This window comes from Ursus americanus, chromosome 3 (genome assembly GCF_024610735.1).
Source record: "Ursus americanus isolate L20-20 chromosome 3, mUrsAme1.1.p, whole genome shotgun sequence".
Taxonomy (NCBI): Eukaryota; Metazoa; Chordata; class Mammalia; order Carnivora; family Ursidae; genus Ursus; species Ursus americanus.
The window spans coordinates 55,507,104-55,717,517 of NC_142129.1; the positions used below are offsets into that span (position 1 = coordinate 55,507,104).

Sequence of the window (210,414 nt, forward strand, 5' to 3'; positions counted from 1 at the left end):
CAGTCCCATTTTAAGCTGGCACTATTTACAATGACACCTGCTGAAATTTGCTCACCCTGATACACAAACATATTGTATTAAGAAGCCAGTAGAGCTGTAGAGATGGCAGTTAAAAAGCAAAAGTGGCTTTACTTTTTTTTGGCGGGGGGGGGGGGGGGTTTCTTAGAAGCAGCGAAACTAAGCCCTCATTGTTATGCAGGTGCTGGCCAATCACCTAATCTGCTACCGTCCTAACTGCTGAACCGTGGGTAAAGCTGATATGCCTGTATCGATTCTACAACCTGTCGCACACCCCAGAAGAGGGTTCGCCGACGACTGGTGAGGACAAAGGAAAGTTTCTGTCAAAGTTCAGAAGAGAGCAACTGCGCGGGGAGCAGTTTCAGATCATATTTAACCCCATTCGCGAAAGAAGTCAACCCTCCTCATGCTCTTCGGTCGCCTCTGGGCAAAGGAAATGCGAGAGGGAAGTTTCTCTACAGGACATCTGCCGCCTTGTCCCCGAGACGCGCGAGGTCCGCAGCGCCATCAGTCGAAGGCTCGGTCTCTGCCGGTCTCGCTCCACCCCAGAGTGAGCCTACTCCGGCGTGCGGCGGAGGACGAGCGAACTCCGCGGGCGCGCGCGCCGGCTCCCGGGCTGACCCTGCGCCGGGCCGCTTCTCCACTCCCGTCACTCCCAAGTCGGCCTGGGAACCCAGCTTTGGAGGCCTCACCGCCGTGGCCGAGTGGGCCGCGAGGAGTCCGCCTCCACTTCCCCACGCGCCGGCGCCATGGAGACGGTCACGAGTCGCCGGCGGCTCCTGCACCCACCAATGGGAGCGCACGTCGCAGAGAGACGCGGACGTCGCTCTTCCAAGATGGCGGCGCGTCCGTCGCGAGTAGCCGGGCCGGGGGGAAGCCAGCGAAGCCGAGTAAAGCCGCCGCCCGGGAGAGGACTGAAGGAGCTGTTTCGGCCGTTGGCGGCGGCTCGGGCAGTTTTCGCTGCTGCTACGGCTGTTGCCATGCGGCGAGGCTAGGGAGGAGCTCACTTCCCCGGGGTGTAATAATGTTAACAGAGGTAAGCGGCGACGGCGGCCAGTGTTTACCTGTGAAATGGGGAAGGGGCCGGCGCCAGCTCTTCCGAGAACATCATTTCTCCCGCCCGAGGGCCTGACCTTCCGTAGCGGGCCCCGGGGCCCGAGGAGCAGCGGGGATCCTACAAGTGCCCCCTGAATAGGAGCTGTGCTGACTCAACAGAGTCCCACCACCTCCGGCTGCTGTGCCTCTTCTTTCGCAGTTGCCACTTGCCCGTCTCCCGTGGCACTGGTCACCCTCCTGCTGTCGCTACCTCCTAACTCATCGCTTCCTTCGTGGTGTCCCCTTACACTCTGCTCTCTGGCAGCGTTGGTCTTTCTGCGTTGCTCCTGGTTCCTGTTCCCCTACGGTTTGCCCGATATCTCCCTGGCCTCCAGGGCCCTCCACCTCCAAGCTCGGTCAGCATCCTGGGATTGTCACTTGGCCAGGCCGGTTTTTACCCACCCCCTACTTTGCCTACTTCGTGAAGTGGACCTTCTTTCTCAAGCGACACTAGAATAGCCCAGTTATATCACCGCCTCCCCACCCCCGTCACCTTTTTAAATCGTAGGAATCAGAAGTTCAGTTTAGCATCTACACTCTTGATTTTCTTAAGGCTCCCTTGGTACCCTTTGTGGAACAGTTTTGGTTTTTTTTTTTAAACTTGGACCTGAAATGGAAGTAGGGCACCTATGACTAGCCAATCAGTTTCCCTTTTCTAGTGCCTCATGTCCATTGCAAAAAGCAGACTTTTTGAAGAAGTAGAGTTTGCCTTTACTAGCAATACTTTAAGGGGAAGAACTAAATTGGTCTCATTAGATACTTGACCCACAAGTTATGTGGGTTAACACAGTTATGTGTAGTGGTATATGCTGGTGTAGGCGTCATTGAAGATAAATTCTGCAGCTTGTGGATTTGAGGAAATGTCTTAGAAGCTACTGGCTTGAAGTCCTTTGAAGGTTCGGATGTCAGCTGTCAGGGACTAGTTTGGGCATCTTTGTGGGCTGAGTTAAGGATAGGAAACAATTTTAATGGGCGGCGGGAAGTATTCCTACCTGGGCCAAAAGGAAATAAAAACGTTTGTAGATGAGTGGCTTTTGTTGTGTTAAAATGTGATGAAAAAGGATTTACTTGCGTTTCCAATTTGATAAACTCTCAGGAAGTCACACTTTGGTATTTGCACTTGATCAGTGAGCAGAGCCTGGAATATGATGTATCTGGTAAATACTTACTGGTTGATTTTAATTCATGAACTTCTTATTTCTAGTAGTTTGTAGTTCACTTAGTATTTCTAAATTCCACATTTTTGTTTTCATTCTTGGAGTTTAATTCTTGGAGATTAGGATACATCATAAGTTTCTATTGTCATTAGCAGTATTAGGTTAAAAAAAGAGATCTAGGTAGCAGAAATTCTATTTTTACCTTCAGTGTGGTATTTTGGTGAGAATAATTAGCCTTATAATAAGCTTCAGTGGTGTCTTTAATGTATGATATTTTATGACATGATCTTCTGATGAAACTTGGCTTAGGTTAGCATGTTTTAAAGAGTTGTAATGCTATCACATGAGCTCAGTGTCTGCTAGTAAATTGCTAGTGTCTTGATTTGGAAGGACTGTACCTTCTAAGCTTCTGTATTGTAAAATTATTTCGTGTTTCAGTGAAATGCTTTAAACAGTGCGTCATTGATGCTAGTAAGATGTACTGTAGTACTTTGTGTGTGTTTATTGGCGCACAGCTTGTAAGTGGCTGAGCCAGGTTTCCCACCTTGGCAGTCCCTGCCAAGTCCATTCTGTTAACTACTACATTGGATTCCCTTCCTGAAGGACGGCCCAGATTAAATGGTACTTGTATTTTATCTTGGTTTTTAGTAGTCATTTTACAGATTAGAAAACTGAAGCTCAGAGACTGGTCCAAGGTCAACATTTATTAGTGGCAAATGCGAAACTCGAATCCCATCTGACTTAGTACAGAATTCTGACTGTATAGCTTTCAGTGAGTAATTTTCAGCTCTCTCAATAGATTTTATAATATACTAGTTTCTTGTCCACAATTTCAGTAGGTAAACTGAGAATTATACTTGAGAAAGACTTTTTGCTTTACCTTAGCCTTCTGTTTTTAAGGCTCAGAAATAGTCCTATTTTGAAGTATATTAGATATAAAATTTTACTCAATATTTGTTACTAAAAAATTAGTAGTATGGGACTCTGTTTTTACTGCTTCTCTTCCTTCTAGCACAGATCAGGAGATATTAGGGGAAGTGATTTAATTCATGTTAGATCTTAACATATATAATGATGAGCTACGTTACAAAAGAATGTCTTGTTCAGCAAGGAGACCCTGTGCTCAGAAAGTGGTGAATTGTACTGTCTGCTTCGTTCTTTGACATCTCAGCATTGAGGTAGAAGATACTGTCCTCAATAGCCAGACGAGAAGACTGAGAGTTAAAATAGTTTGCTTAAAGTTATATAACAGGTGGTGGAACTAGGAGTCACACCTAGGTCCTTTTATTCCACATGGTGTGCGGTTTTTGTGGCTCAGTATGGAATGTATCATTAATTTTCTTTTGTAGCTGAAAATAATCAGTAGACTATTTTTAGGTATAAGTTTTTTTTTTTTTTTCGAACCAGGATGAGGATGCCAAGTGTATAGATACATAATAGTAACAGTAGTGATAAACATATGAAACTTCAGTTTTGCGTTTTGTCAAAATAGATCTTTGAAGCCTTTTCAGAAATGAGAAACTATGCAAGTGATCAATTAAGGGCCATCTTATGTTAAAGGAAAAATTACCTAGTTTAGCAAATTAGTATGTATGTTGAACTTTGAAACCTGTGATGATTAGTGTTGAATTGAAAGTACAGCCCCAGTAGGTCCTCTTGCTTTTTTTTTTTCCCCCCCTAAAGGGCAGTTAACATAGTTTTCGATTTAAACTTTTTGGCTTCAATTTGTATTATTTTCATTCTCAATACAAATGAAATATTTAGAAGACTTGCTAGCCATATCTGTGTGTCTTTAGCATTTTCCACATAGGCATGACAGATTTGTTTTAAATGTCTAGTTAATCTTTTTCCCCTTATACTGTCTTTGCCCCTGTTAGGACTTCTTACTCTTAATGTTACTCCTGTTTGTCATAGTATACTTGAAAATTATTTGTTTAATACCTATTCACCCTCCATTCCTCTGTTTTAAAAAGAAAGTATAAATTTGCATATATCAGAATTTGGGTATGGGGTGTTTACTTGAGGATTTGTTTCAATTAATCTGAATTTTCACAACATTAGAATATAATGAAATATATTAGGATATAAAGAAGTATTTATCAATGAATTTTTATTAAACATATTTTTAAACTTTTTTCAAAAACTATTAGGGTGATGATTCTGAGCATTTACTATTATAGACGACTAAAAGTATAGGAGATGTAGGAAAATATGTTGAATTTAAACCAGAGCTGTGGTATACTCTGGAGGTTATTTTTTGTATAACAACCAGTTACCAGCCTGTTGACATTTGTCTTGTGCTTTTAAAAACAATGGAGTAAAACATTGTAGCTGTTTAAGCTTAATAGTTTGGGTTGTGGGCAAATGTGAGGTGTTAGTAAATGTTAAATAAAAATGGTTTATATTTGTGTTAAGTTACTGCCACCCAGATTTATTGTTTTTTATATCTTAACACTAATTGTTGATTTTGTGGTTAACAAATAGGACACAGACGGGAAAAGGCGCACTTTGTAGCACTTTTGCAAGTCGCAGGTTAATAGTTGTTAAGAGAATAAAATTTTGTGTTTCAAATACATTTTGAAGGTATTTGCACAAAGGATGTTAATAGGTTTGTTCTTTTGAGATTTTTCATAGCTTTTGATAGGTGATTTGCTCTCAAAGGTGATAGAATTTACATTATATCGCAAAGTTGTTTAACCATGTGATGGGTAATTTTATTTGTCAGTTTAACTGGCCATGGGGTGCCCAGATTAAACAGTATTTCTGGGTGTGTCTCTTAGGGTGTATATGGAGGAGGATGAGATTAGCATGTGAATCACTGGACTTTTCTTTAGTAGATTGCTCTACCTGTTATGGGTGGGCACTCTCTAATCCCTGGAGGGCCTGAATAAAACTGCCGGTGGAGGAATTTGCCCCTTTTCCCCCCCTGCCTTACTGCTAGAGCTGGAACATGACACCTCATTTTATCTTCTCCCTTGGACTGGGATTTATATCATTGGTCCCCTGGTTCTCAGGCCTTTGGACTGAATTACCACTAGTTTTCCTGGGTCTCTGGCTTTCAGATGGCAGATTGTGGGACTTCTCAGCCCCCATAATCATGTGAACCAGCCCTTCATAATAAACCTCCTTAAAAAAACTATGTTTCTTATTGGTTCTGTTTCTCTGGAGAACTCTAATACAGAAACAGAGTTTATTTTGTGTCTCTCTGGAAAATCCTGAGATGTGATGAGTTGTGAAGCAAGGAAGGATTTTGGGGGGCTTTTTTAAAAAACACTCTTGCCCATAATGTTTAATATAAAATTATGACTTGCTTTTTGTTAGTATATTTGTTAAGGGAAATATTCTTGGGATGCGTTAGTCTTTAATGAGCTCTTTTTTAAATGATTAATGGTACTGTAAAGGCTTTTAATCAGAACAAGAATCATAGCTCCATTGGCATTTAAAGGATGTTGAAAAGTAGGAAAGAGATTTTATAGAGAATGGAAGGACATCACTGTCTAGGATGAGGCTGGCTGGTAACTGTACACACAACATTGTTTAGAATCTTTTGTTGATAAGCCGACTTGAATATTGCCAACCATTTCTCAACAATTTTAAAGGGGTGGGGCACCTGGCTGGCTCAGTTGGTAAAATGTGTGACTTTGGATCTCAGGATTGTTGAGTTTAAGCCCGATGTTGGGTGTAGAGATCACTTAAAAATAATATCCTAAAAAAAAAAAAAAAAAGAATTTTAAAAGGCCTTTGATTTATTTTTTTCCCCTTTTGATTCCAGATTTTCCGAGTTTATAAATTATATTCATAAATATTTTCATTATGTTTTATTAATCTAGCACACGTATACCCCTTGTTCATCAATCCTGATCAGCAGGTTGCTAGCTAGTTGATAGAATTTCAAGCAGAAGCAAATATATGTGTCAGTTTAGTTATGCCCTACAACTTTATATTAAACATGTCTTCCATTCAGTATTTTGAAATATTAAAATAGAGGTTTTAGTTTTTCGTAACTATCCTTGGGAGTCCTAGATAGGGAGATATCAGTGTATATGACTCTGGTGTTTGGATGGATTGTTCCTAAGTTTGTTGGCCAGTTTTCCATAGACATTGATAAAATATTTTCTTAACTAATCTGTATGTTTATGGTTAAAAGTGTTATATTGGGCACCTACGTGGCTCAGTCGGGTAAGCATCTGCCTTCGGCTCAGGTCAGGATCCCAGAGTCAGTCCAGTCCCCAGGGCTCCCTGCTCAGTGGGGAGTCTGCTTCTCTGCCCCTCCCCTGGCTCATGCTTGCTTGCTCTCAATCTCTCTCTGTCAAATAAATAAATAAATAAATAAATAAATAAATAAATAAATAAAATCTTAAAAAAAAGTATTATATTATTTGCTACAAGTTTATGAAATTATTTTATTTGGGGAAATATGGAATTAAATTTGGGAGAAGAACTAAGAAATAAGTAGAAATGTTTGTAGTTTTAAAGATTAAAGGTAGGGATGCCTGGGTGGCTCAGTCCCTTAAGTATCTGCTTCAACTCAGGTCATGATCCCAGGGTCCTGGGGTCAGTCACGTTGGGCTCCCTGCTCAGTAGGGAGCCTGCTTCTCTTTGCCATCGCTCTCCCCTTGCTTGTGTGCACTCTCTCTCTCTGACAACAAATAAAATCTTAAAAAAAAAAGATTAAAGGTATTGGTTTTATGTCATAAGGCCCCTGGAAAATGTATTTGCTTTTCATCTCTTTATGTAGTAATTGCCAGCATATATATATAGCTTTTCGCAGATTATATAGGGTGTTTTATGTATTAATCTAGTCTTGTTAGATGTGCTCATGCTTACTTCGTTTAGTCTCATTTCTAGTGTAACTGTGGAATGAAGAGAAATCTCTTTAAAGGGAGAAGAAAAGGGGTGTAAGATTTGCTTCAGGTAGAATCAACCAAGCCGTGTTAGTTGAGTAATGATGGAAAAGGAAGGAGCATGAGCTTTTGGAAGAGGAAGAAAATAGGTTCTATCATGGGGAAGTTTTCAGTGCTGGTCACTCATTTGGTGGTGAAGCTAAGTGACTTGATGGCATTCCCTGAGTGAGGTTCCCAGGGTATGGCTTTTTAAATATGTTTTGAAAATTTGTGGTTTTTCAGACCATTAAGTGCCCTCTCTACTGATGGTAATCTAAAATTGACTTTCTATCTCAGGTTTAGTTTTGATACTACAACACTTTAAATATTTGGGAGGAGAGGGAACTTTGAATTAAAGCAAGTGGACAGCTTTTAAACTATTTTACCATTAACAAAAGGGGTTAAAATTGAGTGAATAAATAGCCTGGACTCTTGGTGGTGATTCATCCTCACGTCTATCAATAAATTACACCTACAACAGTAGTGAAGCAAGACAGATAACCTATATGTTAAGTAGTATAGGGATGAGTCCCAACTTCACTTATTTATGATGTGACATTAGGGAAGTGGTTTGAAATTTCTGAGTCTTGGTTTCCTTCTTTATAAAATTGGATAATAATAGCACTTCCTAGCTGCTCTCATATTGTTGTGAAGATCAGATAAAATGATAGAGAGTACAGCTCTGTAAATTGTCAGTCATTATACAAATATTAGTGGTTAATACATCAGGGTTTTTTTCTGTATGCCTTGCACTGGTATGGAACCCAAGTCCTAGGCTCCATCTAGCTTTATGGCTCATTGGCTTCTTAGCGGGTGGATGAATGGATCTCTGGAGAAAGAGAGTGCCCCCTGGCTATTGGTGCAGTTATAGGGGAGGCACAGAAGAGATTAAAAGAAGTGAAAGAAAAAAAAATAAAGAGTAGACTGAGAGCATGTCTTGCAAACTAATAATGAGGTTAGTTTCCTCTGTAGTCGGTAAACTGAGTCCAAAGGATTTTTGAAAGAGAAGTTCCAAAAAATATTTAGAAAATTTCAAGGTTACTTATTTGAGGGTTAGCAGTCATTTCTACATATTCTCAAATATTTGTGGGAAAAGAAATCTTTTAATCAACCCTGATCAATTCTTGAAAGGAAAAGCTGTTGTTTAGGGTAATTTTTGTAAAGCTTTGGTTATAACTTGTACTAGAGATTAATTTTTGCGGTTTAATTTGTTCACCGAACAAATACACCTGCTGTGTGGTAGGCACATGAGAAGCTCTGGTGCTCGAATGGTGAGTCAGATCTGAAACCTGCCCTCAGAAAATTCACTCTCAGAGCTCAGTTTGTGCCAGTTCGGCAATCATTCCGCTGAAGCCTTGAGGTCTTTTGTCAAAATAAAACAGATAACATAATTAAAGGATGAAAAATTAAGCAGAAGAAAAGGTTGGAATATGTAATTAGAAGGTAATTACTTGCATTAGCTTTATAACTCCAGGTAAAACTACCAGTTTGGATGAGATGGCAGCTCTAAAATGAGTTTCTCCTTGCTATTGAAGAGTCAACCCATCTCTCCCATCCGTATTTGCTCCAGGCTAATTCATAATAAATGAAAAATAAAAGAATCAAGAGGTAAAAAAAAAAAAAAAAATCTGAATTTGTCACGTTCTTTGTTGTTCTTTCCTGAAAAGACTCCTTAAAGCTCCTTAAGGGATTACCTTTGTCTACTGAAGGATCCAGCGGAATTCCATTACCCTGATGAAAGTAATGCTTAATCTCCACCCTCATCTATTATATATTCATTTATATGTTTATTTTGTGTTTCTTCCCTACTGAATGTAAACTCCTGAAGATGGGGCTCACGGTTGTGTTCCCAGTACCTGGAATAGAGCTTAACATCTAGTGTCCTCACTAAATATCTGTTGGGGGAATGAATGTTAAATATTCTTTTCAGTAAGATTAAGGTAAATGTGAAAAATAATTAAGACAAAAATTGTCTGCCATAAATTTATGCTATCATATTAATTACCTTTCAAGGATTGGTTACTATCAGTGTTCATTAGATATTTTTTAATAGGACACTGTGGTTGAATATTGTGTTTGGGATCACAAAAATCAAAGAAGTTTGACCAAAAAAAAGTTGAACACCAAGCTTTTCTTTAGAATGTATTTCTGTCTTAATTTTTCTTACAGGTAAAAATTGGTTAGAGTGATCTTATTTTCATATGACCGATTACAAATGCAAGAACAACTTAGATTTTATCTTGTATCTCTTAATACTTGATTTTTATTATGATTTTATGTGTACTACTTAAAATGTGTATTCCTGAACTAGATAAAGCTTTGTTTCAAACAGTACAATAATGCTGATTTTTGTGGTGTTTTGTTGAGTGTTTCGCAGTTTGTATAACCTTTAATATTATCTTGAAAGTTTGCAAGTATGAGTAAAAATTTGGTCATGGATTTCAAAAAGTTATTTGTGGGGTACATTTTCAGGGAGGGCAGCTGCTGCCATAATCTCTTGATTGAAAAGCCTCTCAGTGTCATTGTTAGAGACAGAACATTGTTAGATCATTTCAGCCACCTGCAATTCCATTATAAATTCAGAAATGATATGTATCAGAAAAGTTCAATGAAACAGTTCTATGTTCCGCTGTGAAAATTAAACTGGTTTATGATCTTTAAGTTAGTACCAGACACTTCATATACATCAACTGGAATAATTTACTGCTGTTGGTGTATTGCACTATTTTTCCCAATTTCCTGAGGAACCTTTTTATTCTGATGCATCTGTGAAATCCCCAGGGCGAGTCCTGCTTTTGCTTTTCACTGGAGCTCTGCATGATTGGAGAGTCCTTGGATGTTACTGTGCTTAAACCTGAATTGGTTTTGCTCCTGAAACCCTGCAGCTATTTTTAGCCTGGCTATAGTTTCGCCCTCTAGAGATAGTGTATGATTCTTTGTATTGTGACTTTTAAGGCTAGGGTTGTGTGACAGCACGCATTTGTGGAGAATGGCTTTTGGATTCACCATCATTTGAGGCTTGGAAATGATAAAACTGATTGAAGCTGTGCAGTGTTAATGGAAGAGTTAAATATGAAATAAAATTTCATTTTATTTTAGTTATTACATAAATTTTGGGAAGTGATTGGTCTGATTTTAAGATATGTGTTATCCAGTGTTTCTTTAAGTCATAATATTGTACTTTAGATTTGTTCTTGATGTCTCTTCTCGAGTTTATTTGAGATGGCATATTTTTCTCAGGGTATTTAATCAGACTGCAGTTATTAATATAATCAGCTATTTTTATACCTGATGTTAATTACTAACATCTGACACATTTTCTTGAGTAGCACCTAAGTGCTCAACACTTAAACCTTTGGAATAGTCTAATCCTGGTAAAAGTTAGCAGAGTAAAAGAAAATGGGGTAGGGGGAAGTTGGAGGTAGCTTGAAAGGTATAACAGCAAAGAGGAAAAAAACCCTGAAATAACGTATTTTACAGAGTGGGTGTGTTGATTACTAAAAATTTTAGAAAAATCAACTAGGCTTGAGAGTATTTTATAATTTATTAAAAATGTGTTTTATGAACTAAAGCTCAGAAAATTAATGTCTGATAACTTAGAATATTCAATCAAGTAATATGCACTAATGCAAAATTTAGTGTGATTATCTTTGTACTGGGGCAAAGAATGTTAATCATCCTTTTTTCTATCTATAAATCTTTATGTACGTGCATATATGTATTTTCTAATCACAAATTGAACATTCTAATTTCTGAAGAGTGTTTGCTGATGGTTAAGATCGATGGCTGGTGTCAGATTATTTGGATTTGAATCAAAGTTTTGTCACTTTAGAGCATTTGATTTTGGAAAGTTATTAACCTTTTTGAACCTTTGTTTTCTCATCTGCATGACTGTAAATTAATGGTACTTATGCCATAGTGTTGTTACAAAGTAAGTGAAATGACACATTAAATACTGTGAATAATGTTTCCCACTGTAACACTCAGTGAATACTAAGTTTTATTATTATTTGTTCAGATGTAGATAGCAAGTAGTTTATTTTCATAACTTAGAATTTAGTGTTTGAAGTTGTTTTCTGTTCTTTGTCTCATAGTGGAGGTTTTAAAATGTTAAATTAAACAAAGAAGTCCTCTTTGACCCAGATGATCTAATTCTTCCCTTTCTGTTTCAGTTTTTACTAACTTTCTGATTTATGTGTTACATTGAGAGCTAGATTTAGACTGAATTTTGGGAGGAAATCGAGAGGTGATACCTGTATAATATGAACTGGTCATAACTAGAACTTTTGACTAACCAATATATCTCTTCTGTATTCAAGCTTTTACTGTAGATGAGTGAAAGGAAAAAGTTGTAGTACAATTTCATATTGTGTTTTAAAAATGGCAGTGTTGTATCGTTTTCTATAATGGGAAGTACTGTGATTCTTGTCAGTTTGATAAAGTTTTATGTAAAGTTGCTTTGAATTTATGTTAGCTCTTCTGTTGGATTGTTCCTTTTATAGGGAATAGGCAAGGAATGTAAAAATCCTTTGTTTAAAAAATATGATTGGTATTAGTATTGTGCAGCGACTTAAGAAAAGGACTGAGGGGTATGTTATTAGGAGTAAAATTTGTACTTACAAGTCTTAATATGGATGTTAAGCATATAAATTATTTCAATCCCTTCATACAATAGCTACCTATCTGCATTCATGCAGTGATAAAATAAACTGTTATACACAAGGAAGGGGGTGTTCCTGTTTTAAAAACATTTTACTTAGCTGGAGATTATGCCATCAGAGTCCTTTGTGGGTGAATCTATATCTGTCTTTATTTTCCTTTCTATACTTATTTTTTCCTTCTTGTCCGTGATGCTTTGTGGATGTGGTGGTGATTTTCCCTTGCCTCTTTTATTATTCTCCTCTCTGGAAGCTTGCAACTTGCTCTCTCAGGGCTTTTCCCCCAACCTTTACCCTTTCCTCCCTCTTGCACATAAATTAAACAGGCCACGATAGAGTATTTAACTTTCATTTTTAACTTACACACCATGAACGCGTATGAAAATATTTTTCCATTGTTAATTTAAGAGGTAAACAAGTAAAACAGTATATATATATATATATATATATATATATATATATATATTTATTTATTTTAAAACAATACAGTGCAGTATAATTTTTTTTTATGATGGTATGCCTCTTGTCTGAATTTATCCTGATTAAAAAGACTTAACGAGGGTGCCTGGGTGGCTTAGTCGTTGGGTGTCTGCCTTTGGTCCAGGGCGTGATCCCCACATTCTGGAATTGAGCCCCGCATTGGGCTCCTGCCTTTGGTCCAGGGCGTGATCCCCACATTCTGGAATTGAGCCCCGCATTGGGCTCTTCTGCTGGGAGCCTGCTTCTTTCTCTCCCACTCCCCCCTGCTTGTGTTCCCTCATTCGCTGGCTGTCTCTCTCTCTGTAAAATGAATAAATAAAATCTTAAAAAAAAAAACGACTTATGATCTCTGAGTTAATGAACACTGTTGAGCTTTGTTTTTTTTTTATTGTGAATTGAAAGGATCTTGTAGTACTTTCAGGGTCATTGTTCTGATATTGAGTTGTTACTGTACAGCCGTCAGGAATGTGAAGGAAATTTATGTGTATCTGTGCTAACTCTAGAACATACCCTAAAAGTTACCTGAATACTATTACTTACAAAATCTACATCAGATTTTTAAAGAGTACCAAGGGATTTAAGATGTTAGTGTCTTAGTTACTTCAGGTTTTTCTGATAAATTGAATTTTTGAATCTCAGTAAGCCACTTTTATTTGATTATTCAGATATTGTGTGTAGAATCTTGCCCATCCTCTCCCCACTTCCTTTTTAAAAAGTCTACTTGAGCGTCAGTATAAAATAATGGTTCAAAACGTGCTTGAATTTTAAACCAAGCTCAGTTCGTGCCCCAATTATATGACTTAGCTGTTTCCTCATCTGTAGAATAAGTTAGTAATATAACTTTTGTCAGAGTAGTTGTGACAATGAAATATATTTAACTGGTTAGCAAAGGTCCTAGCCAATACTAAGCGCTTAGTAAATGGTGACTCCTACGGTTGTTTTAGAGGAATCTCCTTTTCATAAGGAAAAAAGGTAGGAGATTGGTGATAGTTCATTGCTAGGCTTTGCATGGAAGATCTAAGTCTCTCTACTGTGATAGGCTTGTGTTGTTTTGATTTAACCTTGGATGATATATGATGGGGAAAAGCAAAAGTTGAGTTTGAATATGGAAACTTTCATTCTTGTATTGTTATAGTCATGTGTGAATGAGGGAGAAGAGGGGCCATTTATGAATATGGCCTGTTTTGTCTTGCCTTTGCACCCCTAAACTGCTGTGGTAAAAGTTTTGTGAACTTTAGGAACACTTTTATAAATGGAAATCTTTTCAGGTGTATTAATTAAATTCATTCTTTATAATTCACTTTTGTTAAAGGCACTTAATATGAATTGCCATGGTACTAAGCTTATTTTTCAGTATGAGGTAATGAGAGAATGATCTTGATTTTTTTTTAAAGATTTATTTTTATTTTTATTTTTATTTTTATTGATTGTGCGAGAGCCAGGGGTTGGGCAGAGGGAGAGAGAGTAGGATCCAGGCTGAGCAGGATAGGGCTCCATCTCTTCACTGTGAGATCATGACCTGAGCCGAAATCAAGAGTTGGAGGCTCTACGGACTGAGCCACCCAGGGACCCAGAGAATGGTCTTGATGTTTGAGGATCTTTATGTAGTATAATGTGGCCCAAATAGGGTAGGTAGATAGTAGACCAATTGTTGGGTTAGACGCCAAGTGCAATACTGTATTATATTAGAACAATACATTTTAGTTTAGTTTAGTGTTATAGTGACAGGATCTAAAGAGAACAAGGTATTTATATAATAGGAAGAAAATTACTGAGAAACCTGAGCATTCAAGATCTTTATTTTTTTTTTTTGATGTTTTCTTTCTGGTCTTAATTAATTAGTTAATTAAAGAATATCGTAGAATAATGCCCTCTTCCCATTAAAACATTTCCATCATTGTTTCAAGAAATGTAATGAATTAAAACACTCTCCATTATTCAGAAAAACATTTTTAAAATAAACTGTAGAAATATAAAAAAATATATAAAATATATAATTTAAATCAATTTTTTAAAGTGCAATTTTTCAAACATACAGAAACCTTGAAAAACATTGCCTTTAACACCCATGTACCAAGTACCTGTATTGTTAACATTTTGTTATATTTGCTTTATTTCTGACTCTCTTTGTGTTATTTTTGTTGTTACTGTAGCTGAATCATTTTAAAGTAAATTGCACATATTATGTCACTTTTCAGAATACTCTCATAATCTCCCAAGAGTACGGATTTTTTTTTTTGGCTTTTTAAGTTTTTATTTTAATTCCAGTATAGTTAGTATACAGTGTTATATCAGTTTTAGATGTACAATATGGTGATTCAGCAATTCCATACATTACCTGGTGTTCATCACTACAAGTGCACTCCTTAAGCCCCTTCACCTATTGAACCCATCTCCCCACCCACCTCCTCTTTGTAACCATCAATTCTCTATAATTGAGAGTCTGTGTTTCTTGATTTCAACCCCCCCTTCCCCTTTGCTTGTTTGTTTTTTTCTTAACACATGAGTGAAATCATACGGTATTTGTCTTTTTTGACTTATTTTGCTTAGCATAATACTCTCTAGCTCCATCCATATCATTGCAAATGGCAGGATTTCATGGCTGGATAATATTCCATATATTATATATGCACAAACATCACATCTTTATCCATTAATCAATTGACAGACGCTTGGGGGTGCTTTCATATCTTGGCTATTGTAAATAATGCTACGATAAATGTAGGGGTGCATGTATCCCTTTAAATTAGTGTTCTTGTATTCTTTGGGTAAATACCCAGTAGTGTGATTGCTGGGCTGTAGGGTAGCTCTATTTTTAACTTTTTGAGGAACCTCCATACTGTTTTTCAGAGTGACTGCACCAATTTGCATTCCCACCAAGAGTGCACAAGGATTCCTTTTTCTGCACATCCTCTCCAACACGTGTTGTTTCTTGTGTTGTTGATTTTAGCCATTCTGACAAGTGTGAGGTGACAGCTCGTTGTAGTTTTGATTTGCATTTCCCTGATTGTAAGTGATGATGAACATCTTTACATGTGTCTGTTGGGCATCTAGATGTCTTCTTTGGTGAAATGTCTGTACATGTTTTCTGCCCATTTTTAAATTTGATTATTTGTTTTTTGGGTGTTGAGTTGTGTAAATCTTTTTTTTTTTTTTAAGATTTTATTTATTTGAGAGAGTGAGTGAGAGAAAGCATGAGAGGGGGGAGGAACAGAGGGAGAGGGAGAAGCAGACTCCCCATTGAGCAGGGAGCCTGCCTCTGGGCTTCATCCGGGGACTCCAAGATTATGACCTGAGGCGAAGGCAGATGATCGATTGAGCTACACAGGTGTCCCGAATTGTGTAAATTCTTTATGTATTTTGCATACTAACCTTTTATTATATATGGCATTTGCAAGTATCTTCTCCCATCCCATAGGTTGCATTTTAGTTTTGTTGATTGTTTCCTTCTCTGTGCAGAAGCTTTTCATTTTGATGTAGTCCCAGCACTTTATTTTTGCTTTTGTTTCCTATGCCTCAGGAGACATACTATAAAAAAACTGCCACGGCTCATGTCAAAGAGGTTACTGCCTTTGTTCTCTTTTACGATTTTGATGGTTTCCTGTCTCACATTCAGGTTTTTCATCCATTTTGAGTTTATTTTTGTGTATGGTGTAAGAGTGGTCCAGTTTTTTTCTTTTACATGTTGCTGTGCAGTTTTCCCAACACCATTTGTTGAAGAGACCATCTTTTTCCCATTGGATATTCTTTCTTGCTTTGTTGAAGATGAATTGACCATATAGTTGTAGGTTTATATCTGGGTTTTCTGTTCTGTTCTGTTGATCTATATGATTGTTTTTGTGCCAGCGCCATACTGTTTTGATTACTGCAGATTTGTAATACAACTTGAAGTCCAGAATTGTGATGCCTCCAGCTTTGCATTTCTTTTTGAAGATTGCTTTGACTATTTAAGGTCTTTTGTGATTCCATACAAATTTTAGAATTGTTCTAGTTCTGTGAAAAATGTTTTATTTTGTTAGGGATCGCATCCAATGAGAATTTAAAAAAGTATGACCACAGCATTATTGTCGCATCTAATAAAATTACCAGTAATTTCCTATTACCATTGAATATTCATTATATTAAAATTTCCCCAGTTTGAACCTGGAATAGATTCCAGCAATATCATTATTAATATCTTTAATCCAAAATAGGTCATCTCTTCATCTTTCTCCTTCTCCTGTTTTTCTTCTTTCTCATCCTCTTTTCCCTCATTGCTGTGAGTAGTTGTCCTGTGCATTAGGATGCTGTGTAGGATACACACGACAACGTCCTTCACCTCTGTGATAGTAGCTGCTCCTCTACCGCCCCTACCACATACCTTTTGATAACCAAAGATGGCTCCATATGTTGTCCATATGTTGTTAAATATTTTCTGGGGAGCAAAATTGTCCCTGGCTGAGAGCCACTGCATTAGAATTAGTACCCTTTCTTCACTGTAATTTTTTAGATACTTATTCTTTAGAATTGTTTTTATCTTGAATTGATTCTTTTCCATTTTTCTGTGTGTCTAGCCTGCTTTGCTTATTTCCTCTTTTTTGTTGTTTAGCTAGCAAGTGGTAATTTTTAAAATAGTTTTATTGAGATATTATTCACATACTATACAGTTCACTCAAAGGGTATAATTCAGTGACTTTTAATACAGAGAATTATACCTCCATTGCTGCAATACGTTGTAGAACTCATTACTCCCAAATAGAAAAACCGCTCACCCTTTAGCCATCATTCCCAGATCTTCCCTCCTTTGAGCCCCAGGCTGTCACAAATACCTCGCCATCAATTTGCCTATTCTGGACATTTTATATGAATGGAATTAGAATATGTAGCCTTTGTGACTGGCTTCTTTCATTTAGCATGTTTTCAGGGTTCATACATGTTGCAGCATATATCAATACTTAAAATTTTTTGTATTGCCTAATAATATTCTATTGTATAGGTACACCACATTTTGTGTATCCTTTCCTCTGTTGGGGTTATTTCCATTTTTTGTGCTATTCTGAATACTGCTGGTATGAACACTTGTGTACAAGTTTTTGTATGGACGTTGTTTCATTTCTCTTGGGATATATAGTAGGAATGGAATTGCTGGATCATACGGTAACTATGTTTAACCTTTTGAGAACTGTCGACTGTTTTCCAAAGCACCTATACCATTTGACATTCAAACCAGCAATATAGGAAGTTTCTAGTTTCCACATCCTTGATATTATTCGTTATCTCTGTTTTTGATTATAGCCATCTGGTGGGTGAGAAGTGGTATCTCATAGTGGTTTTGATTTGCTTTTCCTTAATGCTTGATGATGTTGAACATCTTTTCGTGTGCATTTCATGACCCATTTATCTTCATTGGAGAAATTGTGTGTTTGAATCTCGTACTCATTTAAATATAGGGTTGTCTATTTCGTACTCAGTTTTAACAGTTCTTTGTATATTATATGTAGAGGTTCGTTATCAGATATTTAATTTACAAATATTTTCTCCCGTTCTGTGCTTTGGCTTTTCATTTTCTTGATGCTATCATTTGAGTGCAAAATTTTCTGATTTTGATATAGACTGGTTTATGTACTTTTCTTTGGTTGATTGTGCTTTTGGTGTCAAAAGGTATTTAAATTTTGCAATACATTTTTTGTAGTTATCTTCAGAAGATACTATTACTAGTATTGCATAAGCAAAACCAAATAGATAATAGTAGAGCTGAAATTAAGTCATTGCAGTTTCCTCCAACTTGAATTTTTATTTTTTTAAAGTCAGTTTCTTTTTTTTTTTTTAAAGATTTTATTTTTTTTTTTTTAAAGATTTTATTTATTTATTCGACAGAGACAGAGACAGCCAGCAAGAGAGGGAACACAAGCAGGGGGAGTGGGAGAGGAAGAAGCAGGCTCATAGCGGAGGAGCCTGATGTGGGGCTCGATCCCATAAAGCTGGGGTCATGCCCTGAGCCAAAGGCAGACGCTTAACCGCTGTGCCACCCAGGCGCCCCATGAATTTTTAAAAATTTTTTGTGAATTTAGTATCATTTGTAGATGGTGCGTGTGTGTTTATAGAAGACTTTACTGAGGTTTGAGGGTGATGAAGAGTTGGGTTTACATTGTGCAGTGTTGGATAAATGCTCTTTAATGGGGAAGCTGACTACAGTGACCTGAAATTCTGCGGTGTTCTGTCTTCAGTTGCCCTGCGGTGAGCGTTCTTCATGGTTAGTCACACCCCTGGAGAAGGAGGAATCTTCCCAATGCAGAGACACCGTGTATTTCCAACCTTGCCCTCTTTGCCCCTGTAATCTGCCTCCACTCCCTACTAAATTCCTGGCTGCATTATCTTGTGATAATTATGGTGCTTATCCATTATTTTTTTTCTCCTAGCACATTTTAAGTCTCTAGTTCTTAACTTTGGAAATCCTTTACTAGGCTGGCTTGTTGTTTCAGTGTCACTGTAAGTCCAGGAATCTTAACTTTGTGTTACTCTTGAGCATCATCTGTTTATGGTCCAGCTGCCTCTTCACAGTTACTTGCAGCAGTGTCTGCCTTCATCACCTGCACCTTCCTAATTTATACTTCCTACTACGTTTTGAAATTCTTTTGAACTACTTAAATAATTTGACCTTGGTAATATACAAATACTGTCTGTTTTTTTAAAAGATTTTCCACATGCAAATCTGTTTCAAAAGATGTGTGTGTTAAGCTATTTCTTTATTATTACCATAATTTGACCGACTATTATGCTTTGCATCTCAAGAGTGTTTCATATTTTTTGCTTAAAGGAGTACAAATGTTATGACAGCCTTTATGATCATAGCTTGCTAGAAATAAATATTAGTAATAGCGTATTCATTTTAATATTTTAAGTGAATTATTAATTGAATGCTAATAAAATCAGTGAAGAATATGGTGTGTCTTGGAAAAGTGGTATGTGCAATCTAAAAATAATGAAGTATTATTTGCACTATGACATGGTTTTTGAAAAGTAAACCAGGGCAGAAGCACATTTAGTAAGTGAAAGTATTGTTTGCTTTTTCCATTTTAAAAACCATATTTACTTCTATACCTTTCTCTATATTTAAACACAAGAGAGAATTTTCAGTAAATTTGTAAAAATAACTTTTAAGATAGTGATGTGAATTATCTTTTCCTGCTTTGATAAGTTTCTGAATTGTTTATCTGTTTTTCCAATGATTTTTGTTTGTTGGTGTACTTTATACTGTTACCTTCCCTCTACCCTATAGATAGCAGTTGCTTGATGAATTGATTTGATACGGAAACCAAGGATAAGTGGAACCTAAGTGTTTAGATGCCAGTTGATGATCAGAAAGGAAGATAAACTGTTGAAGATTATTACTGGGAAAAAAAAAATCTTGATTTATATAACATTGATTTGATGATTGATCAGGATACTGTGTGTTCACTATATACCACTGAGAGCATACCACATGTGCCAAATGTTATACTTGGCACCAAGAATACATCAATGAACAAAACATACACAGTTTATGTCCTCATGGGATTTATAGCATATGGCATATATCAGAAAATAAACAAGCATTTTCAGCATAATGTGGTAAATGAGGATATTGGCAAGAGGGTGGTTGAAATGGTGAACCGTGGAGACCAGTCCAGATAGGGAAGTGGATACAGAAGTGGGCTAAATAAGGAGAAAGTAGAAGAATCAAGTGTCTGCAACTCCGAATGACAAAAATAGATACAGTTGGTATAACTAATTTAGAACTGGAAGGTTGTAGCCAGAGAATAAGATAATTAATTTTCACATTTCCCATTCAGAGAAGACAAGGTGGTGATGAAGTCTAGAGTGTGGTCTTAGAGTGGCTGAAGTGGAGTTGAACTGAAAGTTGGCAAAGGTGAAATAGTAATGTTGTTAAAAGTAAAGTGATAGATGGATTATCCATATGTATGTTAAATTGTTCAAGGTTATGTAGTACTTGGGGTAGAGAAGAATGTTGTGTGCCATGTATCAGAAGTTTTGAATGAACAGTTAGGAGTGCCTTGGAGATTAGTAGGTCCTCTCTGTGACCATGTTGAAATCACTTGGGGAACTTAACAAACTACTAATGCTTTTACCTTAATTTTGCTGCACCCCAGAAATCCTAATAGCTAGCTCTCATCCTCAGCTATTCTGATTTAATTTGTATGTGGTGTAACCTGGGCAGTGGGACTTTAAAATCCCCCCACGTAATTCCAAGGTGCAGGAATTGCACAAGGGACAGAGATTCTTACAGGAAACTGACTGGGAGTTATGATTGGAACCATGACCCTGCATCAAAAAGTTGGAGTAAGTGATAAATGAAAAAATAAGCAGCCTTTGAGAGGGTCACTGGAGAAGCAGCTTTGACTTAAAGCCAACAGTAAAGTTTTTGAGGATGTAGGTGTGGTTTGTTTGTTTTTTTTTTTATCATGAAGCAGAGTAAACCTAGAGGAGAGCTTTGGGTAGGAGGGAGGTAGTGGGAAGTTGGATGATGGAGGAAAAAGCAAGAACAGTACAGTGGTTAGTATATAGGAGAGTACTGATAACTGAATACATTTATCTTGGTAGTGACCAAAAACAACAGGACATGGTGGGTTCAGAATTGATGTGGAAAATATATTCATCAGTTCCATAGTGGGTGACAGTTGGTAATTGGGTAAATGGTTCTCAGGAGTCAGTTTTGACCTTGATGGGTTGAAGATCATAGGAAACGCTAGCCTTGTACCCTTCCCTTTGTTATGGGGTTTGGATTGATTGAACAAGGTCTGTGGATGGGCTGCTGTTCCACAGGTTCCCTGGGGAGTGGTTAGAGGCCTGGTCTGTTCGTTCTGACACTGGCAGGTGGCAGCTTTGGAGTGTCAGGGCTTGGTCCGTTCTGCACAGCATGGTTCTGCTCACTCTGCTGCTTATGTGCGTTTGGCATTCTGCTGTACCTAACACTGGCAAAGCCTTCACTATTTCTTTTAGTCTTGATGCTTTTCAGGAACGATTGTAATTGTCCAGTTTTGGATTTGTGAGCAACTCCTGATGGGTTTTATTTTTTTCCCCAGTGTGTGAGAATTAGAGTAGATTTAGAAATAGTGAAAAAGGACTTTATATGTTACATAGGCAAACTTTCCTTATTTATACATTAGAATTTTAAGTATAGAGAGTCAAATTGGAATGAGTTTCACGAAGAAACCACTCAGCTTAGATTAACTAAGGTATAATGGACCTAGAAATTTATAATTGTTAAACTGATTAGAATTTGTTGCAAGAATAAATGGGTTAATTGTAGCTCATTTTATTAATTTGACATATGACTTGATTTTCTTGCACTGTTAACCTTAGAAAATGCGGTAATCAGACCTCCCTGTCAACGGAGTACAGCAAATTTATTCTTCTTTTAAAATTAAAGCTTTTCAAAGTATTATACTTGCAGTCTGAAAGAGCTACCCTGATTATGCATATGTACTATGAAATTAGTTTTGAATGAAGAATTCGTTCAAAACATTCTAAAAAATTTTCAGTATATTTTTGGTCAAAATAAGGTAAGTAGTTGTGTAGTACGTTTAATAACAGCTTGATGTAGAGATAAGAAAATTGTATGCTAAGTGGAAAACAAGACTTTTTGCATAATTATAGTGTATCATGTTAACTAGTAATTAAAACCCATGTGCTTTTACTAAGCAAAATATATGTCATGATTAAAGCTTTTATGCTTTGTTTAATTAGATGATTTTGCATACAGCGACCTTATTTCATATGTGTTTAAATTATGAAACTACAGGGGCGCCTGGGTGGCACAGCGGTTAAGTGTCTGCCTTCGGCTCAGGGCGTGATCCCAGCGATCTGGGATCGAGCCCCACATCAGGCTCTTCTGCTATGAGCCTGCTTCTTCCTCTCCCACTCCCCCTGCTTGTGTTCCCTCTCTCGATGCCTGTCTCTATCTCTGTCAAATAAATAAATAAAATCTTTAAAAAAAAAATTATGAAACTACAAGTAATTTTTTGAGGCTATGACACCAAGTAGATGAAGCCTATGATAGGTCATGGGGATTTTGGGTACATCGAAAGGATGCTTGTAACAGCTGGGTTATGACACGCATTTTTATATCTCCTGTATTCCTAGTTTTCAGATGTACTTATTAGCAAGGTGAAAGTTGAGGCACAATCATGTAAATAGTGCTCCTTTTCCATGTACACATTTTTTTAAACGTCAGTTGATATTTATTTAAAAACTACACAGCAAGTCAGTGTCTCAGTCATCTGTGGTTATATCTCACAGTTTAGTTTTAACAGTACAGATTCAGATGATTCATAGAAATGTTAAGATTTTTCTTTGGCTGCGACAGCTGACATCTTTTGGTTTAAAATTTCGAGGCCAAAATTATTTCTACGCTACTGTGTGGTGGGAAATTCTGGTTAACTCAGGTCAATATTTGTTATGTTGGAGTATATCCAAAGATGCTTCCTGAGGAAACCTTTGGCTTTGATTATTTGTCTTTGCTGTTTTCTGCCACCTTATAAAAGTAGGGTTGAGAACACTAGTCTTTTTAATTTTTATGGCTTATTTGATTTATAGGTGTATGTGAATTAACTCTAAATCAGAAATGTAAACAACCAACACAAAGCTATCTCAGGCTGTATGGTACTCAGTATCTCCCAAAGCCCAAAAGAATTGATGCTCTTTAATTTAGAGTTAAATTTGGAGGTAATTTAATCCAGCCTACCTTCTAGATTGTCTTTCATCTCTTTTTTATTTGTTTATAATTGTGGTTAGATTCTCTAATTTCTGCCCTTGGATATAGTTTGACTAATAGAAAACTATAATCTTAGAACACATTAGTTTTACTCTTGGCAGAATTGCCTTCATTGAATTGACTTTTCATGTTTATGTCCACTTCTATTTAAAGTCATTATGAGAAACAATTTTGTTAAACTTTCTAATGACTTTCCTGCACAATTGTTGTTGAGAACATTAACCAGTACTTAATGCTTTGTTTTTCAGGTAAATTCCTATATGATACAATTCTTTAAAAATTCAGAGCTGCAGATATAGAGCACCAGTTAAATGAGAGGAACCTTGGATATCATCTGTTTCCAACCTGTTTACAGATGAAGAAATTGAGGCTCAGAGAGGTCAGCTATAAGTAGCTGGCCTAGAACCCGGGTCTAGAAATTGTGTCTTCTAACAACTGACCCAATTTTTTTTTTTTTTGAAGTTTTTTAAAAATTGAGGTGAAATTGAAATTGACATAACAGAGTTAACCATTTTAAAGTGAACAGTTCATTGGCATTTAGTACAGTCACAATTTCGTGCAAACACCACCTCTGTCTAGTTCCAAAACATTTTCATCACCCCCCAAAAAAGATTGTATTCATTGTAGTTGCTCCCCATTTTCTCCCTATTCCCTCACCTCCCAGATGTTGGCGGCATCTGTCATTCTGCATTCTGTCTCTATGGATTTATCTATTCTGGGTATTTCATATAAATGTAATCATACTATATTTGACCTTGTGTGTCTGGCTTCTTTCATTTAGCACAGTGTATGCATGGTGTAGCATGTGTCAGTGCTTCATTCCTTTTTTATGGCCAAATAATACTCTGTTGTGTGTAGATACCATGATTTATTTATCCATTCATTTGTTGATGGACATTTGGGCCACTTCCATCTTTTGGCTATTATGAATAGTGGTGCTATGAACACATATGTGTATTTTTCAGTCCTTTGGGGTATATACCTAGAAGTGAAATTTCTGGATCATATGGTAACTGTTTCATGTTGGGCCTTACCATTTTACATATCCCCTGGTTTTGTTTATTTGTTGTTTGCTTCCCTTCTACTCTGCTATGGTAAGATTATGGTGGCTTGAAAAAGAAAATGAGCCAAAGATGAGTTTTGTTTTGTTTTTTTAAAGGTATGAGCTCTCACTTGATATGTCTTATGCAGATTTTCAACCATGTTTATCTGTCTTTTTTGGTTTATTGATTTGTTGAGTTTGATTTTGGTTCTTTTCATTCAAACTTAGTTGAAATTGTACTACTTCATTTCTTTTCCCTTACAATATTTATGTTCTTAGAACTTATGAGAATGATTTTAGAAGTCTAAGTAAATGTCTATTTATTTATTATCTTTTATTTATCAGAATGACATGAAAATAATCAAAAAGAAGAAATAGCAACACAAATAGTCTTGAGTACTTTCAAGAAGTTATTTATAGGTTTTAATGGACTGAAGTGCAGGTCAAATTTCTTTGTCTTGTGTTTGTGGGGATCAATTGGCAGGGCTTGGCAGTTTTTTATCTCAAAAATTTTGAGACCATCCCATCACTTAAATGTCTTTATTAAAACAGTGCCTTGTGGGGCGCCTGGGTAGCGCATTCGTTAAGCGTCTGCCTTCGGCTCAGGGCGTGATCCCGGCATTCCGGATCAAGTCCCACATCAGGCTCCTCCGCTGGGAGCCTGCTTCTTCCTCTCCCACTCCCCTGCTGTGTTCCCTCTCTCGCTGGCTGTCTCTCTGTCAAATAAATAAATAAATAAATAAATAAATAAATAAATAAATCTTAAAAAAAAAAACAGTGCCTTGTATTACACTTGGTAGATGAATTTTTTAGAAAATTTTAAGTAATGCTTAAGATAGGTTAAATAGTCATTGAATCTCTTAATTAAGTTTTGAGGCAAGGCTGATTTTGATTTAGTTGGACTAAATGACTGTTTGTCATTATTGAAGTCTGCAATTTTTTTCAGTATTTCATTTTTTTATTTGGTTTTAATCATAATAAAATGGCCCTCGCTAAATTATCTCTTTTCCAAGAAGGAAAAAGTTAAGCTAATGTCAGCTCTAGGAGAAGACCTGATTGAGTTTTCCTGTTAACAGAGAAAACTTCTTACTCCGACTATAAACCCATATTTTTAGTCCTTGAGGAAAGAATCTGAAGGCCGTTATTATTATTATTATCATTATTAGCTTTAGTTTTAGAAGCTAGATGTCTAACAGGTACACAGAATGCATTTATTTAGCTTTATGAAAAGTATTAGGTATTTTAGGCTTTTTTTTTTTTTTTTAACATGCAAAGCACAGAGGGATTCTGGAATTACCTTAGGTGACAAGAATTTTATTATAAAGATGCATGTTGAAATCAATAAAATAAGAGATGTATTAGGCAGCCTTGCTTCACAATAGAACAGACAGGCTACCTTGCCTGGTTGGCTACCTAGTTACCTTGTGACCCTCTTTAACATTAGACGTTTGTTAATCCCTGTGCTATTGCTTTGCTATTACAGTTGATTTTCTGTTACTGTTTTACTGCGATTTTTATCCCTCTTAGTACCAACTGGCAGTCTCAAGAGAATATCTTATTGGTCAGATGAGAGTCACCATTTTCTCTAAGCTATCTGTGTTATTTGATAGAGCTTTTCTGCCAGGCTGTGTCACAGAACATTAAACCAGCTATAGAAATCCACCATTATAGCTGTCTGTGGTCTGCCGTGGTGAGAGTCATTTATGTGATTCAGAGCATGGTGCTCTATTCTTAAGGAATCCCTCAGAAGATCATTTAAGGTATGGTAGGCAGGCGTTTTCGAGCAAAGTCCAAGAAGGAAGGCAGTGTATCAGGTGAGTACCTTGCTTGTCTTGAAAGGAAGTTTCATAATTTGACGTAGTTACTACATTTGCTTTAGGTGCTGCTTTACGGATTTCTGGGGTCTTAGGAGAAAGCCATTTTATACTCCGAAGTTTACATCTTTCATGTAGAGAAAAATTCACAAGAGACTTCCAGCAGGTTGCTCTAAGAGTATATATATCTTTGAATTTGTTGTATGTGTACACATGTACACACCCCTCACGCAATCATATCGCAAGTTAATTTTTAAGCCATTTAAGTATAGGAGGTCTGTAATCCAATTCTGTCTTTTCGAAGTGAGTAAACAAAAGTTGAGAGACATTTTGATTGCCCAGATTTGCATGATGTCTTAGAGCAGAGCTATGATTAGAAGACAGAATTCCTTACTACTTCTGTGTTAAAGCGTGTAGTGCCTATTTAGTGACTTAGAAAAACAAAAATGGCTTCTGTGTTCCTGGCATTTATCTAATCTTATTTAGGAGTTTCCAGTTGGGAATCTAGATTGTGAGGAACAGAAATACACCTCCATTATCTCATATAAAAAGAATTCAGGGAAGTAAAATGGAATGCAGCTGGTCCTGCAGGAACTAAGAAGCTGACTAAGGTCTCAGCTCTCTCTTTCTCTCCCTCTCTTCCTCTCCCTCCCTCTCTCCTTCTCTCCATCCCCCTTTCTCTCTCCCTCTCCCACTTTCTCTTTCTCTTTTACAGGTAAGCATAAAGTCTCTCATTTCAGCTTTTCAGAATGTATTTGCTTCATTTTCAGTTTTTCTCTCAGTTGGCTTCCTTGCTTACTTATTGGCCTATATGTCCCTTAAAATGGCCACCCCAGCCCCAGAATGTACACGTTCTTTTTCAGGTTCATTGCCCACCATTGGCCGATTACAATTTGTACCTTTTCAGGTTACTGAGAGAGAGCCTAGAGAGAGAGCCTATGGAGCCAGGTCTCACAAGGTATACAGTGACTTTTAAATAGTAAGTTTGGCTGCCTTTATGTTAGGTGTACATATACCTGGTCTAGACTAGGGTGAGTTTGGGGAGGGAAGAGTAGATAGGATAGTACGATTCTTGGGGCTGTGGATGACAGGATGGGACAGGCAGATGAAACCTGCCTTTTACAGATGTAACAATTACTGGGTTTATATTTCAATAAAAACTGATTTGTTTTATAAACTCCTAAATCTTATATTTAGATGACAAAGACTGAACACATCTTAGCATGGGGCATCATATCCTATACATTTGTGCGTTGCTAAGTTCATTAATTGTAAATGAATCTCTGAAGTCATAACTCAGGTTATCTCTTCTGGATACATGCTTCTAGGGGATATTTCTTTTTAGCCTTCTGCTCCCCTTTTTGTCAGATTGTTTATTGTATTACCAAAGGGGTCTCCTCCTGAATTCATTCATGTATTCATGCATATCACAGAGTCTTTGAGTTGTATTACATTCCAGGAATTTTGCTAGCTGTGGGGAGATGAGGTTGAACATGGTACGTTGCCTGCCCTGAAAGTTTAAATTTTGGAAACACCTGTCTGTCTTGCAATTAATTAGAGGTTCAGCTCTCTTTGTACCTTTGAGCCTGTCATCTACTGCTCATTGAGTCATATCTATCTCACCTGTACTGTTTTTACTAGATCTTTCTCTAGAGCCTGACGTACCTACAAATCTCTTCCCATTCATTCCTAAACCTACTGCAGTGGGGTTCTATGTTACTACTCTGTTGATGCTATTCTCAGTAAAATTACTAGTTACTTTCTAGTTGTCAAGTCCCCTGGACATTTACTAGTTTTTATGTTACTGAATATTCTCTAGCTTTTGGATACTGTTGATTGCTTCTTTCTTAGGGAAATACTGTTCTCATAGCTTCTGGGACTCCACCCATTCCTGATTCTTTTTATGCCTTTCTAAGCATGCCTTCTCAGTCGTCTTCATGGGCTTTTTCTTTTTCTGCCCCTTAAAATATTTCAGTATTTCATTCTTGACTTGCTGATGTCTTCATGATCTGCTTCATTCTAATTTGTAAGATTACTGTTTGTATCTTCAAATTCTATATCTCCAGCAAGAGTATTCCCTTGAAAATAACTTATATTACTATATCCAGTTACTTGCTGTCTACCTTCACTTGAGATCTTGTATATTACCCTTAACATGTCCCTTAGTGAACTTGACTCCTTCATCCACAAAACTAAACAGTAAACATACTGCCCCCAACTCTATTCTCCTGTATGTTGTTTGGGGGTGACTAGCTGTTCAGTCAGTTATTACTCAAGCTTAAAAAGCTATGATGATGGCTTTTTCTCATGCTCCATGCAGTTAATTAGAACATCTATTCGTTGAGTCATCTAGATACTTCTCCAGTTTATAGACTTTTGTCCATGCCCACTACCTTTGCCCTATTTCTGGCTTTTAGGTAATATGACATAATTGCCCTTAGGCTTTTCTGCCTCCAGGTTTGCCTGTTTCAACTCATGCACGTAGTTGCTACAGTGGTTTAAACTTGTATATCTGATATGCTTCTCACAATCTACTTTTTGAAAACAACCTTCACTGGCCTTCCCATGAAAGTGTTTCTTGCTTGAGTGCCTACTCCTGTTGTCTTCTCTTTATCAGTTTCCCTGTTCTTTATCTGTCTATGTCCTGTTACCCTCTAAGACTGGTCTTAGGTATCACCTTTTCTGGGATACTTCCTCTGATTTGCTGTCCTTTATTCCCTTCATGCTGGGTCACATCACATGCGCCTTCTTAGTGCCTTATAATAGCTGATGCATGTCTTATCATTTTACTTACGGTATTGTTATATATATGTGTATATGTGTATATATATATATATATATACACACACACACACATATATATATATATATATATATATATATTTCTCTCCCACAAGACTGTGAACTTCTTGAGGCCATGAACAATGCTTATCTTTTAAATCACAGAGTCTGGCTATGGTGGGCATATGATAGACTTCATTTAATGTTTTTGTTTGTTTATTTTGTTTTTTTAAAGATTTTATTTATTTGAGAGAGAGTGAGCAAGAGAGAGGGAGAGAGCATGGGTGGGGTAAGGGGCAGAGGGAGGGGGGGAAACAGACTCTCCCACTGAGCAGGGAGCCGGATGCAGGGCTGGATCCCAGGACCCTGGGATCATGACCTGAGCCCTAGGCAGACGCTTAACCGACTGAGCTACCCAGGCGCCCCCTCAGTAAATGTTTGATCAATGAATGAAGGAAGCTTCCAGTTTAGAAAAGGCAGATATGGGGCACCTGGGTGGCACAGCAGTTGGGCGTCTGCCTTCAGCTCAGGGCGTGATCCCGGCGTTATGGGATCGAGCCCCACATCAGGCTCCTCCGCTATGAGCCTGCTTCTTCCTCTCCCACTCCCCCTGCTTGTGTTCCCTCTCTCGCTGACTGTCTCTTTCTCTGTCAAATAAATAAATAAAATCTTAAAAAAAAAAAGGCAGATATATATATATACACACACATATATATATAAATAACTGTAGAATTTTAAATATTACCGTGGAGGCAGAGAATGAAAGGACTGAACATTCTATTTGCTGAGAGAAATGTGCTTGTGAGGGAGGACTTATTTGATGGAATACGTAAGTTTGAGCTGGTTCTTGAAGGGAACTCCATAGAGATTCTTGCTAAAGAGGAAAGGTAATCGTACTAGAGGATAGACACAGGAGAACAAGTTGTGCTCATGGAATAACTAGGTATTTCAGAATCTTCAAAGGTCATTTTGGCAGTAAGGAGGATAGAATAGAGGGGAGGCAGGAATTGTAGTCTTGCAGGCTATAATAAAGGTCTTGTCTAAGGCTTTAGTGGTGAAGAGGGGAGGGCCCCAAGACATATTTAGGATATAAAATATAATTAGTTGGATGTGACAGTTCCAAGAGGGGACAGTCCAAGATAACTTTGAGATTTATCTTTTCAGTAATTGGATAGGCACTGATGCTCCTTTTAAGTAAGGGAATATAGGATATATTTAGGATATGTAATGAGTTTATTTTTGGACATGATGAATTTGAGGTACTCATGAGAAGTTTAGGCAGAAGTGTTAAGTATACAGTTCATTGTAAGTTTCAGAAACTCAAGAGGCATATTTGGGCTAGAGGTACAGTTTTGAAAGTCACAGTACATATGAGGTAGTGAAAAGTGGTAGATTAGAAAACAAGATTACTCAGGGATTACATATGTAGAAGACTATGAGAGTGAAAACAGTATCGTGGGAATTGTAGGCTTTTTATTTTTCCCCTTAAAGATGATCAAGGGCATACTTAAAATGCAGTATTAATTTTCCCTGATTTCTTTTATTTCCTTTTATTCTTTTTTTTTTTTTTAAGATTTTATTTATTTATGTGACAGAGAGACAGCCAGTGAGAGAGGGAACACAGCAGGGGGAGTGGGAGAGGAAGAAGCAGGCTCCCAGCGGAGGAGCCCGATGTGGGACTCTATCCCTGAACGCCGGGATCACGCCCTGAGCCAAAGGCAGACGCTTAACGACTGCGCTACCCAGGCGCCCCTATTTCCTTTTATTCTTAATCACTTTAACAGACTTCAGAAATTTCCTCATTGCAGTCCCTATTTGTTTTTGTTTTTGTTTTTAAAGATTTTATTTATTTATTCCACAGAGATAGAGACAGCCAGCGAGAGAGGGAACACAAGCAGGGGGAGTGGGAGAGGAAGAAGCAGGCTACTAGCTGAGGAGCCTGACGTGGGGCTCGATCCCAGAACGCTGGGATCATGCCCTGAGCTGAAGGCAGACACTTAACGACTGCGCCACCCAGGCGCCCCCTTTAAAGTGTTTGTTGTCAGACTAAATTAGGGAGAAGGAAAGGCCTAACTCAGGTATGTGAATTTAGATCCCTTCATGAAGTAGGCATATGTATTTATACCTTTGCTTCAACTAAGTAATAGGCTATCTGCCATTTTTAAGACATACTACTCTTGGTTTATCTTTTGTTTTCCAACTTTTGATAATGACATAGTTGTAGACCAGTATTTTGCATCTTTAAAACAGCTGTGAAGTTATGATGATACATTATATCTTGGACTTAAAATCAGATGAACCTTTCAGCAAGTGTTGGTACTGTGGCAATACTGAACTCCTGTTCCTGGCTTATTTTCATGGGGGTTGTTGCCACTCACTTTTATCTCATTGTTGCCTTGTAGGGATATAATTCCACATTTTTCATTTTTTAAAAATATTTATTTATTTGACAATGAGAGAGCACAAGTTGGGGGAGCAAGAGAAGGAGAGGAAGAAGCAGTCTCCCCGCTGAGCAGGGAGCCTGATGTGGGGCTCCATCCCAGGACCCTGAGATCGTGACCTGAGCTGAAGGCAGATGCTTAACCAACTGAGCCACCCTTGTGCCCCCACATTTTTCATTTTTTTAAGAAAAGCCAGAAATCCTGTTTTGTAGGTGGTGTTTTAAATGTTTATTCGGAATTTAAAAAAAAAATTACTATGTTGGCCAGATAAAACACACCAGTTTTTGATCCCTGTCTCAAAACTTAAATTCTTCATAAAGGAGATAAACTATCATCACCTACTGAGATATTTGAGTTGTGTTTTGTTCTATTTCATACAAGGGTAAGAAAGGAAACTTGACTGGAAGCCACAGAATACTAACTGGCAAAAAAGACAGGCTCAATCTCTTGGTTTGGAAGACTGAGTAATAATAATTGGCTCATGAAGTCAAATGGGCTGAGACTTATCCATTTTGCAGTTAAGTATCCTGACAGTGAATTCTTGTTACCTTCTGCTCCGTATTTGCTGAGTTCTTGATCCTGAGCACCATGATCAGTTAGGGAAGATATTTTTCTTATTATTTTATCCAGCATATTTAAGTACAAAATTAAAACACCCTCCCTCTCCTCTCTCTCACTGTCTCTTTGTTTCTGTCTCTTTCTCTCTCACTCTCCCCTACTCTGCTTTGTTGTTTTGCCCAAATAATGCAGCCCACATTAATAATGTTTGTCAGTTTCAAGTTCAGAACACCTGATTTACTAAATTAACTCAGAGCATAATTTGTTAGGGCTTACTGTATTATCTTTATTTATTTCTTTTTGTTGAGTTAAAGTAAAGAACTTTTATGGGAAGTCTCCTACTTGTTCGATGGGAAAATCAGGGAGATTTATTGGAACTGACCTTTGGCTTTTCTGTTTGTTCTTCGTGGGAGGGAGGAGTAAGGATTCTTACAAGTGGAAATTTCTTAGTTTTGGTTGTGCATGTGTTAGCAGCAGCTTTCCCTTGTAAAAAAAAAAAATGTATTTGTATAAAAATTAGATCTTACAATTAAAAATTATATTTTAAAAAAGTGCCACAGAATGTTAGAATTTGATGATTAATTCTTGATCTCATTGGCTTTTGACCATATCAGATTAGATTATGAGAGGTATTTATACACTAGGTGGCCCTGAATAAAGGAAGTGTGATTTTCTTTGGGTGGAGAGGGGAGTCTAAGTGCAATTAGTTGACGTATGTGCTAATATATTATATCAACTAAAATTTTAATTATGTAATAATTTTCCATAATTTTGTGATACATATTTTATATATGTTTGTAGTTTTCTCTTTGAGTTTTCTGTATCAGAGTGGTTGATTTCTAGTTTCCTGTACTAAGGTGAGAGATTATGGAACCTATGAAATGAATCTAAACAGTTAATTTTAATTTTAATATATATATATATATATTTACATTTTATTAAAAGGTGAATAAATTTTGAGCTGTTTGACTTTTAACATTTGTTCTTTTGGACATCGATAAGGTTGACTGTCAGTTTATTATAATTCATGACTGGTGCCAATTTATTATCATTTGCTCCCTTTCTAAAATCTTTTTGTACTTGTGATTATTTATATGTAGTTTTTTTACAGACTTTTTGGGTAACAGTTTTCAATTTACAACAAAATTTAGAGGAAGGTACAAAGATTTCCTATTTACCCTCTCCTCCCATATGTGCATAGTCTCCCTTCTGTATCACTCACAAGAATGGTAGATTTTTTTTTTGTCGAGGCTGAACTTCTGTTGACACATGATAATCACCCAAAGTCCACAGTTTACCTTGGGGTTCACTCTTGTGGTGTTGTATATTTGGTGGGTTTGAGCAGAAGTATAATAACCTATATCCATCATAAGACCACACAGGGTATTTTCAGTCTCTTAAAAATTCTCTAACCTATTCATCTCCCCATTTTGTCCCTTTCCACTCCCCGCCAACCTCTGATCTTTTTATTGTCTCCATAGTTTTGTGTTTTCCAGAATGTTATAGAGTTGGAATTATACCATGTGTAGCCTTTTTACATTAGCTTCTTTACTTTGTAATATGCATTAAAGATTCTCCATGTCTTTTCATGGCTAGATAGCTCATTTCTTTTTAGTGCTGAATAATACTCTGCTGTCTGGATGTACCATAGGTTATTTATCCACTCACCTGCTTTAGGACATCTTGGTTGCTTCTAAGTTTTGGCAGTTACGAATAAAGCTCCTGTAAACATCTGTGTGCAGGTTTTTGTGTGGACATGTATTCAGCACCTTTGGATATATACTAAGGAGCGTGATTGCTGGATCATATGGTAAGAGTATATTTAGTTTTGTAAGAAATTGCGAAATTGTCTTCCAGAATGCCGTTTTATTTATTTCCACCAGCAGCGTATGGGAATTCCTGTTGTTCCATGTCCTTGTCAGTGTTCTGGATTTTGGCCATTCTAATAGATGTGTGGTGGTATCTCATTGTGATGTTAATTTACATCTCCCTGATGGCATATGTGGAATATCTTCTTGTATGCTTATTTGCTATCAGTATATCTTCTTTGGTGAGGTGTCTGTTAAAATCTTTGGCCCATTTTTTAATTAGGGTTTTTTGTTTTATTTTTGAGTTTTAAGAGTTTTTTGTATATTTTGGATAACTCCTTTATCAGATGTGTCTTGTGCTAGTATTTTTTCCTAGTCTGTGGCTGATCTTCTACTTACCATGATAATGTCTTTCTTTGAGGTAAAGTTTTTAATTTTAATGAAGTACAGCTTATCAGTTATTTCTTGAATGGATGGCCTGATGCAGGGCTTCATCTTACAACCCTGAGATCATGTCTGGGCTGAAATCAAGAGTTGGATGCCTAACCAGCTGAGCCACCCAGGCACCCCAGTAACTTTTTTCTTTTAAATTAGAAGAGCTTTACCCACCTCCTCCCTCCCTTGCACCCCTTCTCTTACTCTGTAGTGGTGTTGTAGCTAAAAAGGCATCACTCTACTCAGGGTCATGTAGTTTTTCTCCTGTGTTATCTTGTGGAGTATTATAGTTTTGTCTTTTACTTTCAGGTCTGTGATCTATTCTGAGTTAATTTTTATGACAGTTGTTAAGATCTGTTGTCTTAGATTCACTTTTTTTGCATGTGGATGTTCGTTTTTTCCAGCACCATTTGTTGAAAAGAATGTCTTTGATTACATGTAGTTTTTTGGAACTTCTTAAATAGTGCATTTATCCCTCACAGCTTACTTTGTTGCCATTTATAAATGGAATCTTTAAATATATTTAGACTTAAAAATATAAATAGCCTCGAGCACTGGTTAAGTTCAGTAAACAAATGATATTCTCTGTCCTACTTTTCAATCAAAGAGTACTTTCTCTGTGGCATACTCTTGAATAGTCTTAGCATTTGTGAATCTTTGTTCACTTGGAATTTTTATTTTTGGAAATTACCAGAAATTTAGTACATAAAGTTTATAATTGGTTTGGGGTGGTGCCATTTTGATGGAAAAAAGTGGGTAGCTGTAAAGAAAAGAGATTGATTTTCTTACCTGCAAAATTGCCAATGGAAGACAATTTCAAAGGAGTTTGAATACTTTATAAGCTCTGGAGGCTTTATCTTTTCTGTATTCCTAAACATTTTGTAAATCTTTTTATTGTGACACTTATCACATTTTTATGTTATCATTACGTGTGCATTTTACTTAGTTTGTGAGCATATTGAGGGCAGAAACTGATTCATCTTTGTATAATTAAGACCCAATACATAGCTATTTAATTGTTACAGAATCATATGAAACCCCCCAAAATAATTATTTTGAAGAACAGTAGGTCTTATATAAAATGGGCTCATAACCACACAAAGTAGGATATCAAAATTCATTATTTACTTAGCCTGTCCGTTCCTTGCTTTTTTTTAAAAAGATTTTATTATGTATTTGTCAGAGAGACAGTGCACGCAGGCAGAGAGAGAAGCAGGCTCCTCGCTGAGCAAGGAGCCTGGTGTGGGACTCGGTCCCAGGACTCTGGGATCATGACCTGAGCCAAAGGCAGATGCTTAACCGTCTGAGCCACCCAGGTGTCCCGATTATTGTATATGTTCAAACATTTATTTATTTAAGATTTTTTAAGAAAGATTTTATTTGAGACAGACAGGAGAGGGAGAAACAGACTCCCTGCTGAGCAGGGAGCCCGACATGGGGCTCGATCCCAGGACCCTGAGATCATGACCTGAGCCGAAGACAGACGCTTAACTGACTGAGCCACCCAGGCACCCCTAAATAATATTTTAAATAAGGCATTTCAAACGTTAAGAGTAGAAAGATTAATATAATGAATTTCCTTTCCTCATGCACTGCTTAGACTATTAACTCATGGCCAGTTGTATTTCATCTACATCCTTTTTTCCTTTTCCCCCCACTCTCTATAGAATTATTTTTGAAATATATTCTAATATATGATTTAATCTGTAAATAATTCATCATGTGTCTGTAAAACATAAAGATTCTCTTTGTTAAGACACCCATGGGGCACCTGGGTGGCTCAGTCAGTTGAGTGTCTGCCTTCAGCTTAGGTCATGATCCCGGTGTCCTGGGATTGAGTCCCACATCGGGCTCCCTGCTCGGCGGTGAGCCTGCTTCTCCCTCTCCCTCTCCCTCTCCCTGCTGCTTCCTCTGCTTATGCTGTCTCTGTCAAATAAATAAATAGTCTTAAAAAAAATTACCATAGTATCATTTTACCAGCAGGAAATGAGCAGTAACTTAATATCATTAAATATCCAGAAAATATGAAGAATTACCAATTTCTCTTCTTTTCCTTCTTTCCCTCCTTGTCCTTCTTCTTTCTCTTCTCCTTTCCCACTGTATTTCTGTGAAAATCAAGTAGAATAAGCTCTGCATATTACAAGTGTAACCCACAGTTTCTCCCAAACCCTTCTCCTCCCTCCCTTGTCCCCCCCTCTCTTACTCTGTTTTTCCCTGGCTCTTCATTTGTTGAAGAAACTGGGTGCTTTTTGCCCTTTAGTGTTCCTTGCAGTATGTATTCTGCTTAGTTCATCTTCGTGGTATATTGTAACAGTTTCTCAGTCTTCTGCATTTCCTAAAATCAGATTCAGATTTGGACCCCCCCCCCCCAAACCAAGACTCTTTCATAGATGGTAGTGTGTATTTTTCTTTCAAGAGGCAAATGATGTCTGGTTTGTTCTCCCTCCCTTCCTCTCTCCTCTGCTAGATCTCTGATATATTCAGGATTGCAATATGGTGCTATGCTAATTCTATCATTTCTTCTTTATTATGTGGAATATTTCCTTAGAGAGAAACTAAATTTCATGAACTTTACGATTACCCTGTTAAATGCTTAATTCTCTACCACTCTTCAAACACAGTTGCACCCTTTAAAGGTGATAAAAAAAAAAAAGTCTTTGTGATTTCATGAATTCAGATATTTGAAATGCTCCAGTCCGCTGCAATTACTGTTTTTAGTGATTCCATCTTTAGCCAGTTGAAGCCTTTTCAGGTTGTCTCCTGAGTCCTTTTGACACATCCTCAGTAGTCTTCATTAGCTTTCTGTTATGTCAAGGTGCTGTAGGCCCATTTTTTTAAAAATAATTTTTATTTTGTTACATTAGTCACCATATAGTGCATCCCCATTTTTTGATGCAGTGTTCCATGATTCATTATTTACGTATAACACCCAGTGCACCATGCAATATGTGCCCTCCTTAATACCAGTCACTGGCCTTCCCAACCCCCCACCCCCTCCCCTCTGAAGCCCTCGGTTTGTTTCCCAGAGTCCACAGTGTCTCATGGTTCATTCCCCCTTCTGTTTACCCCCCCTTCATTCTTCCCTTCCTTCTACCGATCTTCCTATTTCTTATGTTCCATAAATGAGTGAAACCATATGATAATTGTCTTTCTCTGCTTGACTTATTTCACTTAGCATAATCTCCAGTCCCGTCCATGTTGCTGCAAATGTTGTGTAATCGTTCTTTCTGATGGCTGAGTAATATTCCATTGTATATATGGACCACATCTTCTTAATCCAGTCATCTGTTGAAGGGCATCTCGGCTCCTTCCACAATTTAGCTATTGTGGACAATGCTGCTAGGAACATTGGGGTGCATATGGCCCTTCTCTTCACTACATCTGTATCTTTGGGGTAAATACCCAGTAGTGCAATTGCTGGATCATAGGGTAGCTCGATTTTTAACTTTTTAAGGGTCCTCCGCACTGTTTTCCAAAGTGGCTGTACCAACTTGCATTCCCACCAACAGTGTAAGAGGGTTCCCCTTTCTCCACATCCTCTCCAACATTTATTGTTTCCTGCCTTGTCAATTTTTTCCATTCTAACTGGTGTAAGGTGGTATCTCAAGGTGGTTTTGATTTGAATCTCCCTGATGGCTAATGGTCTTGAACATTTTTTCATGTGTCTGTTAGCCATTTGTATGTCTTCATTGGAAAAGTGTTCATATCTTCTGCCCATTTTTTTTATTTGATTATTTGTTTCACGTGTATTGAGTTTGAGAAGTTCTTCATAGATCTTGGATACCAGTCTTTTATCTGTAGTGTCATTTGCAAATATCTTCTCCCATTCTGTGGGCTGCCTCTTAGTTTTTTTTGAGTGTTTCCTTGGCTGTGCAGAAGCTTTTTATCTTGATGAAGTCCCACAAGTTCATTTTTTCTTTTGTTTCTCTTGCCTTTGGAGATGTGTCATGAAAAAAGTTGCCGTGGCCGATGTCAAAGAGGTTGCAGCCTATGTTCTCCTCTGTGATTTTGATGGATTCCCGTCTCACATCGAGGTCTTTCATCCATTTGGAGTCTATCTTTGTGTATGGTGTGAGAGAGTGGTCAAGTTTCATGCTTTTGCATATAACTGTCCAGTTTTCCCAGCACCATTTATTGAAGAGACTGTTTTTTTTCCACTGGATGTTTTTTCCTGCTTTGTCAAAGATTAGTTGCCCAAAGAGTCGAGGGTCCATTTCTGGGTTCTGTATTCTGTTCCATTGGTCTATATGTCTGTTTTTGTGCCAGTACCATGCTGTCTTTGTGATCACAGCTTTGTAGTATAGCTTGAAATCAGGCAACGTGATGCCCCCAGCTTTGTTTTTCCTTTTCAGCAATTCCTTGGCAATTCCGGGCCTTTTCTGGTTCCACACAAATTTAAGGGCTGTTTGTTCCAGTTCTTTGAAAAATGTCATTGGTATTTTGATTGGGATGGCATTGAAAGTGTAGTTTGCTGGGTAGCATAGACATTTTAACTATGTTTATTCTTATCCATGAGCATGGATTATTTTTCCATCTTTTTGTGTCTTCTTCAATGTCTTTCAAGAGTGATTTGTAGTTTCTAGAATATAGATCCTTTACGTCTCTGGTTAAGTTAATTCCAAGATAACGTATGATTTTTGGTGCTATTGTAAATGGGATGGATTCCCTAATTTCTCTTTCTTCAGTCTCATTGTTCGTGTATAGAAATGCAGCTGATTTCTGAGCATTGATTTTGTATCCTGCCATGTTACTGAATTGCTCTATAAGTTCTAGTAGTTTGGGGGTGGAGTCTTTTGGGTTTTCTATATAGAGTATCATGTCATCTGTGAAGAGAGACATTTTGACTTCTTTGCGAATTTGGATACTTTTTATACCTTTTTGTTGTCTGATTGCTGTTGCAAGGACTTCTAGTACTATGTTGAATAACAGTGGCAAGAGTGGGCATCCTTGTCGTGTTCCTGATCTTAAGGGAAAGGCTTTCAGCTTTTCCCCGTTGAGAATGATATTCGCTGTAGGCTTTTCATAGATGGTTTTTATGAAATTGAGGAATGTACCCTCTATCCCTACACTCTGAAGGGTTTTAATCAGGAAAGGATGCTGTATTTTGTCAAATGCTTTTTCTGCATCAGTTGAGAAGATCATATGGTTCTTGACTCTTTTCTTGTTAATATGATCTATCATACTGATCATTTTGCGAATGTTGAACCATGCTTGCATCCCAGGGATGAATCCCACTTGGTCATGATGGATAATCCTTTTAATGTACCATTGGATCCGATTAGCCAGGATCTTGTTGAGAATTTTGGTGTCCATATTCATCAGGGAAATTGGTCTGTAATTCTCCTTTTTGATGGCCCATTTTTAAACTCATTTCCTGCCCCAGACTTGGAATCAGCCATAGCTGATAGCCTTGGTTCACTTTAGTGGAACTTTCAACACTATTTTTTATTGAAGTAATATAAGATTTTTGTTGTGATTGTTCTTAGAGTACATAGCACTAATGAGCCACAGTTAAATTACTCTGTGTGGTTATTTCACATTATTAGTATATAGTTAGATTTGTTTTACTTGCTTTTGATTTTTAGAGATTGCTTTTTGAATTCTTTCTATATGTAAAATATTTATACCATCACAAAATCAGATCTACACAACAAGGTGTTTTCAGATGTCTAGTTCTTACCCCTGTCTCCTTTACCCCTATTTTCTTTGTTCCTCATAGAGCAGTTAAAAAAGTTTCTCTACATCCTTACATTAAAAAAAAAAGTGTGCATATTTATAATTCTGCCCCTTTTATAGCTGAGTGATAGCTATACATACTTTACTAATATGAAGTTGAATTTTAAAAATAATCAGGGTATATATGCTGATACAAGAAAATACAATTTGCAAAATTCATAAGATTGGTATTTTCTGTTCTGATATCTTGATGGATTCTAGTAGCATGTAATTAGAAATTTAGTTAAATCTTATTCTTTGGTAGCTTTCAAATTTTTGCTCTAATCAGTTATTTTTAAGGGAATACTTGTTCTTTTTGTAGGATATATATATATATATATATATATATATATATATATACACACACACATTTATACACATCATATGTATATATACATACATATATATGTCTCATTCATAAACAAATTAAAGATAGACTTTCATTTGCCAAATGGGAACATTAGGAAAAGAATCTGTTTCTTTCTTTTTGATGGAGATTGGAGGCTTATTTATTATTTAGATATCTTTAATTTATTGAGTTATTTATTACATTATAGAGGCTCCAAAACAATATGTATAGCTAGAAATATGTTGTCTCTGAAAAACTCTTGGTTAATTTAATTCAGCTTTGTGTATCTACTAGACCTTTTATTAGAAATTCAGGAAACCTTGGTAAAGCGGTTTTTCAATTTGAGACTTTGAGTATTTATTGGAAGCCTGTCAGGACTGTTCTTTGCTATATTGTCCCATCCACATTTTAGATACTTTTATGGTTTTTCCTATATAAGAGAAAGTGTTGCATAAATACCATCTTTTGTTTTTTTTTTTCAATACTGTAGTTACTTTAAGACCCCAATTCAGTGATTTCCATTGTATGGGCTATGGGACTGAGAAGGAGGTCTGCAGCCTAGCTTAGTTTGTATCCTGAATAAATAAATACGTATTATGAATGTTCCTGCTGTTGTTTTCAAACTGTATATAGGTATTTTGTAATTGGTAGAATCTAGTTTAAAAAACGCTAATTTATTGTAGCTTCTATTTGTCGTTAGATGCTAGGAGTCATAATTGTGTGTAATTGTGTGATAGTCTATGACCTTTTATAACTACTGCTCTAATAAAAAGTGAAGGGTTTGTTCAGGTGGTCATCTGTATATGTGTACATTATTCATTCTTCAAAATGTGTAACAGTTGAACAATACACTTCTGTTGTCAGGGAGAGGGGTCTATTATCAAAGAACTAAAAATACACACCCCCAGTTGGGAGAGGTAGGAGAAACTCTCAGGTAGCTAGTGGCTTTTATTTTTGCCAGCTGGGCAGTTAGCCATCTTGGAGACCAGGGTCATTGATTGAGCTGTCTACCCTTTCCTCAGGCCCTGTATCTTTCCTGGCTCAGCAGCTGAATTGAAAACACCCTATCACAGTAGTCTTTAATCATCCTCCCAAGAATATGCTAGGTATCACAAATACGAGTGTGTAGAAGAGGATCTTTATTCTCTTGTCCCTGGAGTATGAAAAGAAGGGTTTGGGACCAGTTGCCCCAGCAAATGTACTGATGATCCCTGTGTGGTTCCTGTTCTGTGGCTTCCTCCCCATAAAGGAAGCAATGATGTGGGTTGCTGTCAGCATATGTTGAGGCAGCCAAAAGAAGGCTTTTTTGTACATCAGTCTCATGGAAGAGCAAGGTCCAGTTTTTTGGTTTGTTTTTGTTTTTGTTTTTGTTTTGTTTGTTTGTTTTTTTGCAGGTGGGAATTTGGTGTGGGTTGTACTTTAAGGAATGTATAGCTCTGCCTAAAGCCATAAGGTGGGGGATGGAGGAACACCTCAATTTAGGGTCCTTTTCTTTTTTACTTTTCCTAGACCTTTTCCTTGTCTTGCCATTTCCCCTTTACCCTCTCCTCTCCTTTTCTCCCCTCCCTTCTCTTTCCATTCCCTCCGTTTCATTTCTGTGGCTAGTAAATTAAGTATTTCCATTTTTAGTAAGCAGCTTCTTTGTACCAGGCTTTGGTTAAATTATTATATAATGTTGAATGAGACAGGTTCCATGTCTCATTGAAATTACTCATGCCATTGAAATTACTTGGAGAAGAACTTCCAACTTATTTTAAGTGGAATAAGGTGGGAGGGAAACAGTTTATAGTTGCAGTAAGGCCACTCTTCTTTTGGATACTTATTTTTGTTGCTAAACTCATATGATTTCTATGACCCAAGTTGGCAATGAAGTAGTATCAGTTTTAGGATTCTCAGCCCTATCTCTATGGCTGCCCTATGCCACATAATGTGTTCACATACAGCAGGTCGTTATAACTCTGAGTGTGGTTGACCCATTCTCTTGACACATCAGAGTCGAGCGTTCATTTTGTGGGAGCTCTGACAATGTGATTTTTATGTGATCTGAAATAGCTGTTTCCGCTTAGCTCCATTTTCCACCTGCAGCCAGGAAACTCTAGGTTTGGCTTTGCATCGAAATAGCTGAGGACAGTTATTTTACCAATCTGCTACAGCTAGACTTGGCGTGAGAGCCTGCTCAATGGGAATTCTGGATCAATGAGTGATTTTGCAGAAGTTACACAGAATGTTAGTGGCAAACTAAAACCTGTAATTTCTAACTTTTTATTTTTAGTACCGTATTGTGCTGCCTTCCTATCATAAAAGTATGTGGTGAGGATCAAGTAAGATAAATGTCAGTAGGACTTGATAGGCATAAAATATTACAAGGTAAATTATTTCTACTTGCTTTCTTTTGTCAGGAGGCATATATGATCTTTTGTATTGTCCTTTCTTGGTTCTTAAGTATCTAGGCAGCAGAGGTCATTTTTTATTTCCACGTGTCCCTATGCTCAAGGCCAAACTGATACATATAGGTGTCAGGACATGCTAATAAATTGAAACCCTTTGAAACTGAAATTCTTTCCATTATGTATGTAGGGTATACATGGTTAAATTTATTGTCTAATAATAAAAATTATATACTTCATATTCAGACCAGGGATTTATTACATTCATCAGTCATTTTCTGACTGATTTCTTGGGAGGCATATTAAAAAAACGAATAATATTTGGATAAAAGAAAGCACTCCTTAATGATTTTAGCATTTTTTTCTTAATGTGATTTAACTTCAGGCAGTTGTCAGTGACACATTTTAAGGTTTAATAAGGAGTTGGGATTTGCCTAGGATCAAATCTCACTCTTATTAGCTTGCATGACATTAGGCAGTTTTTTTAAAGCTTCTCTGCGCTTTAGTTTCTCTGTTGCTAAACTAAGAATAATAGTGAACACTTGACATTGGACTCATTTATTTACTCCCCACAATAGACACGTGACTTAGCTGAAGAAATTAAGGCATGTAGTGGTGATCCAACTAATAAATAGTAAAGGTAAGATTTGTACTCAGTCTAACTCCAGAGTCCATATTGTTTGGGCACTATGCTGTCCTAACTTCTTTATTACTTAGTAATGTTCTGAGAAATAAATGGGGTAGAGTATGTAGAATGTTTTGTACAGTTTTGGTTCTCAAAGGTTTTTAGGTTTTAGAGTTTGTGAATAAGGTTTTGTGGACCTAGATTAATTTAAGGGGAATTATATATATATTAATTATTATATATTATATTATATTATATTATATATAAATATATATTAATATATATTTATTAATTATATATATATTAAGGGGAATTATAAATATATAGTTGTCTTAAGTTCTAAACAGTTTTGATAGCTTGTTGGAATGAAAGAATCACAGACATAATGGATCAGCATCTGCATTTAAGATCCTTGAAGTTTGAGAAGACTGGAGTAGATGATCTTGAAGGTTTCTTCCAGTCCCCAGTTGGTGAGTCAGTGGTTCTAGGGAATCAGATAGCAAGGATATTTTAGCGTTGATTATTGTATTTAGAGAAGAGAATGATAATATATCAAATATTATTTTAAGGTAAATCACCGTAATAGAGATTTATTTCTATTTTTTGGCTTCCATGTTAGGTCAACACTTGAGGTAATTAATACCCGTTTGAATTTGTAGATAGTTTCTGATGTGGTCCAAAATGATCCTACAGGGGCACCTGGGTGGCTCAGTCATTAAGTGTCTGCTTTCGGCTTGGGGCGTGAGCCCGGAGTCCTGGGATCAAGCCCCGCATCGGGCTCCTCCGCTGGGAGCCTGCTTCTTCCTCTCCCACTCCCCCTGCTTGTGTTCCCTCTCTTGCTGGCTGTCTCTCTCTCTGCCAAGTAAATCAGTAAAAATCTTAAAAAAAAAACAAACCCAAAACCACCTGTCTTTAAAACAAAACAAAACAAAATGATCCTACATTTTATCATCTTGTATCATCTTAGGAAATAGTTAGAACTGTGTTTTTATGTGGTAAAAGATCAATTGTTTTCCTTAATTTCACCAAATAATAACATAGTAATATCAGCAAATTATGTATGTGTGTGTGTGTGTGTGTGTGTATATATATATATATAGGAACACTAAGAATAATATAAAACTTTCTAGTTTTGTACAATTCACTATTCTGGTTTCAAAAAACAATTTAAAATTTGAAGTTAACTATTGTAAGAGATTACAAAGCAAATGAACACCGGACTTGCTTGATTGAAAATGTGTAATTTTATTAGTCTACGGAATATAAAACTTTCTCTCAAAATTAAAGAAAGGGTCTTCTTTTGTAGATTTTTAAAAATATGACAGTAATGTCTGTTTTGTTCACGTTAAATCATTAGTACCTGGCACACTGTAATAGATATTGACGAGTATTTATTGAATGAATGAATAAGAATTTGTGTTTTGATCATTTTGCTACCATTTTCAAATGAGAGGAGATAAGATTGTGAAAACTTGCATTTTAGACATCCGAGCATCTCCCCGTGTTACCTAGCTGCTGCATTTAATAATCTCCTCATATTAACTAATAGTGATTCTTTGAAAATTTTTTTAATTGTGAGAGGTATGATTCAAACAGAAAAAGAAATACTGCATTTATTATGCTCCCTTCCTTTATCTACAGAGGTAGCTGCTTGGTTTCATTTTTAAAACCTCTTAATATATCTAAACAGTAAGTTGTTTAGCTTTGAAAAACTGGCTAGCAAGCATAAATCTAACTTTGTAAAGAAAGAATAATATTGCAAATACTAGGTCAGACCTCACTCAAGAAAGTAGTTTGAATAAAATATCTGGGTCATAGTCTGGTTTCAGCTTTCCTGAGAGTTTTTGACAACTCCTTGCAGGGAAGTCAGTGGATAAGGTTTTGAGTGAATCTTGAGAAATAGCATCTGCGTTCCATAGTTGGGCATCTGGCAGTACTGTAATGTGGATCCAGATACTGGGGTGTTCAGCAGAAGTATTGTCAGAGGGATTGGACTGCTCTGTACCTTATTCCAAGTCCCCCTGCCTTCCTCATAGCTCTTAGAAGTCAGAGGCCACTTACGTAGGTGAGATAGTATCCCCAGCTGATTGAGGGAGGAGATTATGAGGGCAAAGCAGAAACTTCAGCAGTGGGGCACTCTGTCTTCTCTTTAAAAAGTGGCCAGGATGGGGGCGCCTGGGTGGCTCAGTTGAGCGCCTGTCTTCAGCTCGGGTCATGATCCCAGGGTCCTGGGATCAAGCCCTGCATCGGGCTCCCTGCTTGGCGGGGAGCCTGCTTCTTCCTCTCCCTTGGTTGCTCCCCCTCCTTGTGCTCTCTCTCTCTGTCAAATAAATAAATAAAATCTTAAAAAAAAAAAGTGCCAGGATGAGGAAAAAGATAATAAAAATACAAATGAATAAGAATTGCACCAGCCTTATATAAAGAAGAAATTTTTAAAAACTTTCCCAGAGTGACATAAAAGAGAATATGAATAAATGGAGAAATAATACTTGGGGTAGGAAGACTCATTATTACAAATTCTCCTTAAATAAATTCTTTGTAAGATTTCTGTTCATAGATCATCTAGTTGAGAGCTTCTTATGTGGAGATATATCTATCTATCTATCTATCTATCTATCTATCTATCTATCTATCTATAAAACTTACATAGGAACCATATATATTTTTCTTCATAGCAATTATCCCCATCTGATATAACTGTAAATTTATTATTTGTTTTTTTCCCCTTCTGGAATGTAAATTTAACAGAAGTCTATAAATTTAGCAGAGTGTGCTTGTCTTTCTGTCCTTGCTAGAATGTAGCCTTATGAGGATATGTTTTATTCCTTGTGGTTTCCCCAGCACCTTGAGCTTATAGCACATAGAAAGCAGTCAATGACTGGCGAATGAATGAATAAATAAAACTGCCTTTCTCTTGTAATCCATAGAACTTATTGTCTATTCCATAGTTTTTTGGTCATTAATTTTGTTCACTTTAGCATCTTATAATGCTTTCTATTATTTTCTTTTGGTTCAGTGTCTAATTGTTTCATTCCTGTAAGACATTCTTCTCTGTGCTCCTTGATGGCAGGAATGGGACAAATGCTGCCTTTGTGGACCTCACAGTACAAGACAAATGGATGTAGGATTTTGTTGAATTGAATACGTTTATTTATTCATAATTACTTAAATTGTTAAAATCCAGTTTGCCTTCAACAAAAGGAGTATTTTAAATATATAATACAGTATAATTCTAAACGGAATAGGGTTTTTGTTTATTTTTAAGGACAATTTTTGGAGATTTTTTTGAGTTCATGGCATGTTTTGGTAATTGAAAGTTGAAAGTTGTGCAATTATAATTTTACAAATTTCTGGACACAATTTGCGTTAAAAGAAACAATTTTCAGTGAGATGTGGATTTCTTACCTTGAAATTTTAATTTTTTAAAAATGTCTCATTATGCTATAGTTATGTTGGAACTTAGTTTTCAAATGAAGTATTCTAAACAAGTACAACTTTGTAGTCTACCTAACTCTTTATATATAAACGTTTTCATAAACCCTTTAAAAAAAATTTTTTTTTACCATTTTTCATGCCAGCAGATCATTCCACAATTCGTGTAATGATTGCTTGCTGTGCATTTACGTTGTCACTACGTTTTTAAAAAAATCATTGCTGATGTACTTAAATCCTTTCTGCATATAGATTTTGTATATTGTTTCTTGGAGATAAATCTCTAAGAATGTAGTTAACATTTTCAAAAGCAAATACTTAACGATTACTGAAACAGTACCTGTATATGTTTAAAAGGAGAAATGTAAAACTATGTAGAAATTTTGTTGGTTCTTTTCTAATTCATAAGGACATTTATTTATTAAATTTTTTTTTCTTTGCTTTATTTCAGACCAGTCTATCCATATGGGGATGGGGAAGCCTTGGCATTGTCCTTTCTCTGATAACCTTTGGACCCTTTGTAATATTTTATTTGGCCTTTTATATCCTCTGCTTTGTGGGTGGGTAAGTATTCTCAGTGAATCTTAACAATTCACATGTCATACTCTTATTAGAAATTGAAACAAATGACCACGAGACCTCAATCAGAAGAAAAAAATGATCATGAGAAATGGTATGATTTATTTGTGAATGCAATTTTTACAAATTATTTTTTACCAAAGTTATTATAAAGTAAAATTAAGATATCCAATAAAACAAAAGTGGTGGCAATCGTTATTTGTACCAAAAATATGGATACAAAAATTTTCAATTTTTGATGATATAAAACTTTTTTGTATAATTTTAAAAGTTTTAAAGACTTTTTATTCCTTTTGGTGTTACTACCTTTTAAGGTTGAAAATTTTTTATCTTACAATATTAACAAGATAAGTTAAATTGAGATGATTCATCAAGTTTTATATAGTATAGTAGAAGATAGTTTCATCGATTAGACTTCATGCAATAATATTAATTATTTCCCTTAGTGAATGCTGTCATTTTGTTATAGAAAATTCAAATACCTGATGTTGCCATTCTCTCTTCATTGTTTATTGGATTATGCTTTACATTGAGTCGATAAACCTTTGCAAGAGAGGTTTCAGTCCTGATTTAGTATAGCTTCCTGTGCGGAGCAGTTGATATTAGTTGTGAATTATATCTGAGAAAAGTATAGAGAAGAGAGGTAGATGCTTGATACTTAGTTACTCAAACCAAGATAGCTTAACTGACCTGAATATTTTGTTGTTAGTACATATATTTATATATATGTGTGTGTGTATGTATGTGTATGTATAAGATACGTTTAAGTAACTATTTGTGGAATGAATATATTTGAGTTCTTTTTAAAAACTCTTTTGAGGCCCCAAATATTTGGAGAGTATTTGAACCTGTAGGTTTAGAAAACTTAGCTGAATTGAACAGCGTATATAAACCGTGGCCCGAAAGACTGTATAAAACACTCAAGGAGTGGTTTCTGAATGTACTTACCGTGACCTCCCACCTCTTTCACAGTAGGGCTTGAAAGTTCTGTGTGTCCATTTTAGAGGGAGTGCACCCACTGTTTGTGGAACAAGTGAGAATCAAATCAAGTTGCTACCTCAAGTACTATTCCTAAAACTGCATTTATTTTAGATTTAATAGTTTCATTATAATTGCTTAGATATGGTACTGTATACTGAAACAATTAGAAATAAGCCATAGGCATCAGATAAATGGAATTTTGAATGTCTGTACTGACTATAAAGATGATTAAAGACTATAAATCTGCAGCCCCCTGGGCTTCCTAAATTACACTCCTTTGCACAAATTAAGACCAGAGCAGAATGGTTGCATAGCTGTATGGTTGCACCTCTTCCCCACAGAGTCATGGCTGCTTTTATTGATTGGAAAGGAAACTGTTTTGAGGAGATGTTTCTCTGGAAAGGAGAGATTTCTTCTCTTTCATGAATTAAATAAACCCTTGGCAAAAGTGAAGGAGAATGATTTCAGACTATTTCCCAATATTTCAGAAAGGGAGGAAATTGTAGCTTGCTTTGTCAGTAGGGGCCCTAGGAACTTTGTCAGTAGGAGCCCTTGGAAGTTGGAGGGGTGGAGAATCATGTCTCATACACTGACGTGCTCCATATAATGTTTTGGAAGAGGGGAAGGGTGATGAGCCCATGCATTTCAAAGTCATGGTAACCTTTTTTGTTTCCTTTTTGAGTCTGCAGTTTTATCAGGGCGTAATCAAAGTCGTTTTTGGATACCTCTGAAGTTCTGTAAAAATTTTTAGAGAAGATATTGGATGGTATGCCAGGGTCACTAAAAACTCATTAGATAATATTAAGAGTCACATGGTAGGGTCTGAAATTCCAAGTTCGTGCTATGTCGTAAATGTTCTCGTCTGATGTTCTGTTCCAACAGATTGTTAATCTCAGTGAAATTCACTGCCATAGTAGGGCGACTTCAACTTAAGTATAGAAAGCCTCCCAGAAGTGTCCCAGAGGATTAATTAAGCATTTCTGAATTACTCATTTATGGTCAATGAGTACTATAGTTCCTGAATCAAATCTTTCCTATTTTGCCTATAATTAGAATGATTGTTTTTTCTTTAATGTAACTTAGTATAGTTTAATGCCTTATGAATTTTTTGAAGAGCAAATATAGGCTTTTAAATACCAATCTCAAGTAAAATAATTACATTTCATATAATCATTTTTTGGTTTTAGTGTGTTTTTTATTGTCTTAAGTTTTTAAAGATACTTTTTTTTTTCTTACATAAAATGCAAGTTTGAGAGGAATTAATACATTTTCCTATGGAAACCACCTTTTTAAAAAAATTTTAAAAAAAATTCTGCGGTTAACCACCTACAGTGTTGGTAATGTATATGTTTTGCTGATAGTCAAAGCTAATTCTATATTTTCTAATATAAAGATACCTTTTGGAAGGAAAATCCCTTAGGATTTTTTGTATTATGTGTTTTTTTGTTTTTTGGGGGGGATACTATTGATACTGTATTATGGGTTATTTAATGGGATTCTGTTAGTTTGGGTGATGCAGTCATTTTTAGCACCTGTTTTTGCTTAAACCTCAAGGCTGAAACAGGTGCTTTGTGAGATTAGACTGTTCCTTAGCTTACTTTCCTACTGTCATTCTTTGGACAAATGTTAGTGTTTTATCAGTCTGTCTCATAATAATAATTTTAGAAATACATAGTTAATATAAGGATTTAATTTTGTCTGTAAATCCGCTTATCACTAGATAAAACTGAAATATGGGGCCAACTTGATTCTTCGTAATAATATCAGATGCAAGACAGGTGAAACTTACTGACAATTCCAAGGCCAGCTTTTTAAAAAGAAACAACAGAATTCATGACATGGGCTGATATGATTTTGTTTTCTCAACTCATCTTTCAGCTTTTGTGGTGCTTGTACTGGAAGAGCAGCAGATAGGGGCGCCTGGGTGGCGCAGTCGTTAAGCGTCTGCCTTCAGCTCAGGGCGTGATCCCAGTGTTATGGGATCGAGCCCCACATCAGGCTCCTCCGCTATGAGCCTGCTTCTTCCTCTCCCACTCCCGCTGCTTGTGTTCCCTCTCTCGCTGGCTGTCTCTCTCTCTGTCAAGTGAATAAATAAAATCTTAAAAAAAAAAAGAAAGAAAGAAAGAAAGAAAGAGCAGCAGATAACCACAAAAAGCAGAGGATTTTGAGAATCTTCCTTTTAGTAGTTGAGGCTGACCCATATTTAATTTTTCATAGTTCCCCTCTTGTCACAACAGCAATTGAATTGTTGTAAGATTACTATGAGATTATTATGATGTTAGAATTTGATGTTTTTCTATTATGGATTTCCTATCTACTTAGTAGTGCTTAGATTGAACTGGTAAATTTTAAATATAGGAAATATTGATAGCATTTAGTCAATATGTAGAGTAAAACAGTTCTAAACCAGTTTTTCTCTTACTTCAACTCTATAATGGTTTTAAAATAATTAGCCTTTGGGATGTATTTATATGTATTTTTAAATTCCAGACTGATTATGAACTATATCTTTTTTTCTTCTTTGGCCTCTGTTTATTCTGTTTCCATAAGGGCAAGTTGCGTTACTGTCTCACATTAATTAGTTAATAGAACTACAGCAATGTGTGATTTTAGCTATAGATTTAGATCTCATTTGTCTTTATCCTTGGTTAGCTAGCCTACTTATTTAGCAAAGGCTGATTTTCCTAAAGTTTGAACTTGTTGCCTGAGATTCTTTATGAAATATACTTATATGAAAACTTTGAAAGACATCTTATATAAATTCACAGAATATTTACAGTTGTTTTAAACTCTGGACTGTAACAAAATTGTTGGTTACTTGCCTTGCCGAAGTCAAAAACTGATTTTTTTAGTGAGTGATAAACCATCTATTAAATCTGGAAAGTGTCTTTGGCTAATAGATGTGTTAAGTTATAAAAGAATTTTGGTTTTGTTTCTATAATTAAATTTTTTCTTCCCCAGGGGTTTTGTGGTTACTCTCCTGTTTGGAAAAACAAACTCAGAGAAGTACCTAGAGCAGTGTGAACATTCATTTCTTCCTCCAACATCAACTGGGATTCCTAAGGTAAATAGGGTAAAGGACTGTAAAACCTCAAAGTCTTACTCTATAAAGTGATGGTAATGTGAGTATCTGTATATGGCTTGGCAGATGTTCCTATAATTCACTAATGCTCACTATAAACTTACGAGACACTTTCTGATCATGTTTAGAAAATGCGTTTTAAAAGATTACTCTGAAAACTTTTGTAGTGTTAGATGTTAAGAGTGGGAATGCAAATTTTAGGAAAAGATAGAAATTTGGGGCCTTTTTCTACTATCCTAACATAGGATTTCAAACTTGGGAATGAAATAAATTGCATAGAAACCTGAGAATAGAAAATGGGTATTCTTTTTTAACTGACTTGAAAAATATAGCATGCAGTATCTATAATTTTAATAATTTAGGCCCAATTATATTTATATCATCTTGAATGTTGGTATTTTTTCCATTTTTTTGTATCATAATCTATAAGTAAAATTGGAATTTAGTACTATAGGTAGGCTTCAGATTTGCATTGTCTTCAGTTCTTGTGGTATACTGTGATAGTTTGTTTCCTCTTGTATAAAGAGACAAAATGATCTGCAATTGATGCCAGTATCTTAACTTTACAGTTACTAACTTGTCTGTTATATGCCAAGATGTAGGAGATGCAGAGATAATAATATATAATATTACTTTATATTACTGAAATAAAAGAATTTCACCCTATCCTTGAGGTTGCATGTTATAATTTGAAGCGTATGTTTTATATATATGTTTGTGCTTTGGTTTTTTTGTTTTGTTTTGTTTTTGTTTTTTGTTTGTTTGTATTTTTAATTGAAGAGTATCTTACTACTTTTCACTTTATTTCCAGGCCCCTGATTTTATTGAACACTACAGAGAAATAAAGAAATTCATTTTCTTTTATTGCTAAAAATCGTCCCTAAGTAAAATTAATTAAAATATATTTATTTGGCACTTGATATACTGTTTTGGGCTACAAGGGGAAAGGGAGAAGAGGAGGAGAGTTTAATAAAGATAATTATTAATTTGATTCACATGAAACACTAACTTATGGTTTTAAAGTTTCACTGAAATATAGCAACAGTGTATCTTATATTTTCTCACATTCTAAATAATCTTTGCCGATTTTACTAAATTTTTGAGGATAACGATAGATTTTTTTTCTGGGTGTCTAGCTGTGTTAACTTGAGAAATAGTGCTTGGTTTGTATGAGAGCCTCGAGAAATAGGTTATTGACTGACTTGAAGATGACAGGGAAGTTGCAAGTTAGAAGTAAACTTTACAGATTTTAAATCCCGAAACTGTGCAGTAAAATGTTGTGATTTCCTTTAAGTGCTTAGAAGAAATGAAACGAGAAGCCAGGACAATAAAGATTGATAGAAGATTGACAGGTGCCAATATAATTGATGAACCTCTCCAGCAAGTGAGTTTTCGTATGTGGTGTTTGAATTCCTTATATTGTGTTGTAAGGTGTATTTCTTTTGAAATAATTTTTGTTATTTATGTAATATGCTGGAAATTCATTATAATGCTGTTCTTGGATTCTGTACTTAAAGATGCTGCTTATTTATGAAATCATTTATAATGAAGTGTTTTATGTAATATTAAAGCCTTTTGTTTGAATTTGCATTTATTAAAAAGTTTTTGCTGACATATTAGATAATGTCTCTATTTTAAAATGCTCTTTAGCTGATGAATAAGCTTAGTGTTTTGGCAATTCAGACAATTTTACTATAGTTTTTTAAATGGATAGACCAGATTTGATTAAAAAATATTTAAAAATTAGAATTAAAAAAATTATTCTCTCTCCAGATATTTTTCATTGATGTTCATTTGATTATATGTTTATTATAATGTGTTCTTTAAAATTCTAACATTTCTTTTATAGTTAAACCCATATTTAGTTTATCTGATTTTCAAAAATAATATACATCAAGTTGTATTATTTGCTGTATTTATTGACTGATTTAATAGTGTTGGCAGTATCAGAGATATTAGATTTAAGTTAACTCCTGTGTCTTTTTTGTAATTTGGCTGCAATAAATATGATGATATAATCTTGGAAAAATGGTTTCTTTTTGAGAATTAGTGTCAATTGTCATTATTTTGCACCTCATTCCATCAAGCTAATTAAAACTCTTCATTATATTAGAGCATTGAAAATTTATTTTTTCTGCAGTCTCTGTCTTTACCACAATATCGGTCGGGGTTGACCATCGATAACTCTGATTTTTAAAAAATGTAAGCAGTGGGTGAATTGGGACACCAAAATAATTAAAAATCTTTTGAAATGGTTTTTTAGCATATTGATCCTTTTGTAATAAAGGCAGGTTTTTTTTTTAAATCACAATTTAGTATATAGAGAGTAAATATAAATTGGTAAATAATCCTTTCAGGTTTTAGTTTGCTGCTGATACTTTTTAAATCCTAAAAAGTTGTGTTTTTTTCCCAATATTTTTGTTTTAGGTTATCCAGTTTTCCTTGAGGGATTATGTCCAGTATTGGTATTATACATTAAGTGATGATGAATCTTTTCTTCTTGAAATTAGGCAGACTCTTCAAAATGCACTCATTCAGTTTGCTACTAGGTGAGTTCACTGATGCAGAAAAATTTAAATATATTGTTTATACCAGTAAGGAAAATGACTTTTAAATGGGAGGGGGAAATTATTAATTATTATTAGTTATTAAAAGGTAAGTAGAACAGTAGGTGATTGTGAGATAACTCTCAGATTATAGAGCTAGAGCTCTAAAAAGCTGTACTTCTTTAAATTTAACCTTTACATTTACAGAGTGTTTATCTTAATTAAACCCTGTTCTCTCAGTCTGAATGTCAGTTTCTTCCTCAGGGTCCAATCATGTGTCTTTCACCTTTCTTGCTGAGAATACTTTTTTTCACCTCTTACCCAGATACTCTGTTTTATTTGAGTGCCATGGAAATAGTTTCAATAAAACTATTCTACTTTTGACACATTACCTTATAGAAGTCCTCTCAGTGGAAGAGGAAACCAAAGGAGCATAAGTTAGTGGAGAATATTCAGCTTATTTATTTTCAGAAGGGAGTATATTTTGATGAGTTTCCTTTAAGAAATTTTTGTGAGATATACTAAAACTCTTACTTTACAAAACTCACTTTTATACTGCCTCCTCTATGACAAAATATTTTGGTCTATATCAGAGTATTTAAACTACTTGATTTTTTTGGGTGGCCATTTCATATACAGAAATGAGTTATTTTTGAAAGAAAGGATTTTATGTTTAGATGAGTTTGAAAAAAAATTTTTTTTTTTATTAAAAGATTTTTCTACCCACTACACACAGATTTTCCTACTAGTCTATAGCCTCAAGGTAGGAAGCTGCATGCCATGGCCATGAGAATACTTTTAAATCTGAAAGGTGTTATTTGTCAGCCAACCCCCTTTTCTTCCCCACTTAGGTTCTTGAAATACAATCTTGTACTTTTGAGAATCTTGGAGAAGAGAACTTTGCCCTGGGGCTTTTACTGCATTTTTATCTCTGTGCACATAGATGTTTCCAGCTCAGGCTACCCTATCAGGACTTTTCATCTGTAACTCAGTTAATCCTAAGCTTTAGAGTAGGAGGTTAGTTCCTCATCCTCAGGTCATTGGGGAGGCCTGTAGTAGTGTTCATGGTTTGAGTAACAACCTTACTTGTAGAGATAGATTTGAGCTCCTTCTCCCTTAGTATTAACAGCAGACGTTTGCAGAGTAGCCAGCCTTAATTACAAGTGTAGAGTCACTGTGGAACCCAGAAAATAAAGTATAATCAAAGTTCAGAAATAGGATTTTATCTCCTTTATTTCATATATATATAACATTATTGAGTATTAGGTATTCATTCTTTCAGGCAACTTTTCTGAGTCAGTCATTTGCTACTTTTTATAATAACATCATCCTAATGACTTTTTCCCCCTCCTTTGGAAAGGTGGGAATAGGCATTCATTATAGATGTGTTTGATTGCCTAAGTATATATTGAAATATAATAGATTTTAGACCTGGAAAGAACTTTGAACTAGTAATCGGGAGACTTCAGTTTGCATCCTGCTGTGCTACTTAGCTATGAAACTATGAGCACGTATTTTAAAGTTTTTGAATCTTGGTTTTTCTCATATGTGATATAAGCATAGTAATATCTGCCCTGTTCTGCGTTCCTTACAGTAGGTTATTGTTGGCATCAAATTCATCTATCCATTCAACTAATATTTTGTGCTTCCTTTGTACCAACCAGGTGTTGCAGATACGCTTTGAATAAAACAAAATCCCCGATCAGTGGAATGTAATGAAAATAATAGTTGTGAAAATGTTTTGAAAATGGTGAAGGAATTTAGGAATTTAAGTTTTTAATGCCCTCTGACATTTATAATTTCACAACAGATGAGGAAGCTAAGGTCTAGAAAGATTAAATGGTTAGTCCAAGATTATCCAGTGAGTTGGGGCAGGGTATTAGAATCAGATTGTTTGTAGCAGTCTAATGTTCTTTCCTCCATTCCCTTCCAGATATATTATGATCTAGATTTTTCATCTAGAAAAACCGCTTTTCTTTACACTTCATGTAATAAATTGTTCTGTTTTTTATTTTCCTGCCGTTTGTAACATTGTATGCTATCAAGCTGAATATTGAGGTAATTGCAGGAAGAGTCAGGTTTCTTCCATCCTAGACTGATCTGAATTTATATCTTTGCTTTCTCATTGGCCTTAAGATTTTGAACAAATTAATCAGCTTCTTTTTTTTTTTTTTTTTTTTTAAGATTTTATTTATTTATTTGACAGAGATAGAGACAGCCAGCGAGAGAGGGAACACAGGCAGGGGGAGTGGGAGAGGAAGAAGCAGGCTCATAGCGGAGGAGCCTGATGTGGGGCTCGATCCCATAACGCCTGGATCACGCCCTGAGCCGAAGGCAGACGTTTAACCGCTGTGCCACCCAGGCGCCCTAATCAGCTTCTTTTGAGCCTTAAGTTTACTCATACATAAAAGGTTGATAAGAATAAAGTTACTTTTGAGGCTGTTTTCAGGCTAAATATGATGTGAAGTAAAAGCCCCTGGCATTCAGTATGGCTCAGTAATTGGTTGTGCCGTTTTTTGTTCTATGTTGGTTTTTTTCCTATTACTACTGAAAGGTACGTCTTACAGAGTCTCCCTGACTGTTTTCAATGCTAGTATCGAGAAAATTAGGTCTGTTTACAATCATTTGAGTAACTACTCCAGTCCATGTTCTGTGCTATCTATTGTATATTCTGGAGCATACAACAGGAGCGCTAAGTTATTGCCTCTGTCCTACAAGTCACAGTCTTGTATAGGGGCCCATGAAGTTCTGAAAATGTATATGGAACTGTTTTTTTCCCTTTTGGGTGGTTATAGATTTCATTTTAAAAAGGGCCTATGACTCCAGAAAAGATTTAGAACCACTCAGTTCTAGTGTTCATATTTATTCATTATCCCGAGGAAGCAATTACAGAGTATCAGCATAAAATGAAATGCTAATTTTGAGATGTAAGAGGAAGAAAAGATATACTTAGAGTCTGAAGTCCTGATTTTGAGCTTTAGTGCTATTGTTTATTAAGCTATATGGTCTTGAATGGGCAAAACACATAAATTCTTGGAGTCTGGTGATAACCCATATCTATTTATCAGGTCATTACGGTTAAATGACATCACATGCGAGAGAGTACTTTGTAATGATAACACCTTGTGTAACCTGTAACCCTGTTACTCTAGTAGCAGTTTGGGAATGGAAACCTTCATGGAGCACTGTTGACTTCTTTGTGGTAGAACCTGGGTGTGAACGAGGCTGGAGCTTTAGTGGTTGAATCTGAGATAACCTATGTATTTTTACTTTCCTTTAAATAATATATTAGGTACAAGACTGAGAGTCCTGGGAGATTTGTATTATAATTCTACCAGAACCATTGAGTTACAGTATACTTAAAATTTCTTAACATATGTGTAAAATAATAATAATAATAATAATAATAATAATAATAAATAATAATAATAACATTTGTAGCAAACTTAGAATTGTGAGGGGCAAATGAGATGATGTCCAAGAAGCATTTCCTGAAGTATTTGTCCACCAATAAGTGGTATTTTGAGCAAGTTACTTGACTTTCTTTGTCCCAGTCTCTGCATCATTAAAATGGGGTAATTATTCCATGGGGTTGTTGTAATGTTTATCTAGAGGAGTAGTGCATGTCAAACACCACAGGATCTATTACATAGTAAATGTTCAGTGAGTGTTAACTTGGTTGTTACTGTTAATTTTTGTTATTTATTACCTTCCTAGGATATATACACACAGATTCTTTGACCTTGTCTTAGTTTGTTCTGTTTTGGGGAGGAAGGAGCAGGTGAAGACAATATTAAAGCACATAAAATGGAGAGAAATAAAGTAGTCATTTGTGTGGTACTGAGAGCAATTTTTATCTAGAGGTAGAATGGACCAGAGTAACTGATAAAGACCCCATGTGGATTGAAGTTAAAACTGGTCTTCAAGAATAAATAGTAGGATAGACAGAAGGATGAAGGACATGTAAGAAAAGAGCCAAGTTCTGAGAAGGGGAATAAGGTTAGTGTTGTAGAAGCAATAAGGAGATACAAGTGATCAAGGAACTTTGTGGCTTTCAGAGGTATGAAATGTGGCAACTAGGTTCATCTGTTACCCTTAATCTTAGCAGAAGGGAGATACATTCTAATGCCACTGTGTTCTTCCTAAAGGGTTTTCCCATGGCAAGAGGAGGTATAGGCTAGGTAGGTTCCAAGATTCAGTGGTTGTAATACTAATGATAGCACTCTTTCTGGAATGATGGGGGATATGTTCTGAACGTTTAACCATTTTTCTCACTAACCATTTTGCTGTAGAAGTAATTAGATCATGTGTTCCTGGACCTGTCCAAAAGGCAGGCACAACTCAAATAATGCAACATTACATTTGCAACAGTAAAGTTGTATACTCTTTTGCCATTTTACATTCTTTGCCATTTGAAAACTTAGCTTAAAACTGGCTTTAATTAGAAGATTATTGTTGTATTTACTACAATGTAGCAAAAACAAGTAGGAACCATTAAGTGTTTAAAAGAAGGGGCAATAAGTTAATGTTTTTGCATGTGTGGAATAGACCAGGGGTTGTTAATTGTATAGTTATATAATTCACATACCATACAGTTTACGCACTTAAAGCCAGTGGCTCTTAATATATTTATAGAGTTGTGCACCCTTGATCACCATCAATTTTAGAACATTTTATTTTTTATTTTTTTTATTTTTATTTTTTAAAGATTTTATTTATTTGACAGAGAGACAGCCAGTGAGAGAGGGCATGAACCACATTTTGTTTATGCATCAGTTGGTGGACATAGGGATTGTTTCCACCTTTCGGATATTATGAAGAATGCTACTATGAACATTCATGTACATATTTTTCTGTGGACTTATGTTTTCATTTCTCTTGGATATATAGGAGTAGAGTTTCTGAATCACGTGGTAACTCTTTAACCTTTGAGGAACTGTAAATTGTTTTTCAAAGTGACTGCGTATTCTCACCAACACTGTATGAGATTTCCATATTCTCCACATCTTTGCTTATACTTGTTTTTGTCTCTTTTTTTTCCCCTTCAATTCTGTTTATTTAAGTAATCTCAGTAACCCGTGTGGGGCTTGAACTCATGAGCTTGAGATCAAGAGTCACATGTTCTTAAGACTGAGCCAGCCAGGTGCCCCATGATTTTGTCTGTCTTTTGGATTACAGCCATCCTCGTGGGTGTGAACTGATATTTCATTATGGTTTTGATTTGCATTTCTCTGATAGGTAATGATACTGAGCATCTTTTCATGTGCTTATGAGTCATTTGTATAGCTTCTTTGGAGGATGTCTATTCAGATCATTTCCCCATTTTTAAATTAGGTTATTTGTAATTTTATTATTAAATGGAGTGTATTGTAGTCAGTTTTTGTAAATACAGTTTTATTGTGCAGTCACACTGATTTGTTTGCATTTTTGTCCATGGCTGCTTTTGTGCTACAGTGGTAGAGTTGACTAGTTGTGACCCCAGACAGTGTCGTCTGCAAAGCCTAAAGTAGTCGCTCTTTGGCTCATTAGAGAACAAGTTTTCTGACCCCTGAAGCAGTTTTGTAGTCATTAAAATATTTAGGAAGTATTGTTAAACAAATAAGAAATATTTTAGAATAAAAATCATGCAGTATAGTGTATGATTTTAGCTGTGTAAAAAACTGTCAGTATGCATGCATAGCAAAGAGACTAATGGGAAATACACTCAAATATTAACTGGTCTTCGGATTGTGGATTTATGGCTGATTATAACTTATGCTAAAAATCAAAAGAAGGATATTACACTTTACAAAATGGGAATGTATTACTTTTATAGCCAGAGATAAACAGAAACATTTGGTAATGAGCAATAAAGATCTCTAGGATGGCTTATTTTAAACTAAATTAATTTTCCTCTTTCTCTTTTTTTTATGTTCTTAGGAACATATAAGAATCATTTTTTTTCAACTATAGATGATATGTTTTGTATAGGTAGCCACTATCCTTCTATGGCTTTGGAAAGTGATCTGGAAAATAATGCTTAATATAGTGTTTTGTACATGATGAAATAGTGAATAGTCAATAAACTCCTGTTGATTGAGTTCCCATTTATGACTTACATGTTACTTTTTTTTTTCCACATAATTTTAATATATTTCTCTATTGAATCTAGGAATGTTTCATTTGTCAGGTACATTTTACTAGAAATCTTGTTTATTAAAATAATTAACAGCATTACTTTAATTTTTTAATACTTAACATTATACCTAAGAGGATGCACACTTAGTTCCACGTTATTTATTTTTTTCCTTTCCTGTAGCTTGTTTAAGGCTTCCAGCTCTGTGTTCTTTACACTCAACCTCTAAAATAGGTGAGTGTGCTTGATGTGTGTTTCTCTAAGTTCTTCATTGTATTCTGAGGTCCACATCCTTTAGAACATCTGGATCTTTCACCTCTTTGAAGCATTGGGGCACAGGATGTAGAACTGGACTCCTTATGTAGTGTTTTCATTCTCTAAGTACCATTTCCTTTAATATGGTTAAATAAAACTGCATACCTAAAATTTTTCTCCATTTCTTCCAATTTGTTTATAACTTTAAGAGTCAGGAAGTTTTGTGTTCTTGTTAAGGTAAAGAAAACACTGAATTGAAAATTAAGAATCCTGATTTATTTTTTTAAACAAAGCCTTGATCTCACTAGCTATATAATCTAGAATAAGTAATTGAAGTCTGGAGCTGCAGTGATACAGACTTGTAATTATTTCAGATCCCTTGAAGTTCTAAAATATTAAGACTCTTGGTTTGTTTTTATTTTTCCAGTCATACCTTGTCCTCAAAACATGCACTTCATATACTCCGTCATACCTTACATTTTGAATATTATTTCGGGAGTTATTTTGTATAGCGTCTAATATTGCTAATTAGATTTAATTAGGAATTAAAGTACTTTTCTACTCTGTTATTTTACTAGTAGGATGTCTTAGAATAGGATGATAATAAAGTTTTTATACCTCTTATATGGCTATGTGGTCAGAAAGAATGCTTGATTTCAGACATTTAGTAGACTAATCTTTTTGTGATGGTTAATTCTTCTATCAGTGAAAACTTAAAATTTTTTATTTGAATATCCAGATGACTGCTATTCTTTATAGAATGCAGAAAACAATAAATTTGTAGTTTAGAAGTCTACTGTAAGTTTTCTGAAGTATGAATATTCCCACCATGGTTGATTTTTAAGCTATCGTCAGGAAGTCACTGAAAGTGGAACTAGAAAAGAGATATGCACATTTGGCTCTCCCACTTTTTTTTTTTCTTTTCTTCTTTTTTTTCCCCCCTGCAACTGGGAAGAGGTGCAGCCAGTTAAGGGAGCAGACAGGTTTGTAACCATCAAGCAGTGAGACTTGTTGCCTTGTGTGGTTGCTAATTTAACTCCTACAAAAGAGGAATTTTCTATGTATATTTGAGGATTATGGCAGAGAGTAACAGTAAATTTCATGTTAAGTTCAGGAATGTTGTGAAAAACGGTTCCATTCTTTTATACTTACGCTTATAATTTGATTTTTAAAGTAATTTAAAAAGGGAAACAGGTGCTCTAGAGAGGTGGTTATGGTAACGTGTATTTATGAGTAAATTGTGATTGGAAAAAGGGTAATTCTTTTAAGGATTTAGAAGCAAGTTTACAATTTTGTGCCTTAAAAATCTGCTCAAATTCAATTTTAGGCTGAAGCTTTTGACACTGTAACACAGTATTCCCTTAAGGGCTCCTGAAGGATGGAAACAGGTAAAGGTTTATATATTATAAAGAGTATTTATTTCCTTTCTAGTAGGGAATTATGAGGGGGAAGTTACTACCTGATTCAGTGGCTCAGGGAAGAAGGGATTCTTCTTTAGCATACCACCTGCTTTCAGAAAAAATGTCTGTGGAGGAGTTGATCAAACGCTCTCTGCTGGAATAAAACTTTTCTCAAAATCGTCTCAAAGATGCTTGCTTGTTAAAATCTATCCAGGAAAACTAGGAAAGGTTTTTTTTTTTCCCCCTAAAAATGTGTATTTTTTACATAGAAGATAAAAGAACTCATATAGGAGATTAATACATACTATTATAAATTCATGTGATTGGTTATTATATTTCCTTTATTGATTAATATATCTTTAAAAAGCCTTTAAAAATGTTCCTGTGTATATATGCATATACACACACTTATACACATACACACTATGCAGTATACAGTGCCATTCTTCCTGTTTTCAAATAAGTTCTTAGTAGTCATTTCTGAGGGAAAATAGTGTGGCATCAGGAATGTAACATTTATTATAGGATTGTTTCTATGGGAAAACCCGTTTTTACTTTTATCATTTTGATATAAAAGACCGTTTCCAGGAAAGTATGCTGCTAAGAATATGAAGATTACCTTTACTGCCAAGCAGCTACCCACTTCTCTAGTCAGTCAAGTCTACTACATGGTGACCCTTGCTTATGCCATGCTCATTCCCATCTTTTGCTCATTCCTATATCCTTTCTTTCTCTTGTCAATGACATTCGTTAAGATTTAAGTGTAGCTGCCTTATTTAACCCTTTTAAATTATAACATATCACTTAATTAACTCTACTTTTATGTGTGGTTATCGTCAACAAAATTTTAAGTTATTTTGGCATGGTCCCGGTTCTGGACTACTGTAGTGGCAATTCTCTTAACTTACTTACGTTAGCCATTATTCTCCATTCCCTTTTGAAGGCATACTGACTCATGCCCCTAGCATTAAAGCTAGGCGATGAGACCACTTTCTAGTACTTCTATCCACTTCTATGCCTGGGTCCTGTCCCCAGAAAATCTGATGCACTTGGTCCCTGGTGTGAGCTGAACATGTGTGATTTAGAGGAGAAAGATAAGTATGTTTAAAAAAGAAAGTTGTATTTGTTTCTGAATCCATGTATCCCAGTTATACTTTTTATTATAATCGTCACTTAATTTACTCGTACATAGTTGGAAGAGGTATGAGAATGGCAATGTAGTTTCTATAAAAACAGACATTTGCTTTGGAATTTTGCTCAAGCTAGTTGATAAATAGATTGCAGTTGATTCAGGTGTGCAGAAGACAGCTAATGAAATATTGGTGGAAAGTCTTGAAGGACTCTGCATTCAGATTTGTTCACAAATGTCTTTAGTTGTCATGCCGTTTAAAAGAAACCGAATACCATAACTGTTGCAGCACTGTAATGTTTTATTAAAGACAAAGCCATATTAATATAATTTGGCAAAACCTTAGTGAAATAAAAGGTCTCAGTCTTATGTTGAAAGATTTATATGATTTGTTAAAATGAAATGTATTCATGACTCCCTCTTTTGATCATATATTTTGATTTACTTATCCGTTATCACTTTCCCATGTGCTCTGTGCGTGTGTATGTGTGTGTGTGTGTGTGTTGCACGTGCTTGGATGGGTATTCAGGTAATCACAGACTCTTAAAGTTCTCAGTGTCCTTAGAGAAAACAAACCCTGGAAAGTGATGTGATTTGCTGAATTTCACAATGAATGAAATGGTGAATCTTTTACTTGAATTAAGGACATAGATGCCAATCCAGTGCTCTTTTACAGAAATTCTCAATTGATTTTGGTGTGTTTTTTTGCATTATTGATGATGAGTTGTACACTGCTTAGCAAAGATGGAACCAGTGAAGCAATTTATATAATCTCACTGTCAGCCCACATATTTGGGATATTCATTGCATTTTTTTTTTCTTTTGTATTAGCATTCAGTAGCTTAGGGATTTAGAAAGGCAAACGGAGCTCCTCACTTTATGTTCTGTTTCAGAACTTTAAGGAGTAAAGAGACTGTCATGTGCACCTCATGTTGCCTTTCTCCGGGCACCTATTAACAGTGTTTTGACCCTGAAAGAGGAATCAGTAAATCACTATGAATCAAGTGTCTCCAATGTTCAATACATTATTTAGCCACAGGAGATACCACTGTGAATAAAATGAGCATAGAATAAAACAGACAAAGTCTCTGGCTTCCTGAGATTTTTGTCTTAGCAGTTGAATTTATCTCTACCAGTTGAATTATTTAACTGTAGGTTTCAAGTGCTATAAAATGTGAAAAATTTGGTGCTATGAGAATGTTTAACTGAAGAATCCATACCTAGTCTGAAGGAATATGGCAGAGAGAGAAAGGGGCAAGGGGCATTGAAGGCTGCCATGTGGAACAGATATTTTAGATAAACCTAAAGTAAGTGGGAATTGTCAAGTCAATGTGGGGGAGAGAAGGGAAATGTGTGGAGAGTGGGCAGGGGTGTGCAAACTTAGCAGAAGGATTAGCCTGTCCGGAGGCTCTGAGATAAGAAGGGGCATATTTGAGAAATGGAAAGAAAGCCCGTGAGTCAGCAGAATAGAAGGGAAGGAAGAGGGCGGAACAGATGGTGATGAGGAAGTAAACATGGCCCTCTTGGGTATGCAAGCTCTTAGAGAGAGTATTCACGCTTAGCCCGAAGATCGATGGGGGTTACTGAATGGTTTTTGAATCTCTTATTTTGTACTATCGTATTTGTATTTTTAAAAAGATCACCCTGGCTGCGCTGTGGAAAACAGAATGGAGGGGTGACAAAGGTGAAATGCGGGAGACCATGTAAAATACAAGGCCAGGAATGGAATGCTGGCATTAGGGATGGAGATAAAGGCATGCAGATAAATGTTCAGAGCAGTACACTTGTTTGGTTTCTGCTCTTATACTTTAATAAAACTTCATTACTTGTTTGCATTCCTAGTTAACTTTTGTAATTCTTGCAATCATTCTCTCAAGATGCATAAGCTTCAGGAGCCTGCTATGAATTTGAGATTTTCAAGGTAGGGTTAGAATATTATTACTTATTCTCTTGGTCATATAGAAAATAATGCTCTCCTATATTTAAGTTCAGGAAAGGAAAGCTTATAATAGTTGAAAGTGTAGGCAATAGGATTTATCGTAATAATCCAGATGTTTTTTATTAGAATAGGAATCATGTAGGGGAATACTTTAAACAAAGTGAAAAAGAGCCTTGACTATAAAGGTATCTGTATGGCTCAGCTGGTTGAGCATCCAGCTCTTGATTTCAGCTCAGGTCATGATCTCAGGGTCATGAGATCAAGCCTCGCCTTTAGCTCCATGCTGGATATATGGAGGCTGATCGGGATTCTCCCTCTCCCTCTTCCTCTGCCCCTCCCCCCACTCTGATGCTAGCATGTGCTCCCTCTTTCTCTCTCTCAAATAGATTAGTAAATCTTAAAAAAAAAAGAAGTCTTGACTATAGGCATAATTTAAGAATAATTGATACTAAGAGCTGTAATAGAAGATGTGGATTAATAGAAGAAAGTATGGCTATTATATAAATTGAATGACTTTTTTTTTTTAAATATTTTATTTATTTATTTAACAGAGATAGAGACAGCCAGTGAGAGAGGGAACACAAGCAGGGGGAGTGGGAGAGGAAGAAGCAGGCCCACAGCAGAGGAGCCTGACGTGGGGCTCGATCCCATAATGCCGGGATCACGCCCTGAGCCGAAGGCAGATGCTTAACCGCTGTGCCACCCAGGCGCCCCATGCCACCCAGGCGCCCCATGAATGACTTTTAATTGATTTTTATATTCATGTTCCATTTATTACGTATTTATCAGTACACTTCAATTTTAGGAAGTACTTCACTGTCAGAATATTTTCAAATTTTGTGAAGACAAATACTACTAGAAATTGTTAGTAGGTGTTTTCCTATTTCACAAAGGGAAGCAATGTACTACTGTTGTTCTTATCTTCCTAACCTAGAAAAGTTCCTTGAGTTGAGACTTCTATTAAATTTGCACATATTCAGTGGAAGTGAGTCAAGCGAAGGGAAAATAGTGATCTTAGGTAGAGCTATAGAATACTGTCCTGGCTTTCTCCACCCTCAACATATTTGTACATTGAAAATAGAAATCCCTATTTTAAATTTAAAATAAATTTTATGTATTTGCATTGTTTATTTTCACTTACTGTCAATGTTACTGTGTCCTCTGTAATGAGTTGAGATGGGTTTAAAACCCCTTCTAAGATTAGTAAATTTGATTTTGCTTGAAAATTTCAATAAATTATAAATAACATTATACCATGAAACAAAACAGATATAATTTGAAAGATTATGTATTCAGCTTTCTTCTGAATTTGTTAGAATGACCCTTTCATGAATAAAATGAGTCATGGCCTATACCAACTGAATTCTGTTATAAAATTTTTAGATGTGGATGATTTTTTTTACAAACAATTCATGTAAAGATTTTTGAAAGATGTTTTCACAGATTGTGATTTTTTTTTTTAAATAAGAAAAAAGGAGACTCTAGAGACTGCTAGGTTTGTTTTCATTTTGGTTTTATGTTGAGGCTGAGTATTGTCACCGAAGTTAGTATATGCTTATATACTATGGCTCTTGTAGTATTTTAAGTAATATTAACCCTTTCTCAGATCCCTGAGTGCAGGTTACCTTTTTAATGTTAATTTGTTTTTGTGTTCATGTACTTAATAATTTACTCTTTCTTCCCACGTATGTAACAAAATTATAGTTGCGCGTTTAAAAAAATATTATGTGTGATAATAACTTGTGTTTTTATTTGAAAACAGGCATCTGTTATATTCCTCAATGCCATCAACACCTATAAGTTTTCTCTCAAAATGTGACAATAATCAAGTTAATTTCTTCACTAGCTTCTTTATTATATATGTTTGGGTAAATAACATAGTGAATTACAGTATGCTTTTTCTTTGTACCTCTGTTGCCCAGCATCTTCATGAATAGATAGATTCTTTTATCTATTTGGTATGTTTCTAAAAAGGTAAATTAATGTGAGTGCTAATTTAAGGAAAACTGAATTGGAAAAATACTTATTTAAAAATATCAATCCAAGGAGAGGTGTAAACTGTTTTTGGCTTATCTGTTTTATTTGTTACTGTTCCACTGATGTGCTAAATTAGCAATGTTTCTTGAGGTTTGTTACTTTTAAGATAGAGTAATAGGTAACTTAATACAATTAGTAATCACCTTTTCCGTGGGTAGTGTGGTATTTTGTATCATTCTTTAAGCCATTTCTGTGTGACTATAATTATTTCAAGTGGTCAAGTTTTTAAGTGCTAGTATCTGCAAACAGAAACCGCTTAAACGCCATACCAAAGGTATTTGGTTCAGAACTTGGGCTGTATAACTAAGGAGAAGAATGTAGAGAATTCAGAAAGGGTTCAGAAGGAGCCAAGAAACGTCTCAAATGCTCTTCTAAAAGCAAGCGAAAACATTCTGAATCCCTAATGTATTCTTCTCTCTGGATAAGAAGTACATGATATCCCTGGTGTCAGACTCATTTTAGATTTAACTGGAAAAAAATTTTTTTCTATCTATTTTAAACACCTAGTATTTAAGCTTTGGCACATAAAATACTTCAAATAATATTGTTCAAAGACTTGTCAGCTAGATTGGATATACCTTGGGTCTTGTGAAAGGGAGGACTAAGATGTAATAGAAATTAAGTAAACAAAATCTCAGTGTAAATAAATTCAGTCTCTGTGATAATCATTATGTTGTTTATTAGTCATTAAAGTGAATTTATACTTTTTGATTAAAAAGCATTTATATAATGCTTTTATCTAATGTGTTTTTTATAAGGTCAAAAGAAATAGACTGGCAACCTTATTTTACTACACGCATTGTAGATGATTTTGGCACACACCTTCGAGTATTCAGAAAGGCTCAGCAGAAGATAACAGAGAAAGATGATCAAGCAAAAGGTACTATCTTTATTCCCTTTGAAAATTCGGACTTTAAAATCTGTCTTTCTCTATCATTCTGTATGTCTTGTTCTTGTCTTTGTGCAGGTACAGCAGAAGATCTTGTGGATACCTTCTTTGAAGTTGAAGTTGAAATGGAGAAGGACGTTTGCCGTGATCTAGTGTGCACTTCTCCCAAAGATGAAGAAGGTTTTCTTCTCAGTTTAACTCTTTGGAGAACAGTAATTGTTCAGATTGGTTAGAAACAAGTTAGCAGGGCTAGGGAACAAAATAAGGGTAAAGGGTGAAATTATTCCTACAGGATAGGTAACATAGTATAGACAGCGTCACTATTCATCTTATTTTTTTACCTCTTAAAGTAGTTTCCAGGTTCTTTTCTCTTTTTAGAGGTCATCTTTAAAATTTAAAGATGGTGATTAAAGATTACTTCTCTTCTTTTAAAATATAGCAGGTACAAACAATTTATAACTGTAAGTTTACTTTTTATGATATATAGTACTTTATTTTCTCCTTGAATTTATCAGTTCTACTTCAATAGTATACCTGTTACCCTAAAATATTTTCTAAGAGAATGAGAATATGGTTTCAAATACCGTTTATGGAGTCGAATGAACTGGTCTTTCCTTTGTGAGAGGTTAGACCGGATAAGCTTTAGCCGAGGAGGTTGTCTTGTGCTAGTTTTGCAGCCTCTCAGAAATAGTCTTTGCTACTTGGCACATTTTCAATTAACAGGATCAGCTATATAATTATATTCCCAGGAAGTGTCAGCATATGAACTACAGAGAAGTAGTTCTACTTGTGGAAATTGTTTTCTTCAGTTTTTTTTTTTTTTTTAAGATTTTATTTATTTATTGGACAGAGAGAGACACAGCGAGAGAGGGAACACAAGCAGGGGAAGTGGGAGAGGGAGAAGCAGGCCTCCCGCTGAGCCAGGAGCCCAGTGCAGGGCTGGATCCCAGGACCCTGGGATCATGACCTCAGCCCAAAGCAGAGACGCTAAACGACTGAGCCACCCAGGCACCCCTGTTTTCTTCAGTTTTTAAATTGTGCTCTTCTTTTCCCCCTTTTTTCTTCTTTCCTTTTTATATTTATGCTGCAATTCAATTTTTAATGGCCATTTCATTAGCAGTGGCATGAAATAATAGCTAAGTATAAGAAATAGTTATAGTGATGTGCAGTACTTTCATGTAAATCGAGCCCTCATGAAGTAGTGAAATAGTAGAGCATACGCTTTTTCTTTTGTTATTACCTACCAAGATAGTAGAGGTTCTTTCTTGAAAGAAGGGTTACAGGTATATTTTAAAATATGCAAATAGCTTTTGAGTATGCAAAGATAATGTGTAGTAGAAGAGTAGAATACGTAGTACAACCACAACTATTTTGGGGGAAAACATTTGATAATTGAAGTTTCTCAGTGATTGAAAAACAAGGTAAAACTGAGCAAAATAAAAAAATATTAGTTTGATTAATGAATCGTTACTGTTTGGAGAATAATGAAAAAATTTAACCAATACTGATTTGTACTAATTAATTATTAAAATAATAAGCTGCTATAATTAGGAAACTACTTATTTCTGCCTTTATGTGTTTTTAATCACAAATTGGTGGAGATCTGATATTTTCTAATGTTGTTATAGCTACCTTTTTTCATTTCTAGGATTCCTAAGGGATTTGTGTGAGGTCTTATTATATTTATTGCTACCTCCTGGAGATTTCCAGAACAAGATCATGCGATACTTTGTCAGGGTAAGCTTAAACTCATATCAAATAAATGGCTATAAAGAAACTTAGAGTAGTACTTCTCAAAATATTTGGTTTCAGGACCCTGTGAAATTCTTAAAAATTATCGAGGACTTCAAAGAGCTTTTGTTTACATGGGCTTTATTTATCAACATTTACTGTATTACAAGTTAAAATTAAGAAATTTTGAAACACAAGAATACACAAGCACACATTCCATTAGTTGATTTCTGTCATTACACCATCATATTCCTTTTTGAAAATAGCAGTGTGCGCTTATCTCCTTCCATCCCCTAGAGATCCCTGGACAATACTTTGAGAACTGCCTGACTTAAGAGTTAGGTGCGGGGATTTTGGGTTATAACAAAGTTATGTTTTAAATTTTTTTAATATAGCTTTACCTATAAACTTACTGGAATTAGGCTAATTAAAATAACACTTCTGGGTAGAAACTTAAAAAAAAAAAAACAAGGCAGCTAAGATTCTGCTTTTTATAACTAGAAAATGAGTAAGTGGGATGAGAACAGTAGTCTTGGACTTTTTATTCCCCCTATGTAAACATTGGAATAAAATTCTATGTACACATGTAAAGGAATAACATTTTTGCTTTGGTTGCTGGTTATGATGAAGAATGCTAACTAGCTAGCTACAACCCTTAATGCTGGTTGAATGGGTAAAATTGAAGTTTCTAATTTATATGAAAATGAAAGCTTAGGATCTTTTTGTCTACCATCCATCAAAGTAGATACCAATTCCTGAGATGTGCTTTTATGCTTGTATGTTATTATTTAAGCAATACCACACAATTTCTTAGTATCTACCTAACTCGAGTTCAGTGCACTTCTCAAGTAGGGTAGTGGTACTGCGAATTGAATAGTAAATGCTTGGTTTTAATCGGAAATGTCTGATAGATTATGTATTGTTAAGACCAGTTATTTGGGCTAGTTGTTATCAAGGGCGGTAAATACCTGACATGTCTATCACTAAATTCACATCTGCCACTGAAGGAAGACACTGCTGATCAGTTACAGTACTCATTCGTGTTGAGTGGTTGGCAGCAGAATCTTTGTCTACCTGGTACACTAGACAGCCACTGCTGGGCAATGTCTCAGCAACTTTCACATGGCTGGCAAAGCTTTTCCCTCTTGAAGTTTTGTCTTTACTTGGGTTCCATGTCATTGCTGTCCTGATTTTTCTCCTCCTTTGGTCTCCTTTTTAGTCATTTTTACATGTTTTAAGTCCTTTTGCATTTAACTTTTAAATATACAAGTTCTTTAGTCCTGGGCCCTCTTCTTGCTCACCCATTCCTGTGGCTTTAAATACCATCCAAGTGCTAGTGACTTTCAAATTTGTATCTTTAGTACAGACTTTCCTTCTGAGACCCAGGTGCCTCTGACCAGCTGCCCACTGAAATTGCCATTCGATTGACTCACAGCCCTATTTAAACTTTAAATGTTCAAAATGGAAATCTTACTCTTGTTTCCATGTCCTGTCTTGCCTTTTAGTCTCCTCTCCATCCTGGTAAATGCTGTAACCATCCAGCAGGTATTTCCCATCTCGAGTTCTTCCAGAGGTTTACAAGGCCATGCATGTTGTGGCGTTGTTTACCTCTCTGGCCTTTGTGCCGTGCTGTCACTGTATTCCAGCTATGCCGTCTTCTCTAGAAGTGTCATTTTCTCCCCAGCATAGGGACATCTCATACTTTTTTTCTGGTCAGAATGATTCCCCTTGTTCTCTTGGCTAAATTGTATTCACCCCTCATATCCCACTTCCTCAGAAATGCCCCGCCTGACCACCCAATCTAAAGTCCCCTCATAATCCCCTATTGCTGTAGGTAAGTACACAGTTCTTTTCCTTCAGAGCATTTACCATATTTCAGTATTATAATTTGGTTGTTGTGTTTAGTTATTAGATGCCTCCCCCCTCCCCCCAGTAGTACTGTAAGGCCCATTAGGACACAGACCATGCCTGTATCATCATTATCTACTTAACGGTTCTCACGGTGCCTGGCACATAGCACATACCCAGTCATAGAGTTAGTTTTAATGAGAAGAAACCTCATTGCCCTTCTTGCTGAAGGTGCTCGTGCTACTGCAGCTCCTGAAGATGAAGCTGACTCTTAGGAGACATGAATGGAAATCTGCCCTGTTACATGAGGTTATAGTTTAAAGCAAGTAGGGTTATTTAAAGAGCAACTATGTTTTGCTGTAGATTGGTCTTTTAGACCAGTATTTCATATCTTTATGGTTGAATCAATTGTGTATAATTAGAAAGTCCTGAATTCATCAAATCAGGTTTTTCTTTCTTAACTTGATAATTCTTTATCAGTTTTCTTTTGTTGGTAATTCAGGTTTTCCCAAAAGATGTTTTTGTTCAGATTAAATAACAGATTAAAGAGTTCTTTCCTTTATATGGATACTTTATCTGGATTGTACATATCGTAGTATTTAACTGCAGTAATTGCTATTTAATCATCTCTGCTTTCTGTCCATTACCATGTTTTATTTATTTAAAGATTCATGGCCTCAATGACTTTGTAGCTAAAGCCTTCATATTTGACAGCTGGTGCTTGTCTTAAAGTAGAAATTATATGGAAATGGCTACTTATATTGGAATATTTAGAGCTCTCACTAGAACCTATACAGGAATTGTTAAATCATATGATTGCATCTTGACTAACCAGACCCTTTCATGAGGCAAATTAGAAGATGAAAGTAATTTTCTAAGACAGACTAACTAATTGCATTGACTAATAAGAAGCACTAAATTTATTCACAGTTCTTCCCCACTTTTTTTTTCTTACTTTGCAAAGAAACTTTCAAGGAACATAGTTTTGTTTATGAATTTTCTCCTTACAAAGGACATTTTAAAATGTGAGCGTATGTGGCCAGAGACAATTTGAAGGAAAGAATTATGTAAATATTAAAATTTTTTAGAAGTTGGAAACTAAAACTAATCTTGAAAGAATAAATAATTCCTTCTAATTTGAAGACTATAAGATGTCTCAAGAAATACTTCTAAAAGTTATCCGAACTGCCCCACATTGGACGTAGAGATTACTTAAAAACTAAATTAATTAGTAAAAATAAAAAATAATAAGAGGTGCCTGGCTGACTGAGTTGGTAGAACATGCTACTCTTGATCTTGAGGTCGTGAGGTTGAGCCCTACACTGGGTGTAGAGATTACTTAAAAGATGTAAAGAAAAGAAAATAATTACAATACGAAAAAAAGTTCCTGGAACCTTCATGAGTGTCTTTTGGAAATGTTAACTCTTCATTGGGTAATAGTTTTCAGACTTAGCTTACAGAAGTAGAGTTTATTTAAAATATCTCTTTAAAGGAAAATAAAGTGAAGGCTACCTTTTATGAGCTTATTATACCAGAAAATGGAACAGATAAATTAGAGATCTTGACAAAAGGAATAAATAAATTGGTCCTTTAATTAGAAAAGTGAAACATTCTGTTAAACTTATAGTTTTTTAGTCTTTCCAGTTTTCTTAAGAAATGGTGTTTCATAAATTTAGATATCAGCATGCATAAAAGAATGAAGATTAATAATGGGTGAAAATATGGTATTAATAGAATCAGCACTAAATTCCTTATTTCCATTCCTTTAATATTCATGAAATGCTTTAGAATGTTTAAGAATATGACCTTGAGTAAATATTTTTGAAGATCAGTAAATCAGTAGATCACTTGGCAAATGTCACTCATATGCAGAATGTTCCTAGATAGCGGTAGTGTTCTAGAGAAGTAAAAGATACACAATTACATAGAGAATGATAAGTGACAAATGCCATAAATTCAGGGCATTAGTGTATTTTAAAGATGTAAGTGAAAAAGTATTCAACTGAAATGTTCAAGGTTTATTTGATTGGAGATTTCATTCTGTAGTCAGTCCTTGGAGGAAGAGCAGGATTTTAGTAGGTTGGAGCATAAACAGCTATAAAGAATGGGAGGATCTATTCTAGTGAAAGATGAATAAGTATAGTAACATGTTATTATTTTCTATTAGGAAAAATTTCAAACACAGACAAGTATAGAGAATAATACAGTGGACATTTATGTACCAACTACCTAAATTTAACCAATGTTAATGTTTTACTATAGCTGCTCTGTTCCTCCCTTGAAGGTAACTACTATAAAAATTGGTGTGTATCTTTTCCTTTTTTGTTCTTTGTTTTTATACTTTTAATATAGACGTAGGAATTCATATACACATGTGGTGCCGTGTTTTGCCCTTTAAAAATTGACATAAATGCTAACATACTAGATACCCTTTTGTTTTTTTCCACTCAACTCTAGATGCCATTGTGGAGATATATCTAGGTTGATATAGGTGGCTTCAGCTCATGTATTTTAACTGAGATGTATTCATCTTTTTGTAAGATTGTGTTGGTTATCAAGTTTTACATGTATCATACCTTTCTTAAGTAACAGCATTGTGTTATTTATATTACGCTAGTGATTTGAGAAGTATATTAGGTTAAATTTGTTTTTGTTTTTTACAATTTTTGTCCAGGAAATCCTTGCACGAGGAATTCTTCTTCCATTAATAAATCAACTCAGTGATCCTGATTATATTAATCAATATATCATATGGATGGTACGTACTTTCTAAAATTACAGCTGTGTTTTTAAAAGTTTTTTAAAATTTAGAAACGGTAGTTGGAGATCAGGATGACCAAGCAATATTTTTTAAAGAAATTAGGTAAAAATATGTTTAAAGATAATCTTTATATTGCTAGTATTTCTGTTTGCCAGTATGTTGAATGTGCTAGCCAAATTCTTTTTAAGAAGTTTGTTGATAAGATAATGCTGTTAACAATTTTGGTGTTGTTACTATTTATTTCAATTTAAAAAAAAGAATATTTTACTGCCTGAATGTATAGATGTATTTTTTAAAAGTTGCTATTTGGTTTTAAACACAGCTTGTGGTCTGAACTACTTAAATAGCATGTACTTTACATTTTTATACCATGTAGTGGAGGAAAGTACGATGAAAGGAACACTGGACAGAATGGGAGGAGGATGTGTGTTCTAGATTTGTTTCTGTAAGTTGCTTAGTGTGTGTGTGTGTGTGTAAGTAGCTGGTTTTCTCTAAGTGATAGTTTTCTCATCCGTCAGATATATCAAAGGGTTAGTGATTACTAAGTTTACTAGGTCTAATTATTTTTATGTGTGGTTTTATATGCTTTTCCTCAGTAAGCTCATAGTCAAGGAAGAGTTGTAAGTGGGCTATTGGGGGGGGAGTTCTTTGATACATAGATTCTAGATCTTTGATTCATTTTTCTGGAAATGGAATTTCTTCTCCACAGTTGTCTTCTGTTAACTCACTCTAGCTTTCTTAGGAAAGAATTACTTTATTGTTCTTTGTTTCTAGTAGCCATTATCAAACTTGACATTGTTTTATTGTTGTTGCTGCAGCAGTTTTTGTCTCTCCCACCAGATCGTAGGTTACCTGCAGGCAGAAATTGTTTTGTTAGCTTTGTATTCCTAGAGCCTTAAAGGAGGTCACACAACTTGATTCTTCTTTTCCTCTGTCAATTTTTTTAGTGCCCTGTTGGTTTCTATCAAAGCTTTAAAACCATACATATCTGCCTAATTAAAATTTTTAAAAATGTATATCCTTTGGTTAGGAGTTCTACTCATGAAATTTATTCTGAAGTGATAATAAGTACGTTTGGAACAATCTATGTTTAAGGACATTAATGGCAACATTGCTTTTAAATCTGAAAAATTGAAAGCAATTTAAGTGTTCTACATGGAGGATTAGTTTAATAAATTATGGCATATTGATACACAAAATACGTGAAGCCATTAAAAAGATTGATGGTAGTGTGTCTTCAATATGAAAAGATGTTTACATTTTTTATGTGAAAAGTATAACTAAAGATGATGTGTGTGTAGATAATGCTTTTTAAAAATAAATACATAAGTAACTTTTATTAATAACTGTATAATTCTAATAGTATATGTACTGTTTGAAATCTAAATAGAAAGGTAGGATTATGAATGTTTTAATTTTTTGTTTATGTATTTCACTTTATAGGGAGTATTGGTTATATAATAAAAAAGTAACTTTTTAGGAAATAGGAAAACAGGTAAAATTTAAAAACATTTCAGTAATGGAATAAGGGTAAATGGTATTAAGAAATTTTTTTATAACACAATAAAATGGATGTTTTATACTAATCTTAATCAGGATACAATACTGTATAATCTTACTTGGGATATTGACAAGGATGCTTGTTCACCAGAATGTTACGGTTATCTCTCACTCCTGGGATTAGGAATTCTTTTTTTCCTATATATTTTTCTTTAGCTTTCAGTTTTTCTTTTGCTGAACTTGTATTAACTATATAATTAATCATATGGTGCAATCATTTGGGGGATGGAATTTAACACATGCTCTAAAAGGAATTCAAACCATCAAATCTTTACTTGTTCTCCCCAGGGTTGGATTAATACTACTATTATGTATGATGCTTGGGTCTTTTTGCTATTTAATGACCAGGAATTGATCCCTATTTCATTTTGCAGTACAATATCAGAAAATATATTTAAAAGAGCAAAGTTTATCAATGAAGGATCTTTAGCCTACTTTGTTGTCTGGTTTACAGTCTTTTGACATTATTCATGTGGAAAACTTTGTATGCATAGGTATTATAAATATTAAAATGAGCTCAGTTCTTATTCTTAGTTCAGTTTTATTAATGGTATCTAACCATATAGTTCATTTCTATTTGAATAAAAAAATTTAGCATAGTCTAGTAGTAACATATCTTCTCTCTATAAAATGTTAGTGTTACCCAACAGTAGTTTTAAATTTTAAGTCATTTCTAAAAATGGTATGGATGGATTTGCATTATTCATCTCTAAGTGTGTATTTTTTTTTAAAATACAAATTAAGGATAAGTCTTATCTCTTACTGTGAAATAGATTACTGCATATTGTTGTCTTCAACTAGAGCAAATAAATGGACAGCTGTTTATTTGTTTCTTAATATATTCTTTGAAAAATCATGTCTTTAATAACCTACCTTTTTTTTAATCATTGAAGTAAAATTTACATAAAGCGAAAAATTGTCGAGTGGTCTTTTAAAGTTGTGTTCTAATTTTGCACTTCCCTAGGACCATTTCCCAAGTTCTCATCTCTCCACATTCTGATGAATATTTGGCATTGCTGTTTTGTTGTGGTTAACTTGAATATGCTTGATGACTAATGATATTGAGCAACTTTTCATGTGCTTATTGGCTAGTTTTTCCCTAGTTTTGGACTTCTACAGTCCCCAGTTCTTCGACTCCTTATAGAGAATGGACAATATCCCAAAGCTGCTGCCTTTTCATAGCTTCCCTTACTGTTTTATTGGCAGTCGCAGTGGTTAGTCGCTTTAAAATATCCTCGAGTACTTTTTGTCTCTCCCTTTGTTATTTGTTTGGTGAAACCACACTCTGGTTGAATTCAGCTCAACTGTCAACTCTCATTCCTGTTCTTAAACAGCACATGGCTAGGGAAAAAAATCAAAATAACAGAGTTATGTATGTCATCACACTGATTCTGTTCAGTTTAGGTCAGAGAATGCCACTCTTCTGTTTAAAACGCTCCAGTAACTTTTCATTACACTCAGAGTGAAAGCTACCACATGTACTGTATCCTACCAGATTGGCCTTCCATTGCCACTAATCTTGTCTTCTACTCCTCTCCCTTTCTTTGGGACCATGAGTACAGAGATTTTCATTTTGTTTTCTTAAAAACACTGGCATAAACACTTGCTATAAGATTGTGCCTACCTAGCACGTGGTAGGCATTGAAGATTCTTTTTTTCCTTACCAAATGAGTCCCTCTCCCACCTGTTTTTTAAACTTTGTTTGCAGATCCGTGATTCTAATTGCAACTATGAGGCCTTTATGAACATTATTAAATTGAGTGACAATATTGGAGAGCTAGAAGCAGTCAGAGATAAGGCAGCAGAAGAATTACAGTATCTTCGCTCTCTAGATACAGTTGGTGATGGTAAGTAATTTATTTAAGTTTGGAAATGTTGTACTTCTTTAATCATTACCATATCTCTAAACAAAACTTTAATTTACCTAAATGTCATTTTATGCTATTAGTTATTTTCACCTTATCTAAATCTAAATCTTTTTTATTATATTAACATGTGCTAGAAATAAAAGCGTTGTAATTTTCTGAATGTGAGGTTATTAATATTGTAGTTATCACTAAAGTAAAAATAATAGAGATGGTTTAATTTTAATTAAAAAATTTCACTATAAAAGTTCAGATTACTTCCTTTATTAAGTGTTTGCTTTGTTTGTTGGTTATTATGTTAAATTATAGTACATACATGTTTTAAGTATTTCATAAATAACATTACTGGTAACTTATAATCAATTTGCTTGTATTTAGATATCAACACTATCAAGAATCAAATAAATAGCTTATTATTTGTAAAGAAAGTATGTGACTCAAGAATACAGCGATTGCAGTCAGGCAAAGTAAGTAAAGTACTTTCAAATTAATGTTTAGTTACAAATATTTTATATTCACTTAAATATCTAGCAAATGACAAGAAGTGGGATATTAACCAGTGCAACCCTCCACAAAAGGACTTGTAAGAAAAAATTTCTCTTATCTGTTATAGTATTAAAAGTATTTGTTAAAGCTAAAGAGATTAAAACACTTCCTGAAAAATGCTACAGTAATTAAAGATTTTATTTATTGATTTATTCATCATTTCATTTTTTATTCAAAATTCAGCATTTATATAGTTTTATACATTAGGCACCATTTTAGATGGACCTAATAGACAAAAGCTCTCTCTTCATAGAACTTCTATTTTAGTTGCAGAGTCAAAAAATAAACCAATAAATAAATTAGTATATGATATTAAAGTGTTAAAAAAAAGTAAATATAAAAAATAACAAGTAAAGCAAAGTAGAGGGATAGAGAATGTCTAGGAATGTTTTAGATAGATGCTGAGTGATTTGGTGACATTTGAGGTTAGAGAAATCTAATAAAATATTGAGAGAGTCCTGAGAATTTTTTTTTTTTTAAGAATCTTTTAGGGGAGGTGAAAGCATATGCAAAGGCCCTGAGATAGGAAGATGTTTGGTGAGGTAGAGTATGTCAGCATGGCTGATATGGAATGAATGAGAAGGGATTATAGTAGGAATGAAATTGGAGAGGAACCTTGAGGGTTAGATCAAATAAGGTTTTATCTACCATGATAAGATTTTTAAAAAATTCTAATGTGATGGGGAATCTATTGGAGATTTGTGCTGGCAAGTGACATAGTCTGACTTATGAGTTAAAATAATTACTTGGGCTCTTTGTGATGTTTAGATTGTGGTGGAGTTGGGGGGGGACAAGAAAGGAGACTGAAAGAGCATTTTTTTTTTTAAAGATTTTATTTATTTATTTGACAGAGAGAGACAGCCAGCGAAAGAGGGAACACAAGCAGGGGGAGTGGGAGAGGAAGAAGCAGGCTCCCAGTGGAGAAGCCTGATGTGGGGCTCGATCCCAGAACGCTGGGATCACGCCCTGAGCTGAAGGCAGACGCTTAACAACTGCGCCACCCAGGCGCCCCTGAAAGATCATTTAGGAGAGTATTGCTTTAGTCCAGTAAGAGATGTCTGCAGAGGTTGTGAGAAGTAATTAGAGACTGGATATAGTACTAACAGATTTGCTAAATGATTAAATATGGAGTGAGAAAGAAACAAAAGGACTCAAGGAGGATTCCTAGAATTTTTGGCCTGAGCAACTGCATGAATTGTGTTGCTATTTACTAAAATGGATAATACAGAAAGGTGGAGGTTTGGAAGAGAGAATCAAATTTTGGATGTTTTAGTTTGAGATCCCTGTTTGACAGTCAGACCTGCTAGTTGGTAAACTCTGTAGTTCAAAGGGAAGGTTGGTGATGGATCTAAACTTTGAGGGTCCTCAAGATTATTAGATGTTTATTTGAAGTAAAGAGACTGGATGAAGTTACCTAAGAGAGTGAACGTAAGTAAGAAGATAACCAAGGACTTAGTCCAGAGGCAGTATAGTTACTAGAGTTTAAGACAAAGTGGAAGATCTATCTAAAGAAACAGAGTAATTGGCTGGTGAAATTGAAGGAAAACCTGGGAGTGTGGTATTACAGAAGCCAACTATAGAAAGTTTTTAAAGAAGTGAGAGAGCAGGTATGTCAGAGGCTGCTAATAAGTTGAGTAAGGTGAAGACTTAGAATTGACCATTAGATTTGCCACCAGGGGAATATTGGTGATCTGATAATAGCATTTTGGAGTGGCGGAGAGAAACCCTGATTGGAGCGGGTCCAGGAGAAAATGGGAAGAGATGAATTAGAAACAGTCATTATAGGTAGCTGTTTGGAGGGGTTTTACCCCAAAGAAGAGCAGATTTGGGCCTTGAAAACAGAAAAAAGCTTTTTTTACTACCTTAGTTTTTAGTGTAGTCTTTTTTTTTTTTCCTGGTTTTCTATTTTGGAAATTTATTGTGACTCTTTGGGCTTGTAATTTTACAATGTATTTAAATTCCTTAAGGAATAGAAGACTTATTTTTATAAATCTTGAGTTTAGTTGCTGAATTAATTATAACTCATGTTACTTGAGGCCCACATTGGTCATGTATCTGAACGTACATATATGTATGTCTTTGTTTCAGTTAACTGTATTTTATAATTATATACCCACGCACATTCAGTATAGAAGAATGATACGGTTTTATTTATGCTTAGTATTTCTTTCATTAGTTTACCTTGTCTAGACCTCAGAGTTAGTGATCCTTCAGCATCATTATTTAAAATGTATTTGTCCAGACACCTTTAAAAAAAAATTATTTATTTAATTTGAGAGAGAGTGAGAGAGCATGTGTGGGAGCGGGGCGGGGGGTGGGGGGGGCGTTGCAGAGAGCGAGAAAGAATCTTTGAGCAGACTCCTCACTGAGCATCAAGCCCAATACAAGGCTTGCTCCCAGGACCCTGAGAAAATGACTTGAGCCAAAATTAAGAGTTGGACGCTCAACTGACTGAGCCATCCAGGCACCCCAATGTTCAGACACCTTGATAGTGTATCCCTTTAAAATTTAGATATCTTGTTTTGAAGCCCGTCAATTCTTTTTTGAGTATCAGACTTTACCTTTTTAGTAGCTCAAGTCATACAGTGTTTTTTCTTGGAAAGAAAAGTTAAAATCTCCACAGAGGTGAAGTTTTTTTAACCGTACTACACATCTTGAAACCTTAGAAGGCCCTTTTTCTTTTTTATTACAAATAAAGTTATAGTGAATACTCTTCTGCATCTCATATCTGTGGAGCTGCTTCTGGGAAAGAGAAAGAGGTAAGTTTGAAGAAAGAGGACTTAGAGAAAACATGTGCTGGCACTTTATGCCAGACGTTTTAAGTCAGTTATCTATTATACTAATTAGAGAGGAAGTTTTCCCCTTTTCTCAAGTTCTTTTCCTTCTCCTTTATGTACTACCTACATCTAATTTAGAATCTGCCCCTAATTAAGGCATCCTATCTAACTTTCAGAAGAACCTTCTGATCTTTCTTTGCTTTTTTTTTTTTTTTTTAAGATTTTATTAATTTATTTGAGTGAGAGCAGAGGGAGAGGGAGAGAGAACACAAGCGAGGGTGGGAGGAGCAGAGGGAGAGGAAGAAGCAGGCTCTCCGCTGAGCAAGGAGCCCAACACTGGACTCAGTCCCACGACCCTGGGATCATTACCTGAGCTGAAGGCAGACACGTAACCTACTGAGCCACTCAGGTGCCGCTGATCTTTCTTTTTTAAGTAGAGGGTTGTGAGATACGCATTTAGGAATACAGAGAAACTGGTGACAAGAAACATACAGGTTTTATGGAAGAGGCTGCAGGCTTTGAAAACACTGAGTCATTCTTGGCAGCTCTGTGATCATAAGCAGCCTTTCTGATTTCAGCTTTCTTATCTGTTAAGTGAGGTGGGTGATATTTATCCAGTAGGATTTTTTGTGGAGAATAAATAATGTGTATAATGTACATAGCACAGTGCTTGACATGTAGATTCTCTAAATCTTTTTTTGAAGATTTTATTTATTTATTTGTCAGCACAAACGGGGAGCAGCAGGCAGAGAGAGGAGCAGGCTCCCTGCTGATCAAGAAGCCCCATGAGGGGCTCCATCCCAGGACCCTGCGATTATGACTTGAGCTGAAGGCAGACACTTAACCAACTGAGCCACCCAGGCATCCCTAGACTCTCTAAATTTTGAACCCATGTTTTGTTTTGTTTTTTTATTTTTAATTTTTTTCGTGTGTAGGTAGTTACCTTGCTATATTATTTTGAAAACTAAATATAATTTACTGTTTAGGTAGTCAGAGAAGAAACACATTTTCTATAAAAGATGGTAGAGTTTTTACTTTGTTAGAAGAAAAATTACTCTTTCGGGATATTTTCTGATTTCTCAGTGGATAGACTTCAGCCTGTACTTGAAAATGTTGGGATTTATTTATTCTTGGACATTGTAAGCATTCCAAACATCCCCTTTAGCTCCTAAAAAGTTCATTTTCATTTGGAATATGTAGAGATAGAGAATACTTGAAATTCTAATAATTCAGAATTATTCTGTAATGAAAGAAGTGAATGCTTATCATACTTTAAATGCATTTACTAAGCAGCTCTTAAAATAACTAGGAAATTCTCTAGGCTGGGGCTGTTTTGGGAACCCACATAAACGAGAAGGAGAAAAATTATTTTCATTCCATTTTAGTTTAATATTTTTATATCTATGGAAAAATCTTTAACCTAACGAGTGAATAGATGAAATATTAACCTACATTTACTTTTCTCTGTAGGAAATAAATACTGTGAAACTGGCAGCAAACTTTGGGAAACTTTGCACAGTCCCCCTGGACAGCATTCTTGTAGATAACGTTGCACTACAATTTTTTATGGGTGGGTAAATCCATTTTATGAAATTAATGTAGCCCTTGAAATTTTTAATAATTGTAAATATTATTAAATTTTAAATATCTGATATTAAGCATGCCAAATATGTCTTTCCTCCACTCCCCATTCTCTGAAGTATTCCCTTTTTTTTCAAATCATAGAGGTAGAGATATATTTTGTTTAGAAAGAAAGAAATGCTTATTATAACTTAAATTAGCATTTGTTAAATTGCTTTAAATTCTAGCAGATTTATGAATTTAAATTATTCAAGAAAGAGTACTTTATCAGCAACACACACTGTTTATAAATTATTTGTATCATTTTGTGCATGAATAGGATGACTTTGTTTTTATATCATTTTAATATATATAAATATTTACTAATTTTAATATAGTTGACCCTTGAACAACATGAATTTGAGCTGTGAGATTCACTTATTTATATATGGATTCAATTCAATAAATACAGTATAGTAATACAAACATTTTCCTTATGATTCTCTTAATAACATTTTCTTCTCTGGCTTACTTTAAGAATATAGTACATACAAAATGATATATGTATTAATTAACTGTTTATATAATTGCTAAGGCTTCCAGTCAACAGTAGACTATTCGTAGTTATGGTTTTGGGGAGTCAGGAGTTAATACGTGGATTTTTGACTTCAAGGTGCGTCAGTGCCCTAACCTTACCTCTGTATTATTCAGGAGTCAACTAAACATCAAAATTGCTTTTTATCTGTAGGACATTTTCAGTAAACCTCCCTGATTCTTCATTTTCATGACCAAAAAGATAAATACGTAGCTTGTTGAAGATTTCAATCCTTACTTTTAATATTTGTAGGAATATTAATGTTACAGTTAATGATCTTAATAAGAACAGAAGCCGAATGTTACTAAAGTAGTTTATTTCTGATGAAGCCTTCTGTAGCAATTTTATCTCCTAGAAATTTTATCAAGATAAATGGATGCGCATCCATTTGTGTTTTTTACATAACTATGGTCTTTTTAACCTAACCAATTTGTGATCTCAGGTGTTCGCTTAACTGTTTGAAAATGCAGTTTTAAGTATTTGAAACTTTAATCCTTTTAATTTATCGTATGGCTTCGTGCACCCAAAAATGTGTGACATTAATATCTATGTTGTTAACGGATTTTGTTTGGTAGATTACATGCAGCAAACTGGAGGTCAAGCACATCTCTTCTTTTGGATGACAGTGGAAGGCTATCGAGTTACAGCCCAGCAGCAACTGGAAGTCTTACTAAGTCGTCAGAAAGATGGAAAACATCAAACCAACCAAACCAAAGGTCTTTTAAGAGCAGCTGCTGTTGGGATATATGAACAGTATTTATCAGAAAAGGTGAGACTTTATTTTGATTACTGTTTTCTTATCTTCTTTGGTAGTATCATTAGTAATAATTTTTTAATACTCATGAATATTCATTACTCATACTAGGCGCAGCTACTTGCAAACATTGTTTCATTTAATCTTGATAACAGTCTTTTTGTATATTATTATCCTTATTTTATAGGTAAGGAAAGTCATGTTTAGAAAATTGAATTAACTTTGCCAAGGTCATGCAAATACTAGTGACAAAGTCAAGATTCAAGGTTACACACACTCTAGATTCAAGGACACAAAAGATTGAAAGTAAAAGAATGAAAAAAGATAAACCATGCATACAGTAACCAAAACAGAGCTGGAGTAGCTATACTAATATTAGACAATAGATTTTAAAACAAAAATTGTTACTAGAGAAAAGAGCATTTTATAATGATAAAAGGGTCAGTTGGTACTTGATATATAACTGTTAAAACAGTTACAAACACAACAGCAAAACCTCCACATACATAGGACAAAACCTGACGGAATTGAAGAGAGAAATAGACAATTCAACAATAAGTGGGTATTGAAATCTTCAATACCCACTCAATCACTGATAGGACAATTAGATAAAAAATGAGCAAAGATACACAAGAATTGAAGAACACTATAAACCAATTAGACCTTGCACATCTATAGAATACTTCCCCTAACAACAGCAGAATACACATTATTTTTAAGCTTACATGGAACATTGTCTAGGATAAATAGACCCTTTGCTAGGCCATAAAACAACTCTGAATTTAAAAGTATTGAGATCATACAAAAGTATGTCCTTTTATCATAGTAGAATTAATTAATAATTAATTAGTAATTAACAAGGAATTTTGAGAAATTATAAATATTTAAAAATTAAATAACACATTTCTAAATAGTCTCTGGGTCAAAAAGAAATCAGAAGGAAATTAGAAGGTATTTTGAATTGAATGAAAATGAGAATACAGTGTATCAAAATTTATGGGATGAAATTACAGCAGTGCTTAGAGATAAATATGTCACTTTAAATGCCTACTCAGAAGAAAGATTTCAAAATGACAATTTACATTTTTACCTTAAACTAGAAAAAAGAATAGCAAAATAAATTCGAGGTAAACTGAAGGAAGGAAGCAGTAAAGATCAGAACAGGAATCCATGAAATGGAAAACAGAAAAACAGTAATAAAAATCAATAAAACCAAAAGTTGATTCTTTAAAAGAAAAATAAAACTGACAAACCTTTAGTCAGCTTGGCCAAGAAAAAAAAGTCACAGATACCAAAATCATGAATGAAAGAGGAGGCATCATCACCAACCCTATGGAAATCAAAAAGACTGTAAGCAAATATTATGAACAACTTTATCACAACAAATTAGACAACTTAGATGATATGGGCAAATGCCTTGAAAGACACAGATTGCCAAACTGTCATTCTGATACCAAAGCTAGACAGATATATCATTCAGGAGACTACAGACCATTATCTGTCATGAATATGGACACAAAAATCTTCAAGATTCCTCACACTCCAGTATTTGTAATGGCTATGCTGTAATACCTTTTAATTTGTACGTACTAGCACAAAAATTGTATTTGAATTTTAAGTATGAATTTTATTTGAAAACTGCTCATTAGTCCATTTGCTTATATTTTTGCCAAATGAAATAATATCATACTTTGAAAAGAGTGCATAATTTAAAGAATAGTAGTATAACAGACACATTTGTATAGCCCATCTAGCTGAAGAAATAGAACAAGTACTGTGCTTCTGAAGATCCTTAGTATATTCTTCACCTGTCTTCACCTCTTTTGTTTGCCTGTTGCCTTGCTTCCTGATGAAGCCAGTTTCCTGTAATTATTCACTTGCTTTCCCGTACCATTTTACTATACATGTATGTTCTAAAGCAATATTTTGCTTAGCTTTGTTTTTAAACTTTATATAAATGGAATGATAATATATACCTTCCTTTTATTCCCCTATTATTATATTGGATTTTATACATGTTGATTTATGTAAGTGTAGTTCATTTTCACTGAAGTCCAAGAGTTTATTTACCTTCGATAATATTTATAAGCAGTTTGGTTTATTTCCCTTTCTTTTTGGTTACACTTTTGCTCTGAATATTGCTGTTCATATTTCTCCCTGCATACATTCAAGAGTTTCTGCTATTTAAAAGCACAGCTTTAGTATATGTATCTAAGTCTTTCTATGTTAATTTTTAAAGTAGGTCATAGAGTCAGCTCTATTGTATGTAGTCCAATAGTATGGAATACAGCTAATACTGGAAAAATAAAAAAAAATAATAGTTAAATCAGTTTCAACATTTTAAAGATAGTATTTCATTGTTTTCTGGCTCTCATTATTTTCAGTGAGAAATCAACTATGAGTTTAATTGTTATTCTTTTGAAGTTAATCTTTTTTTAAAACTTTGGAAGACATCCCGAGTCTTGGGAAACTCTTCTCCAGGACACGGTCTAAGTCCCACATTTTAGCAGTGGATGGAGAAGATTGAGAAAAAATGCAAAACCCGTATGTGATTCCAGAATTCAGAGCTGAAAGCAGCATTTTAGTGTCAGATGACTATGGCGTGGATTTCCCACTTTTGGTAGTCATTGCTGTCTTTTTCCCTTAGCTTCTAATGTTGGCAGACATTATTTACTCTTTACAGTAATGAATTCTCCATCGTGTAGCACTCCATGTATGGCTTAAGTGCATTGTCACCATGAATGTTAATAGTCCATCTTTTACTTTTCCTGTCCTATGCTTTGTATTGTGATGGGACTTCTTAATTGTTAACATTATGAATATTGTAACCATGTTTTCTAAAAGTTCAGATAATGAAAATGAGAACATCAGCATGACCCAGAAAAGGAGACTAAAGGACTAGGTCATTTTAATGACAAATAGAAGGAGCCTTACCACCTGGATTAGGAAGAGTAAATAACCAAAATAAAGCATACTGACTGCATGATGTGCAAAAAATATTTTGGGATTGGTCTTGGTTGAGAAGGGAGTATAAAAAAAATATGGAAACTGAATTTGGCAAATAATTTTAAGGCAATAAAAAGTTTTTTCATTTCCCAAAAAGACCTCAATGGTCAGTTAAAAGTAGTGGCTATTAAGTGAATTAGCCTGGGCATACTGCACAAATGAACACACATTAGCCTGTGCCTTTTTTTTTTTTTTTTTAAGATTTTATTTATTTATTTGTCAGAGCAAGCGAGGGTATGTGAGCACAAGCAGGGGGAGCGGCAGGCAGAGGGAGAAGCAGGTTCCCCACTGAGCAAAGAGCCTGACCCTGGACTCCATCCCAGGACCCTGGGATCATAACCTGAGCCGGAGGCAGACATTTAACCGACTGAGCCACCCAGGCATCCTGCTTGCTTGCTTTTTAAAAGTAGAATTACTTTTGGGCACCTTTGGTAAGAAGTTTATGGACTGAAAGGAATTTGTGGCCCTTTGAAATTTAGAACTTATTCTGGCAGATCTTACCAGCAATCATGCTTTTTGTAGTATATCATGTTACATCAGATTGTGGCAAGAAGAGTGTATTTTCCATTGCTGTTAGGTACTTTGATTTGAAAAAAATGGGAGTTTTAGATATCTTCTTAATTTCTAAGATTTTAATAAATTGCAGAAAACATCTCATATATTTGCATATTTAGCAGACAGTGCAAATGTAAATTTTAACAAATTCCTTTCAGTCCACAAACTTCATACCAAAGAAAACAAAAATATCTTACCTGCTAAATATATATTCCTTCTATACAACACTGCTAAAACAGTATATCAGTTGCTTACCTGTGATACTGAGGTTTTCTTAATGAAGTTTTTTGGTCAATTTTTAGTTTCTTGAAAACATTCAGAAACAGTTAAGATTTTTTACATTATAAAAATGTCAGAAAATAACTTCTTTAGACATTTGCTTCAACATGGCTATCACTGTTGCCAGCCGTAGAAAAGATGCTAAAATATTGACATGCAGTTAAGTCATATTTTCAAAGAATGTGTTGAGAATAGTGTCCCCTAATTTGAAAATACATTAAAAATAAATATGGAAAAGAATTACGGTAAACAGAAATTTATTTGCTTTTCTCCAGAACTATTAAATGATCTTTGAAGAGGCTAAAGGGAACCTTGAAAAGGATAGATTGACCTGAGTTATATATGTGTAGGCTATAAAAAAAAACCTCAATTAGTCAAAAAAATGACCAATTTTTTTTTTTAATGAGACTGTTGAGAACTCAGATTTCACAAGAAGGGGACAGCTAGCTTAACAGGATTTTCTTAGTTTCTTTACTAAAACTATAAGTTTAAATGACCTGTCTTTTAAAACCATTTTCCTTGGGGCGCCTGGGTGGCACAGAGGTTAAGCGTCTGCCTTCGGCTAAGGGCGTGATCCCAGCGTTATGGGATCGAGCCCCACATCAGGCTCCTCTGCTGTGAGCCTGCTTCTTCCTCTCCCACTCCCCCTGCTGTGTTCCCTCTCTTGCTGGGTGTCTCTATCTCTGTCAAATAAATAAATAAAATCTTTAAAAAATAAAAATAAAAAAAATAAAACCATTTTCCTTGAGAAAGAGAGGTATAACTTTTAGTGACATCCGTTGTTTTGAAGTGTTTAAAATGGGCATTTTAGACACAAATAGTCTATATGGTAAATTCATAGATGCAGTTTTTAGTTAAGTAAAATGTCATTACTCTGTGCCTTAACGGTTTTACTAATGTAGGCTTAAGAACAGAGCTGAAAGTCAAAGTGAATTTTATATCTGATTGTATTCATTTATACCACTTGGTTTAAAACAACAACAAAAAAGTGATGTCCTAAAGTCTGCCGGCAGATCAGAGAAGTATTGTTAAAAAAGGAAACACAAAAAAGTATAAATATCCTGTGGGATCATGGAATAAAAAGAAAGTAATTTTCCTAATTAAATATAGATAATACCTGTTTAGTCTTATTGTTGGTATATAGCTTTTTAAAAAGTCTTATATTTATGCATTTTAACAATACACAGTAATGTAGCCTACAATATTTAAATATCTAATAAAGAGCTTAAAAAGTTAAATTGTGTATTGGAGGACAAAACCTAAATAGTTATGTTTTTCTCAAACATTATTTGTTTAATTAGTCTTATTAATTACTGATTGCTCCTCTTATTTTGTTTAAATAACCACATTTGTGTGGAAAAATTACAGAATACAGACTAATAGATAATTTTGGATAAATATATTTTTGTGTTTTTATGTTAAAGTAGTAAAAAATGTACATAAGTTTTTTTTCTTATTACTTTTTTTAATGGGGAGATCTGGTTGGTTGTGTTCCATGATAACTCTTTAAAAGTGTTGATCACGTTATACCAAGGATGAGTCCTAATCTAGTTCTGTGTATTTGAGATTATAGGAAAAAGCAAACTAAGTAAATGTAAAATGTTATGATTTTCAAATTTGCATCTTTTTCCTAGAAACCGAGTTCCATGAGCTTAGAGGGCAACTGACAGGACAAAACTAGCTAAAATCAGTCCCTCTCTAATTTTTGTCACATACTTGAAGTTGTTTAGTTCTTTTTTTGTTTCAGGGGAAAACACACCACCACCACCACCACACCACATCCTCCTCTACACAAACAACCAATAAGCACTTTCCCCTTCCTCCTGCAAAAAACCCCAACCACCACACAATCTACTTGGGTTTTCTAAGTAGAATATAGAGTGAACCAGGGAGCAATAGACATTGTATAGGCCTTTTCCTACACATTTATACCCTGCTGTTTACTTACTCTTTAAACCTTTTCTCCTTTTCTGTATTTATCCAATCTTTCCCTTGGATATTCTGTTGGGTAGAATAGAGAAATTATTTAGACAATATGTTCTTGTGCAAGTTTCTTTAGAAGTTACCATCCTTACCACTCATTCTTCAGAGCTTTCAGAGCTAAAAATTGAAAAGTTGGCATGCCAAAGATGACCGTTTTTCTAGCTTGTCAGCATTTTTTCTTTCAATAAAGACATTTTTCACATTGAACATCAGATTTTATATTTCTGTGGCTTACTGTCATATTATACACTTTAAAATGGAAGTTGTTGGAAAAATCAACTTTTTATATTTTTTGCCCTCCCATATCACACTGGAACTTTGCTGCAGCATTATAAAGCCAGATTTAAGAGAAGCGTCCTCTCTTAAAGGCTATTTAAAAAGATTGTTTCTAGTGTTAAATAGGTAACAATTGGCTTCTTCTTTTGGCAGTTATATTAAATACACATCCAGAACTACTGGATGTTCAGCACTAACTCCTCATGACAATGTTTCCTATGTGCCAGACACTATGCTTGTATGCCTTAGGTAAATCTCTTTTTATTTTTTTTATTTTTATTTTTTTTAAGATTTTACTTATTTAGGGGTGCCTGGGTGGTGCAGTCGTTAAGCCTCTGCCTTTGGCTCAGGGTGTGATCCCGGCGTTCTGGGATCGAGCCCCACATCAGGCTTCTCTGTTGGGAGCCTGCTTCTTCCTCTCCCACTCCCCCTGCTTGTGTTCCCTTTCTCTCTGGCTGTTTCTCTCTCCATCAAATAAATAAAATCTTAAAAAAAAAAGATTTTACTTATTTATTTGAGGGAGAGAGAGGGAGAGCGAGTGTGAGCAGGGGGAGGGGCAGAGAGAGAGGGACAGGCTACTCCCTGCTGAGTGAGGAGCTGGATGCAGGTCTCAATCCCAGAATTGTGGGATCATGACCTGAGCTGAAGGCAGACATTTAACCTACTGAGATACCCAGGTGCCCCAGATAAATCTGTCTTAATGTGGTGAAATATTAATATGGTTACATAAGAACCATAGGTGGTATTGTCTCCATTTTGCAGACTGAGGAAATGAAGCCTATTGAGGGGTAACTAACTCAGCATATGTCAAGATTTAAGTCCAGGTTTGTCTCCCAGTGTACTTTATAGTACATGATGACTAGAAGGTTTAGTTCTTATTTCAGCCTTCTTAAACGTCAAGGTGTTGTTTACAAATCAAGGATTTTTTACCAGTTACTTTCAATAATATGGTTCCATTATGTAGTTCTTCTACTATGAAGAATTAACTTGTTGGAAACTCAAAAGGGTCATTACTACTATTATTTTTCTGTTAGGCATCTCCAAGAGTTACTGTTGATGATTATTTGGTGGCAAAATTAGCAGATACTTTGAATCATGAAGATCCAACCCCTGAAATCTTCGATGACATTCAAAGGAAGGTATTAGATGTAACATTTATCATTATATGTTTCTTATGAAAAAAATGTATGTTTCTGTATGCATGTAATTAATTTTTTAAAAGGTTATTGAAACATAAAAGTATAGTGGTAACTAAAAAGATGAGTTAACCAACACTTCTCATTTACAAAAAAGGTAGGCTAGTTTTTTGTTAAATGACAAGGGAGGATGTTGGGTTGTTATTTAAATGCTGGGTTGTAATTTAAATCTGACCAAATGACTAGTTGTATAGTCTTAGAATTTGATGAGTTGATGATGTATAAATGACCTGACATAAATTTATTTTACTGTGTTCCTGGAGTCTTTATGTGGACTTGTTACTTAGAGAACACTACTTCCTAAAACATTTTACATAACCTGTCATGTGACTTGTGTTGCACTGGGACCATTTTCAACGCACTTAGGTACTGGAGGGACCATTAGTTGTGAAATTAGTTGAGAAATCATTAGTTGTGATGTAGGTTTACTGCTTATTTTCACTAATAAGATTAGTGAAATCTTATTAGTGAAAATAGTACATTATCTGTATTAATGGTGGAATATCTGATTTATTTCAATAAGGTTTATGAATTGATGCTACGAGATGAAAGATTTTATCCTTCCTTCAGACAGAATGCACTTTACGTGCGCATGTTAGCTGAGCTGGATATGTTAAAAGATCCTAGTTTCAGAGGATCAGATGATGGTGATGGAGGTAAGGTGGCACGTGTGCACTTGTGTGTGTGTGTGTGTGTGTGTGTGTGTGTGTGTATACATAAGTGTATTCCCATATATATACTGTTCACTAAAAGATGATGTTTCAAGCAAGATAAAAAATGCCTTGAAGCCCAATATAAATTGTAAAATATTTATAACTCTATAAATGACAAGTTTAGTTACTGCACTAAATTAAAATGTTGAAAATTTAGGAACAGATTAGAACATAAGTCTAAAAGCCTCGAATTCTTAAAGAAAAATGTTTTCTTGAGTTTTGTCACCCAAATATTTTTTATGGTAGTTTCCATTTTGCTAGTAACTAAAGATATTCATGACTAACAGTGTGATTATTGAGAAGATTAAATGAGATAACAAGTCATGATCCTGAGAGTGTACCATAAACTGTATAAAGCATTGCTTTAAAAAGAACAATTTTTTTTCTCTTTAATAATACAGTTTTCCAAATCTTGCACAGTATAAGGTGGAAGAAACTACATGAGTCGTTTATTCCAATCTTTCAGTTTTTTTCAAATGAGGATATTATCAGTATGATATAATGAAGAAAGCAGACTTTGAGAATCAGAATATTTAGATTTTACTCCTGTTTTACTACTTAGTACCTAGGGATGTTGGCCAAACAATATAAGTCTCATTTTTCTCAGTTGTAAATCTGGAATAATAATTTTGTCATAGTAATATCTTACCTTGTCATTATCACATCATTGTCAGATTTAAAGGAAATTATGTATATAAGAATGATTTATAAACTAAAACAAATACCAGTTTTTATTAGTAGTATATAAGCAGTTATTTAAAAAATAGTGTGAGAGGCAGCCCTTAGAGCATAAGTCTCCATATTGTGAAGCCCAATGACCATTTTATTGGTGATCCAATTCAGAAGTACTTATAAAACTAATTAAATATATAAGGTGTGATAAGCTTCCCAGGATGTTCAAATAAGCAATGTAAATAAAAAGGAAATGGGAAAGATTTGACTAATTATTTTAAGAGAGTAATTTTAATCATTTACTTTATGAATAGGTTTAATGGGCAGGACTACTTGGGGTTGGAGATACATGTATTAAGTAGTAAGCACTGCTTTAAAAAAATTCTCTGTTATAGCAGATTTCTACCCTTCCCTCTTCTCTCTCTCCCCTCCCTCTTCCCTGGTCTATATTAGTAAGATTTTGCTTTTTAAATAATCTAAGAGATCCAGTTACAGGTATTAGCATTTGAGTTTTAATAACTTTTGTATTGGTTGTTGGTCTAATATCTTGAGTTTTTAAATTAATACTCTTTTCGGTTTGTTTTATTGTAGACCTGTAATAATATTCCTTTAACTGGATTTGATTGCATAATTAAGGAAGTTTGTTTTTTTTATAAGAGTACTTCTGTGGGGGGCGCCTGGGTGGCACAGCGGTTAGGCGTCTGCCTTCGGCTCGGGGCGTGATCCCGGCGTTATGGAATCGGGCCCTACATCAGGCTCCTGCGCTATGAGCCTGCTTCTTCCTCTCCCACTCCCCCTGCTTGTGTTCCCTCTCTCGCTGGCTGTCTCTATCTATCAAATAAATAAATAAAATCTTTAAAAAAAAAAAAAAAGAGTACTTCTGTGGGAGCTGAGTAGTAAAATTCAGCATACCTCAAGTTTATTATACAGTATATCTGTATTTACTGTCTCTGTTGAAAAATCTTTTACAGAGCTGCTATGAAATTTGCAAGTAGCAGGGCTGTTTCCAGAAAGGAATATATAAATATTTTTATTTATTTTAATTTCCCCTACTTTAGAGATTTCTTAGTATTGTGGATTTGCTATATGACCCAGAATGAAAGAAGATAAGGTGAATCATAATTGGCTAATTGTATGAGCTTCTAAGTAATCTATAGTTTAAAATGATGATAGTAGCATTATATTCTGTGGCAGTAGTTTTTGTTCCTATAGTGTAAGAACTCTTCTAAAGTCTTGTAAATTGACTTTAACGTTTATTCATATCTTTCTAGTCAGTCTAGTTAGTTGTCTTGTATGCAACTGATGAACCAATTTTTTTTATAAGCCGTCTGAAACTTCCCAAAACGTCATACTTACTTTAAAGCATAAAGTACATTAAAATTCTTTTTTTCTGCAACTTGTTTTGATCTAAAGTAAATGTACTTCTCTTATGTATCAGCCACTGAGTCATCCTTCACATTGGAATCATTAATTCGGAATTATATACATAAATATATCTTTTGTCTTTCTAAGACATTGCTTTTTTATATTCTTTGTCCTCATTGGTGAGCTTTTTATACATCTTATAACTAAGAAATTGTCTAACCCATTTTCTTGAAACCATTTGAAAAAAGTAGAATGATGGGTATTAATATGAAGCATTATTAAAAATAGCTATGAGGTTTATTGTTTTTGCCTGTGTTTAGGTTTTAGGCAATTGCTAGGACTTTTTCAAATAGTAATGCTTATGATTTTGTAAGATTGTTTAATCAAAAATAGGCCTTCCCCATATTTTTTGTTGTAAATTCATTTTTGACTTTTAAAATTAAGGTTCTTGACACTTTTTTTTGACATTTTGAAATAATTGTCTCATCCAGTTTTTAATTGTATAGATGATTAAAAAAAAGGAATGCAGGCTACAGTTGAACCTAAAATGAATGGCCCAAGTCTTATCATGTGTGATAGTATCCTTTAGTGGTTTTTTGTTTGTTAGTTTTTCTTCTGGGAAAGAAATTTCATTCCTATTTAATCAAACTTCAGTAGGTAGGTAGGTAGCTCAGTGGCTTTTGTAATTACGTGTGTTCTCTCTCCTCCCCTTTTTTCTTCTCTTTCTCTTTATTTGTGATTGCTTTTTTTAGTTAGTTAAGCCTTAAAATATTTTTAAAGTTGGTATTTCTCCTTCATTAAAACATGGTCACACAATCTTTAAAAAAATATTTAAATAATGCTTTGTTCTAATTTTAATCACATTTTTTTTCTCACCATATCAAATCATTCTTTTGTTTTCTAATGTTTATAGGCAGTTATCAAATTCTTGACTAAATGTGGGCCTAGATTGATTTTAGACTCTATTTCTGGATCTTCTTCTTGTTGATCACTAAAGTAAATTATATCTTGTTTTTCTTCTGATTGCTCTTTTAACTTGATTTGTCTTTGGCAGAAAGGTTTAAGAGGTGGGCAGACCACCGAAGGAAGTAGGAGGTATATAGTTGAGTAAGGAGGATAGAGAACTGTTTGCTCATTTTAATTATCACCGTGCTATTAACCAAGGGGTAATCCTAGTTGGAATTTCCTGTTTACTTTTTGTGACCATGGGTCTGAGAACCAAGAAATATTCTTGGGTATTTAAAGTTGTTGAAGCTGGAAAGCAACATCAATTGTTTCTTTCTAAAGGTGATAGGAATTGGTTTTGAAGACCCATGTAGATATCCAGATTCATAAATAATCCCTTAACTGCTGGAAGCCATACGTTAACTTTAAACTATATATGAATACTGCTTCGTCATATATTCATTTGTGTTTTTAACAGAGGGACATCTTAATTGGTAACTTTGTGTGCTCAGATATAGAAGAAAACACTTAAGGAAAAGAGATTAATTTTAATAATGTATAATTGACTTAGCTCTCTAACATTACTTTTTAAAAATAATTTTTAATTGTTTTTTAATTAAATGGCAGTGCATATAGAGTTTTACATATCTTGTTCTATTAGTTATATATTGATTTAAGAATCTAGGATTGTGATGTTTTTGAGCCAAATCTACTGAGAGTAAGTGGACATAATAGGTATTATGTATACAAACCAATCTATTTATTCGTCACATGAAAGAAAAATTTTATTTGTACTATTTCCTAATCCAGTGTGACAGAACTAACAAAAAACTTGTGACATTTCCTAATGAACTTCATTCTGTAGTGTTTTCCTCATGTTTACATTTTATCAACTTCATATGATACAATAAGGATAAAATATTTAATAATTGCTCTCCTGTACATGAACACCTATTTTTGGTGTGTGTTTTGTGGGGGATAACTCAGGTACATACATATTTTCTCTGAAATATGTGGCTTGCAAAACCATGAGGCTTAAGGGGGCAGGTGTTTGGGAGTAGTGTACCACAGTTTCCTTGCTGTTTCCTTATGTCTTTGCTTGGGTGACTTCCATTCTTGGTGTTTGAACCTTAGATAAAATAACTCCTTCAAAAGTTTTTTACTGTATACTAAGTTGAATTTCCCCTTCCGCAGAGTCTTTTAATGGGTCTCCTACTGGAAGCATAAATTTGGTAAGTATTATTATGGATACTTAATTATTAAAGTAACCTGAAAATATTATAAAAGGTGGGCCTTACCATAAATAAATGATATATTAGAAGCTTTCAGGTCATCCTTTAATATTAGAAGAAATTATTTGCTTTAAAAGAAATGTTAAATTCGCGTATAAGAGCCTCTGAAATTTATTTTCATTTTTAAAAATGGGCTTAGGTCACATCTGCATAATTCATTTATATTTGATAAAAAAAAGTGACTTCATTATTTTCAATCCTAATATTTAGTATTTTGAAATGACTCTTTGGTTAGTGCTATGTTGGATAGTAAACTTGTGACATACAAATGTTTACATTGAAATTAGGTTTTTCTTTTTATATGTAGAAAAGAAATATCAAATTAGGATATCTGAAAACTTCCAGGTATTTCTTAACGCGCACGCTATAACCAGTTCTGGTTGTTGTAAAAAAAATTTTTTAAGCTTAAGGCCTTATAGTAAATTAAGCAACTTTATCTTATGATTACAAATTTAAGAATGATATATTTTTAGCACGTAAGCTGTCATTGGCATTTTATACGTTCACAGTGAAGTGTGAAATGAGGAACATTTCAGTTCTTTTATATATCCATCCTTGTGAATAACTTATTTCGTAAAATGCTAACTAGGAAGAAATATTATGTTCTATGAAAGTTTCAGTCCAGAGTTTGTCGGGGGTTAGGGAGATTGTTTGTTTTTATTCTACTTACATTACTTTTCTTTTATACTTTTTGGAATAGCTAAATAAATGGTCTACAGGTCCATTATCTTATGTTGTCTTCTACATAACTATATTTCAAAAAATAACCTTACTGAGTGTTTTATTACTCTACAAAGTACAACCTAAACACTGAAGCAGTCAGCCATAGTGTTATGTCAGATATGATGTAACATTTGAAATATTTTCCTAAATCATTTGGCATCATTACCATTTGTTTGTTATATTCCATAGCCTCATAGCCTTATAACGAGAAGGAATAACTTGTAGAGCATGAAGAAAGTATTAGCAATAATGTTCATTTATAATGAAAAAGATTCCAAATGTGATGAAACTTCATTCATTTGGAATTTCAAATATTCATATTTGTAGTGCTTGCACAAGTGTTTGAACACTAGTAACAAATACTATTTTTTCTTTATTCCATATCTGGAATAAATGCTTTTTCAAATAAGAGCGATTCCTTTGTCACATAGAGATAGAAACCAGACAGTCTCTCAGTTGACAAAGGTCACACTTGAGGTCAGTGACTTGCAGTACTTTGTTATTCACATAAATCTATTAACTCGGTTTTAAGTAGCTGGAGTCTTTTGGATTCTTTCTTTTTTAATATATAGACAAATTTTAGTGGATAGATACATTTTAAAAATAGTTTTAAGATTGTAAAATAGGTCATAGTAGTTTTTTTCCAATATAGTAAGGAAAGAAAATATTTAATATGGTGATTTACTAATTTTTCAACTGAGATTGGCAGGTAAATTGTAAGTGTTTCTAGCAGTGCCATCATAGTTGTATGGATTGTCACAGTAAGTGTGAACTTTCATTTTTTGTCTTAGCATCATGTTTAAAAACAAAAAACTTTTTTTCCAAGTAGTTCAAGAATCTTAACCCAAGGATTACTTTACAAACTGTATTTTATTTCAGGACAGAATTAGTCTACTTGTTTTGAAATCACAGTTTTCTTTTACTAAATAATACTTACAGTTCTAAATCAGAATGTAGTTAATATTATTTCACCAATTGTAATTTTATCGTCTACTTGATATTTACATTTGCATTATACCTGTGACTAATGTTGAAGAGATATTTCATTGGGTTTTTTCATCATATTTAATGAAAAGAATATTAATTGTTTATTTTAAGTGTGCCAAAAAGACATTTAGGTACAAAGTTTTCTAGCAGTTTGTGGGTTGCATAGTATAAGATGCTAACATGTTTAAAGTAATAAGTACTGCTTAGCTGTTGAAATGTTACTACAAGGGAGGGTTAACAATTATAATAGTAATAACAAAAATACTTCTTGAAAAATAGTTGTTTTATATTCTCTGTGATAGCTTGTTAATTGGAAGATGATCATAGTAGATAACAATCTAAATTTTGTAGAATATTCTTTTTTCTCTGAGGCTCTATCTTTCACATAAAAGTAATATTAAAACAAAGGTTGTGTTTCTATCAGGATGTTTTATTACCTGTGACCACTTAAAAATAAGTGCACTCTTTCTTTTCAGAGCATTATAATTTGCTTTGTAAACTGGCAAAGTTGTAGAGCAAGTATTACAGCATTGTACCATTGGGAAAACTGAGGTACAAGAAAGACTGGTTGATTTGGCTAAAGTCTCTTAGGGTGTCACTGGTGAAGCCTGGACTAGACTCATTTTAATTTAATGATTCGTCTGCTTGACTTGACCAGGAAAATAACTGTGGATTATCTATATGTTATTATCATATTTTGCTTCTCTTAATGAACAGTCCTAAGTAGTAAACTTTTTGGCTTTCTTCTTAGAATGCAGTTGCCTTAATTTAAATGGCTTTATGTCATATATGGCTACATTTAAGTCATTTAAATGACTCTTCTAGTAATATTGGTATTATCATGTTAGGACCAAAAGTTCATTCAGATCCTGTGGTTTTTAGAGTGTAATATATGTCTGAATCATATAATGTTTGTGTGTTAGAGGTCCCCAAGACCATTTCGAAGTTCAGTGATTACTAAGAGGACTCGTAGGCCTTAGCATAGTCTGACTCTTCTGGAAAGGATTTATTAGAAAGGCTATAAAGCAAAATCCGCGAAGGGAAAAGGCGCATGCAACGAAGTCCAGAAGAAACCAGGCACAAGTTTCCAAGAATCCTCTTCCCTGAAAGTCACGTTAGACAAACTTAATTCCTCCAGCAATGAATGTGACAACACATGTGAAATGTTGTTACCAGGAAAGCTCATCTGAGACTAAGTGACCAGGGTTTTCGTTGGAGGCAGGTCACATAGGCAAACCTCTGGTTAGTACATATGAGAATTCCAGACTCCCAGAAAGGAAAGCAGGTATTCAGCATAAACAGTTATTAGGTACAGTGAACCACTCTCAGCGGTTAAGGAATGGTGGGAGCCTTCCCTAATGCTAATTTCCCAGATGTCATCCAAGGGCCAGGCTTGCAAGCATTCCTTTCTAAGGAGAGCAATTTCAAATTAACTTTTTGTTGTTGTTGTTTATTTTATTTTTTCCAGCTTTATTGAGATATAATTGACATAAAACATTATATAGGTTGAAGATGTACAACATATTGGTTTAATATTACAAAATGGTTACCACCTTGGGCTTAGCTAATGCCTCCATCACATCACATAATTACCATATCTTTTTGTATTGAGAACATTTAAGATCTAGCCTCTTGGTACTTCCACGTATATAATATTGTATTATTATTATTATTTGAAATACAGTTGTCTCAAGTTAACTCTTTCTGTACAGTCTGTCATTATGTGTGATATGTGCCCTTCTAGGTATGTGTGGGTGTTTGTATATGAGGCAAAAATGTTTTAAATTTAAACCCAAAGGCCATAGTTGAAAAAGATTCATTTTGGGTCACTCAGCAATAATTTTTGTTTGTGGAATTATTTTTGAAAATTATTTAAAATCTGTCTTGAATCTGGATTCACTTCATGTAATAAGTAATCATAATAGGTAACGTTTTTGGTGTTAGGCAGTCTTACTGAATGTTTATTTAGTCTTTACATAACCCTATGAAGTGTAGGTACTATTATTCTCATTTTATAGATACGGAATCTAAAATTATTTCTAAATTAACAAAAATGTTAAATAATACAGAATTGGCTCTAGTATAGTTCAACATTTAAAAAAATTGAAATGGTAACTTAAGAACATGTCTACTTATTTTTATCCATATTTTTTTCCTTGCCATGTATTGAGTATAATTGAGAAGTAACAAATGTTGGTATCTGGATAAGCAATGAAGGAAGAAATAATCGATGTACTAAGTTGATTTTTGAAATACTTTGTTTTATAGTTTTTTAATCGTGGATTTTTTCTCTCCTGTTAGTATAAATAGAGAGGATTATTGTTGGGAGAGGAATACAAATAATATACAGTTTACGTGGGGCAAAGATGAGTAAGGCATATATGATATAGAATGCTTTAACATTTTTTCCCTATAAAATTAAAATTTTTTTTGATTATTTTTCTTTTCCAAGTCTTTAGATGACCTTTCAAACGTATCTTCTGATGATTCAGTACAACTTCATGCTTACATTTCAGACACTGGTAAGAGACTTTGTTGTATAATTATTACTCAAATATTAATTATTATTACTCTTGGATTATTTTCCACTTTTATTTTTACAAACCGTTTTTCTGTTCTGTAGGCATTTTTTTCTGCAGCATGTTTTTCATTAAATTCAGTTATGTTTATTTGTATATATGGTTTGATATATACTCTTTATCATGTTCAGCAGTGCTTTGTGTATATGTTATGACGTACTTGTGTATCTTCTTTTTCTAATTGTTACTGTTAACATTTGGAAAAGCTTAAATTCTAAGCATATTGTCATTGCTAATAAACTCTTGAAACCCAACCTTTTCTTCTTCTTGTTTGTGTCTTGCTGATAATTGTCTGCATAATTCTTATTAAATTACTTGGGGCAGATTTTAGCTCCATCTTTTTTATACATGCAAAGTCAGACTAGATAAGTGGGTTAATGAAATGGTATAGGAGTTTACAGAAGCTTAAGAAATGCTTGAATGAGGTGAGAAACCTAAAATTTTGTGAGTCAGTCAGCATACATGCAAAATGGTTAGTGAACTGTGAAAAAAATCTATTTCCATCATTGCCATTGGGTTATTAGATAATGTCAATGAGTAGTAGATAGTGATGGTTTACTTATCCGGTCTCTCACTATTCCTAGATTATAGGAGTGTGTCTGTCAGATTACATTTGAAATATTACCATACTGAGGTATCTCAGTTCAGGTTCGTGCTTACATTTTAGGTAACTAAAAAGAGATTTTATAGTGCAAGTACAGTTTAAAAGATAATTTGCAGGTTTTTTTTTAAAGATCTCTGTTTTCTTTTGCTTCCCACTGGAGCTGGGGTCTCTTTTTGCATTGTGTTCCCTGCCATATTTCTGAAATAAGTTATTTGTAATTGCTGTCTAAGTTGTTCTTTTATCCTTTACAGTTAGTTGGTGCATACCTTACTCTGCTTATAAAGGTCATTAGATAACAGCTTTGTCAATAAAACCAGAGGTTTTGTTGCTTTTCTTTCTAGCTTTTGTTGTAGATATTTCATTTTTCCTTCCTGAAATTTTAAAATTCTTTTTAAAAACCTCTCTTTTCTTTGTTGGTTTGTCTTCCAAATATGAAAGTCTTTGTTAAACTGCAAATGTTTAGTATTTGTCCTTTTATTTCTTTCTTAAAGACCTTAAACTTTGTCTCAAGGAAGACACTCATGTCCATATTTCTTATGTAGCTCTTTCTTTTCTCTGAAAGTTGTGATTTTTCTAGCTGCTTTATCCATTTATTCAGCAAGTATTAGCTTCTTAAGATGTATGAAAGTATTATACTAAGCATTTTTAATAAACTGTTATTTTTGTCAGACAAACTTATGGATAAATACTAACGAGGCAGCATAATATAGTTTTAAGAGCATTACTTTCTGTCCATTTCCGTGGGTTCAAACCCCAGCTCTGCCACTTAATAGTTGAGTGAATTCGGCAAGTTCCTTAACTCCTCTATACTTCAATTTCCTTATCAATAAAATGCAATAATAACAATAATATTTACCTCATAGGGTTGTTATGAGACTCATTAATTACATTATTAATTATATATGAGTGGGCATTATATATTAGTGTTTGTTCAATAAATATTTTACCAGTTGGACTCCAGAGAGTCCAGGAAGCAGAACTTAGAGTCTAGTGAAGGGCTTCTCAAGGAGTGGTCCGTAGACTACTGCATACTGCTTCGCTTCCTGTGAAATCTTGCTTTAAAAAATATTAGCTAAATTAAACAATGTACTTAGTGATGAGTTTGATTTATATTCTGGTCCTAGTTCCTTATCTGATTATGGATTACTGACAAATAGTTTACATCACTTGCTGTGAGTAACACTGTCCTAATGAAAACAATATTTCCATAGTAATATCTCACCATCATCTCATATTCAATATATGCAACCTCATTACCTTTTTTTAAAATCAAATTACCTTTTTATCTTCTGCACAAGCTCTTTATTCTTCCTATTGTGCATGCACCCTAGTCATGAGCTCTTCTGCCTGTCAATTTGTGATAAATCTGGTAATTCTTCTTTAGAATGCTTTCTTACATTCTTCCCCTCATTTCTTTTCTATTCTTCCTATTGTCCCTGCTCTTGTTAACTTCTAATTGGTTATGATTTGCTGCCTAATTGGCTTCTGTTTTCTGTTTTCCTTCCCCAAACCCGTCTTGAACACAACAGATAAAACTGTTCCCTTGTTTCACGCTAACTGTGTTGAGTGGTGGTGGTTCTCTAACATGATGAAAACGGTTTGTGCTGTTTGTTCTGCATAGGTCTCTGAGAGAGGAATGACTGGAATGAGTGAACAGTGAATAATAAATAGTGTTACCTATAGTTACAGTCTCAGAGAGCGAGGTGACCAAAGTCTGTCCCATGTCTTATATTTTGTCAAATCACGCACACTGATACTAGAAAGGGAACTAAGGACAATTTTGAGTAGAAAGTACAAATCTTAAAATAATTTTGATGAAAGCTTAAAAGAGTCTTCTGTCTGCACTGCATTTGCCAGTATAGATTTTTAGCTTTTATGTTATTAAAATAATTTACTAAGATGCTATATGCAAACCCTCCTTTGCCTAATATATACTAAACACAAAATAGTTAGCTGCAAAACTGGCCACTTTTTTTATCCCCCCACAATTATGGATCAGTGTAATCTATTATTAGAAGAGCAATTTATACTTGTGGTCAGAGTGGTAGGCTAAAGTGCTTTGGGAAATCCTGCCTTCCACACACAGAAAGGCTGAACACAGTAAAATAAAAATAGCTGAAGAGAGAAAGCTACAGGTGCCATAGACCATGAGGAAAAATAAGTTTAGGGAAGTGAAATGGAGTTGAGACCAAGGAGCTCACAGGAGCATAAACACTGCTATCTTGATTTTGATGGCGTTTTCATGTCCCTCAAGTTTCGAACAGGTGGTATGGACTAAGATAATAGGAAGCTGGAACCCCTTCACATGAAACCCAGATTAACAAAGATGTAGGGTGGTATGAAAGAAGAACGAGAAAAACAGCCTAGTGTCTGGGGAAAAAACAAAGAGTGTCAAGATCATGTCTGGAAGAGGTATCTGTCATCCACAAGAAGTTGGAAAGCCTGGGGCGCCTGGGTAGCGCAGTCTTTAAGCATCTGCCTTCGGCTCAGGGTGTGATCCTGGTGTTCTGGGATCGAGCCCCGCATCAGGCTCCTCCGCTGGGAGCCTGCTTCTTCCTCTCCCACTCCCCCTGCTTGTGTTCCCTCTCTCGCTGGCTGTCTCTCTGTCAAATAAATAAATAAAATCTTAAAAAAAAAAAAAAAAGAAGTTGAAAGCCTATCTTGATTCCCAACATGGATGTGTCTAGAGTCAGCCATCTTCAAGTGGTTTGTACCAGAGGGTCTCCTAGCCTGAGAGGATGTTAAAAATAGTCATAGAGATAAAACCTAAGGCAAGAATGCAACACTAAGAAAAAGAACCAAATATAATCATATAAAAAATATTGTGATTGAAATTGAGGTCAGTGTTGGATTAAGAAATAGACCAGATGTAGATGAGTGGAGACTCAGTAAATTTTTAGAGACCTGAAGAAATGATCTAGAATAGAATACAATGCTAGAAGTAGGTAAAAAAATGGAAAAATAGGAAAGAAAATTAAAATGATTCATAGTGTATATCTTTACTTAAAGTTAGTACACAGTGGGAACAGGGTTAGATTGTAGACACTACCTCACTTGAATGGTTTGTGATAAGTCACTAGGAAAATGCCTTTTCAAAAAAAAAATCAGAACTACACTTGTAAATTTTTGAATGTTATAAACAATGAAGGTACTTGCCAAGAGAGTGCATAAAATCTTATTCCTTGGCTTTTGCTTTCTGTTTAGTTGAGGAGATTTTAATTGAAATATAGCTGAATAGTGAAGGCTACTATGAAAGATTATTTTGTTTCTGTTATTTTTCCTCTATTTAAAGAGTAATACTATAATAGGTGGTAGTGTGGTATCATAACTAAGAATAGGTACAAGGTGCTGAAGAAGAGAGTCTAAAGTAGACATCACTGTGTGGTTGGTAGTGTCCTCATAAACTTACGAGTTACCATGTATAAAATCTTAGTGTGAGTACACAAGACGGGAATCTGTTTTATCCTTTGGTGACATCCTTTTGTCTCAGTCTGTCATTTCAAATTCTTCATTTCATGTTCTTTTCGTTTGTTTTTGTTCTTCATCTTCCTCCTTTTTGTGTGTTTTGTTCCTCTTCATTTTGTTTTAAATGACTAGTATATGCTGACTATGACCCATATGCCGTGGCAGGCGTTTGTAATGATCATGGCAAGACGTACGCATTATATGCTATCACTGTACACCGACGCAGTCTTAACAGTGAGGAGATGTGGAAAACCTATCGTCGTTATAGTGACTTCCATGACTTCCATATGAGGATCACTGAACAGGTAATGAGGTTTTTAAAGTTTGTGTGCTTTACACTGTTTCCTGATTTGATGTTTGATTCTAAATAGTTCTGAGGATGCTAAGATACTGACCAAAGCAAAAGAAAATAAGGTAAGAATTTTTGTATAATCAGCATAATACTGTAATGATTATGAGCATTTAACCAATAAATCAATCTTTAACCAGTCGCAAGCATTGTAGAATGGGGGAAAAAATGGGGAAAAAGTGGGAAAAAAATCAGTGGTCTACCTTGGAAAATTAAAATGAATGTATATTTCTGGTTGTGTGTGTGTGTGTGTGCGTGTGTGTGTGTGAGATGTTGCTTTGCAGAGGTGTTTGAGTTTGGTTTAAAATAAGGTGGATCACTGCAGGACATTTTGTGTTTTGTTTTCGGCAATATAATTCAGAGCTCTAGTTATTTTAAATGGCATCCTTATCCCCACAGTGTAACAGTTAAGTCCTTGATTCATCAAGTTTTTTATAAACCACAACCTAAATTAAGTTTAACATTAACCAAGTAATGTTTTTAATTCTTACTAAATACCACCCTTTTTTTTAATAGTATGTGGACCCTTAAAGATAACACATGTAAACAAATTATTTCTCTGTTTTACTTTTTTATTAAGTACTTTTTTCTTTAACTTTGAAAATGTAGATTATCACCAGATGAATTGGAATATGCGATGTATGGAATTTATTTTAACTTTTGAGAATCTTTTATTTCATTCACGGTTTTTAAATATGCAACTGTATTAAACCAATAAAAATAATAATAATTAATGGTGACGTTTGAATTGACAGAAGCTTTGAAATGACATTGTATTATTTGAGTAATCAGGAAATACGTTTTTCAGTTAAGATAGTGGAAAAAATATGGTTGATACCATGATAATCTTATTAAAATATTCTGTGAGTAGAGTGAGATAAACTATTAATGGCTTAAAAGTGGTTAAGAACAGATTAGTGTTGACTCCAGAAGTCCATATGAAAAAGACTACTTTGAATTATATTCATAGGGAAATTAATACTTCAGACATGCCTGTTCTGTTTTTGTTGTTGAATAGATCAGCATGTTTCTTGATTTGTTTCTTCATGTTTAGCTTGAATTTTTTGCAGAGGTAAAAGAATTTTCTGTCCCACATTGAAGAAATAATTGCCTGCATTTTTAAAATATTGCCTGTTTTATATGCTAAAATCCCACAGTCTATGTATCTTTCTCCCATTAAGATAATTTGAATTGCGAAGAAGTACTTTTATTTACTTGTAAATCAACGGGAATTTGGTATAATGTGAAATTTTCTAGTCTAGTAATGTAAATATCATGTTTACATATTGACAAATACAAGTGAAGAACATACTTTAAAATTTTTTATTAATGGGATGGTTTATACAGAAATTTTCTTTTTCAATACAACATCAAAAATTAAATGAAATTAATAAAGTGAATTCATTTTTGAAAGGGCTCAGTATAGGCAGAGTGGTTTTGACTTTGTTTCCTATCAGGTTCTATTAGTGTGTGATTACTTATTTAGATTGCTCACAGAGCTTAAGAATTTAAAAACAAAGCTTGTGAGTGAAAATGTAGCTTTAAGCAAAATGCTAAGCATTTGTAAATAAAATTCAGGCTGTTGCCTGTTAGCTCTGCTTTACCTGTATTTTTAAATTTAAATCTCATAAAATAGCAGAAGAAAAATGCAGTGACCCAGTAGTAATGCATCAGTTGGTAACAGTAGATCCTGTTGACACAAATGAATTTTAGCTCCATAGAGCTCTTGAAGTGTTAACATTTTTTTTAGAACAGGTTTTGTTTATTTAACTTTGTGATGTAAACTTTTTCCAGTCTAAATATATGAAATCATTTATTTTCTTTAAAGATTTTTTGGCCTTATTTGCTATTTTATGGATAAAGATTTGTAAAGTTGATTGAAAATAATTAAAAAATTAAATGTGACATTATTTTAGCAATTGCCTGAAATATGCATTTATTTATTCAACAAATATGTATTAAGTTTTTTCTGTATGCTTGGTACTGTTCTCAGTGCTGGGAATATAACTGAACAGGACAGACGAAGTCCTTGCCTCTGGGAGCTTACATTCTAGTAGACACTGCCTATGTGTCACCCATATTGGGTGAATTGTATATTAGCACTGATAAAATACTAGTGATTTAGAAAATATTAAGTATGCATTAAGGTAACTGAGTAAAAGTATTTATGTACCTGGATATAAACCAATTTTGAATCCTTATAACATAAAATTTCAGGGATGCTTTTTGAATTTTCCAGTAGTGCATTAGGAATCTAAACCTGACATATTTAGTGTAGAAAGATAAAATCTTTGATTTTGGAATGTCTGTGATTTATATATAATATTTGAGTTCTTTGTGAACATGAGATACTCTTTGTTTTAATTTATGTGAGTTCTTAATTTCAAGCAAATTTCTAATTTTTTTTTACATGCTTTGAAAAATTTCTTGAGTTTTTGGCAGAGGGTATTATATTACTTTTCAGGGAGTGGGCCACCTTTTACTTGTACTTATAAAATCTTTAAAATACCAAGCTTGTAATGAGTTTAATATAGAGTATAAATTTCATCTTTTTTCTTTCATAATAACAATATTCGAGAAAACTGTCATTAATGCTTCTGTTCCAGATAATTTTAAAAGGAGTTTGATAATCTAGGCTTTAAGAAAATAACTTACTGTGGCATTTAATTTGTTTTATTTTTAATTAACAAGGTTCAATATTTTAAAGTTTCTGAAATAAATTGTTGGTTTTATTGCAAACTGCTATATTCCTTTATGTATTAGTTTGCTAGGGCTACCGTAACAAAATACCACAGACTGAGTGGCTTCAACAGTAAAAATAATTTTCTTTCAGTTCGGGAATCTATAGAAGTCCAAGATCAAGGTGTTGGTGAATTTGGTTTTTCCTGAAGCATCTGCCCTTAGCTTTCAGTTGGTCACCCTTCTCTCTATGGCTTCACCAGGCCTTTTCTTTTTGTGCCCACGTCCCTGATTGTCTGTGTGTTCAGATTTATTCCATTTACAAGGATACCAGTCAGATTAGATTAGGGCCCACCCTAGGGGCTTTGTTTTAATTAATCCCTTCTCTAAAGGCTCTATCTGCAAATGACAGCCACATTCTGAAGTTAAGGATTCAACATAAGACATTGGGGCAATACCTTTCAGCCCATAACATCTTTGTATTACCGGAATAAACTATGTATTCTGTAAAGTTAAGTCAGGAGTTTAAAATAATGTAGAAAAGTAATATTCCAGCAAATTAAATATCGTTTAGGACACCTTGAAAAAATTATTTCCATAAGGTATGATTTTTTAAAAAAATTAATTCGTAAAACCAGGAACTCTCCACTGGACATTTGATATTCAATGAGGACCCATTTTAATACTTTTGTGAGCAACCAAATTTGTAAATATTGCTACAGCATAACATTTTCCCTGTAAATTGCAACTTTCCTCTTTTGTTTTTTTCTTGCCTTTGCTGAGGTAAAAGCATTGCCCTTACCTTTCATGTATAACATGCAATGAACTTATTCACATTATAGTTCCAGGCAGCCATTGGATTTGCCATTCCATTTAATAATTTTTCAGAATCTTCCAGTTTGGAGATGAAAATTATCCTACACCTTTTCATTTCCTCTTTAATCTCTGCACCAGGAGTGAGTTTTCTTTACAAAGCCATTATTGTTGCTGTTTAGAAAGTTTATTTCAGTTTGGGACATGTATCACCTGGGAGACACAGGAATGCTGCTTGCAGCGTCAGTTACTAGGCTTTGGCTAGCCAGTGTCTAGCTAAAGGACTACTCCCCTGCTGTGTTAGTAGCTGGGGTAAAGTCTGTGCTTTAGCAGGCACCGCACGTGACTACGTGTGGCCCGCTGAAGGTGCACTCTGTAAATGCTAGACTTAGAGCATGTGCACTTACTTGGTGTTTGTGGCCTTACAAAGATAAGCTACATACTAATGGCTTTTAGGTTTTTTTCTTAATAATCTCTGAGTTTATTTTTCATGTGTTTGGTGGGGAAGAAGTCAGTGTTGTACTGTCATTGTTTATATGCAGAATTGTAATAAAACTGTAGTCTATATTTTGAAATTTGCCTTTTCTATTTTTAATAATTAGCTGTTACAATAATTAACTGATTGGCAGTCATCAATATTAAAAAAGATTTCTTTATTAGATTTCTTAAGCCGGGAACTTGGTGGGTCTTTGATCATTAAAAATGTATTTGCCAGTACTTTTATTCACAGGTCAAGTGTTAAGGAAAATATTTTAACACCTTTTATTATTGATAATTTTGAACAAAATTTGAGTATTAAAATGAAACCCCATGTGGATATTATCCCTCTTTATCAGTTACCCATGTTTGTCATTTTTGATTGAAAATGCTCCTTTATAAATAAATAACATTAGAACTGTGTTTGGACATACTTCCTGATTTTTGCTTAATATAATAAAATATATCACAAAATAATCTTATGCTTTTGATATATAGAGGAATTATTCCCTGGAAAATGCTTTTTTTGTGAAAAATCTGAAATTATTGAATGTATTTTATCTTCTAGTTTGAAAATCTGTCAAGCATATTGAAGCTTCCTGGTAAAAAGACTTTTAATAATATGGATAGAGATTTCTTAGAAAAAAGAAAAAAGGATTTAAATGCATATCTGCAGGTAAGTCCATGTTTATTATTACCCATAGATTTTCATTTTAATATAGCCATACAGATATAGTAGATTTCTTTATTAAAGAATGTTTTAATATAATAGCGGGATAGTAACCACTTACCAGTAGCATGTCACATCTGTTCAGTAATTTACCAATATTTTCTTATTGACTAACTTAAAAGTTTTCTGGACATAGTGCTAGGGATTTTGTCGCTTCAGGTTTAGATGAATACACGCACACAGGCACACATATCTCTTCCACATCACTGTAAAGTCTAGGTGTTTTATGTAAACTAAACAGGTAAATATTTCCAATTCAGTAGGTAGTAGCTCTTCACGGTATATCCAAAGCTAGCAGATTTTCATTCCTGATAAATGCCTCCTATGGTCCACAGCGAGCCTAAGGCTTCTCAAATTACAGAATAATTCAAAAGAGGAATAGATCCCAGGGACTATTTCTTAACATGTAGTATCCTCAGTATGTAGATTTCTGTTGTGGAGTAACAAAACTTAGCTCACAAGTTAATTATACCAGAAAAAACTTTTTTTTAGACTGGGTACCCAGATGCTAGATACAATAATAACATCGCTTTATAGTTTTTTATACTAATGAATGATTTGTAAAGGTTCTTCATCTAGTAGAACTGGCTTTAGCCAGAGTATATAATGTTCCATTTTTTAGACCCCCCCTCAACTCCACCCTCTAGAATGGGGTCAGCAAAGTCCAGACTGCAGACCAAATCTAGTTCACCATATGTTTTATTGAGTTTTATTGGAGCACAGCCATCCATTTAGTTTATTATTGCCTAGTACAGCTTTTACATTTTGCTACAGCAGAGTTGAGTAGTTTCAGCAAAGACACAGTGAACTACAAACCTAAAAGTAATTACTATCTGGACCTTTACAGAAAAGTTTGCTGACCCTTCGTTAGTATGTAGTGAAACTTAGCTAATGCTGTGCTGGATATTTTGTTTGGAAGGTTTCTCTCTCTCTTAAGCATTTGTAAAAACATTTGTAAGTTTGATTTGGTTTGTTTATAACCATAATTGTAATTCCATGGCATTATTATTTCCTGAAAAGATAGCAAAACATAGAAATCTCTTATTATTTACCTTTGTCTTCTGACTTAAAGCTGAATGACTGATTTGATTTGTATGACTCTTGTCAAACACTTTGATTTTTTAATTTTTAAAAATTTTTTAAAGATTTTTTTTGAGAGCAAGCGAGCACAATTTGGGGGAGGGGCAGAGGGAGAGAGAATCACAAGCAGAGTCCATGCTGAGCACAGAGCCCAACACTGGGCTTGGTCTCACAACCCTGAGGTCATCAGCTGAGCTGAAATCTAGTCAGACAGATGCTTAACCGACTGTGTCACCCAGGTAGGTGCCCCAAACACTTGGATTTTTTAAATATACTATCTTTAGTTGTATAAAAATCTGTGTCAGTTATTTATAAGACCTTTTCCCAAATCTGGTGCCATAGATGCATCTTTTAAATTTGGCTGTACCATATCATATACATTGTAGCTGATGAACTCTGTATATGTCAAAATATGTTCCATTGAAGGAATTAAGGTTAGAATGTTAGGTCGTATCATTAACAGTTGTGAAAGCAGTATGTTCAGATTATTTTATGTACTTTCTATTAATGTTAACTCTAGAATTAGGATGTGAATAACAAAACAGTTTACTAATATGGATCTTCATAGTATAAGCTATAAAAACTGAAAATGGACTACAGTAGTCTCCCCCTTATCTGTAGTTTTGCTTTCTGTGGTTTTACTTACCCACAGTCAGCCATGGCCATGGTCCAGAAGCAGGTGATTGTACTTCTGATGAATTGTCAGAAGGTCAGAGTAGCCTAATGCTGCGTCAAAATGCATGTGTCATTCACCTCACCTCATCTAATTAGGCATTTTATCTTCTCTTATCACAAGAAGAAGGGTGAGTACAGAACAGTAAGATATTTTGAGAGAGAGAAGCCTATTCAGAATATATTGCATATACTTTTATTACAGCATATTGTTATAATTGTTCTATTTTATTATTATTATTGCTGTTAATCCCTTACTGTGCCTATAAATTAAACTTTATCACAGGTATGTATGTATAGGAAAAACCAGTATATGTAAGGTTCAGTACTATCTTTGGTTTCAGGAATCCACTGGAGGGGAGGGGGATTGGAATATATCCCCCATGGAGAAAGGGGAATACCGTAGTAAATACATTTGGACAACTATCACATTAGATGCACTGAAAGTCAAAAAAGTGGATGGGAAGAATATACACCAAACTGTTAATGTCATAGAATTATTGATGACTTTATTTATAAACTGTGTAATTGTTTTTTTAATACAAAATTAAAATTCTGTACATTGTTAATTTTCAAGCAGATAAAATTATAGGAGTTAATTTCCAATACCATATCTATGTAAGATATCTTTTTTTTTTTTTTTTCCCATTAGCTGCTGTTAACTCCTGAAATGATGAAAGCATCCCCAGCTTTGGCTCACTATGTGTATGATTTCCTTGAGAACAAAGCCTACAGTAAAGGGAAAGGGGATTTTGCTCGCAAGGTAAGCAGACCATTGCATTGGTTTTCTTTATAGGTCTGTTTTCATACATTTTTTTAAAAGATTTTATTTACTTGAGGGTGAGAAAGAGAGCGCGTGCACAGAGGGAGAGCACAGAGGGAGAGGGAGAAACAGACTCCCCATTGAGCAAGGAGCCCGACACAGTACTCCATCCCAGGACCCCGAGATCATGACTTAAGCCAAAGGCAGCCGCTTAACTGACTGAGCCACCCAGGTGCCCCTTAATACATTTTTTTAAATAAAAGAAAATAAATTTATATTTATATATTTATATATTTTAAAACCAGAAAATTTTATTAAATGCTTCTTGGCATGTTTATGTTCTATGGTTTATGAAGCCTACTATTGATAGGCATATCTAATATAATAAGTATAAACTCCTATTTTTACGTGTAGATTAAAATCTAGCAGGAGCTTAAAAGAAAGAAAAAAGGAGTTTTGAAATAATGCAGTAAGGAAGATTTGCCTAAGATAGGTCACAAGCTTTTCAATAACTTGAGAAGGAGCTATTTCTTACTGGGAGGAGAGGTCTTTTGCTTGGAGTGAGGGTAAGAAAAATGTTAAATAGGTATGTTCCTGAAAGTATTTATGCCCCTTGGGTGAAATCTTTATTGTTTAAAATTTCTTTGGGGATACGGGCCCTACCCTTGGAATTAGGTGGTAGGTTAAGACAATAAATGACTAAGTGCTCAAATTGGGCAAGATAGTTTAGTGAGTGAGAACACAGACTTTGGAATTAGTCTTTGGTTTAAATCCCTGCTCTGCATTTACTAGCTGTGACCTGCGACATGTTACTTCACCTTTTGTTCCTTTAGTTTTCCCAAGAAATGAAGACACTAATCCTCATTTTACAGCATTGTACAAATCAGATGTGATGGTCCATGTATGACAATACCTGGCACTTCATTAACTTCAGAAAAATGTTGCTTCTTAGTAGTAGTAGCGGCAGTAATAGCAGTTGGGAGTGCTGGGTGGATAGTGTGTAGGCACTCTGTATATTTTTCTAACTTTTCAAAAGTCTAAAATTATTTCAAAATGAGAATTAAAAACAAAAAGTGACTTCCCTGCCACTCCTCTCCCCCCCCCACCATCGCCTCCCCCCCCCCCCGGAAAAAACTAATTTCTTAAAAAAAAAAGATTAAGGAATTGGTAGAAAATAAGTAAGATTAAGAAACTGGTACAGAATGAGTAAGAATTAAACATAAGAACTTTGTATGATTACTCTGGGGTGTTGGGTTTTAACATCCAAGTGGACGTTAATATTTTTAAGTGGAGTCTTTTAATAACAAGTTCCATATTTGATGTGCCTCATAATGGTGGGGGGACAATGTGCTGGTATTGTCTTTGTGTTTCATGATTGAAGTGATTGAGTTTAAATTTCAACTCTAAATGGTTTTATTGTCAATAGAGATGCCTTCTAGTGTTCCATCTTTTTGATACTTACCTTATCTTCTCTCAAGATCATATCAGGTTTAAGATAAACTAACAAATCGGTAATGTTGCCTCAAATGTACACGATTTTCTTGTTGACCATAGTAGTGTGCTCTGTGTGTGTGTGTGTGTGTGTGTGTAAAGCATATATATGCTTTATAGATCCAAAGAGTTGTATATTGCTTTTTAAAAATATTACCGCTGGAATCTAAAGATCCTTCTGAGTCTTTCTGGAAGTCCATAGTAACATACATTTTTTTTATAAATCTTATTGGTTATTACCAAGGTCATCTTGACCTCTTTTAGATTGGCAAAATAATTTTTATGCACATAAGGATTAGGGTTTTTCAGCTACATTTCCTTTTTGGCTAAATTATAATTTAATATTTTTTTCTTAATTATATTTCACTGGAAATTAAACAGGTATTAGAGAAATCATCTGCAAACATTTTATTAGTGGCTATCAGAGTTTGAGAAATAGTACTTTATAACATATTAACCTGGTCACACAATTTGTCTAGCCTTTCAAAATATGTGGGCAATTCCTAGGAAGAGTAGCTAACAAACAGTCTTCCTTTATTCATAGTTTCTTTCTATCCAGTTTTATATCATGGTGTGAAGGCATTTTTTAAGCTATAGTTAGGGACCTAAGTTTAAGTTAAAATTACTTTGTGTTGTTACTGATACACATGATTAAAGTGATAATGAAAGGAAGACATCTTTGGTAAGTCAGGCCAACTGTACACTGTGCTGGTGATCCATAATTGGTTCCTCTGCTTGGTAATTTACAAGTTTGTTTTTTTGTTTTAAGCGAGTGTTGTTTGTGGAAATCCTGTCAAATAGTGATGGACTCTGTTTTTATGCTTCTAAAATTCTGCTTTTTTCAGGATTAGGCATCAGAATCACCTGTGGAGGTTTTTCCATCCCTCTAGTTCACTCATTCCCTGTCCTCAATACAGATGCTTGGGCTTTACCCTCAGAAATTGAAAAACAAATAAAAAACAAAAGGAAAGGAAAAAGAAATGAATTCTGTAGGTCTAGGATAGTACACAGGCAACTATTTATAATTATTAACTAACTCATGAAACAGATTTAGATTCCGTTATTTTAGAAGAGTATCACTGGTAGTTTAGCCCCATGTTTAGTGTGAGGCTACATGTATATACACACATATGTAACTTTACACACAAGTGCACATGCACACAGGGAGTTAGCTTCATCTTTTTAACCTTTTTATTTCTATATTTGTGTACCAATGGTAGTGTTTTTCAGACCGTTCTTCATCCTTGTTTTTGTCCTTTGGTTCTCCTCTGAATTGTTCTATTGTGACAGAGTCCTTCCTAAATGTTACATATTCCATCAAGCATATCTAGAGCACTATTGACTCAGCTTAATCCAAAGACTAACTAAAACTCCTAATTATTTTACAGCTATCTTGAAATTCACTTGTTGTTTATTATAGTACTTATTTAACCTTCTCTAGTTTTTCTTAATGGAAACCATGAAAGCGTTTTCGAGTGAAGAAGTTTTATCTTCTTGATACCATCTCTTAACACTGTTCTATGTTCCTAAAGTAGTGGAGTTCAGTTTCTTTTACTTTTTTTTTTTTTTTTTTTTGGCAGGGAACATAATTTGTTTCTGTATTAGTTCTTATGAGACTCACACTTTCTGGAAAATATTCTTGTAGTTTTTTTATGACTTTGATTTTGTGTCCCTTTTTTCTTTCTTTCTTTGTTTCTGTCTGTTAAAATTCTCAGAGTTCCATATGCAGACTATTTTGGTTTCTAGACGTTTCTCCCTTTCTTAATTGAAATTATCTGACATTTGTGCAGTCAGAATCTCAATCTGAATGCTTCCTATCCCCCTGGAGATTATTCCTTTTTATATTTCTGATCATATTTTCTTAAAAGCTTTTCTGTATTACTAAAGGATTCTGTAGTCCCTCTATAGATTCTGAGCATGTAATGTAACAAAAAAATTATTTTAAAAAATAAACATTAGTTACTTGTCAGTTACTTGAGCTTTCTGCTTATTTTATCTGCTTGTTTATTTTTTCAGTGTCTCCTCAAAATATCTGTGTTATTATTGCCTTGAATTGTAGCAAAAGTATGTTGTGGCTAATTCCGTTTGCATCAATTTCTGTTTTGGAAAATGTTTTATTTTTTTCAGAATTTCTTTAATAAGGCAGCCAAAACTTATAATCACCAGCAATATATTTTATTTTTTATATAAGCTAAGGCTTATATTTTCTAGCAATAGCCTTATCACCCCAGTTTTTTAATCCTATATTTGTGTATGAAAATACATTCTTAAGACAATATATTTTGAAGACGGTTGTTGTATACTTTTAAAATGCAATGAGATATTATAGACTAGAAAATGATTGCATTTTTCACGTGTGTTACGCTCTGTATTTTCCCAGACTTCTCAGTTAAATAACAAGTCTGATACAATGAAGTCATGGTATAATATCTTTTCCCCTTAGATGGACACTTTTGTAAATCCACTTCGAAATTCTATGAGGAATGTTTCAAATGCAGTTAAATCCCTTCCTGATAGCTTGGCAGAGGGAATGACTAAAATGTCAGACAACATGGGCAAAATGTCAGAAAGATTAGGTCAAGACATAAAGCAATCATTTTTCAAGGTAAGAAGATGTTTTCAGTAATATCTACAGCAAACTATTTTTAAGTCAACTAAGATTTATTGAGCTTCTGCTTAGATTTACCTTATTTCTTTTCAGAAGTCCAAAGCTCTCTAGACACATAGTCTTACAAAGAATAAAAAAACTAAAGAGAATGAATTTTTATCAGAAATAGATACTGTAAAATCCAGTCACTCCTCAGGCTTTGCTGGGGTAGAATTTTGAAAGCCAGTAAAGTTAAGAAACATCCTTTGTACTGTTATATTCTGTCATGCCGTTTTTATTTTATAATGCTATTAAATTTTAAAACAAAAGCAAGTGCTGTTGCACAAATGAACTATACTAGTATTCATCAGGAAACATAAAGCCTAATTTCTCCTGTGTCACCTGACCAAGTGGCTAGGAGATCAAAGGGAGGCAAAGTCTCACAATTGTCAGCCTCTGGGGCCATCCTTTACTTGGATATACAAGTGAGTGGTATAGAAGAGTTTCATAGGAAGCTTTTTCATTACATTAGCAAATACAGGTAGCAGACCAAGTAGTTTGTTACTTTCTTATTTATACTTTGCATTATTTTGACCTACTTGTTTCATGTTATAATCAAGACTATAAAAGAAAACCAGTTACTGTTAGAGCTTTCTATTTGTTAGATCATGTTTGAGTGAAGAGGAAATATATATATATATATATATATATACACACACACACACAGAGATAGAATTTCTTTACGAGACAACTCCTAAAATAATGTGTGTGTAAATCCATACTTTCCTATTTATTCTCATACTTTCTCTGATGCTTTATCTTTGTTTCTAATCTTGGGGACATAATACTAACACTGAAGATGAGGATTTTGCAGTACCACTTCTGCCAGTAACTACTCATATGACTTTGTACAGAAGTCACTGAGCTTTTTCTGGTTCTTTTTTCCTTACCAGCAACATGAAGGGGTTATAATAGGTGATCTTAATGGTCCCTGCTGTGCTGACAAATGATTATCAGCTAACACCAGTCTCTCCATTTTCCTCATAACTTATATTATCTAAAACTAATTAGTTTCTTAAGTTTATTAACTTGCTGTCAAGCTCCTTATGGTAAAATAAAGAAGATTGGAATTCTGTTCTCTGGCTGTGCTACTAACTTTTGGTTTTTAAATCATTTAACCTTTCTTAGCTTTAAGTTCTTCTAGAAAGTATAGGGGTTTGTCTAAGTAATTTCCCCTTCCAACTCAAAAGTCCATTTTTTTTAAAGGAAAAAAATCTTTTGGTAATGAAGTAATCACACTTTAACATTGGATTTCTAATTGTAGATTATTAATACTTTTCAATGCCATATAAACTTTGTTTATATATTGTTCCAAAAATCAAATTAAATGCTATTATTACACTTTATACTCATTTTGGTTTATTATTGTATGGTGTTCTTTCACTGTCTGCTTTAGTGTGTTTATTTTGTTCTTTTTTTTTTTTTTTTTTTTAATGTTAGGTGCCTCCTTTAATTCCGAAGACTGACTCAGATCCTGAACATTGTCGGGTCTCAGCTCAACTTGATGATACTGTGAGTTAATTTTATTTTTGGCAGTATTCAACTGTAATTGAAATCATATTTGATAGATCTTTTTAATGAAGTATAATATGTATACCTATTACTCTATACCTATGTGTATATGTTATATGTGTTAAGTTTGATGAATTCTTACAGACTGAACATGTCCATGTAATCAGCACTCTAAGCAAGAAACAGAATGTTACCAATACCCCAGAAAGCCCCTAATGCTCTCTTCCTGTCACTATCCTCTCCCCCACCAAGGATAATCACTATCCTGACTTCTACCCTGCTTTTATACTTTATGTAAATGAAACTGTAAGGTATGTACTTTTTAAGTCTGGCTTTTTCTTTTTTCTTTTTTTTTTTTTTTGCTCAACATTGTGATATTCTTCCATGTTGTTTTGTGTGATTGTAGTTGCTTCATTCTTGTGGACTTAACAGCACTCCATTTTGTAAATAAAGTATAATTTATTTGTTATAATATGAATAGTACTCCTATGAACATTCTGGTACATGTCTTTTGATTAAAAAATTAAGTATACTTTTCTGTTGGGTCTGTACCCGGGAATGGAATTCCTTGGTTAGAAGGTATTCATAAGTTCAGTTTTAAGAGATACTGTCAAATAGTTTTCCAAAGTGTTTGTGCTGCTTACACTGCTGCCAGCAATGCATGAGAATTTCAATGCTCCATAGCCTGCCAACAGTCAATATGTTATGTCTTTTAAATTTTAGCCATTCTGGTTGTATCTCATGTGGATTTCCATTTCTCTGATGACTGTGGAAATGTTGAGCCTTTTTGCATATGTTTGTTGGCCATTTGGGTGTCTTGTCTTGTGTCTCTAGCTCTTTCCTCTATTTTTCTGTTGGCTTGGCTGTCTTTGTCTTTTTTGATTGACAAGAGTGCTTTCTATAATCTGAGTAGTGGTTCTTTGTCAGATAGAAGTATTTGTGTATTGTGAATATCTTCTAGTTGGTGTGTTTTTGTGCAAAGTATATATATAATCTGTGCCTACTACAAGGTCACAAAGATTTGATTTTCTTTAAAAATCTTTTTTGTTTTATCTTGCTAAAATTTAGATTTCCCATTCATCTAGGATTAATTTTTGTGAATGGAGCAAGGGCAGTTGACCCAAGCACCATTTACTGAGAATGCCTCTTTTCCCAAGTGTACAGTTTCTCCCTTGTCACAGATTAGATCATTGTATATGTTTGGGTCTGGGCTTTGTATTCTGTTCTGTTAGGCAGATTTATTTTAGAGTTATAATTATCTCCCTTCAGTTTTTCATTGAATTTCTTATAATAAACTGTATTTTAAAGGTAATATTTTATTTGCTTTTTAAGGAAATTTTTTAGAAGGTTTTATTATGAGTTATGCTGGTGTAACATCCAGCATAACTTTACCTTCTGTTAAGAGTTTTTACAATTTAAAAATCTTAAAAAAAAAGGGGGGGGGACGCCTGGGTGGCTCAGTCCGTTAAGCGTCTGCCTTCGGCTCAGGGCATGATCCCAGTGTTCTGGGATTGAGCCCCACATCGGGCTCTTCTACTAGGAGCCTGCTTCTTCCTCTCCCACTCCCCCTGCTTGTGTTCCCTCTCTCGCTGGCTGTCTCTGTCAAATAAATAAGTAAAGTCTTTAATAAAAAAAAAAGAGTTTTTACAATTTAGGTATTTATTAGAATTATCCTGTCACACCAAACTAATGAATATACTCAATCAGAAAATAGAGCAGTATTTATTTTGCCTCTGGAGTGAAATCGGTCTCTGCCCTCCAGCACACCCCTCACCAAACTCAGTCACTCCTTGTTTGGTTAGCTGTGAGTTTTCCATATGGAAAGGGAGGTGCACTAAGAAAATGTTTACAGTATGACAGTGAAAAAAATATGTAACTCATGCTGTTTTCTCAAGATTTAAATTATAATATGGATGAGGAAATGATTGGAAAGAGTATCTCAGTGATGAAAGAATTATAAAATTATCGGCAATATATGTAGTTTTATTGTAGTTCTAAATCTATTTTGTTTTGTATATATTTCTTCACATCAAAGCTTTCTAGTTGTCTTTACTTTTTTTAACTTTTATTTTTTTGCTCTTCTTCTAGTCGTCTTTACTTTTATCTTTACTTTTTACATCATTAGTTGAATATTCCCATAAAAAAAGTGTACAAATTTTTACTTGTTAAAAATTAAAAGAAAATTTTAGGACTATAGTGAAATATGCCCTTTGTAATAACTTAGCTATATACTGGATCTTATTTTAGCTTCTTTTTCCTGCAAATACCTAAGTACATATAACATACTAACCAAGCATAACATGTTATTCTTTGTAGATTGTGTTTTGTTCTATTAAATAAGGAGAAATGTTGAGAATATTTTGTTCTTTTCAAAAAGATGCTCCAGAAAATCGGCAAAGGGGGCTAGCATTTGCGTTATCAAAGTAGTACAGACTCTACTAAAAGTAAAAGAACCAAATTTTTTTTTCCTAAGACGTCATAGATCCACTTTGAGTTTTTTTCACTACCACTTTGGAATTGTAGGTTTGTGAAATTCTGTATTCTTGCCAAATGACGGTTAAAAACATGTGTTTTTAAAATTAGAATGATAGGTTATGAAGACTATAGTATAACTTGTTCTTGATCTCTGAAATTGGTACCAATCATTTTGTAAAAGCAGCAGAAGTAGCCATTCGTAGTAAATAAGTAATTCAAATAAACGTATTATCATTTCTTCCCATATTTTTTCAGGTGGATGACAATATTCCACTTAGGGTAATGCTGCTTCTTATGGATGAAGTATTCGACTTAAAAGAGAGAAATCAGTGGTTGCGAAGGAATATCAAAAACCTACTTCAACAGCTTATTAGAGCCACATATGGTGATACTATTAATAGGTACCAATTTTTTTTTTTTCATCCCATCCTAATGGAAGTAGATTGTTCAACCTTTATAGGACAATTTTCTTCTCTGGGCCTTTTAAGATCTTTAAAACAGTCTTTTGCTTTCACAAATAGTTGAAGTACAAATTAAGTTACTTCATGAAAGGAGTGCTTATTTTATACACCTTCTAAAATTTTGACCCTAATAATTTTAAATTTCTTTACTTTCAGAAAAATAGTTGACCATGTTGATTGGATGACCTCACCTGAGCAAGTAGCCGACTTAGTGAAACGTTTCAGGTATATCTTAAGACACAGTCACTTCTTTCAGGTAGTACAGAGTTTAGCATTGTTATCACTAATTAACTTTCGCTGCTTTTCTTTTCTTCCTGACCTAAATTTGGTTTTAATCATCGCTGATGAGCAAAAAGACTTGTAAGAATTATAATAAAACATTTGTTCCATAGACCTTTTGATCTTTGTTCCTTTAAAACCAGAATAGAAAAAAGTATAAGAGAATAATCTTTAAGATGTTGGTTACATTTTATTACAGTAATGTGGCTTTGAAGTGATTGAAATCCTTGATTTTAAATGAAAATTTTAAAAAATATGTAAATAAAATCTTTAAAAAAATATGTAAGTCTCTGGCTATGGACTAATTATTAATTATTCAGACCTCTGAAAAGAATACAAATTAAGAGGAGTGATACTTTAATTCATGTGTTCATCCTCCAGAAATATTCTAAACCCCTCCTCTGTGCCTGGTATTTTGCCAGTCACCAGGGACTGAGATAAAATGCAGCCCCTTCAAGGAAAGCACAGCAAGAAATAAACCTCTTTTCTAAAAATGAAAGATAAGCAAGGCATAAATATTCATGACATCATGTACTTTGAAGTAACAGAAGCAAGAAAGGAGTTACCAATATTGAACATTATTTGCTTGGCACTATGCCAACTACTTTATGCATACTTTCTGATTTTACCCTATTTTATGAGAGAGGGATTTTGGTCTCCATTCTGTTATATGGAACCTGAGGATTAGAGAAGTTTAGTGGCTTGTCTGGAAGCTCACATGCTGGAAAGCGGGGAACAACAGTTTTCTCTAATCTGAAGCTGAGTTTCTCCCCACCATACCGGACCGTTGCCAAAAGTCAGACCACCTGTCCTGGCATGTGCATTCTGTTTCAGGGCTGGTGAATGATGTTTGGTTCACTGTGGAGCATGATTCTCAGCCTTGACTGCATGTTGGAATCACTTGGAGAGTTTTAAAAAGTACTGATACTTGGGTCCCATCTCGAAAGTCTGACTCAATCAGTAGAAGGCCTGAACGTAAAGATTTTTTAAAGCTCCCAGGTGTTTCTAATAGTCAGTTAAGAACTGCTCTGGGAGTCTCTCTCCCTCAGACCAAATTCCCCGATGGAACCTTAGTGTGTTCCGTTCTTGCCTTTGGCCTGTGAATTGGAGAACTGGACTAAAGCACGCTGTGCAAGTGAAGGAGAATAGGGTATATATGTGAAAGGAATGTTGTAATCAGTCTAACTGTAAGGTGTGGGTGCAGGCTTTGTTTTGTATTGGCTTAATTATAAGGGAACTAAGGGAGATTAACTATAAGGTATCCAAATTCAAGATATTGTGGGGTTGTATTTGGATCAGATGTTCAATCTCATTGAGATCACGGGCCTACTTTGAGTTTAGATGGCTGTGATGTAGTCATCTATGTATTTCATTTTGCTCTCTTTTTCATTTGCTAGTGTTTAAAAGGTATTCCAGGGCAGAATTCATCTGTTACTTTTCTTACGTATATCCTTTTGAACCCTGCTCTTAGTTACTATTTGTTGAGTGTCATACCTCTATGAAATTTCAGAAATGTTTCTGCTTTCTATTTACATTTGTGTTTTCTGTAGAAAATTGGAATAATTTTACTGACTTATATCATTAGAAAATGAAAATTTTTACAAAATTTATTTAATTTTCTTAAATAGAGATGCCTTTTGGCCAAATGGCATTTTAGCAGAGACTGTTCCGTGCAGAGATAAAGCTATTCGAATGAGAACAAGAGTTGCAGGAAAAACTAAATTACTTTCAATTATGCCAGGTGAGTGAACAGGTTTGGTAAAAATCTACTAATTTGTAGTTCTTCTGAATTTTTGGCATTGAGCATGCTGGTTTAACTGCCTATTGATTTTAGTAACTACTGTGTATTAGGCACTATTGCTGTGCACTTCTCATATATCCTTCACTAACTCTCATAACGGTATTAAGAAGCTAGGCACTGTTGACATCACAGCTTTATATGTGAGCAAATAGAACCTCAAAGAGGTTATGTAAGCCACCCCAGGTTTCAAGCTAGGAAGTGACTGTTGGGCTTCTGCTCCGCGCTGAGCGACTTGAAAGCCATTGCTTTCAATCATGAAAAAAAAAAGAAAGTGGTGCTTTTAACCACTTCATTTGCTACCTTGAACCATTTTGAGAATAAACTTGATGATAAAATATGTGACAGATGAATAAAAGAATATGAAGTGTGAGGTTTTCAGGAAGTGTATTTGTTCTACTTCAGAGAACGTATTCTTTCAAAGAATCCCTTTATGTAGAAACAACTGATTGGTCTGTTATTAATCTCATTTAAAACATGATTCCAAAGAAAATATACTTAGTGGCGTTCTTTTGGTCTAATTTGAATTACTTCTTTAGAACACTGCTGTCTGACTAACTTAGACTCACTTTGTCCCCCTTTTGCCTTCGCTCCATCAGAGGGCCTCTATAATGTGAAAAACCATTTTGTGTGGCTGGGTGGTTGTTTGGTCTCTTCTTTAGTTATGAATATCTTTGAAAATACTTAGATATCTCTTCTCTACATTTTAATTATGAATACAGAGTGGAAAAGGAATATTTATGAAGTTCATTAACATCATTTAATATCTATTTCTTTTTCTATAACTTTGTTTTTCTTTAACTTAGAGTTGTATTTTCATTATAGATTTTAAAATCTCTCTTCTGTCAGTTAAGTTGGAAATTTGCCACATGACTATAAATTCTGTCCTACAGACTATATACTGTTGCCTTTGGAGAAAAAAAGCAAATCCTAGAAATAACATTTAAGAAAAAAAGCAAATCATAGAAATAACATTTTAGAAAAATAAAAATAAATGACAATTTAGAATTAAATATTATTTAATATACTGTTAGCACAAACCAGATTGTGCTCTAGACTGATTTATATAGCTGAAAGAAACTAATGCATTTGTTCAGTAAATACTTATTGAGAGTGTTTCATGTGCCAGACACTTTCTTTGCACTAATCTTTGCCTTCTTGGAGCTTACATTCTATTTGGGAAACACAGACGGAAGGTAGACAAGTAAAGGCCCGTATGTCAGCTAGTGGTTAAGTGCTGACGAGACCAATAGTGCAGGAAGAGGGAAGTGCCGGGTGAGGTGCAGTTGTGTGAGAAGAGGACACTTGAGTGAAGACTTGAAAGAAGTGAGGCTAAATATAAAGGTATATATGTTTATATATGCATAATCCCTTTCCTGTTTTTAGTAAATTCATAAGCCATTTGCTTTAAATTACATAGTACTTCTAGGTAGAAACATACCTTGTGGAAGCTGCATGTTTCTTTTGAAAGCAGGTAAATAGTATTTACTGCATATTGGGGCCCTGATTATAAATAATTGAGGATAATCATACATGTTCCCCTACTCAGATATCTGTAATAACTTCATGTCGCTTGGGAGTAAACTCCACACTTGGCTCACTCTGACAGCCACAGCACTTGTTTCCATTCTTCTCTCCACATTCTTTTAAAAGAATTTCAGAATTTAGCTGAACTACAGTTCAGTGCCCCCATTTTTTGAACCTGCCTTGTTTTTCCCACTTAGTGCTCATTTGCTCGTTGTTATTCTGTCCCCCACAGCTAATTCATCACCTCTTTGTGCCTGTCAAACTCCTGCCCAGGTAGCAAAGTCTCCTTCATTCCTCACTTCCTTGAAGGGAACCTTTCTTGATTATATACCATGTGGAATTCTCCCCTCTGTAAACATCTTTATACTTGGGGTACTTGAATGGCACTGTTACTATTGCAGGCTTTTTGAGATTGTTAATCACCTTTCATATATCATTTCCTTACAGTATTTCTTACTGTGCATTAGACACAGTAGGACTATTTGTATAGTGTTTTCGCCTTTGCAGATCACTTTTCACATTATTTCATTAAAGCTCTCTCAATTCTTAGTTATAAGGATTTGGTTATTATAAATCCCCATTTTACAGATAAGGAAACAAACTCAGGATGGGTAAATATTGTAAAGGTATTAAGGGACAGGATTGTAACTCTAATTTGGGGTTTCAGGAGTCTAGAAGCTGCCGCTTTTTCCTGTGCTATATCCTCCCCAGTATCTGTTACTACATAAGTGGACAGATGCATGCAGACGTGTAGATTTTAATCTCAGTTAGAATGCGTAGCTGAAATACATGAACTGAGTATCTCCTATTTATTACCCCGCTGTGTACTTCACATACTTCAAACTTAGAGCATAGTTTAGGCCTTGTGTTTCCTTTATACGAGTAATGAATGATGCTTATTTGTCCCCTCTTCATTTAGATGAACTGAAGCACATTATCGGGGCTGAGACAACACGGAAAGGTATTCTTCGTGTGTTTGAAATGTTTCAGCACAACCAGTTAAATAGGAGAATGGTTTATGTCTTCTTGGAAGGCTTTTTGGAAACCTTATTTCCACAGTATAAATTTCGTGAACTTTTCAACAAACTGCATTCACGGTCAAAGCAGATACAGAAATATAAACAGAAACTTCAAACTACTCAAGCGCCTTCTTTACAGAAAAGGTGACACTCCAATCTCTGAAGCTGGTGTTCATTTTGTCCAGGACTAATAATATGGACAGATCTTCTGGGGCTTAACTCATATACTGTCATGTCGCACCAGTCTTTTAGTGTCTCAAAATAGATTATTAATACATTCTTAAGACTGTGGTTCTTCTCATCCTCGTCCGTAATCCAGCCACTACCAAGAAAGATTTCTGTGTCTTAAATGATTTGGTGCATATTTTTGCAACATTGAGAGGATACTGCCCCCTTCTCAAGCAAGAATGACGTTGGTCTCTTCCATTTCAAACTAATCAGCATTCTCCAGCAATGACAAAGTGCCAGAATGTGTACATGAGAGCTGAGGAAAGCACAAAACAATGGTTCACAGATAAACTGGCTAATTTGTTTAACCATGGGAGACTGAGCAATGTATGATTTGGAGGGGATTTTTTTTTTTTGGCATAATAATTTTATAGATCTTTATCAGAATTTTGATATAATGTGGATTAGCCAGGTGAATGATCTTTGGAACATCTGCTTCAGGTCTGGGGAGAGTGACAGGATGCCCTTAAAGTATGAAGTAACCTTATTCCCTAATTACAGTTTTGTGACATAAAATAAAACCAATCAAAAACAGAATTTGATTGGATTTGTTATTCATTGGTAAAAAACAAATTTTAATTGATTCTTACGTGCTTTGGGGCTCTGTTTTACTCAATCGTAAGTTTTCTTTTGGTATTCTGTGTGCAAAAAGAAGCATATAATGGCGCTCTCACTTAAGTTTCAAAATTATTACAGTTTTCTTTATCTTTAAGAGATTACTGATTATATAATAGGGAGTATAATCTCGAAAGAACTGCCAAATACATTCTTTTATTTTAAAAACATGGAAATTTAAAAAAAAAACAGCTATTGAAAAAAACACTATTGAAAGTTACAATATAATTTTAAAAAATGCGTGATCTAGACATACCTTAGGCGATTGCAAAAGTAGCAAATCAAAGGATTAAATGATCTTATTAGTCATATGTAAACAGACAGATTCCTAATTCTATTACTATGTATATATATGAAAATAAATAATGAAAACAGAACTATAATATTTTTAAAAATATGCTTTTATTTATATTTTGCATAATATAAAATTCTACTAAATAAAGCAAGTTGGCAAAACCCCTGGGTGTATACATTTAAGTCCCTGAAATAATTTTATACCAACAACAACAAATTACCTTTTCCAGTTCTGGAGCCTCTGCATCTCTTCTAGTTTTCTTATTCTCTGTTTGTCCATCTTGGAAGTCTTCATATCCCTTGTATGCAGGATTTCTGCATAGTTTTAAATAGTTACACTGACCAAGGGTTTGGGTATGTCAGCGTTTTTTTGTTTTAAAAATATTTAACACTACAACCTTAAAATAGTGAAGCTACTTATCAGACCACTGAGCCAAGATCCTGGTATTAAAAGAACGTCTGGGTGCTTAAGATAAAGGGACAGAGTATCGGTATCCCAGTTATTTGGGAGCTTTAAGATTGGAACAAGATGTCATTGTCTTGTTTTCACAGAGATCCTACTTACAAAGTGAAGCCTAATAACAGAATAAAGCCTTCCCTTAAAGCTTTATAATAATAATCATATTTATTAATAATGCTGTTGTGTATACTTAGAGTATGCATATATTCAGCCTGTGTTGCATGTCTAAAGAATTACATAAATGAAATCCCTTTCATTGCAACTTGCAAATGAGAAAAGATCCTTATTCACTGTGGCGGAAGAAATAATATTTTTTCTTCCCAGTGTGTCTCCCTGCCGTGGTCCATCCCCATGCCCCAGGCTTTAAAGGTGAGGATTTGTGAAACATGTCTGTGGGAAGCATCAGCATGGCCATAAGTGCAATGATTTTCAGATATACCCTTGCCCATTTCAAGTATATTTTTTGACATAAATAAGTCTAAGAGTAAACAGGAATTCGTGTAAGAGCCTAGTGTGTACATACGAAAAGCATTTCCAGATAATGTGAGGAATGCTGGCCATCAACCAGGGAAAGGAAGAAAGGTCCTGCAAAACTGCAACTTTTCATAACAGAGCCCTGCAAGGTAACTGCAATCATACCAAAAACTACATGAGTAAATGGGTTTTTTAAATAATTTTCGTTTAAAGAGTTTATATTTCAAAAGCAGAAGTGTCAAGTGGTAGGTAGTTTATGTAAACGGTTGTGCATCTTCGCTGTGCACATCTGTGTTTTACATCAGAGAGAGCCGTGGTCATGCTAAAATGAGAGCTACTTTTTGAATGACTTGGTCAAGCTGTGTGTAAAATATTTAATTCCTAAGTCAAGTACAGTGTACTATGTTTAATAAAGTTATTACATTTAATGCATTTATTGCATATATAAATATATACCTGAAGAGGCTTTAAGTCTTCTGAGATTTGATTTTTTGAATGTGTTTTTAAAGTCAGTGGTGCCTTTAGGCAAGAACCTTCAAAATTAATCATTCTTTGGGTTTTCTGATTTTTTCAGGTAACATATAAACTATTTAGAAACCATCACTACTAACTTAGAGTTCATTCACCTAAAAATTGATTGTATGATTTAAATATAGCGCTTAGCTGGGCATTTCCTCTGATTAGGGTGTTCTGAATAGTTGCTGAAAAAATTGTGCCATTGACCAATGGATGCACTTGGTTAGCCTTAATTTTTTTTAAAAAAAAAAATTAAAAACTTTCTTGAATATTTCTGTTTGCTCATTTTAAGTTTGTGCTGCTGGTGTTTGGAAAAAATCAAACAGTTAAGTGCTACCAGAAAGTGTATCAATTTTTAAAAAATTAAGAACAATATAAATTTCACAATCTAAAATTTTAATTTTGTGCAATATTTTCATTTAATGCATGTGTATTTGAGTAATTGTAAAATAAATGAATTTTTAATGTTTTGAGATCTAGTTTAAACTGTCTTCTTAACCCAACAACTTACATTCCGTTGTTGCTGCATCCTTTTATTTAAGGACTTGTTTTAAAAGTCTTTTTTGTCACTCCTTGTAAAATTCTTTTGTTATTAGTAAATTTTGCTTATAGGAGCGTGGCTCCTGTATTACAAGGGAAAAATATAAAGAGCACATCTTAGGATTATAGTTGTTAAAAGATAACTTGTGCATATCATTGTACAGTAAATGTCAACTGTGTGCCTAACTATTCTATCAATACTTTCCTTCTTTAACAAAGAAGAAATAACGATCAGAATGTCAGTTATTTTTATTGAACGAAAAAGAAGATTAAAATTTTTATTTGGTTTGCATTATGTTCTGTCCATTAGAAAATACTAATAAAGTATTAACAAACCTTTTTGTTGAATTTATTTAGTTGTGATGTATTATTGCTTTAAAAAGTGCTTGCTCAATGGTCTTATTTTAGTATCTCTGTGTATTTTCCTTTCTTTTCATTTTAGAAATCAAGCAGTTCAAGTTCTGTATTGATAGAAGAGCTGTTGAATGATTACTGACAACTTACTGAATTTAATTTTTCCATTTATGGGGCAATAATTTATGACCACAATGTTATAGAAACTTCATACTTACCTATCATACAAAATTATGAAGTCATCTTCCCATAGGAAGAGCTGTAATAAGTAGTCCATTAACAGTTTTTATTTGATCTCATTTTTAATTCATAGTTGCCTAATATTTTAGATGTTTCAGTTCTCAAGGCAATAGAGTCAGTTCTCACAATGTGGCTTTGTCTGGTTGGTCATAGTGTTTTCAGTCTTGCATCTGTATCCATAGCTTCTCAGACATCAGCTGTGAGTACTCTTACCCTACTATTGACAGGCATAGTATTTGTCAGAGTGCATCCTGTAAAATATTGGTCCCTTTAAGACGTTTCTGGGCAGTAATTTTATACCTCTATGTAACTTATGCAAATCTATGTACTGTTCCAAACCCTGAGATGCTCCTTTACAGTCCAAATGATACTATCAAAGTTTCCGAAAAGTTCTGGAATAAATAAGTCTATTTAATTTTGTTTACCTAACTTTCCAAAACAGAATTTTTTGTCTAATAGCTTGATGATAATGTTCCCGAGGAACATGATTTGAAAAATCTGAGATGGGGTGGAAAAAAAGGGTGAAGCATCTTTAATTAGGGAATAAACTCTAGATAGAATATAGACTAATGGATTCAGGATATGAAGTTTTATTTTCAGCCTGTCATTCCAATGGAAAGTTGAGTCTTCGAAAGAAAAAGAATGTGAAAAATTAACAGATGGTTATATAGCAGATATTAGAGTTGAACTTGGACCTGGGTACCAGAATAATGAACTCAGTAAGGGATAATACAGTATGTCCCAAGAGGAATGGGAAAGATACTTGCCAAGGATCTTGCTAGTGTGGTCAAGAGGATATTAACTAGGAAGTGCAGAGGGGAGAGAGAAATGCGATACAGTTCAGTTTTGAAAATGTGTGCTAGACATTGACCCATATTTATTGGCAGATATCGTTTGGCCTAGGAAAAATTGCAGCAGCTGACAACCTAGCATTTAACAAGAAAAAAATTTAATAGAATGAAAATTAATCAACTCATGTTTATATACAGTGTATGAGAAATGTATGAAATGTGATATTTTAAGTGGGTAAACATGACCTTTTGCATAGCATCAGGTGGAATAAAAAAATGGGACTTTTGTATTGGAAGTCCCAGGGCCACCCCGTGGTGCTTCACTAGGAGAGCTCACAGGACACAGAGCCTTTAGTCCTACTCACAGCTAAGATTTATTACAGCAAAAAGATAATAAGATCAAAGGAAAAGGATTTGCAGGGCAAAGTCTGAGGGAAACCCCTTGAGCTTCTAAGTTATCCTCCCAGTGGAGTCTTGCAGGAGACACTTAATTCTGCCCCACGTGAACTGCTGGCAACCAGGGGAGCTGATTCAAGACTGATTTTTATTGGGGGGGGGGCGGGATCCTGTAGGCTCCCTTAGCCTGGTAGGTACCAAACTTCTGGACTCTCCGAAGGAAAGCACATGTTCTGCATAAGCCATATATTTTGTACAAACAATTGTGGCATAGTGAGCCACTTTTATTAGTTTGGGGAATGGTAGGAATGCTTCCAAAATTATGTTCTCAGATACCTGAGAACAAGGGCTAACCTTGTAAGGAGTGCGTCTTGTCTTTTCTTTTTTCTTTTTTCTCTTCTCTTCTTCTCTTCCTTCTTTTCTTTCTTTCTTTTTAAAAAGATTTTATTTGTCATAGAGCGCACTTGTGAGCACCAGCAGGGGGAGTGGCAGGCAGAGGGAGACTTGGAGCAAGGAGCCGGATTCGGGACTTGATCCCAGTACCCTGGGATCATGACCTGAGCCAAAGGCAGACACTTGGCCGACTGAGGCACCCAGGCGTCCCAGTAAGGAGGCCTTTCAAAGGACAGAAGGCCTACCTGCTATGTTACTCTTTTTTGCTCAACTATATACCTTGATCCCAAGAAATGGCCAATAGTAATAAAGATTTGCACTGAAAGTAAGGTTTATCTTCATGTAGAAGCCTCCATACCTAGAGGTGGAAACAGCAGAGAGAATTTAGATGTAGATAAAAGGGGAAAAAGATCAAGTGATGCTGATATGGAAACCTACTGCAATCCAGGAAGCCGGAGGAACGGGTATGTGTATTTCCAATAAAGATTCCCATAACGGTTATTTTGTGCTTCTATATATAGGTGCAGATTAGTTGATAGGTGGGAGAAATCAGGCATAGAGTGGTTGAGTAATTTATCCGAAGTTTCACAACAGGTAAACGCGCAGGCTGGAAATCTCAGCTGTGGTGGTCTGATTTTAATCTGTGCCACAGCTCTCAGAAGCGCTAGTGACATTTTAGGCTGTTGTGGGAGCTGTCCTGTGCCGGATGGGGTGTTTAGCAGCATCCCTGGGGTCTCCCTACTAGATAATTCCCGTAGCGCTACCCTTCACCCCCAGTTATGAGAACCAAGAATGTCACGAGACACGCCACATGATGTCTGGGGCAAAACTGCCACCAGTTGAGAACCACTGACTTATGATCATTCACAGAGACTGTCTTTTCTCCATAAGCAAACACGCAACAAATCTGTGGCTTGCTTTGTAGGGAGAATGTAAAGGGGATGCCTAACTCTGCCTTAAAAGGAGGGGAAAGGCGGGGCGGGGAGGGGGACAGGAAAACCAAATATTTAACCTTGTCTTTATTTAAGGAAGCATCCCGTAGTTGAGGGGAGAGTAGTTGAGGGGAGAGCGGGGGAAGAAGGATTTTGCAACCTGAGAGAGAAAACGGGGTTTTTCTTGGAAGATGTGAGATGAATGATTGTATGAGAAAATTGCCACGATCAGGCTATTAACTTGCTAACACTGATAATGTGGGATCTTTTTCTTTCGAAAAACTGTTGTCCTTTTTATTTTATGAGCCAGTCCTAGAACCTGAAAATACCCTTGCAGTCTTTGCAAGTAAATGCCTTCCCAGAATGCTCTTGTTTCTTGCGTTTTCCTTTGACAGGTGAGAACCCCACTGGGATGCCCAGGTGACTCACCTAATGCGCTGACTCCACATTCACAGATGAGCCTCATTCCACAATTAGAGCTCCTGCTCCTGCTGACTGTTTTCTTTTTCTTTCTCTCTGGTTCTTTTTCTGGGTCTTGGTCAAGTCAGGTTCTGGTTTTGTTTAAGTGCACAGCTGCTTCATTTGTCCACTGATAGAAGCAATGTTGGGAAGCTGGTTTTTGCTTTCAGATCTGATTATCAAGCAGTCATCTGTCTTTTTTTGTCTGCCTGTCTTGGGGATTCTTAATATCTTACTGGCATTTCAGACATAGGTTGAGTCAGGCCGATAGCTGGTCCCACCTGTGAAATGAAGACGGTCACGTTCCAGCCCACAGGTGTTCCTTCTGCCAGGAGAATCCTCTGTGTTGTTTGTCTTATTCATACAGTACCATAGGCTAGAAACAAATTCAAGAAGAAAGTTTTCATGCGTGTTGGAAAGAAAGTGACTTCCTGCAGTCCTTCTTGTCTCTGAACTCCTTCCTTACAAAGCTGTTACAATGAATTGGTAAGTTTTGTTCCTTATTTTTGATTCAGGTTTCAGTTGTAAAAGCAAGCCTGCTAGTCATGTGTTTGTGCGTGTAAATGGAAAAGAAAAAAGCCTTCTACAAATTGTCTGTAATATTTGTGGCTGACATACACCCACTTTTTCCCCTCAACTTCTGGAAATTAAGTGGGCATAAAAATTGATCATTTATAAGCGCTATTGGGATATCTAATATAAAAATACAGATTAACCATCAAATAGGGGAGAATGCAAAAAACATTTTTATAAAAATTAAAATTAGTATCATTTGTTTTTAGGGAAAGAGTTGAGACTTAAGAATTTTCCTTGTTTTTTTATAACAGTTACATCATGGAGTATGTGTGTATGATAGAACGGGATTGCAGATGAGAGAAAGATTTTTTGGCTTGTCAGGAGCTTCATGACTTCTTATGCAACCTGAAGGATGTTGACTAGCCTGATTTTTTTCTTTCTTATTTCTTTAAGAACAAACAACCCCACAATGAACCAGATGAAGATAGGAAAGAGATCTTTGTGTCAAAAACTAAATACACATACATACTGAAATAGGAAGAAATCTAGCCCTAAAGTCCTCCAGTTTCCTAGATTGCTCAAGAGTTCGATAACATTCTTTTATTACATGATTATGAAATATTTTCCAAATGTGTTTGCTGGTAGACTTGTATACCTTTGCTATCTCCATAATTGATGAATTAGATTATAAAGTCTTAAATTTAATGAAGCTCCTATTCTGATTGCATAAATAGACTAAGTAGGACTTAATATAAATTTAAAATAAAAGAACCAAATAAGTTTTAGAGTCAAAGTAAAAAAAAACAAAAAAACAAAACCAGTGGATAAGTTTGCTAGTTCTTTAAGGAAACTCCAGTACTTGCTGAAGGAGGTGGGGTAGAAGAGGTCAGTCATTCTATAAGTTAGTGGCCTAGATTGCTGGGATGCAAGATAAGAAACAAAAGCATGTGTAAGTTATCAAATAAAAGAAGAACAGTGCTAAGACCTTGCTTTAATAATTAGGTATATAAATGTAGAAAAAGTCAAAATATTACTAACAAGTAAATACTTGGACAAGGTAGTTTTAATAGTTTGGTTTAAAACAACAATATGTCTTCACCTTAGGATGAAAAGTAATATAACTTTAAAGTTTCTAATTTGTATAAAATTTGGATATGTTTTCCTATGAAAAGCCTTACTTGAATGTCATGAATTTCCTACGCTGATTTAATGGATCAAGTAAGTTATCTTTGTCTCCACAGAACATTTAAGATTATGAAAATGTAAAAGTTGTGTTTGACTAATTTAATAGTTTTCAAATGGGGGTGAATTTACTCCTCATGGAATGTATGGGGGTATCTGGACATTTTTGATTGTTGGAACCCGAGAAGTTGTACTAGCATCTGAATGAGTAGAGGACGGGAATGTAGCTCAACATCGTATAGCACCCCACGACAAGGAGCTTTCTGGTCTAAAACAGCAATAGTACTGAGGATGGCAAAACCCAGAACTGAATAAAATTATTATGGCTTTATAAAAGGGATTTATTCCTCTCATGCTTCAGATCATAAAACAGCGTTGTATAGGTACTTACTACATGTACAATGACTATGTAAAAATTTTTTATGGGTTTTGAAATTCATCTATGTTGTGACATGTGTCAATAACTCATCCTTTTTATAGTTAATAATATTCCATAGTATGGATAACCAAATTACTCATCAGTTGAGGGACACCGGCTTATTTCAAGGCCTCAGTAATTATAAATAAAGCTACTATAAACATGGTAGTATAATAAAGATTTTGGCCTCTCGTCTTGGTTCCTGACCCTGGTAGACTAAATCCATGGAATTTCCCACGTAATGGGGGTGTCGTTGCTATTCATGAGATCACCTGAGTTAATGCTAAGGAGATGAGTTGACCTAGGATGGGAGCTCCTCACCAGAAGGATCAATCACATGATTAAGAGGTTTGGGACATTTGGTGAGAAGAGGAGAACTGGAGGGATGCCTGGGTGGCTCAGTCAGTTAAGTGTCTGCCTTCAGCACAGGTCATGATCCTGGGGTCCTGGGATCGAGCCCCACATAGGGCTCCCTGGTCAGTGGGGAGCCTGCTTCTCCCTCTCCCTCTGCTTGTGCTCTCTCTCTCCCTCTGTCAAGTAAATAAATAAAATCTTAGAAAAAAGGGGGGGTGAACTGGAAACTGAGTTCAATTATGTGGCCAATGATCCAATCAATCATGACTCTGTCATGAAACTCCAATAAGAACTCTGGACATCAAAGCTCAGTAGAGTTTCCTGGTGGGGCAACAAACACATTATTGTGCTAGGAGCTTGACCCACCCTGATTCCATGGGAAGGGGGTTAAGGAAGCTCTGCATGGTGGAACCTCCCAGACATTACCATCTTTGTCTATTCATTTGACTGTCCTGATTTGCATCATTTATAGTAACTGTAATCAATCAAATTATAATGCTTTCCTGAATTCTGTGAGTAGTTCTAGTGAACTATTGAAATAAGAGGTTGTGGGAACCCCTGGACGCATAGCCAGTTAATCCGAGGTACAAGTGGCCTGGCCACTCCCAAGTGTGATTGGCATCAGGAGTAAGGGCAGTCTTGTTGGAGACTGCCCTTGAACCTGTAGAATGAGATGTTATCTCTCGATGATTAGCACAGAATTGTACTGCTGTATACCAGCTGGTGTCAGAATGAGCCTTCAAGGGAAATATAAAACGACGAAATCATAGAGGGAGACAAACCATAATAGACTCTTAATCATAGGAAACAAACCGAGGGTTGCTAGAGGGGAGGGGGGTGGGGCATGGGGTAACTGGGTGATGGGCATCAAGGAGGGCACGGGATGTAGTAGTGAGCATTGGGTGTTATACACAACTGATGAATCACTGACCTGTACCTCTGAAACCAATAATACATTATATGTTAATTGAATTTAAATAAAAAAATAAGATAAAATTTTGAACTGAGAATTCAGTGTCTTTTATAGATACAGAATTATTCCGCTATATTTGTTTCTTCTTGAGAAAACTTTGGTAGGTGACATCTTTAAAGAAATTTGTCCATTTCATCTAAGTCGGGGTTTCTCGACCCAAGTGACATCGGGGTAGGATAACTCTTTGCTGTGGGAGTGTGTCCTTTGCATGATAAGATGTTTAGCAGCATCCCAGGCCTCTATTCACTAGATGCCAGGAGCAAGCCCACCAGTGGTGACAACCCAAAATGTCTCTCTCTCTGTCTCTCTCAGCCCCCTGTAGGCTGAGAACCAGTAATTTAAGTGATGAAATTCATTGTCATAATGTCTTTTTTTATTCTTTATCTTTTAATATATGTATGATACGAATTTTCTATTTTATCTCTGATATCGGTAGTTTATGTCTTGTCTTCTTCTCCCTCTCCTTCCCTCCCTCCTCTCCCTCCTCTGCCTATCTCTTTCTCTCATCAGATTGGCTAGAGTTTAATTAACTTTATTAGAACTACTTTTGATTTCATTGATTTTTTTCTGTTGCTTTTCTGTTTTCCTTTTTTTTCCCATGCTTTTATCTTTATGTCTGTCCTTTTGCTTGATTTTAGTTTATTTCCTCTTCCTTTTGTAGTTCCTTAAAGTAGAAGCTTAGATGATTTCCTAATATATTCATTTAATACTATAAATGTCCCTCTAAATGTGCTTTAGTTGCATCCCATAAATTTGGGGTTGTTTTCTATTTATTTTCATTCAGTTCAAAAGATAGTTCTATTTGACTCCTTCTTTGATCCATGGGTTACTTATACATACATTTAATTTCTAAACATTTTGGGATTTTTCAACATATGGGCTATTGATTTCTAGTCTCTTTCCATTTGGGTTAGAGAACACACTTTTTACACTTTCCCTTCTTTTTAACTTTGTTGGGATTTGTTTTGTGACCAGCATGTGAACTATTTTGGTGGATCTTTCATGTGTACTTGAAAAGAATGTATATTCTGTTGTTACTGGGTAGATACTCAATCATTGTTGGTTAGATCAAATTCTTTGTAGTGTTCAGGCTTACACCTTTACTATTTTTTTTTCTGCTTTGTCTTTCAATTACTGAGAAAGGAGTGTTGAAGTCTCCAGGTACAGCTGTGACTCTGTTTCCTTTTAGTTGTATTAGGTTTTGCTCCATGTTATTGATGCTTTGTTCATACATATTTAAGATATTTATGTCTATGTGATGAACTGACCCATTTATTATTGCCTAATGTTTCTCTTTATCCCTCCTGATATTCTTTGTTCTGATGTCGGCTTTGTCTGGTATTAACAAGGCCTTAAAAAAAAACCATACTCCAGGCTAGATGTAACCCATGAGCCCATAGTGTGTTGACTTCTGTTTTAGGAGGTTTCTTGGTCACAAGGCATAGCTGACTCTTTTGTTGCTGGTTGGTTTGTTTGTATTTTTATCTCTGCCGTTTAATCTGGATGTTTAAACCATTTAAATTTACTTTAATTATTAATATTGTTGAATTTAAATTTATCATCTTGCTAGTTGTTTTCTATTTTTTTCCATTTATTCTCTATTCCCTTTTTCCTCTTCTTTTGGGTTGAGTATTTTTAAGAATCCATTATGTATTTCCCAGTGACTTTTAGCCTTACCTCTCTAAATAATGATTCTTTTAAAGTTTAAAATATACAACTTTAAATTTAAAGTTTAAATATACAACTTAAAAAAATTAAAATGATATATTACTTTATGTATTCTGTAGGAATCCTACAATATATTTCCAATTCCTCCTCTATTGTTGTTTTGCTGTACATTTTATTTTTACATATGTTATAAGCCCTACAGTTAAACTCTTAATTACTTTACCTTAGTCAAATATCTCTTAAATTGATTAAAAACAAGGAAAAATATCTTTTATACTTAGGTTCATTTTTACCATTTGCAGTGCTTTTCGTTTGTGCAATCTAAGTTTTTATCTAGTAATAATACTTCTGCCTGAAAAACTTTGACTTAACATTCATGGTGGTACACATCTTTTGCCATTGAGTTCTCTCAGTTTTTGTTGTATACAGAAGTCTTAACTTCACCTTAATTTTTGAACAATATTTTCACCGGACATAGTATTGTGAGTTGACTGTGCTTTTTTTCCCATCAGTACTTTAAATATGCTACTCCATGACTGTGAGAAGATCAGTAGTTGTCAGGGGTTTGGGAGGTGGGAAGGGAGGGAGGGATGAATGGGTGAAACAAAGGGAATTTTTAGAGTGAGGAAACTATTCTTTTTTTTTTTTTTTTAAAAAGATTTTATTTATTCGACAGAGATAGAGACAGCCAGTGAGAGAAGGAACACAAGCAGGGGGAGTGGGAGAGGAAGAAGCAAGCTCATAGTGGAGGAGCCTGATGTGGGGCTCGATCCCATAATGCCGGGATCACACCCTGAGCCGAAGGCAGACGCTTAACCGCTGTGCCACCCAGGCGCCCCTAGAGTAAGGAAACTATTCTTAATAAAACAAATGGCAGACAAATGTCATTACACTTGTGTCAAAACCCACAAAACTACACAATACAAAGAGTAAACCTTAATGTAAACCATAGACTATAGTTAATGTAGTCCATAGTTTACATTGTTAATATAAATAATGTACACTATGTAATAATTATAACTACATTAACTATTATATAACAATAAGCATTTGTAACAGTTGTTTAACACCAATGCAAGATGTATGTTAATGGAAAACTGGGTGCAGAGTTGGAGGGTGAAGTGGGGAGTGGGTGGGCATATGGAGCTCTATGTTCTACCTCTTCATTGTGTAAATCTAAAACTACCAACAAAAAGTCAATTAATGATTGTTTTTTAAATACATCACTCTGTTGTTGGTCTTGCATGGTTTTAGATGAGAAGTCTGATATAATTCTTTTTTTTTTGTTTATGTTGCATCTTTTTTCTTTTTGCTAGCTGCCTTCAAGATTATTTTCTTTGCTTTAGAGCAGTATAAGTATGTTCTGTCTAGATTTTTGTGTGTGCATATGCCTGTGTGCATGCATGCTATTTTCACCTTCCTTGCTTACAACACTTATCAGAGCTTCTGGGATCTGTGGATTTATGTATTTCATTATTTTTGGAAAAGTATCTTCATATATTCTTATTTCTTGTTCTCTTACTTTTTCTTGGACTCCCCTTGCCTATATGTTAGTTCAACTGATGGTATCCTACATTTCTGAGGTTTATTCCCATTCTTTTTTTCTTTGTGTTCAATCCAGGAGAGAGGATTTGATTGATTCACCCAATCAACATCCTGTTTTGGGCACTCCTAATGGGTGTAGATTTTAGGACAAACCACATCAGAAGTCAGCGTTGGGTCAGGAGCCATTCTTTGTCCAGTCATCTACGACAGTGCTTTCTGGTATCGAGCATGGTTGCCTACGTATGATTCTCTTAGTGGACATCAGAGGCAAGATTTCTGATAGAGGTCATAGGTATGGCCAGCAACCCAAGTATGGCAAATGCCTGTCCAATACAGTTTACAAGGGAGGGCAAAGCAGGAAAAGTAAAATCATACTTTGGGAAAGGGAAATCAAGATACTTTTCATACTCTTGCCCTAAAGCACAGAAATATTGTATAGAAGCTCATTCATCCTCTGGGTGTCTGTAAGTTCATAGGAGATAGTTACTTCCATTTTACCTAAAATTTATATGAAGTATAGGAGTTACCTCTGAGGAGTCAGAGGAAAATTTAAATGATACCTACGATCAAGTACTTAATAATATACCGGAGATTAGATACCAGGTCTAGGTTCCTATTACAACAGGATCACACATCGCACCAAAACTACACTTGTCTGAAGTGGGCACGTAGAAAACGGTTTTTAAGGAATATACTAATTAATCCCTCTGCTGAAGACAATCCTTTATTAACTGTCGTGAGCCTTGTCCCTTCCTGATTACCGCTCCTACTTGTAATTGACTTGCACTATTTCATGGACTGAGGCAATATTCAGTGAGGGCAAAGAAAATGAAAAAGGACAATGTAATAAGACTTTCATGGCTCGAGTAGTAGTTCTATAACCCACCGGCTCTGTGACCCTGTCATTGACAAAATCCTTCTGGAGCATAGACCAGCTGGATCCTCAGCTGTGCTCATTCTTGAATTCATGTGCTTTCAGGCACTTATAATGGATGTGTGGAGAGGCCCTCAGAACCCTCTGGAAGAGAATGTTTCCTAGGGGAAGAGGGAGTCTGGGTTAGAAACTAGCTCAGATAACTTTGCCCCTAGTGATCTGAAAGGAATAGCAACGCTGAGGGCAGCATCTCAAAGAGAGGCCTTTCGGAAACTTCTGTGAAACCTTAGTGCCATAGGGCGATTATTTAGGACCCAGGTAAGCGAGAGCATGTAGCTCAGAGAGGGAGCCAAGATAAATTCTCCTCACTTCCCCAGATAAGCTTTGGCATGCTGTGGGCTGTGAAGAACAGAGCACGTTTGGGCACCTGTGAACCCCTCCTGGCAAGCGTAGCTCTCATGGACGAGGCCCAGCAGTGCTCTGGACCCTGGCTCTTCCCACGGGCATTCTTTTGGGAATCATTTCCTGTTAGCCTAGTCATTTGTTAGTCATTTGTTTTTCTTTTGAGACTTTGCACCTGTTAGGAGATAGGCTTTCTAGAAGATGTCTACACATTCTTTTGCAGAGCCATTTCTATTTTGAGTTATTGCAGAGCTTACAAATTACTTTGGGGGATTTTCTTATGTGGATGGAGCAGCACGAAATAGGAAGTGGTAAAGAAATGAATGATTCGGTTCCTTCAGTCCTTCTGCAGCTGGTTCTTAGAGCCAGCCTCTCATGCTGGTGCTGTGAAGGGAGAGAACCTCAGTCTACGGAGTTTAATTGATTTCTATTGAGCTATGGTCCTGGAGATAAATTCAGTGAGAGACAGCCCCTCAGCATGGAGCTCAGGGGTTTAAAATCTGGGCACAGAGATGTGACAATGAGGACCTTGCAGCCATGTGGTACCTTAAAAAGGCATTAATCAGCACAACACAACGAGCCAGAGAAGACCAGGATAAGGAACACATGAGACGCCTCCTAGAACAATTCAGGGGGAAACTGAGGCATTTGTAGTTTCCCCAGCAAATGTGAGGGGAGCCCCAGAATGGTCACTAGTGGCTGTATTGCAACCCTGTGTTTACCTGCAGGCCGGGCTCACTGTGCGATGGGGTCATGTGGCTGTGCTCTAGAAATGTCACCCTTTGGGTCTCCTACCTAGAATTCATGACCATCAGGGGCACCTGAGAGATGCTTTGGACTCTGAGGAACGAGTCAGTTCTATTGTGATGCGAGCTTGTATCTTCCTAAAGTGCAACAAAAAAAGTTCAGCCTTAAGAAGAGATAATCCTCGGAAAATAAATGGGAAAATTACAGTAAAGGGACCATGGTACTGTCCAATTAGCACCTGAAGAGGCCGGGTTCTCAAGAACACAACCTTTAAATCCATACACAATGTGGAAGATTTGAGCACTTGAGATTACCGGAGAGCAGAGCCCACTTACTCTCTCGGAAAAGTCTTTCGGCAACAGGTGTCACTTCTTTTTCTCTTCGGGACATCAAAAGGTCAGAGAGGCATGAAATTTTCCCTAATGCAGCTTAGCAGATAATCATACACAAAGAAATGAAATTTTGATGGAGTTGAGAACAAACGCCTTTTGGCACCTGTTTTTGCTATCTTGGCTTGTTTTTCTTCCCACAGTATTTTACACCTCCTAATTTAATTTGTGGCTGGCCCCCTTCCTCCCAGCTGTTCAGGCCGAGAAAGCACACACACGCATTCACGCGGGTTACTGGAGCTTAACGCAGCGCAGAGACTGAGCCAAGAGCACTGGCCCAGTCCTATGCAGGTATGAGGCCCAGCTCTCCTGCTGCCTTTATCCCACTGTGCACCTGTAACTTGAGACAGAGGTCTGATATGGAGTCTGCGAAGTTCAAAAACGGTCAGAAAGTCTATCCCCTCCAAATGGGGCTTTCTAGAGGATTAAAGGGACCCGGGGTCATGGCGTGGCCTATGCAGGATCTTTGTGATATGGAAAGTGACTTTGGCTGGAATAACCCCTGCGGCATTCTCACCAGATGCCCGAGTCAAGCTGCCCTTGGTGCTGTGGTTCCTGGGGAATGTGTGCAGATCCTGGAAGCCAACAGCAGACGCGCACACCAAGTCAGGAGTCTAGAAAATCGGAACATTTGATTTTGGTCCTGCACTTTTACGCAATGCCAAGGCGATGTGAATGGACAGAGGTAGTACGCTTTCTCTTCGGGGCTGCAGAGAGCGTGAACTTAATCCCAGCCCTCAGGCCTGCTGGTTTCCAAGGAGTACCTGTACAGTGGAGCAGACAGAATGCTAGGAAGTCAAAAATCTCATTTGGGGATGGTCACAATATCTTTATCAACAGGGACCGTGTTTCCCTAGATGTGGCTACTTCTGAAGCTGCATCTGTAACTTCCCCAGGACAATGAGAGTTGTTGGCAATAACATGGTACATTAAAAGGCCATAAATTTATCTGCGGGACTGAAATAATATTTGAGTACAAAGGCAAAGACTCTAGCTGCCTGTAAATCAAAAACATGGTCCCAAAGGGACAAAATACATCCCGAAAAAGTCCAAAATACGTAAGAAAATTCAATTTGTGATGAAGAGGGCACCTGGTATCAGAAGAGCAAAGAAGGCAGTTTAATAACGGGTGTTGTGAAAATACTGAGCTCATTCATACCTCCATGTGTACATCACGATAAACTGAACATTTATTGAAAAAATCCCATATGTAAGAGAAACTCTGAAAGCGCCAGAAGAAAACATTGGGAGAAGTTCCTTGCCTCTTTGAAGTGGGCTTTAAGGGTTTTCTAATGATGATTCAAAATGCAAAAACTGTAAAATGAAAAAGTAATTCAAGTACAGAAGATAAAAACAAGTTATACCATAAGCATATCAAAAATCAAATGACAGACTGGGAAAAAATTTCTGACAACCAAAGGCTAAATTCCCAAAACACAAAGGTCTCCCCAAACTCAATTTGAAAATAGAGATTGATTTTAAACATAAAGGCTGCACCTTACCCACATCGTGGATCTTGTCTTTCAGCTCAGTGATAGCTTCTTCACACTTTTCACCTCTGCATTTCGTTGTTTGGGGAATTTCTTTCCCCAGTCAGTCCCCTATTGATGTACGTATGTATGGGGTTTAAATGGCTTTGGATATAAATGATTTTTCATGAAAAAAGAATTGCAGCGTTCAAGAGTGTAGCCTATGGAGTCGGGTTGCCTGTGGGTTTGTTTTGGCTGTTATCATTTTCAAGTGACATGACTTTGACTTTGGGTCTCTGTTTCCTCATCTGTGCAATGGGTTTGAAGTTCATAGGATCAGCGACATGAGATTTCGTGAGGATTCACTATGTTACTACATGGGTAGAGGATCTGGAGTAGTACCTGACCCGTCATAACTGCCCGGGAAGTGTCTGTCGTCATTATTATTACTGTATGCCAAACAATATACATCTTACTGGCTTTCCAACCCTCTGGTTTTATAATGTTTAGGACTTATAGTAAGGAAGAGAGAGAGAGCTTAAGGGAAAGGTGCTGTTTCTAAAGGAAACATGTGGGATCCCACGGTGAGGGAATAAGTCTATTACTGGCTGTTTCTTACTTTCTAGTGAAGAGCTGCTTAGCAATGCAGCACGACACGCACCAGGCCTGCGTGTCTGTAAATGTGCAGAGAAGCTCTGGGATCGGCACTCGAACACACGGGCCAGGGCAGTCGGCTGCAGGAGGTTCCAAGCAACTTTAAAAAAAAAAAAAAGAACACTTTTTGAAGTAGATTTTATTGTCTCCACTTTAAATGTAAAGAGATTGAAACTCAGAGAAAGCAAGTTCACAGCCCACCAGTTAGAACGTGTTACTGACAGGATTTGAACTCCGGTCTTTGTGGTTTGGCACACTGAGTCTTAACTCCACCAAACTTTCCTTCCTTCCTTCCTTCCTTCCTTCCTTCCTTCCTTCCTTCCTTCCTTCCTTCCTTCCTTCCTTCCTTCCTTTTTTTTGTAATTATTTTTTAGAACATTTTTAGATTTACAGAAAAATTGAGCACAGAGTACAGGAAATTTCCACAGTGCCCCCGCCCTGTTTCTGTCAGTTACCTCCTTGCATTAATGTGGTACATTTGTTAATAACCAGTGAACCAATATTGATACGTTCACTAAAGTACATGGTTTACAGGTCATTTTTATGGCAGTCAAACAATTCTGCACGATACTGTTACAGTGGACACATGTCCTTATACATTTGTCAAGACACACGGAATGTACAACGAAAAGTGAACCTTGTACACTGTGTATGTAAACGGGGTACTTTAGTTACTGTAAACCAGACAACATTTTGAGAAAGTACTGCTAATTTTCCCCTGGGTGGATATTTGAACTGTAAGCACAGTGACTTAGAGAGGTTGATCGAGCTCAAGTTTCTTAAAAGTTAAGCCAGTGTTTAACTTCCACAAACATCACACACCAAGTCAGAAGGGAAAATGTTGACTTCACCGGGGCGTTCTTCGCACCTGCCCTCAGGGTACGGACGTTGCTTGCTTGTGTTTTGCAAGCTCATTTATATTGTAAGTCTTTGGAACCAGTGAGCTTGATTTTCAGTTTTTTTCAATGTCTTCCAAGTCCCGGACATATTCTCTTAGCACATTCTTGAATATTTTAATGCTGTTTAAAGCTAATAATGAAAGGAGGAAGTTCTAATTCTGCTTCAACATTTTTTGTTACCCTGGAAGATTGAGACTTGGTGGCCTGAAAGACCACAGGTTTCATAGTTGGTCAAATCTCAGCTCATCAATTACTAAATTGAGTAACATTGGGAAAGTTACTAAACTGCCCTGAAGATAAGCTAGGTCCTTTATATACTTCACGCCCACAGTTATTCCAATGAATAGAGGAAATATCAGGAGGGTGCCGCCCAGCTGCTCCCTCAGTGGTGGGTATTAGATGGGACTAGAATGGATTTTTCCAGGGGGTTCTCTTCTGGTTGTCTGATGCCCCCTCCTGGACAGTCGGGAACCTGGATTAAGCAAGAGTCCGTCTGCTTGATTCAAATTAAAGGTTATATGAGGTTTCTAGAAGCAGTGTATCAGGAAGAATCTGCAACCAAAGCCAGATAACCAGTATCACCGAGAAGAAAATCCAGGAGAGAGGCACTGGGTAGAAACCAGAGAAACAAGGGTGGAAGACAGAACCCAGAATTTTCTGAATGCTAATATTAATTATGATAATTATTTTGTGTTGAGATTTACAGGTTCAGAATTTGTATACATTATCTCAGTTAAGCTTCATTGAAATTCCACAGTACATAGGAGTAAATCTTCATGACCTCAGATTAGACAACAGTACCCCAAACACAAGGAACCAAAGGGAAAAAAAAAAGATAAATTGGGAATTCATCAAAATTAGAAGTGTTTTCTTCTATGTGAAATCTAAACAATAACAACAAACACATCCAAAGTCACAGAAAAAGAGATCAGAACTGTGGTTACCGGAGGCAGAGTATGGGGGAGGGAAATGGAGGAAGGTTGTCCAAAGATACAAACTTCCAGTTATAAGATGAGTAAGTACTAGGGACGCAACGTACAACGTAATGACTCTGGCTAACACTGCTATACATAGAGAAGCTGTTAAGAGAATAAACCGCAAGGGTTCTCATCACAAGGAAAGTTCCTTTTTCCTTTTTTCTTTTCTTCTTTCCTTTCTTTTTATTGTATGTGAGTGAGAAGATGGAGATTGGCGGAACCTACTGTGGTAATCCTTTCACAATATATGTTAATCCAACAATCATGCTGTCTACCTTCAACCGAGAAGGGATGTAGGTCAATTATTTCTCAACAAAACTGGAAGAAATTAGAAGTATTTTGTTTCCAAGAGCACAACCAAGAAAGTGAAAAGACAACCCACAGGGAGAAAATACGTGCAAATCATATTCCTGACAGGAGACTTGTATCCAGAATATATAAAGAATCCTTGCAACTCAAAAAAAAAGACAAAGTACTCAGTTAAAACATGGGCAAAGGATCTGAAGAGACATTCATCCCGAGAAGATAGAGAAGTAGCCAACAGCACATGAAAGATACTCTACGTTATTATTAGTCATTAGGGAAACACAAGTCAAAACCACACGCGATACCACTTTATATTCACAAGAATGACTTAGACAAAACATGCAAACAAGGATGTGGAGAAATCCGAAAGCTCGCCCACTGCCGTGGGAAAGTAAAACGGTGCAGACACTTTGGAAAACAGTTTGGCGGTTCCTCAAAATGTTAAACACGGAGTTACTGTAGGACCCAGCAATTCCCCTCGTAGGTATACACCCCAGAGAAATGAAAACACACGTCCACCCAAGCGTGTGCTCGCAAATGTTTATATGGCAGCGCTATTCATAACAGCCCGAAGTCGGGGACATCACAAACATCCTTTACCTGATGAACGGATGAGCGAAATGCGGCCTATTTATACAGTGGACTATTATTTGGCAGTGACAGGAATAAATATTGGTACCTGCCACAACATGGACCAACCTTAAAAACGTGCTAAATGAAAGAAAGTAGACACAAAAGGCCACATAATGTATGATTCTGTTTCTGTGAGCAGAATGGGCAATGGGTGTGGAGTTCCTTTCTGGGGCGACGAAAATGTTCTGAAGGTAGTGGCGATGGTTGCCCATCTCTGTGAATATACTCAAAAGCACGGAATTGTATTCTTTACATGTGCGAACTGTTTCATTTGTGAATTAAATCCATTAATGCTGTTATAAATGTAAATTCAAAAAAGCTTATGAAGTTGGTATTATTTCCGTTTAATAGATAAAATACCTGAGGTTTGCAGAAAGCCGAATGGACTAGTGACGGAGCCACAATTCAAAAGCAATCTGTCAACTGCACAACCTGGAATCTTGGCCAGAATGTTCTAATGCTATAAGGCCCTCCTGAAGTAACTTTGACAAGGGACCTTTGGTCTTAGACCTGCCCACGGAGGAGCCGTTGCTTGCTGGCCAGACTTGGTGTCTCAGGCCCACTGTGCTGACATGGTTCTGACTCACGACTTCACGGAGGAGTGACCGCAGCATGCCCAAGTCACTCACTGGTTGCTCGGATTTGGACAAGACCAGCTGAGGTGTCTGGCACGGAAGGCTGTGTTGCGTTGCACAGAACATTCCCTGGGATATGCTGAGTCCGGATGCTCTGAACTTGGGCGTGTTTCAGCATCACTGGAGAATCTTGCTGAAAGTGCAAAAAGCCAGGCTCTACCCGGGACAGACTGAACTCAGAAGTGAACAGCACTGCCTGGTGAGTGCTGTCGGCTGGGTGAGAGAAGGACAGAGCATCTGGAGGTAACAGACAGGTTCTTGTAAACAGGCGTCGCTCCCTAAAAGGCTGCAGAAGAGGTCTTGCAATTCCGGGCCCCAGAGAGCTGCTGTTGGGGAGCAGAGAGCTGCTGTTGGGGAGCAGAGAGCCGCCGTGAGCCGGAAGCTGACCCCCAGCTGTTGTCGCAGGAGCTCCGGAGGCATTGCTTCGGGTTGGAAACCGCAAGAGGGGCCCAAGTAGCAAAATTTTCATTTTGAGAGATCCAATACATTTTTATACTGTATTGATAAAAAAATAATTCACTTCTTTGGAAAGCGACTCAAATAATCAAGAAAAATATGAAATTTTGAGTACAGTTCATCCCCCGCTTTTTCCCATAGAAAACCATTGTTTATCCTTTGATAAGCACAACCCCAGAGATGATATGACTCTGAGCCTACGTGCATGTAGACAGACTCTTTTACAATTTTACGTAAATGGGATACATGATATCTTATAAACCTGATAATAGTATTTTGGGGGCTCTCCATGTCTTAGGGAGAAAAGACTTCATCTTTAATGAAAGAAAAACAGCTTGGGTTTGATTTCTAGTGTTATAACAGTCACCATTTTATATGAAGAATGAAAACAATTCTTATCCTAAAGCACATATCCCAAATCAACAGATCACAAACTTTTTATTGCTGTTTATGTCATTACCTTTTTTTCCTTTGTGAATTGCAAAGCTAATAAGGAAATAGATGAAAATAAACAGTTCATTTCTTCCATAAATTTTTAGCAGTTCAGGAAATATCATGGCTGTCAAAAAGTTTTATGAGTGCTTTCTAGATGCTTGAAAGTGTACAGGTCCTTGGAAACAAAAGTTGTGGTGTTTGAGAGTTTATAACTTTTAAGTTAATTCTTTCACATGTAGAAAGACAAAATATTAGTTTTTTTTTTTAAAGATTTTTATTTATTTATGTGGCAGAGAGACAGCCAGCGAGAGAGGGAACACAAGCAGGGGGAGTGGGAGAGGAAGAAGCAGGCTCCCAGCGGAGGAGCCTGATGTGGGACTCGATCCCGGAACGCCGGGATCACACCCTGAGCCGAAGGCAGACGGTTAACGACTGCGCTACCCAGGCACCCCCAAAATATTAGTTTTTTGTCACTGTTTCTTTGCAAAGAAATTCTAGTGGGACAAGAATCAATTTACAAGCTGTTCCATAAACCTCATTGTACGTTGTAATAAATGTACACTGAAAATGTCCCGATAAATGTTCACTGACAGAAATTCTAAAAGCTTTCAAAACCAAGCTTCATGTTCCAATAATTACTTGTATCATCAGGGAATTCAACAGAATGTTTTCAGCTTTTATGCTGGGGGATGTCTCCATGAGACTGGAATTCTCGATTCTAACCCAGAGCAGAAGTAAATTAATCTAGAAAACAAAGTAGGTGGAAGAAATTTTGTTTTGGAACATTTTGGTTTTTATTTCTTATGGCATGAGAGCTGGTCCTGAAAACACGAGCTGTTTCTCGGGAGAAATGCTCAACTTGATCTACAGAAACAATAAGAAAGAGCAAATCTTTTTTTTAATGTTCATTAAAATTTTTTTAAAATTCCAGTATAGTTAACGTAGTGTTGTAGTCGTTTCAAGTGTACAATGTAGGGATTCAACAGTTCTCTACATTGTTCAGTGCTCGTAAGTGTGTTCTTAATCCCCTTCACCTGATTTACCCATCCCCCCACCTCCTTTCCGTAACCCCCAGTTTGTTTCCTATATTTAGGGGTCTGTTTTTTTGTCTCTTTTTACCTTTGTTTATTTGTTTTGTGTCTTAAATTTCACACGAGTGAAATCATACGGTGAGAAAGAGCAAATCTTTTCAATTCACAGCTAAATGGACTATTACTAAGTATTAAGGAAACATCTGGAACAAACTGACAGAAATCTCATGCTAAATGATAGCACGTTTAAATATAAAGATGTGTATTTGACACTTTTTTCTCCACATATATCTGCCTTCACCCACTCTTGGTATGAATCCATATTCTTTTTTTAGAGGTGTATTCCTCCCTCTAGAAAATACTGAAATTCTCTTGGGATATCCATAAATAAGCAAAAAATTCTTTTTAATTTCAAGGGATTTTGTACATAATATAACTTTCTGGCTTGTTACCACTTCTCTCTTTGTAATCGGACAGCTTGATAAAAGTGAAAATTAAACTTTTTCAAAAAAGCATAAAAATAGCAATGACTTATTAAAACCTTTCCCTTTTTATACGCCCTAAGGGACTATATTGGCTTTCAAAGTCTGCTGACCCAGAACATACAGGATCCATTTTTTTCTTTTCTGAACCTGATGGCAATGCCTGGGTGGGGACGGGGGCGGGAATAAACACTTCCGTGGTTTTGAAGGGTTAATGCTGCGAGTTCAACTCTATATTTGATCACTTGCTTTTAGCAATTTCAGTTACTGACTAACCAATTATCACTTGTAGGTAGTGAGAGAGTGAAGAAACGAAAGAGAGAAAACACTGAAAAATGTAAGTGTCAAGTGGCATTCACAGTGCTGGGCATGCCCTACTTTCCTTTCAAAGAACAGAGTCAGGAAGGGGCGCCTGGGAGGTTCAGTCGGTTAAGTGTCTGCCTTCGGTTCAGGTCATGATCTCAGGGTCCTGGGATCGAGTGTCGCATCAGGTTCCTTGCTCAGTGGGGAGTCTGCCACTCCCCCTGCTTGTGCTCTCTCTCACTCTCTCTCTCTCTGAAAAATAAATAGAATCTTAAAAAAAATACTAATGATACCACTTATAAAGGGCCAACTGCCAAGTCTTTTAAAAAAAAAAAAAGGACAGTGTCAGGATGAACTTCAGAGGGCCTTTTCAGACTGGCACACATATGTGGACACCCCAGTTGGACAGAAACTCCTGCTTGTGGTGAAATGGTTCTTGGGCTTTTCCTTTGAATGTGGCACTTCTGTGCCACTGAGCCTCCGTGAACTTGCACCTTGACTGCCCTTCACACAGATGGGACTGTTGAGATAAATGAATTGGAAGCCCAACTGGGGGTATTCAGTTTTCATGGATGCCCACTTATTTAGAGAGAGATTCTTACTCTTTCAGGAAAAGGCCAGGCTAAGTTCAGGGGATCCTTGGTAAAGGCAGCTGCATAGGCCACTGAACTGCTCTCAAAAGGAGTAGGGAGCGCCAAGGCTGTTCATCTTGCCTCGCTGGGGACTGTAATTCCATTTGAGATTCTGGCCAAAGGCCGTTGACGCACCTAAGGAAGTGCGGGGCGCTCCCGAGAGAAGCAGACATTGTTCGGAAATGGCCCTGGGAGACCGAAGCTGTGGGACCCGAAGCTTTCCACTTGTCTGCCCCCGAGCGAGCGAGCGACAGTAACAGCCGAGCAGCAGAAGCCTAAGTGGGAGCCACAGCAGGAATTACGAAGGGAACAGACGGTTCTCTGCAGTGTGAGAACCACTAGGCCGCTATGCAGATATGCCTCCCGAAGCGACTACCATTAGACAATAAAGATTTCTCAGATCTCATCTGTAGATTTACTGAAATGGAAGGTCTTTCAGAGGCCATCCAATATATACGCTGAAGTGCAAAGAAATAGAGTATAGTTACGTATTGTGAAAACCATAGCACGTATATTAAATAGGCTGCAGTCCTAGCTCTCACTCACTGGACTTGTGACCAGGCAATTTAATCTCTTTGTGTCTCATTTGCCCTTTAAGAAATTAATGTAAAAGTAGATAAGAATACAATTTCATATTACAAAAAACATAATTATCATCAACGTTGTGATAGTCCTGCTAACCTGAGACGGTAGAATCTTTGATATCCTTCAGGCTTCCTGAAGCATTGATTATTACATCTTAATACCGTACGGCAAGATGGGATCTTGAATTAGACCCTGAATGGAAATACCTTTATTAGATCACCATTAAAGCTTGATATCCTGAACCTCAGTGTAAAGGATGAGTCAAAAAGACACTTGATACCCTGAGAGAAGCAGGCAGAGCTGAGAAAGGGATCTGAGAGTCCTGGTGTACATTATTGTTTGAATAGAAAAAGTTACAACTCTATCCTGAAGCTTTCTGAGCTAAACTGGAGAAGCTAAAACAACAGGACTGATCCTTGGTTTCTGACAATAATAGAGGAGTTAATTGGTGATGAACCCTCCCCTTGAGGGTATCTAGACATGTGAGACAAAAGAAACAAACATTGGTTTTAAGATATTAGATTACTACCGAGGCAATCAGAAATTGAGGCACAAAAGTCCCAGAGAGAAGGGAAATCCACTGAGGTGTGTACCTCTACCCCCTCAAAACATTAGTGACACCAATGGTAGGTGACACCAAACCGAGGTTTCGAAGTCAAGCAGTTGCAGCTAAAAAAACTGGGTAGAGCTTTGAGCTGTCTCACAGGGTGGAGAGAAAAAAAAGAAAGGATTTCAGGGTCCACCAAAGAGTGGGAACACCGAAGCACCCATACTTCCAGTAGGGTCAGAAGGGCTCTACCCTGGGAGTAAGGGCAAATTACAAAAAATACCAGCCTTTATAAAGACTGAAACCCAGTTTTGAAACAGTTAAAGCCCAGATTAGATTAAGGTGATCTGCCAGTTCTGTAACTACCCATCTCCCCTTCCCTCTGCCAAAAGTAAAATAAATCCTCTCTGGAGGAATAAAACATTAACCAGAGACTCAAATTATCTCTAGATTCTGCCATTGTGTTCATTCATTTTATTATGCAGGAAAATACAAACAGATAACAAAAAGCAAAACAAAAAGATGTGTTAGAAATCAATAGGCCATTCAGATATTGGAGTTTTCCAACACAGACTTTAAAATGACTGTAAGTATTGTTTCAATAAAATAGATAAAATGAATTTCATCAAACACTAAAATTTATAGAACATAAAAATTCAAGTACGGAAAAATAACTCTATGGCTAAGTTAAACAGGTTAGATATTTCACAGGATTCCTGAACAGAAAGATAAATTAGAAGGGAGTATACAGATGAAGCCAAAAATAAATAAATAAATAAACAAACAAATAAATAAATAAATAAAAAAGGAATGTACATGACCCAGTGAAAAGGTCTAACATACACGTAGCAGTAATCTCCAAAATAGAGAACAGAATGGGACAAAAACAAATATTTGAAAATATTGAAATATGCTGAGAATTCTCTGGAACAGATAAAAGACATCAAGCTATATACTGAAAAAGCTCTATGAACCTCAAGGAAGATAAAATATAAAGACATCATACCTCAGCACATTCTAGTAAAACTGTTTAAAACCACAGATGAAGAGAAAATATTAAAAGAAGCCAACAGAAAAAATATATTACCTTCCCAGGAGGTGGGTTCTTATAGAAATGGTAGAAGACAGAAAAATGATAACAGCTTTAAAGTCCTAAAAGAAAGAAATTCCAAATTAGAACTATATATCCGGTGGATAGGTCTTTCAAAAGTGAATGCAAAAATAAAGATATTTGCAAATAAAACAAAGAGAATTTGTTTATAAACCCATGCATATATGGTTAATTAATCTACAACAAAAGAGACAAGAATATTCAATAGGAAAAAGACAGTCTCTTCAACAAATAATGCTCGAAAAACTGGTTAGCAACATGCAAAAGAATGAAACTGGGCCACATTCTTACATCATACACAAAAATAAGCTCAAAATTGATTAAAGACCTAAATCTGAGACCTGCAACCATAAAATTCCTAGAAGAAAACATAGGCAGTAATTTCTTTGACATCGGTCATAGAAATATTTTTCTAGATACGTCTCATCAGGCAAAGGAAACAAAAGCAAAAAAAATCTATTAAGATTATGCCAAAATAAGAAACTTTTGCACAGTGAAGAAAACCGTCATCAAAACAAAAAGACAATCTCCTATGCTAAGTGAAATAAGTCAAGCAGAGAAAGACAATTATCATATGGCTTCACTCATTTATGGAACATAAGAACTAGGAAGATCGGTAGGAGAAGAAGGGGAAGAAGAAAGGGGGGGTAAACAGAAGGGGGAATGAACCGTGAGAGACTATGGACTATGAGAAACAAACTGAGGGCTTCAGAGGGGAGGGGGGTAGGGGATTGGGATAGGCTGGTGATGGGTAGTAAGGAGGGCATGTATTGCATGTGCACTGGGTGTTACACGCAACTAATGAATCATGGAACTTTACATCAAAAACTAAGGATGTACTGTATGGTGACTAACATAACATAATAAAAAATTATTATAAAAAAAAACAACAAAAAAAAAACCCCAAAAAGACAATCTCTTGAATGGGAAAAGATACTTGCAAGTGATACATCCGGTAAGGGGTTAATGTCCAAAATAATATAAATAATTTATACAACTCAACATCCAGAAAACAATCCAATTAAAATGGGCAGAGGATCTGAATAGGCATTTTTCCAAGGATGACATCCAGATGGCCAACAGACACATGAAAAGATGCTCAACATCACTCATCATCAGGGAAATGCAAATCAAAACCACAATGAGATGCCACCTGACACCTGTCAGAAAGATGAAAATCAACAACACAAGAAACAAGTGTTGGTGAGAATGTGGAGAAATAGGGGCCCTCATGCATTTTTGGTGGGAATGCAAACTCGTGCAGCCACTGTGGAAAACAGTAGGGAGTTTCTTTAAAAAATTAAAAATAGAATTATCATATGATTTAGTATTCCACTACTAGGTATTTACCCAAAGAAAATGAAAACACTTATTCGAAAAGATATGCGCAGCCCTATGTTTATTGTAGCATTAGTTATAATAGCCAAGGTATGGAAGTAACCCAAGTGTCCATCCATAGATGAATGCATAAAGAAAATGCATAAAAGGGGCACCTGGGAGGCTCAGTTGGTTAAGCGCCTGACTTCGTCTCAGGTAATGGTCTCAGGGTCCTGGGATGGAGCCTGTGTCAGGTAGGCTCCCTGCTCATTGGGGAGTCTGCTTGTCTCTTTCCCTCTCCCTTTGCATCACCCCCTGCTCATGGTCTCCCTCTCTCTCGCTCAAATGAATAAATAAAATCTTCAAAAAAAAAAAAGCATAAATAGCAATGAGATCTTGCCATTTGGAACGACATGGATGGACTTAGAGAGTACAATGCTAAGTGAAATAAGTCAGTCAAGGAAAAACAAATACCATATGATTTCACTCATATGTCCGGTTTAAGAAGCAAAACAAACAAACAAAAAGAGACCAACAAAAAACCAGGCTCTAAAATACAGAGAACAAACTGGTGTTTGCCAGAGGGGAGGTGGGTGGGGGGCTGGGTGAAATAGATAAAGAGGATCGGAAGTGAATTTACCTTGATGAACACCGAACGATGTATAGAAATGCTGAATCATTATATTGTACACCTGAAATTAATATACACTGTATGTTAATTATACTTCAGTAAAAAAGAGGAAACAAATGAACTCTGTTCTAAAGACTGAAAATAAAGCAAAACAAATGTATTTGCAATAAAACAAAGAGAATTTGCCACTACCACTAGACTCACACTAAAAGAAAAATCTAAAGTGAATTTTCAGAAAGAAGAAAAATCATCCCAGGTGAATGCATGGAAGTGCAAACAGGATTGGCCAGTAATGGCTAAACCTAAATAGTTAGTTACGGCATGAAAGAATAATGTTTTAAGGGCTTGAAATAGGAAGAATGAAAATACATGAGAATTACAGCGTGAAAGCAGGAAGGTGAATGATGGAGTCACAGTGTTGTAAGGTTCTTGGACTGTCAGCGGACTGATGAAAGTAATATCAGTGAGACATGTTATCATCTCTGAGAACTGGTAAAAGCAGAGTAAGACAATATATAATAAAATAAGAGGGGGAAAATGAAATGACAAAAATATTTGATGAATACAAAGGAAGGCAAAAAGGAAGTATGGTAACGTATAAGACAAGGAAAAAAAGAATCAAACTTAAATACACATGTTATATTAAATATAAACAGAATCCACATAAAAGTCAAGGACTGTCAGACTAGATTGAAAAATAAAACATTATACTATATTCAAGAAATCCAAAGAAAAAGGAAGAATGAAAACAAACAGATGAAAAAGATACACCATGCAAACTTGAGGCAAGAGAAAAATAAGGCTGATCTATGCTTAGATCAGACCAAGGGGCCTTGGGTAAAAGTGTCTTTGGAAATAGAGAGGAACACTTGGTAATGACAAAAGTATCGCTACATCAGTACAGTGTTTAATTTGTATGCATCTAATAGCCGCAGCTTCAAGTACATGAAGCCAAACTGACAAGAGAAATGCCAAGTGCATGGGTCTAGCTGGGGAGTGGAATAGACCTCTCTCAGTAACCACAGGACAAGGGTAAAAACTAACCCCAGAGCACTACAAAATATTTAAGGAACGAAACTCCCCGATTTGACCAAATGCCATAGCCCTAGTTTTACATGTGATAATGGAGTATTGGTTCTATTTTTAAAATGTATTTATCTGTGAGAGAAACATATTGTAGTATTTAACAAATGGGGGGGATGAAAGGCCCTGAAGACAATGACCTTGGATGAGTCATGGGGGTGAGAGCATGCACTGGAAAGGACATGGAGGTTCAAGAAGCTTTAGAGAAGTAGTGGGACCCGAACTTCCGGCCCGGATATCAGAGCAAGACTGAAAGCAACAGACAACACAAGGACAAATAATTTCAAAATATAACTTTCACAACTTAGGTTGCTTATCACTATTGCTTCAGACACTGTAGAGAGTATGACAATAGCAGAAAACATTTTAAAAACAGCAATAAAAGTCAGTGATAGCCCAGCATTTTCTGTATGTCGTTAATTTAATATTTTGTTGTAAATCCATACAAAATGGAGCATCCTTTCCCTTCTGTTGTAAGACACGGTGCTTTGATATTTTGCAACAGCTTCACTTGATCAGAGAATCCTTTTTTGACCAGATATATATGTAGAAATGCTATAAATAAGTAATTTAGATGTTTCCAGAGAAATAAGTATTAAAGTTTTAATGGATCTAATTCTTTTGTAGTTACTCCACTTAAATCATGCTTTACTCTCGAAGTCAATTTTTAGCTAGGTGAATTCTTCCTGGAAATACAGGAGAACATGTTCCGTTTCTTTTTTTAAATGGGTAAATCCCAGAAAATAGTATCAGAAAGGTCATAAAATCTTGAAAATTCATTATCAAATCTTTTTAACAGCTTCCAGTTGGAAATCTATTCTCAAATCAATGGTTTAAACCAATCATTTTCTAGTTACTGCAAAATCAGAAGCTCTGGAAATTCTGTGGGCAGGCTTACTTTAAAATTATTTAAATTGTTTATTAATGCTCATTAAGTTTTCTTTTACTTTAATGATCTCATTTTCTTCCAGTTTAAGAAGGACTTTACTTAAGCTTTTCAGTATATTTTATTTTTATTTATTTATTTTTTTTTATAAACTTTTTTTTTTTTTTAAGGATTCATTTATTTATTTATTCGACAGAGAGAGACAGCCAGTGAGAGAGAGAACACAAGCAGGGGGAGTGGGAGAGGAAGAAGCAGGCTCATAGAGGAAGAGCCTGATGTGGGGCTCGATCCCATAATGCCGGGATCACGCCCTGAGCCGAAGGCAGACGCTTAACCGCTGTGCCACCCAGGCGCCCCTTCAGTATATTTTAGAGGGGTTCATGTAACTCTATATTTTTATTTTTATTGTTAAGTTTTTCATTTGATAAAATAAAAATCAAAGATAATATTCAACAATGGTATCAAATATTAAGCCAAAAAAAAACCCCAAATAATTTCTTTTGGAGGGTCAACTTACTTCTTTTTGTAGGGTAAGATACACAAACTCTTCTTCATATCATTGAACATATGACAAAATAATCTGTCATCTAAGGGGTCACTGTTAATTTTATAAATAGACCCAGTAGCATCTATGGATCTCACAAGTCTCTTACTACAGTTCTTAGCAATTAATTGTCAAGGAATAATATAATGAATTGCTAAAGTAATTGTTGCTCCTTCTTTTAAAGCTGCTGTAAACCTATTTTGCTAAAAAAAACAAGACACAGGCCCAAAATGAAGGTGCTTATGCTAAGCCCCACGTCAACGGAGACTTGACTACAGTTCCAGCCCTGGCAGAAACAGAATCTTAAACCAGTCAGTCAGGAATCGCCTGATCAGCACTAGTTAGGTAATCTGCCCAGTAGACAGATTACCCACAAGGAAAGTAACTGCAGTAATCAACCTTTTTTTTTTTCCCCGCCTCATATAACTTCCTTGTTCCTACACCCTCCTGCCTATAAGCATTGTTTATTTTGTACGGCTCCTCGGAGCTCTTTTCTTCAGCCAGATTGGATGCTGCCTGAATCAAATGGATTTTTTTCTCAAACTCTTAAAATTTTTAATATGCTTCAGTTTGTCTTTTAATACTGCATTACTAACCAGTTATAGCTGCAACTTTACCCAAGATTCTGTATTGGGAAAGGTAATACTTTCCTTATTAAATAGTTGTAAGGACTTCAAACATTGACACCTCTTTCATATCCATTGTCAGTAATTTTTAAAAGGTTAATTACTTTTCTCAATTGGTTGTTGTCCTTAATACTGTCACCTAAGTATAAGACCTCATTGTCACACAGCATACATGTTCATTTGACTGTTGCTTGTTACACCACTGAATTTTGCCATCTTTCACCATTTTATTGCTTATTCTTAAACCAATGTCCTTTTTTTTTGAAAGGGAGAAAGAGAGAGAGAGAGAGAGAGAGAGAGAAAGCATGCACACGCACGTGCACACACACACACACACATGAGTGGGGCGGGCTGGGGGGAGGCGGAGGGAGAGGGAGAGGGAGAATCTTAAGCAGGCTCCATACCCAGTGCTGAGCCCAGCAGGGGCTCCATCTTGTGACCCTGAAATCATGACCTGAGCCGAAATCAGGAGTCAGATGCTTAACCAACTGAGCCACCCGGGCACCCCTGAACTAGTATCATTCTTGAATTTTGTTTAGATTTTTTTCCCTTTGTCACACACCTGGTACGATCACCTGTCTGCAGCACTGGGTGCCTTAAGCCATCTGTGGTCATTTGTGCTATATGGTGATCTTTCTGATTAGAAGATTTAAAAAAACTTGAAGTGCAATATTTATTGTTTCAAACTTTTAACTCTTGCAAAGATGGTAACTCTATTTTGCCAACTCTGTTATTGTTGTTTCTTGTAAAATGTTCATTTAATCTTGATGACTCATTGTTCCCTCAATTTAAAAAAAAAGTACACAGGCACATTCGCAGGGCTGATGGACGGCTGTCTCAGTATAGACCTATTAGTTCTTCAAATAATGAAATATTACCCTTCCAGTTGGTAAACAACCTCTGTTCGGAGTCTCTGAGTTTTCCAAGCAGTATGTTCATCTATATTTCGTGTTTATATCTCAAACAGCCATAGCGTCTAGGCTCCGATGTTTGCGAGCAGCTATAACGTATGGTTTTCTCATCCACTTCAATGTCTGGAGAAGTATTTGAATGTTTGGAGGAATGTGGGACAATTTTTTGTAGTGCTGGACTTCCAGCATCCCTGGTCTCATGCTAAATAGCAATAGTTCCTCAGTTATTGGGACAACCAAAAATGCGTCTACAGGTTTCCAAAAATTTCCATGTTCCTATTGAGAAACACTACACTAGCTTATATTATTAAGTACTAGTATATCCCCTGCTTTGGCCCATGAAGAAGACTTGAGTCAAAACATTCGGCTTTATTTCCTCTCTTTGAAAAACAAGAACAGAATAATCTATCTTAGTTCCATATAAATAGAGAATGTGAGGCAAATGACACCAAAACTATACAGTGAGGATCAGGAAACGTAACAATAAGGACATTATCTGAAATAAAACATAGTGATTTTCCATAACAATAATGATCAAATAACTCTAATTTATTGAAGAATTACTTTGTGCCAGGCTCCCTGATTATTGTTTTACATGTTTGGATTCTATTTATTTATTTATTTATTTATTTATTTATTTTTTAAAGATTTTTTATTTATTTATTCGACAGAGATAGAGACAGTCAGCGAGAGAGGGAACAGAAGCAGGGGGAGTGGGAGAGGAAGAAGCAGGCTCATAGCGGAGGAGCCTGATGTGGGGCTCGATCCCGTAACACCAGGATCACGCCCTGAGCCGAAAGCAGACGCTTAACCGCTGTGCCACCCAGGCGCCCCTGGATTCTATTTAATCCTCCCAACAGCCTGATCTGGATTCAGCATTGTTATGTACTTTAGAGGAAAGGTATATTCTCCAGAAACCTGCCAGCTCTGTGCTCTGAGCCTGATGCCTAGTTTCTAAGCAAGTAGGCTCTGAGGATGGGGTTTGCAGCTGGGTCAAAGGATCACCACTTTGCTCAGACCCAGGAAAATATACAGAGTGAATGGTTGAGAGCACAGCCAACATCATCTATGGGGTTTTTCTGCCTCCCTGTATCCTAGAATCTTGATTTTTAAAACATTTTTATGTGCGGTTTCTATTTTATGAAATTCTCTTCCTCTCAATTTTCAAAACTGAACCATTAACTTGAGCCAATCATTTTTAAAAAGCATTTAATCATACCACTCCTTGAATCCTTGGACTGATTACCAGAGTTTTGTTTTCTTATAGGAGTAATTAAACTCTTTCTGTATCTGATTATTTTCTGTAAAGAGACAGAAATTGCTATTTAGAGATAACGGATTTCTAGCAGAAACTTGGAGCATCAACATATTGGCTAGAAAGAAGCCATTTGGTCCAAATATTTGTTGGAGAAAACAATGTCTTTGTTAATCTCTGGCATTTGGGAATGCGATGTTGATTCTTCCTCTAAATTCAGATCTGCTGACATATCATTGATGATGATATTTGGGCTCAGGAATGTGTAAGGTGAGGCAAAAAGTATGTGCTATTGGGATTTCAATCAGATGTATCCTGATCGTGACTGGGCCTGGGGAAGACCCACAGAACTGCAGAAAGACCGCTGGGGCCACACGGGCACAAACTTTGGCCAGGAAAGCCTTTCCCACACTAACTCATGTGCTTCCGGTATGGAAAATCTCTCTCTCTCTTTTTAAAAATATTCATTTATTTAAGTAATCTCTACACCCAACGTGGGGCTTGAACCCATGATCCTGAGATCAAGAGTCGCACATTCTTCTGACTGAGCCAGCCGTACGCCCCAAAAAATCTCTCTCTCTTTTTTTTAAGATTTTATTTGTTGGTTTGTTTGTTTATTTATTTAGAGTGAGAGAGGGTGGAGGGCAGAGAGAGGGAGAGAGAGAGAATCTTAAGCAGACTCTGCGCTGAGTGTGGAGCTCGATCTCATGCCCCTAAGATCATGACCTGAGCCAAAATCAAGAGTTGCACGTTTAACTGACTGAGCCACCCAGGCGCCCCTGGAAAATCTCTTTTAAACATAAGTGATTTTACCTTCACTCTAATTTTGCCTCTCCTAACGACAGGAGGTGCCTATATTAACAAACAGGGGACAATAAACTTTAGTCACTTTATTTTTTTCTCATCGGTACTCTTGGGGAAATGGAAGTTACTGAGGAGAGAGAGTGATCATTGATGCAGTTACAGATTTGTTGTCTGAACTATCAGAAAAGATTAAGAAGTTCTAGAACACCTAGTGTCCTCCAGCGATGAAATCTGTCACTGAAAGTCCAATTCAAACTGTATTTATATTTACTAAAGAAAAATAATTTGGTCAGGATGTGGGTTCCGAAGGCTAATATTAATTTCAAACGTTGGAGTCTTTCACTGTGTGGGAGCTGGGGAGCCATCAGAAACCTTAAGTGAAATTAGTCAAAATACTTGTGTATGCAAGATTGGAAAAGAAGTTTTATGAAAAGTAGAGGGCTTTTCAAGAGTTGGTAACACATTTACGAAGTCTTCATGTTGCTAAAGGGTATGTGGGTGCAGCGTGATAATGAGTTCACCAAGGCTGAATGTGGGGAGTGTCGGCAGATAAAGTGGCCTCTTTGGGGGTCTAGGCCCAAACAAATAGCACTTTGGTTTCCAGACTGTCCCTATTGAGATTATTTGATATTTGTAAATTATTTGATATATGTAAACCTTCAGTATAAAGTTGACAGATACAACTTGGTCACAGTGCAGTAACATTTTAAACTTAGGGGCAAATTAGGGGCCAAGGCTGAGATCTAAGAGGGTGATTGGAAAAAACTGATGTATTTTTAAATAGTGAGTGTATTTTAGCCCAGATTCTGTGGCAATTGGAGCTGGCAAAAGCTTATGTTTGAATTCATCATTGGAGAGTTCAAACAGGGAAGCGGGAAATGAGCCAGAGAAGGAGAGAGGGCGAGTCTGAGGGGGTGCATTCCAGGGCTGCCCACGCTGGTGTCTAGAGCAACGGACTGCTCTACCTCCCGGGGCCATTTCCTCAGAAGCCACGTGAACTACTGCACGCTAGGAAAGTCTTTCGGAGAGAGAGAAGAAAAATTTACCTAACAACACCCATTTCCCACAGGTCAAAGATTTACCCCCCGAGATATTAACTCTTCACGGGATAGTAACTCCATGGATCCAGGGTGCACACAATTGATCAGTAAGAAGATCCCCGGCTTCTCATGCCTTAGCAGCAATAGAGGACCTGGGGACAGTGGAGCGCCATGTGTCGCAGGCCTGAGGCAAGTCACTGTGGGCTTGTGTCGTGAAAGCTAATGCCAAACAAGTGGCCAGCTGTCCTGGAGACGGGCGGGGCCAGGAGAATCTGAGGCAGCAAGTACGAGTCCTGATACAGGGGTCATGTGTGCCTGGGCAGCACGGCCCGTGAATGCCTGCCTCTCCACATGAATCAAGAGAAAATTAATTAATTAAAAAAGATTTTATCTATTTATTTGAGAGAGAGAGCACGAGCCGGGGGGCTTGGGGGGAGGTGCGCAGAGGGAGAGGGAGAAGCAGACTCCCCGCTGAGCAGGGAGCCCAACGAGGGGCTCGATCCCAGGATCTCGAGATCGAGACCCAAGCAGAAGGCAGCCGCTCAATCAACTGAACCACTCAGGTGCCCCAAATCAAGATAAAATTTAGTTAACACCCCATATATAAAGAGACGCGTTAGAGAGGCTCTCTTTGGTCCCGCTGTAGGCAACAGGACACATAGCAGGTGCTCGTTCTCCTCCAGGGCAGCGGAGGCCCCACTTGTCTTGGTGCACCGTGAGGATGGATTTGATGGAAAGGAGCTGGCAACTCAAGCTGCTGTAGCATTAAGGAAGTGTATTAACTCAGATAAGAGGAAGTCCAGAATTTGGCGAATTCAGCAGTTGAATCATGTTCAAGCTCTCTGCTTTCAAATAAGCTACCATCTGCCCAGATTTCTTTCTTCCCTTTCCCTTTTTTTTTTTTTTTTTGAGAAATAGTCCTATGTAATATGTTCCAATATCATACATTTTTCCTAGTTCTCTTTATACAACAGCCTTGGCACCACAAGATATAAAATTCGACTGTTTTGTCAGCTGCTTCACAACTTCACAAGAAAAGTTGCCAATTTCCCAGCTAGGAAAAGGAGTTGGGTTCTCATTTATTTCTTCCCTATATTTTCCACTCACACAAATCCACGTTTCACATTCCCTTATGTGCCATACCTCCTCTTCCGGGATCATATTTTGTACTTTTAGGATTCTTGGTTGCAAACAACGATAAAAACGTGGCTAACTTAAGCAGAAATGGAATCTATTAAAAGTATATCTAGGCTGACAGCATCTATGGGAAAGCTGGAAAAACAACTTGGGCAGAAACCATGACAGGTAAAGCACAGCCAAAATTCTGCCACGGGATGGTCTGCTTAGACTATCGCTGCTGGGAGCATTGCCACCCCACACCTGCCCCATGCAGGTGGACCTATTGTCCCTGCCAAGCCCCTCCCCACGTCGCACCACCTCACCCACCTATTGGGTAATGATTTCTCACTACTATGATTGTCTTTGCTAAGAATCATACCAGGTTAATAATACTTTCATTTCAGAAGTAGAGACCTTTGTAATTGAATTGATTTTTTTCCGGTCCCTGTTGTCTCTAAAGTCCTGGTTTTTCAAATTATGAATCTTAAACATTATCCAATAGCTAACTTCATTATCATGTGAACGGTTTCCCTGTTGGAGTCTCACTACAAATGATTGATGTGCTCTCCGTATTGGTTTTACTTCAGTTTTAATCAAATATAATCAGGTAATTTGAATTTTCTGCCGGAGTATTTGGCATGTTTTCTGGCAACTCAATGAATACATTTATTGAGCATGCATAGCTTGAAATTTTCTGGTGATAGTGTTTTATTGATTTGCTCTTTTGTAATTAAATCAAATAAGCTAACATTTCTAGGTACCGAAGCAGAGCGAACATGACTTAAACTTTTATCGAGCTGGATTTGTTATTTTGTGCAATTGTGCTGACGGACACACTGAACCATGCAAGATGAGATATGAAATGTAATAAAACCCACATATTATCCACAGAGCAAAGTCTACTTTTATCTAAGCTGTCCAGATTTTTTAGTACCAGCTGAGGAGGAAAAGGCCTGAGTGATGGTGGCTTATATTACCCACACAAGTGTGATTATAGCTAGAGAAAAAAAAAAAATTCTTTTTAGCCTAGAGGGTCTTTCCTCTGAGGAACCTAAAAACTGTGACTGCGGTTTGCAGATGTTTTCAATGTATTTAGCTAAAGAAAAACAGTAGAAGTCAATAAAAAATGTAATTTTAGAAATGGGATCTGTAAGACATACATGAACAAAACATTTGACGGACTTTTTAATCCTTAAACCAGCATTTAAGATAACTCACACTACCCAACATTTTTCGTAAACAGGACGTATCTCCATGAGACCGATTAGGGGCTTTCAAAAGGAAGAAACCAGAACACAGAGGGCCATCAAGAATTGCTCCTATTAACAAAGTGAATTAACAGAATCAACGACCAGATTATTTTGCCTTTCGTAATGTGTAAGGGAACACTCCCCACCAGGCCCTTTGCCATAACCACAGAGTTGCATAAGATAGGCTGTTCACAGACTTGATTCTGCTAAAATTGTGTATGGGAAATTCAATCTAAATAAACCTAGAAACATGGTCTCTCTTTTTTTTAACCAAGAAAAAAGACTGGATGTTATTTATACACAAAATTTTTAAAAACGGTATCACCGCATGATTGTGACCTTGTCCTAGGGCAAAATGGTAGGAGGTTGTGTCTTTCTACCAGGACGGCAACGCCGGAGGAACAAAATGGGGCCAAGTTGGAGAGTATTCATCAGTCTTTATGAGCATTGCTAAAGGGGCCCTTCTGGAAAGGCTGTTGAGCTCCTGGAGATACTTCAAAAGAGTCCGTGGAAGCCTGTGAAAAGCAGGTTGCCTCCAAAACTTTAAAGGGCTTTGGGAACTACTTGAGTTTCGTGCGCGGGGAATGTATTCTGTACTTGGCAGTGATGCAACTCGCTGATTCCGATCGTTACAGACTCAGCGAATCTGGGGCTCTTGCCCTTGTAAAGATCGGGCACTCCCTTTCCAATGCCTGACTTTGGAATCCCAGTTGACAGGTACAGATTGGGAGCGACCTGGGATTTTCAGGTTTCCTTTTGATCTTCCAGCCCCCTTCACTTCTGCTCTGCCGCACCTACGTTCCAGCAGTCACTATCCCTGGACCTGCCCTCGAGAGCCGCCCACCTGGTCACCAAGAGCCGCCCCTTTGAAGTGATGGGCTTCGTTTCATATGGCGCCCCCATCCCTCATCCTCCAACTCCTCCAGGCCCTCCCCGTCCCATTAAACACACACACAAACGCACGCAGACGCACACACATTCACACGCACGCACGCACACGCACTGCACTGAGCTCCTAGTTCAAACTGCAGAAACTGATGCGATCTCTCTCCATTTTGACTCCCCAGGGAAAGGTATACCATGGTTTTTAATGATTTTGTAATTGATAGGAATGATACCAGTAAGCAGATATCACTCAGTACCATTATTAGATTTCTCGTGTGCTCCATGTGGTGACCTGAGGGTAATTCGTAAGTACAAACAGCTGCACGTTATGACCCAGCACGGAATATTTCTCGCCACTTTTCATTTAAGCTTAAGTTATAAGAAAGCTGCTGTGGAGTTCCTGTGGACTCACCCATAATTTTCAAGTTAGTTAAATCATCTATCAGATCATTGAATCATTTATCAAATGGCCAGCAATATACCTACTGTTCTTAGTGTGTCTTTTTCGGACAGTGATAAACAATGATCGATTACTTGATTTATGTATTGTTTATTAGATTGTTTAACAGCAGAACAAAATCTCAGTTTCTCCACTTCTTGGTGGCCACAGGAAAATAAAAGCACAAATCAATTTTTTTTTTTATAGAAAGACCCATCTCCTGAATTTGATCAGTATCAGTATGCAGAATGCAGGGTCTAGAATAATGTTGAAGATCTTTTCATCTTGAGGCCTTCAACCTTACTATACATTTTAAAGCATATTCCAATTAAACAGATAGCAGGATGGAGACCCACTTCATTTTGTCAGCTTGGGACAGGTTTCTTAACTTCTAAGGGTCTGTAAAGTGAGGATAACTGTTCCTCCCTCCCTCCCTGATCATAGGCTTGAATGAGAATAGTACTTGAAAGTATGGGAACCTGCCTTATAAACAGGAATCCTGATGCTGCGTGTGTGGAAGACTGGCGGGCAGCTGCCCCGTGCTGACTTCCTCCTCCTGGGAATTAAGTGAAAGGCTATGAATGGTCTTTTCTCCAGTACCTTCTGGCGAGCCCCATCTTCCCTTTCCTTTCTCCCAAATTGATTTCTTACTCATTGCCTGGCCGTTAGCCACCTGACCTACAAATTCCAGTTCCCCAAGGCACAGATTTTTAAAAGATAGCATTTGCCATATCCTCAGGATAAGTTTATAATATTTCTTCCCCACCAGCCATTTTGATGAAACTAACATGTTCATGTTTGGAGGCGTCCCCACCCCTACTTCGACAATGAAAACATCTTGACAAATGGTTGATGACTTCATTTTAATGGAATTGGACCAATATTGAAGATTTTCCACAAACTTCTTTCAATTTCATTACTGGATCAATTTTTTTTTTATTTAGCATGCTGAAACCCTTGCTGATTTTTCTTTCTATTTTTCTTTTATTAAATTACATTCACCAGGATCAGATCTCTTCTATGGAAAGTTGATAACAAAAATGTGGTTTATTCACGATTTTGTTTTAACTCATATTGATTTTTTTTTTTACCCATTGGTATTATAGGGTGTTTTGGAGAGGCCACTATTTCTTTACTTATTTTATTCATGAAAATGTTTCTACCCACAGAAAAATTGGAGGAAGAGTAAAACAAATGCTCTTATACTCCTTTCATAACCTCATTAAATTTAACTACAGTTCTTCTAGCTCTTTCACACATTTTCCTTTCCCTAAATCATTGAGAGCAGGATGCAGAATCATGGTACTTCACCCCCAAGTACTTGTCTCTCCTGGGAACATTATCCTACAAAAACCAACTCCTTAGCTGAATTGGGCTGAAAGTTAAGAAGGGGGAAGTGATTTGATCAACATGAATTCAATGGTGTCAATTAACATAAAGTTCATACTGATTTTTTTCAAATCGTCCCCAAGTAGTTCTTTGTAGCTTTTTGTTTTTTTTTCATTTTTTGGTCTGAGTTTGAGTCGGCTTCATGCCTCACATATGGCTGTTGTTCCTCTTGTGAAAGAAAGCGGAATGCATACCCTTCCACTGTCACGTCTCACGGACACCATCACAGTCAGGAGGAAAAGCACTTTGCACTCTGAGATAGACAACAATAACCGGGTCACCCTGTACGTTTCTGACCCTAAAGAAACAAAGTAAATTTGGACATTTGCCATAAACCTAAAGTCCCTAGCAAAAGCAAATGTATCCTCAACTTCTACAGTGCTAACGTTGGAATATATTTCACAACCTTTGTTAGTATGTTAATTATAAGAGGCAATTGCTGTCTTTCCACCATGAGCAGACTAGTGTAAACTTGGTAACCTTGAGAAGTTTTATGTTTTTTCCTTTATATGCATTTGTAATTTTTTTAATTTTAATTTTTTATTTATTTTTTATTTTTATGGTGGGATAATTCCTCTGTGCCTGTTTGCATGTCCTTTAAATACTTGCCTCTCCAAGTCTTCTTTGGCTCTTCCTGAGTCTCTCTCAATCTAGAAAAATCCCATTGCCTCTCTGTTCTTCATGACACTGACTGCTTTCAAGAGTCCAGAAGTGTGGCCCTACAGAACTTACCACATTAACTGTTGTGTTCAATGTGATAAAATCCATGACCATCATGACTCTTCTTGACGCCAAAACCGTTCCAAATTTAGCCTGTGTGCGCCATGTCAACAGTCAATGTCCTATTAGTGTTTGAGTGCTTCCTTGCTTGAGTTGTTCCAGGCTCACCCCAGCCCTGGAATCAGTTACGTCTCCAAACAGTCCTGGCTTTCCTTTTACTGGAGACTGTATTTGGAAATCAAGATCTAGGCCTTTTCAATGGATAGAGCTAGGATAATAAAAAATAATAATAATTTGTATTGATATTTCCAATTCAGTCGAACAACATATGAGTTTTCCCTGCTTTCTCCCATTCCATTTTATATCTCTTCCCTCCCACAGTGAAACTACTGGTTCCCAACAATAGCGCTATATTTATTTACTTCTTTACTCCGATCTGCAGTATTTCAGAATTACAACACCAATAGCAAAAAAACTACTAAGTAGTTTGAGATTACTTCGCAATTTTTTTGGTCTCTAGGATATATCCCACAATACTGTGTTCTAATACTTGAATTACTTATTTTCTCTGTATGATTATGTTATTAATTACGTATACAGTTAGGATAATTAGTTTCACATATTTAATTTTAGAGTTTACTTCTTCTATCACTTCTGATTTAATTGTATTCATTGAATATGTAAAACACTTATATGGTATAAAAGTCAAAACTAAAAAGATAATTTACACTCAGAATAGTTTTGCTCTTCTTATATCTCCTCTGGGGTAGAGCGGACTGGGGATTCCTACCTATTGCTACTGGTAAATGTTTTTGTTAGCTGATTTATCTTTCCTGTGTCTTATATAAATAAAAACTAGATTTTCTAAAATTCCTTTTATTTTCTTACACAATAGGTAGGATTCTACATATACTTCTTTGGACTTTACCTTTTTATACTTTTAACAATATAACCTGGAAATGACTCCTAACTGGCTCCTAGGGCTTTCTTCATTATGGCCATTTTCTCTATAAAATTCAATTCTCCTGTCCTAAATGGATTTTTCTATCAATTGTAAGTCCATAAATTTACCATGTGCAGCTAATGTCAATTATGTTTTGCAGGTCAGTTTTTAAAAAAATGTATTTCATTGTCACAAAGGTATTATTATTCTGTCAGTTTTTCATCAAAAGCAAATTTTTCTGTTTGTTTTCACAATGCTTTTATCTCAATAGTAAATCCAGCATTTTTAAAATGGTGCGATTATTTCTTTTAGAAATATTTATTAGCAATTTGATGATTAACTTGTGATTTGTATTTGTTTCTCTTCTAATCTCTGAGAAGATTTTAAACAGTATCCTTCAGGATTACTCTATTGTTCAGGATTAGATGACAAATCAATGTCACATTCTTAACATCGCTTTGGCAATGGTAGTCACTGACCACAAGGCTGGTTAAGCAAAGAGCAAGTGTCATGGTAAAAATGGATTAAAAGTTCCCTGGTTTCAAATGGCAGAGTTAAGTAGTGGGGCCAGTCTGACCCCATGTATCTTCAGGACATCCCTATGGAGAGTCTATGCTGTTGCTCTAACCAGATTATTCAGCTCTGTAGCAGGTACGATTCATCTACGTCAGCTTCTGACATTGTATCAGATGGCGGGAGACTGTTATCACTACAAATTGGAGTTTTCTAGTAAATTACTAGAGAAAACCGTTAGAAGAATTTGGTGACTCAAAGTCTCAAAAACAAATTTCACCCACCATGTTACTTGCTCATGTTTGTGCAAGTTACACATGGGCTACTGCAGCTGCTTTAACTCTGAGAGCTGCTGTTCTGCGGCAACGAGGACTTACTGGTCAGATCTCAATGGCTTCTTGAGGAGAAACCCAAGCTCATACCTTTGTTGCAATTCTTTCTCTGTGACGCTCGTGAACGTACCTCAAGTCTCACGTCTGTGAGGGATACTGGTGCAAAGGGTCAGTGTTGGAAGTGAGCTGGCCAAGGTGGCTGGGAAATGGAATGTTGAGAAGAGTGAAATAATCTGGGGGTCAATTTGCCTTTCTTCGTGTTTCCCATTGACGTGTTATCGTAATTTTACAGAGTTCAAGAGATTGCAGTCGCCCTCGCTGTGCTGCTTATCAGCCATTTTCTCTCAGGCTCCCTTGCTGAACAGCTTTCCATCCGTAAAATGGAGGTGATGGTATTTACCATATCGACTTGACAATGGTTGCTGTGAGCCTCTGAATTAAACTTGCCTATCTACAGACTGTCTAAATAAATGTAAGGCAATTTTATTATTGCTGTAGCAATAGAGCAAATGACACAGTTTGACACCATGCGCATTTCCTATCCTTCTCCATCATACTATTTGTTGTCTGGTGGCTGTTGGGGTTTGCCAAGCAGCAGTGGGAGAACTGAGCACGAGCTTCAGTGTTTGATGTGATATAATATGGTGACTCTTTCAAGTTACTGTTTATTTAAGAACTGGAAAGTGTGTAAGGGTTCACTTTCTTTTCTCCATGGCTAGCAAAAAAGTCACTATGCAGATCAAGCCCTGCTGACAATGTACTTTGAATTCTAAAGCAACTCTAGAAGCACATCCCTGCGGATCAGAGACCACTACTCGCCTATGGTAGGGAAGTAGAATGGAGATCCAAGTTTGAGCCTTGGCTGTTTGCCCTTGGCTTTGGACATGTCTAGAGATGCTTGATATTGTGGCAGCAGGCTTCTGAAGTGCGTGTTCGCAGGAGAAAAAAGGCCCTCGTCCTAACTAATGAGAGAGTCAGAAGACACAGGCCTGGTCTTATAACAAGGCTCAGGCTTTGGAGTGGAGGGTGGAACTGATGATAATGTGACAACTGTCATTTGGAGTCTCCTCTGGTCCAGCCCACAAAACTGATATCCTGGGAATGGGCTTTGAGCAGAGCAGAAAGGGAGGGGTTCTCAGAAAGTCTCACTGAGCCCCTGGGGACTTGAAACTGCGGTGTTTGGGGCACTGTGTGATAGGAGGAAGGAATCTTGTGGCTTTGCTTTGGTGGATTGGAAACTCTGCTACCAGCAATTGTGGCAGTGACAGCACACAGAACAAGTGGCTTCCACACTGTCAGAGACTCCTCTGGGACTCCGGAAATCAATATGTAGTGGTGTGCGTGCGTGTGTGCGTTGGGGAAAATGTGTGTGGGGAGGCATTCCGAGGGTGCTATTAGTCCTAAGATGACAGGTGGAGATAGACACCATTTTTTTACAATTATTGGGACCCTCTTTTTTTCCCTAGAATTAATGCAGTAGTTTGCTTAATAATTTAAAAATAAATGGAGGCAGGGAGGCCCAATAATGTGACCTATTTAATGCTTGTGAACTACACACTTCACAATGGTTAAGATGGGAAATTTTATGTTATGTGTATTTTGCCATAATTTAAATTAAAAAAAAAGTGGGGTGGGGGAGGAGGGAAATACAGGTGACTTTTCCTTTTAAGGAAAAGCAGATACTATTTTTTAATTTAATTTAATAACTCGAACACCATGGGACAAAGGATAGCCTCAAAGGGATTTCTGCCAGTCAGGCTGAATAATAATCCACTCCGCTTGAGTCATTAGCCCTCCTATCTGGTCATTAACCCCTGTACCTTGAGAAAAGACAAGCACCAACCGCAACCCTTCAGTCCACTTTCCAGTAGGATGTCCGACTTACACTCAGGCCACTGAACCTTTCCCAGACCAGATGTTGGAAGACTTTCAGTCCTCTGGATGAAAACTGTCCTTCATCTTCCTGATTGATGACAGCCTTTCATTTGCTGATCAAACGGAGTCACTAATAATTCTGTTCTAGATGTCCCAGAAGGTCCTTAGCAGAATATTTATGTCCCGTAGGCTTTTGGCCTCCAGTCCTGCTTTCCTCTGTCAGAGGCACAGGTCTTAGCGCCTGGTGCACTCTCTTCTATGTTGGAATATTATTTACACGGCTGTTCTTTCCTCTCCGTGCTTTGAAGATCACGCCTCTGTAGGGGGATGCTTGAAATGGCAATCAGCCGGGGTGAAATGTGGCCGGTACTACCCTAAGCCACTCCTGTAACTCGACCCTGTGGGGCCTTGCAAGTCCGTGGTCATACTCACTGTGTGTTATAAAAGGTTTTCTGTTTTACCTACTCAACCCAGTTAGGAGGTCAGGGAAATAGAATTCTTGTGTGGTGAGAAATAAAATGACTATGTTATGTTAGTATCTGTATTTTCTTTTAGAAGCAAGATAATGAAAGCAGCATCTTAAGAATGAGAAAAATTATTAGAGGACTCAACAGTAAGACAGAAGTTGTGGGAGTGTTCAGAGAGAGGCACAGTTAGAAACATAACTTGCTATTTCTACTTGATTCCCCTCCCCTTGGCTGTAAGAAAAGCACCTCACGAAGCAATCAAGAGGTCTAATCATGTTAGTCTTCTTAGACACTAAACCACACAGCTCATGTGGCAATTGATTGGAAAACAGTTGGTTTGATTCGGATAAGGACACAGACCAGTGAGTATTTATTCTTACCTGTAGGAAGAAAAGGTGATTATAATACTGGTAACTATAAAGAAAAATATATGCAATTCTGAGGGAACAAGAAAACCTACACTCTCTCCAGAAGAGCTTTCTTATCCATTGTTAGGTGCCTGAAATAATGTTATTATGACTTTTTCTCCTCTATAGTTTAAGGCCTTATGTGTAAATGTCTCTGCAAGGAGTTAAGCCACTTTTTCTAAGTGTGGGAGTCACCTGGGGTCCTTGTTAAAATGCAGATTTGTGCCAAGACCGTCTGAATCAGAAATTTGGGGATTTACATTTCAATCAGCTCGCAGGTGATTGTTTTCCAGCAAAGACCCATATCACTGCTTAATCTCTTGCAGTCATTTTGACGTAATTGAGCTGTTTTGCTGAGGGCAAATATTGGCAGGGAGGAGAGATCTAGGGAGCCTTCAGCAGAGGGATGGGGAGGACAGGCAGCTCTCAAAAAAAGGAGGGAAAGACGGACAGGAAATCGGCTGGTTGGAGAGATACGTGTCCTATTTCACAGTTTGATTTTTGGAGTTTGACATTGGGAAGGGTGTAGAGGCTGTTCCAGATCTTGCAGGTCAGGAGAATGAAAGAAGAAAATACAAACTCAGACCATGGGCACACTCTCTAGGAGCTACTGAGCAGACATTGTCCTTAAGAAGGGGCGATTAGAGCTTGAAACTCCTGGAGACGCGACAAGAAATTACATATTGAAAGAGGACTTAAAATTTCATAAGAACCACATTTTTACATCCCCAAACAGAACATGAATGCAAATGACAAAAAGATCAAAATATAAGCACACATTTACCAAAAATATGACAGAAAATTATGGAAGGAATCCGATATGTATTATAAACCTACTATTTGCCAGGAACTTGCTCATACGTGTCTAATTTAATCCTTCCAACCGCCCTACCAGATCCTTATTTTTATGGCCAGATTGGAAAAATGAAAAACAAAACAAAACTCAGGATCAGAAAGTTCAAGTACCTTGCTTGATATGATAGTCAGATGGGTGTCTGACTTCAGGGTCCACGATCTTAGCACTGGGCACGGCAGGTTCCATACTGGGGCCGAGACGGCCCGTTGCTCCCCACAAGCCCTGTTATCCTCGCTTTCCTAAGTCCGCAGCTGGACTGCATTTCCCAGCACCTCCGCACCCCGTTGGCCGGGTGATGAATTTACCAAATGGATTGACGGGGGAGACAAGAGCTCCATTTCCAGGCCTGGCTTAAAAAAATTCCTCTGTGAGTGTTCCTGTCTTTCTTTTCTCTCTTCTTGCTTGACTGGGGTGGGGATGTGTCCAGGGCAACTGTGGAGCTTACAGAGTAAAGATGGCCGAGCCTCCACAGCCTGGATCCTGGGAATTGCGCGGAGGCTGACCTGAGTAAGAAAGCACAGATTCCTCGTTTCCTAGAACCCGGACACATTTCGATCTATTGATGACAGTGATGCTCCTGTCGTAACTAACGCTGAAGTGAAAGAATATTACACTTCTGGAACTCCAGGGAATGGGCAAACGCTATATAAACAAACAATTTATTTCATAGGAAACATACCCGGTAAGTAAATGGACAGAGCCATATTCTACCTAGAGAATAGTTGAAAAATCATAAATTAAAATGTGAAACATGTGGATAACGCTGTGGGGACCAATATAGCATTTATACAATGCTGAAGCCTTATACCTCGGTACAATCTTTTTTGGATGGAGATTAGAAAATATTTATTAAGAGCCATTGTAACTTTTATCCCTTTGAATTGAAACATGGTCGTAGATATGAATCCTAAATAATTATTTGAGAGAAAATTATCAGTGTAGAATTGTATTTATGATGGCGAACAAACCCCAAATACAAAACCAATGTATTAGAATCCTCCAGAGAAATAGAACCAAGATGTGTGTGTGTTTGTGTGTGTGTGCGCGTAAAGAGAGATTTACCTTAAGAGATTGGCTCACTTTGCTCACGTGATTGGGTTTCAAGTCAAAATTCTGCAGACGAGGTCAGCAGGCTAGAGATCTAGGGAAAAGTTGCAGTTTGAGTCCAGAGGTGATCTGCTGGCAGAATTCTCTCCTTTTCTGGGAAGTTTGGGGTTTTTTTCTATTAGGGCCTTCTATTGATTGGATGAGGCCCACCTCACATATGGAGAGCAATATGCTTTACTCAGAGTCTACTGATTTAAATGTTAATCTCACCTAAAAAATATTCTCACATAAATATGGAGAATAAGTTGACCAAATATCTGGGTACTGTGGCCCAGTCAAGTTGACACGTAAAATTAACATCACCACTAGTATAGTTAAATATTCAAAATTATGAATATGAAACCTATATAGATACATAGAATGTCATTTTCTCCTTTCTGGAAGCTTATTGAATGCCATCATTGCCAAGTTGCGTGGGTGATGATGGATAAGCTGTAGCTTTTCATCTTGAAATGTTCACAGCCCAATGAGACAGGCATCCTGGGAGACAGTGTGTGTGTGTGTGGGGGGGCAGGCTTTGCTTGTAGAAGGTGGGGATTAGTGACAGATGAAGCTGAGGGAAGGGCAACAATCAGCCCACGAAGGGCTGAAAGATGAATGTATTACTGAGCATTTGGGCTTTATTCTGTAGCAATGGGGAGCCTCTGAATTGTCTTTATTTATTTATTTTTTTAAGAGAAAGAGGGGAGTGTTGGGGCTGTGGAAGGGGCAGAGGAAGAGGGAGAGAGAAAATCCCAAGCAGGCTCCCCATTCAGCACAGAACCTGACTCAGGCCTTGCTCTCTCCACCCTGAGATCATCACCTGAGCTGAAACCAAGAGTCGGACACTTAACTGACTGAGCCACCCCCAGGTGCCCCTGAAATGTCACTGAAGACAGTTTTGCTCTCTGGAAGATGATTTTGGTAGTAGGATAGGGATTGATGTATAAGGAGGCTGAAGGCTGGGAAACTAGTTAAATAGGCCTGGTGAGAAATGACTTGAGCCTGAATTAAAGTGGTGGCAGGGAAAATGGAAAGGAGAAAAGAAATTCCAGGGAAATACATAAGGGTCAGAAGCAATGGAACTTTCTAAAAAAGATTTCTTTATTTATTTGAGAGGGAGAGAGAGCTCATACACATGGCGGGCAGGAACCGAGGGAGAGAGAGAATCTCAAGCAGACTCCACGCTGAGAATGGAGCCCCATGAGGAGCTTCATCTCATGACCCTGAGATCATGACCTGAAATCAAGAATCGGATGCTTAACTGGCTGGAGCAATGGCCTTTGATGGCTGATTGGCTATAGAGGCTAAAGGAGAGAGAGGGGAAAAAATTAGGAAAAAACTCCCAGATTTTTGACTTGGTTGCTTCTCCACCAAAACATAGGACAGAAGAGGAAAAGCAATTTGGGAGACAGGGGGAAAAGGAGATTTTGCATCTGCTTTTTTTTTTTTTTTTTAATTTATGCATCCACTTTTGAATGTGTTTCACTCTTTGTTTCATGTGCTTTGGGACAACTGCCGGCAGAGTGCAGTCAGAGGACGAACCAAACCAAAGATTTTAGCAGAAAGAAATGAATATAAGGTATAGTTAAGCAAGAGGAAGCTAAAGAGGGACACTTAGGAAACACAGAGCTAGTAATTGCAGGAAGCAGCTTCCTGGGGCTGAGAGGACAAGGGAAGAAATTAGAGTTTTAGCCCAGGAAGTTTGGAAGAGGTCCTCTATGGAGTCAGGATGAGCTGAGGAATGGTGAGGAGGATGGACTGAAACCCCAAGTGCTGCTGGGAGGAAGGGCTGTTGCCCGGTGGTGCTTCAGGACTGGGGGGGGGGGGGCGGGGAGAGCCATGCCCTTCTTCTTCCACCATGCTACCCCCTATTTGCAGTCTTGCCCATGAATGAAGTAGAAATGTGTTGTGCACAGTAAAAGTCAGCATCACAGAGTACAGGGTACAGAAGGATGGTTTCCAAGATGAAAAGAAAAACTTAATTTAGAAAACAAAGTTCAAAAAGAAGGCTGAAAATCAATGATCAAAGCATCCATCTCAGAAGTTAGGAAAAGACACCAAACTAAAGCAAGGAGAAAAAAACAGCATTAAGGAGCAGTAATTAATGAAATTGAAAAGCAATGTATAATGGAGACAATCAACAAAGCCAAAAGTTTTTTTTTTTTCTTAAACTAGCAAAATGGATAAATTTAGATCATGAATAAAAGAGAGAGCTTGGCAAAATTCACCAGTATCTTGGCTGGAGAAAGGATATTACTATATATTCTATCAGCACTGAAGAGAGAAAGAAGGCATTTGGAACGACATGACCCTGCATTGAAATCCCTTGAAACTAAAAACGAGAGGAAATGTTTCTTTGATGCACCAACCTTGGAGGCCAAAGCCTGCTAGGGCAGGGCTGCTTCCTTCTGGTCATTCCGGAAGGAGCCCTCTCTGATTTTAGAAAACCTAGGTCAGCTCAAGCACCTTGGGTTCTTCTGAGGTGAGCAAATGCTCGGACTAGGAAGACATTCATTGTAGTTTGTTCATTCAATGACTGACCAACTTGCCACGCAGAAGAACAGGGCGAATCTCACTAACATAATGGAGAGAAAAAGAAGCAGACGCACACGAATGCGTTGTGTAAGACTCTGCTTAACGTTCAAAGGAAAGTAAAACTGACTGCTCATGGTAGAAACTAGAACTGTGGTTGCCTTTGGAGGAGAACGAGTAACTGGGATGAGGTGTGAAAGAGGCTTCTGGGGTGCTGGGTCTGCATGCAGTCATGAGGTGTACTTGATTTGAGAAAATGCATCAAGCTGTACTTGCACAGCTTATATACTTTCCTCATATGCGTGTCATGCTTTAATTAAAAAATACCCTTAAAATTCAATTAGGATAGAGACTAAGAGAGGAGTCCATCTTGCTTTAGTATCATTCCTTTCCTACTCTTACTTCACCCTGCGTTGTCTTCAGATTTGCTTCTGTGCTTCCCTTTCAACTGGGTCAGCAACTTCTTTAATCAGGAAGGACTAGAGGTCTGGTTCCCGATGGTTGGAGATGTTGAAAGGCAGAAACACCTTTTGGTTTTCATTAGGAAGATGTCATCGGCTGGACTTCATCTGTACCAGCTGTTGGCAACAATTGGTGCTACTTTGCAGGGCTGTGTATCAGGGAACTGCGGGAAGAGGGACTCTCTGCCACTGTCCTTGGCAATACTGCACATGGAAATGTGATGAATCTCTCCGGCTTTAGACAGGAAAAAAGATACCTCTGGGCTGGGCATCACCCAGAAGTCCTTTCCGCTATGCTGTTTCCTAGCGAACCCTAGCAGATATGCCCCTGGCCAGAGTTCCAAGATGCCAGGCTGTCTGCTTGTGGCTGCTCGGGGATTTTTACTCTTCAGCTTTCTCATGGATTCTTGCTTCTGGATGTTGCCTACCTAGTAATAACTGTAATGGGTTGAATGAAAAAATTACACATTATAGGATAACCATATAAAAATACTAACCTCCATTAATATTCATAAGACACACACAGAGACATCCACAGACAGACACACATTAACACTTCTAAAAAGTCCCCAAGTAATGTTAAATGTGGTCAATTTAGAGAAAAAATCAGTATGAGCAGTTGGACAAGTTGCCGTAGGAGCTACACGGGTAGATACTGATTTTTTAACTTTCAGCTGCGTACACGGGTTTCATAGGACGATTTGTATACCCGTGTCTGTCACATACTGGCAAGCACTTAGATCAACAGCAGTCTTTTCATCGCTTGATCAAAGGTTTGACCACTTTCTGGCCCGGTCCTTGAATAGGTCGCAAAGGGGTGTGAGCCTGTGAAGGTGGGCTGTAGGATAACTGGGCGCCAGGGAGAGGGAATCCGTTCGCCCGAAAGGCTGAGCTGACCACGCCTTGCTACACAGTGCCTCCGGCTCTTCATTAGTTTTCAAACACTAAGAAATATGTTCTGCCAATGAAATGGGAACAGAATCCTAGAGAAGCCACTTCTTGGTTTCTTGCTTTCATTTTTGAAAACATTCTAAAGCTTTGATACTTGCCACCGTTGCAAAGTGTTCTGGAGAAACTCTTAATGCTTCTCCCCTGGTGTGTTGTGATTTTCAGGCAAACGATAAAACCCTTATGATGATTATTTTTTGAAATTGTTTTTATTTTTTAAAGTTTATATAGAAAGTTTCTAACAGACTCAAAGTATAAAGAATAACAGAATATAAACTCATGTACCTACTACCCAGCTTAAGGAAAGCAATATTATAAATGTAGTTGAAATAGTTCTTCTTCTCTTACTCCTCCTCTCCCCTACAGGGGTTCCTGTCAGATGTTTATCACCGCAGGAAGTTTTTAATACTCTCTCTATATCCCTCAAACTCAATACTTAATCTTTTAATATTTTTAGTGTATATTATACTATGTAATATATATATAGCCTTAATACTTAATTCCTTAATATGTGTGTGTTCATTATACAGTGTATACTGTATACTTAGGGACGTATGTCTGTATCATTAGGGATATGTATACCCATATATTTCCTTAAGTGGTGTGTGTGTATGAAATTGCTTTTCATTTAACAATTTTATATAAATGGTCTCATACTCTATATAGTCCTGTTATTTGCTTTTGGTCACGTGTCTGCTGAGGTAGTATAGATTCATTCACTTTCGCTGCTCTGTAACACTCCATTGCATTAATCCATTACTAGTAATCAATTTTCCTGTTAGTATTAGTTTATATTAACCGGTAAGATGAATATTTGCTGAAGAAACAGAAACTGTGCTACCACTTGTTTTTGTTGTTGTTATTGTTGTTTGGTTTAGGTCAATAAGCTTTTGTTTCCTAATCAGTATATTTGGAAAAAGGCAGGCCTTGGTCCTCAGTAAACAGTGTTATTAGAACCTGGGTGGAGCAGATTTATGATGCTGTTATTATTCTAGCATTTCAATGGCCTCATTTCTACTTCCATCTCCTTCGTGGTTGGGAACATTCTGCCAAAGCCCATTCTCTTTCTCTCTGTCTTTCTCTTAATAGAAGTATAATTCATATACCATAAAATTCACTCTTTAGAGCATAAAACTCAATGGTTTTTCACGTGTTTATGAAGCTCTGCAATCCATGTCATTATTTAATTCCATAACATTTCGTCACCCTGGAAGAAAACCACATAACCATTGGTAGTCACTCTCATTCCACCCTACCCCAGCCCTTGAAAACTACCAATTTACTTTCTGCCCCAGGAGATTTGCCTATTATGGAAATTTCATATAAATGGAATATAATATATGGTCTTCGTGAGTGCCTTCTTCATTTAGCTAAGTTTTTCATCCATGTTGTAGCATGTATCAGTACTTCATTCCTTTTTATGCGTGAGTACTGTTCCAGTATACAGATATGCCATACCATATTTAGTTACTTGTCAGTCGATGGACATATAGATTGTTTTCCCTTTTTGGCTATTATAAATTATGCTGCTATGAACATCTGCATATAGGTTTTTGTGTGAATACATGCATTTAATGATCTTGGGTATCTACCTAGGGAATGGAATTGTTGGGTTCTACTTTTTGAGGAACTGCCAAGCTATTTTCCAAAGTGGCTTTACCATTTCACCTTCCAGTCAGTAACATCTGAGGGTTCTCCACATCTTCACTGACATTTGTAATTGACTTTTTTTTAAGTCAAAAATGCTTCCTTCAGTACATAAAGCCAATACTGCTACTTTGAAGTTCAACTGTGCGCATCTCCATATTATTCAATGTGTTATGCCCTTGGTGTTAAAGACAATCACTTCCAAGTGTCATCAGGTGGTGTCTTCCTGTGGCTGTCATCCATTATCCCCGCTCTCCATTTCACATACAGTCAACAACCTGCTCTAGGAAATTAAGAATTCTCCCAGCCCCAGAGTAGACAAATAGGCAACCTTCTTCCACACCTTATTGTACCAGAAGCAACACAATTCTGAAGGAGACACAATTAAAGAGGTCACAGGTGTCCCAGCTCGTCAATGTATCATGTTATCATTTTCATTAACAAAGTGTATTACAATGGAGCCCTAATTTGTGTTATGATTACTTATTATTGTTTGCATTCTCCTGAGGACACACCATGGTTTTATTTCTACGTCACTCTCAGGACAATCTCCCAACCACCAAGTGGGGAGCTCACTGCAGGTGCTCACGGAGGCTTCCTGCACTCCAACTGCATCCTCGAAAACAGCACTTGGCAAGATCAGTGCTGGTTAGAAGTGTACACGATTCCTTTTATTTTTTTCATGTCTCAAGTTTTTATTTAAATTCTAGTTGGTTGACATATAGAGTAATATTGGTTTCAGGAGTAGAGTTGAGCGATTCCTCACTTACATATAACAACCAGTGGCCTCCTTAATGAGAAGCGTGCACAGTTCCGAGGCAGTCTCCGTCACGCATTTGCTAGATTAAAAGACTGCCCGACTTAGTCCTACTGTAGTTAGTATGTAAGTGCTGTTGTGCATGCTGAGAAGATTTCGTTTCCATTGTTCAGTTTAGCCCAAGAGAGAATAAAGAATCTGGGCCAAAATTATAGCCAGATCAGGACCAATTCTCTGAGCAAAATGCAGTAATTCTCTTCCTAGGGCCTTGTGCTGTTTGTGAACCGCATTATTAAAAATCATGAGTGTAACAAAAACCCTACAAGCCAACTCATCAAAACAGGCTTTTGGCCAATAAGAATTTGATTTCACACCAATACATCTTCAGATTTCAGATTTCTTTAGGACCATTTGCACATATTTATAGAATATTTAGTTTAGTCTAACATGACCAGACAGGGAGACCCTTCAGTGAGACCCTGGCCTAAACATATTATTTTACTTCTACAGCAAGAGGATGACACTAGGCAGGAAGCTTGGTTTGTGGCACTGAACGATGGTCTACAGGGCGTCCTTCAAAAGCTACAATTGAGGAGGCGCCTAGCTTTTCAGCAATACAAGCTCGATTGAAGTCTTCCGGCCCGTTTGTTTGACATTCGTGTTTTATGCCTTGAAATTGCTTTTTGACTGCGTCCTTGGAGCTCGCATAGGTCCCTTTGCTTTTCAGAGGAGCTAGTTTGGTGCCCTGGTCTACTCCTCCCACAGACGGCCGCTCCTATCCTTGGCACCCAGGAACAGAGCAGTCTGTCTGTCTCTCGGATTCTTATTCCTCTCAGCTTGAAGGTCCAAGGACAGAGGCAGAGCCATAGCCACCACCTCAGGTCTGGAAATTGCTTGAGGACACACCAAAAACACCTACCAACTGCTCTTTTTTGGATTCCTTGGTTTCAAAGCTTGCATCATACAGAGCATAGTGCTATCTTTTTCAAGAAGCATTGCCCAAAAATGCTTGAAAGGATCAGTTATGGTTACATCAACATCTCTAACCAAGATTTCTTTCCCTTCTCCTACAGTGATGCACTTTTTGTCTGCCCTGAGACAAAAAAAATGGCAGCCTTCTTTCTTTTCTTCATTTCTTCTGGTGTGGAGCATTTCCAAACTTTCATGTCATAAAAAGTGTGATAAGCTTCATTGACAACTTGCATTCCTGAGGCCTCTCTCCCCCATTAGAATGTGCACTGCATAAGGACAGGGACTTTGTCTTGTATATTGAGATCTCCAAAGGCTACCACAGTACCCCGTTCCTCCTAGAGACAGGGGACGGGTTCTCCCTTTCACCAGCTCGGGTCTTTGGGGTGGGTCCTCCTTCATCTTCTAGGGAAGAGAAGGCTAAGCTCAGGCTGGCACCTGTTGGCAGGGGGACAGGCAAAGGATCAAGTGGGATAGGGGACTCTTATTCCCCTCACCCCACCCCTGTTATTGTCTTTTAAAAAATTATTATTACAGTCACCCTAATGGGTCTGAAGTGTATCTCATAGTAGTTTTGATTTTCATTTCCCTAACGACTAATCAAGTTGGGTATTTTTTCATGTGCTATTGGTCCTTTGTATATTTTTTTAGAGGAATCTCTGTTCAAAACCTTTGCCCAATCAAAATTTGGATTGTTTATCTTTTAATTGTTGAGTTCTAAGAGTGCTTTATGTATTATGGACATTAGATCCTTATCAGATAAATCATATATGAATTTTTTCTCCTATTCTGTAGGTGGTTCTCTCACTTTCTTGATTGTGCTCTTTGAAGCACAGCATTTAAAAAATTTTGTTGTCAATTTATGCATTTTTTTTCCTTTTGTGCCTTGTGCTTTGATGTTATGTCATAGAAACCATTGCCTAATTCAAGGTCGTAATGGCTTGTACCTAGGTTTTCTTCTTACAGGTGTACAGTTCTACTTCTTACATTTTAATCCATTTTGAATTAATTTTGTATATGGTGTGAAGTAGGGTCCAAATTCATTATTTTGTATGTGGATAACAGTTGTCCAAGCACCATTGTTGAAAACATTCTTCTTCCCTCATTGAATTTTCTTGGGACCCTTGTCAAAAATCAATTGATCATAAATGTATGGGTTTACTTCTAGGTTCTCAATTCTATTCTGTTAATCTATATGTCTTTCCTTATGCCAATACCACACAGTCTTGATTACTGTAGCTTTGTAGTAAGTTTTAAAATCAAGAAGTGTGAGACCTCCCACTTTGCTGTTCTTTTTCAAGGTTGATTTGGCTATTCTGGATCCCTTGCATGTCTATATGAATTTTAGGATGAGCCTGTCAATTTCTACAAAAAAGCCAGCTGAGATTTTTATAGGAATTGTGTTGAATCTGAAGATGAATTTGTGGAGTTTTCCCATCTTATCAAATGCAGAAGATCTTAATGTCGTCTGATCCATGAACTTGGGGCATTTTTTATTTAGTAAGGTTTTTTTCAATTTCCAGTAATATTTTGTAGTTTTTGGTGTATAAGCCTAGCAATTCTTTTTTAAAAATTCTTTTGTTAAATATTCCTAAGTATTTTATTGTTTTTGATTCTATTATAAACGGAGTTTTCTTTTTTTTTTCTTTCTTTTTTAAAAAAATGTATTTATTTAAGTAATCTGTATACCCAACATGGAGCTCGAACTCATGACCCTGAGATCAAGAGTCGTATGCTCCTCTGACTGAGCCAGCCAGACACCCCTGGAGTTGTTCTCTTAGTTTAACTTAAATTTTGGATTGTTAATTGCTAGTGAGCACATTCTATTTTGTTCAAGAATGAACTTTCAGTTTGATTGAAATAGCTCTCATAAATTTACTCTCAAATTTGGTTTAACAGAAAAGGTGATTATTGTGATGTGGAGAATTTAGAGGGAACATTAAGGCCACAAAGGCAATTTTTTGTAACTGTTCCAAATTTGAACTCATAGTTCCGAAATTGAGTTTAATCTCATTAGAAGAGGCAGAACACACACACACACACACACACACACACACACACACACACACACACATCTTTGTAGTAAGTTATCAGTGAGAAATTCTTGGCTGGTACATATTAAGAGAGACAAACAAAAGCATTCATTTCCAAAAGGAACGTTTTGGAAAACATCTAATTCTTCAGAGTTCAGTCAGTATAATCATGAAGCTTGATTAGTAATTTCTCTTTGTCCACATAGTCAGATTTATATGATTTATATGATTTAAAATAAATTAGTTCCATAAACTATGCTTCTGTTAAACGTATCTTAGCTCTCCCCTGAGGATAGGTTCGTGTCTGAAGGAGACCAAGTGTACTAAGCACTTCTGTGTCTCTCATGAACTCTTACAGCCTCCAAAAGTGCCTACCAAGTGCGGCAGATCATCAAAAGAGATTCACCAACCCATCGATACTCTGAATTCCCTTCATTTCCAGGGTTGAAGCAAGAGAATATGTGGCTATTTATTATTCCAGGATCACTCTGTCAACTTCTGAGAAGATAAAAGGTAACTTTTGCTAAGATTTGCCTTATAACACGGCTGGGAACCAAACACAATTCTTCAGTTGTACGTAGGTGGGGATAAACGGTGGGGGCCTGCAGCCAGCCTGCCCTGGCGTCCCGGGCAGAGGCCACAACTCTTAAGCCGCACTGCCCTCTGGTGAGGAAACTTGAAAAACGACCAGCTTCCCCAAGTCTCCTCAGTGCACCTGTGTCTATCTGTTTATAAGAAAACCGTAACTTAGTTGGAACCTAAGCTTTGTGAACCACCAATTTCTGCCACAGGCTCCCATCACAGGCCCACGGAGCCCCTGATACTCAATTTGGATCCTAAAAGAACATTTCCAGTGTTCTTATAATCGTGATCCTCCTTGCCCCACCCCCTAAGGAATTGCATGTGTCTTAGATGACTAAAATGTCACCACGTTTCACCCAGTGAATGCAGTTAAGCAACGGCAAGTATGGTTCTTCCTCAGTAATGGATGCTTCACGACAGCAGGAAATTGACCAGATGGCCAAAAGCAGGAAAGTCAATGTAGATTGTCTGTTTCTTTCCAATATGCTGCCCCTCTTTTTTTGTGATGAGAAGCCGAGGTCCAGAGAAACAGGGGTTATTATAAGAGCATGTGATTCGAAGTCCTTGTCTCTTGTGACTTGGTCCAGCCCTGTTATTGCTGATGTGACAGGATGTCATTCTTTAAAGGCTGCAGCTGTATATGGTGACGGTTCTCTCAACTTGGTAGGTGGCCACTGTGATGGACATTGAACACGGAGATTTTCTTGCCATCCAACTTGACTCTCATTTCTAATACCTGTTTCCTGAACCATATCCTTCCTCCCCTTGAAAATGGCGATGTTTGGGAGAAAGATGTAGAGAGGAGGGAAGAGTGAAGCAAGGAACGAGCGAGGCATTCCACAGTGGTTTGTTCCTTACTCCAAGTAGGAAACGGGAATGAAAACTGTGGAGCAGACAGGAGTGCTTCTCCCTCTCCTGCTTTCCCATTTTCCTGTCCTGTCTCTCTCCTTGTCTCCCCCGCATCCCCTCTATTTTTAGGTAGCTGGCTGAAATGTGTTCTTAAAATTACCAAGTGACCTGATGATGTCATCTTTCCCCTAACCTGACTGTATTTGTTTCCTTTACCCCATTTTCCCAGTCTACCTCCAGTGTCCAGTCCAGTAAAAAGGCATACATCACAAGCTCTGGTTGAAATTTATGTATGACTAGATAAGAAATTGGGACTTGGTTCAATGATCTATCATGAGGGGTGAAGGCTTTAATGCTGGGTCCTCTCCAGAGCTTCATTTGACTTATTTATTCACTCAGTGGTGTGTACTGAGAATCGTTTCTAGAGCTGCTACTCATGCTTCTGTGAGTTGAATACTGTACAACCATATTTGGCAGCCGCAAATAAAACCCTACCTTTGTTCTCATAGAGCTTACAGGCTAGTACAAGGATATCATATCTGACGGACATTTGATGATCATATTATATTCTATTTGGGTGTCTCAGTCACCTTAAGTTCACTGTATTCAAGTCTAGATTCGGTAGCTTCTACTCAGAAATCCAAGGTAGGGACTCAGGAGTTATCCTAGGCATCTTGGTCTCCCACAGTCTTTCAGGTGCTCAATCCCATTGATTTTCTCTTTTGCCACTGTCACTGTCCATACACCTCTGTGGTGTGTGTGCTGTGCCAGGGTGCCTGGGCAAGAGGGCCAGTGGAACTGATACCATGACTTAGCCCTGCACCTGGCACAAGTCTGCCTCATGTGGGAGGAAGGGCAATCTTTCCTGTCACAAAGGGGCTCTTTTTCAAGCTATGTGTCTGCAGGGCTGTGTTGCTCAGAGAAGTCCCTTTCTTCTAATTCCTCTGTCTACCAGTGGTGACTTGGTGACTTTTTTTAAAATTGGTACAAAGATTTCTTAAAGAGTAGTGGCCAACTCTCTACTAGGATAGTTCAGTGACATCCTGTTTTTCTTACTTACTTCTTTCTTCCAATCCACCCTCTCGGCAGCTGGTCAGTATGATTTCTATAAAACTCAAAAGTGACCATGTTGTGCCTTGCCTAAAATCCCTCTTTTGCTGCCTATTCCTCTCAGAAAAAATAAAAACTGCTTTGAAGGCATTGAGGACAATTCCTAATATGGTGCCAGCTCCATTGCTACCAGAGCTCCATTTTATACCTTGCTGTTGAGTCTTGCAGATCTCTTCTCAGCCCCTCAATGTTCCATGTAGTCTTTGTCTCCATCCTTGTTATGGACTGATGTTTGCATCCCCTCCAAATTCATATGTTGAAGGCCTAATCCCCAATGTGATAGTAGTAGGATGTGAGGCCTTTGGGAGGTAATTTAAATTTAGATGAGGTCATGAAGGTTGAATCCCTCTGATGGGATTAGTGCCTTTAGAATTAGAGATAGGAGAAAGATCCCTCTTTCTCTCCACCATGTGAAGATACAGCAGGCAAGCAGCCATCTACAAGCCAGGAAGAGGGCTCCTACCAGGAACTGAGTTGGCCTGTACCTTCATCTTGGACTTGCCAGTTTCCAGAACCATGAGAAAAAAAAAATTCCATTCTTTAAGCCACCTAGGCTATGGTATTTTGTTATAGCTGCTTGAACAGACTAATATAGTCCCTTGCAGGTACTTTTCTTTACATCTTGAATAGTCACATGCCTTATTCACTCAGCTCACATCTTGTCTTCCATGTCCTTGTCCACATGTGGCTTTACCCCAAGCATTAGTTATCCTTGTAATGTAGTTGACTTCCTATGTTCTCCTCGGAATGTTGTGGGTGCTCAAGAAGTGTGTCTTAAATGAATACATCGATTCTATATTTAAAATATTAGAAAAACCTATTCTTGCTTCTTCACAGTTCCTTCAAGAGAGAAGATCACATTAAGCATGATTGTTCCAATGGAAAAATTTGTGATACAAATAACTAAACCAATCAAGTGAAAAATATTTAGTGGGTATGCAGGTGGGCAGAAGCAGGGATAAAATCCCCAAGAGACACACTGAGCATATGCTTAGATCACTGGCAGATAGAGACACAAACAAATAGAAAAAAAATAATATTTCAGGAAATGCACTGCATTATTATCATGGTACGAGTCTGAGCTTTGCTGAAATTCCTTTTATTTCGAGGTTTAGATCTTTAAAATAAGTGATAATGCATACAGTAGGTGGTGGTGGCATGGGAAGCATTATCTCTAATGTTCAGGACTTCTGAAGATCTTCATCAAGCCCAGGGAGGGCGTTGCTCTGAATGTTGGTCAGAGTTTATCCTGGCTTTATAATAAATCTTCTGTCGGTTTCTGAGCACATATGACAGGGCAAAATTTCATTATTCTGGAATGAAGCTTGAAGGTGTTGGAGCTTGAGAGGACAGGCAGTATGTATGCTTGCACTAAAGCAGAACATTTGCTTCAAGCACTAGGCTTTGCTGGTCATTGGTGAGCACTCAGGGACAAAGTCCCAGTGGAGAGGAGGAGAAAGGCCTCCCTCCCCAGCTGGTCACCTCCATTCAGTTCCTTCTGCCACCCTGGAGGCCAATGTGATTGATTTTCCTTTTCCCGTACACCTCTCGGGCAGCAGGTTGCCCTTACTGACTTACTGTCTTCACTGAAGACTGCTCTGGAGGTATATTCTAACCAGATTTTAATCTTTGTAAGGAATCTAATGGGTGATCCTGCAGTAAGATTTACTATGGCCCAGAAATCTCTAAAGATGGCCTTCACCAAAAGGATTTCTGTTCCTTGTGAGGGGGAAAAAGCACCAAATTAAGACAAGTACTGAAATGTAAGATCAGAGGAAAATAGCAGGAAGAGTTAACAGACTCAATCCTGACGTACATCAAAATGGAGATGTTTAACTTACGTAACAGTGGGAAAATTCAACCACATGGACAGAAAGAAAACGTGGAAAGACAGCTTGTTGAATTAAATTTTGTGCTGTTTATCAACTCGATTATCTTCCTCTTCTCCTTTATTGACACAGATTTTTCTCTGGTGAAATCATTTTAGTGACTAAGACTTCACCCACCGGCCTTGTCTGGGATGAGGGCTCTCTGGGACACCCATCATTGTTTGCACTGCTTGGTTTGAGTGACGCAAGACCCAAGCAGCAACCTGCAGTGGCGCTGGCCTCTCTCAGCGCCTCAGGCCTTGTTCTAGACAATATTTCTTTTTAGGCTAAGGGGTGGCAGGCTGCCCACACTGCTTTATTCCCAGCACCAAATGAAACCTCCCTTAAGTGTTACTACATGTTAATAAACATAGTCAGTGAAACCCACTTAAAAAGAATGACCTGTTTATGAAAGAAACCTTTTGAGAGACAGAATATTTTCCCCTGTGGGCCAAAGCTTAGGCAGAAAAACAAAGAGCTCTTTCAAAGGCTTAAAACATGATGGAGGATAGATCCTGACTTTCTAACTACAAAAATAACGATACTTTTAGCTCCGACCTGCCTTGCTCCAGGGAGCTGTAAATACACTTCACAGGCCCGGTTGAGCCGCTCCAACTTTCTACCTCAAATGCTATTTGAACTTGTTAAGGGCGAGCAACGTGAGCCCAAATTTATATACAGAGAAACTGAGGCAATAGAAATTGAAGTGATTTGTCCAATGCCACCGAATAACACAGAGGTGAAGGTCAGGGTAGAGCAAGCTGAGACTGAACGCTCCTGTGACACTTGAACATCTGCTAACATCAGGACTAGCTGCCTTCTTTTTCCCTCCTTCTCTTTCTCTTTTCTCTTTCCTCTTTGTCTTCCATTTTATGTTTCATGGCCAATGACTGGGGCCCACCATGAGCTTTGGCACGTCCATCAGGAAGCCTGAGTTGGTCCAGTAGACAAAGGACCTACAGCTTGTATTAACAAGCTTGTCCAGGCTGTTGTTATTCCTATGAACAATAAAATATAATTAGCAAAACTTCTCTCGAAAACAACAAAATTCTTTTATCCTAAATACTTTGTCTTTGAAGAAATACTACTCTAGAGTATAAAATTTTACAATTTTTAAATCTCCAGTGTTGGATTGGCGTTTTTCTAAAGAAATGTTGCCTGAACAGTCTTTAATTTCCCCCTCTGATTCATGTCCTAGCTATCAAATGTGCATTTATTCACTTATTCAGTAATGTTTTTATTTTACAATTATTTCTCTTGAACTTACTTTTGGCTCAGTACTGGGCTGTGTAATGATTGTTGTAGAGCAGATCAAAAATAATTTTTTAAAAATTTTTCTAAGAAGTCTATTTAAGCTTAGTAGTCGGCATCTGGTTAGTTAATTTCCCCCAAACAGAGAATTGAACGTTAGCTTAATGGAAATAAGTGTCACTTTGAGTGACCATTATTAATTATAGTCTAACACTCTTTTGAAATACATCAATACGCTTCCCTTATGCATGCCCACATGGTACGAAGTACCCCATTGTCTTGGGAAGGTTAGGTTTCTAGAAATACTTAAGAATAAAAAAAAAAAACCCAATGCTCAGTCTTGACAGGTAGTAGAACGAAAATAATCCTAGAGACAATAGAATGTAAGAGCTAAAGCCTTCTATTTAGGGATACCTGGGTGGCTCAGTTGGTTAAGGGTCTGTCTGACCCTTGGTTTTGGCTCAGGTCATGATATCAGGGTCCTGTGATCGAGCCCAGCGTGGGGCTCCGCACTCGGTGTGAAGTCTACTTGAGATTCTTTCCCTCTCCCTCTGCCCCTCCCCCTGCTCACACATTCTCTCTCTAAAATAAATAAATAAAATCTTAAAAAGAAAATAAAGCCTTCTATTTGAAAGAACTTTTTGAGGGTACTTTAAAAAGATTTTGTAAATACATAAAAGCCAAATCAGAAAACGCTTATTTACATAAAAACTTATACATGAGTATTCATAGCAGCATTATTTATCTTAGCCAAAATATGGAACCAACCTAAAGGTCCACTAATGATTGAATGCTTAAACAAAATGTGGTATATCCATATAGTGGAATGTTATTTAACCATAAAAGGGAATAAAGTACTTCTACTGATATTACAATATGGGTGAACTTGGAAACACTATGGTCATAAATGAAAAGCCAGACATAAAAGGCCACATATTGCATTATTCTATTTATATGAAGTGTCCAGAATAGGTAAGTCCGTAAAGACAGGAAATGAATTGTTTTTTTGCCAGGGGATGGGGGAAGTGACTGCTAATGGATAAGAGATTTCTTTCAGGGTAATGAAAATTTCTAGGACCAGACAGTGAAGATGGTTGCACAACCTTGTGAATATACTAAAAAAAATCACTAAAGTATGCACTTCAAAATGGTGAACTTTAATGGCATATGAATTATATTTGAATAATAGCAATAACAACAACAATGATAACAACGCTGAACAGCATAAACCATAACAACAAACTTCAAAATAGAAGGGATGAGTTAAGTGAGGGGACTCGATGGTCTCCTGGACCTGGAAGGAGCCTCGCACCCCACCCTTGGAGAAAGGGATTGACTTTGAGAGATTGCTCACCTGTGCATGAAGGAACATGGTGGAATCCAAGCTGACTCCAGCAGAGAGTTTGTCCTCGTGAGGGAGTATGTGAGGCCCCTCAATGACATCTACCTGCAAATCTCACTTGTATCTTCCAACAGGAAAGATTCCTGTTTATTCTTCAAGACTTTGCTCAATCCATCTGACAACATTTCACTGCCTTTCAAAGATCAGAATACTTGAAGGCGACTCCCTCTGAACTACAAACAAATGAAATTAACCAAGTAAAGCCTGTAGGACTGTAGACACCCAGAAAAGATTGAAGTAGTGTGGAAAGGGAAGTCCTAGCCTGTCTGTGAACTTAATATAATCTGCTTGATATCCTCTCTCTACCCTAAGGCATGAGAGTGATGAAACCTACCTCAGGTTGTGACGGTCTGATGGACATCTGCTGCATGACCACATCTCTGGATGCAGCGTTGCTTCTGACGTTGATGTGGTTGGTGCTATGAGCCATTATCATTTGTAAGGAGACTCAGCTTTTCATCTTTCTTGCCAATTCTTCTGTTCCTAGTTATTCCAAGACTGTCACTCTTTTGACCCTAACCTTCACCCTCAGTAGCTTTGTGGCATGATGTTGCAGTGGAAAGGATGCGATTAGAAATGAGAATCACTGAATGTAAAATTACCTCTTATTATCCGTGAGACCTACAATGGAGCCTCCCAACTGCAGTGTTTGATGAGTTGCAAGAGGTCCTTCAAATTATTGATCTCTCCCATCCTTGAGGTCACTCAGGGTGAGGGTAGCTGAAGCCGCTAGGCAGGGCAAATTTGGCTGTTAGCAGGCTTGTTCAGGCCACCTCAGAGGGCAGATCTTGCAGTCTACAATATCCCAGGATGTGAGCTCAGGCAGACACATCAGCATTCACGGCTCCCTGTCAAATCTCTGTACACTGCCAATAGGGGCTCTGCCACCAGGACTACTGCAGCAGCCAGGATAGGCAGAATCATGTCCACCATGGACAAGTGGCCCATGGTCTATGGGAGGGGAGAGTTTATGTTCCAAATATCCAAGTACATGCAGAGCTGAGCCCAATGTGTGGATGGTCAGGGTGAGGGGTATGGGGCTAGAGTGGGCATTCTGAGCAGGAATCCTGAGGGCACCAGTCTATATCAGACCCTAATTGCTCTTTTCATATTTGTGATACTTTTGTTGCATTTTGGCTGGGCCATCTTGTAGGATTCAAGCCCGTGGATTTTTCTAATGGTGCACACACCTTTTGCAAATTAGAGCTTTATCTGAAAATACATAATGTAAAAATATTCTATTGGATCCAAAGTCGATTTGCATTATTATGAAGAAATTTAATATTAACTTTTGTCAATGACAAAAGGAAGAACTGTGCCAAAATGACCAATTTCTGTGTGTGCCTTGATGTAGAGAGGGATGTGAAGAAAGAAAATGTTCTAGACTTTCTGAGCCTCAGTTTTCTCATTTGCAAAATAATGTAATAGCTTATAACTAATTTAGGCTAAAGCTCAATGTGACTCTCTTCTTGCCAGGCCCTAAATTAATTAGTAGGTTCTTTTTATAAGAAATGAGTAAAAGGTTTGGAATTCCAAAAGACAGACATCAGGTAGAAGGTTTTTTTTTTTTTTTAAACAAAGTCCCTTTTATACTTAAAAACATTAATTAATATCAGTCATTACCCATATTGTTTTCTCAGCCTTCTGTCGGTGAAGTTTTCTCTTCCTTGTTTCACTTATGGAAGAGTGAAAATCTTCCCTCCTCCCACTAATCTCAGGAGGTAGACATGAAAAGAGTCATCCACAGCGAAGTTCCAGGTACATAGTCTGTTTACTGCTTCTTCCCAGGGTAAGGTGCCTGCCTCCTTCCTTTGTACTCAAGCTGATTTATGGTGCTGGTATCCTGTTATAAATTCTGTCCCTCTCATTTAGGTCTCTGAGACGTGGGTTTGGAAACACTCTCATGACACATGGCCAAACAAAGACTGCAGCCATTGCATACTTTCCACCCCTCCCTTCTTTTATTTGATATAAATTACTGCTTGTGAATGGAATGTCCCACGCCTTGGGGTATTATACATTCTGATGATGTCGAGTACATCCTTTTCCCTCACAAAGGGGGGACTGTCACATGCCAAATGGCTAGGGAGCATTGGCATTCAAGAACATAGACATATAAGAATTTTGTGAGAGGCACTACCACAGGAAGCAATATTATAGGGTTATTGTGAGGATCAATGTGGTTATATGTGTGGGAGCAGTTTGTACAGTCAAGCCCTATGTATGTATGCTTTGTCGTTGTTTTGGATGGAAGATGACTGCCAATATTTCTTCTTCTCTTAAGATACTGGACTGGTATGGAATGAGAATATTTGGACGTGTGACTAGAAGTCATGTAATGAAGGGTAGTAGGCTAGAATTTGTGGGGGAGGTGGGAGAGACCTGCCTTTCCTTTGTGCATATAACTTTTCCCCATCAACCCAAATGAGAGAGGTGCTTTTAGATCATGAGAAGGATCTTGTTTTTCTACCTAAAAATTCTTCCCTTTTTGAGGACTATTCAGGGACGATAGCTTCTTTAATGAGAATTTATGTCATCACAGTGTAGTGTCTGACACGTTAGATCACTCATTCCAGACTTGTCTGAGTGCATAGGATGAAAAAAGACAGAAAGATTCTACCATAATGTTCTACACATTCCCTATGCTATTATTCTACCCTACAAGTGCTTTCATCAACTCTAGAAATTTACAGTAGTCTCAGGGGACCCAAGGGTGAGAGCTGGGGGGGGGGGGGGATGTCTTTCAATGTAGCTAAATGAGAGCTTTCCAAAATATAAGTATTCCAGGTTAAGGTCTTGGAGTTACATACCAACAGAGATCACCTTAAAACATACCTATACATCTTAAGCAAAATGGATTTACTCTGACACACATGTTTCTCTAATGGAGGGAATTCTTGCTATGTGTAGCCGTTGTTCCAAATTAGCCAGGAGCTGAATCTGTAATCAGCATTTCACTATGAAAAAACAGACAATGACAGTCCCAGCAGCTGAATCAAGACTTATCTCCTTGAAGACTGAAATCATATCAAGTATCTTTTTTGACCACAGTGGTATGAAACTAGAAATCAATTAAAAGAATAAAACTGAAAAATTCACAAATATGAGATATTAAATAACATGTTATTGAAAAATTGATGGGTCAATGAAGAAATCAACAGAGAAATAAAAAAATACCTTGAGACAAATAAGAATGAAAATACAACATACCAAAACTTATGGGATGCAGTAAAAACAGTTCTAAGAGGGAAGTTCATAGCAATAACTGCCTATCCCAAAGAAACAAGAATAATCTAAAATAAAGAACCCAATTTTATATCTCAAAGAACTACAAAAAGAAAAAAGCTCAAAGTTAATAGGAGGAAGAAATAACAAAGATCAGAGCGGAATTAAGTAAAATAAAGACTAAAGAAGTGGTAGAAAAGATCAATAAAACTAAGAATTGGTTCCTTGAACAGATAAATTAAATAGACAAATTTTGGCTAAACTCACCAGGAAAAAAAGAGAGAGGATTCAAATAAATAAAATCAGAAATGGAAGAAGAAATGTTACAAGTGATACGATGGAAATACAAAGAATCATAAAAGACCAAAGTAAATAATTATATGACAACAAATTGAAAAACCTAGAAGAAATCAGTACATTCCTAGAAACATACACCTCTCCAAGACTGAATCATGAAGAAATAGATCATCTGAACAGACTAGTTTCTAGTAAGGGGATTGAATCAGTAATCAAAAAACAACAAAAGTCCAGGACCAGACAGCTTCACTGATGACTCCTACCAAACACTCAAGAATAAATAGCAATCCTTTTACCAGCATTACCCTGATATGACAACCAGACAAGGACACCACAAGAAGAGTTAACTACAGGACAAGAACCCAGATGGACATGGATATAAAAATCTTCAATAAAATATTAGCAAACCAAATTCAGCAATGCAGTAAAAGGACCATACATTGTGATCAAGTGGGATTTCTTTCAGGGATGTAAGGATGGTTCAACATCTGCAAATGAATCAACATGCGACACCACATAAACAAAACGAAGGATAAAAATCATGATCATCTCAATAGATGCGGAACATGTATTTGGCAAAATGCAATATTGATTTATGATAAAAACTCTTAACAAAGACGTGTAGAGAGAACATACCTCAACATAATAAAAGTCATTTATTATGAGCCCAAAGCTAACATCATTCATTAATAAACAGCCTTTCCTCTGAAATCAGGAGCAAATAAGGATGCCCACTCTCACAATTTTTATTTGACATAGTATTGGAAGTACTAGCTAGAGCGATTAGGCAAGTAAAAGAAATAAAAAGCATCCCAACTGAAAAAGAAGAAGTAAAATTGTCACGATTTACAGATGACACAATGTTTCTATTACATGTAGAAAACCATAAAGACTCCACCAAAAAACTTTTAGAACCAATAAACAAATTCAGTAAAGTTGCAGAATACAGAATCAATATACAGAAATTTGTTGCATTTCTATATACTAATAACAAACTATCAGAAAGAGAAATTAAGAAAACAATCCCATGTACAGTTGCATAAAAATAATAAAATACCTAAGAATAAATTTAATAAAGGAAGTTAAACATATGTATGCTGGAAACTGTAAGACATAGATAAAAGAAATTGAAGAAGACACAAATAAATGGAAAGATATTCTCTGCTCATGGATTGGAAGAATTAATATTATTAAAATGTTTGTACTATCCAAAACAATCTATAGATTTGATACAATCTCTATCAAAATTCCAATGGCATTTTTCACAGAAATTTGACAAACAATCCTAAAATTTATATAAAATCACAGAAGGCCCTGAATAGCCAAAGCAATCCTGAGAAAGAAGAACAAAACTGGAAGTACCCTGTTCCCTGATTTTGAACTACATTACAAAGCTATACTAACCAAAACAGTACAGTATTGGCATTAAAAACAGACACACAGATTAATGGACAGAACAGAGATGCCAGAAATTAACCCACATATATGGTCAATTAATCCTTGACAAAGGAGCCAAGAATATACAATGGGGAAAGAACAGTCTTTTCAATAAATGGTGTTGCAAAAACTGGACAGCCGCAGGCAAAAGAATAAAACTGGACCACTATCTTACACCACACACAAAAATAAACTCAAAATGGATTAAAGACTTAAATGTGAGGCCCAAAACCATAAAACTCCTAGAAGAAAACATAGGTAATAAGCTCCTTGACATCTGTCTTGGCAGTAATTTTTTTTTAATTTGGTAGTAAAGGCAAAGGGAACAAAAGCAAAAAATATGCAAGTGGGACTATATCAAACTAAAAAGCTTCTGCACAAGCAAAGAAAGCCATCAACAAAATGTAAAGGCAATCTATTGAATGGAGGAAAATATTTGGAAATCATCTCTGGTAAGGGGTTAATATCCAAAATTTATATAGAATTCATATAACTCAATAGCAAAACACCGCTCAAATAATCCAAATAAAAAATGGGCAGAGGATGTGAATAGACATTTTTCCAAAGACGACATACACATGGTCAACAGGTACATGAAAAGAGGCTTAACATCACTAATCATCAGGGAAATACAGATAAAAAGCACAAGATATCACTTCACACCAGTCAGAACGGCAATTATCAAAAAGAGAAGAAATAACAAGTGTTGTCAAGGATGTGGAAAAAAGGAAACTTTGTGCATTCTTGCTGGGAATGTAAATTGGTGCAGCCACTGTGGAAAACAGAATGGAGGGTTCTCAAAAAATTACAAATAGAACTATTATATGATTCATCAATTCCACCTCTGCGTGTTTATACAATGAAAATGAAAACAGTAATTCAAAAGGATATACACACCCTTATGCTTATTGCAACATTACCTACGAGAGCCAAGATATGGAAACAACCTAAGTGTCCCAACAACAGATGAATGGATAAAAAAGATGTGATGTCTATATATCTATGTTTACACATGATGGAATGTTACTCAGCCATGAAAAATAATCTTGCCATTTGTGACAACATGAGTGGAACTTGAGGTCACTATGCTAAGTGAAATAAGTCAGAGAAAGACAAATGCCATCTGATCTTACTTATATATAGAATCTAATAAAACAAAAACAAAAACAAAAAAATAAGCTCATAGATATTGAGAACAGATTGGTGGTTGCCAGAGGTGGGAGGGGGCTGTGAAGTGTGTGTCGGGAGTCAAAAGGTATTAACTTCCAGTTATAAAATAAATAAGTCCTGGGAATGTAATGTAGAGCATGGTGACCATAGTTAGTAATACTGTACTGCATTTTTGAAATTTGCTAAGAGAGTAGATTTTAAAAGTACTTACTGCAAGAAATAATAATCCTGTAACTATGTATAGACAGATGTTAGACTTATTGTAGTGATAATTTCTCAAAATATACAAATATGAAAGGGGAATGTTTCACACCTAAAATTAATATAATGTATGTCAATTATATTTCAATTAAAAAAAGAGACTCGCCTTTTTGAACTTTGATGATGGACAGAAGCTTCATCATTCACGTAAATGCTACTACACAATAAGTAAGGAGTGTGGGCTAACTATAAATAATTTAAGTGACAATGCCCTTAACCAGTCCTTGAATGAACCAATGTCAAAAATAATTCTTTTCTTGTACGAACTCAGTTTTGTTGGAAGTTTTCCCCTTTAATGATGGATGACAGCATTTGGCTGTGCCAAGTATTAGTTCACCTGTATGTATTTATTAGGGACTGTGGAATCATTATACCATAGGGGCTGAAGGATCATTGTTGCATTCTTTTATGTATAAAATGAAGGGGGTGTTACTTTCACTCCATAATACAAGATGTAAGAAATGTCATGTTTCTTTTGTTTAAATCAAATTTAACCTACATTCTTATTCTGTGAGGTAGGTGGGGACTTCAATCTCTGCCATTTGGAATCTACTTTACTTTGACCCCAGAGTCATATGAAGATCCTAGGTAACTTCCTTGTCTAGAGCATTTAAAGAAGCCCTATAGTTTCTTGAGTTTAAAGTACTCACTACTGATATTTTAATTATCTTGTCCCATTTGTTTCCTCGAAGGCAAGTAACTCAATTGCCTTTTGGCCAATCCTGAGCATGGGCTTTGACAGGACAAGGTGCCTTACCAAGCTACTGTGGGGAACAGGAAAGCCTTCATGGCTTTCCTAATCTTGAGATGAAACCATTCACATCTTATGTTTCGTTCTGACATGCCCACATCTTCAACTCCAAGCCCACCCTTCCATCCCCTCTACTTCTCAGACTATCTGGCATAATTCTCCTCAATGAGTTAAGTTTTCCATAAATAAATATCCAAGGCCAGCAGGGGTGAGGTAGAGTGGTGGGTGGGATATTGATGGATACCAGGCAATGTTGCATTGAGCCCTGCAACATGAAATCTCTGAGGGAAGAAAAGCAATGCAAAACCTTGAGCATCCTCTTAAAATAAGAAAAAGACTCCCTGTGTAGTGAGAACAAAACACCTTTTCCTGTCAGTTAACCTGCCATAATTGTAAATGTCACACTTGCTCCGTACTCACAGAACCCAGAAACTAGACACAACTGAGGGGCAGAAACTAGGCGGGAAGAGGAACATACTGAGTTCCGGTGATACACCAGAGGCTGGCCCATCCAGGTGCTTGGCGTTTCATTTATCCAACCCATTACCCCCACTTTCAGAGAAGGAAGCAGAGGCCCAGGAAGCTTAAGTAACTTGCTGTGACAGACATTGTCGTCCGTTGCTAATCCCTCACTCACCACTGCTTTTCTGCTCTGTCCTCCATTGTGGATACTGCAAGAGTTCCAGTCCCTTTCTCAGCCTCCCTTATGGCAGGGGTGGCCCAGGGGACACAGTATTTGGCTATGAGGGAAGGAGGAGAGTGATGGGAACTTCTGGGGGAGATCTTTGTCACCTTTTTCTTTTTTCTTCTTGTCTTAGGATGCCTGCTTGCCGTCAGACAATTCACACACCTGTGGAGCTTTTTCTCCCAAAGTCCCTAACACCTTTCTGGGGATGTTCATTGGCTCATGTCATGTATTCTGTCTGGAGTGGCCTTTACTCCACCCCTCATCCTGCCACCATGTCCAAATCCTGCTCACACCTCTGGGTTCAACTCAACTATTACTTCTTTCCTTGAATCCTTTTCTGGTCCACCTGAACAGAGTGATTATTCTGTCACCTATTATTTCCCTAGTGTTACCTGCACTTCATTTATGGTTCTTACTGTAACCATTCTCTGAAGTTCTGTGTCTCCATGTTTGCTCTGCTCTGTTGTGTAAGACCTTCTAGGCAGGGCCTATGTGTATATTTGCTCCAGAAAGCCCTAGCATAATGCCTGCAATATAGTTGCCCGCAAGCGATACTTTTTTAAGTGATGGCAAGAGAATCTAAGGCTAGATTTGATTTTGGGTACCACAAGGGAGAGGCCAAAAGAATCTTAGGCACATGAGATAATTTACTGTCTTTTGCTTAAGCTATTATTTGTTGAGTATTGTGCGACTTAGAGCTCAAAGCAGTCCACTTTTTGCTGATATTCTTCCTAAAGTCATAGAAATAAAGGGCAGAGCCATCTGACTTTTAAATCCAGCAAACCACACAAACAACACAAGTGAGCATCTAAACCTCCAGCCAGTGCTGAACTACCTATACGCAAGCAGAGAATATGCCCGCCTTGAAACAGGCTGGAGAATAAATTAACTAGGTTTTAAGGTATTATTAAAGAGAGGTGAAATCTCCAGGACAGCCCCAAACCTGAGCACGGCATGAATGCAATGGAAGGTTCGAAGATGTGGCTTTTTCTTGCTTCAACAGGAAAATAATTTCGATTGATAGAATTTATGGGGGCAGGGGTAGTGTGGACATCTGAGAACTGGCTGCAGTGACCGCCATTGTCAACAAAATTTCACTGAGTTTAAATGGTTTGTTTGTAACCTAGGTAGAAATGGAAAATCTCCATGTGTTCTGTGAACACCATGGCCACCCCTGACATAGAAGGGTTGGGGAACACTACCAGTTAGTTCACACCTGCAAGGCACATAGAATTCCTGCCGATTTACAACTCTTTGGAGAGCATTTAGAGACCTGTGGCTCCAAGCACAGTAGTTCTCTCCACCTAAATTCGCTTTATCCAACTGGTTAAAAAGTAAACTGGAAAATGTGCTCCGATTCATTTGGGCAGGTGGTGAATAATCATGCGTGTGTTGAAAGGCAGGCCGAGTCCTTGAGAAAGCAAAGCAAGGCTCTAATGTCAGGTGCTATGGACTGAAACGTGTCCCCCAGAAATTCATATGTTGAAGCCCTACCCCAGCCGCCCCATGACCTCTTAGAGATAGAGCATCTAAAGAGGTAACTGAGGTCAAATGAGGTCATAAAGGTGGATCCTAATCCAGTAAGGATTGGTGACTTATGAGAAAAAGGAGAGAGAGATCTTTTGCTCCCTATGCACACACCAAGGCTGTTTGAGGACAGAGTGAGAAGCTGGCTGTCTGCAGGGTAGGAAGACAGCTCGCTCTAGAACCTACGGTGCTAGCACCCTGATGTCAGACTTATAGCCTCCAGAACTGTGAGAAGAAAATTTTTTTTCTGTTGTATCAGCCACCCAGACTACAGTATTTTATTAGCTGACTAATACAGAGGGTGTTGTCCTAAGAAGACCAACGAAGGCTTTTCGTCTTGAGGAATTTTTGGGTGGTACCGTGGACTGTCGGTGTTATGCAGTCGCAATTGTTCTTAACAAAAAATGAGTTTTTATTATTTTTTATATTGATTGATCTGTTTGCTGCTCTGAAAGTAACCTGGTTAGGGAAGGTGCCACAAAGAAAAGCAACCTCAAGGGACTCAGGACATGTTTGCAGGCCCAGGTGTCTTTGCAGTTTTTTTTGTTTTTGTTTTTCCTCCTTCAAATCAAACTCAAAAAGAAAATACTGAAAGTGCTTTAAGCCATTTCCCCTCCACAGCTCTTAATTGGAATCCCTGTTTTCAGTAGTCTGCATTTCAGCATGTGATGAAATGACCACTTCCAACTCTTGCTTGAGGGCGCATCTGATACCCTCAGAGGTGTCAAAGATCTGATAAGCAGAGGTCTGGAACGGCTGGCATCTGATAGGATTATCATACCAATATACACTTAATATTTTCTTTAGGCTGGCTCATCTTTTGAAACTCTACATATTTTTAAAAATCTGTGAATTAATGGGCCTGGTGGGCTAGTTATATTTTTTCATTATATGCTAAAATAAATATTTAGCTACTAAAATAAAAATGTAGTTACCTATAAAGTGACAGTATGAAATTTCTGGTTGATGGCGATGTCACCATAAGAAAGTCACAACTAGTTCATTTGACTTGATGCTTAAAAAAATGCATTCCTTTAAAATGCCAGCAGGTTTTAAGTACTGATACATTGTTTTTTTTTTTTTTTTTTTTTTTTTTATGTTAGCGTGGTCCCGATTAAATGCCCTTTTTTTTGGTGAGAGAAATTGCAGTCTTGGGTTTGCTTGCTTGTATGAATCATTTACATATTTTTTGCATGAATTTTTTTCATCTAAAAATAGATAGGGTGCATTGAATGACTTTTTGTCTATCCCAAGGGAAATTCTCAGTTGAACTTTTTTTTTTTTTTTAAAGATTTATTTATTTTAGAGAGAGAGAGAGTGCGTGCGTGCATGCGAGCCCAGGGAGGGGCAGAGGGAAACTTAAGCAGACTCTGTGCTGAACGAGAGGCCCAACATGGGGCTCGATCTCACAACCCTGAGACCATGACCTGAGCTGGAACCAAGAGTCGGAGGCTTAACCAGCTGAGCCACCCAGGCGCCCCCCCAGTTGAGCTCTTGATTTAATCTTGTATCTGGATTATTTCTTACAAGTAGCTTGCTGCCCACTAGCTCCACGTCCTTCCCCCCACACAATGGTTCCTTCCCGTACCGCTGCTCAGGTAGGTAGTAGTCTTTAGTTCCTGAATTACTTGCTGTAAAACTTTCAGTCACTACCTTACCCTGGCATTGGAAGCCTTTCCAGCACTTTTCTACCTAATTTATCTGCAGGCGTCTTAACCCCAGTAATAATGAGCTGCTTATTTTTCTTATACACTTGATGATTTATTTTTTGTTCTTTGGTTCATGTTTACACTTTGAAATGGCCTTTGCCTCTTTGCCTAGGTCCCAATTTGACCCATTCTTTAAAGGTCCGGCCTGGCTATCACATATTTCCTTGAAATCTTCTCTTATCTCCCTGAACTAAAAACATTGTTTCATCATCCAAGTTCCATTTTGCTTTGTACCCACTTTAAGGCTTTCATCGCAAGCTTCCACTGTGGTTACCTGTGTAACTACAAATGTGAACATGGTTGTCTTCTCTGAGGTCATATAAAGCCTTCTGGGAAGGGCCTGTATGTATGTTAATTTCCTCTAGAAAAGCCTAGCACAGTGTGCAGCATATAGAATATTCAGTAAATATTTTCTTTAATGAATAAATGAATACCTGTGTGTGTGTGTGTGTGTGTGTGTGTGTGTGTGTTGGAAGAGTACCCAAGGTTTAGGATCCACCAGATATAAATGGAATACCTTTGAAATACAGAGAAATTAAATCAACTTTGTGTGAACAAGCTAGTTCATATGGCAGCCTTCCAGACTTAGAAAGTTTTGACCACAGAAATGGTTACAGCAAAGACTATAGCAATTCTAGGCTCCATGAACAGCTTCAGAGTCTCTCAGACTTGCCTAGAGCCATGGTCCTTAAAGTGTGGTCCCCGGATCAGCAGCACCAGCATCTCCTGAAGCTTATTAGAAACGCAAATTCTTGGGCCCTGTCCCAGTCCTACTACATGAGAAACTCTAGAAGTTGAAGCCCAGCAATCTGTGTTTCAACCACCCTCCATATACTCTGATGCACGTCTAAGTGTGAGAACCACTGGGTTCTGTGGCAGTACCACGGTTTTTTTCTCCAGTGCCCACACCTCCTCCATGTGAGTCAGATTGTGATTTGTCAAAGCCAATTGTGGTAGTTCTGTTCCCTCAACAGTGACTCATGGAGGATTGGGCAGGTGATCCACTTCTGGCTGATAAATTGTGAAGGCAAAGCTGCTGGTGGGTTTCTGTGAAAGTTGTCTTCCTAGTTAGTAAGAGATGCACAGGGGAAACCTAGGCTTTTGGACTTTGGTGCGTGACGATGCAGTGTTTGGGGCTGAGACAGCTTTCTTGGTATCACAAAGATACCTTAACCAACACAGGGTGGGGGGGACACAGTGTAGAGAAAGTGAAGGGAGCTCCCCGATAGTGTTGCTGAATCATCAAATCAACTACCCATTGAGCCACCCATGTCAGAATTTTGTTATGAGAAAATAAATCCACTTCTGCCTGAAATTTATGGAATATTAAGATTATTGCTGTGCTTCTCCCCTTTCTCTTGAAAAAGAAAAAGGATTGATGTAATGACACTTCTAAATTACTTCTAGTGCCAACAGTCAATGATTCTTTGCTCGAAACATCTTGGTGTGGAGTTTTAAGGTGAGGCAAGATTTGGCAGGAGTGGGATGTGGAGAGGGTGCAAGTATCATCTGAGTTAGGGTCAAGTGTTTCTAAGGTCCAGGAGACAGGGTCAAGGTGAGGCTGTGAGGTCAGTAGCATGAATTCCCAGAGGAGAACCGAGGTCCTAAGTCTTGGAGCACAGCAAAGTAAGGAGTCCATACGAAAAGCCAGACATTGAAGATAACAGGCTAGGAATTGGGTACTGGACAAGTCAGAAAAATCTGCTTGCCTGCAGTAGGAGCTCATGGTATGTGTGTCCCTTGGGCCCTCTCAAGGTCCTAGGTAAGGGGGATATATGGGCATTCAGTACTATGGGATGAGCATTCTCCATGGGGCATTAGCAGGATCAGAACACTTTGGTTCTCCGGACTCAGTGAATTCCCTCACGGGTCCATCTGGTAAATTCCTGGGCCTGGCCCACTCTGTGACCTCACGCAGCTCCTTTGTTTTCTCCTCTGTACTGCTGATTTTCTAAGTCCACACGTTTCAGTTCTCGGTCTTCATGGCATAGTAGTGCAATTTCTAACCTTTTCAGATGTCCTAATTGTTGAAAGACAAATTTTTATCAGCCAGGAAATACAGTGTCAAGGTTCACATTGGATCTATCATTTTTGGGTCAACATTGCCACCTAGTGGTGAAATAATCCTGAAGCCTGTGTGTGACTTGAAACTACTTCCATTGTGATGGGATATTTTATTTCAAGATCTTCAAACGGTAATGTTTTGAGCAAGAGGAGATGGTGATTACGATTCAACTTAAATATATCACTTTGAACCTGAGAAAATGGGGACCTGGGGAAAATCCTTTAGATGCACTAATTATTGGGTTAACAGCCTATGGTTCCTGATTCACAGAAATCCCTAATTTTTCCACTCTTAAGATTTTGGCTGCTTCTTCAGTTTGCTCCCTTACGTTTTAAGAAATCCTTACCAAATTTAGCTACTTCTTAGTAGTAATCATAAGGCAAAATAAAACAAAACCAAAACAAATGAACAAAAATCAATCTCAATGAACCAAGGCTATATTACTTTTCCCCTCTTTGACATCCCCCCCTTCTTTCCTCAAGTGTCTCTCAAAGGCTTGTCAGTTTATGAGTGTTTCTTCCTCTCCTGTGTATGTTTTAATGCAGTAAAGATTTCAATACAATCCGTGCTGTCTAGCAAGGTTTAGAGTTTGGGGCAGGTTTGGGATGGGGTCTGTGATTCTGAATTTCTACTAAGACTCCCAAAGATGCTTGTCCTGCTCCTAGGGGACCACACTCTAAATGGTGAGGCTTTGTAGAACAATGACCACCTTCTTGACAACGCAGAATCTCTCTTCAGAATGGATCAGAAACTACGTGCTCTGTTGAGGAAATCTCATTTGCCTGCAGCAGCATCTCAGTTGAAAGTGGCTGATTCCCTTTTTGAAGGATGTGGAGGTCGTGTGCAAGGCGGAAGTGCGGCCCTTGGCCCTACTTACCACAAGGTCGGGATGCTTCCCTGAACTCTGCAGAGACCACTGGCCTCCTCTGGGGAGTCTGGGGCAAAGCGGTCTGGCAGATATCCTCCTAGCCGTGCTAGTTCTAGGCCAGACAGCTGCATTAAAGTTCTAAATTTGGTTGCACATTGGAATCACCTGGAGACCTAAAACACGACCTCCTAGTTGGGTCCTATTCCTGGGCAAGCTTTAAAGGTTTGCCAGGTGATTCCAATGTGCAGCAAGCCTGAGAACCACTGTGAACCTGCAGGCAAGTCACAGGCCGAAAGGATGGCGGCTTTGCCTTCTCTTTCTCCTGTTCACCAACTCAGTGGGAAACAAAGTCTGGGGGAAACCCTCTGCTGGGGAGGGGATTCAGCCTGCAGCTCCAGCCAGTCGTCTTAGGCCTCACTCCCTCTCTGTGCCCCAGATGGGTGGCTGTGCTTTCAGGCAAGTCTGGTTCTTCCCCAGTGTCCCTCGGGCTTGGTGAACTTTGTATTGCGTTTTAACCCCCGTCTGGCTGCTCCAAGTCAGCTGAGGTCATGTGATAGGCCGCGGCCTCCTGAGGAAAGGGTTTTGGCTTTTATAAGAACAAGTGCTGGATTGGTCTTATCCTCTGGGAGTTATGAATCAGACGCTCTGAATGCTGGCCTTGGGAGGCTTGTGGAGTCAGGAATGTTATCTAGGTCCTTCCTTCAGAATTTTTTGTCTGGGATCCTGGAAGCACTGACGGAGAACTAAAATGGCTCTTGACTTTGAACATCTAGAGACTCAGGAGTGAACAAGATAAATACCGTTCCTCCTTTCATGGAATTTGCATTTTTGTGGTGGAGGCCAACCACTTTTGAAGAAAAATAAAGCAGGGTGAGGGGATAAGGGGATGATGGTGTTCACATTTTAGGTGAAGTCAGGGAAGCCTTCTCTGAAGAGGTGCCTTGGGAGCCCAGACTTGTGCAAAGTAAGAGAGTCATGGGTTCTTTGCAGGGAGGGATTTTAGGCAGAGGATTTTCTTCAGATTTGTTCCTGTTTCCCATCCACTTAGTGGCTCAAGCTAGAAACTTGGCTGTCCTTCTGTATCCCTTTCCTCCCCCTTGTATCTCCCAAATTCACAAGACCTATCATTTTTGGGACCTAATCATGGAATTGCAAAGACAAGTACCAGGTGAGTGTCATCAGAATTGTTGCGGGGGACTTGACACAGAAAGATTCAATGTCAGTTGATAACCTCTGACGTCCAAGAACTGCCAGGGGTTTCTGGTACGTAGTGGATCCTACGGAAAATTAAAACCCCCTCTTTTGGTTGTGATTGTCGGTGGTCTTCTGTAAAATTTTTAGTGTTCCTTTTGTCTAGAGTGAGCACCTCTCCGTGTGTCCTGTATTCTGTGGCCACTATTTAAATAGTTCTTGTGTCCCTGAGTGAGACACCAAACCCTATTGGGAGGGGAAGTCAGAGACCTGAGGGGTCTGGAACTTGGACTACGGACTACGGGGTCAGAATGTTCATGGCGTCTCTTCAGCTTGGTTCTTCATCCTCTTTAGCCTCAGTCTACGACTGTCTGCAACTGCAGTGGCATTCCAATTAATCTTTTAGGAGAGGCGCTGGAGGGTTTATCTAGTATTTTATTTTCTAAGCGTATTTTTCTAGCATTCCTATAGTTTTTCTTAAATGGGCTGTATTTTAATTTTTCACCAAAGGAAAGTTTCTCATGTTCATTTACTGAATGCTACTATGGGCCAGTTACGGATGATACAAAGAACAAGACAGGATTCCTCCCCTCCAAGGACTTCAGAACGTGGGGAAAGCAGCGAGAGGCAGTAAACCAGCACTTCGGAGTCTGGTGTGAGCCAGACCCTGCTGGCTCTCCGCTCAGCAGCCACTCTTTCCATCTACCCGGCTAACAGGGCCTTGATTTTAAAAAAAGGAGATTAGAGTAGGAGGCAGCGATACTCTCAAAGAAGGCGGGAGGCGGGGGGGGGCTCCATTCAAAAGAGGAATCCTTATTGGTTTAAACCAATCGTGTAATCCCATTCCGCTCCGCCAGGATTGGTTGGAATGGCCATGTGACCACGTCCTGGCCAATGAGACAAACGCCAGACTCTCTGGGACTTCCTGGAAAGGGTTTCCCTCGCTGGTCGAACACCAGAGACGAGTGGGTAGAGTGCCTCTCTTCTTCCTGCCTCTAAGTGTGGTTTTTGAGGTGCAGGTGGTTAGACTGGAACAATAGTGGGGGTGATCAGGTGGACAGAGGGACGGGGTAGGTCCTTGATGACACTGTGGAACCGCAAAACCAGCCACACCACTTTCTCAAGCTTTCTTGTTCTCTGAGGTAATCGTGGTGATAATCTCCCGATTGTTTCAGCCACTTTGAGTCAGCCTTTAATTACTGGCACCTGAAAAAAAATCCCAATTGATAGGTATTTTCTTAAAGTCAGGTACAAATCCTTAAAGAAATACAGCGTTCAGGGAGGTAATTTGGCCAGAGGAAATCAAGGAGGGTTTCCTATGAGGTAAAGTTTAAGTTGCCTTTTTTTTTTTTTTTTTAATTTTTTATTCATTGGAGAGAGAGAGCGAGTGCAAGAGAGCGCAAGTGGGGTGAGGGGCAGAGGGAGAAGCAGACTCCCCGCGGAGCAGGGAGCCTCATGAGGGACTCACTCTGGAGACTCCAGGATCATCACCAGAGCTGAAGGCGGACGCTTAACGAACTGAGGCACCCAGGCGCCCCTTAAATTGCCCTTTGAAGAACAAGTGGAAATCCACCAGGTGGAGGAAGGCAACGTAGACCTTTCAAAGTCATTCGTCCTTTTGAGGTATCTGGAGTATTTTATAGATTCTCAGTAGAATAGATTCACTGCATTTGTGGATTTAACAGTCATTTTACACTTGACCTTTAAAGGTTTTAAATTAAGCATGTAATCCAAAACGTACAGTAACCTGTAATTCGTCCAAGACTTGAATCAAAATCTTGGTGGCCTTCTGTCTTGGAGTAGAGTGAGTCGTGTGGGCAGTGAGTCAGTCTGGGTGAGGGAAAAGCACCCAGGGCAGCCTCCCCACTGTTTCGCCCGCAACTCGGTAACTTTCACGAAACGTTTGGAATTTGCTTTCTTGGTTGGTCCTGTTTGAGAAGCAGATGCCAGGATGGGATTAAATATGCTAGGGTTTATATTAGGGAGCCACCTTAGGAGAGAAATGGGGAGGGAGCTGGTGAGGTTTTGAGATGGGTGAAGTTGTAATGCAGAGACAAGGAGAGAGGGAGGGGAGGAGGGAAGGTCAAGCGGAAGTGCCCAGAGGCCATGTGGTCTCAGGAAGGTTCTGGAAGGCCATGGGCAAGTCCTACTACTGAAGTCACAGTCAGAGATGTCACCTGTGTCCCAGAAGCAGGCCTGCCTTAGTATCCTTGCCCCACTGAAAGCGGCCAGTGGGAGGCGCCACCTTGGCACACAGGTGACGGGGATTTCACAGCACAGCAGGTGGAGCCATTGTGTACCGCAGGTAGAGCTTGGAAGGGGCCTTCTGTTTCTTTTCAAAAGTCGTCTTAAAAAGAAAACTACTAAAACTGGTAGTGGAAGTAAAAAAGAAATGATAAAATATTGATATATTTTATAGGCAAGGTTCTTAACCCTTTCTAACGCGTGTGCATATTGATTTTGGTGTTGCAAATGAATCTGAGCCAGCAGGCAAATCTACGAATAGGGAATTCATGAATAAGGAAGATTGACTGTACAAGGTTAAAAAAAATTTTTTAATATACAAAAGGGCATAAAGTGAAAAGTATGTCTCCTTTGCTCTTCTATCCTCACACGCCCTCGTTCTCCTGTTTCCCTGCCCCCGACCCCCCCCCCCCCCAAGGGTACTGCTGTTAACGGTCTATTATTTATCCTTTCAGTGGTATTCTTCTAATGGCAGCTTGAACAAAATGAGTAGTTCATGATAGGGGATTTGAATCTGAAGAGATAAGGCCTCAAAAAACAAGCAAACATGGGCAAGCAACACTCCAGGCCTCAGCTCCTGGCTTCTTAAATGGAGGGGATTCCCTTGCCTACTGGGCTGCCTGAGAGGATTAGCAGTTTCGGGCTCGTGAAGGGCCTGTCATAGTGAAGGGTGCATGTGACATCTGTCAGCTTCACCTACAGGCACTCTTCTTGGTCTTCTAACTGCACACTGTGGTTCCGACCTTCCCTGTCCCACTGCCTGTGGCTGACCCATGTGGTGCCAGGTTTGGGTGCAGTTTCACAGTGAAGGATGTGGCTGGAGAAAGGGAGTAGTTAACTGTGGCTATTCTGTGCACCTGAAACCACCCCCACTTCTAGTTAGAGGATTTATGGAAAGGGTCATAAAGATTTTTTTTTTTTTTTTAAGGACTGGAATAAATCAGGGTTTAGCTTCCTTGGCAGCCAAACCCTGAGAGAGGAGACAGGAAGATATAGGCTAAAGGAGAATAGGGGATATTTCTTGATTCAAATAAATTGGAAAGTGTTGCTTCACCCAGTGTAAGTACCCAGCAATGCATAAGTGTTTTTTCCTTTGTTTGAGTGGCAATCTATCCTTCTTAAGTTGAGAGTCCATTTCCTCCCAGGGAAACTAAGCCCTCTGCCGTTCTGAATGAATTTTAGGCATTGATCCTGTTTGCAATGATCTATGTGAACTTGATTCCCTTAGGAGAATCAAACGGCTTTTTTTTACCCTAGAAATTATACTTACTTTTCAGTTATACATGTATTTTCACTTACTAGAGATGCCACTGTTGGCCAAGCCTTTAGGAAGGATTTAACAACGGAGTTACCATTTACTTAAAAAAAGACAGGACTTTATCTAATTCAAATATTTCATGGAGTCAATCAAACAGCATATAAATAAATGTAAAAATGAAACAGAAGACCATGTCATGCAGAAATGAGTCTGTGTTTGAATTGCTTATCTGCTTTCTGTTCCTGGGCAAAGCTATCTGAAGCTTGGTTGTTTCTGTAAGAGCTCTGAATACTGGTATTTTCCTGTTTTGTGTATCTGTGAGATTTAATTCCTACTGACTTCAAAGGGAAAAATGATAGCATGATATAGATCAAGATTTTGTTTTGAGGAGAATTTCAGAGGCTTGTCTGCCTTTTTAAAGAAGATAAAAGCCCTTTTGTTTCCTCATTTTTACTCAGGACTAGCTACCATCCTAAGTGGGAACTCAGATTTCTCACAGTTTTATGTTTTAAGTAAGGAATAGAATATCTAAAATATGCTTGTGCTTTTTCTGTATCCCTAAGCTTTTTGTAAGTTTGTAGCCCTGAAAACACTTGGGTTGAAATCAAGAGAGGTACAATTTATTCTGATCATTAAACAAGTAATTCCTTTCTTCCATTTTTGAAGTCTCAGCTTGGGGCCGATGTTAGGGATGGTGGGAGCCTTTTACTACTTTTCTCCCCAGAATTTCTGGCCACAGATATTACAGGGAGAGGGGTACTTATTGCCTGCCCCCCCCCCCCCGCCCCCAGCACCGGATTAAGGTGGGAAAAGAAGGGAATCGTTAGATGCTGCCAACTTTATTTCTTCTGACCTAATAGCTTCACTACAGCTCATTCTTGGTGGTCTGTAAGCTCTACTGTAATTATCCATAAATGCTTTCTGTTTTGGGGCCTCAATGAGAGGAAGAGGATATTTTCACCTTTTCATTTAGCTCTGTTTATTACTTAGAAAATTAATAGACGAAGTGCTGTTTTGTTTCTCCATATCTCAATACATTTTTTCATGACTGTGTGCTCCTCACTATATTGTTTCCCCCCTTAGTGCATCAAGGGCTCCCCCCCTTTTTTTTTTTAAGATTATTTATTTGAGAGAGAGAGAGAGCATGAGAGGGGGGAGGGTCAGAGGGAGAAGCAGATTCCCCGCTGAGCAGGGAGACTGATGTGTGACTCAATGCAGAGATTCCAAGATAATGACCTGAGCCCAAGGCAGTTGCTTTAACTAGCTGAGCCACCCAGGTGCCCGCATCAATGGCTTAATAGGGAAAAGAGTTCCTACCTGTGCCAAATCACGGTTTCTTCTAATTGTATCAGACTAAGCAGGGAGAAGACAAGGAGAGGAGAAATACGCTTCTTGTTCTTGAGATGCTTACCGTTTGGCTAGCAAGAACACACATGGAATTATTTGCAGTGATGTAGAAGTGATAAATGTGGTTGCGGTTTAGGTAAGTGGTTCTTAACCTGTTTTTCTGCCACAACACATGTAAATTGAAGTTCACAGATGTGATGTACACCCCTGGGTGTAATCATGGTTAAACACAATTCTTTAGGAAGTAGCCATAACTCCACCCATACTTTCCTGTTCAAGAAAACAGCAGAGCCCAAGTGAATCAGCCTGCTTGTGTTCAAAGAATATCCTTAACCTTATTTGCGTTTATTTAAAAATGTCAATTTATTAAATATTTTGTTACTTTGTCATTAGTAATGAATTACTTGTGACACCCTGTAGGACTGACTGCCCACACAGAAGTTAGCGTTGAAAGGTGCTGATTTACGCAATAATTGCTACTTGGTTTCATAATGCTACCCGTAGGCTGCACCCTGCAAATACATGTACACATACAAGGTTCTCAAAGAGCCTGCGAATACCTCTGTCCCAGGCAGAAGGCAACCCACAAACCTCAACTATTTTCTCATGATGAACACTGGGGAGGTGCTAGAGAAACATTTCTTCATGTCTCTTATCCAGTGTCTTTGATATCCTGTGTCTGGTTGCCATGAAACTTAACAGCTGGTGTTCCTGCTGATATCAGGGACTGACACTACCTCAGGGCTCCGAAAGAAGTTTGGTTAAAGAAGTGTGTAGATATGCCCCATCCATTCATTCAGGAACAAAGTATCACTTCTCAGTAGCACCCAAACAGCAGCCTGGCGACGTGACTTGCTTTGTCCTTTGAGATAATAAGAA

General features: G+C 36.9%; 1 protein-coding gene and 1 pseudogene across 3 annotated transcripts; one reads left to right on the forward strand and one right to left on the reverse strand.

Moving 5' to 3' along the window:
* Positions 1-232: 232 nt before the first annotated feature.
* Positions 233-128,267, forward strand: SNX13 (sorting nexin 13). Of its 3 annotated transcripts, none has more exons than XM_045793093.2 (26): positions 235-1,054; positions 46,883-46,995; positions 50,953-51,055; positions 52,368-52,457; positions 53,501-53,622; positions 67,253-67,374; positions 67,462-67,563; positions 69,032-69,120; positions 73,637-73,720; positions 76,992-77,130; positions 77,527-77,615; positions 81,942-82,041; positions 83,202-83,395; positions 90,514-90,618; positions 91,199-91,331; positions 95,565-95,602; positions 99,825-99,894; positions 104,186-104,325; positions 108,907-109,014; positions 111,473-111,583; positions 115,518-115,679; positions 117,162-117,233; positions 119,964-120,109; positions 120,326-120,394; positions 122,077-122,189; positions 124,693-128,267. In XM_045793093.2, exons 1-26 carry the CDS (start codon positions 425-427, stop codon positions 124,938-124,940), a joined length of 3,492 nt encoding a protein of 1,163 aa, XP_045649049.2. In that variant the 5' UTR covers positions 235-424; the 3' UTR covers positions 124,941-128,267. The 3 variants fall into 3 exon arrangements, with proteins under 3 accessions (XP_045649050.2, XP_045649049.2, XP_045649048.2); XM_045793092.2 differs by having other exon boundaries at positions 428-1,054; positions 104,153-104,325; XM_045793094.2 differs by lacking the exon at positions 115,518-115,679 and having other exon boundaries at positions 233-1,054; positions 104,153-104,325.
* Positions 128,268-179,956: 51,689 nt separating this feature from the next.
* Positions 179,957-180,614, reverse strand: LOC123788685 (destrin-like; annotated as a pseudogene).
* Positions 180,615-210,414: the final 29,800 nt, after the last annotated feature.

Excerpts from the sequence above, each read along its gene's own strand:
- SNX13 (XM_045793092.2), top strand. The coding sequence starts at position 455 with ATGCGAGAGGGAAGTTTCTCTACAGGACATCTGCCGCCTTGTCCCCGA. Across the intron at positions 82,042-83,201 it reads TGCACTACAATTTTTTATGG|ATTACATGCAGCAAACTGGA; the intron begins GTGGGTAAATCC and ends TTTGTTTGGTAG. Across the intron at positions 120,110-120,325 it reads TATGGTGATACTATTAATAG|AAAAATAGTTGACCATGTTG; the intron begins GTACCAATTTTT and ends CTTTACTTTCAG.